The 288358-nt window shown below is 42.1% G+C and overlaps 4 protein-coding genes across 56 annotated transcripts in view; 2 read left to right on the top strand and 2 right to left on the bottom strand.

Moving 5' to 3' along the window:
• Positions 1-101162, bottom strand: part of tbc1d4 (TBC1 domain family, member 4) — a 139595-nt gene extending 38433 nt beyond the window's left edge. Inside the window, exons 1-15 of one of the 2 annotated variants that reach the window (XM_021578614.3) lie at positions 97433-101162; positions 72829-72957; positions 72306-72555; positions 71575-71822; positions 51941-52030; positions 46742-46846; positions 45204-45336; positions 42766-42857; positions 41996-42106; positions 35335-35463; positions 32359-32412; positions 20721-20956; positions 17722-17874; positions 10408-10556; positions 7508-7720 (exon numbers count right to left, since the gene is read on the bottom strand). In XM_021578614.3, coding sequence (XP_021434289.3) covers positions 7508-7720; positions 10408-10556; positions 17722-17874; positions 20721-20956; positions 32359-32412; positions 35335-35463; positions 41996-42106; positions 42766-42857; positions 45204-45336; positions 46742-46846; positions 51941-52030; positions 71575-71822; positions 72306-72555; positions 72829-72957; positions 97433-97855 — 2515 coding nt within the window. In that variant the 5' untranslated portion in view covers positions 97856-101162. The remainder of the gene's footprint in view (positions 1-7507; positions 7721-10407; positions 10557-17721; positions 17875-20720; positions 20957-32358; positions 32413-35334; positions 35464-41995; positions 42107-42765; positions 42858-45203; positions 45337-46741; positions 46847-51940; positions 52031-71574; positions 71823-72305; positions 72556-72828; positions 72958-97432) is intronic. The other variant, XM_021578615.3, reaches the window with a different exon arrangement.
• Positions 101163-113577: 12415 nt separating this feature from the next.
• Positions 113578-120321, bottom strand: commd6 (COMM domain containing 6). Of its 2 annotated transcripts, none has more exons than XM_090215069.1 (7): positions 119966-120321; positions 119751-119809; positions 117981-118046; positions 117807-117883; positions 116008-116176; positions 114240-114392; positions 113578-113988 (listed from the first exon to the last, which is right to left on the bottom strand). In XM_090215069.1, the coding sequence occupies exons 1-7, from the start codon at positions 120018-120020 to the stop codon at positions 113938-113940; spliced, it is 630 nt and encodes a 209-aa protein (XP_090071195.1). In that variant the 5' UTR covers positions 120021-120321; the 3' UTR covers positions 113578-113937.
• Positions 120322-129365: 9044 nt separating this feature from the next.
• uchl3 (ubiquitin carboxyl-terminal esterase L3 (ubiquitin thiolesterase)) lies at positions 129366-145673 on the top strand. Of its 2 annotated transcripts, XM_090215162.1 has the most exons (9): positions 129366-129525; positions 130950-130957; positions 132359-132487; positions 135455-135611; positions 136971-137056; positions 137276-137323; positions 137546-137621; positions 138199-138257; positions 144587-145673. In XM_090215162.1, the coding sequence occupies exons 1-9, from the start codon at positions 129480-129482 to the stop codon at positions 144668-144670; spliced, it is 693 nt and encodes a 230-aa protein (XP_090071288.1). In that variant the 5' UTR covers positions 129366-129479; the 3' UTR covers positions 144671-145673. The 2 variants fall into 2 exon arrangements, with proteins under 2 accessions (XP_090071288.1, XP_021434288.2); XM_021578613.3 differs by lacking the exons at positions 129366-129525; positions 130950-130957 and adding an exon at positions 129671-129706.
• A 4953-nt stretch (positions 145674-150626) lies between these two features.
• LOC110501241 (LIM domain only protein 7) lies at positions 150627-288060 on the top strand. Of its 50 annotated transcripts, XM_090215119.1 has the most exons (28): positions 150692-150808; positions 150928-150990; positions 179583-179652; positions 215272-215388; positions 222902-223084; positions 224290-224545; positions 237663-237695; positions 239173-239287; positions 241899-242035; positions 243456-244239; positions 251326-251610; positions 252405-252519; positions 258156-258317; positions 260115-260302; positions 260471-260534; positions 260958-261017; positions 263595-263620; positions 264263-264367; positions 274221-274313; positions 274400-274734; positions 278332-278388; positions 279572-279624; positions 281188-281346; positions 281642-281828; positions 282228-282512; positions 285979-286087; positions 286891-286993; positions 287236-288060. In XM_090215119.1, exons 6-28 carry the CDS (start codon positions 224328-224330, stop codon positions 287256-287258), a joined length of 3696 nt encoding a protein of 1231 aa, XP_090071245.1. In that variant the 5' UTR covers positions 150692-150808; positions 150928-150990; positions 179583-179652; positions 215272-215388; positions 222902-223084; positions 224290-224327; the 3' UTR covers positions 287259-288060. The 50 variants fall into 50 exon arrangements, with proteins under 50 accessions (XP_090071246.1, XP_090071251.1, XP_090071252.1 ...); XM_090215129.1 differs by lacking the exon at positions 150928-150990 and having other exon boundaries at positions 150656-150808; positions 260202-260302; XM_036959617.2 differs by lacking the exon at positions 150928-150990 and having other exon boundaries at positions 150656-150808.
• Positions 288061-288358: the final 298 nt, after the last annotated feature.

The following is a 288358-nucleotide window of genomic DNA, read 5'->3' as shown; positions in this document are numbered from 1 at the left end:
AGACCTGTAGAACACACCTGACTCTCCTCACCAGTCATACAAGGAGAATGGTCTAATGTCTTCCATCAGAAAGACCTGTAGAACACGCCTGTCTCTCCTCACCAGTCATACAAGGAGAATGGTCTAATGTCTTCCATCAGAAAGACCTGTAGAACACACCTGACTCTCCTCACCAGTCATACAAGGAGAATGGTCTAATGTCTCCCATCAGAAAGACCTGTAGAACACACCTGACTCTCCTCACCAGTCATACAAGGAGAATGGTCTAATGTCTCCCATCAGAAAGACCTGTAGAACACACCTGACTCTCCTCACCAGTCATACAAGGAGAATGGTCTAATGTCTCCCATCAGAAAGACCTGTAGAACACACCTGACTCTCCTCACCAGTCATACAAGGAGAATGGTCTAATGTCTTCCATCAGAAAGACCTGTAGAACACGCCTGTCTCTCCTCACCAGTCATACAAGGAGAATGGTCTAATGTCTTCCATCAGAAAGACCTGTAGAACACACCTGACTCTCCTCACCAGTCATACAAGGAGAATGGTCTAATGCCTCCCATCAGAAAGACCTGTAGAACACACCTGACTCTCCTCACCAGTCATACAAGGAGAATGGTCTAATGTCTTCCATCAGAAAGACCTGTAGAACACACCTGACTCTCCTCACCAGTCATACAAGGAGAATGGTCTAATGTCTCCCATCAGAAAGACCTGTAGAACACACCTGACTCTCCTCACCAGTCATACAAGGAGAATGGTCTAATGTCTCCCATCAGAAAGACCTGTAGAACACACCTGACTCTCCTCACCAGTCATACAAGGAGAATGGTCTAATGTCTTCCATCAGAAAGACCTGTAGAACACGCCTGTCTCTCCTCACCAGTCATACAAGGAGAATGGTCTAATGTCTTCCATCAGAAAGACCTGTAGAACACACCTGACTCTCCTCACCAGTCATACAAGGAGAATGGTCTAATGCCTCCCATCAGAAAGACCTGTAGAACACACCTGACTCTCCTCACCAGTCATACAAGGAGAATGGTCTAATGCCTCCCATCAGACCTGTAGAACACACCTGACTCTCCTCACCAGTCATACAAGGAGAATGGTCTAATGTCTCCCATCAGACCTGTAGAACACACCTGATTCTCCTCCACCAGTCATACAAGGAGAATGGTCTAATGTCTTCCATCAGAAAGACCTGTAGAACACACCTGACTCTCCTCACCAGTCATACAAGGAGAATGGTCTAATGTCTCCCATCAGAAAGACCTGTAGAACACACCTGACTCTCCTCACCAGTCATACAAGGAGAATGGTCTAATGTCTCCCATCAGAAAGACCTGTAGAACACACCTGACTCTCCTCACCAGTCATACAAGGAGAATGGTCTAATGTCTCCCATCAGACCTGTAGAACACACCTGATTCTCCTCCACCAGTCATACAAGGAGAATGGTCTAATGTCTCCCATCAGAAAGACCTGTAGAACACACCTGACTCTCCTCACCAGTCATACAAGGAGAATGGTCTAATGTCTCCCATCAGAAAGACCTGTAGAACACACCTGACTCTCCTCACCAGTCATACAAGGAGAATGGTCTAATGTCTCCCATCAGAAAGACCTGTAGAACACACCTGACTCTCCTCACCAGTCATACAAGGAGAATGGTCTAATGTCTCCCATCAGACCTGTAGAACACACCTGACTCTCCTCACCAGTCATACAAGGAGAATGGTCTAATGCCTCCCATCAGACCTGTAGAACACACCTGACTCTCCTCCACCAGTCATACAAGGAGAATGGTCTAATGTCTCCCATCAGACCAGTAGAACACACCTGACTCTCCTCACCAGTCATACAAGGAGAATGGTCTAATGTCTCCCATCAGACCTGTAGAACACACCTGACTCTCCTCACCAGTCACACAAGGAGAATGGTCTAATGTCTCCCATCAGACCTGTAGAACACACCTGACTCTCCTCACCAGTCATACAAGGAGAATGGTCTAATGTCTCCCATCAGACCTGTAGAACACACCTGACTCTCCTCACCAGTCATACAAGGAGAATGGTCTAATGTCTGCCATCACAAAGACCTGTAGAACACACCTGACTCTCCTCACCAGTCATACAAGGAGAATGGTCTAATGTCTCCCATCAGAAAGACCTGTAGAACACACCTGACTCTCCTCACCAGTCATACAAGGAGAATGGTCTAATGCCTCCCATCAGAAAGACCTGTAGAACACACCTGACTCTCCTCACCAGTCATACAAGGAGAATGGTCTAATGTCTCCCATCAGAAAGACCTGTAGAACACACCTGACTCTCCTCACCAGTCATACAAGGAGAATGGTCTAATGTCTCCCATCAGACCTGTAGAACACACCTGACTCTCCTCACCAGTCACACAAGGAGAATGGTCTAATGTCTCCCATCAGACCTGTAGAACACACCTGACTCTCCTCACCAGTCACACAAGGAGAATGGTCTAATGTCTCCCATCAGACCTGTAGAACACACCTGACTCTCCTCACCAGTCATACAAGGAGAATGGTCTAATGTCTCCCATCAGACCTGTAGAACACACCTGACTCTCCTCACCAGTCATACAAGGAGAATGGTCTAATGTCTCCCATCAGACCTGTAGAACACACCTGACTCTCCTCACCAGTCACACAAGGAGAATGGTCTAATGTCTCCCATCAGACCTGTAGAACACACCTGACTCTCCTCACCAGTCATACAAGGAGAATGGTCTAATGTCTGCCATCACAAAGACCTGTAGAACACACCTGACTCTCCTCACCAGTCATACAAGGAGAATGGTCTAATGTCTCCTATCAAAAAGAGAGCCAGTCCAAGCAAGCAAAGGCAGCAGCGCAGTCATCAACTACATGTACCATTTCATCACTAACTACGGAGATGGACCTGAATTGTGATAATTGCAGTGGCCAAAACAGCACTTCAGAAAGACCAGAGTGAACACCTTGTCTGAGATTGTTAGTGCTGTGAAGGACAGCACTGTGAAGGGGGTCAACATCCGCAGCTGTTTGGACTGGAGGATGGTACGGTGCCGGTGGAAAGCTATGGATGACTTCAGGCCGCTGCCACAGATCAAGCAGTACCAGCACTTCAGGTGAAAATCATTTTCATTGCATTGCATGAGGTTATTTTTCTTATCTAAACTAGGGAGGTGAATTGATGTTGTGCAGGGTTGAAATGTCTTCTGATTTTTAGTTGTTGTTATTCCCTGTTTTACAGCATTGATGCTATGGAGCCTGGCGTTGTTATCGCCAAGGGGCGTTCGGACTGTCAGGACCAGGTTTCAGCTAGATGTCGACCGATTAATCGGAATGGCCGATTAATTAGGGCTGATTTCAAGTTTGCATAACCATCGGAAATCGGTATTTTTGGACACCAATTTGGCCAATTTTTTTTAAATATATATACAGTGGGGCAAAAAAGTATTTAGTCAGCCACCAATTGTGCAAGTTCTCCCACTTAACAAGACGAGAGAGGCCTGTAATTTTCATCATAGGTACACTTCAACTATGACAAAATGAGAAAAGAAATCCAGAAAATCACATTGTAGGATTTTTAATGAATTTATTTGCAAATTATGGTGGAAAATAAGTATTTGGTCAATAACAAAAGTTTCTCAATACTTTGTTATATACCCTTTGATGGCAATGACAGAGGTCAAACGTTTTCTGTAAGTCTTTTTCAGGTTTTCACACACTGTTGCTGGTATTTTGGCCCATTCCTCCATGTAGATCTCCTCTAGAGCAGTGATGTTTTGGGGCTGTTGCTGGGCAACGCGGACTTTCAACTCCCTCCAAAGACTTTCTATGGGGTTGAGATCTGGAGACTGGTTAGGCCATTCCAGGACCTTGAAATGCTTCTTACGAAGCCACTCCTTCGTTGCCCGGGCGGTGTGTTTCGGATCATTGTCATGCTGAAAGACCCAGCCACGTTTCATCTTCAATGCCCTTGCTGATGGAAGGAGGTTTTCACTCAAAATCTCATGATACATGGCCCCATTCATTCTTTCCTTTACACAGATCAGTCGTTCTGGTCCCTTTGCAGAAAAACAGCCCCAAAGCATGTTTCCACCCCCATGCTTCACAGTAGGTATGGTGTTCTTTGGATGCAACTCAGCATTCTTTGTCCTCCAAACACGACGAGTTGAGTTTTTACCAAAAAGTTATATTTTGGTTTCATCTGACCATATGACATTCTCCCAATCTTCTTCTGGATCATCCAAATGCTCTCTAGCAAACTTCAGATGGGCCTGGACATGTACTGGCTTAAGCAGGGGGACACGTCTGGCACTGCAGGATTTGAGTCCCTGGCGGCGTAGTGTGTTACTGATGGTAGGCTTTGTTACTTTGGTCCCAGCTCTCTGCAGGTCATTCACTAGGTCCCCCCGTGTGGTTCTAGGATTTTTGCTCACCGTTCTTGTGATCATTTTGACCCCACGGGGTGAGATCTTGCGTGGAGCCCCAGATCGAGAGAGATTATCAGTGGTCTTGTATGTCTTCCATTTCCTAATAATTGCTCCCACAGTTAATTTCTTCAAACCAAGCTGCTTACCTATTGCAGATTCAGTCTTACATTCTGGTGCAGGTCTACAATTGTGTTTCTGGTGTCCTTTGACAGCTCTTTGGTCTTGGCCATAGTGGAATTTGGAGTGTGACTGTTTTAGGTTGTGGACAGGTGTATTTTATACTGACAACAAGTTCAAACAGGTGCCATTAATACAGGTAACGAGTGGAGGACAGAGGAGCCTCTTAATGCGTTTCAGCCAATCACTTGTGTTGTGACAAGGCAAGGGTGGTATACAGAAGATGGCCCTATTTGGTAAAAGACCAAGTCCATATTATGTAAAGAACAGCTCAAATACACAAAGAGAAACGACAGTCCATCATTACTTAAAGACTTGAAGGTCAGTCAATACGGAAAATGTAAGAACTTTGAAAGTTTCTTCAAGAACAGTCGCAAAAACCATCAAGCGCTATGATGACACTGACTATCATGAAAACAACCACAGAAATGGAAGACCCAGAGTTACCTCTTCTGCAGAGGATAAGTTCATTAGTTACCAGCCTCAGAAATTGCAGCCCAAATAAATGCTTCACAGAGATCAAGTAACAGACACATCTCAACATCAACTGTTTAGAGGAGACCGTCTGAATCAGGCCGTCATGGTCGAATTGCTGCAAAGAAACGACTACTAAAGAACACCAATAAGAAGAGACTTGCTTGGGCCAAGAAACACAACCAATAGACATTAGCCCAGTGGAAATTTGTCCTTTGGTCTGGAGATTTTTGGTTCCAACCCCTGTCTCTTTGTGAAACGCGGTGCGGGTGAACGGATGATCTTCACATGTTATGCTTAGCTGGTGACACTGTCTGTGATTTATTTAGAAATCAAGGCACATTTAACAAGCATGGCTACCACAGCATTCTGCAGCGATACACCATCCCATCTGGTTTGGGCTTAGTGGGAATATAATTTGTTACTCAACAGGACAATGACCCAACTAGAGGTCGACCGATTACGATTTTTCAACACCGAAACCGATTATTGGAGGACCAAAAAATGGCGATACCGATTAACCGGCCAATTTTTATATGTATACAGTTGAAGTAGGAAGTTTGCATACACCTTAGCCAACTATATTTAAACTCTGTTTTTTTCACAATTTCTGACATTTAATCATAGTAAAAATTATCTGTCTTAGGTCAGTTAGGATCACCACTTTGTTTTAAGAATGTGAGATGTCAGAATAATAATAGAGATAATGATTTATTTCAGCTTTTATTTCTTTCATCACATTCCCAGTGGGTCAGAAGCTTACATACACTCAATTAGTATTTGGTAGCATTGCCTTTAAATTGTTTAACATGGGTCAAAAGTTTAAGGTAGCCGTCCACAATCTTCCCACAATAAGTTAGGTGAATTTTGGCCCATTCCTCCTGACAGAGCTGGTGTAACTGAGTCATGTTTGTAGGTCTCCTCGCTCGCATTCAGTTCTGCCCACAAATTTTCTATAGGATTGAGGTCAGGGCTTTGTGATGGCCACTCCAATACCTTGACTTAGTTGTCCTTAAGCCATTTTGCCAGTATGTTTGAGGTAATTGTCAATATGGAAGACCCATTTGCTTTAACTTTAACTTGTCTTGAGATGTTGCTTCAATATATCCACATAATTTCCCTTCCTCATAATGCCATCAATTTTGTGAAGCGCACCAGTCCCTCCTGCAGCAAAGCACCCTCACAACATGATGCTGCCACCTCCAGGCTTCAAGGTTGGGATGGTGTTCTTCGGCTTGCAAGCCTCCCCCGTTTTCCACCAAACGTGACGATGGTCTTTATGGCCAAACAGTTCCATTTTTGTTTCATCAGACCAGGGGACATTTCTCCAAAAAGTACCATCTTTGTTGCATACCATTGTCTGGCTTTTTTATGGCGGTTTTGGAGCAGGGCTTCTGCCTTGCTGAGGGCCTTTCAGGTTATGTCGACATAGGACTGTTTTACTGTGAATATAGATACTTTTGTACCGGTTTCCTCCAGCATCTTCACAAGGTCCTTTGATGTTGTTCTGGGATTGATTTGCACTTTTCGCACCGAAGTTCGTTCATCTCTAGGAGACAGAATACGTCTCCTTCCTGAGCGGTATGACGGCTGTGCTGTCCCATGGTGTTTATACTTGCGTACTATTGTTTGTACAGATGAATGTGGTACCTTCAGGCGTTTGGTATTTGCTCCCAAGGATGAACCAGACTTGTGGAGGTCTACTATTTTTTTTCTGAGGTCTTGGCTGATTTGATTTCCCATTGATGTCAAGCAACGAGGCACCGAGTTTGAAGGTAGGCATTGAAATACATCCACAGGTACACCTCCAATTGACTCAAATTATGTCAATTAGGCTATCAGAAGCGTCTAATTACATAATTTTCTGGAATTTCCCAAACTTCTGACCCACTGGAATTGTGATACAGTGAATTAATCTGTCTGTAAACAATTGTTGGAAAAATTACTTTTGTCATGCACAAAGTAGATGTCATAACCGACTTGACAAAACTATAGTTTGTTAACAAGAAATTTGTGGATTGGTTGAATGAGTTGTAATGACTCCAACCTAAGTGTGTGTAAACTTCCGACTTCAACGGTATATCCTTTCAGATATCTAATGTAACTCTATCTATTATCCTCTCAGATATCATACTCTGACTTACGATAACGATGTTCTCTCATATCTAACTCTGGCTAATGCCAATGCAAACTTTTTTCATGTCCTGAAATTGTTCAAATGCTATTTTAGGCATAAAGATTAGATTTAGGGTTTGGGTTAGGGAAAATAGGATTTTGAATGGGAAAAAATGTGTGTGTGTGTGTGTGTGTGAGTGACAGGGGGTTGGGTACAGGTGTAAGCAAAGAGACAAGTTTCCTTTGTCTCTGCATAATAGATGACTAAAGCTCCATTCTCACTCACCCTCCAGTCTCTGGTTCTCCTTCTCCATGCGTAGCAGCAGTATCTGCTGGTGGATCGCCGTCTTCCATAGGGCCCGGTAGTGCACCGCCGTCCTCTTGGGCCTCTTCCCAGTGAAGGTGTCACCCGAGGTGGGCAGTAGGCTGGCCAGGGGGTCCAGACTTGGGTCGAAGGAGCGGGGGGAGAGGGGCAGCAGGTCCATCACATCACAGTGGTCTGAGAGACAACATATCCAAATAACTGCAGTCATTTTTATTTGTCAAGCAAATAACTGTCGGTCTCACGGTAATTGACCGAAATTAACATAAACCAATTTAGCATCTCCTGGCTTCCCTACAAGCATATCATACAGACCTTTGGAACATTTAAAAAAATAATACATCCATGTAATATAGACATATAGATAGATATACACATTCCCAATAAATCCATTATGTATTTAAGACGGGTCTAAAGAAACATGATATGGAGAAAATGTAGTCTATTTCCGAAGAACAGAATAGCATACTCTGAGTTGTCCTGATGTTAGGCCGTGATGTGGCTATGTCATATTTAGTAGACAAGACTTGCTTAGAATACCGTGGCATTATTTTATAGTATGAAGAATACAATTGAATAAAGCTGAATAAAATAGAAAGGATATTTGAGGGAGTGCGCACACGAGGCTATTCTGTGTTGAGCTGTTAACAAAGAAATAGCTATTCCTATATGCTTAATTTAGAGTTATTCATGTAACTTTAGTTGTTCTACAAACATTGGGCTATATGTTTTAATTTTTAATACTTTGTAAAGCTGCATGATGTGACTAATGATCATTTGAAAAAAGTTGCATGAGCTCTGCTTTGTTTTTGCTCAGACTGTACACACTACATCAGTCTCTCATTCACCATTTGAAAAGCACTTGATAATGCCTAGAATATCAAAGTGGCATTCCCTTTGTGTGGCCGTAATGCACCCTAAAAAAATCCAGGCCTTTTGCAGCAAGTGGCCGTTGTGCCCTTTTCCAAATCAAATCTCAATCACGTGATTGGGTCTTTCTCACAGGCTACAAGTGAAGACAGACATCTGGGATGCAATTGCGCCCGTCCTTATTTCCGAGGTGCATATTGAAGATATTGGAAGAACTGTCCACGTTTACTTTTCATCATCCAACAAGATGAGTAGGCCTCACAAACAGAAAACGCACTAGCCTATGTCAATCTACTATCCCCATTAGTACAAAAGTTAATCTATTCTATTCTCTGCGAGAAATAAATATTCCAAACATTGTCTGGGACAGTTGTGGGATGCGATAGATCCCAAATTTATACGACCACTAGCTTCAAAAACACTGTTTTATGCAATGTGGCTGATGCAACAGATCAGAAGGTTTAGCTTAAAATGTTGATAAACTATTAGGCTATTTCTTCACATTATAAGCGCAGCAATGCACACATGGTAGTGGGCTATAAGCACGTATGTCCCCTTAGCAGGAAAACACGTATCAAAAGTGACCATAAATGTGATTATGCATGTAATGGTTTTATTATAAAATATGCATATTTATGGTGAAAATTATCTTACGAAATGGGAAACTCACACGCTGCTTATGTATGCCAGTTAGGTTCTACACTCCTTGTAAAGCAGGTTAATTTGTTTAATTTTAAGAAGTTATTTGGCCACTTTAGTTGTGATACAAACCCATTCAAAACATATAGGCCTATGGGTTAAGGCTACATGAGGTGTGCGACTATGACAAAAAAGGCTAACATTGTCACCCATCAGACTATTCTTGATTTAATCTTGTCTTTACATATACTAACTAATATATATGTGAATGTATATATTTGATTTGATTTAGAATGGACCATTACCATGCACCTGTATTGAAACAGGGGCATGCGGGAAAAAATACCTGCCATCTGTGCACATAAATGGAGGATGCTTTTCCCGTGGTTCATTTTCATGCCAGCCAGGTAGGCTATACTCCTGTTGTAAATATAAGTAATGTGCTTAATATTAGGAAAGTTAGGAAATACATTTAGTAGGCCTAGCCTATAGAAAGCTGATGGGATCCTCCTATTTTTAGTAGAGGCCACCACTGTTTTCTCGCGCAATTTCAAAGCCTATAAAAATGTTACGCAACATGAGCTCATGGCCTCTCATGAAGTGTTTGATTACATTTGCATTGATGTCAGAGTGATTTGAGGGACAATCGAGTGCTGAGTACCAGGCAGTTAGCAAGTTTGGCAGGCTACTAATGACCACCAGCAACAGAGCTTGGAGAATCGCCTAATAACCGTGACTAAACGGTCACGTGGATTTTGACTGCCTTCATGACTCGTGACCACCGTAGTGCCGGTAATACGGTCACCGCAACAGCCCTAGTTGTAAGTCGGTGTTTGAGAGGACACAAGAGTTCAAGGATATGCTAATCATCACAATGTTTCATCACAAATTCATTATACATTTCAACTTTGCTAACTATATTGCGAGCCTATTGTAATTCTGTACTAAAAGTACTGTGAGCAGGAATGCATTGTATTGGGTATTGTAATCTGATTATGCTGTTCTTAATTGCCCTATGGGAAAAATAAAGTTGGACTGAATTGAGTTTAATTGAATTGTACCAGTGTCTTATGGATGGTTTGTAATTACAAACCATCTGTGCTTGAGATGGGGAGCTACACTGGGGATTCGGGAAAACTGTCTATTTTTACCTGCTACACTTTTGCCAGCGTGAGCTACTTTATTAAGTGTTCTCGGGCGTGAAAATAGAATTTAACCTAATTTTACACTGAGCAGCGCGGGACACTCGCGGAGCCGTGCTGCTTGTGCCTAGGTTTCATTGAAATAATATAGCAGCGTCTCACACTGCAAAAATTGTAGCAAGCCAGTGTAGCAAGCCTGTTACACACACACACCTGGGTGCTGCATGGATGTGGGCTTGTTCATGGGCGAGGCGACCCGCAGGAAGATCTTCTGTCTCCAGGACACTTTGCGGATGTTGAGGGGTGCACTCACACTGTCACTGCTGCATCCAGATAGCGTCCTCTTCCTGCCCTCCCCATTACTGATGGGCAAGGGAAAATGATAAAGAGGGAGGGTTGAGAGAGAGAGGAGGGGCGAGAGGGAGCAAGAGAGGGAAAAGGAGGGAGAGGGAGTGAGATAGTGAAAGAGAAGAGGAGTGGGCATGTCACAAATACAAAGGGACGTAAACAAACACCCACACACTGATAGTAGTACACACACGCAGTCTCACACACACACCTAATCTCAACATTGAGACAGACAGATGCTAATCAACAGAATCTCCCGGTCTGTACTGCAGATGGGTGAGTGATTAAACCACCAAGAAAATCCAAAAAGGAACACTTCTCACAACAAACAAAACATTGATTGAAGACTGATTCACACATAAATATTGATTAATAAAGCAGAAATTAGTACAAAAGATCCATAATTAGTACATAAAACAAAAGCAAACATCAAGACAGAGGCAGCCATTGTTACATGGATGTTTGGATCATTTCCTTGGGAAAGAAGAAGAGAGGAGAATAGGGATAGGAAGCTGATTGATCTATTTCAAGACTATGATTCCGTCTGAAATGCACCTTATTGTGCAAAAGTAGTGCAATATATAGCAAATAGGGTTCTTTTTCGGACACACCCTATGTTTCTCAATTGTTTATCACACCAAAGGTTAAAGCCACAGTCTGTAACATGTCCGTACCATCAAAGAGTGGGCCACCAACAAGATAAACTGTCTTTCAATGTCAAAGAAATGTAGACATGACTTGAAAATGTCTGCAGTTAACACTAGACAATACATTTCAAAACATGTAACCTTGCGTAACCCTGGATCAGATGACAATTGATACTCGGATTAACAAGATACTGTCTAGTCATGAGGCGCTTACTTCACTGCTCAAGAGACCTGAGTAGAGAATAACAGGAAGCGACCTCAGAGCAAGGTCAGGGCTACTGTTGCTGAGACGGTGGTGGTGCCCCCACATCCTATAACAGTGTTGCATAATTTTGGGAGGTGGTTCGATTTGAGATTGTAGTGCATCTCTGGTTTCCATGTGGTCAGGAAGTGAAAAAACTCCCCATTCCTTAATGATTACAAGCATACCCATAACATGATGCAGCCAAAACTATGCTTGAAAATATGAGAGAATGAGAGTGGTACTCTGTAATATATTGTATTGGATTTGGCCCGAACATAACACTTTGTATTCAGGACACATAGTTCATTTCATTCCCACTTTTTTTGCAGTATTACATTAGTGACTTCAAATCAAATTGTATTTGTCACATATGCTTGCAAGCCCCTAACCAACAATGCAGTTTTGAGAAAGAAAAAAAAAAGTAAAAAAATTAAAGAGTGACAATAAAATAACAATAACAAGGCTATTTTTTATTCTGTACAGGCTTTCTTTTTTTCACTCTGTAACTTAGGTTTGTATTGTGGAGAAACGACAGTGTTGTTGATCCATCCTCAGTGTTCTCCTATCACAGCCATTAAACTCAGTAATTGTTTTAAAGTCACCATTGGCCTCATGGTGAAATCGCTGAGCAGTTTCCTTCCTCTCCAGCAACTGAGTTAAGAAGAGCACCTGTATCATTGGGTATATTGATAGACCATTCAAAGTGTAAAGTTAACACATCTACCAATGACTACCTCTCTGGTCTTTGTGGTTGAATCTGTGTTAGGAAATCAATGCTCCACTGAGGGACAGATAGGGGTACAAATATGAGGTAGTCATTAAAAAATCATGTTAAATACTATTATTGCACACAGAATGAATCCATGTAATTTATTTTGTGACTTGTTAAACACATTTTTACCCCTGCAATTATTTAGGCTTGTCATAACAAAGGGGTTGAATACAGTGGCTTACGAAAGTATTCCCCCCCTCGCATTTTTCCTATTTTGTTGTCTTACAACCTGGAATTAAAATGGATTTTGGGGGGGTTGCATTATTTGATTTACACATGCCTACCACTTTGAAGATGCAAAATATGTTTTATTGAGAAACAAACAAGAAAGACAAAAAAACGGAAAACTTGAGCGTGCATAACTATTGACCGCCCCAAATTCAATACTTTGTAGAGCCACCTTTTGCAACAATTACAGCTGCAAGTCTCTTGGGGTATGTCTCTGTAAGCTTGGCACATCTAGCTACTGGGATTTTTGAAAATATTTCAAGGCAAAACTGCTCCAGCTCCTTCAAGTTGGATGGGTTCTGCTGGTGTACAGCAATCTTTAAGTCATACCACAGATTCTCAATTGGATTGAGGTCTGGGCTTTGAAAAGGTAATTCCAATACATTGAAATGTTTCCCCTTAAAACCCTTGATTGTTGATTTAGCAGTATGCTTAGGGCCATTGTCCTGCTGGAAGGTGAACCTCCGTCCCAGTCTCAAATCTCTAGAAGACAAACAGGTTTCCCTCAAAAATATCCCTGTATTTAGCGTCATCCCAGTCCCTGCCGATGAAAAACATCCCCACAGCTGGTGTTCTTGGGGTGATGAGAGGTGTTGAATTTGCACCAAACATAGCATTTTCCTTGATGGCCAAAACCCTCAATTTTAGTCTCATCTGGCCAGAGTACCTTCTTCCATATGTTTGGGGAGTTTCCCACATGCCTTTTGGCGAACACCAAACATGTTTCTTATTTTTTTCCTTAAGCAATGTTTTTTTTTCTGGCCACTACCGTAAAGCCCAGCTCTGTGGAGTGCGCGGCTTGAAGTGGTCCTATGGACAGATACTCCAATCTCCGCTGTGGAGCTTTGCAGCTCCTTCACGGTTATCTTTGGTCTCTTTGTTGCCACTCTGATTAATGCTCTCCTTGCCTGGTCTGTGAGTTGTGATGAGCAGCCCTCTCTTGGCAAGTTTGTTGTGGTGCCATATTCTTTCATTTTTTTAATAATGGATTTAATGGTGCTCTGTGGGATGTTCAGAACAGGTGTATATATACTGAGATCATGTGACACTTAAATAAAGTCCACCTGTGGGAAATCCAACTAATTATGTGACTTCTGTAGGTAATTGTTTGCACCAGATCTTATTTAAGGCCTTCATAGCAAAGGGGGTGAATACATATGCACGCACCACTTTTTAAAAATGTTTTAAACAAGTTCTTTTTTTCAACAATCTCAATAGAATCCATTTTAAATTCAGGCTGTAACAACAATATTTTGCTGCAAAGAGACAAAATCACCAGATCCTTTATTCTGGTATTGCCCCTATGTAGCATGTTTCTGGTCACAGGTTCAGGAATTGTTAAAAATCTCAACATTCACTTAAAATGAACCTTATAAATAGCAGTGTAGGGTGATTTGGAAAGCCATAGTCAATCAATCAATAGTACAATAATACTCGAAGGAAAGTTTTTCATCTTTAGCTCACAATCTCCGAAAACTACAGTGGTTCCTCCTATAAAAGTTGCGTCATACTGCGGCACACCTTGCGGCATTCTGTGGTTTGTCATTTCATTCTCAGCCATTTATTATGTTACTGCAAGTTATTGCTAGTTTGACCACCAGAGGGCATCTTTGAGAAGCATTTGATAGTCTTCCATATTGCAGGCACGTGGGAGAATGGGGTTCAATTCTCCAACGGGGAGGAAGGAGTAGACTGTCCTTGTAAATAAGAATTTGTTCTTAAATGATTCCATGTGTTATTCAATAGTTTTGATGTCTTCACTATTATTCTACAATGTAGAAAATAGTAAAAAATCCTGGAATGAGTAGGTGTGTCCAAACTTTTGACTCGTACTTGCTTAATTAATAAAATTAATATTATGGTGTTTCAATTCCATTAAAAATGAATAACCCTCTGGGTAAATTCAGTCCGTTTCGCTATCGGAGCGTATACTGGACATTCGGACCAAGGAGTACTGTTGATTTGAGCATTCTGGCCTTACAACAGCAGTCAAGCACCCAAGCTAATCTTGGCTAGCTTCCTAGCTACTTCCAGACACAAATGAGACCACTCTGACTATTTTACTCGCCCTAGCACAGCTGGTTAGGCAGTTTTCATGTTATCCAGAGGGTTGGTGATTAACTGTGCTGCTAGAAACAATTTAATTGCGCTTTTTTGCCAACGTTTACTGACACCGCCCATATTCAACAGGTGTTGAGCGCACATAAATTCATTATTCTGCGCTCTAGCACACTCAGACAAGAGTGCTCTGAAATCGGCGTAGATAGCCAGAGCGAATTTACAAATGTACCCGAATGTCCATTGAGATCACATAACGACAATACCATTTAGCTAATCTAAGAATGACGGGAATGACCAAGTTAATTAAGGTTGGGTAGTTAGTTAGCCTTTAGTTAATATACTGGAAAGTTTGATGTATAACTACAAATGTTAGGTAGCTAGCTAACATGCCGGTACCTACTGCTGTAATGATATGCTATGTGGTTCGTAAGGACTGCGTAGCTAACAAATTGTCAGCTAACATAACGTGTAAGGTAACTTATTTGAAAAGTCATTACTTTATTACATTGAGTACCAAGCTACCCCAAGGTTGCACTCTATCGACTCTGCGGCTTCAGCATGCTTTTGGTTCACAGTCGATAGCACACTGGACTTTGGGCAAGAAGGTTGAGGATTCGAAACCTGCTCCCTGATTAGTTTCATTTGAAGTCATGCACAATTACTGTGTGATGATGGCATCTCAGGTAAGCAGTACTGGGCGTTCTTCCGTCCAACTTCTACATAGCTAGTAGTTAGCTCCTACGATTTAGTGTTGGTTCATAACATCCTACTATATTACATAGAAACATACATACCGTATATAACATTCTACTATATAACGTACAGTTGAAGTCCGAAGTTTACATACACCTTAACCAAATACATTTAAACTCAGTTTTTCACAATTCCTGACATTTAATCCTAGTAAAAATTCCCTGTCTTAGGTCAGTTAGGATCACCACTTTATTTTAAGAATGTGAAATGTCAGAATAATAGTAGAGAGAATTATTTATTTCAGCTTTTATTTCTTTCATCACATTCCCAGTGGGTCAGAAGTTTACATACACTCAATTAATATTTGGTAGCATTGCCTTTAAATTATTTAACTTGGGTCAAATGTTTCGGTTAGTTTTCCACAAGCGTCCCACAATAAATTGGGTGAATGTTGGCCCATTCCTCCTGACAGAGCTGGTGTAACCGAGTCAGGTTTGTAGGCCTCCTTGCTCGCACACGCTTGTTCAGGTCTGCCTACAAATTTTCTATAGGATTGCGGTCAGGGCTTTGTGATGGCCACTCCAGTACCTTGACTTTGTTGTCTTTAAGCCATTTTGCCACAACTTTGGAAGTATACTTGGGGTCATTGTCCATTTGGAAGACCCATTTGCGACCAAGCTTTAACTTCCTGATTGGTGTCTTGAGATGTTGCTTCAATATATCCACATAATTTTCCTACCTCATGATGCCATCTATTTTGTGAAGTGCACCTCCTGCAGCAAAGCACCCCCACAACATGATGCTGCCACCCCCGTGCTTCAAGGTTGGGATGATGTTCTTCCGCATGCAAGCATCCCCCTTTTTCCTCCAAAAATAACAATGGTCCTTATGGCCAAACAGTTCTATTTTTGCTTCATGAGATCAGTGGACATTTCTCCAAAAAGTACTATCTTTGTCCCCATGTGCAGTTGCAAACTGTAGTCTGTCTTTTTTATGGTGGTTTTGGAGCAGTGGCTTCTTCCTAAGCGGCCTTTCAGGTTATGTCGATATAAGACTCATTTTTACTGTGGATATAGATACTTTGTACCTGTTTCCTCCAGCATCTTCACAAGTCCTATGATGTTGTTCTGAGATTGATTTGCACTTTTCGCAGCAAATTAGGTTAATCTCTAGGAGACAGAACGCGTCTGCTTCCTGAGCGGTATGATGGCTACGTGGTCCCATGGTGTTTATACTTGCGTACTATTGCTTGTACAGATGAACGTGGTATCTTCAGGCATTTGGAAATTGCTCCCAAGGATGAATCAGACTTGTGGGGGTCTACAATTTTTTTTCTGAGGTCTTGGCTGATTTCTTTTGATTTTCCCATGATGTCAAGCAACGAGGCACTGAGTTTGACAGTAGGCCTAGAAGTACACCTCCAATTGGCTCAAATGACGTCAATTGCCTTTCAGAAGCTTCTAAAGCCATGACATCATTTTCTGGAATTTTCCAAGCTGTTTAAAGGCACAGTCAACTTAGTGTATGTACACTTCTGACCCACTGACCCACTGGAATTGTGATACAGTGAACTATAAATGGGATAATCTGTCTGTAAACAAAATGACTTGTATCATGCACAAAGTAGATGTCCTAACCGACTTGCCAAAACTATAGTTTGTTAACAAGAAATTTGTGGAGTGGTTGAAAAATAAGTTTTAATGACCCCAATTTAAGTGTATGTAAACTTCCGACTTCAACTGTAACAATAATACATTACTGAACATAAACTCATTAATCCCACCCCTCAGCCACTCTCAGCACATCCCACCTACTGTATCACCGTAGACCACCCTCGTTTGGTTTCCATTCCCCATATATTCTTAAATTGTGCTGTGATGTTTTACATACGTTTTGAGCGTTGAATATATTTTAGATTTTAGATTCTTCAAAGTATCCACCCTTTGCCTTGACAGCTTTGCACACTTGTCAATCTCTCAACCAGCTTCAAGCGGTAGTCTTTGAACAATCTAAATAGAATGAGATAAATATATTTTGATTTGTTTAACACTTTTTTGGTTACTACATGATTCCATATGTGTTATTTCATAGTTTTGATGAATTCACTATTATTCTACAATATAGAAAATAGTAAAAATAAAGAAAAACCCTTGAATGGGTAGGTGTGTCCAAACTATTGACAGGTATTGTATATGTATCAGAAAATCTGTAAAAAAAAAAAAAAAAAGCTGTGTCCTCTGAAGAGAGGGGGGAGGGGGAGTGTTGGATGGGTTAATAAAAAAGAATACAAAAACAAACAACAAAATGTGGAAAAGTTCAAGGTGTGTGAATACTTTCTGAAGGCATTGTAGATATAGGCAGGGACGAAAAGCCAAGTGTTAAAAGATTTAGGTGGACGCAACGAATAACTGCTACTGCCATCCCACCGACAAAACATGCCCCCCAACCAACCCCTCCTCCCATTTTCTCTGCCATCCCTGGCCGGTAATTCCGGTGTGGTCAAAGCAGGGGGGCGAGCATGCACCCCCTCTCACCTCCAGAGGGTCCTGGTGTCGGCCAAAGACCCCATGGACCCGAAGGAGCCCTGGTAAAAGCTTTTCAGGAAAGTGGGAGCGGAGAAGGAGGAGGAGAGACTGAAGTTGGACTCGCTCTCCGACACGCTGCGCGTTCTCGAGTAGGGCACGGGGCTAGGATGGTGTTCAAAATAAAGAAACCAAGGTTATTGTGGAATAAATGTGGTCTGGATGCAAAATGTTAATTTAAAAAAAAGTCATGTCATGGGCTGGTGACATTATGATGTTGACTGTGTTTGTAGGGTCTGTTCTGTTGGTTGTGTTCTTTTTGTGTTGTGAAAACAATGTTGATCAGCAGAAACTAGACCGGATTGACTCGTTTTAAATCTGTTATGGTGGGAAAGATATTCACATAATATGAAATTGAAGAATGTAAAATAGATGACATTGTTGATGTAGAACAGATGGGTGCATAAATTATTTGTCAGTTAGTGACATACTCATTAGTGTGGACTTTCCATGACAGTTAGTTTTAGCGTCTTAAAGCTGAAATCCACATAATGAGAACAGTGCCACTGTTCACCCCAGCACATTTGTTATTGTTTTATAGATGCAATGTAGGAGAGGAGCATCCAGCATCCTGTAAACATAGATCTTTTTTTACAGTAAATACTCTGCTGTTCTATCACGTGTGCAATAAAATCCGAAGGGGAAAAACTGTGTTAGTTGTTTAAAGTAACTTCCTTGCTGTTGTAAAATGGATGTGTCAGTTTCACCATTACGAATTCCAGCTTAAAAACAAAACTTTCCATCAATATTTCAATAACAGTAGCTGTCAATGTGTCATTGCTAGCATTAGCCACTAAAGAACATATTCCACATTCAAGTACAATATGAGGTGCTATTTTATAAAAGGCCAAACCTTTTTACATCACAAATAAAGCATGTTTCCTCATCACAAGATGCTGTCTATACACAAAAGTTGACTAGGGCAAATCACCAGGCTAGAATGAGAGAAGCTTCAGAAGAAGATCTGCATCTACACACATAGAAATAGAACAAACAGAATAGTCATTCAATTTCTACGTCTGTGCACGGTGCTAAATTGCCTTCAAAAAGTATTCATGCCCATGGAATTTTCCACATTTTGTTATCGGAATTCAAAATTGATGGCATTTTTTTTCTTACCCATCTACATAATACCCCAAAATGACAAAGTGAAAACATATGTATATTTTTCTTACCCATCTACACGGAATACCCCATAATGACAGTGAAAACACATATATATATATATATATAAATTTTTTTCTTACCCATCTACATGGAATACCCCATAATGACAAAGTGAAAACATATATACAGTGGGGTAAAAAAGTATTTAGTCAGTCACCAATTGTGCAAGTTCTCCCACTTAAAAAGATGAGAGAGGCCTGTAATTTTCATCATAGGTACACTTCAATTATGACAGACAAAATGAGAAAAAAAATCCAGAAAATCACATTGTAGGATTTTTAATGAATTTATTTGCAAATTATGGTGGAAAATAAGTATTTGGTCACCTACAAACAAGCAAGATTTCTGGCTCTCACAGACCTGTAACTTCTTCTGATCACAAGAACAGTGAGCAAAAACCCCAGAACCACACGGGGGGACCTAGTGAATGACCTGCAGAGAGCTGGGACCAAAGTAACAAAGCCTACCATCAGTAACACACTACGCCGCCAGGGACTCAAATCCTGCAGTGCCAGACGTGCTGCTTAAGCCAGTACATGTCCAGGCCCGTCTGAAGTTTGCTAGGGAGCATTTGGATGATCCAGAAGAAGATTGGGAGAATGTCATATGGTCAGATGAAACCAAAATATAACTTGTTTGTAAAAAATCAACTCGTCGTGTTTGGAGGACAAAGAATGCTGAGTTGCATCCAAAGAACACCATACCTACTGTGAAGCATGGGGGTGGAAACATCATGCTTTGGGGCTGTTTTTCTGCAAAGGGACCGTGTAAAGGAAAGAATGAATGGGGCGATGTATCGTGAGATTTTGAGTGAAAATCTCCTTCCATCAGCAAGGGCATAGAAGATAGAACGTGGCTGGGTCTTTCAGCATGACAATGATCCCAAACACACCGCCCGGGCAACGAATGAGTGGCTTCGTAAGAAGCATTTTAAGGTCCTGGAGTGGCCTAGCCAGTCTCCAGATCTCAACCCCATAGAAAATCTTTGGAGGGAGTTGAAAGTCCGTGTTGCCCAGCAACAGCCCCAAAACATCACTGCTCTAGAGGAGATCTGCATGGAGGAATGGTCCAAAATACCAGCAACAGTGTGTGAAAACCTTGTGAAGACTTACAGAAAACGTTTGACCTCTGTCATTGCCAACAAAGGGTATATAATAAAGTATTGAGATAAACTTTTGTTATTGACCAAATACTTATTTTCCACCATAATTTGCAAATAAATTAAATAAAAATCCTACAATGTGATTTTCTGGATTTTTTCTCCTCATTTTGTCCGTCATAGTTGAAGAGTACCTATGATGAAAATGATAGGTCTCTCTCATCTTTTTAAGTGGGAGAACTTGCAGGGAAGTATCTAAGAAAATCCCCAAATACAGATGTGCAAAGCTGATAGAGACATACCGAAAACGACTCAAAACTGTAATCGTTGCCAAAGGTGCTTCTACAAAGTATTTACTCAGGGATGTGAATATTTATGTAAATTCGATGTCTTCAATAAATTTGCAAACATTTCTAAAAACCTGTTTTCACTTTGTCATTATTGTGTGTAGATAGAGAAGACATTTTTTTTTAAATCCGTTTGGAATTCAGGCTGTAACACATGTGGAATAAGCCAAGGGGTGTGAACACTTTCTGAAGGCAGTGTAAATGGATATAACCAAACTATTGGGGCCAGGGTCCATTTGGTCCATCTTTATCTAATTCTAGTCACGTAGGAAGGAAGTGACATAAGGATAACAGGAAGTGAAGTGTGTGGCTTCGTGTCATGGCCTTTGTTTGTTTACCTGCTCTGCAGTAGTTCGGGGTTGACAGACTGCTGCCTACGGAGCAGGGTCTTGCTGTGGGTACCAGTGCCCCCCTGTTGGACTCCCTGGGTGGACGCGTCGTTGAACGAGATGCGCTTCTTCACAGGCAGGTGGCTGAAGGTGTGGGCACGTCGCCGGAACTGGAGGGCATCTGGGTCATCGTCAGGGAAACCAGGGGGCGTGCCTGGTGGGGAGTCGCCGGGAGAGTCGTCCGCCTGGAGGGGACAGAGTGATGAAGATGAGGATGATGAAGAGAATGATGACTTGCACTGTACATCGGAGACCATTAATACACTTCCTGAACCCATACCTTATTTTGCATTAACCAGGTCCGAGACCAGAATAGTGTTGCATGAGGTGGACTCTAGACTCTGGAGAATGCATTGAGTTGCATGCATTGACACTCTAGGATAGAAATCAAACACAGCTAGAATACAAAACTTGCTGCTATGATACATAAAAAAATCCTGCATAAAATCCAATCTGATTCCGAAAACTAAAATACTTAAGCAATTACTAGCAATACAACTTCCACACTCCATTCCAAAGCCAACAGGTCTGCACTTACCGACTACTAGCAAGTGTCCTCACACTCAATACGGTACAACTCCACACACTCCAACTCTCTTAGTCCTATTCCCTGATGCCTCTGTGCCTCCCCATGCTGCTCCACTCATCTATTGTACTCTAATAAGCTGCACCCTGTGACTCACTGCATCACACTACAGGAGGGAAGGCCCTACACAGCTCCGTTCCAAACCAAACCCTCCATCCCTACCTTTACGCCGTTGCCGACTCCCTCTCACACATCTGACATGTAAGAAAAATGCAGGGCTACCTTGAAAAAGATACCTGGCCTCAATTGGTCCCCCTGCTTAAATAAAGGTTAAATCAATGCTGGTACTCCACATAGCTTGCGTAGAGGTTGGGGGTGGAATTATTCCTATGTTCCTCAAACCTAGTCAGTCCATTCAGTGCTGCCACAGACCAACAAGGGCATTGGGATATGACTCAGAGGTACGTTTGTTTGGTTTGGGACTAGGCCCGTTTCACATTGTGAAGAGGCTAGTATAGGCCCCTCCAGGTCCAGTGTTGGAGGGCCTGTTTACAAGGAAGTGTAGAGGAAGTATTGAGGCATTGCTCAGCAGACACAGAGCAGGACACATCCCGTCTCTGTTTCCTACCCTGGCCTCTGTGTCCGGAGACCGCCCTCAGATCATAGTAGAGGCCTCACTCAGCTCAAAACACAGGTCCCGAGGCCAGGGGGTAACACACCACACAGAAACATACACAAGACAAAGACAAAGGCAAAAACATGGACCCACACAAACATGCATGCACACACATGTACACACAGACTCCCAGAGACAAACACGCACGAACACACATGTACACAGTCACAGTCAGCTGTGGGAAAAGGCAACTAAGGTGAATAGAACACATCTGACACTGTCCTTGATTTTGGAGAGGTGTTGCCCCGTGTGCTGAGTAACAATATTTTATAAAAAAAATTATATGACCGGATAATGAGTGAAAAACTGGTAGATCGGGGAGGGAAGGGCGGTATTGTTGTTGAGTAATACTATATTTCTATGTTCTAGGTTGTTCTGAACTGTGAGCGAAGGTGGTAACTTTGCATACTAGTTGCAAGTGCTTGTGATGTACATCCCGTGATGTTTTTACAGGAGAAAGCAAACTCACTCACACTTCTGGGGCATGTGAGGACTCATATGTTTGTGTGTGTGGTCCTACTATGATTTAAAGCAGGGATCACCAACTAGATTCAGTAGCGGGACAATTTTTTCTTGAGTGGATGGTCAGGGAGCCAGAACATAATTACAAATAATTTGTAGATTGCAAATTGACCGCAAGTAACCCAAACAGATATAACATTTGACTAAAACATTATAATTTCAAACCTTGTTTAGATTTGTATATGTCACGACTTCTGCCGAAGTCGAAGCCTCTCCTTGTTCGGGCGGGGCTCGGAGGTCGACGTCACCGGTCTTCTAGCCATCATTGATCCATTTTTCATTGGTTTTGTCTTGTCTTCCTACACACCTGGTTTCAATCCCATTCATTACCTGTTGTGTATTTAACCCTCTGTTTCCCCTCATGTCTTTGTCAGAGATAGTTTGTTATTCAGTGTTGTGTTTGTATTGGTGCGCGACGGGTCCTCGTACCCACTTTGTTTACTGTTACATTAAATGTTTGGAGTTATGTTTCGTTTATCGTTATTAAAAAACTCCATTCAGTTTGATTCTCCTACGCATGACTTCCCTGCCACCTATACACACACAACTCTGACAGTATATGATCACATATTTCTCTTAATTATGCGTGGGAATAGTTTGTAACATATTTACAAAATTTAAATCAGCCTTTTAAGTCCAACAAATACATTTTTTAGGGCAAAATAAAATCAGTTGGGGAACTTGATTTATGGTATAACATGTACCCCTCCCTGTCTCTCCCCGCCCACGCCCATTGCCAAAATGTCTGACGGGGGGGGGGGGGGGAATTGGCCAGAGGGTCGACATCACACCCCCGTCCCACATTTTGCATCCTTGTGACACTAGAGTGAACAACTCCGCCATTAAACAACCGTTCAGGCTACGTTGGAAAATACATTCAGGAAAAAAACCTGGGAATATTCATGTGTCATGTTTGTTTTTTAAACAATCTTTGAGAACTAACAATCACCAAAATAAAAGCTAGACAGTAAGGGAGAAAAAAAAGGAAAAAAAACAATTTAACAGTATCCACTTTGTTATTATGTTTCAGAAAAACAACACATTGTTAGTTCTCAAAGACTGTAATTATAAAAAATATATAGGTCCATTATCTTTTCTTTTCTCTCAGCTGCTTGGCAAAATATGTAGAATTACAGGAAATTAGCTTTAAAAGTGGAACATTTTCTCTCAGCTGCTTGGCAAAATATGTAGAATTATAGGAAATTAGCTTTAAAAGTGGAACATTTTCTCTCAGCTGCTTGGCAGAATGTGTAGAATTACAGGAAATTAGCTTTAAAATACACTCCTCAAAAAAATAAACACTAAAATAACACATCCTAGATCTGAAATGAATGAAATATTCTTATTAAATACTTTTTTCTTTACATAGTTGAATGTGCTGACAACAAAATCACACAAAAATTATCAATGGAAATCAAATTTATCAAGCCATGGAGGTCTGGATTTGGAGACACTCAAAATTAAAGTGGAAAACCACACTAGAGGCTGATCCAACTTTGATGTAATGTCCTTAAAACAAGTCAAAATGAGGCTCAGTAGTGTGTGTGGCCTCCACGTGCCTGTATGACCTCCCTACAACGCCTGGGCATGCTCCTGATGAGGTGGCTGATGGTCTCCTGAGGGATCTCCGCCCAGACCTGGACTAAAGCATCCGCCAACTCCTGGACAGTCTGTGGTGGATAGAGCGAGACATGATGTCCCAGATGTGGCTCAATTGGATTCAGGTCTGGGGAACGGGTGGGCCAGTCCATAGCATCAATGCCTTCCTCTTGCAGGAACTGCTGACACACTCCAGCCACATGAAGTCTAGCATTGTCTTGCATTAGGCGGAACCCAGGGCCAACCGCACCAGCATATGGTCTCACAAGGGTTCTGATGATCTCATCTCGGTACCTAATGGCAGTCAGGCTACCTCTGGCGAGCACATGGAGGGCTGTGCGGCCCCCCAAAGAAATGCCACCCCACACCATGACTGACCCACCGCCAAACCGGTCATGCTGGAAGATGTTGCAGGCAGCAGAACGTTCTCCAGGCGTCTCCAGACTGTCACGTCTGTCACATGTGCTCAGTGTGAACCTGCTTTCATCTGTGAAGAGCACAGGGCGCCAGTGGCGAATTTACCAATCTTGGTGTTCTCTGGCAAATGCCAAACGTCCTGCACGGTGTTGGGCTGTAAGCACAACCTCCACCTGTGGAGGTCAGGGCACCCTCATGGAGTCTGTTTCTGACCGTTTGAGCAGACACATGCACATTTGTGGCCTGCTGGAGGTCATTTTGCAGGATCCTCCTTGCACAAAGGCGGAGGTAGCAGTCCTGCTGCTGAGTTATTGCCCTCCTACGGCCTCCTACACGTCTCCTGATGTACTGGCCTGTCTCCTGGTAGCGCCTCCATGCTCTGGACACTACGCTGACAGACACAGCAAACCTTCTTGCCACAGCTCGCATTGACGTGCCATCCTGGATGAGCTGCACTACCTGAGCCACTTGTGTGGGTTGTAGACTTCGTCTCATGCTACCACTAAGAGTGAAAGCACCGCAAGCATTCAAAAGCGACCAAAACATCAGCCAGGAAGCATAGGAACTGAGAAGTGGTCTGTGGTCACCACCTGCAGAACCACTCCTTTATCGGGGGTGTCTTGCTAATTGCCTATAATTTCCACCTGTTGTCTATTCCATTTGCACAACAGCATGTGCAATTATTTGTCAATCAGTGTTGCTTCAGTGGACAGTTTGATTTCACAGAAGTGTGATTGACTTCCGGCGCCGACAGAGATGGCCGCCTCGCTTCGCGTTCCTAGGAAACTATGCAGTTTTTTGTGTTATTTCATACAAAAAAACGACTTCGTAAAAGGGGGAAACGAAGCGGTCTTCTGGTCAGACTCCGGAGACGGGCACATCGTGCACCACTCCCTAGCATACTTCTCGCCAATGTCCAGTCTCTTGACAACAAGGTTGATGAAATCCGAGCAAGGGTAGCATTCCAGAGGGACATCAGAGACTGTAACGTTCTTTGCTTCACGGAAACATGGCTCACTGGAGAGACGCTATCGGAGTCGGTGCAGCCAGCTGGTTTCTCCACACATCGCGCCGACAGAAACAAACATCTTTCTGGTAAGAAGAGGGGCGGGGGCGTATGCTTCATGGTTAACGAGAAGTGGTGTGATTACAACAACATACAGGAACTCAAGTCCTTCTGCTCACCTGATTTAGAATTCCTCACAATCAAATGTCGACCGCATTATCTATCAAGGGAATCCTCTTCGATTATAATCACAGCCGTATATATTCCCCCCCAAGCAGACACATCGATGGCTCTGAACGAACTTTATTTGACTCTTTGCAAAATGGTATCCATATATCCTGAGGCTGCATTCATTGTAGCTGGGGATTTTAACAAGGCTAATCTGAAAACAAGACTCCCTAAATTGTATCAGCATATCGATTGCGCAACCAGGGCTGGAAAAACCTTGGATCATCGCTATTCTAACTTCCGCGACGCATATAAGGCCCTGCTCCGCTCTCCTTTCGGAAAAGCTGACCACGACTCCATTTTGTTGATCCCTGCCTACAGACAGAAACTAAAACAAGAAGCTCCCGCGCTGAGGTCTGTTCAACGCTGGTCCAACCAATCTGATTCCACACTCCAAGACTGCTTCCATCACGTGGACTGGGATATGTTTCGTATTGCATCAAACAACAACATTGACGAATACGCTGATTCGGTGAGGGAGTTCATTAGAACGTGCGTTGAAGATGTCGTTCCCATAGCAACGATTAAAACATTCCCAAACCAGAAACCGTGGATTGATGGCAGCATTCGCGTGAAACTGAAAGCGCGAACCACTGCTTTTAATCAGGGCAAGGTGACCGGAAACATGACCGAATACAAACAGTGTAGCTATTCCCTCTGCAAGGCAATCAAACAAGCTAAGCGTCAGTATAGAGACAAAGAAGAATCTCAATTCAACGGCTCAGACACAAGAGGTATGTGGCAGGGTCTACAGTCAATCACGGATTACAAAAAGAAATAGCGGGTATAGTAAGTGCACTTTTCCTCAATAAAGTAACTATTACCAGTTTGTGCATTCATCTTAAAATAGCGGGTATAGTAAGTGCACTTTTCCTCAATAAAGTAACATTACCAGTCTGTGCATTCATCTTAAAATAGCAGGTATAGTAAGTGCACATTTCTTCAATAAAGTAACTATTACCAGTCTGTGCATCTTTGATATATGAAATAGCAGGTATAGTAAGTGAACTTTTCCTGAAATAAGTAACTATTAGCAAAGTCAGCACTAGAAAACAAACAAAAAAAGCTCAGCTCCATGGAAAAATGTGTAGAATTGCAGGAAATTGGTTTAAAATGCTCACATTTCTGTACAGCGCCAACATGGGGGCCTCTAAAATATAGCCACATGGACAGCCGACTGCTCAGCCCTTTCTTGCTCTCCCACCTAACTGGCTTTTTCTTTTTCCACGGAAAGATGTGTAGCTATGAAAAGCCAACTGACATTTACTCCTGAGGTGCTGATTAATCCAAGATGGCGTAGCAGTCAGACGTCTTTGTCCTGTCGTGTCCCTTGTATATATCGTTTTACATATTTTTCGTCGCATATCCTTTAAAATATTTTGCTAAACCTCATCATCTAAATACTCTCCTGCAACCCGCCTCACCCAATGTGGCGTGGATCTGCTTTTATTTCCTAAAGTATTTATATTTACTTCGGATCTGGAATCCCTCCACTGAAGCTAGCCAGCTAACTACCAGATATCAGTCAGCAAACCATTGCCAGCGGTCATCAGCTAACCTTCAGCTCGGAAAGCTCTCGCCAGTTTCGAACAACATGACTCTAACCAGAGCATAACGGACCTGTTATTTTTATCCCCGGATTCCTACCGCAAACTGAACATTTTCATCTGGATCTTCACAACTAGCTAACCGCAATCCCGGATGACTACTCCTGGCTAGCGTTTCCATCCCAGAGCAAGCACCAATTTAGCTTGAAGCTAGCCCGGCCAGGGCTCCTGTGCTACCACCGAAGCATACTTCAGGGCTACAATATCGGCCTGCTAGCTACCTAGAGCAACTTGGAACCCTACTAATTACACAACTAATTATCGACGTCACCGCATGAAGAGGCAAAAACAGACTTACCCCCCCCCCCCCCCCCCCCCAAGGATAACTTTCTAGCCCCTGCTATCTGCTTGCTTGTTAACCCGGTCTGCTAACTGCTAAACTGCCGGGCCCTGGTCTGCTAACTGCTAGCTTGCCTGCCTGGTCTGCTAACTGCTAGCCCTTGCTAACTGCTTGCTTGCTAACCCGGTCTGCTAACTGCTAGCCCTTGCTAACTGCTTGCTTGCTAACCCGGTCTGCTAACTGCTAGCTTGCACTGGTCTACTAACTGCTAGCCCATGCTAACTGCTTGCTTGCTAACCCGGCCTGCTAACTGCTAGCTTGCCCTGGTCTACTAGGTGCTAGCTTGTTTAGCTCCGGCCTACTAACTGTTAGCTCGTTAGCCAGCAAACTGTCTGAATCGCCGTGTCCCCAGCCAGCCCAACCACTCACTGGACCCATATGTTTACTTGTCTTCGCATGCCTCTCTCTAATATCAATATGCCTTGTCCATTACTGTCTTGGTTATTGATTACTGTCTTATTTCACTGTAGAGCCTCTAGCCCTGCTCAATATGCCTTAACCAACCATGTTGTTCCACCTCCTACATATGCGATGACATTACCTGGTTTAAACATCTCTAGAGACTATATCTCTCTCTTCATTACTCAATGCCTAGGTTTACCTCCAATGTACTCACATCCTACCTTACCTTTGTCTGTACACTATGTCTTGAATCTATGCTATCGTGCCCAGAAATCTGTTCCTTTTACTCTCTGTTCTGAACGTGCTAGACGGCCAGTTCGTATAGTCTTTAGCCGTACCCTTATCCTACTTCTCCTCTGTTCCTCTGGTGATGTGGAGGTTAATCCAGGTCCTGCAGTGCCTAGCTCCACTCCCAACCCCTAGGTGCTCTCATTTGTTGACTTCTGTAAACGTAAATGCCTTGGTTTCATGCATGTTAACAATAGAAGCCTAATCCCTAAGTTTGTTTTACTCACTGCTTTAGCACACTCTGCCAACCCAGATGTCTCAGCCGTGTCTGAATCCTGGCTTAGGAAAACCACCAAAAACCCTGAAATCTACATTGCTAACTATAACGTTTTCCGCCAAGATAGAACTGCCAAAGGGGGCGGTGTTGCAATCTACTGCAAAGATAGAAAGTAATACAGAACTCTGCAGGCTAAGTCTGTACCCAAACAATTTGAGCTTCTACTTCTAAAAATTCACCTTTCCAGAAACAAGTCTCTCACTGTCGCCGCTTGCTATAGACCTCCCTCTGCCCCCAGCTGTGCCCTCGATACTATATGTGAACTGATTTCCCCCATCTATCTTCTGAGCTCGTGCTACTAGGTGACCTAAACTGGGACATGCTTAACACCCCGGCCATTCTACAAACTAAGCTTGATGCCCTCAATCTCACACAAATGATCAATGAACCTACCAGGTACAAACCCAGTAAATCAGTAAAAACAAGAACCCTCATAGATGTCATCCTAACTAATTTGCCGTCCAAATACACCTCCGCTGTTTTCAATCAAGATCTCAGCGACCACTGCCTCATTGCCTGCATCCGTAATGGGTTTGCGACCAAACGACCACCCCTCATCACTGTCAAACGCTCCCTTAAACACTTCTGCGAGCAGGCCTTTCTAATCGACCTGGCCGGGGTATCCTGGAATGACATTGACCTCATCCTGTCAGTAGATGATGCCTGGCTATTCTTTAAAAGTGCCTTCCTCACCATCTTAAATAAGCATGCCCCTCTCAAAAAATGTAGATCTAGGAATATATATAGTCCTTTGTTCACGCCAGACCTGTCTGCCCTTGACCAGCACAAAAACATCCTGTGGCGTTCTGCATTAGCATCGAATAGCCCCCGTGATAGGCAACTTTTCAGGGAAGTTAGGAACAAATATACACAGGCAGTTAGAAAAGCTAAGGCAAGCTTTTTCAAACAGAAATTTGCATCCTGTAGTACTAACTCAAAAAAGTTCTGGGACACTGTAAAGTCCATAAGGAATAAGAGTACCTCCTCCCAGCTGCCCACTGCTCTGAGGCTAGGAAACACTGTCACCACTGATAAATCCACTATAATTGAGAATTTCAATAAGAATTTCTCTACGGCTGGCCATGCTTTCCACATGGCTATCCCTACCCCGGGCAACTGCCCGGCACCCTCCACAGCAACCCGCCAAAGCCCCCACCCTTTCTCCTTTACCCAAATCCAGATAGCCGATGTTCTGAAAGAGCTGCAAAATCTGGACCCCTACAAATCAGCCGGGCTAGACAATCTGGACCCTCTCTTTCTAAAATGATTTGCCAAAATTGTTGCAACCCCTATTACTAGCCTGTTCAACCTCTCTTTCGTATCGTCTGAGATTCCCAAAGATTGGAAAGCTGCCGCGGTCATCCCCCTCTTCAAAGGGGGTGACACTCTAGACCCAAACTTCTACAGACCTATATCTATCCTACCCTGTCTTTCTAAGGTCTTCGAAAGCCAAGTTAACAAACAGATTACTGACCATTTCGAATCACACCATACCTTCTCCGCTATGCAATCTGGTTTCAGAGCTGGTCATGGGTGCACCTCAGCCACGCTCAAGGTTCTAAACGACATCATAACCGCCATCGATAAGAGACATTACTGTGCAGCCGTATTCATCGACCTGGCCAAGGCTTTCAACTCTGTCAATCACAACATTCTTATTGGCAGACTCGACAGCCTTGGTTTCTCAAATGATTGCCTCGCCTGGTTTAGCAACTACTTCTCTGATAGAGTTCAGTGTGTCAAATCGGAGGGCCTGTTGTCTGGACCTCTGACAGTCTCTATGGGTGTGCCACAGGGTTCAATTCTCAGGCCAACTCTCTTTTCTGTATACATCAATGATGTTGCTCTTGCTGCTGGTGATTCTCTGATCTACCTCTATGCAGATGACACCATTCTGTATACTTCTGGCCCCTCCTTGAACACTGTGTTAACTAACCTCCAGACGAGCTTCAATGCCATACAACTCTCCTTCCGTGGCCTCCAACTGCTCTTAAACGCATGCTTTTCAATCGATCGCTGCCCGCACCTGCATGCCCGTCCAGCATCACAACTCTGGACAACTCGGACTTAGAATACGTGGACAACTACAAATACTTGGGTGTCTGGATAGACTGTAAACTCTCCTTCCAGACTCACATTAAGCTTCTCAAATCCCAAATTAAATCTAGAATCGGCTTCCTATAATCGCAACAAAGCATCCTTCACTCATGCTGCCAAACAAACCCTCGTAAAACTGACCATCCTACCGATCCTCGACTTCGGTGATGTCATCTATAAAATAGCCTCCAACACTGTACTCCAAAAATTGGATGCAGTCTATCACATTTTGTCACCAAAGCCCCATATACTACCCACAATTGCGACCTGTACGCTCTCGTTGGTTGGCCCTCGCTTCATACTCGTCGCCAAACCCACTGGCTACAGGTTATCTACAAGTCTCTGCTAGGTAAAGCCCCGCCTGATCTCAGCTCACTGGTCACCATAGCAGCACCCACTCGTAACACGCGCTCCAGCAGGTATATCTCACTGGTCACCCCCAAAGCCAATTCCTCCTTTGGTTGTCTTTCCTTCCAGTTCTCTGCTGCCCATGATTGGAACGAATTGCAAAACTCTCTGAAGCTGGAGACTCACATCTCCCTCACTAGCTTTAAGCACCAGCTGTCAGAGCAGTTTACAGATCACTGCACCTGTACTTAGATTAGCTGTTTACAGATAGGCTATCTACCTACCTCATCCCCATACTGTATTTATTTATTTATTTTGCTCCTATGCACCCCAGTATCTCTACCTGCACATTCATCTTCTGCCGATCTACCATTCCAGTGTTTAATTGCTATATTGTAATTACGTCGCCACCATGGCCTATTTATTTCCTTAACTTACCTCATTTGCACTCACTGTATATAGACTTTTTGTTTTCTTTTGTTCTACTGTATTATTGACTGTATGTTTTGTTTATTCCATGTGTAACTCTGTGTTATTGTATGTGTCGAATTGCTACGCTTTATCATGGCCAGGTCGCAGTTGCAAATGAGAACTTGTTCTCAACTAGCCTACCTGGTTAAATAAAGGTGAAATAAAAATAAATAAATACCTGTTGGACCCTCGACAACCACTGTGTTTATTATTATTAGACCCTGCTGGTAATTTATGAACATTTGAACATCTTGGCCATGTTCTGTTATAATCTCCACCCGGCACAGCCAGAAGAGGACTGGCCACCCCTCACAGCCTGGTTCCTATCTAGGTTTCTTCCTAGGTTTTGGCCTTTCTAGGGTGTTTTTCCTAGCCACCGTGCTTCTACACCTGCATTGCTTGCTGTTTGGGGTTTTAGACTGGGTTTCTGTACAGCACTTTGAGATATCAGCTGATGTAAGAAGGGCTTTATAAATACATTTGATTTGATTATGATTTAGCAACACGGCACATTCAGTACAGTAGTTCCTATGTGATAATTTCAATAGCACAAATTGAACAGAGGGAGAGGGGGGAGAGAAAGGGGCAGAGAAAGAGGGAAAGAAAGAGGGGGAAAGAGAGCGAGAAAGAGGGGACGAGAGACAGAGAGGGAAGAGGGGGAGTGAGAGAGAGGGGGGAGAAGAGAGCGAGGGTGAGAGACGGGGGAGAGAGAGATAGAAAGAGAGGGAGAGAGAGAGACTGCTACCATCGAATGAGATGCCCTGGGAATTTTGGAATACTCACTCTCTCAAAGCTCCCCCCCATGCTTCCAAGGCGACCTCTCATCTGGTTGGCGCCCTGAGGATAAAAGAGATAAATACTATTGATGTAAATGTGTGAACTTTTTGTGAGCAGCACGTTACATAACTGAACCTGATTTCAAACAGGTTCAATATTTTGCTGACGTGGAATATCAAAAACGTGTCCCTAAGCCTGATAGCAATTGACAAGTGAGTTCTCACATCAATTGGATAATTTCAATATTTGACCCGAGGCCTCGAATGTGCCCTCACACACATTTCTACAACACAAAATCCATGTGTACATGTGTGTATAGTGCGTATGTTATCATGTGTGCGCGCATGTGTCTGAACCTGTGTGTGTGTCGGGTCACAGTCCTTGCTATTCTATAAGGTGCATTTTATCTGTTTTTATTTTACCTAATTTCACTGCTGCATGAGTTACTTGATGTGGAATAGAGTTCCATGTAGTCATGGCTCTATGTAGTACTGTGCGCCTACCATAGTCTGTTCTGGACTTGGACTGTGAAGAGACCTCTGGTGGCATGTCTTGTGCGGTATGTGCGTATGGTGGTATGTCTTGTGCGGGTGTCTGAGCTGTGTGCCAGTAGTTTAGACAGACAGCTAGGTGCATTCAACATGTCAATACCTCTCATAGTGAATGATTTGTCCCAAATACAATGCTTTTAGTTTTTGAAATATTTAGGACTAACTTATTTCTTGCCACCCACTCAGAAACTGACTGCAGCTCCTTGTTAAGTGGTGCAGTGATTTCCCTTGCTGTAGTAGCTTATGTGTATTGTGTTGAGTCATTAGCATACATAGACACACAGGCTTTACTCAGAGCCAGTGGCAGGTCATTAGTACAGATTGAAAAAGTCTGATCCTACCTGTATTACAGTATGTTGGAGAGGCTTCCATTAAAGAATACCCTCTGTGTTCTGATAGAGAGGTATCTCTCTATCCACAGTAATGCGATAACAATTACATTTTTCCAGCAGCAGATTATGATCAGTAATGTCAAAAGCTGCACTTCAGTCAATTTCAATCAATTTGTGTAACACGGAACCAAAACAGGCTGCGCGCGTACGTGCGCTATCGTGCATACATTTATTTTGTACCCCCACACCAAACGCGATCACGACACACAGGTTAAAATATCAAAACAAACTCTGAACCAATGCCATTAATTAATTTGGGAACAGGTCGAAAAGCATTAAATATGTATGGCAAATTAGCTAGTTAGCTTGCTAGCTAATTTGTCCTATTTAGCTAGCTTGTCCTATTTAGCTAGCTTGCTGTTGCTAGTTAATTTGTCCTGGGATATAAACATTGAGTTGTTATTTTACCTGAAATGCACAAGGTCCTCTACTCCGACAATTAATCCACACATAAAACGGCCAACCGAATCGTTTCTAGTCATCTCTCCTCCTTTGCGCACGCGACGTGTCCGGTCTGGTCAGCATGTGCTGTACATGTTAAATGCCCTTCTCTATAAGTGTACTTAAATTATGTTGTTGATTTGTTTACTGTGAAATAGCATATTATTTGGTCAAACCATTTAAAAAAAAATTACGTTTACTAGCAGGCTGATTGGTCGGTTGTTTGAGCCAGTAAAGGGTTCTTTGCAGCTTGATGAAAGAAAGCCAATCAACGTTTAAACCATGAAATATATCTTTGTGGCAGCAGGTAGCCTAGTGGTTAGAGCTTTGGGATAGTAACCAAAAGGTTTCTGGATCAAATTCCTGAGCTGAGAAGGTAAAAATCTGTCGTTCTGCCCCTGAACAAGGCAGTTAACCCACTGTTCCCCGGTAGGCTGTCATTGTAAATAAGAATTTACTTGCCTAGTTAAATAAAGGTTAAATAAATAAATAAAATGTGCTTTTTGGCAAACTCCAAGTGGGCTGTCATGTGCCTTTCAATGAGGAGAGTCTTCCGTCTGGTCACTCTACCATAAAGGCCTGATTGGTGGAGTGAAACAGAGATTGGTTATCCTTCTGGAAGGTTCTCCCATCTCCACAGAAGAACTCTGGAGCTCTCGGCTTCACCCTGACCAAGGCCCTTCTCTCCTGATTACTCAGTTTGGTCAAGCGGCCAGCTCTAAGAAGAGTATTGGTGGTTCCAAACTTCTTCCATTTAAGAATGATGGAGGCCACTGTGATATTGTGGACCTTCAATGCGGAATACTTTTTTTGGTACCCTTCTCCAGATCTGTGCCTTGAGACAATCCTGTCTCTGAGCACTACGGACAATTCCTTCAACATCATGGCTTGGTTTTTGCTCTGGCACGCACTGTCAACTGTGAGACCATATATAGACAGGTGTGTGCCTTTCCAAATCATGTCCAATCAAATGAATTTCCCACAGGTGGACTCCAATCAAGTTGTACAAACATCTCAATGATGATCAAAGGGTATGAATACTTGTGTAAATAAGGTATATACGTTTTTTTTTTTTTATTATAAATTTGCTACAAATTTTAAAAACCTCTTCTCGCTTTGTCATCCTAGGGTATTGTGTGTAGATTGATGAGGAACCTTTTATATTTAATCAATTTTAGAATAAGGCTGTAACCTAACAAAATGTGGAAAAGTCAAGGGCTCTGAATACTTTGTGAATGCCCTGTATTCTAAGGATATGCATTTACAATATAGTAACAGATGGCAGCAAAGGTTTCAGATTCATGGATTCATCCATTACAAAGAAAAAGACCAAGACAAGAAACCGTGTGAGACAAGACAGATATTTGGAAGCCTTGAGAAGATATTCTCTAGGGATTTGATCAGACACAGAAAAAGACAGAAAGAGAAGGACAGGGAAGGAGGGGAAAGAGAGAAAGAGACTGGCTGATAGACAGAGAGCGATAAAGACAGAGACAGTGAGGGAGACAGGACAGACTTAAGAGAGAGAGAGAGAGAGAAAGAGAACAATAAATAGAGACCTATAGATTAAAAGACAGAGATAGCCATAGTGGGAGTACCCGTGAGAAAATGTTCTCCAGTGAGCTGGTCAGCGAGCTCTTGGCCTTGTTCTTCAGGATGTCCAGTTTGAAGCGGCCGCCCGTCGCTGCGGTGCTGTCCGCTGGTGCGGTTGTGGTGTTGGGGGTTTTCTGGTACACACAGATAAAGGTCAAAGGTCAGAGGTTACGCCACTGTCGAAAACACTACAATAACCTGGTTCTATTTGGGGCAACAGTGCTGTTTAAATGCAGAGAAAAGAAAGTGTAAAAAATATTTCTTAAAAAATTCAATCAAACCTGTACAATTCTGTGTATAACACAGAACTTGTGAACATAGTTACAAAGAACTTTCAGTAACACTTCATAATACCGTTCAGTAGAAACCATTTATAAGGCATTTATAATGTTTCACATTAGTCCTTATAAACCATTTACTCATCACCAGTCAAGTCTTTTTGCAGTCCCTAATCTAAAGTAATACTACCGGTCAAAACATTGAGAACACCAAGGGTTTTTCTTTTTACTATTTTCTAAACTGCAGAATAATAGTGAAGACATCAATACTATGAAATAACACATTATGGAATGATGTGGTAACCAAAAAAGTGTTCAATTATACATGAGATTCTTCAAATAGCCACCCTAAGCCTTGATGACAGCTTTGCACACACTTGCCATTCTCTCAACCAGATTCACCTGGAATGCTTTTCCAACAGTCTTGAAGGAGTTCCCACATATGTGACCAGATTCAGGAACCTACAGTGGTTCCTCCTTTAACCTCTTAAGGTATAGGAGGCAGCATTTTCACTTTTGGATAAATAGCGTGCCCAATTTCAACTTCATGATACTCATGCCAGGAATATATGATATGCATATGATTAGTAGATGTGGATAGAAAACACTGACTATAACATTACTTATGTAGCAGGCAAAACCCAGAGGACTAACTGTTCAGATTTTTTTTCTTTTTTGCCTCTGACCGTTCCCTCTGTTGTCTTTGCCAAGGGATATTTGATAGGGACCATTTTACAGTTCCTACCACTTCCACTGGATGTCACCAGTCTTTGGAATTTGGTTGATGTTATTAATTTGTGCAAAGAAGCAGCAGCACTGGAACAAGGTTACCCTATTGAGAGTTGCGCAAGACGTAAAAAGGAGCATGGTTTGTTTACTTGCTGTATTGAATACAGATTGCCCTGTCTTCAATTTGATCGATTATTAACGTTTAAAAATATCTAAAGTTGGATTACAAAAGTAGTTTGAAATATTTTGGCAAAGTTTATAGGCAACTTTTGAAATGACGTTCTGTTTTTGTAAGCTGTTTATTTTCTGGATCAAACGCCCTTTATAAATGGACATTTTGGGTATATATGGACGGAATTAATAAAAAAAAATGACCAATTGTGATGTTTATGGGACATATTGGAGTGCCAACAAAAGAAGCCTGCAGGGTTGAAATATGCTACCCCCTTTGTTTACTGCTGGTGCTATCATCAGATAATAGCTTCTTATGCTTTCGCCGAAAAGCATTTTTAAAATCTGACATGTTGGCTGGATTCACAACGAGTGTAGCTTTAATTGAGTATCTTACATGTGTGATTTAATGAATGTTTGATTTTATATAATTATTTGAATTTGCCGCCCTGCACTTTCCCTGTTTTTTTCCCCAAGTGAGACGCAAGCGTCCCCTATACCATAAGTTAAAAGTTAAGTTGCGAGCTTGCACCGCGGGACTTACTAACTCCACCACAAGGGGGAGTTAGAGCACTCATTATGCATTTGGGTCCCAAGGTTTTTATATGACCAATCATATTGAGTGGTTCCAATGATGAATTTGACACAAGCCACCCATCCCTGGTGGCCTTCTTCAGCAAAGATGGCTGAAAAAACATTACGGTGGAAGCAGATGTAAGTAGTTAACGGCATAACGAGTCAAGTAAAAACTCTACGATTGAGAGAAATATGTTAGTTAATGTAGAGACAGACATTTGTGCATATTTCTTTGTCATGAAATTAATTTACGAAAATCGCTATTTGGCAAGTTAGCTGACTAGCTAACATTAGCCAGCTAGTTAGCTAGTGTTATGACCTGAGTATGAATGTGTAATGCGTGTTGTTTAATGTTTTAGGGACTCTTGGGAAAACCAGCAAACCAGGCTGTCGTCTTGTGAAACAGTGGATGTAAAGGATCTAGCTAGCTAAAGCATTTACTGCAAATTGCAAACTGCTTGCCTTGCTTATATTTGCCATGCAATGCAGCTGAAGTAACATAGCTAGCTAACTATTTATTTGCTTATTGTGTTGTGGAGGATAAAAAAAAATTAACTATGCCTATGGATGTGCAGCTGGCTACAGTATGTTGCCGATCTGTGTACGGACCCTAAAACGTTTGGTATGAATATTAGTTCAGAACCTATCTATGAACCTCAAGCTATCATAGTTGTATCAACTCCAAGTCTGAATGGCATTAATGAAGCCTATGGATAGAGTTTGAATATAATAATTTTATTGTGCCAAGGATGCAAGTCTTATATACATGTACCGGTACTGTAGTTATTACCACGCATGAGATCCCCCACATTGTAGCCTGTACATTGAATGTATTCCCTGATCATGTACTCTTCCTTGGAAAATAACGGTGCGGTTCAGGTATGAATCTCTGAGACATTCTTTTTCAGTCATATCCAATACCAGGTGTATCAAACTCCATTATTTGAATGATTCTGTGTCTACATGTATGTATTACAATTATACACTTCAACAGTGTTTACCACTCCTGCTCCTGGGACATCAATGATTACACATTGTAACTATACAATAGACTGGAAAAATGATTTAAATAAAGGCTGATTTGTAATTCATATATACAGAAATACACCCATGCCTATCTAACTCCCTTCATCTGCATTAATCTGAGGACACAGGATAGTATTTCAATGAAATAGTTAATTTCAACCAGTGGAGAATGTGAAACGCTTTATTGAAAGAAGTTCATTATCCAGGTGTTATAAATACATAATGCATTATAATTATGATAATTGTAATATTATATTAGAAATACAAGTTCAATCTGTACTTCAATGCACATATGGTGTGCATTATAACATGAGAGGAAGAAAAAGGTGGTGGTGAGAGGGGGATGTAGAAGACAGAAAAGGAAAGGGGTAAAAGAGGAGCAGGGAAGACAGCATATGATTAATGAATCACAGTGCTACCCTAATATTCTCTCAGTTCATCAAAATTACATAGAGTGTCTCCTAACAAGCCTTGGGCTCCCAGTCGGCCCGAAGGTTATCTTAAGAGCGGGTGAGGTGGAGATGACAGGACTGGCTTCCTCTCTTACATCAAAACATACAGTGCCTTGCGAAAGTATTCGGCCCCCTTGAACTTTGCGACCTTTTGCCACATTTCAGGCTTCAAACATAAAGATATAAAACTGTATTTTTTTGTGAAGAATCAACAACAAGTGGGACACAATCATGAAGTGGAACGACATTTATTGGATATTTCAAACTTTTTTAACAAATCAAAAACTGAAAAATTGGGCGTGCAAAATTATTAAGCCCCCTTAAGTTAATACTTTGTAGCGCCACCTTTTGCTGCGATTACAGCTGTAAGTCGTTTGGGGTATGTCTCTATCAGTTTTGCACATCGAGAGACTGAAATTTTTTCCCATTCCTCCTTGCAAAACAGCTCGAGCTCAGTGAGGTTGGATGGAGAGCATTTGTGAACAGCAGTTTTCAGTTCTTTCCACAGATTCTCGATTGGATTCAGGTCTGGACTTTGACTTGGCCATTCTAACACCTGGATATGTTTATTATTGAAAAATTCCATTGTAGATTTTGCTTTATGTTTTGGATCATTGTCTTGTTGGAAGACAAATCTCCGTCCCAGTCTCAGGTCTTTTGCAGACTCCATCAGGTTTTCTTCCAGAATGGTCCTGTATTTGGCTCCATCCATCTTCCCATCAATTTTAACCATCTTCCCTGTCCCTGCTGAAGAAAAGCAGGCCCAAACCATGATGCTGCCACCACCATGTTTGACAGTGGGGATGGTGTGAGCTGTGTTGACCTATTCCAGAACATCCTGGTATTCATACCTAAGTCCTTTCATAAACAACTGGACTCAATTATCAATCCATTCATCTGGGATTATAAAACACACAGGATAGGTAAAAAACACCTCGGTATGTACAAGATGGAAGGATTGTCTCTCCCAAATGTAATATTTTACTGTTAAGCCGCTAACCTCCATGCTGTTATGTTTGGCTGGATGACGCACCTCTGTCATCCAGCTGGTTAAGTATGGAGCGTAAGGAATGCCACCCCTTCTCTATTGGCGCTGTGATTTTGTCCTGTGGCAATTAGGAGATGTCACTTTATCGTAACAATCCTGTAGGGGCCTTCCACGTGGCGCAGTGGTCTAAGGCACTGCATCGCAGTAGCTAGCTGTACCACTAGAGATCACGGTTCGAGACCAGGAGACCCATGGGCTGCGCACAATTGGCCCAAAGTCGTTCGGGTAAGGGGAGGGTTTGGCTGGCAGGGATGTCCTTGTCCCATCGCGCTCTAGTGATGCCTGTGGCGGGCCAGGCACATGCACGCTGATACGGTCGCCAGGTGTACGGTGTTTCCTCATACACATTGGTGTGGCTTGCTTCCAGGTTACGCGGGCATTGTGTCAAAAAGCAGTGCGGCTTGGTTGTGTTTCTGGGGACGCATGGCAATGTCAATGTCTTTATCCGGGATCTCTGTGAGAACCAAAATATCCGGGCTCGTGTCATGCACCCAGATATCAAGAAGGTCCATCTTTGACATCAAACGTCGAACATTGATATGTAACAGCATATACATGATTTGAAAGCAGCAGAGTATCCATATTTAGTATATTTTAAATAATACCTTCTCAATTGGGCAGTAACAGAGCTAACAGTGCAATTAAACTTCATGGTCACAAGATTATTACTGACAATACCCCTGGGAACATGTAATAATATCTATAGCAGTACGATAATGTTGTGAAACAGTGGAAATGGGAAGAATAACCTGAGCAGGGGTTGGGCTGTTTTTGAGTCAATGCTTTAAAAGATCCTCAATGTTGGTCAAGATAACTTTTGCCCCTTTCATATATAACTCTCCATCTGGATTCAGTCTCATGTAGCAAAATTTGAAATTGTGCTTTTTACATTGGATAAAAGTAGAGACTCAGAGCTACAAAATGGTAGATCATACATTGCAGTTGAGGAACAATGGGAAAGTAATTCTGCTTTGAAAGTTGATCAACTTGTAAACTCACTTCTGAGAAAATGGCCTTTGAATGTTTTTCTATCTAGTGAACAGCTCTTCTTTGTCTACATCCATTCAGCATCGCTCACACACTCGTAAGCTTTAGCCCCACCCATCTCGCTTCGCTCTCGGAGCGCACAATTGACGCTCTGACCGATGATTTGTTTATCTCTGGATAACATGAAAAACAGCCGAACCAGCTCTGCTGACAACAATTTCATTACGCTTTTGGCAGACGTTTACTGACACTGGCCATATTCAACAGGTGTTGTACACACGTTATGTAACTTTTTACAGACAGATATACTCCTCAGATATGGAGGTCCTGGGATGGCGTGGTTAGGTTGTGAGGCCGGTTGGACGTACTGCCAAATTCTCCAAAACAACAGTTTATGGTAGAGAAATTAAATTAAATTATCTTGGCAACAGCTCTGGTGGACATTCCTGCAGTCAGCATGCCAATTGCACGCTCACTCAAAACTTGAGACATCTGTGGCATTATGTTGTGTGACAAACTGCACATTTATTGTTCCCAGCACAAGGTGCCCTGTGTAATGATCATGCTGTTTAATCAGCTTCTTGATATTCCACACTTGTCAGGTGGATGGATTATCTTGGCAAAGGAGAAATGCTCACTAACAGGGATGTAAACCCATTTGTGCAAAATATTTGAGAGGAGTAAGCTTTTTGTGCTTGTAGAACATGTTTGTGATTCTTTATTTCAGCTCCTGAAACATGTGACCAACCCTTTACATGTTGCGTTTATATTTTTGTTCAGTGTAGTAAGCAAGCAGGGATGTAGTAGTAAAATAAAGATGGTTGACCACTGAACGCCGGTCAAATAACTTGACCGCTAGTAAACCACCGCATAAAAAATGTACACTCGACTCTATTATCCCTGTATCAGCACAGAGGCAGTAAAAGCTCTGCAAGACAAGAGGTCTGTAGCGGTTTAACTTGCTCTCCTAGAGCCCTGAGAGTGAGCTCCCTAGAAGAGGGTTTGAGGTTTCTAGTTTTGTCTCAATATACTGCCTGAACATTGAGGACTCCATTCAACTGACTGTTCTCCACTGCTGTTAACAAACCGGGAAAAGGCCACGGAGAGCTGGTCATAAACTTTCATGGGCCACTGTGAGTCAGAGAATGGGTGACTGAGTGAGTGACAGGAAAGTAAGAGAGGCAGGGAGAGAAGAGAGATCGAGCAAGACAGAATGAGAGAAGGAGAGAGAGAGAGAGATAGGGTTACTCTGCATGTAATGTCACTCTGCATGTGACATTACAGGATGTGCTGTTGTCTCCCACACTATAGTTTAAACTATGGAGCTCAAATGGGCCTGCTGATTGACAGACAGGTTGAACCTATAGGCAGGTCTATAGTACAAGTGAGGGAATAGTACCAGTTGGGCTTCTCCGATGTGGAGGTGGGATTTCTGCTTGGTTCCACATAGCTGGCGGAGGTGGAGAATCACCAGCTCATTCTCTTCCTGGTCCGACACAGGCTTCATTCTCTATAGGGACGAATACATATTTTAGTAAATCCATCCATCAAATCAGCCAAATGTATTTATAAGTCCCTTTTTTACATCAGCAGTTTTTACAAAGTGATTTTACATTAACTCGGCATAGATTCCAAAGAGCAAAGCAAAAGCGAGAGAAAAAACTAAATCCCCAAGATCCCCAATCTGTTCTAGCTGGGCCACTACTCATTGCTGTCATTGGTGCCAGTCTATCTATATTTGATCTATTGGTGTCATCGGTGTCATTGAATACAATATAAACAGATACATTTTCGAAATGGGGTTGTTAAAGCTACTAGCTGTTGGAGCCCGTAAATATATCTACTGCTCCATTTTGTCAAAGATCGAGTAGATATTAAAGATAAGATTTCTATTATCGCTGCTCTCATTCTTTACATGGAGGATCTGATTAAGAAACATAGAATCCATTTTGACAATTAATAGTACTAAGAACAATCATTATCTTCAGTCTCACAGTCCTTATCAGACCTACTTATTGAAGTCTTTCAGATTTATCCTGCCTGGAGTTCCAGAGGAGCAAGGTTTGCAACTATGCTAATGGTCAGTTGTGCCAGACAAGCTCAACAAAGCACCTATAAAGTATTTTATATTATTTTTAAATGGTATTTGAATCTAGGCCTGGTCCTTACCTGAACTCGCTCAAAGATGTCGACCTGTTCGTTATCAGTCAGTTGAGAGAGGTACTTCTGGATGGCCAGCTTGGCCCTGGGAGGATACAGACCTGGATTCACACACACAGGAACCAAATTAATTGCCATTAAGCCCCCCCAAATAAATTAGAATAGACTGGGAAGAGGAGAATTGAATGGAGCACACAACCAACTGGGTCGACTGATGGTGAGATATGCAAAGACAGTGTTTTCAAACTCAAAATGTGGAGCTACTTTTTCTAAGAAGCTGACGTAGAAAAATGATCTGACTCAAAAGTGATTCAAACCCGATTGATTTGACAGAGAAGCTGAGATGAAGTGTGTTCGGGAGTCTTTTTTCTCATTTGATAACATGAAGGTTGAATAAATGGTAATGCACTGCTTATGAATGGGTTATGACTGCGGCATTAATTCCTCCTGTAGGTATACCCTTCAAATAAAAATGACCTTTCCAATCTGTATTTGGAAAGATAATTGATTTAGCTTTTATTGTCTCCTTCCCCTGTGCTGTCATATTTTTGGTTATTTTGAAAGCAAAAAAAAGCTGTCTTCAAAAAAGTGTTCACACCCCTTGACTTATTCCACATGTTGTTGTGTTACAGCCTGAGATTGTGTGTCACAAGCCTACACACAATATCCCATAATGTCAAAGTGGAATTATGGTTTTAGATTGTTTTTTTATCCAAAAAATCTGAAATGTCAATAAGTATTCAACTCCTTTGTTATGGCAAGCATGAATCGCATTATAAGTTGCTTTGGGTGCAATAATAGAGTTTAACATGATTTTTGAATGACTACCACATCTCTGTACCAACCACACACATACGTATATGTAAGGTCCCTCAGTCGAGCAGTGCCTTGCAAAGAAGGGCACCTATTGGTAGATGGGTAAAACTATTATTTTAAAAAGCAGACTGTGGCAGACGGCAGGGAGAAGTGAGGGGCGTAGTTATTGAAGGGAGATATCTTGCTGGCTCCACCCCCGAGGCTTATATGGACTTCCTGCCCCAACGAGGCGAGCCTTGTGGATCATTAAGCCAGGGAGTACTTGTGCGGCCTGCACAAAGGGGCAGAGAACGGAGAGGGAAGCGTGTGTTATGTAGAGAGATAAATATCTGTGTGATTATCCGTTGTGACCTGGACTGTCTAATTACTCCCACTGTGTACCAAACCGGTTTGGCTGAAGACCCGAGTTTAAGGATTACCCCTGGAGAACGGAACGGACAAAGAGAACGGATTGTGGACTGTGAAATGGCTGGTGATTTTCCCCTTTTCCCCAGTGTGCAAAACTCCCCAATAAACTCCCCATTTGCATTCCAGTTGTGCTCCTTGTGTGTGTTTGGTTATTGAACTTGGTGACGTGGAAACCCCACACCCTTGAACCTGCTACAAGACATTGAATATCCCTTTGAGCATGGTGTATCAATACACCCAGTAACTACAAAGATACAGGCATCCTTCCTAACTCTGATGCCGGAGAGGAAACCACTCAGGGGTTTCACCACGAGGCCAATGGTGACTTTAAAACAGTTAGAGTTTAATTGCTGATAGGAGAACTACAACATTGTAGTTACTCCATACTACTAACCTAAATGACAGAGTGAAAAAAGGAAGCCTAAATATTCCAAGACATGCATCCTGTTAGTAAGGCACTAAAGCAAAACTGCAACAAATTAGAAATGAATGTTAAGTCCTGAATACAATCCGGTATGTTTGGGGCAAATCAAACAACACATCACTGAGTACTACTCTTCGTATTTTCAAGCATGGTGGTGGCTGCATTATGTTTTGGGTATGCTCAACATCGGCAAGGACTAGGGAGCTTTTTAGGATAAAAATAAATGGAATAGAGCTAAGAACAGGCAAAATCCTAGAGGAAAACATGGTTCAATCTGCTTTCCAACAGCCACTGGGAGACAAATTCACTTTTCAGCAGGACAATAACCTAAAACACAAGGCCAAATATGCACTGGAGTTGCTTACCAAAACGACATTGAATGTTCCTGACTGGCCTAGTTACAGTTTTGACTTAAATCGTATTGAAAATGTCTTTCATGCAATGATCAACAACCAACTTCACAGAGCTTGAATACATTTTTAAAGAATAATGTGCAAATATTGTACAATCCAGGTGTGTAAAGCTCTTAGAGATTTATCCAGAAAGACTCACAGCTGTAATCACTGCCAAAGGTGATTCAAACATGGGGTTGAATACTTATCTAATCAAGATACAGTATATTAGTGTGTTAGAATTTTTCTTCCACTTTGACAGAGTATTTTGTGTAGATCACTGACAAAAAAATACAATTAAATCAATTTTAATCCCACCTTGTAACACAACAAAATGTGGGGAAAAAGTCAAGGGGTGTGAATACTTTCTGAAGGCACTGTAATAGATTCCGTAGACAGTGGCGTACCCTCAATCCTCTCGCAGAGTTTGTGCAGGTCGTGCATAGGGCAGGCCTCGCACAGCTTGACCTGTGTCTTGGCGCTCTGCAGAGCTGCTGCCGTACTGAAGGCCTGCTTCAGAGTAAGCATCACCTCATCCACCTATAGGCACACACACACACACACACACACACACACACACACACACACACACACACACACACACACACACACACACACACACACACAGCAGTCGAACTCCACTTACAGCAAACAACAATTTGGATTCCTAGCATTCCACAGAACCATTCCTCCAGGCTATTTCAGAACCCAATACATTATGACCAATGTTTTGTGATACTGGTAGGCCTACAGTAGATTTAGTTGTGCATTACAGATCTAGTTAAACATTTTGACATAGCCCAGGTATATAATAGCAACAATTCAAACACATTATGTGGCCCAAGCAGGAAGCAAACTCACAACCATGCTAAAATGGTTCTCCATCTCCAGATAGTGAATGTGCAAGCTCAGCCCTTCAGTAAGACCCATGATTGAAATATTCAACTAATCAACACCTTCTCTCTGGACCCTAATTAGCTAATTTAATTGTGTTGCTGCAGGATTGGATCAAAACTCTGCATATGGGGAACCCTGCTCTAATGAACTGAGCCATTGGAACCACAAGGAGTCAGTCAGGGACCAATTTGAATTTGTATTTATTATGGATCCCAATTAGCTGTTGCAAAGCCAGCAACTACTCTTCCTGGAGTCCGGCAAAATGAAGGCAGTTAAACAATTTACAATACATTCATCACAGATTTCACAACACACTAAGTGTGTGCCCTCAGGCTCCAACTCCACTTCAACATAAAATCCATGTGTACGTGTGTATAGTGAGTATGATATCGTGTGTGTACGCATGTGTCTATGCCTATTTTCCTAAGTCCCTCTTTGTGGCACCTGACCACACTATTGAACAGTAGTCCAAGTGCGACAAAACTAGAGCCTGTAGGACCTGTCTTGTTGACAGGTCTGTTAAGTAGGCAGAGTTGCGCATATTATGGACAATGACAGTTGCTCAATTTCCACATTATTTAATACAGTATGTAGTTGAGGTTTCGCTTTTAGTGAATGATTTGTCCCAAATACATATTTAGCGGTAACTTATTCCTTGCCACCCATTCTAAAACTAATTGCAGCTCTTTGTTAATTGTTGCTGTCATTTCAGTCGTTGTAGTAGCTGAAATGTATAGTGTTGAGTCATCTGCATACAGACACTCTGGCTTTACTCAAAACCAGTGGCATGTCATTAATAAAGATTGAAAAAAGTAAGGGGCATAGACAGCTGCCCTGGGGATTTCCTGATTCTGCAAGGATTATGTTGGAGAGGCTTCCAATAAAGTACACCCTCTGTGTCCTGTTAGACAGGTAACTCTTTATCCACAATATAGCAGGGGGTGTAAAGCCATAACACATACATTTTTCCAGCAGCAGACTATGATTGATAATGTCAAATGAGATGTACACAGGGAGTGTGCAGTGGGAGGAGCTAGCCAATACTCACCAGGGATTCGCTGGCACACTGGAAGACGTAGCACACATACTGGCCCGGACCAGTCTCCCCCGGGTCGCGAAAGATAAACCCAAAGTGGTCCGTCTTGTTTATACCCTGAGCAAACCGCACAATACAAATCAAATATCATGATTCGTTACAATACAGATGATACACTACATTGGTAAAGTTTAAGTATAGAATTCATTGGTAGTTTATACAGCACAGTATATGTTTGAGAGACTGGTTGGAGAGAGGTTTCTCAACCGTCTATAAATCAATTTACATTTTCTATAAATCAATTTAATCCCCTAATACAACATTGTTTGCAAGTGGAGAAAGACGTCAGCAATGCATAATGTAGCCTTTATGGACTGAGTGGCTGTCCCTGGTTTAACCTGTTAGAGCTCTAGGGGCGCTATTTCATTTTTGGATAAAAAACGTTCCCGTTTTAAGCGCGATATTTTGTCACGAAAAGATGCTTGACTATGCATATTCTTGACAGTTTTGGAAAGAAAACACTCTGAAGTTTCAGAATCTGCAAAGATTTTGTCTGTAAGTGCCCCAGAACTCATTCTACAGGCGAAACCAAGATGATGCATCACCCAGGAATTAGCAGAATTTCTGAAGCTCTGTTTTCCATTCTCTCCTTATATGGCTGTGATTGCGCAACGAATGAGCCTACACTTTCTGTCGTTCGCCCAAGGTCTTAGCAGCATTGTGACGTATTTGTAGGCATATCATTGGAAGATTGACCATAAGAGACTACATTTTCCAAGTGTCCGCCTGGTGTCCTGCGTCGAATTCGGTGCGCAATTGCCAGCTGCTTCTACTTTACCATTTGATTCAGGGGAGAAAGCATGTGTCCAAGAACGATGTATCAATGAAGAGATATGTGAAAAACACCTTGATGATTGATTCTAAACAACGTTTGCCATGTTTTCAGTCGATATTATGGAGTTAATTTGGAAAAAAGTTTGCGTTTTGAGGACTGAATTTATGGATTTTTTTTGGTAGCCAAATGTGATGTATAAAACGGAGCTATTTCTAATACACAAGGAATCTTTTTGGAAAAACTGAGCATCTGCTATCTAACTGAGAGTATCCTCATTGAAAACATCAGAAGTTCTTCAAAGGTAAATTATTTTATTTGAAGGCTTTTATGTTTTTGTTAATGTTGCGTGCTGGATGCTAACGCTAATGCTAACGCTAAATGCTAACGTGAAATGCTAACTCTAGCTAGCTACTTTTACACAAATGATTGTTTTCCTATGGTTGAGAAGCATATTTTGAAAATCTGAGATGACAGTGTTGTTTACAAAAGGCTAAGCTTGAGAGATGGCATATTTATTTCATTTCATTTGCGATTTTCATAAATAGTTAACGTTGTGTTATGCTAATGAGCTTGCTGATAGATTTACACAATCCTGGATACAGGGGTTTTTTCATAGCTAAACGTGACGCAGAAAACGGAGCGATTTGTCCTAAACAAATAATCTTTCAGGAAAAACTGAACATTTGCTATCTGAGAGTCTCCTCATTGAAAACATCTGAAGTTCTTCAAAGGTAAATGATTTTTTTGAATGCTTTTCTGTTTTTTTGTGTAAATGTTGCCAGCTGAATGCTAATGCTAAATGCTACGTTAGCCATCAATACTGTTACACAAATGCTTGTTTTGCAATGGTTGAGAAGCATATTTTGAAAATCTGAGATGACAGTGTTGTTAACAAAAGGCTAAGCTTGAGAGCTAGCATATTTATTTTATTTCATTTCATTTGCGATTTTCATGAATAGTTAACGTTGCGTTATGGTAATGAGCTTGAGTCTGTATTCACGATCCCGGATCCGGGATGGGGAGATCAGAAAGGTTAAACAATACTTAGCTGAAATGTATTAGGCTATAAACATCAAGTACAAACAATAACACAAGAGCATTGTCTTTCCCCCAAATATGGCATTGGACTCCCTTCAAGTAATTGTTTTACTAACCTTTGATAGGAATGCATTTCTGAAATTTAAATGTTATTAATCATTAATAGAGACCTGAGGAGTGCCATAGCCGAGGGGCTACACCAGAGGTTAATGGTTATCTGTAGGAGGAAGGCATGTGGTGGGGGCAATTACGCTTGGAATGTACTGAGTGTAGGGAAAACGATCACGTGGCAGGCATTGATAAGGTGAGAGAGCCATGGATTATTGATGAAGGGGGTCTAGGTCAGGTCAGGTCACGTTAACTTCTTATGGCTGTGGGGGGCAGTATTGAGTAGCTTGGATGAATAAGGTACCCAGAGTAAACTACCTGCTACTCAGGCCCAGAAGCTACGATATGCATATAATTAGTAGATTTGGATAGAAAACACTCTAAAACTGTTTGAATGATGTCTGAGTATAACAGAACTCATATTGCAGGCAAAAACCTGAGAAGAAATCCAACCAGGAAGTGGGAAATCTGAGGTTTGTAGGTTAAGTCTTTGCCTATCCAATATACAGTGTCAAATTTGATCCGATTGCACTTCCTAAGGCTTCCACTAGATGTCAACAGTCTTTAGAACCTTGTTTCAGGCTTCTACTGAGAAGGGGGAGCGAATAAGAGCTGTTTGAGTCAGGTGTCTGGCAGAATGCCATGAGCTAAGTCTCGCGCGTGGCCGTGAGCACGAGCTCTGTAACTTTTCCTTTCTAAAGACAAAGGAATTGTCCGGTTGGAATATTATCGAAGATTTATGATAAAAACATCCTAAAGATTGATTCTATACATTGTTTAGCATGTTTCTACGAACTGTAATGGAACTGTCGTCTGAACTAAGTGCCCGCGCCTTGTGAATTTGGATTTGTGAACTAAACTCGCGGACAAAAAGGAGGTATTTGGACATAAATGGACTTTATCGAACAAAACAAACATTTATAGTGGAACTGGGATTCCTGGGAGTGCATTCCGATGAAGATCATCAAAGGTAAGTGAATATTTATAATGCTATTTCTGACTTCTGTTGACTCCACAACATGGTGGGTATCTGTATGGCTTGTTTTGGTCTCTGAGCGCTGTACTCAGATTATTGCATGTGTGCTTTTTCCGTAAAGCTTTTATGAAATCTGACACAGCGGTTGCATTAAGGAGAAGTATATCTTTAATTCCATGTATAACCCTTGTATTTTCATCAACATTTACGATGAGTATTTCTGTAAATTGATGTAGCTCTCTGCAAAATCACAGGATGTTTTGGAAGCAAAACATTACTCAACATAACGCGCCAATGTAAACAGATTTTTGGATATAAAAATGAACTTAATCGAACAAAACATACATGTGTAACATGAAGTCCTATGAGTGTCATCTGATGAAGATCAAAGGTTAGTGATTCATGTTCTCTCTATTTCTGCTTTTTGTGACCCCTCTCTTTGGCTGGAAAAATGGCTGTGTTTTTCTGTGACTAGGTGCTGACCTAACATAATCGCATAGTATGCTTTCGTCGTAAAGCCTTTTTGAAATCGGACACTGTGGTGGGATTAACAACCAGTTTATCTTTGAAATGGTGTATAACACTTGAATGTTTGAGAGATCTCTGTTGTTTGAATTTGGCGCCCTGCACTTTCACTGGCTGTTGTCAAATCGAATTAACGGGATTTCAGCCGTAAGAAGTTAAGGGAGAAAGAAAAGTTTATCACTTAGTTTCCTGCCTAGCAATAAAGATACAGTGCTTGTACAGATGTGTAGGAGGAGACTCAGCCTAGGATAAAGGGTTAACCTGTTGGTACTAGGGGGCAGTATTTTCTTTTTTAGAAAAATAACGTTCCCAAATTAAACGGGATATTTTGTCAGAACAAGATGCTAGAATATGCATATAATTGACAGCTTAGGATAGAAAACACTCTAAAGTTTCCAAAACTGTAAAAATATTGTCTGAGTATAACAGAACTGATGTTACAGGCGAAAACCTGAGAAAAATCCAATCCGGAAGTGACTCATCTTTTGAAAGCCCTGCGTTCCGATGCGTCCCTATTGAGCTGTGAATGCCCTATCAACCAGATTACGCTTTCTACGTATTCCCCAAGGTGTCTACAGCATTGTGACGTAGTTTTACGCATTTATGTTGAAGAATACCCATAGGCGGCTTCATTGCGCAAGTGGTCACCTGATGCTCCCAGAAAAATGATTGCGTAAAATACAGAGGTAGCCATTATTCCAATCGCTTCTACTGAGAAACCAATTTTTTGGTTTCTTTTTGGTTGATATATTATCGACTTAACACCTTAAGGATTGATTATAAACAACGTTTGCCATGTTTCTGTCGATATTATGGAGCTAATTTTGAATATTTTTCGGCGTTGTCGTGACCGCAATTTCCGGTCGATTTCTCAGCCAAACGTGAAGAACAAACGGAGCTATTTCGCCTACAAAAATAATATTTGGGGAAAAAATGAACTTTGGCTATCTACCTGGGAGTCTCATGAGTGAAAACATCCGAAGTTCAAAGGTAAACGATTTAATTTGATTGCTTTTCTGCTAGCAACGCATAATGCTATGCTAGGCTATCGATAAACTTACACAAATGCTTGTCTAGCTTTGGCTGTAAAGCATATTTTGAAGATCTGAGATGGCAGGGTGATTAACAAAAGGCTAAGCTGTGTTCCAATATATTTCACTTGTGATTTTCATGAATAGGAAGATTTTCTAGGAAGATTTATGTCCGTTGCGTTATGCTAATTAGTGTCAAATGATGACAACGGTCCCGTTCACGGGATGGGGTGTCACTAGAGGCTAAAGATCAGCGCTTGTGTGAACAGGGTCTTTGTCTATTGCAGCTGTACTGCCCCTATGGGAAGAATAAACTTGGTTTGAGCTTTCATAGAGTCCGTTGAGTTTTTACTCTGAGAATTAGAACCGAACACCTTTTTCCGTGATGTGTCAAAATACAATTTTATATCATATTAGTAGGACTAGTAGTCAAGTAAATCCTTGACAATGAAAAGATGAAAGACTGAGCCGAAGTAATGTGCATTTGTAATAAAATACTAAGAAATGATCCTCTGACAATGCAAGCCCCCAAACTAATGCATTTATTTATTCATGAAGTAGATATGTTCAAGAATTAGTTAAGTTTGGGGAATTTGCACCTGTGAAAAGCTCTGTAGCATTGGGATGAGATGAGCTGGATGAATGTGAATGTAAACACGGAAAACAGTAGAGTGAAAAACAAACCCAGGTTTACCAACCTGAGAGCAGGACGAGATGTCTTTGAATCTCTTTTCCAGCACCACAGTCTTACTGTCTGGACTGATCAGGTTCACCTCGAAGCGTCCGACCTGAAAAACAAGCACACACATTAATGAGGAATCTGACCTTGATACATTGATCAAGTCGGCTTCTTTAGAAGAGTAGAAAGTAGGCTCGGGGGAAATACTGTATACAAGGGTATTCGGAAAAAAGTCAGAATGGTTTTTCAATACAGTCAAAACTGTATTTGAAGTTTCTCAAAAATGAGATTATTTGTAGCTACTTTTTAAGTTAATACCTGTAGTCAACTTGTGCAATACATAAGCAGATAAAGCACATTGCATTCTTCATTTCACCTGTCACATTATTTTGCGTTATGAAGCTTACTGTTGTTCCCCAGAACAGCTGAGGGAGTAACGTGTTTGTTGTAAAGGGCACAATGGGATAGTCCATAGCGCTCTATATATAATCAGCGAGTCTCTGTTGTGCGGCGCACATTAGGTAATGAAGTTACAATTGTATGCAATTAACTACTAAACATTTGCCATCAGATATCTTATAATGGCTTTCTGCCAATTATAAGCTCCGTTATCAGAGTTCTGTACTACTGCCATTTTTTCCCCTGTCCTTCCTACTAGCATTTTTTTTCTTGTCCGTTCTTCTCCATGAACACATGCTGCTCTTCCTTCTGAAAAGCATGCATCAAAACTTTGTTCATTTGCACAATCTCTCATTCAATTTCGCTTGTAAATGTCCACACTCACCAAAAATGACATTCGGTAGCTATTAACTATGCTTATAACTTTATGAGCTGAATTCGCGTATCTTTGCAATTAGTTTACATTCGTTTTCGCTCGTTAACATTTACAGCATTTGTGTGATTTCACTATTACTTGTGCATTGTTTTGTTAGCATTTTGGTAATATATCAACAATGGCCTTTTTTTGTGCCCCCTTGTGTGTTAGGCTGGTAATATCCCGGGATGGCAGAAGAATTGTATGACGGTATGAAAATCTGGATCCTGCCCAAAGCCTAATAGAAATCAAGTCCACAATGTCTTGTGATGGGCATCTCATGATAAGCCTATTCTTGCTATTCGTGGAAATGTGTCATCTTTCCCTCAGACACACACACAGTAAAACAAAGTCTGCACAAATAATTTCCCCCAAAATTGACTGCCACAAACCACATTTCCAACTACAGTTTTTATATGGATAAAGTCATACCTTGTAAAAAAAAAAAGTAATGACAGCTGTGATGGAAACAGGACATTTCTGTAAAATTGTATAAATGCCAAAAGATCATTTGTTCAGTCGACATGGTGGGATCTTTTTGTGTCGGTAAATACTGATATAATAACCATCATATTGAAGTAAACTTGGAGTCACGTGATGATATGGCTTGTGATCCTCCCACTACGACTCGAGCAACCATGCAGTTTATTTGGCTACAGATGAAATAAGTTACAATGAACTTCACAGGGTGGTGAAAGTTCACGGTGATCTTGATGCTCCTTTCCAATAAATATTGAGTGTCTTATTCTGTGACATGATGATCGATGCTTGACTGCCTCTTGACAAATAAAAATATGCTCGATCTTATCCACAACATCATAATGTAGAGTAGCCTACTCGTACTGTATCTGCTGTTGGCTAGAGAGCACCAGCCAAGACCAAAATAGGGACATTTGTCATTTAATGCAACAGTTTTTGTGACAAAATTATTGTAATAGTTGAAAATGCAATGGAAACACATTGAACTTAAGATTTTTATTCAGTACATGAAAACTCAAGCAAAAAAAAGTCCTTTTGGTGGAAACACATCACTGGCATCACTAGCCGAACGAATTGTAGCAACTTGAAATCTTATTCAAATCTGTTCATATACACCCCTAGGAAGAATGACACATCTGACCAGCGACCATTTTCACATTCTTTTTTTCACAAGTTCTTAGAATGTTTGGGAATCACGTATAAAAAGGCATTTGTGAAAATTCTATAGCAATTTATATAGAGTGGGAAAGCGGCCATGCGTTTGGACAATTAATAGACATCGCAGTAAAAAATTAATAAAAACATCTGTCTTGCCCAGGACTGGAGTCTACACAGACTGGTGACCTTAATACAAACAAGCCATTTGTCACACAGGCCAGCCATCATTCACTTTGAACCCGACTGTGTGATTACAGGCAGTTGCAACAGCTTGACGTTAAGATCATTAGAACAACCATGAAAAGGTAGGCTCTCTCTTCGTCAGTTATGCACATAAACAACAACAAGATCAACAACTAATGTTAGCCAGAGCAAGATTAGTTAAAATCAAGCAAAGAAACATTAGATAAACCCTTGCAAACTTTTTCAGCTAGTTGGCCATCAAAATTGCATTGATAAACAAAGGGGATTGTAGCCTCCTCGTCCTTCTGCAGCTTGCCTGCCAATGCATGCTTGTCCCAACCAAGCATCAAAGCTAATTGGCTAGTTGTCAAGCTTGCTTGCTACATCCAGGCACAAATGAGAAAACACCTCACTCTGACCATTTAACTTGCCGTAGCAAAGCTGGTTAGGCTGTTTAAAAAAACAAAACATGTAAACGATTACTTTTTTTGCCTACGTTTACTGACACCCGTCACATTCAGCAGGTGTTGCGCGTTCGTAAATTGATCAGTTGTTCTGCACTCTGGCAAACTCAGACGAGAGCGCTCTGAAATCGGAGTAGATAGCCAGAGTGAATTTGCAAACGGAAGAGATATGCTAACTCTATACTAGTCCGTCAAGTTCTTGCTAGCTAACAAAATGACACGTGCATCTCTAGCTGTGTATAGCCACTGAAAAACAATGAGGGGAAAAAGTTAGTCACTCCTCCAACGGCATGACATCTCTACGCAGGCGACACCATACTTCTGGCCCTTCCTTGGACACAATGCTAACAAACCTCCAAACGAGCTTCAATGCCATACAACACTCCTTCTGTGGCCTCCAACTGCTCTTAAACACTGGTAAAACCAAATGCATGTTTTTCAACCGTTCGCTGCCCGCGCCCGCCCGACTAGCATCACCACCCTGGACGGTTCTGACCTAGAATATGTGGCCAACTATAAATACCTAGGTGTCTGGTTAGACTGTAAACTTTCCTTCCAGACTCATATTAAACATCTCCAATCCAAAATCAAATCTAGAATCGGCTTTCTATTTCACAACAAAGCCTCCTTCACTCACGCCGCCAAACATACCCTCGTAAAACTGACTATCCTACCGATCATCGATTTCGGCGATGTCATCTACAAAATAGCTTCCAATACTCTACTCAGCAAACTGGATGCAGTGCCATCCATTTTGTCACTAAAGCCCCTTATACCACCCACTACTGCGACCTGTATGCTCTAGTCGGCTGGTCCTCGCTTCATATTCGTCGCCAGACCCACTGGCTCCAGGTCATCGATAAGTTTATGCTAGGTAAAGCTCCACCTTATCTCAGCTCACTGGTCACGATAACAACACGTTCCAGCAGGTATATCTCACTGATCATCCCCAAAGCCAACACCTCTTTGGCCACTTTTCCTTACAGTTCTCTGCTGCCAGTGACTGGAATGAATTGCAAAAATCACTGAAGCTGGAGACTTAAACAAATATAAACATCAGCTATCTGAGCAGCTAACCGATCGCTGCAGCTGTACATAGTCCATCTGTAAATAGCCCACCCAATCTACCTACCTCATCCCCATAATGCTTTTACATACACTTTTCTGCTCTTTTGCACATCATCATCTGCTAATTTATCACTCCAGTGTTAATCTGCTAAATTGTAATTCTTCGCTACTATGGCCAATTTATTGCCTACCTCCTCATGCCTTTTGCACACACTATATAGAAGTTGCAGTTGTAAATGAGAACTTGTTCTCAACTAGCCTACCTGGTTAAATAAAGGTGGGGGGGGGAAAAGAAAAGAAAAAGTCCTCCTAGCAGCTAGCTAGCTAACATAAGACTGTGTTTTTAGCTTGCTATATAAATTGATACGCCAACCTATTAGCCATGTTATGACTGACTTGTGATCGTTGCCCTTGCTAGTTTGATTGTATTGACATTCCCAGCCTTAGTTATATTTGTCAGTTTTTGTCCAGAATATGAAGTAATTGAAAGTGAAACAGTGTATCCCAAATTGAGGCAGCAAACATTGTACGAGTCCGGCTGTGATTTACAACCTGATAGCAATATTTTCTGGACTACCAAGAAATGTATTGGTGAATTATATGAATCATGCATTGAACTGCATCCATCTATTCTGCCAACAATGCCTTTGTCTAAGTCATGGAATGTTAAGTCAAATATAACCTATTTTTAAAACCTCTTATGAAGTTGGTTTTGTTACATAAACCGTGAATTTGACATTTTTGACTGATATTATGAATGTCTCTTTCATATCTGCAAAGTAGTTAAAACGCTGTTAGTTCCACTTTGAACTTTAGGTCAATGGTTACTTTGTGTGCTAAAAGTGAAATGATTTTTGCAATGGGAAGTAATAGTTTCAATTGGGATATGGTTAATGGTTGTGTTTTTTGTATTCTTATGATTGGAGTTTATGAACTGCTTATCCTTTAACATTATGCTGTGTGTTCCCAAACGGCCTGCCCAGCGAAGGAAATATAGACAGAATATCCTGTTTTTTTAATGAGTTTTCCTATTTTCAGATCAAACTGAAAATCACGCTTTTTTTATAGACAAAATACAGAAATGTAATGGTCTTAGTCCACAACAATGCTTAAACCACATCAATCTGATTGGGTGGGCCTTTCAGGGCCTGGCTCCCCATTGGATGGGCATGTCAGGGCCTGGCTCCCCAGCGGGTGGGCCTGTCAGGGCCTGTCTCCCCAGTGGGTGGGCATGTCAGGGCCTGGCTCCCCAGCGGGTGGGCCTTTCAGGGCCTGGCTCCCCAGCGGGTGGGCATGTCAGGGCCTGGCTCCCCAGCGGGTGGGCATGTCAGGGTCTGGCTCCCCAGCGGGTGGACCTGTCAGGGCCTGGCTCCCCATTGGGTGGACCTGTCAGGGCCTGGCTCCCCATTGGGTGGGCCTGTCAGGGCCTGGCTCCCCGGCGGGTGGGCCTTTCAGGGCCTGGCTCCCCGGCGGGTGGGCCTTTCAGGGCCTCGCTCCCCGGCGGGTGGGCCTTTCAGGGCCTGGCTCCACGGCGGGTGGGCCTTTCAGGGCCTGGCTCCACGGCGGGTGGGCCTTTCAGGGCCTGGCTCCCCAGTGGGTGGGCATGTCAGGACCTGGCTCCCCAGTGGGTGGGCATGTCAGGGCCTGGCTCCCGATGTCATTCTTCTGTGAGCTGCTCCATGCCAAAACCAGTTGAGAGCTGGACACTCTAGCTGCCTGCAGATGATATTTCGTTGAAACTAGGCCATGTGTGAATATATTTCACATGCTTTGCAATTGCGTAAGCTACTTTGTGCATGATTTCTCTATTGTACTACATAATTGGTAAGTCGTATACCTCCACCACACTATTTTGATACGCATCAGAAGGGATTAAGAAGTGAGTATAAGCAATGCCCACTGAAAAAAAAGTGGGTATACGGTTTATACCTGCGTATACCCTCCACTAAACCACTGGCTCTTTGTGTTTTACAAAAAGTGCACTCTCCTACATGAGTGTGCTGGCATTACGGCTGCTGTCCTTTCAGAATCACAACCTGTCGCACACTGAAGGTCTATAGGTTCACCACTGTGCAAAACAGTGTATAGTAGATATATAGGCTGTTAAGATATTAATGTTTCAAGAAAGGAATGCATTTTTTGGCCAGGCCAAGCCATTTTATGCGCTGACTGAATGGAAGCAATAGTAACCAGTTCTATGAGTGGAGTGGAGCCCAATAAGGGAGTTCTGCTCCTAGTGGTTAACCTGTTGAGTGTAGGGGGCAGTACTTTGATAATCTTTGGATGAAAAACGTACCCAAATAAAACTGCCTATTTCTCAGACCCAGAATCTATACTATGCATATAGTTGTCAGATTAGGATAGAAAGCAATCTAAAGTTTCCAAAACTGTCAAAATATTGTCTGTGAGAATAACAGAACTGATATTGCAGGTGAAAACCTGAGGAAAATCCAACCAGGAAGTGCCTAAGAGAAACAAATCTCCCTGTTCCATTGCATGCCTTCCCTTCATTTAAAGGGATGTCAACCATATTTCCCTATGGCTTCCACATGGTGTGAACAGTCTTTAGACATAGTTTCAGGCTTTTATTCTGAAACGATCACATACGGTCCGGTTGAAATATGATCGATTATTTATTGTAAAAACAACCTGAGGCTTGATTATAAAAAACGTATGACATGTTTCTTCGAACTTTACAGATACTATTTGGAATGTTCGTCTGCCCATCATGAGCCTGTGGATTTCTGAACAAAACGCGCCAACCAAATGGAGGTATTTGGATATAAAAATAATCTTTATCGAACAAAAGGAACATTTATTGTGTAACTGGGAGTCTCGTGAGTGCAAACATCTGGAGATTAATTTTATTGCTTTTCTGAATTTCGTGACCAATCTACTTTGCTGCTAGCTGTTTGTAATGTTTTGTCTGCTGAGAGAGATGTCCTAACATAAACGCTTGGATAGCTTTTGCTGTAAAGCTTTTTTTAAATCTGACATGCCAGGTGGATTAACAACAAGCTAAACTGTGTTTTGCTATATTGCACTTGCGATTTCATGAAAATTAAATATTTTTTGTAATTTAATTTGAATTTGGCACTCTGCAATTCAGCGGATGTTGACGAAAATGATCCCGCTAACGGGATGGATGTGCCAAGAAGTTAACCCCACTGCCTAGGCAGCGAATAGCCTGAGAGAAAATTATGCACGCACCTGCAGGCAATAGGAGTACAGCTGTCCCTATATAATGGGATGCTTCCCCACAATCAGCCTCCCGAAAATGATCTTCAGCAAGACTGGGGGTCGGCAGGGCCTTAAGCCCTGTGGGGCTCTGCTCCACTCATAGAACTGGAGTTACACTGCGGTAACTATTGTTCTACAGTGGTTTAAGGCGGAGCGAAACACTCCCAAAATGTACTCCCTGCCAAGTCTAACTCTTCCCACTTAATGAAAAGGTTGGATGCAGCAATGGCTGCGACCAAATCCTGCAGTCCTGTAATCCGCCCTACTCAGTCTAGAGGTATTCGCCAATGACTAGTGGGTAGATAAACATAATGAGCTAATCTGTACAAGCAGATAGATGATACTTCAATATTCTGTCAATTTTAAGATTGGTCTAGTAGTACTGTAATACTAGTTACAGAACAATATCCCTAATCCATCAGCCCAAACACAGTCATAGACATGACTCTACTGTACCACCCCAGGAGCCATGTAATGTAGTCATTCTAATAGGAAAAAGCTGATGGAAACCCTGTCCATTAGTCCTGCACGTCTCACCTTAGCTCTAGCGTTCCCATCAGCAAACAGTTTAGAAGACATACTCACAGATTTCTCAGTGTAACCCGCCACACTCAATCAATATGCAAAGCCAATGATTCGTGGGCAGATAATAGAATATGGGTCATACTAATCTGACTCAGCAGATAGTTGATAACTCAATATTCCATCAAATTTAGTGACCATTCTAAAAGTAAAGTAACAGTAGTTACAGTACTAGTTCCCTCATCACGCTGCCCCAACACAGTGACACACAGGTGGGCAGTCAAGACATTCTCTACTGTACTGACAGTGTCAAACAGAGGTCACGTCTCTCTCCTTGAAAAAAAAGAGTGGACCTACTGGGAACCCCGCCCAATAGTCCTGCATCCTTTAACTCAAGTTCTCCCTTCAGCCACGCTGAGTACAGAACGAGCTAGAGTTAGACGACAGGTAGAATCAGATCAAAGGAGACCGTGACGACCACGACCACGACGCTGCTGCAAAAATATCCTCTACACCTGAAGTCCTCTATCCTCTCTATCCTCTTCTCCACGAGTGGAGTGGGCTCTTTACGCCCTGAGGTAATGGCCGCCCTACCGCCTCATAAGCCATCTAAATGCCTTCACAAAGCCAATTAGACAGCCGCTGTTTAGAAAGTGGTCTACCAAGTGTACTAGCACTGTGACACACAAACAGCTGAGGCAATGACCTAATCATCGCCGTGCACAGGCGATGAAGTCCCTCCTCTCCACATGGGGAGGGGGAGAAGGCCCACAGCGCAACAGTCTATGCCCTAAATGAGCTCTTAATAACCTTCTGCATAAATTCTGGGTTAGGACGTAACACGCTCTGCTAAAATCGCCATTGATGGCAAGGCAGTCGGGTCCCGTCGAAAAAGCACACAAATCACTGACGCGCTTGGCCGTAGTCAAAGCAAGCAACAGTGCCGTCTTCGGAGACAACATCTTGAGGGGAATTTGATTCAATGGCTCGAACGGCGTCTCGCTGAGCGCCTCGAGTAACACAATCAAATCCCACTGGGGCAGAGTGGCTCTAGGCATTGGCCTAAGCCGCTGCGTTCCCAATAGAAACTGTTTCACTAGAGCTTGGCTGAAGACGGTGTCTCTGCCAAACCCCTCATGACAAGCTAAAATCGCTGCCGTAAACACCTTAATGGTGGCGGGTGAGCGCTGCTTGTCAAACATGAACTGTAGGAATGAGAGCACGCTCTCAACCTGACAGCACACGGGGTCCACATTCTCTGTGGACCCCGTGGAACACGTTCCATTTGCTGGCATACAACATGGATGTGGAACTTGCATGTGAAGCCTGTATGGTTATGATTACTGAATCAGATAACCAACGGCACTCCAACCATGATGGCGCAACCAACATTTGAGTCATCTCCGAGTACCATGGAGCCCCTGGGTGATCGGGGGCTATCAATATGATTGACTGTTCTCATGCGGGCTAGCAGTGGGAGAATGCAGGACAGCGGTGGAAATGCGTACCGGTCACAGTTGGTGCGCAAAGCGTCTATCCCTAGCGCCGTTCGTCCTGGGCTCGTAGGGAGAACCATAGGAGACACTGCGCGTTCACACGTGACGCAAACAGGTCCACCTCGGCTCTCCCAAACCATTCCCATATTTGGATAACAATGTCGGGATGCAGTTGTCACTCGTTGTCTCAAGACATTTATTTGTATTTTTTACATTTAAATAAAGGTTAAGAACAAATTCTTATTTACAAGGATGGCCTACACCGACCAAACCTGGGCGACGCTGGGCCAATTGTGCGCTGCTAAATGGGACTCCCAATCACAGCCGGTTCTGATACAGCTGGATTCGAACCAGGCTGTCTGTAGTGACGCATCTAGCACTGAGAAGCAGTGCCTTAGACCTCTGCCCAACTCGGGAGGTCTGCTCCGACGTTCTGATAGCCTGGAATGTGTGCTGCTGTCAACGAGTGAAGGTGCTCGTGAGCCCACAGCCACAATTCCTCTGCCAGCCCGTGGAGTGCAGGAGAACTGCCTCCTCCTTTGTGATTTATGTTGGCTACTGTGGTTCGGTTGTCCGACCAGACCAGCACGTCTTGACCCCGTAGGGTAGACACGAAGTGGGTCAGAAGCAGTAGAACTGTCTCCAACTCCAGGTTGATACACACCTCCGATCACCCGAGCCGGACATGTCCCTCCCCATTCAGTCAGACAAGCGTCCGTAAACACTGGAATGTAGGAGGACACTAGGACATTAGGACGCACGGGTCTCTCCAATAGTTCAGGTCCGCTCTGAGCAAGAGGGGACCTACCAAACGATGACAGTGCCTCACTGGGTCCAGTCGTAGCTGGGCAAACCATCGCTGTGTTCTGCGCATGTGCAGAAGTCCCAGCGGTACCGCGGAGTGGGCAGACGACATGAGACCTAAGAGTGTCATGACAGAATGCGCCGTCACCGTGTAAAACCTTCTTAGGGCTAGCAACAAGGCAGCCCGTCTAGGATCCGAAATTGGAGCCTTCATAGTCACAGTGTCTAGCTGTGAACACAGGTAGACAATCTGATGACTCGGCCAATGCGCGGCTCTTTTCACCATACACAGCAAACCCCAGACGTGTGAGATAAATCACTCTGTCGCCAGTTCTGCTGACGGGGCGAGAACCAGTAGGTTGTCTAGGTAGGTTAGTAGCCTTGTCCCTTGATGACGCAACGGTTCCAATGCTACCTCCACCGAATGGCATACTTGCATACTTGTACGCCAACCTTTGAAAGGCAAAATGCAGAAACTTCCTGTGACGTAGATGCACCGGCACATGAAAGTATGCATCCTTTAGGTCTACGCTTATACAAAAGTATTTGTTGTCGATACATTCCCGCAGACGTTGTCATAAGCACTCAAACTGGCCTTTTGGCTTCGCTCTCGTTGAGAGTGCGCAAATCCAATATTGGCCTCATTCCCCCGTCTTCTTTAAGCACTAGGAAGTAGTGTTCCTTTGCTCTTGGGGGATTACTGTGACCACCTCCTTCACGGGAAGTTCCATAATCTTTTTCACAAGAGCGGCTATTTTCTCTGGCGTCTTCATCACCGTCTCCACCACACCAGAAAATAGGGGAGGAGTTCGGTGGAATTGGATGGCATAACCCTTCTCCAACATGCAGCTTAGCCAGGGAGAGAATGCAGCTTTGCTGCCACTCCCAATAATGCTCTGAGAGCGGGAGAGTGCGAAGCTGTGGTACAGACAGTAGGAAGGACGTGTATTCCTCTATGGCCCAAGCCGCCACTGTCCCTCAACACTGAAGTAGTGCGACAGCCCAGGGTGGGCCCCCCTTGAAAGGGGGAGGAAATATTGGTGTGTTCTGTGAGAAACAGGGGCGTTGACACTTTGGTTACACATGTAACCTTGTGGTTGCAGCCCTCTGTGAACACAGCACGGGTCTGAGCTGCACTAACTGAGGCACCTGCCTGAGTTAGTTATTTTGTACCTTTATTTAACTAGGCAAGTCAGTTGAGAACAAATTCTTATTTTCAATGACGGCCTAGGAACAGTGGGTTAACTGCCTTGTTCAGGGGCAAAACGACAGATTTTACCTTGTCAGCTCGGGATTCGATCTTGCAAACTTTCGGTTACTAATCCAACACTCTAACCACTACGCTACCTGCTGCCGTGGCTACCCGCCACCGTGTAGGTGTAGGGTTCTCATGAGGTATAGCATGGCGGCTCATCAAGAGTGTCCGCTTTGCTGCCCTCATGTCATTCCCACTCACAACGTCCTCATGTGTCTGCTCAGCTATGCAGCCATGGTGGGCTGTGCTACACACAGAGCAGTGAGAGGAAGAGAGAGAGATAGAAAGAAAAGGAACATGAATGGTCTCAGGTTTGTTATGGAAAAGAGGTTATCTTGTGACAAAATCAGAGGGAACACATTCTTTATTAACAAACGACACATTGGCTACTCCCTTTACAGGGGTGGGGGGTAACAGTGGGAGCTGTCACGCAAGGTGCTGCGCTCTCTCCCATCCTCTCCCTGTCATGGTCGCCGTCTCTTCTGGCTGCCCCTAGGTCGCTAGGGTGACGAAATTAAGATCTCTCTCGCCGGGGGAGTGGCTGCCTTCTCTGGTGCTGCCGGAGGGGCGGGGCCCACTCTTGGTGCACCGGATGCTGCCGTTCGACGGGCTCTCCGTCTGGCCGTAGACGCAGGTCTACTAAAGACGGTGGAGCGAGGGGGCTCTGTTGAAGTTGCTCTAGACCCTCCTGCCAACGGCAGGTGTCTAGATAGCTGCTGCTTCTCCTCCTCTCGCTCCCAAAACGCACAGCCGCATATTTGACAGCGGCTCCGAAGAGACCGCTGTCAGAGATGAGGGCGTTTAGTAGGGCGGCTTTGTCAGTCAACCTTCACAGCAGTCATAGACAGTCAGAGGTGGCGCTCCGCGACCACCAAAGTTGTCTCCCCGCTCATACAGCCGACGCCTTTCCAGCGCTGTCCTCAAAGCTTCCTCCATCTCCTCTCCCAACAGCTCAGTCCTACCCATGGTGAGACGGGACAGAGAGGCTGCCAGGAGGGCAATATTATTTGCTGCTGCTACAGCCTGTACCCCTAGAGCTAAGGACTTCTATACCAGCTGGGATGTGAGTCTGTCGTAGGTAGTGTGGGTTTCTTGGACAATGGCCAGGAGCTCAAACCTGGGACAAGGTAAGCAACTCGGGCGTCCTCGAGCATAGGGATCTCCTGAAGCCGTTTGTCATCCACTCTGCTGAATGGGGTGTACGCCTTTGCCGGCGCTCTGGCCGCACTCTTCTTGTATTTTGCGAGTGAGGGCATGGCCGTTGCCAAAGGCACAGCCGCCCGTCTCGGTTTAGAGTATGGGCCGCCAACCATCATATCCACTTCCGGGTTGGAAGGAATAGGGGGCAGCGCAATCTCTAGACGGCTTGTGGCCCGCTCAATGAGCCCTGTAAAGTCGGAGCGCAGAGAGGCCGTGGCTAAGAAAGAGGGGGCTGCTGAAAACTCAGAGCCTGTCTCTTCCTTGCCCAAGGATGTGAAATTCCCCTCGCTCTCCCTGGGGCAGGGGGGTCATTTCAGCCTTGGTCAGTGGGGTGGGTTTTTCCCGGAGAAAAACCCAGACACTTCCCAACGTCCTCGTCTTCTCCGGAGGCTCCGTCATCATATGACGTCTCAGAACCTGAGGCTAACACAGACATGGCGTCCTCTAGAGGAAGATCTACCCCAAAAAACGCCCACCGCTGCCAATTCTTCTTTAAAGAAATGAGGGCGCAGCTAGCGCATTCCGGGGGATCTGTAAGGCCGCCCCTAGCGTGCTGCGCAGGTCCATAGCCGCCATAGTGGAGCAGCGACACTGAGCTCTTAAAAGTTTTTGGGGGTAGAAAAAGCATGCTCATTGATGGACGATGTCGAGACCAGGAGATGGACAGTGGGTTCGTCCTGAGACTTCTCTCTTCTCTTCTAGGCTTCTTCAGTTCTGTCGCTGGGAGGATAATGGGAGGCTGATTGTGGGGACGCATCCCCTTATATAGGGACACCTGTCCTATTGGCTGCAGGTGTGTGCATAATTTCACAGGATATTCGCTGCCTAGGCAGGAGCTCCCCTATGGGGGGGGGTGGCTCCACGATATATAACTGATAATTATGAGTTTTTTACTCAGCTGGCCTCGGGAAACATTAAGAGTCCTCACTGTCCAAAACAGAGTCAAGACTGAGTACAAATGTATCTGACACCGAGACAAGACCAAAAATCAATACGTGGTCTCGGGACCGGACTGAAGACCAAGACCGGTCTCACGTACTAAAATGCTGCATTGAACCACAATATTGTGATAACTACTACTCTGGTGCTGTAATGTCCCTTTTAAATGGGACATAATAGAAGGCCCAGCTGGCCTGTATATTGTAACGGAGAGATACTTGGCATTAAAATGATTTGCAGCACATAGAACTGGCCAGACTAAATGTGGGAGAGGATTGAATGACAAACCGTCCACGGGCAGGCAGTGTTTTAATGGCTAAGTGTGTGAGCCAGAAAGCAGAGAGCTGCATTGCTCCGTCATAAAACAGCAGCCAATGATTGAAATGGGACAATTCAAGCAAGCCTCATAGATCAGGTATGTTGAGTGGTCTTTCACAGCTCTTCATGTAGATTTGGAATCCTCAAATGAAAATTCAGGTCAAGAAATGGATTAGTATGGTTGCTTCTAGTAGCCTATCATATCTATCTATCTATACATATATACACATACACACAGTGGGGAGAACAAGTATTTGATACATTGCAAGGTTTTCCTACTTACAAAGCATGTAGAGGTCTGTAATTTTTATCAGAGGTACACTTCAACTGTGAGAGACGGAATCAAAAATCCAGAAAATCACATTGTATGATTTTTAAGTAATTCATTTGCATTTTATTGCATGACATAAGTATTTGATACATCAGAAAAGCATAACTTAATTTTTGGTACAGAAACCTTTGTTTGCAATTACAGAGATCATACATTTCCTGTAGTTCTTGACCAGGTTTGCACACACTGCAGCAGGGATTTTGTCCCACTCCTCCATACACACCTTCTCCAGATGCTTCATTTTTCGGGGCTGTCGCTGGGCAATACGGACTTTCAGCTCCCTCCAAACATTTTCTATAGGGTTCAGGTCAGAAAAGCATCCCCAAAGAATGATGTTTCCACCTCCATGCTTCACGGTTGGGATGGTGTCTTGGGGTTGTACTCATCCTTCTTCTTCCTCCAAACACGGTGAGTTGAGTTTACACCAAAAAGCTCTATTTTTGTCTCATCAGACCACATGACCTTCGCCCACTCCTCCTCTGGATCATCCAGATGGCCATTGGCAAACTTCAGATGGGCCTGGACATGTGCTGGCTTGAGCAGGGGGACCTTGCGTGCGCTGCAGGATTTTAATCCATGACAGCGTAGTGTGTTACTAATGGTTTTCTTTGAGACTGTGGTCCCAGCTCTCTTCAGGTCATTGACCATGTCCTGCCGTGTATTTCTGGGCTGATCCCTCACCGTCCTCATGATCATTGATGCCCCACCAGGTGAGATCTTGCATGGAGCCCCAGACCGAGGGTGATTGACCGTCATCTTGAACTTCTTCTATTTTCGAATAATTGCGCCAACAGTTGTTGCCTTCTCACCAAGCTGCTTGCCTAATGTCCTGTAGCCCATCCCAGCCTTGTACAGGTCTACAATTTTATCCCTGATGTCCTTACACAGCTCTCTGGTCTTGGCCATTGTGGAGAGGTTGGAATCTGTTTGATTGAGTGTGTGGACAGGTGTCTTTTATACAAGTAATGAGTTCAAACAGGTGCAGTTAATACAGGTAATGAGTGGAGAAGAGGAGGGCTTCTTAAAGAAAAACTAAGAGGTCTGTGAGAGCCGGAATTCTTACTGGTTGGTAGGTGATCAAATACTTATGTCATGGAAGAAAATGCAAATTAATTACTTAAAAATTATACAATGTGATTTTGTTTTAGATTCCGTCTCTCACAGTTGAAGTGTACCTATGATAAAAAATTACAGACTCTACATGCTTTGTAAGTAGGAAAACCTGCAAAATCGGCAGTGTATCAAATACTTGTTCTCCCCACTGTGTGCGTGATTTATATATATATATATATAAAAGTGTGTGTGATATATATATATACATACACACGTGTGTGTGTGTGTGTGTGTGTGTGTGTGTGTATATATATATATATATATATACACACACACACACACACACACACACACATATACACACTGCTCAAAAAAAAAGGGAACACTTAAACAACACAATGTAACTCCAAGTCAATCACACTTCTGTGAAATCAAACTGTCCACTTAGGAAGCAACACTGATTGACAATAAATTTCACATGCTGTTGTGCAAATGGAATAGACAACAGGTGTAAATTATAGGCAATTAGCAAGACACCCCCAATAAAGAAGTGGTTCTGCAGGTGATAACCACAGACCACTTCTCAGTTCCTATGCTTCCTGGCTGATGTTTTGGTCACTTTTGAATGCTGGCGGTGCTTTCACTCTAGTGGTAGCATGAGACGAAGTCTACAACCCACACAAGTGGCTCAGGTAGTGCAGCTCATCCAGGATGGCACATCAATGCGAGATGTGGCAAGAAGGTTTGCTGCAGGACCGCTACCTCCGCCTTTGTGCAATGAGGAGCAGGAGAAGCAGTGCCAGAGCCCTGCAAAATGACCTTTAGCAGGCCACAAATGTGCATGTGTCTGCTCAAACGGTCAGAAACAGACTCCATGAGGGTGGTATGAGGGCCCGACGTCCACAGGTGGGGGTTGTGCTTACAGCCCAACACCATGCAGGATGTTTGGCATTTGCCAGAGAACACCAAGATTGGCAAATTCGCCACTGGCGCCCTGTGCTCTTCACAGATGAAAGCAGGTTCACACTGAGCACGTGACAGACGTAACAGGCTGGAGACGCCGTGGAGAATGTTCTACTGCCTGCAACATCCTCCGGCATGACCAGTTTGGCGGTGGGTCAGTCATGGTGTGGGGTGGCATTTCTTTGGGGGGCCGCACAGCCCTCCATGTGCTCGCCAGAGGTAGCCTGACTGCCATTAGGTACCGAGATGAGATCCTTAGACCCCTTGTGAGACCATATGTTGGCCCTGGGTTCCTCCTAATGCAAGACAATGCTAGACCTCATGTGGCTGGAGTGTGTCAGCAGTTCCTGCAAGATGAAGGCATTGATGCTATGGACTGTCCCGCCCGACCATCCACCACCTCATCAGGAGCATGCCCAGGCGTTGTAGGGAGGTCATACAGGCACGTGGAGGCCACACACTACTGAGCCTCATTTTGACTTGTTTTAAGGACATTACATTAAAGTTGGATCAACCTGTAGTGTGGTTTTCCACTTTAATGTTGAGTGTGACTCCAAATCCAGACCTCCATGGGTTGATAAATTTGATTTCCATTGATAATTTTTGTGTGATTTTGTTGTCAGTACATTCAACTATGTAAAGAAAAATGTATTTAATAAGAATATTTCATTCATTCAGATCTAGGATGTGTTATTTTAGTGTTCCCTTTATTTTTTTGAGCATACATACATACATACATACATACATACATGCATGCATGCATACATGCATACATGCATACATGCATACATGCATACATGCATACATACATGCATACATACATACATACATACAAAGGACCTAGAAGACTACACACAAGTTGATATCCTCCGGAATGACATTGACTGGACTGTGATATTTGTCAAGTACATTGATGTGACAGAGAAATTCTGTTACTTAAAATATTTGCACTCAAAACTTGAAAATAAAACTATTACGTAGCTGAAGTTTGAACCCAGTTTGAAGAGGGCAAACTATTAGATTTCACGCTCAAGAAATGTGACCACATGATGTAAGGAAATATTCTTCCAAAGAAACTGCCATTAAGGGAATAAGAAAATAACCTCACTGAATGTTCAGAAGCATATAGTGACCAATAAGATGATTTTGCACACTACATTTTTCCCTTGAGAGGGAAGCTGTCACAGCCTGATTAAAGTATTTGAGGATCCATAGCAAAACAGTTGAGACCCAAAATAGCCTATTTCAATTTTCGCAATTGATTTGGCACATTTGGATAACTACATTTGATTGAAATGTCATGTTGGGGAATAATCAGAATTAGTTGGTAACATAGATAAGATGTTTTATATTCATTATATGCTTGTGAGTTATTTCGCATTAGAATGTCTATTTTTGGATAATACTGTTGGCCGGTTGCAGTTATCTGTTCTCTGACATGGGGTCAGTTACTTGGGCCGCAGAGAGGGGAGGGGTCAAGCTTGTCTTCATATGTAAACATATCTTTTGAATCAATTATCTCTTGGCTCCACAATGTCTGTGTGCCAGTCACAGTGTCTCTTTGATCTTGTCAAGGAGGGGGTATTTGATATATGCCTGTTGATAGGATTTGATTTATGGTCCTGAGAGCGAGAAAATAACATAGTTTAGGAGACAAAGCTGAACGATAATTTATGGCCAATGCTGTCTGGCTATGTGTGTCTTTGCTATAAAGGATCTCAGTTACAATGTGTAAGGACTCTCAGACAATTCATTTATAAACCCCTGAATTGATCTGAGAGTCACAGGGTTGTGATAGAGCTCATATAATTAAAGATGGACTTTATGATAACTCTGACTTGTGTGTGGTTTGCTCTCATGATTTGGTAAATACAGGAAATTTCCACGACAGTCATGCTCTGTAACTAGGGTTGTGAGCGTTAAAATGTAAAACCAAATTGGGATCCTTGACAATAAGAGAAATCACTAACAATTATTTTTTATAACAGTGCAGCTATCAAAAAAACATTTTATTTCCGATGTATTGCCTAAATATACGATAGGCTACAAAAGGCCTGGGGAAAGTTGTGTAATTTAAATAAACCAGAGAGGAAGAGGCGAACTTGAGTCTACTTTGGTCAATTTGTGAGGCATGCAAGAAAAGACATTGCGAGATACAGATTACCAAGACATCTGCGCACCACTGTTCTTTCTGCCTGCCCCCCCCCCTCTCCCTCTCGCTGGCTCGCCTGGGTTGTCGTCATTACGTCGATTCTATTACGAAACATTTCAAAGCGAAAGCAAACGGCAAGAAACGGAGGGACTTGCCTGAATTTGTCCAATAGAAACTTATGTTTTAGTTTGGATGAATTTGGACTAGTTAGTTTGGACTAATTACACCCCTGCTCTTTCCCTTCGCCAATGACAAAAGTGTGTGTTTAGTCTTCGGTCTGTTGTGTATAGAATATCTAGGCTATTCATTGATGATACGCCCTGCTTTACTGAAGTTGGGAGACATTGAAAGCCAAGAAATTGCGAGATACAGCTTTTGATTGCCGATAGATAAGCCTGCCTGGTGGCTGACCTGCCTATGCTGTCCCCTCTATCTCCATACCTGGCTAGCTCGTTATGAAAGACACGAGTGTTTGTGTTCTCAGAAGTACGGCAACTATGAAGTCTCCTCCTTTCCAAAAAATACTGAATCTTAGGAGTTGATTCCTAGCAGAATCAAATCTTGACCCTCAGAAATGGGAGTCGACACCCTGGAATCGACGTGCAAGGACTCGAAGAATCAATTATTGTAGAGGTGATTCTCCAACACTACGTCATCATCGTTAACAGTTGGAAAAATGGCAGAGAAAGGCAAGCAGGAATGTCATGTACTGTATGGCAATACTTTGAGAAGGTAAACGAGAAGCAAATGCTAACTTTGCGTGGTGGAATTGAGGTACAGTATTGGTATTTAATGTGCAATATGAAAGGGATGCACCATGAGACCTGGCAGCAGCACAGCTATGAATTCACATGGAACTTGATGCATTTTCCTTATCGTTTTAATGGAAAATAAATATGGCAGTTTAACCGTTAAGAAAAAAATTGATATTTGTCACAACCATAACTAACACAGTTCCCTCCCTGATAACTTGTGAGCAAATGTTGAAGCACATGTTCCAGTTTGAGTTGTGTTGTTGAGAAAGCTGCCAGAACCAAGGAGACCTCTCTCACTCCCTCCCCCCCTCTCCCTACATGCCATGTCCCATCTTCCTGTGAATGACTGAATGTAGCCAGCTGGTAGTAGAGCTGTATGGTGAGAGCATCAACACCTGAAAGACCTAGCTACCTAAAAGCACAGGCCAACTCAAAGAACACAACAACTTCTCCTGGCCATAGTACTAGGACTATATACTATCACAACTGTTTGATATTCCTGTACTACAATACTGTATGTTACTACTATATATTACATGGTACTCCTCCTGAGTGCATATTCTTTTACTGGCTTATCCTCAGTGGTATGGGATGGAAAGGGTGAGAGTTACACTACATGGACAAAAGTATGTAGACACCTGCTCGTCGAACTGACTTTCTGCACTGCTAGTGCTGTTATTGTGAAGTGGAAACGTCTAGGAGCAACAACAGCTCAGCAAGTATCCGCAGCAATGTTCCAACATCTAGTGGAAAGCCTTCCCAGAAGAGTGGAGGCTGTTATAGCAGCAAAGGGGGGACCAACTCCATATTAATGCCAATGATATTGGAATGAGCTGTTCGACGAGCAGGTGTCTACATACTTTTTGCCATGTAGTGTACCTACCCCCATACATTTAAAATCATTCTAAGACCTAGTCAAGAGTCCTACTACTGTATCCAAATATAAACCCAGCCTGCACCTGGAAGAGCATGGTGCGGTTTTTGTCGGCGTCTGAGGGCTGGACGTTGTTGGGGGCACTGGCATGGCGGCGGCGTGCCGGGGCGGCTTTGAGCGCACCCTCTAGGGGCCTCCGCTGCAGACTGCCCGCCAGGCTGCTACAACGCGTCCGGAACTCCTGCTGCTCCTCGAAACCAGAGTCCTCCAGGATGCACTCGGGGAAGGACCCCCGCAGGCTGCCCAGGCTGGGGCTGTTGGACATGATCTTCCCTGGGAGACATAAGAACGAGTCAATACCCTCTAGGCCTTCAACCGCACTCCCCCAAACACACAAACACAGGCTACCCAGACATGCCCTTCACTACGGAGAAGACACAAGGACGAGTCATACACTAGACTGTTGGTCCAATGCCACATTTCTATTCACAGGTCTCTTGTGAAAAATAATGAATTGGACTTCAACTCAACACCTGTTCATCACATGTTCCAATTAGCTGCAAAATCTGAGAGACAACATCCTCAACCCCAACTTCATACCATATGCGGAAAATGGGACACGGAATGATGTGTTTTACTACAACTTAGCCTAGAACATCAGTTTTCAACTACAAAAGTGGATTTTAAGGAAAGCTATGCTTTAAGGTCACAATATTATTTATGTTCATCAATCTAGCATGTTCTGTGTGGTACATTTCAGCAACAAGCTGCCCTCATCAAGAATTGTTTGGACACTTTACTGGGAGAGGTCCTTACCTCCAGAACCTCCTCTGTTAGTGACCTCATCCACCTCCAGCCCCTCAGGGTCCTCGAGCCCCTCGCTGTGGGTGGTTGAGGAGAGGGGGTCTCCGTCATCCCCCATGATGAACTCTATGGGGGCGCTTTCTGTGGATCCCCGCTGGTCATTCAGGAGGCGCAGGTGCTTGCGCTCCAATTCATGCTGGCGGAACTTGTTGATGCAGTCATCAATGAGGGTGGAGGGAGCCTTCTTGTGCCCGATAGTCACCTTTGATTAATTGATTAATGGATACGATTGATTGATTGATACAATGACTGGTTGATATAATCTAATTGATCTATTACACAAACAATGTCAATTACGCATACAAATACAGTCATAACTGTTTTAGGGAGCTTAGCTCTCACATATGATTAAGACAATTCAGTCATCCCAAACACATACCGACATAAAGATACTGTATATGGCTTTGATTCATGTCAAATTATTGATGATAAACACACAGTAAGTTTGAAAATGGATCTGATAGTGGTCCTGTACCTTGCCACAGTAGAGCACTTCAAACTTCTGGGAGTTATAGAAGGCCTCTTCAGTATCCCGCTTGGGCTTGGAGTCTTCCTTTAGGGCCGACTTTGACACCGCACGGATACTACTGATCACTTCTGGTACCTGGAGAGGGAGGGAGGAGAGAGAAATATGAAGGATATGGAGGGAGAAATGAGAAGAGGGGAAGGGAAAGAGGGGGGAAAGGGAAGAAAGTGTAAATTGTGAAATTACTGAGATATAGATGTAATTATTGCAATAGTTTGTGAGTGGGAAACATACACTATAATTCAAAATTGACATGTTGAAATATAATCATTTTAAAATGCGCTAATTTCCCTAAATCAAATCAAATGTAATTTGTCACAAGCGCTGAATACAACAGTGAAATGCTTACTTACATGCACTAAACCAGCAATGCAGTTCAAGAAATGAATGAAAATATTTACTAAATAAACTAAAGTAAAATAAATAATAAAAAGTAACACAATAAAATAACAATAACGAGGCTATATACAGGGGGTACCGGTACTGTATCAATGTGCAGGGGTACATGTTAGTCGAGGTAATTTGTACATGTAGGTAAGGGTAAAGTGACTATGCATAGATAATAAACAGCGAGTAGCAGCAACGTAAAAACAAAGAGTGTGCGGGGGTCAATGTAAATAGTCCGGGTGGACATTTGATTTATATTTATTATGGATCCACAGCATCTACTCTTCCTGGGGGTCTGTCAAAATTAAGGCACTTATACCATTTATTTTACTGGGATTGATGTATTGGGCCGTACGCACTACCCTCCATAAGCGCCTTATAGTCGGATGCCAAGCAGTTGCCATACCAGGCGTTGATGCAACCGGTCAGGAAGCTCTCAAACTTTTTTTTTTTTTGTAGAACTTTGAGGACCTGGGGACCAATGCCAAATCTATTCAGTCTCCTGATGGGTAAAAAGGTGTTGTCTGCAGTCTTCACGACTGTCTTGGTGTGTTCGGACCATGATAGTTTGTTGGTGATGTGGCCACCAAGGAACTTGAAACTCTCGACCCGCTCCACTACAGCCACGTCGATTAAATGGGGGCCTGTTCAGCCATCCTTTTCCTGTAGTCCACGATCTTGCAAACGTTGTTGTTCTGGCACCACACGGCCACATCTCTGACCTCCTCCCTATAGAATGTCTCATCATTGTCGGTGATCAGGCCTACCACTGTTGTTTCGTCAGTATACTTAATAATGGTGTTGGGAGTCATGCTTTGCCACGCAGTCGTGGTTGAACAGGGAGTACAGAAGGGGACTGAGCACGCACCCGAAGTACCTCCGTGTTGAGGAATCAGTGTGGCATATGTGTTGTTGCCTACCCTTCCTGATGGGGCGGCCCATCAGGAAGTCCAGGATCCAGTTGCAGAGGGAGGTGTTTAGTCCCATGGTCCTTAGCATAGTGATGAGCTTTGTGCACACTATGGTGTTGAACACTGAGCTGTGGTCAAGGAGCAGTTCTCTCACACAGGTGTTGCTTTTGTCCAGCTGGGAAGGGGCAGTGTGGAGTGTGATTGAGATTGCGTCATCTGTGGATCTGTTGGGCGGTATGTAAATTGGAGTGGGTCTAGGGTTTCCGGGATGATGGGGTTGTTGTGAGCCATGACTAGCCTTTCAAAGCACTTCATGGCTACCGACCTAAGTGCTACGGGTCTGTAGTCATTTAGGCAGGTTGCCTTCGTGTTCTTGGGAACAGGGACTATGGTGGTCTGCTTGAAACAGTAAGTATTAAAGACTCAGTCAGGGAGAGGTTGGCAATGTCAGTGAAGATACTTGCCAGTTGGTCCGTGCATGCTCGGAGTACACAACCTAGTAATCCGTCTGGCCCTGCGGCCCTGTGAATGTTGACCTGCTTAAAAGGTCTTGCTCACATCGGCTACGGGGAGCGTGATCACACAGTCATCCGGAACAACTAGTGCTCTCGTGCATGCTTCAGTGTTGCTGGCCTTGAAGGTCACTGGGCAGCTCGCGGCTGGGTTTCCCTTTGTAGTCTGTAATAGTTTTCAAGCCATGCCACATCCAACCAGCGTCAGAGCCGGTGTTGTAGGATTCAATATTTTTTTGCCAGCTTGATGGTTCTTCTGCGGGCATAGTGGGATTTCTTATAAAGAGTCTGGATTATAATTAACAGTTTGTGTTACTACCTTACAAAAGCTTGCATTTTCATCTCATACAATTGATTGTAATTACACCATTTTTACCTCAGATTGGCGATGTTAATATAAAAATCTAGATGACACCAAATCGATTACTTTAAAACAGATTAATATCTTTGGTTTGGTACCGTTGATTTGATCATACATGCTTGTCCGTTGCAGGACAGTCACTATTTAGACCTAACTGTGGGAGAGATGATTTGTTGAAATTATCCAGTCAAAAAGGTGCAATTTTATTTTTCGTATTGGCCATCTACCATAAACACTGTCCCACAAAGAGATGAGTTGATGGCTACTACATGTTCAAATCTATTGAAAGGTATACCCAAGTTCGTTGTGGTTTGAAGAGCGGAAATGGCACATACAGTGCCTTGCGAAAGTATTCGGCCCCCTTGAACTTTGCGACCTTTTGCCACATTTAAGGCTTCAAACATAAAGATATAAAACTGTATTTTTTTGTGAAGAATCAACAACAAGTGGGACACAATCATGAAGTGGAACGACATTTATTGGATATTTCAAACTTTTTTAACAAATCAAAAACTGAAAAATTGGGCGTGCAAAATTATTCAGCCCCTTTACTTTCAGTGCAGCAAACTCTCTCCAGAAGTTCAGTGAGGATCTCTGAATGATCCAATGTTGACCTAAATGACTAATGATGATAAATACAATCCACCTGTGTGTAATCAAGTCTCCATATAAATGCACCCTCACTGTGATAGTCTCAGAGGTCCGTTAAAAGCGCAGAGAGCATCATGAAGAACAAGGAACACACCAGGCAGGTCCGAGATACTGTTGTGAAGAAGTTTAAAGCCGGATTTGGATACAAAAAGATTTCCCAAGCTTTAAACATCCCAAGGAGCACTGTGCAAGCGATAATATTGAAATGGAAGGAGTATCAGACCACTGCAAATCTACCAAGACCTGGCCGTCCCTCTAAACTTTCAGCTCATACAAGGAGAAGACTGATCAGAGATGCAGCCAAGAGGCCCATGATCACTCTGGATGAACTGCAGAGATCTACAGCTGAGGTGGGAGACTCTGTCCATAGGACAACAATCAGTCGTATATTGCACAAATCTGGCCTTTATGGAAGAGTGGCAAGAAGAAAGCCATTTCTTAAAGATATCCATAAAAAGTGTAGTTTAAAGTTTGCCACAAGCCACCTGGGAGACACACCAAACATGTGGAAGAAGGTGCTCAGGTCAGATGAAACCAAAATTGAACTTTTTGGCAACAATGCAAAACGTTATGTTTGGCATAAAAGCAACACAGCTGAACACACCATCCCCACTGTCAAACATGGTGGTGGCAGCATCATGGTTTGGGCCTGCTTTTCTTCAACAGGGACAGGGAAGATGGTTAAAATTGATGGGAAGATGGATGGAGCCAAATACAGGACCATTCAGGAAGAAAACCTGATGGAGTCTGCAAAAGACCTGAGACTGGGACGGAGATTTGTCTTCCAACAAGACAATGATCCAAAACATAAAGCAAAATCTACAATGGAATGGTTCAAAAATAAACATATCCAGGTGTTAGAATGGCCAAGTCAAAGTCCAGACCTGAATCCAATCGAGAATCTGTGGAAAGAACTGAAAACTGCTGTTCACAAATGCTCTCCATCCAACCTCACTGAGCTCGAGCTGTTTTGCAAGGAGGAATGGGAAAAAAATTCAGTCTCTCGATGTGCAAAACTGATAGAGACATACCCCAAGCGACTTACAGCTGTAATCGCAGCAAAAGGTGGCGCTACATTAAGGGGGCTGAATAATTTTGCACGCGCAATTTTTCAGTTTTTGATTTGTTAAAAAAGTTTGAAATATCCAATAAATGTCGTTCCACTTCATGATTGTGTCCCACTTGTTGTTGATTCTTCACAAAAAATACAGTTTTATATCTTTATGTTTGAAGACTGAAATGTGGCAAAAGGTCGCAAAGTTCAAGGGGGCCGAATACTTTCGCAAGGCACTGTATGTATGTATGTATGTATGTATGTATGTATATATACACATACACACACACTGCTCAAGTGTCTTTTTATATTCTGTTTGTACAGCCTCATGCTTTATCAAGGAAAAGGACCTTTTTTACATTTCCAAACCTTCTCTGGAAGACTTACACACACAGACAAACAGGCCCCATCATTCATTTTCTTGTCATGTTGTTCCAAGAGTTTGAACTTCAGTACTTCAGAAGATGTATGGTTAAAAACACTAGGCAATTGAAAGGATCCTGTATTGTGGCCAAATGTAGGCCTAGTGCTTCTCAAGTGAACCATACTTTATCTGCACACCGAAAAAGCATGAGGTTGAACAAACAGAATATAAAAATACAAACAATAACAAGATGTATCATTCTGGGACAAACCAGAATTAGGCCGTGAGCCAGGAAACAGCTTTCACATAGACGCAACCTGAACAGGACAACTATACAAGGCTATATACACAAGGCTCGAGACCTGGAAAAATACAACCGACTTTGGAACAAATGAGAGACTGAAGTCTCTATTCTGTCACACAAAGCTGGAGGCAAAAAAAGCAGAGGCATCATGCCAAAAAACATTGGAAAATGCAGTGTAAGGGCTCAGGGAAATCAAACAAAAAATTTTTTAGCACATGCTTGATAAACAACAGGTGTAGACGAACAGTGGCATGCTTACTCGGGCCCTTCCAAACAATGCAGAGAAAAAGAAGATCATATAAAAAGTAATAACACGTAATAATAAATACACAATGAGTAACAATAACTTGGTTATATACACTGGGTGCCTGTACCGAGTCGATGTGCAGGGGTACGAGGTAATGGAGGTAGATACTGTACGTTCATATAACTAAGAATAAAGTTACTAGGCAACAGGAAAGATAATAAACAAACAATAGCAGCAGCATATGTGATGAGTCAAAAAAGTTTTTAAAAAAGGGCCATACAGATAATCAAGTAGCTACCCGGACGAACTATGTAGCACTCTTATGGCTTGGGGGTCAAAACTGTTCGGGGTTCTGTTGGTTCCAGACTTGGTGCATCGGTACCTCTTGCAGTGTAGTAGCAGAGAGAACAGTCTATAACTTGGGTAGCTGGAGTCTGACAACTTTAGTACCCATTTCTGACACCACCTGGTAGAGAGGTCCAGGATAGCAGGGAGCTCGGCCCAGTGCGCACTGCCCTCTGTTGGTCAGATGCCAAGCAGTTGCCATATCAAGCGGTGATGCAGCCAGTCCAGATATGGATTGGAGTGGGAAGGGTGTGTGGGGGGGGACAGAGGGAGAGAGAGACTAAACCAAACTACACCATGCAGAGGCATACAAGTCAACGCTGGCTGTCCTTTTAGAAATTCTAGGAAAATGTGAATGCATTCCATCTGGCAGCCTGCGTAGAAGAAATGGAGTGGTGTGAACAAAATAACTCTTGATCAATAACAGCATTCCGCCTTAAATCTGCCAGACACAACAGCACAGGAGTGACTGAATGGCCAGCTCTTAAAAAAGCTTCTGCTTTTCAGAAACACAACCCAAGGTCAAACAAATTGGCCTACTTGTTTAAGGTGGCAATGAATGAACGCTAAACCAAACAAAACCTCCCTGTATCTGCAGTGCTGCACACACCCTATCGCTCTAACTCCGATAAGAGGGGCAGTTGGTCTGTTGGACATACCGATGATATGGTTTTCAATTCCTCTTTGCGGGTTGCGTACTACACCACTGCTTATAAGTTAAAAGGATACTTCGGGATTTTGTCCTGATGTTAGGCCGCGATGTGGCTATGCCATATGGCTGTGGGCTACACTAGTTCAAATAGTAGACAAGACTTGCTTAGAATACCGTGGCATTATTTTATAGTATGAAGAATACAATTGAATAAAGCTGAATAAAATAAAGGATATTTGAGGGAGTGCGCACACGCGGTTATTCTGTGTTGAGCGGTTAACAAAGAAATAGCTATTCCTATATGCTTCATTAAGAGTTATTCATGTAACTTTAGTTCTACATACATTGAGCTACAGTGGGGCAAAAAAGTATTTAGTCAGCCACCAATTGTGCAAGTTCTCCCACTTAAAAAGATGAGGCCTGTAATTTTAATCATAGGTACAATTCAACTATGACAGACAAAATGAGGAAAAAAAATCCAGAAAATCACATTGTAGGATTTTTTATGAATTTATTTGCAAATTATGGTGGAAAATAAGTATTTGGTCACCTACAAACAAGCAAGATTTCTGTCTCTCACAGACCTGTCTCTCATTCACAATTCCCCAGTGGCATTCCCATAATACTATTTTTTATTTTATTTAAACATGCCCTTTAAGGCCAGTGCCCTTGATCTAAATATAATAATTATAGTTCACTTCTCCCCGAGTGCTGCGTGCTCCGAAGCACCTCTCACTCACATCCTCTCTCATCACGTGATCGGGTGTTTCTCACAGGCTACAAGTGAAGACAGACACATCGGGGACGCAACTGAGCACGTCATTATCCAATTGCAAAGGGCATATTGAAGACATTGGAAGAACTGTCCACATGTACTTTTCGTCAGCCAACAAGACGTATAGGCCTAACAAACAGCAAAAGCACTAGCGTATATCAATCTATAGTACAAAAGTTGACCTATTCTATGCGAGAAAAAAATATTCCAAACATAGTCTGGGACAGTGGTGGGATGCAATTGATCCCAAATTAATACAACCACTAGCATAAAAAAAAAACTTAAAAACGCAATGTTGATAAACTATTAGGATATTTCTTCACAGTATAAAGCACAGCAATGCGCCCACGGCATTAAGCTATAAGCGTGAATGTTCCATTAGCGGGGAAACACCATTATCACATTGGTCACTTTTGATTAGGCATGTAATACTTTAATTATTAAAGGTGCGTTTTTTACATGTGAACTCACATGAAGTGTTTGATTAGATTTGAGGGATAATAGTGCTGAGTACCAGGCAGTTAGCAAGTTTGGTAGGCTACTAATGACCAACAGCAGCATCAGTGTTACCGTGACTAAGCAGTTGTGGAATTTGACTGTCTTAATGGCTCGTGTGGCGGTAATACGGTATAACATAACAGCCCAAGTCATCAGTCAAAAAGAGGGTGTGTTGTCCTGCTCCTGAAATCTGCCGCAGCATTCATCCCAGTATCAGCAACAGAGAATTGGGGTAGGCACATGTCTGACATCAATGTCTGCACAATTACTATGATAATTCAATAATGTAATTTATATGGAAATGTATTTAACATAAAAATACTGTTGACAAGTAGGCAGTGTAATGGAATTGTTTTGCCTTCTGTGGTAGGTTTTGTGGGTTTTGACTAGAGGTCGACCGATTATGGTTTTTCAACGCCGATAACGATAACGATTATTGGAGGACCAAAAGAGCCGATAGCGATTAATCTGACGATGTAAAAATGTATTTGTAATATTGACAATTACAACAATACTGAATGAACACTTATTTTAACTTAATATAATACATCAATAAATTCAATTTAGCGTCAAATAAAGTGAAAAATGTTCAATTTGGTTTAAATAATGCAAAAACAAAGTGTTGGAGAAGAAAGTAAAAGTGCAATATGTGCCATGTAAGAAAGCTACCGTTTTGTTCTGAGCAAGGAACGTAGAGAACATATGAAAGCTGGTGGTTCCTTTTAACATGAGTCTTCAATATTCCCAGGTAAGAAGTTTTAGGTTGTAGTTATTATAGGACTATTTATCTCTATACCATTTGTATTTCATATACCTTTGACTATTGGATGCTCTTATAGGCACTTTAGTATTGCCAGTGTAACAGAATAGCTTCCATCCCTCTCCTCGCTCCACCCTGGGCTCGAACCAGCAACACAACGACAACAGCCACCACATCGAAGCAGCATTACCCATGCAGAGCAAGGGAAACAACCACCCCAAGGCTCAGAGCGAGTGAAGTTTGAAACGCTATTAGCGCGCGCTAACTAGCCAGCCATTTCACTCCAGTCACACCAGCCTCATCTCGGGAGTTGATAGGTTTGAAGTCATAAACAGCGCAATGCTTGACGCACAACGAAGAGCTGCTGGCAAAACGCAAGAAAGTGCGGTTTGAATGAATGTTTACGTGCCTGCTTCTGCCTACCACCGCTCAGTCAGATACTTGTATGCTCAGTCAGATTATATGCAACACAGGACACGCTAGATAATATCTAGTAATATCATCAACCATGTGTAGTTAACTAGTGATTATGATTGATTGTTTTTTTATAAGATAAGTTTAATGCTAGCTAGCAACTTACCTTGGCTTACTGCATTTGCGTAACAGGCAGTCTCCTTGTGGAGTGCAACGAGAGAGAGGCAGGTCGTTATTGTGGTGGACTAGTTAACTGTAAGGTTGCAAGATTGGATCCCCCGAGCTGACAAGATGAAAATCTGTCGTTCTGCCCCTGAACAAGGCAGTTAACCCACTGTTCCTAGGCTGTCATTGAAAATAAGATTGTGTTCTTAACTGACTTGCCTAGTTAAATAAAGACGTACAAATAAAAATATATTTTTTTTTAAATAATAAAATGTATTTATTTATTAAAATTGGCAAATCGGCGCCCAAAAATACCGATTTCCGATTGTTATGAAAACTTGAAATCGGCCCTAATTAATCAGCCATTCCGATCAATCGGTCGACCTCTAGCTTTGACACTTATGTAGGTGTCATAACCAGCCATAAAATAAGGCCTGTCACAACAGGTCTAAATAACTTGTCATAATATGATCATGATATGTATATATGTGAGCTGTTATGACATGGTTATGAACACATGTGTTATGACACTAGGTGTCAAGTGTTAACAAAAATAAAATGTGAAGCTTGCATTGAATTGCCCCTCCATGTTGCATACAAGGGGCCACATTACATTATGTCTGAGAAGTAGAATCAATAAAGGCTACATGTAGTCTAGTGTAATTTCATATTAGGAGACAAAAATGAGGAGTAGGCTACACCGTGCTCGCAAAATAAGCCCAAAGACACTGGACCTCTGTATCCCAGCGACAGGCTAGGTTATTCTACATGCAACAGACCAGAGACTAAACACACCCTTACAGTATGTTACCATCCACTCAAGACTAAAAATCGTCCCGCAGCTTAATCTATGATCACTGGTCTAGGAAATCCCAGACCTAGGGTAACAGCACTAGGTCTGGGAATCATGTTGGATTGTGTCTTGGCCAATTTGGTCAGGGTGCTCTTCAGACAGACAACTCTTCCAACATATCACAAGTTTGGGTAGGCAGGGTTTAAAAATTGGAAACAGGCAGACAATGCCCACACAGATGGCTCTGCAAATGTTTTGCCACAGGCAGTAAGTGGTTGTAAGCTTGTAATGCCGCATGCAAACTACTCACTTGCAAAACACACAGTTAAAATATCATCCACGAGCTCCATTTAGCTAGCTACCAGGAATGTTTACAAATAACATGAACAGATGGGCTCTGGACGGATTTCCGGCACACGTCCTAACTCTGCCCTTTGCTCTCTGCCACGTTGGTCTAAGTACAGACATGTACGCTGGAACATTGGTACATTGTGGGAGGCAAACCAGTCTGTCTAGAGAGACTACGGAATATTCTCTATGTTGCCTGGTGTCTAGTTTCACAACCCTTCCTCTAATAAAGATGTTCAAAGACCTTCAAATCAAAGAGCTTCAAAATTATCCAGTCAAAGATGCAGAGATTGCTTTTTTGACATGAACTTAGCTGAAAAGCCAAGGCAATTCTGAGCCCAAAATAGCTCTGTGGGAGGGGGGTGGAATCACTGCTAGCCTATATGGCCTAGGTAAGCCATGATTTGTCTAGCACCTCTAGGCCAATAAAAGAAAACATGATACAGGACGTCTGTTTAACAATTTAACAGTCCGTTTGTTATTCATAGGTAAAGTAACGCTGTGCCACCATTTAATTTAATTAATTATTTGCAGTGAACCCAATCCCCAGGCAGTGAAGTGGAGACACTTGTTCCCTAGGTTTAGTCTAGTCTGCAGCAGTAGGCTGTAGCGCCAAGGGAAGAGAGAAGGGATTGGATACAACCTTTAATCCTTTATTAAGAGATTATTGATTCACCTGTGCGTAAATCTAAGTAACATAATAAAAAAATCCCTATCAAAATCCATCAATTTAAGCTTGAGACGTGTTTTTTTTGTTTTGTTTTTTTTACAAGGGCTGCGTGTCAATCCACCACATCTGCCTATATCGGCCTCCTGCATCTGCGGTGGAAGGTGGTGTTTGTCAGACCATGAGTCGTTACAAAAAATCTTTCTAACGAAAACGTCTGTCGCGTCTGAAAGATGAGCCTACGGAAAGATGAGACTCACTGGACTCGTCTGACGGTGACCTATACAGATGAATGGAAGTATGGAGGTAGTTTTGTGGAAACAAAAATAAGGGGTTAAATGTGTGTCCAAAAGGGGGGGGGGGCGCTAGAGAGCACCACATGGAGAAGACGCTTCTCCGACTATGAGAAACACGGCCAAGGGGAGACTAATTAATCCAAAAACAACCAGGTAAGAAAGACGGCAAAGTGCCTGAACCCCCGGAGCCAACAACTATCAGATTAGCAGCTATCAAGAAATTGGAAGAGGACATGAACGCTCGATTTAATCTGGAATTTACCTTACAATCAGTGCAAACCCAACTCGCATTATTGATCTGGAAGGAAAAGTTGTGTGTCTCGTGGTAACCTATCACCACCCTCGAGGGGCAGTACTGTAGCACTACTGCTACAGATTTAATGTATTATATGTACATTTGTATGTATTATGTATTTGAGGACCAAATAATAATACTTCCTAAATGTAATCTGTTACCTGTCCAAAATTGTAATCTGTACCTTAACTTTTGGATTACCCAAACTCAGTAACAATCTGATTACAATACATTATTTTTAGATTACTTTCCCCTTAAGATGCATTAGAAGACAACAAAAATGTATGTTACCAATTGAACAACATCTATTGCAGGATAAATCAATGTTTAAGTTTACATAGCTGGCCATATATGGATGTTCAAATGTTTACTTTATGGGTTGGTTATGTAGGCTTCTTCTCACCCATCGCTTTCTACTACATACAGTTGAAGTCGGAAGATCACATGCACCTGAGCCAAATACATTTAAACTCAGTTTCACAATTCCTGACATTTAATCAGAGTAAAAATTCCCTGTCTTAGGTTAGTTAAGATCACCACTTATTTTAAGACTGTGAAACGTCAGAATAAATGCAGAGAAAGCTTTATTTCAGCTTTTATTTCTTATATCACATTCCCAGTGGGTCAGAAGTTTACATATACTCAATTAGATTTTGGTAGAATTGCCTTTAAATTGTTTAACTTGGGTCAAACGTGTCAGGTAGCCTTCCACAAGCTTCCCACAATAAATTGGGTGAATTTTGGCCCTTTCCTCCTGACAGAGCTGGTGTAATTAAGTAAGGTTTGTAGGCCTCCTTGCTCGCACACGCTTGTTCAGTTCTGCCCACAAATGTTCTTTGTGTCTTGTGTCATGACTTGTGTCATGCACGAAAGTAGATGTCCTAAAAGACTTGCCAAAACTATAATTTGTTCACAAGCAATGTGTGGAGTGGTTGAAAAACTAGTTTTAATGACTCCAACCTAAGTGTATGTAAACTTCTGACTTAAACTGTATATATGTATAACTTTAGGAGCGGGGCTGCCTGTCTTTGCAATTAGTTTATTTTCAAATTGCGCTCGTTAACATATTCAGCAAGCAGCCTCCATTAGAAATTCACTATTATTTGTGCTAATTTTAGTAGCATTCTGGTAATAGATACCCAATGGGCTTTGCGTTTTTTGGGCCAACCCTTGTGTACTAAGCCGGTAATGACATAAAACCCAGTGTGAGAGAAGGACGATAGGACGCTATGAATATCTAGATATCGCCCAACCCTAGTTACAACAGTAGAATTATTGACAGCGAGAATGAATGGTTCTTTATCCTGGAAAACCTCCCAGTCCATAACGTTTACAAGCATACCCATAACATGATGCAGCCAACACTATGATTGAGAATATGAAGAATGGAGTTAGGAAGGACGCCTGCATCTGTGTAGTCACTGGGTGCATTGATGCACCATCCAAAGTATAATTCATACCTTCACCAACAGATATTCAACGTCTGCTTTTTTCTTTACCCTTCTATGCGGGGCATTGGAAAAGCTTCCTGGTCTTTGTGGTTGAATCTGTGTTTGAAATTCACTGCTCAACTGAGGGACCTTACAGATAATTGTTTTTGTGGGGTACAGAGATGAGGTAGTCATTCAAAATCATGTTAAACACTATTATTGCACACATAATGAGTCCATGCAATTTATTGTGACTTGTTAAAGCAACTCCTGAACTTATTTAAGCTTGCCATAACAAAGGAGTTGAATACTTATTGACTCAAGACATTTCAGCATTCCATTTTTAATTAGTTTGTAAACATTTCTAATATCATAATTCCTCTTTGATATTATGGAGTATTACATTAAGGCCAGTGAACCAAAAATAATTAATTATATTCCGAAGGCACTATATACGACCTACTACATATTTTAAGTTAACGTTTTTTTGTTTTTTTTTTATAAATAAAAAAATCTATGTATTGATTACGTTGGTCTTCACATATAAAGCTTTGGAAAAAATGGTTTTAATGGTTTCTCTGGTTTTAGTATGTATAGGTATGCGTTTGAGTAAAATTACAATTGTTTTATTCTATAAACTACTGACAACATTTCTCCCAAATGAAAATGTTCTAATTTAGAGCGCTGGTTCTCAATTCTGGTCCCAGGGAACCAAAGGGGTGCACCTTTTTGTTTTTGCCCTAGCACTACACAGCCGATTCAAATCAAAAACTCATCAAAAGGCATTGATGACTAGGGCAAAAACAGAAATGTGCACCCATTTGGGTCCCCGGGACCAGGATTGAGAACCAGTGATTTAGAGCATTTATTTGCAGAAAATGACAACTGGTCAAAATAACAAAAAAGATGCAGTGTTGTCAGACCTCAAATAATACAAAGAAAATAAGTTAATATTAATTTATAAAAAGCACAATACTAATGTTTTAACTTAGGAAGAGTACATAAATCAATATTTGGTGGAATAAACCTGATTTTCAAATCACAGCTTTCATGCGTCTTGGCATGCCCTCCACCAGTCTTTCACATTGATGTTGGGTGACTTATGCCACTCCTGGCACAAAAATTCAAGCAGCTCGGCTTTGATTGATGGCTTGTGAACATCCAGCTTCCTCTTGATCACATTCCAGAGGTTTTCAATGGGGTTCAGGTCTGGAGATTTTTTTTAATTTTTTTTTACACCTTTATTTAACTTGGCAAGTCAGTTAAGAACAAATTCTTATTTTCAATGACGGCCTAGGAACAGTGGGTTAACTGCCTGTTCAGGGGCAGAACGACAGATTTGTACCTTGTCAGCTCGGGGATTTGAAATTGCAACCTTCCGGTTACTAGTCCAACGCTCTAACCACTAGGCTGCCCTAGTGGTTAGAGCATTGGACTGGGCTGGCCATGACTGGGTCTTGATATGGTGGTCCTCCATCCACACCTTGATTGACCTGCTGGAAAAACCAATCCTCAGAGTTGGGGAACATTGGCAGAAGGAAGCGTTTTCTTCCAGGACAACCTTGTACGTGGTTCGATTAATGCGATTCAAAGACAAATCTGCCCCATTCCAGCCTTGCTGAAACACCTGCAGATCATTACTGATCTTACACCAAATGTCAGTGGGTGCGAGACACTGGCTTGTAGGCCTCTCCAGGTCTCGCACCCACGGTGAAATTTGGTGGGGGATCTCAACGTCAACAGTGAAGAGGCGACTCCGGGACGCTGGCCTTCTAGGCAGAGTTGCAAAGAAAAAGCCATATCTCAGACTGGCCGGAAATTGCGGTCACTACAACGCCAAAATATATTCCAAATTAGCTCCATAATAGACAGAAACATGGCAAACGTTGTTTATAATCAATCCTCAAGGTGTTTTTCAAATATCTATTAGATAATATATCAACCTGGACTGGTGGCTTCTTAGTAGGATAGAGAGAAACAATGGCCGCATCTGTCCTTTACGCACAAAACACTGAGAGACTTCAGCTGACCACTGACGCAATGTTGACGTTCAGGCTCATTTTTCAAAATAAAAGCCTGAAACTATGTATTGTGACACTAGACACATTATGGAAGCCATAGAAAAAGGAATCTGGTTGATATCTCATTCACTGCTCAATAGAGACACATAGGAACGCAGAGCTTTCTAAATAAGATTCCCTTCCTGATTGGATTTTTCTCAGGCTTTCGCCTGCAATATCAGTTCTGTTATACTCACAGACAATATTTTTACAGTTTTGGAAACTTTAGTGTTTTCTATCCTAAGCTGTCAATTATATGCATATTCTAGCATCTTGTCCTGACAAAATAGCCGTTTACTTTGGGGATGTTATTTTTCCAAAAATGAAAATAGTGCCCCCTAGATTCAAGAGGTTAACCAGGTGAAATTGTGTCACTTCTCTTGCGTTCATTGCACGCAGAGTCAGGGTATATGCAACAGTTTGGGCCACTTGGCTCGTTGCAAACTAATTTGCCAGAATTTTACGTAATTACGACATAACATTGAAGGTTGTGCAATGTAAACAGGAGTATTTAGACTAATGGATGCCACCCCTTAGATGAAATACGGAAAGGTTCCGTATTTCACTGAAAGAATAAACTTTGTTTTTGAGATGATAGTTCCCCGATTCGACCATATTAATGACCGAAGGCTCGTATTTCTCTGTGTTATTATGTTATAACCAAGTCTATGATGTGATAGAGCTGTCTGACTGAGCGATGGTAGGCACCAGCAGGCTCGTAAGCATTCATTCAAACAGCACTTTTGTGTGTTTTGCCAGCTGCTCTTTGCAATGTTTCAAGCATTGCACTGTTTATGACTTCAAGCCTATCAACTACTGAGATTAGGCTGGTGTAACCGATGTCAAATGGCTAGCTAGTTAGCGGGGTGCGCGCTAACAGCGTTTCAAACATCACTCGCTCTGAGACTTGGAGTAGTTGTTCCCCTTGCTCTGCATGGGTAACGCTGCTTCGAAGTTGGCCGTTGTCGATGTGTTCATGGTTCGAGCCTAGGTAGCGGCAAGGAGAGGGACGGAAGCTATACTGTTACACTGGCAATACTAAAGTGCCTATGAGAACATACAATAGTCAAAGGTATATGAAACACAAATGGTAGAGAGAGAAATAGTCCTATAATTCCTACAACCTAAAACTTCTTACCTGGGAATATTGAAGTCTCATGTTAAAAAGGAACCACCAGCTTTCATATGTTCTCATATTCTGAGCAAGGAACGTAAACGTTAACTTTCTTACATGGCACATATTGCACTTTTACTTTCTTCTCCAACACTTTGTTTTTGCATTATTTAAATCAAATTGAACATGGTTTCATTATTTATTTGAGGCTAAATTGATTGTATTGATGTATTATATTAAGTTAAAATAAGTGTTCATTCAGTATTGTTGTAATTGTCAATATTACAAATAAATAAAAATCAGCCGATTAATCGGTATCGGCTTGTTTTGGTCCTCCAATAATCGGTATCGGCGTTGAAAAATCATAATCGGTCGACCTCTAGTTGAGACTGATGTTTTGCTGGTACTATTTCATGAAGCTGCCAGTTGAGGACTTGTGAGGTGTCTGTTTATCGAATGTACTTGTCCTCTTGCTCAGTTGTGCACCGGGGCCTCCCACTCCTACTCTGGTTAGAGACCATTTATGCTGTTCTGTGAAGGGAGTAGTACACAGCGTTGTACAAGATCTTCAGTTTCTTGGCAATTTCTCACATGGAATAGCCTTCATTTCTCAGAACAAGAATAGACTGACGTTTCAGAAGAAAGTGCTTTGTTTCTGGCCATTTTGAGCCTGTAATCGAACTCACAAATGGTGATGCTCCGGATACTCAAATTCCAAATTTGACATTTTTGGTTCCAACCGCTGTGTCTTTGTGAGACACAGAGTAGGTGAACGGATGATCTCTGCATGTGTAGTTCCCACCGTGAAGCATGGAGGAGGTGGTGTGATGGTGCTTTGCTGGTGACACTGTAGTGATCTATTTAGAATTCAGGGTACACTTAACCAGCATGGCTACCACAGCATTCTGCAGGGATACGCCATCCCATTTGGTTTGCGCTTAATGAGACTATCATTTGTTTTCAACAGGCAATGACCCAACACACCTCCAGGCTGTGTAAGGACTATTTAACCAAGAAGGAGAGTGATGGAATGCTGCATCAGATGACCTGGCCTCCACAATCACCAGACTTCAACCCAATAGATGGTTTGGGATAAGTTGGACTGCAGAGGCAGAAGCTGTCATCAGGGCAAAGAGTGGCTACTTTGAAGAATCTCAAATATATTTAGATTTGTTTAACACTTTTTTGGTTAGTACATGATTCCATATGTGTTATTTCATAGTTTCGATGTCTTCACTATTATTCTACAATGTAGAAAATAGTAAAAAAAAATATATATAAATAAATTGAATGAGTAGGTGTGTTCAAACTTGACTGGTACTGTATGCATACATACATAGTGTTTTCAGAAGGTATTCAGACCCATGGACTTTTTCCACTTTGTTACATTACAGCCTTATTATAAAATTGATTAAATAAAAATCCTCAGCAAAGAGATGTGTCTTACTTGACTAGCAATCTACACACAATAGCCTACATTGTTAGTCACAATTTAGTCACATGATGACCTCAGCCATTCTGAGTCAGTGGTTTTAGCACCAACCTCCTCACATTTGACTTGGGGGACTAAACTAGGCAGCCCAGGTGTCACCGGGACCTTGAGTTGACTGGCTCAGAAAAAGAATAGAACAGGACAGACCCAGGGACACAGCAGAAGGTGGATTCCATGCTAAGGGTCACCCAGTGGTCCAAGAATGAACAAGAGATGTGTGCACATCCCTGATTAACACACTGTTGCTGCAGGGCCAATAATAGATCTATGTTGAGTAAAGAAACAGAGAGCCTGTTATTTAGTACATGCCGCTCCAGCATGCTTTAATTAGCTTTAAAGGGATACTTCGGGATGTTGGCAATGACGCCCTTTATCTACTTCCCCAGAGTCAGATTAACTCGTTGATACCATTTTTAGGTTGCCTCTGCATCCAGTATTAAGTCGTTTTGCGAGCCAACGCTAACTAGCGTCGGCGCAATGCCTGTAAGTATATGGTATCCACTAGCATGCTAGCAGTTACCATAGCCTTCCGGTAATTGCCCTAACGCTAGTTAGCAATTGAGCTAACACTAGTTAACAACTTCCTTCAAACTGCATGCAGTGATATAAAAAAACGGTATCCACGAGTTCATCTGACTCTCATTGCCAAAATACTGGAGTATTCCTTTAATGAGCCTACACATACATACTTTGACTACGCTTGGGGGAATATACCGTATAGGGGTCATTCTATGTAAATGGTGGCTTTCCTGTCCCCCTACTTAAACACCAAGATAATCATTTTAAAATGTTGGATAATGACACAAAAAAATCTGTTTGTTTTAATTTGTGTTTTATTGTTAATAAAACATATGTAGGACAGTTATATTGTAAAAAATAAAAATGGCTTGTCCATCGGGTGACATTTTGAGTTAAACATTTTTTTATCTCCCACTTTAAAATGTCAGAATACAAAGGAAAGTTTTAGTTATTTAGTGGATTACTTAAACATAAACTACATATTATAAATCATTTGCAGGGAATAGCTGTCCCTCAATTTCAGGTCACTAGTGTTCCACTATTGTAAAAACCACCGTAAAAAAACTGCAACATCCTTGCCAACTTCTTACTGTGTCAAAGGTTCATGGAGGCAGGGCTGTTTTGAAAAGCACATAGTGAGTCTGCACGCTTTCTTCCTGTGTTTCTTTTCTTCATTTCAAAAAAACTAAAGTAAAATAACAATACACAGACAATATAAATGGCTGCGCGCACCGCTACCCGCCCTGACACGCCGGCAAAGCACCACCCCAGGCCCAAAGGTATCTTCCAAGGGCGGCCAATGCCCGCCCGATACCCTGGCAGGCATGGAAGCGAGCGCACCCACAGCATGAAACCAAACCACAAGACATAAAAAGAGAAACGCAAAATATAGAATATTCCCACTCCTGATTGGAGGACCTCAAACATTTATACTGTACATTTGTGTATATAATTATTCCAACACTCATTAATTCCACCCTTCAGACAGCCACACATCTTTCCCCAAAAAATATAATTCTGCCATTTCCTCTAGTAAAACATCCCTCCATTCTCCCATGGTGTCTCAATGGGGACTTGAACCTCCCCATCTGCAACATTTCTTCTGAAATTGCCCCCCCAAAAAATGTTTACATTTTTCCCAAGAGCACAATGATATTTCTTATTGACTGTGGTCCTTCACATCCCCCAGTAATACGGTTTGCAGGTCCAACTGCAACCTGATATTATGGCATAACAACCATTCCTGGACCAGACTCCAAAAATAAGCCACCTATGGACAGTACCAAGAGATGCTCTATTGATTCTGTTTCCACATGACAGAGTCTGCACCGGTCAATACCCTATACACTGAGCATTATTTTTGTAGCATCAATTGTTGTTTTGTATATCAGTTCATAAACCATGGTATTGGGACGTCGGAAATCTGTTTCCAACTATCCTGAATTTTATGTGGCATAGTTGCAAACCCTCTTGACCGTAAGTGAAACAGATATAAATCATAAAATGTATTAGTCATTTTAAGCCATTTATGATTTTTAATTGGTGGCAGAAAAACAAACTCATTCCTAATTGCCATTTCTGTGGCAGAGCTGCAATGAGTTGGTTATAATTTCCTATTGTGCAAACACATGGATTAATTGGTGACATAATTCTCCCGTCGTTGAAAAAAAAAAAACGTGGTTTATCCTCCATCAGTACATTGGCGTTTAGCCATATTATTTGCTGTAATATAGATTATGCCTCTACTGGAGGATAAAATTGGAATTGTAACCAACTCTGTATAGCTTCATTTAAAAATAAGGACACTTTAAAACAGGGTTCCATTGTCACCGGAAATGCATAGTTTTAAATGTATAAGAACAAAGGCCCCCCATTTTAAAACAGTGGATGTGCCCCTCTTATTAGCCTACTAGAAACCAGTTTGGATTTAGATATCGTTTTGGTATAATATAAGCTTTAACAGAGAGGTTTAATGCCTTGATATTTAAGTTTTATCCCTCCAAACTCATTTATTAATGAAATATACCCGGTTAACTTTTTTTATATATATTTTTTTTATTATTGGGTTTTCCATTCCAAATAAAATGTCATATTTTTTGTTCCTATAACTTGAAAGAAAAAACCATTATCCTGGAGTCGGTAGAGCCACGAATAGATATGTAAACTGTGGTATCACTAGAGAATGAATCAGTGTAATTCCCCCATAGATGGACATCCTATCTATTTAAAAGTTTTCTATCAAAATCGATAGTTGCAAGAGCATTCAACTTTTCAGGAATGTGCACACCAAGCACATCACTGCACCATCTTTAAACTGGGAGACCATCTAGCAAATAAAGTGTGTCCTTTAGATGCAGAATCCTTACGAATGCAAACGTTAAGTAGGTTTTTTGTTTGATCTTACGTACTGTAATTTTTTGCTGCAACTTTTGTATTTGGGTGTTAAATCAAGATACACTGGAGAAATGATCCAGGTCCTAAATAAGACCGTTCAGAGTTGAATATTGTGAGAGAGAACTTGAATAATCAGCATACACTGATACCTTTGTTTCTAATCCATTCATTTCTAATCCCTTAAATATTCAATTCTGAGCAATACATGTTAACAATATTTTTGCATTTTAACATGGAAGGGTGAGAGGCCTCCAATCTTTTAGAAAGACTGGGTCGTTATACTGTGCTCCTGCTTCAGTAGGTGAGTAGTCAACCCTTATTTTTGTGTGTCAGACAGTTTACAATTTGTGAATAATTCAAACATGCTAGTAGTGGATCTTTCAATACTTTATAAAATGTTTGATATATTTATATTGCAATGCCATCAAGGGGTTGTCCCAGTCGAAAAGGAGTAAATTGCCAACAGTAGTTTGTCCTTTGTAATTGTAAGTTTGTGTTGCAGATAGTTTAACACAATGTTTAAGGAAAATTATATCACAGCACCCTTCAAGTGAAGTTGGGGGAACTTAAAATCTTTGAATTGTCCCCTGCTGTACCCAGCCACATCAAAGGGGTGACGGTGGAGCAGATAGACAGCATCAAGTTCCTTGGTGTCCAAATCACTATAGACTTAAAATGGTCCAAACTCACGCACAGTCATGAAGAAAGTCTCTTTTTTTTTTTGCCTCTTCCCACTCAGGAGGTTGAAAAAGTTTGTGAAGGTTCGACAGCTGTACCATTTAGAGCATATTGACTGGCTGCATCACTGCTTGGTGTTGAAATATCACCGCCCTCAAACTAATTGCACTACAGAGGGTTGTGCAGACAGCCCAGTACATCACTGGGGCCCAGCTCCCTGCCATCCAGGACCTCTATATCAGGTGGAGAGAAAATAAGGCCCGGAAAATCAAAGACCCCAACCACCCAAGTCATATACTTGCTGAAAGAGGTACCGGTGCATCAAGTCTGACACCAAAATTCTATCCCAAAGCAATAAAACTGATAAATATCTAACAAAATAGCTACATGGACCTAGTTTACCTTGTATGTCAATGTTTGCACTCTCTATGCACACTGACAGGGCCCCACAAACTCACACATTCTGTTTCTCCAACACCCACACATATGTACATACATGTATACTGACTCAACACACCTACTGACATGCAAGCTGCTGCTACTCTGTTTATTGTATACCCTGTTGCCTAGTCCATTTAAACCTATACATATCTACCGCTATCACAGTATTCAGACCACTTGACTTTTTCCATATTTTGTTACCGCCTTATTCTAAAATTGAATAAATATTTTTATCTACGTATAATACCCCATGACAAAGCAACATTTCTTGCAAATATATACTTTTTATTTTAAAAAATATCACATTTCAGACCCTTCACTCAGTACTTTGTTGAAGCACTTTTGGCAGTGATTACAGCCTCGAGTCTTCTTGGGTATGACGCTACACGCTTGGCACACCTGAGTTTATTTAATGAAGCTGCCAGTTGAGGACTTGTGAGGCATCCGTTTCTCAAACTAGACACTAATTTACTTGTCCTTTTGCTCAGTTGTGCACTGGGGCCTCCCACTCCTCTTTCTATTCTGGTTAGAGCCCATTTGTGCCGTACTGTGAAGGGAGTAGTACACAGCGTTGTACGAGATCTTCCGTTTCTTGGCAATTTCTCGCATGGAATAGCCTTAATTTCTCAGAACAAGAATAGACTGACGAGTTTCATTAGACATTTTTTTGTTTCTGACCATTTTGAGCCTGGAATCAAACCCACAAATGCTGATGCTCCAACTAGTATAAAGAAGGCCAGTTGTATTGCTTCTTTAAATTAGGACAAAAGTTCAGCTGTGCTAACATAATTGCAAAAGGGTTTTCTAATGATCAATTAGCCTTTTAAAATGATAAACTTGGATTAGCTAACACAACATGCCATTGGAACACAGGAGTGATGGTAGCTGATATTTTTTTTTAAATCTATCTATGGACTGTTTCCAGCAACAATAGTCATTTACAACATTAGCAATGTCTACATTGTATTTCTAATCAATGATGTTATTTTTCTTTAAAATGGACAACATTTTTTGCTTTTCTTTCATAAACAAAAAAAGGACTTTTCTAAGTGACCCCAAACTTTGAACGGTAGTGTAGTGAAAAAAGGAACAAGTTTGTTTTGTGCCAAATAAATTATATCCAGCCCAGGGCTACAGCTATGCATTTGGTTTGCTCACCTGCTAGCTAAATAGCAAGATCAAGATTATTGGTCACAGCAAAGATAAACAAGTCCCTCCTGGATCAAGATTAATGTTGCCTAAATAGTTGTGGATACAAAAAAAAAGAAATGGCACCCATTGTGTGCACTTCCAGTAATACTGTATACCCTGGTATGAAACAAAAACGGTATACAAATCTGGATACTGCCCAACGCTAACTTTGAACCTGTTTGAATACCATAAAATGCATCCTTGTTTCTTCCCACCCTTGAACAAATCCCTGATACAACATGATTTGATAGTTGTGAGGATGGTGACAGCAACACAGTGGAAGCCTATCATGTCATGTCTGATCAGTGATTTAAGCTACCTCAAAGTACGACGGAAGGATGCATTTTCAAATATATTCAAATGAGGCCACTGTTTTGGCTGAAATAGTCATTGCTTCAACATTTTACCTACAGGTGGTGGTGCAGAAGGTTAATTATAGCACATGGGGCCACCATGCGCTGAATGCAAGCATTCTTTATTTATTCACCCAGTGACCAATACAACATTTCTCAGAACAGGTTGGCATGAGAGAGGGGTGTGTCAGTGCCAATCTGCCAGCTGCGAGAACTCGACTGGACTCCTAGCCAAGTTAAGGGTTATAGCAACTATAAGCCATGCATATTGTATTGTTGTGCTATTTGTGATGCTGTGGCATTCAGTGTTGTCTATAAGTAACTAAGTTATTACTTTGTCATTTTATGAACTTTTTCTGACTGATCTAAGACACTGAATGCACATATGCACTAACTGAATTCAATCTGTGCTGTCAGATGAGAATGAGCATTTAGACTAAAAAGACACTAATCTAGCTAACATTCAATTAGGCTACCAAATCAAAACCGCTCTAAAGCCATCTAACGTGATCAAGCTAACACATTACACAATTAGAGAACAGATGCACCATATTAGAGAGAACGCAACAACCAGAGAAAATGCACCATAGGCCCGCACACATTCATGCATATCCACTCTGTGCTATTGTTCATAATGAATCATCCTTTTGTCAGGGAACTCTTTCTTCTGAAACGTACCATGACATCCCTTTAACTTGTCTAAGTCTGATAGATACAGAAGAACGTTAACCCAAGTCCTCAAGCTTGACAAAATCTGTCTACAAGCAATTTCTATAACAAGCATATTCTCAGAATATCTATTGGAGCTTGTGTGTGTCTCCTAATCCTTCTTTGTCCTGCAAAACAGCACTTAAATTCAGTGTCCTAAAATAACTTTTTTTCCTAAGGTAACTGTGGCCTGGGCATGTCTTCTCCTATGCAGTGAGCAACATGCCATGCATAGGCCTAGCTGTTCCAGGTGTAGAGTACGTGTCAAAACAAAGCACTTCAGAAACACACAGTGATCAATCATTCCTACAAAGAAAAATAAAAGTTGTGTGTGTGGTAATGGCAATCCGATGATAAGTGCAGAGAGGTAGCTAGCCAGAGAAACACAGCCTAGTCGTTGTGGGGGAAGGTGCGTTCCTCATGGTCCATCTGGCACGTTTCTACCCAGCCTGTTTAACCTGCATAACGTCAACCCTAGCAAGTTAAACTGGGGAATGCTGCTCATGTTGCCTTGCCTAGTGCTGCAAGTTGTTTTCTTTGGGTGCTGCAATCCGTAGTTCGTAAAAAAGATAACAGTTTATGCGAACTCCGCCAAGGGAGATGTCAGCAACCCCATCATTGTATGCACAATTTAACAGAGGTCACATAGAATGAAGTTACTAAAAAATATGGATTGCTAGCCTCGCAAAGCCGCCTGATCCCACAAGCTAACATTAAATGCTGCACTGTTTTCCGAAGCTAGCGGGTTGCAGCACACAAAGAAAATAATGCAACTACACTATATAGCCCTTCGTACATCAGCTGATATCTCAAAGTGCTGTACAGAAACCCAGCCTAAAACCCCAAACAGCAAGCAATGCAGGTGTAGAAGCACGGTGGCTAGGAAAAACTCCCTAGAAAGGCCAAAACCTAGGAAGAAACCTAGAGAGGAACCAGGCTATGAGGGGTGGCCAGTCCTCTTCTGGCTGTGCCGGGTGGAGATCACTAGGCCTACCACACAGAGGACCATGTGGTAAAGTTCTGAGTTCTCCAAAGGTTGACCATTGTTTTATGGCTTAAGCTTACCAGTAGCTGGTGCAACAATGTGGCAGTTGTACTTGACCCATTTATAAAGGTTGCTGAATATGGGACCATACCTCCACATTCTTGCAAATTAAAGAATAGGTTGTCATTGAGGCATAATTGGCGTTAATCAAAACTTGAGTGTACCTGTAAAGTCAGCATGATGGCAACATGTTTGGATGTACTGTAGTTCTGACAGTGACATATGTGCCTAAATGATAGAAGAACATAGCCCCGGTAATACGTTCAGGGGTGATTTATCAGGGGGTTGTGCAGCACCCCTACTTCCCGCCGCTATGTATAACAGCCTACCTGGTTGGGGTCGTATGCCCTGAAGACATGGCATGCCATCTCAGACTCCGGGTTGTCGGGCTGGCTCCGGATAAGGTAGGCGAAATAAGTGAGGTCATTACTGTTGTGGATAAAACGTGAGATGAACTGCGCTTTATGCTCGAAGATGAAGACGGACGAGTTGGCGACATTGTTGGCGGGCACACATCGAATAAACGGCGGGGTGAGCACCAGTTGAACTTCTCTGGCCTGGACGGAACAAGTCTCGCGTCCCGATTCGTTCTTCTCACTTTTCTTCCGGATCTCCGCCACCAACCACGGCAGCATGGGCAGGGTAGTACGCTTGTCCAAGGAGGACCAGCCGATGTACCAGAGAGCAAACTTTTGAATATCTGGCTTCGAGAGATTACTCTCTTTATTCCCTTTGTCATCCCGACCCTCCATCTCCGTTTAATTATAAAACAATGGAGAGACTAAACTATTCAAACGCCTAATTGCTGATTTCAATTCTAGCAATTGATGCAGCCCTTAATCGATGAATAACATCGATAATCGTTCAATTTTGTTTTGTGCCCAATTCAGCTGATTGGCTAAATACACGCTTGACTATATGTAAACAGTTAATAATCCATCGTTCACGATGAAGTCCTGTTGAGAGGTAAGAAAGTTAGCGCAGAAAAGTAACATAAGCACGCGTTCCTCGTGTTGCTCGAAACTGCAGCACTCGCTACCCAGATCAGATCCTCACAAGGTGGTTACTCTCGTAACCTAGAAGTGACAGCTCCGTTCGTGGTTTACCGGTGTTGCCAGGTCACATTTGTACGGGGACGACCGAGCAGTGTTGAAGTTTGTGAAGTGTGCTATAACGTTGCGTTCTGTGAAAGGCCAGAAGAAAACACCCTTTAAAATGCTGGGTAATTCTCCAAAACCGCAGTTCCAACGAGAGCAGATAGTTCCCTTTGCAAAGACAAGTGTGTAATTTATCACTGGGAAAAAACTATATTCGGCTGTTTATTTATCGTTCTCTTCGGTGCCATGAGTTTGAGATACGGCTGCTGTAATGCAGGCAAGAATAACTAAGTACTTCCGGGTCACGGATTTTTTGGAATCCTTCAGAATAAGATTCCCGTCATGTATACTTTGTAAATTAATAAATACAGCGAAAAATAAATATATGTTGTATACTTGTTATAACACAAATAATCATTTAAAGTATTTCTATGAGATATGTGATTTTTTTTTTGTTAATGTTCCCAAGCCTAAATGTGAAGTCTGCTGAGGGGCAGACGGCTCATAATAATGCCTGGAACAGAAACCATGTGTTTGGTGAAGGGTTTGATACCATACCATTCCACTCGAGTCATTCCCACGAGCCCGTCCTCCCCAATTAAGGCGCTACCAACCTCCTGTGGTTCAAATTATTTTGTTGTTGTTGTAGATTGGCCCCTCTTTCAGGGCCGCAAGATGAACAATGAGGCTCCTCTGGGCTAAACTGTAGATTTGGAAAGTAGAAGTGCTCCTGAGTAGAAAGGATACCCCCCTTTTACTGTGACAAAACATTCAGGCAATATGTATGGTGTAATATGCATGTCCACTATGAAAAATGTATATTGTGCAATAAGAATGGGCTAAATAACAATGGGATTTAAATGTGTTATCTAAAGTTTATTATTATGAGTATAATATTAATATTATGACATTTTTATTATACACAGTGCCTGAATTTTAAAATGGATTACATTTAGATTTTTTGTTCACTGGCCTTAACACAATACCCCATAATGTCAAGGTAGAATTATGTCCTTACAAATTAATAAAAAATGAAAAACTGAAATGTCTTAAGTCAAGTATTTAACCCCATTTGTAATGGCAAGCCTAAATAAGTTCAGGAGTAAAACATGTTCTTAACAAGTCACATAAGTTGCATGGACTCACTCTGTGTGCAATAATATTGTTTAACATGACGTTTGAATGACTACCTCATCTCTGTACCCCACACCTGTAAGGTCCCTCAGAAGAGCAGTGAATTTCAAACACAGATTCAACCACAAAGACCAGGGTGGTTTTCCAGTGCCTTGCAAAGAATGGCACCTATTGGCAGATGGCATCCCTAGCCGTGTCCTCTGAGCATGCGCAGACCAGCTGGCTAGTGTGTTTATGGACATATTCAATCAATCCCTATCCCAGTCTGCTGTCCTCACATGCTTCAAGACAGCCACCATTGTTCCTGTTCCCAAGAAAGCTAAGGTAACTGAACTAAATGACTATTTATCCCCGTAGCACTCAATTCCATCATCATGAAGTGCTTTGAGAGGCTAGTCAAGGATCATATCACCTCCACCCTACCGGTCACCCTAGACCCACTTCAATTTGCTTACCGCCCCAATAGGTCCACAGACGATGCAATCGCCATCACACTGCCCTATCCCATCTGGACAAGAGGAATACCTACAGAATGTAAGAAAGCTGTTCATTGACTACAGCTCAGCATTCAACACCATAACACCCTCCAAACTCATCATTAAGCTTGAGACCCTGGGTCGCAACCCTGCCCCGTGCAACTGGGTCCTGGACTTCCTGACGGGCCGCCCCCCAGGTGGTGAATGTAGGAAACAACTTCTCCACTCCGCTGATCCTCAACACTGGGGCCCCACAAGGGTGAGTTCTCAGCCCTCTCCTGTACAACCCTGTTCACCCACGACTGCGTGGCCATGCACGCCTCCAACTCAATCATCAAAGTTAGCAGACTACACGACAGTGGCAGGCTTGATTAACAAAAATGACGAGACAGTCTACAGGGAGGTGAGGGCCCTCGGAGTGTGGTATCAGGAAATTAACCTCTCACTCAATGTCAGCAAAACAAAAGAGATGATCGTGGACTTCAGGGAGCACCCCCCTATCCACATCGATGGGACAGCAGTGGAGAAGGTGGAAAGTTAAGTTCATATCATGACAAACTGAAATGGTCCACGCACACAGACAGTGTGGTGAAGAAGGCGCAACAGCGCCTCTTCAACCTCAGGAGGTTGAAAAATTGTGGCTTGTCCCTGAAAACCCTCAACTTTTACAGGTACACAATTGAGAGCATCCGCAAGGCTCTCTGGAGGGTGGTGTGGTCTGCACAAAGCATCACCGGTGGAAAACTACCTGCCCTCCAGGACACCTACAGCTCCCGATGTCACAGGAGGGCAAAAAATATCATCAAGGACAATAACCACCTGAGCCAGTGCCTGTTCACCCCGCTTCCATCCAGAAGGCGAGGTCAATACAGGTGCATCAAAGCTGGGACAGAGAGATTCAAAAACAGCTTCTATCTCAAGGCCATCAGATTGTTCAACAGCCATCACTAGCACAGAGAGGCGGCTGCCTACATAGACTTGATATCATTGGCCACTTTAATAAATGAAACACTAGTCACTTTAATAATGACACTTTAAGAATGTTTACATATCTCGCATTACTCATCTCAAATGTATATAATGTATACTGTATACTTCACTATTTATTATTTATTATCTATTGCATCTTAGCCGCTCTGTCACTGCTCATCCATATATTTTATACTTATATATTCTTATCCCATTCTTTTACTAGATTGTGTGTATTAGGTTTTGTGAAATTTGTTAGATATTAGGCTTTGTTGTGAAATTGTTAGATACTGCTGCACTGTCAGTTTTAGAAGCTTAAGCATTTTGCTACATTCACAATAACATCTACTAACCATGTGTATGTGACCAATAAAATGTGATTTAATTTAAATTGATTTGACTGGAGTTTCTGTCAAGATGACATTGAATGCTCCTGACTGGCTTAGTTACAGTTTTGACCTTCTTCAGGATCGTATGATCTCATTTTAGAAGTGATGTGCTCTACCCTGACAGTTGTTTTAACCTCTACAGGATCTGTGCCCCACCACCCCACATGATGGTTGAGCTAACATAGGCTAATGTGATTAGAATGAGGTTGTAAGTAACAAGAAAAATTCCCAGGACATAGACATATCTGATATGGGCAGAAAGCTTAAAACTGCACTATTCCATTTACAGTAGCTATTACAGTGAAAGAATGCCATGCTATTGTTTGAGGAGCGTGCACAGTTTTGAACATGAAAAGTTCTTAATAAACCAATTCGGCACATTTGGGCAGTCTTGATACAAAATTCTGAACAGAAATGCAATGGTTCACTGGATGTCTAAAACTTTGCACACACTGCTGCCATCTAGTGGCAAAAATCTAACTTGCGCCTGGGCTGGAATAATACATTATGGCCTTTCTCTTGCATTTCAAAGATGGAACAATTTTTTTTTTTTCTTTGTATTATCTTTTACCAGATCTAATGTGTAATATTCTTCTACATTAAGTTAACATTTCCACAAACTTCCAAATGTTTCCTTTCAAATGGTATCAAGAATATGCATATCCTTGCTTCAATGCCTGAGCTACAGGCAGTTAGATTTGGGTGTCATTTTAGGTGAAAATTGAAAAAAAGGGTGGATCCAAAAGGGGTTTAAAATTGCGCTTGACAACCAAGACTTGAAAATGGCTGTCTAGCAATGATCGACAACCAACTTGACCATAGCTTGACATTTTTTACAAACAATAACATGCTAATATTGTACAATCCAGGTGTGCAAAGCTTTTAGAGACTTACCCAGAAAGACTCACTGCTATAATCTCAGCCAAAGGTGATTCTAATGTATTGACTCAGGGGGTTGAATACTTATCTAATCAAGATATATTAGTATATATTTGTTTTTATATTTTATTTTATTTTATTTTTATTTTACAAATGATTGAATAATTCTTCCAATTTGACATTGGAGTAGTTTGTATAGATCATTGACAAAAAAAAATCAATTTTAATACCACTTTGTAACACAACTAAATGTGTAAAAATATACGGGTTGAGAATACAGTCCTTTCTGAAGGCACTATATATATTATTATAGGCCTAATATTATTAATAACAGTAGCATTATACATAATGTTGTTGCCATAATAACTATCTATTAGTCATTACTATCTATTACTATCAAGTAATGATCTCTAGGGTGGCAGGTAGCCTAACAATTAAGCGGGTTGGGCCAGTAACCAAAAGGTAGTTTTCAAGCTGACTGTGTGAATATTTTTTTTATTTATATATATATATATATATATATATATATATATATATATATATATATTAAATCGGTTGATGTGCTCTTGAGCAAGGCACTTTTTTGCTCCTGTATGTCGCTCTGAGTAAGAGTCTGCCAAATGACTAAACATGTAAATGTGAAATTACTTTTAATGCTGTTAACTATATGGCCAATGCTATACAATTATTTGAGCTACTAAGCCTATTCGCTTTTTCATTTTTTGATATTGTCAAACAAAATTCTGTCTACTAACATTTCCTAGTAAAATGTTAAAAGAATTTAGATTTTTTTTAAAATATTTTTGCAAAATTTAAATATTCCTTTGCCAACTTTTATTTTGAAGGGAAATCACTGAGGTCACGGCCTTATTCTTGCTGGCTTCTCAGAGCTCCGTGAGACGAAGCGGCCAGGGTTCTAGAGCATGGTTTGGACTGCTCTTACAGTTTTGCTTTGGTACTGCAGTTTAACTGATGCCCGGCCCAGAATGACAATTCCCAAACACAGCCACATAGAGAAGACCTATTTGAAAATTCCTAATAAGACACTTTAGTCATCGCCTTTGTTCACAAAACATCCACTGAATAATTCAAATAATTGTTGCTGAGGCAGATTTTGTTTTCATCACTCACAGCCAAAGATATTAAAATGGTATATTCATCCAATGTCTGCCATATTCTTGGATGACGTGATGATGTCGTCGCTGCTCCCTGTGAACACAGTGCTAATGTACATGCGATGTTGGTCCGTATGAACAGGATGCAACCTGGATACAGATGGTCCATGAATCGGCGTATGCAAACGTTAGTAGATTACGTCATAAGTGTTCAGCTACAGATACGACGACCTGAGAGGACTGAACTGCTTCTCCAGTCAGTACACCATGCAGCTCCTTACCCGTTACATCCTTCATTCCCGATAAGTGTTCAGCTACAGATACGATGACCTGAGCTGGCAAAATTCTGGATCATTGTTACTCTAACTTCCACGACACATACAAAACCCTCGCTCGCCCTCCTTTAGGCAAATCTTACCATGACTCCATTTCTTGCTCCCAGTCTATAGACAGAAACTAAAACAGGAAACAACGTGCCCCAGGTCTGTTCAACGTTGGTCCGACCAATCTGATTCCACGCTACAAGATTGCTTCGATCACGTGGACTGGGATATGTTCCAGATAGTGTCGAACAACAACATTGATGTATACGCTGATTCGGTGAGCGAGTTTATTAGCAAGTGCATCGGTGATGTTGTACCCACAGCGACTATTAAAACCTTCCCCAACCAGAAATCGTGGATTGATGGCAGCGTTCTCGCAAAACTGAAAGCGCGAACCACTGCTTTTAATCAAGGTAAGGCGACCGGAAACATGACCGAATACAAATAGTGTAGCGATTCCCTCCACAAGGCAATCAAACAAGCTAAGCATCAGAATAGAGACAAAGTAGAGTCAAAATTCAACGGCTCAGACACAAGTTATATGGCAGGGACTACAGTCAATCACGGACTACAAAAAGAAAACCAGCCCAGTCGCGGACTCCGATGTCTTGCTACCAGACAAACTAAACAACTTCTTTGCTCGCTTTGAGGACAATACAGTGCCACCGACACGGCCTGCTACCAAAACCTGCGGGCGCTCCTTCACCGCAGCCAACGTGAGTAAAACATTTAAACGTGTTAACCCTCGCAAGGCTGCCAGCCCAGACGGAATCCCTAGCCGCGTCCTCAGAGCATGCACAGACCAGCTGGCTGGTGTGTTTACGGACATATTCAATCAATCCCTATCTCAGTCTGCTGTCCCCACATGCTTCAAGATGGCCACCATTGTTCCTGTTCCCAAGAAAGCTAAGGTAACTGAGCTAAACGACTATCGACCCGTAGCACTCACTTCCGTCATCATGAAGTGCTTTGAGAGACTAGTCAAGGATCATATCACCTCCACCCTACCTGACACCCTAGACCCACTCCAATTTGCTTACCACCAAAAAGGTCCACAGACAACGCAATCACACTGCCCTAACCCATCTGGACAAGAGGAATACCTACTGTATGTAAGAATGCTTTTCATCGACTACAGCTCAGCATTTAACACCATAGTGCCCTCCAAACTCGTCATTAAGCTCGAGACCCTGGGTCTCGACCCCGCCTTGTGCAACTGGGTCCTGGACTTCCTGGCGGGCCGTCCCCAGGTGGTGAGGGTAGGAAACATCTCCACCCCGCTGATCCTCAACACTGGGGCCCCACAAGGGTGCGTTCTCAGCCCTCTCCTGTACTCCCTGTTCACCCATGACTGCGTGGCCATGCACTCCTCCAACTAAATCATCAAGTTTGCAGACGACACTACAGTGGTAGGCTTGATTACCAACAACAACGAGACGGCCTAAAGGGAGGAAGTGAGGGCTCTTGGAGTGTGGTGTCAGGAAAATAACCTCACACTCAACGTCAACAAAACAAAGGAGATGATCGTGGACTTCAGGAAACGGCAGAGGGAGCCACCCCCTGTCCACATCGACGGGACAGTAGTGGAGAAGGTGGAAAGTTTTCAGTTCCTCGGTATACACATCACAGACAAACTGAAATGGTCCACCCACACAGACAGCGTGGTGAAGAAGGCGCAACAACACCTCTTCAACCTCAGGAGGCTGAAGAAATTTAATTTGTCACAACAACAAAAAACAACTTTTACCAGGTATCACAACCTGGTATGGCAACTGCATCACTGAGGGAAAACTACCTGCCCTCCAGGACACCTTCACCACCCGATGTCACAGGAAGGCCAAAAGAAATCATCAAGGACAACAACCACCCGAGCCACTGCCTGTTGACCCCGCTATCATCCAGAAGGCGAGGTCAGTACAGGTGCTTCAAAGCTGGGCCCGAGAGATTGAAAAACAGCTTCTATCTCAAGGCCATCAGACTGTTAAACAGCCATCACTAACATTGAGTGGCTGCTGCCAACATGCTGACTCAAATCTCTAGCCACTTTAACAATAAAAAATTAGTCACTTTAAACAATGCCACTTTAAATACACTACTCATCCCTACATTACTCCTCTCATATGTATATACTGTATTTTATACGATCTACTGCATCTTGCCTATGCCGTTCGACCATCGCTCATCCATATATTTATATGTACTTATTCTTGTGTGTATTAGGTAGTTGTTGTGAAATTGTTAGATTACTTGTTAGATATTACAGCATTGTCGGAACTAGAAGCACAAGCATTTCGCTACACTCACATTAACATCTGCTAACCATGTGTATGTGACCAATAACATTTGATTTGATTTGTGGCTTAACAAAGAGCTGCAGTTAGTTTCAGAACAGGTGGCAAGGAATACATTGGTCCTAAATATTTAAAAAACTAAAAGCATTGTTTTTGGGACAAATAATTCACTAAACCCTAAACCTCAACTAAATCTTGTAATAAATGTGGAAATTGAGCAAGTTGAGGTGGCTAAACAGCTTGGAGTAGCCCTGTATTGTAAACTGTCATGGTCAAAACATGTTGATACAACAGTGGCTAAGATGGGCAGAAGTCTGTCCACAATACAGTGCTGATCTGACAGTAGTTGTGTTGTTTTGGTCAATAGTTGTGTGGTTGTGGTCAGTAGTTGTGTTCCGTAGTGGTCAATAGTAGGTGTGTCGTTCAGCAGTTGTGGTCAGTCATTGTGTGGTTGTGGTCAGTAGTTGTGTGGTCAGTGGTTGTGTTGCTCAACCGGTTCACAAAATTGAATGACCCCAACAGCCCTATCTGAAGGGAATCCGTGATGTCCTCTGCCTCCCCTTGCTTGTGGAGCCCCACTTATGCAATGTCATGACATACTGACATACTGTACCTGGACCAGCTGTTGAGATGTACCTTTAGTGAATCAGGTGTTAAATGATAACATTAAAATGTCTAAAACATGAAGAACACTTTCCTAATATTTAGTATATTCAGAACACCCTCAATGCGTCAGGGCATGGACTCTACATATGGTGTCCAAAGCGTTCCACAGGGATGCTGGCCCATGTTGACTCCAGTGCTTCTCACAGTTTTGTGAAGTTGGCTGGATGTCCTTTGGGTGGTGGACCACTCTTAGTACACACGGGAAATGGTTGAGTGTGAAAAACCCAGCAGCGTTGCATTTCTTGACACACTCAAACCAGTGCGCCTGGCACCTACTACCATACCCCATTCAAAGGCACATCTTTGGTCTTCCCCATTTACCCTCTGAATGGCACACAAACCATCCATGTCTCAATTGTGGAAAGGCTTAAAAATCCTCCTTTAACCTGTCTCCATCCCTTCAACTACACTGATTGAAGTGGATTTAACAAGTGACATCAATAAGGGATCATACGTAGTTTTCTCCAGGTCAGTCTCATGGAAAGAGCAGACATTCCTAATGTTTTGTACACAGTGGATAAGCAAGCAAAAAAACAAGAACATAAACATCCAGTGGCTTCAATAGAGTGGCAGATGCATTCATATATACCAGTGTTACTCACTTTTTTTGTAAGGGGGCCACTTTGGGTTGACACAATTTTTTTATTTTTTATTTTATTTCACCTTTATTTAACCAGGTAGGCTAGTCGAGAACAAGTTCTCATTTGCAACTGCAACCTGGCCAAGATAAGGCATAGCAGTGTGAACAGACAACACAGAGTTACACATGGAGTAAACAATTAACAAGTCAATAACACAGTAGAAAAAAGGGGAGTCTATATACATTGTGTGCAAAAGGCATGAGGAGGTAGGCGAATAATTACAATTATGCAGATTAACACTGGAGTGATAAATGATCAGATGGTCATGTGCAGGTAGAGATACTGGTGTGCAAAAGAGCAGAAAAGTAAGTAAATATAAACAGTATGGGGATGAGGTAGGTGAAAATGGGTGGGCTATTTACCGATGGACTATGCACAGCTGCAGCGATCGGTTATCTGCACAGATATTTCATTTCTTGTGCTTTTCTTCCAATATTATCAGTTGAGGGAAATTCAGAGCAATAGAGCACATGCAATTGATTTGATGTACAGCACATCACAAATATATACATACAGACATCAAATAGTCTACATCACATGTATAAGACCCATATTAAAGTGTTACCTCAGAAAATGTCCCTTCTGCTCCTTGACTGAATTAATTTTAAATGTATAGTCTATTGTTGCCATCCTTGTGAGGCAATCCAAGTGTGCATTGGTCAGTCTGTTTCTCTGTTGTTTCACAATGTTCATTGTTGAAAATGTTGCTTCACATTAATAAGTGCTGACAAAAAAAAGTCACATTTTGCACACACTGCTTCAGAAGTGGATACTCTGTGTCTGACAAGGCTCCAGAATGGGTAACAATGTGCAATGTGTCAATCACAGCTCTACTATCTCTCTATTCCAGCATGGACAGGACAGAGGGCTGTGATGCCCGGGGTCAGATTTCACACTATCTCACTCTCTATTCCAGCACGGACAGGACAGAGGGCTGTGATGCCCGGGGTCAGAGATGACACTATCCCACTCTATTCCAGCACGGACAGGACAGAGGGCTGTGATGCCCGGGGTCAGAGATGACACTATCTCACTCTCTATTCCAGCATGGACAGGACAGAGGGCTGTGATGCCCGGGGTCAGAGATGACACTATCTCACTCTCTATTCCAGCACGGACAGGACAGAGGGCTGTGATGCCCGGGGTCAGAGATGACACTATCTCACTCTCTATTCCAGCACGGACAGGACAGAGGGCTGTGATGCCCGGGGTCAGAGATGACACTATCTCACTCTCTATTCCAGCACGGACAGGACAGAGGGCTGTGATGACTGGGGTCAGAGATGACACTATCCCACTCTCTATTCCAGCACGGACAGGACAGAGGGCTGTGATGCCCGGGGTCAGAGATGACACTATCTCACTCTCTATTCCAGCACGGACAGGACAGAGGGCTGTGATGCCCAGGGTCAGAGATGACACTATCTCACTCTCTATTCCAGCACGGACAGGACAGAGGGCTGTGATGCCCGGGGTCAGAGATGACACTATCCCACTCTCTATTCCAGCACGGACAGGACAGAGGGCTGTGATGCCCGGGGTCAGAGATGACACTATCTCACTCTCTATTCCAGCACAGACAGGACAGAGGGCTGTGATGCCCGGGGTCAGAGATGACACTATCTCACTCTCTATTCCAGCACGGACAGGACAGAGGGCTGTGATGCCCGGGGTCAGAGATGACACTATCCCACTCTCTATTCCAGCACGGACAGGACAGAGGGCTGTGATGCCCGGGGTCAGAGATGACACTATCTCACTCTCTATTCCAGCACGGTCAGGACAGAGGGCTGTGATGCCCGGGGTCAGAGATGACACTATCTCACACTCTATTCCAGCACGGACAGGACAGAGGGCTGTGATGCCCGGGGTCAGAGATGACACTATCTCACTCTCTATTCCAGCACGGACAGGACAGAGGGCTGTGATGCTCGGGGTCAGAGATGACACTATCCCACTCTCTATTCCAGCACGGACAGGACAGAGGGCTGTGATGCCCGGGGTCAGAGATGACACTATCTCACACTCTATTCCAGCACGGACAGGACAGAGGGCTGTGATGCCCGGGGTCAGAGATGACACTATCTCACTCTCTATTCCAGCACGGTCAGGACAGAGGGCTGTGATGCCCGGGGTCAGAGATGACACTATCTCACTCTCTATTCCAGCACGGTCAGGACAGAGGGCTGTGATGCCCGGGGTCAGAGATGACACTATCTCACTCTCTATTCCAGCACGGACAGGACAGAGGGCTGTGTTGCCCGGTGTCAGAGGTGACACTATCTCACACTCTATTCCAGCACGGACAGGACAGAGGGCTGTGATGCCCGGGGTCAGAGATGACACTGGCATATGAAAGGTTCTCAATGAAATTGAAAAACTCCATGATATCCTTGAATTTTGACTCATCCAACACACGTACAAATACATCATAGCTAAAATGTTGCAGTATGTCTGGGTTGGATGTGGTGACTGCTCTGCGTTTTGGGAAATGAACAACTGTCTGTCAGGTATGAACAGTGTGGTGACTTTATTTTGAAATGATGTGACCACACTCAGCATTTTGCCTGGAGTTTTAGCTTTCCCTTGGAGCTGGAGATTCACCATGTTCAGGTGGTAGGTGATGTCAGTTAGAAAAATCCAGTATTAATATCCACTGTGGATCATCCAGCTCTGGCTCCTCTCCCCTTGCTTGCAACACGAGACAGCCATCTCACCTCATTGTGAAATATCAAGATGCCGTATTCTGTCTGGTATTCCTCCAGCAATTCGCAGAATTGCCTGTGATTAAGTGCACTCGCAATAATAAATGTTCACCACGTGCACGATTTGCTGCATCACATTCTGTAAGTCAGTCTTTGAAGCTCAAAAATAGCCTGGTCAGCTGTGGGCGCAACAGCATACACAGACGTCATCTGCATACAGGGGAACTTTAACTTGTCACTTGTGTTTAATGAAAGACGCTAATGAAAGCATCTAAAAAGAGCTTTCCCATTTCTCATCCTCAAAAATAAAACCAAGGTCATCATGGCACTTCATGCAAGCCTCTATACAGATTACCAAATGTTTTAATTCCCTTGTTGAACCAATAAAATGTAATACCATCTCTCAGAGCTTTGGGTAAGATGGGGTTATTATAGAAAAGGTGTTTGTTCATATATTCAGAAATGTCCGGGAACTTGCAGGTGCCTTGGTGGAAGAGTGGGGTAACATCTCACAGCAAGAACTGGCAAATCTGGTGCAGTCCATGAGGAGGAGATGCACTGCAGTACTTAATGCAGCTGGTGGCCACACCAGATACTGTTTCTTTTGATTTTGACCCCGCCGTTGTTCAGTGACACAAACCTAGCAAAGCTTTAGGTGGGCTAATATAAGGTATATATGCCAATTAAACAGGGTAAAAGACACTTTTCATCTGTCTCCAAGAGGGTGAACTTGTTGTAATTTGCCATACTAACACAGCCTTTAACTGAGATAGAGACCCAGTAATACAACTGGAAGTCAGGTAGAGTAAGCCCTCCTGAGTATGATTTGCATGAAGTTGTGAGTTTCACTCTGGGGGCATTCCCTTTCCAATGAAGAGGCCTTCCTATTAAGTTGTTTGAAAGCGTGGGAGTGGGCGGATTTCCTCGTCCTTCTCGCCAACCGTGATTTTGGGCAGCTGCATGGTAAGAAATGTGACTGTTCCTGGTGGAAATACAATGATCTTTCCCAGAGCTGGAGTAAATTACATTACCAAACTGCTCCCGAATGTACTACGCCAGGACATGAATATGGATTATTTTTACATTATGAAGGGCAGCTCTGAATAGTTGAAACTGGATTTCATAACCTGTAGGACCTGCCTTGTTGACAGTGCTGTCCTACAGGCCCTAGTTTCTACCTTCTAGACAGCACTGTCAACAAGGCAGGTCCTACAGGCCCTAGTTTTGTCACACCTTGACTACTGTTCAGTCGTGTGGTCAGGTGCCACTAAGAGGGACTAAGGAAAATTACAATTGGCTCAGAACAGGGCAGCACTGCTGGCCCTTGGAGGTACACAGAGAGCTAATATTAATAATATGCATGCCAATATTTCCTGGCTCAAAGTAGAGGAATGGACTCCATCACTACTTGTATTTGTGAGAGGTATTGACATTTTGAAAGCACCGAGCTGTCTATTTAAACGACTAGCACACTGTCTAAACTACTGGCGCACAGCTCAGACACCCATGCATACCCCACAAGACATGCCACCAGAGGTCTCTTCACAGTCCAAGTCCAGAACAGACTATGGGGAACGTGTTCAGTTTCTCAGTTGTTGAATTTTATGTTCATACAAATATTTACACATTAAGTTTGTTGAAAATAAACATAGTTGACAGAGAGAGGACATTTCTTTTTTTGCTGAGTTTATTTAAAGTGTTTTTAATTAAAAGGGTTGTTCATGAAACCTAGCAAAGCTTTAGGTGGGCTAATATAAGGTATATATGCCAATTAAACAGGGTAAAAGACACAGTCCAAGTCCAGAACAGACTATGGGAGGCACACAGTACTACATAGAGCCATCACTACATAGCACTCTATTCCACATCAGGTAACTGATGCAAGCAATAGAATCTGATTTAAAAAGCAGGTAAATATACATCTTATGGAATTGCGTGGACTGTGAAGCAACATAAACATAGGTGCAGACACATGCATACACACACACACGATAACAGATGCACTATACACACACACGATAACAGATGCACTATACACACACACGATAACAGATGCACTATACACACACACGATAACAGATGCACTATACACACACACGATAACAGATGCACTATACACACACACGTACTGTGGCAGACCAGGGGTTTGATCTAGACGTTTACACAGATCAGACAAGTGTGATACATTGGTTAATGGTGTTTATTTAAAACAAAACAGAAACAGGTCTCCCCCAGGAGCCTTTCACTACCTCCACCCCTCCTGGCAGCTTTATACTGGAGCCAGACATCTGCCAGGGCATTTCTATCCCATCAGCATATTTGTTTTTCCTAGAAGGCCCCCACACCTGCCCATTTTTCCACTGAGGCCCCATTATTAGCCAAATAATAATTCAGTGCAAAACCCTCAATTGAGACAAGCCCACTGGGCTAAAGATAGACCAGCCCATCTGGCATTTTCCCGAACTGTCCGTTTCTGGCTAATACTGAAAGCTAACCTTTCAAGGTGCACACACATAAGGGGTCACAGTTATCAGCAACATATAATAGCTCACACTCTCGCCTAGGATTAGAACATCTATTTGTCTCCTGAATTGAAATGGAAGTGACCCCAAAACCAAATGGCCGTCTGTATCAAATGAAACAAATTGTACTTTTTATTTAGTCCATTCGTGATGAAAACGACAAACATTACAGATATAAAGGTGTAGTACCCTGGGGTCAAAGTGCAACAAAAATAAGTAAAAGGCAAAGGAATGCTTAATGTATACATCAATAAGAATGCATAACACATTACTAAAAGTAACAGCTGCTTTCAAAATCATTCAAAAGATAGAATAAGAGCACAGGTGATTTGGCACAAATTAGAATAATAGGCACCACCAGGTATATCCATGAACTAAGTTAGTTAACGCTGCACTTGGGAATTAAAGAGACAACTTGAGTGATCTGTTTCTTCCCAAGTGCACACTCACTAGCCTGGCTGACGCAGCCCACATGGTACACAGCGAGGGAGAGTTGTACCCCACTGTTCTGGACAGGAGTTTGCTTGTTGGTACAATATTAGTTCAGAAATAGAGTGAGCTTCTATTTCTAGTTTGGATTTGAAAATCCATCAGTTGTAATGGAAGGGGGCTGTCCATGTGGGTGTTTGAGTGAGAAAGGAGAACCAGCACAGTAAAAGCACAGCCACCTTCATTTTCGTTGCATCGTGCCGACGTCAAACAGCCTCCCCAGACAACACCCGTTATTAACCATACTACACAGCCCTTTCACAGCTTTCAAAAATTTAAAAAGGGATTCAATTGTTCCCCCCCCCTACTAATCTACACAACCTGATCCACATGTTCAAAGTGAAATTTGTATTTGATTTTTTACCTAAATTATAACATTTACACCTCAGAGTTGAGTGATGGTTTGATGAGCATGAAAACAAATGTAAATCATACGCCAGTCTTCTCAGTCACAACATCTCAACCAAATGAACACCAATGTTTTCCACCACTACCAACAAAACACCGAAAATAATGGATGTCTCATCCCTGCAATAGAGATCAAGACACTTGCAGAATCTATGCCAAGGCGCATTGAAGCCGTTCTGGCTCATGGTGGCCCAATAACCTGTATATCCATTGTTTTGTCAAAATTGCTCGAGCTCAGTCAATTTTGTTGGGGTTCATTGATTGACTTAAGACTGGACCACGCAATCTCTTGGAAAGCCATTCTGGTGTATTGTCGCACAGAAAAATAAAACTCTATCCCAGGGTTAGGTATTCAGTAGACTGAGGCAGGTTTTACTCCATTTGTATTTGTTTTATTTTTTTAAACAAACAAAGCATTTGTGTTTAGTGAGTCTGCCAGATCAGAGGCAGTAGGGATGACTAGTGATGTTCTCTTAATAAGTGTGCGAAGCATTCAAAATGAGTACTTTTGGGTGTTAGGGAAAATGTATAGGGTAAAAAGTACATCATTTTCTTTGGGAATGTAGTGAAGTAAAAATGTAAATAGTAAAGTACAGATACTTTAAAGTATTTTTACACCACTGGAATTCAGCATTCGTGGACACAAAATGCTTTTGAGCGTAAACATTACCAATAATGTAAATAAGGGCATGGCATTCTCATCAAGGAGGGGTTTCTGGGCCACAGAACATCATACTGTTTCCAAAACAGCTGCCATCTCCTTGAATTGCCTGTAGAAGTTCTGCAAAGAGAGTAGGAAAAGTCAGTCAGTAAATAGAATAGATCGTAATTTGTTCAGAATGTTTCCCTCTCACTCACACACACACAACAGGCCCGGTTTCCAACAGAGCAGGATCCAAAAGTGTTGGGGTAAACTGCCTAAGCTATTTTACTTAGAGTAAAGGACGGTTGTACAGTAGCAACATATAAGCAAACCCTTCAATCATCTCAAACATCACTCATCCATTGCTTTTAGATGAAAAATAAACTGACCTGGAATTGTGCAATGGTCATTTCAAAGGACCGTTGGGAGATCTGTCCAGAGGTGTCTGCGATCTTCAACAGGAGGGAGACGTGGGGGGAGTTGAGAGAGCGACAGGTGTCCGAGCTCACCGCCATGCCCAGCTTCCACTGCATGTCCACCAGCTAGACAGGCGACCAATGGTTAAATCAACAGCTCACTTGCAACTACAGATGGCAAAGCATTTACAGTATATTTAAAAAGTATTCAGACCCCCTCTCGCACTGGAGTCCTACAGTCAGCTGGCAGGTTAATCAATTTAATGAAGCTACATTTCTAACAGTATAAACAGCACAACAAATACGATAATAATCAATCTCAGTCAGTGCTATCAAAAAAAGGTTTGAACGTTTCTAGTACAGCCAATATTTGGATTTGGAGTCCCACAGGGCAGTGCAAAATTGGCCCAGCGTCGTCCGGATTTAGCCAGCGTAGGCCGTCATTGTAAATAAGAGTTTGTTCTTAACTGACCTGCCTAGTTATTTATAAATACATGTATATTTTTTAACACCTACAGTAAACAGGACTGTGGGAGCTATAGGCCTATGTCATTTAAATAAAAACCTTGAACCCACCTGTAAATATGTGTATTTTACACTCCAGCAGTGGCCTTACATTGAGATAAATATCATAAAAGACAAACTTTTAGCATTTCTTACTCAAAGCGCCATGGTCTGCTGCATCATATGCATTTTAACAGTAGAATAGCCGGGAATCGAGTAGCCTACCAATAACCGCCAGTCTAATAAATCAATGTAATAGACACAATCACAAATAAATCCATTAACATTTTGTTGAGTTCATATAAAACATGGTACTAAGACAATTTATTTCAAAATAACAGAACAGCATGTTTTGTTAATTTAGCAGACATCACATGCTTATATTCCCCAGACCTTTACAACAATGAATGACGGAATATAACAAAATCCAATAAAATGATCATTAGCAAATATCGATTTGGGGACTATCATCAGTGGGCATGGAGCTCCATGGTTATTCTAGGAAAACATTTTGGAAGGGAGACCATCTGTAAAACACTGTGTTGTTTGGCAAAACAAGGCTCATTAAAAACCTTGGAGTATGCTCTTCCCTATCCGAAAGAGCAATCAAAACGTTTGGCCAGCATGGACCGCTGTAGGATTATGTGGAAAAGTAAGCAAGCGCTAACAAGCTTGATAAGATGCCAACAAAAATTCCTGCTGGTGGTCAAACTAGTATTAATGGCAACAATGATATGATGCAACTTTTAAATAAGGACACACTGTAAACACGGCATTCAATCATTGATCAATTTGTGCAGTGTGACTGCCTTGCAGACGCTCTGGAAAGTGGCTTCAGTCTTGTGGAAGACTACGATTGGTTGATAAGCTGAATTAGGTGTATTATACTGTAGCTTTGTCTGGGGCAAAAGCCTGCACTCACACTTGCCCTTTGTGGGTACAATTCCCCATCCTTTAATTAGGAGAATCCAGTACCCAATTCCATAACTTCTGGCAACTTCAAGTGCTGCATACTTCCTTGTTACACCTTGCCCTCTATAATTTCTAAACCATATCCAACCATTTCAAATATACACAAGTACCTATGGCGTAGGAGCTAGCCTGGTGGTCCATAGGACTTGGCTATACAGCAAAGATAGATATGGGACCAGGCTAAGGAGCAAGGAGTTGACCTGGAATTAGGCAAGAGAAGAATCCGTTTGTTTTGGTGGGCTCCAGTAGCCGGGTGTAGGCCTACCTGTCCGATGCTAAGCATGGCTTGGGACTCTTGGTGCGTGTTGACTAGGGCACCCTGATCACTCCATAGCCGATGGAGCACCTGAAGGGCAGCTTTGGACCACTTACTGCTGCCCTCTCCCAGCCTAGCTACCAGTACATCAGCAGAGAGGTTGTTCTTTTCAGTCGACCTGTTAAAAATACAACACGTGTTTATTTAACACAGACGTCTGAACCCAGTCAACATATACAGTGCATTTGGACCCCTTCCCCATTTTGTTACGTTACAGCCTCATTCTAAAATTCTCAGAAATCTACACACGATACCCCACAATGACAAATCAAAAATAGGTTTATAGAAAATGTTGCACATTTAGAAAAAATTAACTGAAATATCACATTAACATAAAGTACTCAGAACCTTTCAGTACTTTGGCAGCGATTATAAACTTCAGTCTTCTTGGGTATGACTACAAGCTTGGCATACCTGTATTTGGGGAGCTTCTCCCATTCTTCTCAAGCTCTGTCAAGTTAGATGGGGAGCGTCGCTGCAAAGCTATTTTCAAGTCTCTCCAGAGATGTTCGAACGGGTTCAAGTCTGGGCTTTGGCTGGGCCACAAGGACATTTAGAGACTTGTCCCGAAGCCACTCCTGTGTTGTCTTGGCTGTGTGCTTAGGGTCATTGTCCTGTTGGAAGGTGAACGTTTTCATCAAGGATCTCTGTACTTTGCTACGTTCAGCTTTCCCTTGATCCTGACTAGTCTCCCAGTCCCTGAAAAACATCATCACAGCATGATGCTCCCACAACCATGCTTCACAGCAGGTATGGTGCCAGGTTTCCTCCAGACGTGACACTTGGCATTTAGGCCAAAGAGTTCAATCTTGGTTTCATCAGATAGGAGAATCTTGTTTCTCACGGTCTGAGAGTCCTTTTTGGCAAACTCCAAGCGGGCTGTCATGTGCCTTTTACTGAGAAGTGGCTTCCGTCTGGCCACTCTACCATTATGGCCTGAATGGTGGAGTGCTGCAGAGATGGTTGTCCTTCTGGAAGGTTCTACCATCTCCACAGAGGAACTCTGGATCTCTGTCAGAGTGACCATAGGGTTCTAGGTCACCTCCCTGACCAAGGCCCTTCTACCCCGATTGCTCAGTTTGGCCAGGAGGCCTCGACACAATCCTGTCTCGGTGCTCTACAGACAATTTCTTTGACCACATCGCTTGGTTTTTGCTCTGACATGCCCTGTCAACCATGGGCCCTTATATAGACAGGTGTGTGCATTTCCAAATCATGTCCAATCAACTGAATTTACCACAGGTGGACTCAAATCAAGTTGTAGAAACATCAAGGATTATCAATGGAAACAGGATGCACCAGAGCTCAATTTCGAGTCTCATAGCAAAGGGTCTGAAAACTTATGTAAATGTTTATTTTATTATTTTTTAAATACATTTGCAAAAGAATGATAAAAATCTGTTCCCGCTTAGTCATTATTGGAAATTGTGTGTCAACAGATAAAAATGAAATTTCCTCATCAATTTTAAAATATAGCTGTAACGTAACAAAAATGTGTATAAGTCAAGGGGTCTCTATACTTTCCAAATGCATTTAAACCCACAACTCACCCACCATGGAATATCCTTATGACTCTCCAAATGCATAAAACCAATGACTTTAGTAACAAATCATAGCCATGGCCCTGAAGCCACTACCTCACCACTGGTTCCTGACCTATCCCAAAGGGGAGCAAACAAAATCCATGTGCTGAACGCTGGATATATATTTATTTTTTTGTGGTTGCGGATCACAAACAGCTACAATACCTGAACGTTAAGAAGAGAAATTGGACAACCTCCTGTAGAGCCTCTTGGTCAAGTCGGATCCCAGCTCTTTGAAACTTCTGTACAGAAAAGGGAAGAAAACATGTCACAACATCAGATCATGTAAATATGGTTAAGTTTAGGGAGAGAAAGGACAGTGGAAATGTGTTGACTTACATCAGAGATTTCAGCGGAATCCACTCCCCTGACCTGTCCTTGGAGATGACTCAGAATCTGCTGACACTGCATGAGGAGATTATCAGAACCACATCCTCAATAACAACAACTCCTGAAATGGTGACTGATGACTGCTGCATCGATGCACTCTCTAATACAAAAGTATTGTATTTTAATACATCCGACTGTGACTGGTCGGTCGCTGTATCGATGCACTCTAATACATATGACTATGGTCTACCGACCACTATTGGGATATTTGGTCCAAATGTTTTTTATTTGTTTCTGTCAATGGTGATGCAGCTGAACAAGTGTAGTCGGTGCCAGTATAGATGTATAGACCAAACCTGTCATCATTTGAAATAAAAGCATGCACATATAAATAGATAAATAAAGGCACACGTGAATTGATGAATGAATGCCAGGGCATACTAATTGAGTGTATGTAAACTTCTGACCCACTGGGAATGTGATGAAAGAAATAAAAGCTGAAATAAATCACTCTACTATTATTCTGACATTTCACATTCATAAAATAAAGTGGTGATCCTATCTGACCTAAGACAGGGAATTTTTACAAGGATAAAATCTCAGGAATTGTGAAAAACTGAGTTTAAATGTATTTGGCTAAGATGAATGTAAACTTCTGACTTCAACTGTGTGTATATATATATATATATATATATATATGTGTGAGAGAGTTATGCCAATGCGGTTGAACGTTCTGAGAGTGACAATTTATCCTCCATAGCCGTTGTTAAGTGATAATTAATCCTTCTGTGTTGTTCTGTTTCTGTTCTTCAACCTATGAAGAATTCCAGTGACACTACAACACATTAAAGACTTGGATACCCATTATCCCGAATGCTAATCAATAAAAACGTCTTGAATTCACTGCTCTGTTTTGCTTGTTTACAGCGGGTCATTTCATAGAAGGGATCCAGTTTGTCAAATTTACATCAGATTTGACTTTTAGCAGCAAGTTAGGAGTTCGGTTAAGGTTTGGAAAAGGTTTAGCTAAAACACAAAATATAAACTTTTGATATTAATTTGACAAAAGCTGGAAACCCTTCTAGCCTTGACCCTGTCTCCTGTCAGAGTTGCTCTCGTGTTATTACGTCGCCAACATTTCGAGAATTAAGTTCTATATGGGCGCGTACATGGTGGCCTGGCCTAACTCTGAGTATACAAAACATTAAGAACACCAGCACTTTCCATGACAGACTGACCAGGTAAAAGCTATGATCCCGTATTCACTTATTCATTCCCCTTCAAATCAGTGTAGACGAAAGGGAGGAGACAGGTTAAAGAAGGATTTCTAAGCCTTGAGACATGGATTGTGTATGTTTGCCATTCAGAGGGTGAATGGGTAAGGCAAAAACATGTAAGTTCCTTTGAACAGGGTATGATAGTAGGTTCCAGCTGCATCAGTTTGTGTCAAGAACTGCAACGCTGCAGTTTTTTTTAATGTGCAGCAGTTGCATCAAGAATGATCCATCACTCAAAATCCCTGTGGGAAGCATTGGAATCAACAGCATCCCTGTGGGACGCTTTTGATAACTGGTGGAGTCCCTGACGAATTGAGGCTGTTCTGAGGGCAACTCAATACCAGAAAGGTGTTTTTAAAAAGGATTGGTATTCTCAGTGTATATGGCTCTGGATTGGCCTATCACTCCAATCAGTACTGCTGAAAAATACGTGGTACTATTTCAAGCGTCTCATCTTTCTCAATTAATGCCAAGAGAAATGACAGATACAGGATGTCCTTACTGTTTCTGCCAATAAATCTGGTGGGAGTCTTCCAATGTTTTCCACAGTTTTGTCAACGCCTAAAAACCACAGAAATTGATTAGTAAGTAGAAAAATAAAGAAAATGGCTAGCCCATTAGCTACTTAGCCAAGTCAGTGAACTACCGTTACCTAGCTATTGGGTATCTTCCCATGTATTCATTAGTTGGATCCTTCACATATACATACATACATACATATTATATACGATTTGCATTTATTCTTTTGTTGGATTCGATTATTTATGCACATCGCAAAGTCAGTTAACACTGTTTCCTATGGAAAGTATTCATATCAACTACAAAAATAGTAACGTTAGCAGTTGACAACAGATAAACGGGGAAACCTTTGGCTTGGCTGTGTTTAACGTCGTTACATTGCTATTAGCTAACCGTTAGCTAGCTATGTTACCGTTTCATATTATGTTGAAATACTACACCCACTAGGCGATGAATCCAACCCCGGCATCTCTGATCGCAAGCAGGGGTGGAAAACAGAGGTTCAGGGTAGATAGGCAACAAAGAGGTCACCACAGTAAAATCACAGAGAGAACAATAGAACCGGATGTGTAAATGTGAAGCATCCGGTCGGCGGTTCCACTCACTACCAAATATGGTTATTAGAGAAAGCCCATTGGCCGGTAGTGGGAAAAGATGGGTTTGGCCGACATTTTGTACATTTCTCTCATTGATGAAACATTTAATGTCATACAGAATTACACTTTGGAAACAGAAATGTAACAGAGTGGACTTCATTTTGTATACTTTAACCTTTTCCAAAGTTTCTAAAAACGGTGTTCTTTAGAAGGATTGCAAGCGTGAATTTAGTTATTGCACTCGTGCACTTTATGCAGTGGTCGTTCTTTTCTTCTATGGTATATAACGGGGTTCGCAACAATTAAAATGTGCTTTCTGACACCTACTGTGCGGGGGGGTAATACGGATCCCAAAAATAGAGAAAACATTTGGGTCAAATTGAAATATCACACTAACTACCATACAAATAAATTAACCAAACAAAATTGACCTGTTTTTCTGTAAAAACCTTATTTTAGTCAGATCCCAACAAAGCCTCACCCTCCTGTGAGGGTGTGAAGTCTTGGAGCCCCAAAAAACGTATCTGCTGCAGATTTGATATCCAGCTTCATTGACTTCTCAGACACTTGTGCTGCACAATTAATCACCGTGGCTTTAAATCCACCTGAATGTATCCAGATCACCCGATTGACTTAACACCATCAACTGGCTGCAATGCATCCACCGCCATATCTTCAACACTTGCCTCTTTCCCTTTCGACTCTTCACCGCCTCCACATAAGAGATCCACTGCGCAGCCCTGATCAACCTCCTTCACCCTAATAGGACACTCAAGGAAGTCCGGAGTATGAACCCCACCACAGTTGCAACATTTTCCATTCACAGATTCTTCAATATTATTACTTCTCCAGTCTGCAATTATTTGACTCGTGACCATATCCTTTAAAATGTCCACACTGTAATGGTTTGGACGTAAAAGCTCTCATTGCATACCTCACATATCCAAGCTTCCCATATTCAGGTGGTCTCCTCAAACAATAGACAGGCTTTTCTCCTTCCTTCCAATTATAATGTAGGTCAGGTGATGTGCACTGACCACTCCTGGGATTTTCTGACGAAGGTACTCATCACCTACAGTACCAGTCAAAAGTTTGGACACATTCTTTCAAGGGTTTCTTTATATTTACTATTTACATTGTAGAATAATAGTGAAGACATCAAAACTATGAAACATATGGAATCATGTTGTAACCAAAAAAAGGTGTTATACAAATCAAAAATATATTTTAGATCATTCAAAGTAGCCACCCTTTACCCCGATGACAGCTTTGCACACTTCACATTCTCTCAACCAGCTTCATGAGAAATGTTTTTCCAACAGTCTTCAAGGAGTTCCCACATACTCAGCACTTATTGGCTGCTTTTCCGTCACTCTGCAGTTTAACTCATCCCAAACCATCTCAATTGGGTTGAGGTCGGGTGATTGTGGAAGCCAGGTCATCTGATGCAGCACTCCATCACTCTCCTTCTTGGTCAAATAGCCCTGACACAGCTTGGTAGTGTGTTGGGTCATTGTCCTGTTGAAAAACAAACGCTAGTGGGACTAAGCTCAAACCAGATGGGATGGCATATCGCTGCAGAATGCTGTGGTAGCCATGCTGGTTAAGTCTGCCTTGAATTCTAAATAAATCACAGATAATGTCCCCAGCAAAGCACATAGAGCTTGATGGTTTTTGCGACTGCACTTAAAGAAACTTTCAAAGTTCTTGACATTTTCCATATTGACTCACCTTCATGTCTTAAAGTAATGATGTACTGTCGTTTCTCTTTGCTTATTTGAGCTGTTCTTGCAATAATATGGACTTGGTGTTTCACCAAATAGGGCCATCTTCTGTATACCACCCCTACCTTGTCACAACACAACTGATTGACTCAAATGCATTAAGGAAAGAAATTCCACAAATTAACTTTTAATAAGGCACACCTGTTATTTGAAATGCATTCCAGGTTACTACCTCATGAAGCTGGTTGAGAGAATGCCAAGAGTGTGAAAAGCTGCCATCAGGGCAAAGGGTGGCTACTTTGAAGAATCGCAAACAAATGAACATTTGTTTAACACTTTATTGGTTACTTCATGATTCCATATGTGTTATTTCATAGTTTTGATGTCTTCACTGTCATTCTACAATGTAGAAAATAGTAAAAATAAAGAAAAGCCCTTGAAAGAGTAGGTTTGTCCAAACTTTTGACTGGTACTGGATATCCAGCGAGACTCCACCTTTACCTCCTTTGGCAGACGCACTGCTCCTGAGATCAATACAAGTTACTTCTGACGTGGACAATTTTTCCAGATTCAGTGCATACTTCTTCTGTTCTTCATCAACACAATTAACCAAAACAATGCCGCTTCTAGTCACCTTGATTGAATCCACCTTTCCCACTGCTTTCTTCACTGTCCTCAATATTACAAATGGATTTCCCAAATGAATCTCCTTGTCCAAAAAAAAGAAAATGCGTCCCAATAAGAAATGCAGTATTGGACTGGTCCTTGTCTTCTACAACTTTTGCTTGTTTTGTTCCATTCGTTGATTTGACTATTTTCCATTCATTATCACACACTTCACTTGCCACACTTTCCGATTCAAGCACAGTCACCGATCCTCGTCCACAGATCAACCACGACCGTAGGCGTTCTCTAATGAAAATATGCAAATAAATGCTAGAACGGGCCAATAGCATTTCTAAATCCTCCTACTTAACTCGGTACTTCTAGAGAAATAAAAAAAGCCTTCTAAGACCTCCGTGACCCCACATGTCAGTCTTTCCTCCTCTTCAACATACTTACAACAATATAACAGCTCCACCGTTTCATCAACACTCTAGACACAAACCATTCACATGCTTGCCAGATGTACTGAGAGTTCAATGTACAATGACCTAGTCACAGTCAATCAAAAACCACCTCTTGCTTCCTAATCTGACCTTTTGAATCTTGGTCCACCTTTCTTTGGAGGGCATATAAATGCTGGCCCTTGGGTTCAGAGTCCCATCTCTTCTGCCACACAGCTATCAAAATGGCTCTGATCTTAAATTTGGCCTCACCTCTACCCAATTGAACATGAATATCAATAATGAACAAAAATATAATAACGCAACATGTAAAGTGTTGGTCCTTTATGTCTTGACCTGAAATAAAAGATCCCAGACATGTTCCACATGCACAAAAAGCGTATTTCTCTCAAATGTTGTGCACAAATTTGTTTACATCCCCGTTAGTGAGCATTTAACTTTGCCAAGATAATCCATCCACCCGACACGTGTCGCATATCAAGAAGCTGATTAAACAGTATGATCATTACACAGTTGCACCTTGTCTTGGGGATAGTAAAATGGCACTCTAAAATGTGCAGTTTTGTCACAACACAATGCCACAGAGGGAGCAGGCAATTGGCATGTTGACTGCAGGAATGTCCACCAGAACGGTTGCCAGAGAATTGAATATTAATTTCTCAACCATAAGCCACCTGCAATGTCGTTTTAGAGAATGTGGCAGTATTCCCAACCGCCTCGCAACCGCAGACCACGTGTAACCTCGCCAGCCCAGGACTTCCACATCCGGCTTCTTCACTCGCAGAATCGTCTGAAACCAGCTACCCAGACAGCTGTTGAAACTGAGGAGGATTTCTGTCTGTAATAAAGCCCTTTTGTGGGGAAAAACAAATTCTTATTGGCTTCCCCAGTGTGTGGGCCTATGCCTTCCCAGGCCCACCCATGGCTGCAACCCTGCTCAGTCATGAGACATCCGTAGATTAGGGCCTAATTAATTTATTTTAATTGATTTTACTATATGAACTGTAACTCAGTAAAATCATTGAAATTGTGTTTATATTTTTGTTGAGTATAGTTGTAAAAGTCCTTTTGTTTATCTGGTCTACTATTTAATTCCCTTCCACACTCGAATGGGCAGGGATGCAGCAGAAACTCACTACTACACCCAGTCTCTCGATTCTCCATAATAACAGTAAATCCTCCAAGCTCAGTAGATTCCCGAATATTACCCTGATGAAACTTGGAACAAGAGGCAATGTGGCACCCCCGCGTGGCCATTGTCAGACATCGCAGTCAGCCACTGTGCTGTTTTCATGATATTACAGATTTATTTTTAAAAAAAATTTACATGATAGATGTCTTACTTTATTTGATTAAAATGAGTCAATTAAATATGTATATTTATAAAGCACCATATTAGAGCCAAATTCACATGGCTGTTGAACACTTTTTTGGGCTCCCGAGTGGCGCAGCAGTCGAAGGCACTGCATCTCAGTGCTTATTTAAAATTATTATTTAACCTTTATTTTTTAACCAGGCAAGTCAGTTAAGTACAAATTGTTATTAACCCTAACCCTGGTTCGATCCTGGTCTGTATCAAAACCGGCCGTGATCGGGAGTCCCATAGGGTGAGTTTGTCCGGGAAGGCTGTCATGTTTTATGTGTCATGTCTTTTTTCTCAACTGGCTATCTGGCAAACAGTCTACACTCTAGGCTGTCTCTTCTGCTGATGTGTGTGGGTCTGGAAGTGGTACTCTCTCCTACTCTTTTACTTTCGGCAGGGTTAATACTTGCCTGGCGCCAGAACAAAATCTTTATCAATACCGCTACAAGGGTATGGGTTTTTGTGCTACAGGAACCAGTTTGTGTTTAAGCAATCGAGAGCAACTGTATTGACCAATTAACTATGACTTTTCAAGTCTCCCAGTATTGCTATCTGCAGTATCTAGGTAAATGTTGCAACTCTTCAGACATTGCTGGATCTGTGACCAAAAATGATCTACATATGGATAGTACCAAAATAAATGATCTAATGCCTCCTCGCAGCAAAATCTGCAGAGCTAGGAAGGTTGTATCCCCTGTATATTCAGTTGAAGTCGGAAGTTTACATTAAAAGTTGTTTTTCAACTACTCCACACATTTCTTGTTAACAAACTATAGTTTTGGCAAGTCGGTTAGGACATCTACTTTGTGCATGACACAAGTCATTTTTCCAACACTTGTTTACAGACAGATTATTTCACTTATAATTCACTGTATCACAATTCCAGTGGGTCAGAAGTTTACATACACTATTGTGCCTTTAAACAGCTTGGAAAATCCCAGAAAATGAATCCATGGCTTTAGAAGCTTCTGATAGGCTAATTGACATAATTTGAGTCAATCGGAGATGTACCTGTGCATGTATTTCAAGGCCTACCTTCAAAGTCAGTGCCTCTTTGCTTGACATCATGGGAAAATCAAAAGAAATCAGACCTCAAAGAAAATTGTAGACTACCACAAGTCTGGTTCATCCTTGGGAGCAATTTCAAAACGCCTGAAGGTACCACGTTCATCTGTACAAGCAATAGTACACAAGTATAAACACCATGGACCACGCAGCCATCATACCGCTCAGGAAGGAGATCTGTTCTGTCTCCTAGAGATGAACGTACTTTGGTGCGAAAAGGGTAAATCAATCCCAGAACAACAGCAAAGGACCTTGTGAAGATGCTGGAGGAAACAGGTACAAAAGTATCTTTATCCACAGTAAACGAGTCCTATATCGACATAACCTGAAAGGCCGCTCAGCAAGTCAGTGGATGTTGAACACATTTCTACCAGCAAATGAACACATTTCTAGAGGCAAATGTGTTAAATTATAGCCATGGTGTAAAAGGGATAATCAACTTTGTGCAACTTCGTGGAAGGTCAGATCCGCATCATGGAACACATCTTCCACATCGTTCATTATTTTCCATAGAATGCAGAGCCTCTCGTTCATTATCCCTTACATATTATATTACATTTTACTGAAACATTTCGAGGATGGCCCAACCTCTTTCTCTCTTGGGTGCATAGTCAATATTGGACCCAGTGTTGCCAACTCCTCAGTAAGGAAAGTAGCTATTGGCTGTAGTAAAAGTTGCTAGAAGTCGCTAAATTACATCATCACCTAATTTGCATGATTGGTCATGTGCATGTAATTGTGATGGACGCTGTAGGAGAGAGGAATAACGATGTGGGAGAGACAAAAAGTGAGTAAAAAACACCCTAAATATGTTTAGAACAACAAATGAGCAAGCTGCAGAGAGTGGCACACACAGCGACTAACAACCAGATATTTGAGGCCATACTCCTCCGTCATAGCAGAGGCATTGTCAGTCACAACCCCCAGGTACTTAGAAACACTTACATCCGTGGACTCATCGAGGGGGAGGCTGAAACGCTGGTCACCCACATCTGCGACCAACTTTTTCAGAAAGTATGGTGCTAGAACACCATTAATCATTTCTGTACACTTTGTCCTGTGCATTTTGAAGTGGGTAGAAGCAGTGGAGTCTGAGAAAGCAGCTCTACATGCTTCTCCAATGTGATCACATGCCAGCATGGAATAGTGTTCAGCGATAGCGAATGCCATGGTGGCCTCAGCCTTTTTTGCATAGTCCATTTTTTTTAACCATAAATGGCAGCTTGTTTTGGGTGGAACTGTTATAAGGCTTTGCCCTTTGAGTATGTTTTTGAGTAGTCATGTGTTTTTTTTACATCACTAAGTTTGGCGTAGAAATCAGCCTTACAATACAGGCAGTATGCCCGTGTATCATCTCCGATAAACGGTTTCAACCAGCCTTTGAATTCAGGGTTTGATTCCCACTCCTTTCTGTATTTTTGAGTGTATAGTTTAGACTGACATGATGAGCTAGCCAGCTAGATTTATTTTAGACAAAGAACATTTTACATTTACATCCCGCCCTGGTAAGCCAGGGTGGGATCAGCCAGCGGCGGCTTCCCGCATGCGCGATTCATTTACAGTCTGGACACGGAGGGGTGAACATCTCCTGCTCTGACTGCAGCTGGGAGGGACTGCTGTGCGAGGACTGGGCCGCCTGTGAGTGCTTTGGATAGGGGGTGGGGCCCACGGCAGCACCCGCTGCTCGTTGAGGAGAGTAAGAACGATACATGCTTTCACGTCAGTCTCCAAAAGTCTCCAATAACACCAGAAAAAGTTGCTAGATTTGTCGCGTCAATTTTTTGAAAATGTGTCGCTAAACCTCAACTAAATCTTGTAATAAATCATGTGGAAATTGAGCAAGTTGAAATGACTAAAGTCCTTGGAGTAACCCTAGATTGTAAACTGTCATGGTCAAAACATATTGATGCAGTAGTAGCTGAGATGGGGAGAAGTCTGTCTATGATAAGGCACTGCTCTGCCTTCTTAACAACACTATCAACAAGGCAGGTCCTACAGGCTCTAGTTTTGATGCACCTTGACTGTTCAGTCGTGTGGTCAGGTGCCACAGAAAAGGACTTAGGAAAATTACAATTGGCTCAGAACAGGGCAGCACGGCTGGCACATAGATGTACACAGAGAGCTAATATTAATAATATGAATGTCAATCTCTCCTGGCTGAAAGTGGAGGAGAGATTGACTTCATCACTACTTTTATTTTTGAGAGGTATTGACATGTTGAATGCACCGATCTGTCTGTCTAAACTACTGGCTCACAGCTCGGACACCCATGCATACCCCACAAGACAACACACACACAAACACACACACACACACACACACACACACACACACACACACACACCTAGTACTGTAGATATGTTGTAGTGGTGGAGTAGGGGCCTGAGGGCACACGGTGTGTTGTGAAATCTCGGAATGTATTGTATTGTTTTTAAATTGTATAAGCTGCCTTAATTTTTCTGGATCCCAGGAAGAGTAGCTGCTGCTTTGACAGCAGCTAATGGGGATCCATAATAGATACAAATACAAATAGACATACCCAAAAGTAACTGTTATTCATGTGTAATTACATGATTCTGACATGCAAATTTCTGACAATTTACCTCGGAACCTTGAAAATGCTTAATTTAACATGGACCTACGTGACCGAGGACACTCAACTAAGGCACAGAGAACCCTAAAAGCGTTCCAAATAAAGAAAGACACCAAGCCAACTAAGACCAGCGAGGATACATCCAACTCCACCATATTGAAGGCTTGGAATCAACAACAAACTTCGATGCAGGCAATTTTCAAACAAGCAGTTAAGAAATCCCCGGAGGAACTGCTATTTGGGGTAAATTAAATCACTTAAGGATATGGTGGAAGCCTCCAACACGTCTATCATTAAACTCTTAAACAACATTGCCAGCCAATCTGTCACATGCAAGTCTCTGGAGTGTGTTGAGATGCAGGTTAGCGCCAGGGCAACTACAGATGACATAGCCACCTGCCGAGATGCTGTGAAGCAACTGCGGGAGAAAATGACGTCGCTATAACGAAACAGGAGTAGACCCAGATGCAGACACAGGACGCAGATGGTTCGAGTCTCAGAGATGTAATATATACAAGATCTTGTCGACCGGAAGTCCATGGATCCGGAAGTCGTGCTGCACCATAAGATGGGTCTCCTTGGCTGAGGGCAACTTGGGAAGGGGAATTAAATGTGCGGCTTTGGAAAACCTATCCACAACCATAAGGATGGTGGTGTAGCCATCTGACAGGGGGAGATCAGTGACACAGTCCAGTGATATATGGGACCAGGGGCGGTGAGGAACAGGGAGTGGTTGAAGGAGGCCAGCCGGAGCTTGCTGCTGAGTCTTGTTCTGTGCAGACACAGTACAGGAGGCGACAAATATGGAGATAAGAAACGGTGGCAGAAACATTATGTACAAAATAAGTTACAAATAACGCAAAAAAAAAACCCACAAACAATAGCACAATGTGATAGGAAAGCATCCAACAGGAAAGTGTGAGAATTGCCAGGAAACAGAGACTGTGGAGCATGTATTGCTACAGTGTGGGCAGTATCAGAGGAAAGGGAGAGGCTGATATCTAGTAGGAGGGAGAAGGTGAACCAGGAAATTAGTTCAAAGAGAATATTGAGTAGAACATCATTAGATATAGTCTCAAATATTAAGAGCAACGGGGCTGGCAGGTAGGATTTAGTTTCTCCTCTTCTCTGACCCACACTCCAGTGTAGTAGGTGGCGGTAAAGCACCATTACCGTCGGATGCCAACAGCGAATAAATTCCACCGAAGAAGAGGAAAGGCGCACCTTCTGTTTCGCCGAAAAAGAAGTTGGAGCTGTTTCACTTTACTGAAGATTTTAGCTAGCTAACAATAATATCATTCGAAATGGACGGCCAGCGCTGGTTGCCACTGGAAGCCAACCCAGATGTTAGTATACATACTTTGTATTTATCCAATTTTGCTAAACATGTAATCACAACTAGCTAGCTGCCTCATTCATTCAATCTCACATGAGTTGGCTAGCTAGCTAATTTATTCTAGCTAGCCATTGCTGGCTGGTTTGTCAAAGCTAACGGCTTACTTTTTGTTCTTTCTTTTAGGTGATGAACCAAGTGAGTAAGTCGTATCATCTTGCTAAACCCATCATGGAGGTGTCAAGTGTTGCTGTTAAGGATATCGGAATCTCACTCCATGCTAAATAACAGCTAGATGGCTAACAACACAGTATCCAGCTTGGAGGATATTTAATAGCTAGCTAACTATGGCTTGTTATCAAAAGCGGAGGTGCTGTTCAGCTTAACTATCGACACTCTAAAAATAGCATATCCAACACGTTATACTTGTATCAGCTGATATTTAACCCCTAATAATAGCAGCTAAATAGACAGCATTGACATTCATATCAGAGACAGTTGCTCTTTGTTTTACAGAAACAGGATTTTGATGGTGAATACGTAACTAGCTAACTAGCAAGTTCTTGGAGCCAATAATCACTGCAGTAAACATGCACATGATGCTCCATATAGAAATAGAGAACAGAAGTCAATCTGAATCCAAAGTTGGTCGAATCAAATGTGATTATTTTATCTGATTTAAATGACCAATGCTTAGGCTTCTGGTATTTGAATAAACCCTCCTCGCAGCTGCCCATGTCCCTTAAAGTTGATGTGGTTGCTACTGACAAGAAGCACATGGCTGAGCACTTTAATCACCACTTCAATAAGTCAGGATTCCTAATTGACTCAGCCATGCCTCCTTGCCCGTCCAACATTTCCTCATCTCCCACCCCTTCTAATGTGACTGTCCCAGATGCTTCTCCCTCTTTTCCCCCTGCCCCGCCACAAAGTTTCTCCCTGCAGGCAGTCACTGAGTGCTAAAGGAGGAGCTCCTTAAACTTGACCCCAAAAAACAGGTTTAGATCCTTTCTTCTTTAAGGTTGCAGCCCCTATCATCACCAAGCTTATCTCTGACCTTTTAACCTCTCTCCCCTCTCTGGGGAGGTTCACATTGCTTGGAAGGCAGCCACAGTGTTATAGACCAATTTCTATTTTTCCCTGTTTATCAAAAGTGTTGGAAAAACATGTCAATAATCAACTGACTTTCTTAATGTCTATAGTATTCTCTCTGGTATGCAATCTGGTTTCCACTCAGGTTATGAATATGTCACTGGAACCTTAAACCTAAATGATGCTACCATTGCCCTTCATTCTAAGCAATGTTGTGCTGCTATTTTTATTGACTTGGCCAAAGCTTTTGATACGGTAGACCATTCTGTTCTTGTTGCCCGGCTAAGGAGTATTGGTGTCTGAGGGGTCTTTGGCCTGGTTTGCTAACTACCTCTCTCAAAGAGTGCAGTGTATAAAGTCAAAACACCTGCTGTCTCAGCCACTGCCTGTCACCAAGGGAGCACCCCAAGGCTAGGAAGCTCTCTCATCCATTTATATGCAGATGATATACTCAGCTGGTCCCTCCCTGGATTTTGTGTTAAATGCTCTACAACGAAGCTTTCTTAGTGTCCAACAAGCTTTCTCTGCCCTTAACCTTGTTCTGAACACCTCCAAAACAAAGGTCATGTGGTTTGGTAAGAAGAACGCCCCTCTCCCCACAGGTGTGATTACTACCTCTGAGGGTTTAGAGCTTGAGGTAGTCACCTCATACAAGTACTTGGGAGTATGGCTAGATGGTACACAGTCCTTCTCTCAGCACATATCAAAGCTGCAGGCTAAAGTTAAATCTAGACTTGGTTTCCTCTATTGTAAATAGCTCCTCTTTCACCCTAGCTGCCAAACTAACCCTAATTCAGATGATCATCCCACCCATGCTAGATTACAGAGACTTAATTTATAAATTGGCTGGTAAGGATGCTCTCGAGCGACTAATGTTCTTTACCATCAGATTTGCCACCAATGCACCTTATAGGACACATCACTGCACTCTTCTGTAAACTGGTCATCTCTGAATACCCGCCACGAGACCCACTCTCAATCTCTTCATTCAAAGACTCAATCATGGACAATGCTGACAATTGTGGCTGCTTTGCTTGATGTATTGTTGTCTCTACCTTCTTGCCCTTTGTGCTGCTGTCTGTGGCCAGTAATGTTTGTAGCCTGTTTTATGCTGCTGCCATGTTGTTGTCATGTTGTGTTGCTACCATGCTGTGTTGTCGTCGTAGGTCTCTCTTTATGTAGTGTTGTCGTGATGTGTTTTGTCCTATATTTTTATTTAATTTATTTTTATCCCAGCCCCATCCCTGCAGGAGGCTTTTTGGTAGGCCGTCATTGTAAATAAGAATTTGTTCTTAACTGACTTGCCTGGTTAAATAATAAATACATTTGGTGTGCTTTGCTGAAAGGATAGTGTGGCAGCTACAATAATGATTTTTATTTATTATTTAACCTTTATTAAACTAGGCAAGTCAGTTAAGAGCAAATTCTTATTTAGAACAAAGGCCTACCCCGGCAGAACCCTAACCCCGTCGACGCTGGGCTTATTGTGCTCCACCCTATAGGACTCCCAATAATGGCCGGTTGTGATACTGCCTGGAATCGAACCAGGGTCTGTAGTGATGCCTCTAGCACTGAGATGCAGTGCCTTAGACCGCTGTTCCAGTCGGGAGCCCAAATGATAACCTGCTGATTTACTCATGTTCATATCCTAATTTTATATTTTAGCAAGTTAAAACACTCCTGAGCTTTGCCCTGTCCATTGCTTTCCTATTTTCTATTTTCATGCATGATGATTTAACTCCAATATTTTTTCCCAAGTTTCTGCGACAGTTGGGTTTGCTGCCGACCTGGCAGTTTGGCGACGTGTATGGGATGGACCCAGAGCTTTTGAGCATGGTGCCCAGGCCTGTGTGTGCTGTCCTGCTGCTCTTCCCTGTCACAGAGAAGGTAGGTCTGCTCCAGCTTCTCCAACCTAATGTGTGTTTGTTTGACTTAGGCTATTTAGTTAAAAGGAGTCACAGCTGGTGCCGTCTTCTATGCTATGCCAAAAAATATACTCTATTGCACATATGTCAGAGTCAAGGCCCGCGGGCCACATCCGGCCCGCAAGAAGGTTTTTTACGGCCCCTGGGATGATCTTGATTTATTATTAGAACCGGCCCGCAGCAAGCCGGCAGCCCGCAGATCTTTTACACGCACCAATACTACATTTCCCACAATGCAAAGGTGACGCACCGAGCAGTAGGCTGCTTCATTTCAATATTTATTGGCACAGCAGTCGTCAGCATCACAGTAAAATTAACTTTCAGATACCCATCAAAAATGGCAAAACGGAAGGTGGATACTGAGAACCGGGGGTTTCAAACAAGGTGGGAGTCGGAGTATATGTTCACGAAGGTAGCTGGAAAACCTGTGTGTCTTCTGTGTGGAGAAAGTGTGGCGGTACTGAAAGAGTATAATCTGAGACGACATTATGAAACGAAACACGCGGACACACACGCGGACGCAACTGTCAAGGCCAGTTTTATTTTGGCAGAAGAGATCGCTAAATCAGCCCGGCCATTTACGGAGGGGGATTTCATCAAAAACTGCATGATTAAAGTTTGTGACGAAGTTTGCCCAGAAAAAAGGCAACTCTTTTTAAATGTGAGTCTGAGCAGAAACACCATTGCCGAGAGAGTAGACCAGTTGTCCATCAATCTAAAAGAGCAGCTTGTGAAAAAGGGAAAAGATTTTATTGCATATTCCTTGGCTGTGGATGAGAGCACCGACATTTCTGACATTGCCCAGTTGTCAATTTTCATCCGCGGAGTGGACTCCAACCTAAGCGTGACAGAGGAGTTTTTGGCTTTACGTCCTATGCATGGCACAACTACGGGGCATGATTTGTATGAAGAGGTGTCAAGATGTGTAAATGAGATGGAGCTGCCTTGGGAAAAACTCGTGGGTTTGACAACCGACGGAGCACCTGCGATGTGTGGACACAGGAGCGGACTGGTGGCGAAGATACGGGAAAAGATGCAAGAGGAAAACGCGACAGGTGAGCTGACAGCTTATCATTGTATCATACACCAGGAAGCGTTGTGCGGTAAAGCCTTGAAAATGGAGCATGTAATGAGCATCATCACGCGCACAGTTAACTTTATCAGAGCCAAAGGTTTGAATCACTGCCAGTTCAAGGCATTTCTGACGGAGTTAGAAACGGAGCATGGTGATTTGCCTTATCACACAGAGGTGCGATGGCTAAGCCAGGGAAAGGTGCTTCAAAGATGTTTCGAGCTTCGTGAGGAGATTTGTCTGTTCTTGGACAGCGAAGGGAAAGACACAACACAACTCCGAGACGAAATGTTTCTGTGTGAAATGGCTTTTCTGTGTGACATTACGAGTCATCTGAATGCAATAAACTTGCAGCTGCAGGGTCGGGATCGTGTCATCTCTGATATGTACAGTACAGTGAAGGCATTTAAAACCAAACTGACTCTGTGGGAGACGCAGATGCGGAAAGAAAATTTGAGCCACTTTCCCAGCTGCCAGACCATGAAAGAGAAGCTCTCTACCAGTGCGTTCCCGAGCACACAGTTGGCTGATAAAATAGGTATGCTTGCCGCTGACTTTCGACGCCGATTTGCTGACTTTGAAGCACAAAAAAGCAGGTTGGAACTGCTCGGTAACCCATTTGCTGTTGACGTGGAAAGCTCACCACCAAACCTCCAAATGGAGTTGATTGACCTCCAATGCAATGATGCACTGAGGGCAAAATATGCGGCAGTGGGTGCTGCGGAGTTCGCCCGTTTCCTCCCCGGCACAATGCCCCAGCTGCGCATCCAGGCTGCTCAAACGTTGTCTATGTTTGGCAGCACATACCTGTGTGAACAACTGTTTTCTTTGATGAACCTGAACAAAACATCACACAGAAGTCGACTTACTGCTGAACACCTCCACTCAATTCTGAGGATTTCTTCAGCTCAGAGCCTTACCCCGAACATTGATGAACTTGTGGAAAAGATGGGACACCACCAAGTATCACCCTCAACCTCAAACAAGTGAACATTACTGTGCAATCACATATTTAGAGTTTTTACTCAGTTCAAGTTTAAAAGTTAAAATTTAATATTTGTTTTCACTGCATGTTACTTCTCCTTAAACAAAGTGTTGTTTTTGATTAATAGATTTTTGCACTTTATTTTTTTGTATTTCAATCCAATTATATTTTAAAAATATTTCAGTTGAGTGGATGATAGAAAATTGCTATTATTGTTTTTTCTTTGAAGTAAATTTAGCCCACTTTTGCTAAAATAGAAAATATAGTCTACTGATGGTGCCTTGAATACCGGTTTCTTTCATTTAATGTTCATGTTATGGGGATATTTATATAAAGGAAATTTGTCTTTTGTGTCTGTTGAAAATTAAAGATTACTGACAGAGCCATAAGAAAATATTGCTTTATTTATCTGATCATATTGTAATATATTTGTTAGGTTTTCAGTAGGTTCAATTAGGTTCACTAGACTATATGCGTCATTTAAAAATTTTTCAATGAACATTCGAACAGTCCGGCCCTCGTCTTGTAGCTGATTTTTTTATTTGGCCCTCCGTCCATTTGACTTTGACACCCCTGCTCTATTGTCTTGATTGGTCGACCTGTGTTTTCAGCAAGTGTGAAATGTTCTTTTACACTTAAATGATTAGACAGTCAAATATAGACAGTCAAATATACTGGTAACCGCATGTAGAGTTGTGGTTTTTGCCGGTGCATTCTGCAATAATTTTGTATTTTATAAATCTATTTATTAACATTCTAGAATTGTTAAAATATACATTCAGCCCCAGTAACTACAGTAGAATGTAATCAATAGAACACATAAGTTAGGAAAACAACATGACACACTTTCCCTCTCCTCTCCCATTTTGCAGTATGAGTCTTTCAGGCTAGAGGAGGAGGCCAAGATCAAGGCCCAGGGCCAGGATGTCTCCCCAGATGTCTACTTCATGAAGCAGACAATCGGCAACGCCTGTGGAACAATAGGCTTAATTCACGCTGTAGCCAACAACCAGGAGCATCTGGAATTTGGTACGTGGCTGTCACACCCTGGATGAAGTTTCCCCTACGTACAGATCTAGGATCAGCTTTCCTCCCCCAATCCCAATGAAAAACCCTACATCACCGATCACAGGGCGGTGACTGTCCTTATTGAGATGGCATGCTCACAGTTTGACAATGTCAAACTTCTGTAGTCCATTATGGCTTTGATAAATTGAAAAAATGAGGATGTGAAAAATGTAATTGCGTTTTCGTTCAGGAAAAGTATTCCACTAATTTAATTGTAGAAATTATTTTCCTGTAGTGGCAAGATTAATTTAGTCAATAAATGATTTGCTATCCCTTTTCCTTTCTGTGCCACCAAATGTTTGCATATAGGCCACTGGTAATGTTACCAGAGCCATGTTCAGTTGCAAAACATTCTCGAACATTGCAGATAGAAAACCCATGAATAGAGCCGGCGTTATTCCTTATTCAACACGTCCTGCTGAATGCGCCCCAGGTTGTTAGCTATAGCTAGCTAATGAGGTAACATGACTGAACAAGGTGTAGCCTAATCAAATGGTTAACAGTCTGATCCACAAGTAGCCTAGTTTTAGAAAGGCCCGCGATATGCTTTATGAATGCAACATTCGGCCCGCCAAAAAGCATAGCTCTGGTGTTATGGATCATATCCTTTGAACAGTAAGGGCTAGAATCAAGGTCAGAAATGGGGTTTTCTCTGAGGAAAAGGGAGACTTGGCTACGTTGGTTACACAACCTGGCTACGAAATGCAGTGGGGACAGTTGAGCGAGACTACAAGTTCAAAGACGGCCTACTTTTCTATACTAAAAGGGAGAAAAACAGACTGTTGTTTTTACGATTGAACTCAATGCTGCTTTTGTCTTTAATTTCGTAAGGCTGCTTGTTTCTTAACCAGACAAAGGGTATAGAAGGCTGGTGGCTACCGGGAAGCAAGAGTCGCCTGTGCCGTGTGTATAATCTGAGCCTGAGCGGTGCCTGTCTGCCCACACACATTGCTTGCTCACCAGTTGATGTAGTCTTTGTGTGGCGCGTCCTTCCTACTGCTGAACAGAACTGCTGCCAATATTAATTGTGCTTGTCAAGGAAAAGCTCTTAATCTCTCCCGAACCTCTTGTCCAGTTAGTAGTCAGATTTTAGTCACAGAGAATTTTGTCTCTTCTCATTTTAGTCAACTGAAATGAAAATTCCTTTTCTTTTGGTTAGTTTTTTCTGTGTCTATTTAGTCAGTTATTAGTCTCGTCAAATGCCACTGAAAAGTAAGTGTTTGGCGAATATTTTAGTCACTATTTCTGTTGACGAAATGAACACTGCTCAGTGATATAGCTTTCTGTATGTTTCATGCTTATGTCTACTTGTCCTCCCAGAGACTGACTCTCCACTGAAGATGTTCCTGGTTCAGTCCACTAAACTGAGCCCAGAGAACAAGGCCACCTTCCTGGAGAAAGATGAGGTATTTCCATCAATCTTCACCATACAAAGATGATCATTTATCAGATTAGCACTAGTGGGTCAAGACTATTGTTTAGAAACATTTTAGTGCTTAGCAGTTAACAGGGTGTGCCTATAATAAGTGGTGGCCACGATGACAGTGTACTGAGTGGATGGTGTCATTCTAGCCATGGGGAAATTACGTGATTGAAATTGAAGTGGATGATTTCTTCCTTTACAGAGCATCCGTGTTACACATGAATCTAGTGCACAGGAAGGACAGACCGAGGTGAGTATTCATTTGAAGGGTTTTCTTTTCTAAAACAACTTCATTTGAGTTCATTTTGAACATGGTCAAAGACAGTCAATAAGTAACTACAGGGACAACTTTTTGAAAGAGAGTGAAATGGGGAGCTACTACCTAAACTTGTCCTTTGTAAACTCTTGTTTTTGTTTTCTATTTTGCCATACTGAACATGACCCAGTTGTGCTTTTATCTTTTGTTTTATAGGCACCAAGCCTGGATGAAAAAGTGGACTTGCATTTCATTGCCTTTGTGAATGTTGGGGGACATTTATATGAACTGGGTAAGTGAAACACCCCTTTCCACTTGAAATGTTTTGTTGTAGACCTCTCAATAGTAGGAATAAGATACACAGAAATGGGTTTGGTAACACTTCTTATGAATAACCTCTTCAAAATGCCTTGTAAGCCCATTTTATAATGTGTTTGTAGCGGACGTGAGGGTTAATTTCCCCAAGGGATCATTTTCTTTTGGTCTAATGGTCAAGACATTGGTTTCTCCTGTGGGAGACCAGGGTTCAGATCCCGCCTGTGATAATGGGGTGTGGGGTGGCGTCTGGTGAAGAGGCTCATGGTCTTGTGATGAGGTAGCCCAGCCTGTCTCTTCAAAATCAGTCAGCCTCAGCCCAAGGGGGAATTTCCTTCAGATCCTGTCCGTGACATGTTCATGAGCCCCATAAGTTATTAAAAACATGCTTATAATGCATTATTAAGAGGGTATTCTTAGGAAGGGTTACCATGAGTTTTCTATGCATGTGATCCACATTACAATGGGATTGTTCTGAGACTTGCCCAGTCATTGCAGTGTGATATTGATCATGTGCAGTAGCATTTGTTTCTCATCTTGTGTTTTCTCTCAAGATGGCCGCAAGCCTTTCCCCATTGCCCATGGGAAAACATCAGAAGTCCGCTTTCTTGAGGTAAACGACTAATCAATGCATCTCATTGTAAAGACTCGACGCAATGATGGTTTGGTAGAGGCAACCACGGCCTTGGTTGAATAAGTGGCGACTATTCAGAAAGAGTTTCCGTGTTGATTACTGATATTTCCATATTCAGTAGGTGTACCTTACCTGCATTATAATCATGGGTGGAATTGGAAAGGGAAATCACTCTGGGAACTTACTTACCTAATCCACAAGAGTGCACCACTGTATCCGCTCTGCAGCCCTCTGGGAATCGGCAGGAATTCAGATCCAAACACATATTTACATTTTGAAGTTACTTTCACTTTGGGAACTCAGTTCCCATAATACAACTGGGCCTAGTGTGGATATTGAGAACAGTCTAAAGCAGAAGCATAACATGTCATTACACTTCCAAGTCAGAGTGGACGGCAAGTAGGCCTACAGTAGGAATATCAATGACAATAGTCAACTCACTTCGATTGCAGCATTTGGAGTTGCATTGAAAAGAGATTTGCTGTGACTTTGTTGGGCAGTGTAAACATTAACAAAGGTCTGGGGCTTGTTCAGAAGGTTAATAGATTATTTTCAGATTTAAAGCCTTGGATTTTATAACATTTTTATATATTTTGATTTGCTTCTAGTATTTTATCGCCACACTTCGGGAATATTCATCGAATTTGCTGTTCCAACTCTTCCATTTCGCTTAACAAAAATCAAGCCATGAAGTGTGAGTTGTGCAAAATGTTGATTGTCGTTAAGGAGGAAGAATGTGCCCAGGTCGTTGTCTGTTGATGTGCAATAAAAATGTTGAGCTGAAGGATGGCATCATCGCACTTCAAACTGAGATGGCACAACTAGAGTTCGACCGATTATGATTTTTCAACACCGATACCGATTATTGGAGGACCAAAAAAGCCGATACCGATTTAATCTGACTTTTTATTTATTTGTAATAATGACAATTACAACAATACTGAATGAACACTTATTTTAACTTAATATAATACATCAATAATAATAAATTTAGCCTCAAATAAATAATGAAACATGTTCAGTTTGGTTTAAATAATTAAAAAACAAAGTGAGAAGGCTCAGCAGGTCATGAAGCTGGGTTCAGACTAGAGGTCGACCGATTATGATTTTTCATCGCTGATACCGATTAATCGGACGGTTTAAAATGTATTTGTAATAATGATAATCACAACAATACTGAATTAACACTTATTTTAACTTAATATAATACATCAATAAAAATCAATTTAGCCTCAAATAAATTATGAAACATGTTCAATTTGGTTTAAATAATGCAAAAACAAAGTGTTGGAGAAGAAAGTAAAAGTGCAATATGTGCTATGAAAGAAAGCTAACGTTTAAGTTCCTTGCTCAGAACATATGAAAGCTGGTGGTTCCTTTGAACGAGTCTTCAATATTCCCAGGTAAGAAGTTTTAGGTTGTAGTTATTATAGGTCTATTTCTCTCTATACCATTTGTATTTCATATACCTTTGACTATTGGATGTTCTTATAGGCACTTTAGTATTGCCAGTGTAACAGTACAGCTTCCGTCCCTCTCCTCGCTCCTCCCTTGGCTCGAACCAGGGACACATCGACAACAGCCACTTTCGAAGCAGCGTTACCCATGCAGAGCAAGGGGAACAACCACTCCAAGTCTCAGAGCGAGTGACGTTTGAAACGCTATTAGCGCGCACTCCGCTAACTAGCTAGCCATTTCACATCGGTTACACCAGCCTAATCTCGGGAGTTGATAGGCTTGAAGTCATAAACAGCTGCTGGCAAACGCACAAAAGTGCTGTTTGAATGAATGCCTACGAGCCTGCTGCTGCCTACCATCGCTTAGTCAGACTGCTCTTTCAAATCATAGATTTAATTATAACATAATAACACACACTCATACGAGCCTTAGGTCATTAATATGGTCGAATCCGGAAACTATCATCTCGAAAACCAAATGTTTATTCTTTCAGTGAAATATGGAACCGTTCTGTATTTTATCTAAGGGGTGGCATCCATTAGTCTAAATATTCCTGTTACATTGCACAACCTTCAATGTTATGTCATAATTACGTAAAATTCTGGCAAATTAGGCTGCCCAAACTGTTGCATATACACTGACTCTGCGTGCAATGAACGCAAGAGAAGTGTCACAATTTCACCTGGTTAATATTGCCTGCTAACCTGGATTTCTTTTAGCTAAATATATACTTCTGTGTATTGATTTTAAGAAAGGCATTGATGTTTATGGTTAGGTAAACATTGGAGCAATGATACGCATCGATTATATTTAATGCAGGACACGCTAGATGAACTATCAACCATGTGTAGTTAACTAGTGATTATGATTGATTGTTTTCTATAAGATAAGTTGAATGCTAGTTAGCAACTTACCTTGGCTTACTGCATTCACGTAACAGGCAATTCTCCTCGTGGAGTGCAATGAGAGGCAGGTGGTTAGAGCATTGAACTAGTTAGCTGTAAGGTTGCAAGATTGAATCACCCGAGCTGACAAGGTAAAAATCTGTCGTTCTGCCCCTGAACGAGGCAGTTAACCCACCGTTCCTAGGCCGTCATTGAAAATAAGAATGTGTTCTTAACTGACTTGCCTAGTTAAATAAAGATTAAATAAAGGTGTAAAAAATTTAAACAAATCGGTGTCCAAAAATACCGATATCCGATTGTTATGAAAACTTGAAATCGGCCCTAATTAATCGGCCACTCTAAGCACAACTGAAACGTAGACAGAATTTTCGCAGAGAGGATGCGGCCTACAAAAATACGCTCTCTTGCGTTGGGTCTGCCAATGAGACCGACTAGGTTGAGGTTGATTTCCCAAAGTTATAGTAACACAACAGCGTTTCAACCACCTCTACCCCGATGCCATCTCCCCAGTGCATGACTGCCGCCGGTTAAGGTAAAAGCCAAGGTACAGGTAGAAGAATGAGCTGTTCCTGAGCAATACATTTCAGCCACATACAGAGCTGGAATCTCCACTCCCATAGCAGGATTCGCAAGAAGGTGTCTTGTGCGCAGGCAGCGATCCCAGCATACCAGGGACGTGTGAGTAACGAGCGATCCACGGCTTCCAGTCTGAGATGAGTTCAAGGCACCCCTCAACTCCAAATTCCAGCAATGTTCTTAACGGGGGAGCAGCAGGAGCTTCGTCTGCGCCAGTTTGGCGGAATCGTCCTCCATCTAGCATCATTGCTGGGATCTCCATGGTTCATCATGTTGTCATCCCAGATGCAAGGACTCTTTGTTATCCGGATGTATTAACTGTTCCCAACCAACTCCCGGACGCAAAACCAGTTGTGGTTCATATCGGGAAAGCACAAATCCAATGTCAAATGAGAACCACCCAGGATTTGGGGAAATGACCCATAATCTCTGTACGTCTGAACAGTGAGAAAGGAAGCTGTATGTCTCGATCTATTGACATTCCATTTGTGGATGACTGGGACCTCTTTTTGGAATAGACCAGAGCTTTTCAGTTATGATGGGATTCATCCTAATGAAAAATTATCCAGACTGCTGTCCACCAAATTGTGATTTATCCTTTTATTTAACGAGGCAAGTCATTTAAGAACAAATTCTTATTTTACACTGAGGTTCCAGTTTAACAACGTTTACTTCAACGTATCTCAGACCCAGTCCTACAGAGAGAGAAACCTCTGAGCAGGTGCACAGATAAGTGCACATGTCACATGAGAGTACCGTAATAACAGACATTTTTTATTTGACCTTTATTTAACTAGGCAAGTCAGTTAAGAACAAATTCTTATTTTCAATGATGGCCTAGGAACAGTGCCTGTTCAGGGGCAGAACGACAGATTTGTACCTTGTCAGCTCGGGGGTTTGAATTTGCAACCTTCCGGTTACTAGTCCAACGCTCTAACCACTAGGCTACCCTGCCGGGAGTATAGGGATACTTCAAACATGAACAATTCCCCACATTTCTTTAAAGACAAAACATCAACAAATAATAAAAAGTCCAACAAGGATTATTCAAGTCCCCCATTATAAATGGGTCATGTTTTTTATTATTCAAGCTGCCACTTTCCATTACTGAGTGCCTTTAGGAGCACGAGCGGATGCTCCTTTTTTAGTCAGACAGTCAGCAAGCTGTTCCTTTGAATCCGCTGGATTCTCTGAGCCTGAATAAATTGATGCTGCTAATCTCAAGACCAAATCATGTCTCTGTGACAACTTGGTTTACTTCACTGCATCAACTAGGGAGTAGTTGTCAGTGACACACTACAGGTAGAATGTGCTGTTTTGCTTCACCAGTGTTAAGCTCTGAGAACAGTTGCCAGAAAGATGTCATTATCAATTCCATCTGCAAGAGCAAGGGTTTCTCCAGCAAGTGTGTTCCGCACAATCCTTCTGAACCTTTTTGACAGCAAACAGAGATTGGTGAGAATCTTCCTTCCTAACCCATTAACACGATGTACCTCAATCTGTAAGGTTTCCTAGGGAAGCATCACTGAGACAACTAGTTTCAGAGAGCCCCCTTTTTCCCACATGCTGAAACTTGTCGTCTGTTCTGATTTCAGTTTACGAACAACTTTGTTTGCCTCATGCATGGTTTGTACAGTGGTGCCTTTAGTGTTGGATGCCAAGTTGCAGCCATCAGACATTACATCAGGTCTACTCTGTGCTATCTTTTACAGCCTTACATGCTGACCAGATCGGGGGGTACCTGCTTATACCACACCACTCCTCATTGGTTATACCCACGTGGGTGATTGAAAGACAAAATGCTTTGCCGGTCGTCGTGGTAATACTATGAAATTGTAGATGCCGATCACCATATAAGTTCAAAGATGAAAAAACCTGGAAGGAGGAAAGATGACTAGAAACTATTTGGTTGTTCGTTTTATATGTGGATTAATTGTTGGAGTAGATGACCTTGTGCATTTCAGGTAAAATAACAACTTAATGTTTATATTCCAGGACAAATTAGCTAGCAACAGCAAGCTAGCTAAATATGACAAATTAGCTAGCAAGTGCAAGCTAACTAGCTAAATTGCCATACATGTTTAATGCTTTTCGACCTGTTCCCAAATTAATGTAATTGGTTCAGAGTTTGTTTTGATATTTTTTACCTGCGTGTCGTGATCGCGTTTGGTGTGGGGGACAGATCCTGTAGAGGTTAAAACACCTGTCGGGGTAGAGCACATCACTTCTAAAATTAGATCATACGAATTAACACATACTGTGCTGACTGAACACAAAACTAAATTAATCTATTTTCCAACATTGTTATGTAGGCTACATATGATAATAGATACGATTATTAAACCTACATATTAACAAACACACTTAACATGATCATCAAAATGTAGTGTGCTAAAAGCACAGCACTTATTCATTAATTAATGAATGGCTGTGCGAAGTTGCTGTGTATTGGCGGGAACTGGAACACACTGTCGTACACCTCGATCCAGAGCATCCCAAACATGCTCAATGGGTGACATGTCTGGTCAGTATGCAGGCCATGGAAGACCTGGGACATTTTCAGCTTCTAGGAATTGTGTACTGATCCTTGCTACATGGGGCTGTGGGTTATCGTGCTGAAACATGAGGTGATGGCGGCGGATGAATGGCACGACAATGGGCCTCAGGATCTCGTCATGGTATCTCTGTGCATTCAAATTGCCATTGATAAAATGCAATTGTGTTCGTTGTCTATAGCTTACGGCTGCCCATACCATAACCACACCACCACCATGGGGCACTCTGTTCACAACGTTGACATCCGCAAACTGCTCGCCCACACAACGACCATCTGCCCGGTACAGTTGAAACCGGGATTAATCTGTGAAGAGCACATGTCAACATGTTTGAGGTGTTGGCAGCTCCTTAAGCTATTCTCGTTGAGCAGTGGCGATTGTAATCTTTATCCAACGCAGTTGTAATCAACTGGGAAACCAAAATGTTCCCAAACTGCAGATTTAAACAATGATTGAGAATCTTCCTGGTTAAATCGACCCTACCACTCACCATCGTACAGAATTAGTTCCCGGCTGCGACTCACAAAAGGACAGTTGGACAATTAAGATTAGAATTTTGATGACTGTGCGTATAAGCTCTAGTTAACAGAATAGCATGAAAAAATAAATAGTAATGAGCTCATATTTACTCGAGGCATACATGACAGCGTAGGAATAGCCTATAGTGTTTTGAATTTTTATGTATTCATTCAGTTTCACAGTACGGACCAAACAGAGGTGCCTGTACTCAACACCCCTAGTTTGCGCTAATAGTTAGGACCCTGGTTATAATCGTATAATGTATCAAGGTGTATTTGTTTTGTCTGTGTTGCAGGATGCAACAGAGGTGTGTAAGACATTCATGGCTCGGGACCCCCAGGAGCTTCGCTTCACAGTGGTGGCCCTGTCCAAGGCATGAACACGGCACTCACCGAACAAGAGAAGAAAATACGACAGCCAATCATTCTCAAGTGCTGAATTTTGTTAGCTCATTAGCATTTTTACTGAATAGGTTAGCATGTGGTATGATGACAAAAGGTTAACTGTAAAAATATATATAATTAAAGTAAGCTAAGCTTGCGAGGAATCAGTAGCCTGATTCTAAAAACGATTCGATTGTCAGATTAAAAGTTGTCATGCAACTGAAAGTTATTGAAGTGTGTGCCATCACTACTTCCCCATTGCCCCTTAGTACTTTGAATGATTTAGGCTGAAGTTGCTCCGAGACACTGTCCTTGGGTCAGTTTTGCAACCCAACTAATGGGTAAGGTGATCCTAAATCTGTACCTAGGGAAACCTTCACCCACCCCAGATCACTTACAACGCTGCAGTATTACTGTAGTGGTAATTGAGCTTTCAGTTGGACTATGCACTGGACAATTGCTCTGATTTCCAAACTCGTGTAACCTTTCAAAGATGATACTGATAGCTGTGGTAAGGTGTATGCAAAAACTCAATTCTAACAGGATTTTTTTTGTGTTCCTCTGCAGAAATGAGAAATACAGAAAAGCGTCCGTTTCACTGGCTTGCAATGTATTGAACAACGTATTTAAAGACCCAATGTAGATTTTTTTTTTCTCTATTAAACCATTTCTCTAACAATTAAGTACCATACTTAATTTAATTAAAATTATAAAAAAGAAACACGAAATTGCTTCTTAGCAATTCGGTATTTTCAAAAAGCTCTTACACCTAACAGGTAATTATCATTTTCACAGTACTATTCCAACCTCATTGTGTGGAAATGTATATAAAACAGGAAAATCAGTTTTGACTGCAATGGGCCTTTAAGTATGTTTTGATTATTGATTGACATGGGGAGTGGTAAAAAGATGTGATATAGCTACTACCACCACCTACCACTGACATGGTGCCTACCTTTTGTAAAATACTGGCAAATTAAAATACCAAAATGGTTGAAATCTTACTTTGTGATTTCACTCGCACACACCCTATCTATCATGTAACCAAATGACTAAAGAGTACATATTTTACCTTGTTTTTCATAATACAAACAAGAAAATATGACTACATATTTAATATAATGAAAACAACAAACCTCTTCTTACTTAGTCACTTGGCTACATGCAATGTAATATACATTTTCATAACTGCCTTGTTAGAATGTCATGTTACTTATTTTTTGGGGAGGGTTACAGGTACGATATTTGATATTCCGTTATATTTGACACGTACCTGTGGGCTGCCACTCAGAAGAAGAAAAAAAAAAACAAGGTAAATAGCTACTAAGTTTTGGTAATCTTTTTAAGTTTAGGTAATAATTCTGTGTATATAGTGCATTTGGAAAGTGTTCAGACCTCTTGCATTTTTACACATTTTATGTTAGAGCTTTATTCTAGAATTGATCATTTTTTTTCCTTAATTTATCTACCCGTAATACCCAATAATGACAAAAAACAGGTTTTAATTTTTTTGTGTGATTTTTCTAAAACTGAAATATCACATTTACGTAAGTATTCAGATTCTTCACTTAGCTTGGGACACTTGTATTTGGGGAGTTTCTCTGCAGATTCTCTCAAGCTCTGTCAGTTTGGTTGGGGATAGTCGCTGCACAGATATTTTTAGGTCTCCAGAGATGTTCAGATGCTCTTCCTGCATTGTCTTGGCTGTGTGCTTAGGGTCGTTGTCCTGTTGGAAGGTGAAACTTCCCAGATACTTCCCAGATAACATCTCCAGAGATGTTCAGATGCTCTCCTGCGTTGTCTTGGCTGTGTGCTTAGGGTCGTTGTCCTGTTGGAAGGTGAACCTTTGTCCCAGTCTGAGGTCCTGAGCACTCTGGAGCAGGTTTTCATCAAGGATCTGTCTGTAGTTTGCTCCGTTTATTTTTCCCTCGATCCTGACTAGTCTCTCAGTCCCTAGCCGTTGACAAACATACCCACAGCATGATGCTGTCACCACCATGCTTCACTGTAGGGATAGTGCCAGGTTTCCTCCAGACCTGACTCTTGGCATTCAGGCCAAATAATTCAATATTGGTTTCATCAGACCAGAGAATCTTGTTTCTCACAGCCAGAGTCCTTTAGGTGCCTTTTGGCAAACTCCAAGTGGGCTGTCATGTGCCTTTTACTAAGGAGTGGCTTCCGTCTGGCCACTCTACCATCAAGGCCTGATTGGTGGAGTGCTGCAGAGATGGTTGTCTTTCTGGAAGGTTCTCCCTTGGTCACCTCCCTGACCAAAGTCCTCCTCCCCCAATTACTCAGTTTGGCCGAGCGGGCAACTATAGGAAGAGTCTTGGGGGTTCCAAACTTCTTCCACTTAAGAAGGATGGAGGCCATTGTGTTCTTGGGGACCTTCAATGCTGTAGACATTTTTTGGTACCCTTCCCCAGATTTGTGCCTCAACACAATCCTGTCTCGGAGCTCTGCGGACAATTCCTTCAACCTCATGGCTTGGTTTTTTTCCCTGACATGCACCGTCAACTGTGGGACCGTATATAGACCGGTGTGTTTCTTTCCAAATCATGTCGAATCAATTGAATTTACCACAGGTGGACTCCCAAGTTGTAAAAACATCTCAAGGATGATCAATTGAAACCGGATGCACCTGAGCTCAATTTCGAGTCTCCTAGCAAAGGGTCTGAATACTTATGTAAATAAGGTATTTGTTTTTTATTTGTAATACGTTTGCAAAAATGTCTAAACCTGTTTTCGCTCTGTCATTATGGGGTATTGTGTGTAGATTGAGGGAAAACATTTTTTAAATACATTTTAGAATAAAGCTGTAACGTAACAAAATATGGGAAAGGGAAGAGGTCTGAATAATTTCCGAATGCACTGTACAGGAAAATAAAAGGAAACCCAAACTTCCCATCCCATTCCCCCAGCCCCACCCAGCCAACATCCCCAACCCCACCCATCCCCTTCCCCACCCAGCCAACATCCCCAACCCCACCCATCCCATTCCCCAACCCCACCCAGCCAACATCCCCAACCCCACCCAGCCAACGTCCCCAGCCCCACCCGTCCCATTCCCCCCAACCCCACCCATCCCAAATTCTTATTTACAATGACGGTCTACCAAAAGGTCTCCTGCAGGGACAGGGGATAAAATAAAAATTAAGACGAGAGACACCACAACACTAAATAGAGAGAGACCTAAGACTAACATAGCATGTTAGCAACACCACATGACAACAACATGGTAGCAGCACAAAACATTTTACAAACATTGGGCACAGAAAACAGCACGAAGGTAGAGACAACAATACATCACGCAAAGCAACCACAACTGCCAGAGTGTCCATGATTAAGTCTTTGAATGAAGAGCTGGACATAAAACTGTCTAGTTTGAGTGTTTTTTGCAGCTCGTTCCAGTCGAAGTTACAGTGAATTGAAAAGAGGAGCAACCCAGGGCTGTTGTGTGGTTTTGGGGACCTTTAACAAAATGTAACTGGCAGAACGGGTGGAGGATGAGGGCTGAGAGAACTGCTCCTGAAAGTAACTAACTTTGGCCTTTCGGATAGCCTGAGTACACTTATTTCTCATTTGCCTGAACAAGAGCCAGTCAGCCTGAGTATGTGTGCCAAACCTTTGGCCAAATGAATTTCTTGCGGGGGTGTAACTCTGCCAGATCACGGTCGAACCAGGGGCTGAACCTGTTTTTTAATTCTCATTAACAATATCACTGAAAATATCAAGCGTCTTTGACAGTGGGGATCTGATTTTATACCAATTTACAGAGGCCATGAAGAAAGGCTTGCTCATTAGTTTTTTAGTCAGTGTCTATGACAAATCAGGACAGGTGGTTTCACTGAGCAGCCATTACAAACACAGACTGTGAAGCAGTGATCACTAAGGTCATTACAGAAACACCAGACTGACACCTATCAGGATTATTTGTGAGGATAACAGAGTTTTATTACTAAGTGAAAGTGATTTAAAAAATATGAAAACAATTAGAATTTAAACAAATGATTTTGAAAGCATTCAGTTGATATTTACATCCAATCTTAAAGTTTATTTGGTCAAACAACATATTTTCACTCTCAGTCCTTGTCCTTTCTCTTGTGATGACCCGACCCCCCCCCCCACACACGTTCAAGTAATCTTTTCTCTCCACTGAGTACTGACATGGAGGCTGGTTAGCGGGAATGGGCGTGTCCATGGAGTCACAACCTTGGAGTGGCAAGAAACAGTGAATCCAAAACCACCCCATCCCCCCTACCAACTCACTCAGAAGGCACTCTGTGTCACATGTTGCTGACGATGTTGCTGGGCGGATTGCCCATCTGGCAATTCTCACAAATGCCATCTTTTATAAGGGTGGGCAGGTCGAAATTGACAAAAATATAAGTGCCTTCAGAAAGTAATTCTCAACCCTTGACTTTTTCCACATTTGGTTGTGTTACAGCATGAATTTAAAATGGATGACATTGAGATGTTTTGTCACTGGCCTACACACAATACCCCATAATTTCAAAGTGGAATTGATGTTTTTCAAAATGTTTACTAATTAATAAAAAATGAAAGGTGAAATGTTGAGTCAAAATCAAATCACATTTTATTGGTCACATACACATATTTATCAAATGTTATTGCGGGTGTAGCGAAATGCTTGTGTTCCTAGCTCCAACAGTGCTGTAGTATCTAGCAATTCACAACAATGCACACAAATCTAAAAGTAAAAGAATGGAATTAAGAAATATATAAATATTAGGACGAGCAATGTCGGAGTGGCATTGACAAAAATACAGTAGAATACACTATGAAATGAGTAAAGCCCATATGCCACTGGTTGAGAGAAAATGTAATTGTTTTGTGGCAGAACTATATGAAGTTGAATGTGTTGTTGTCTTGGTCAGTTTAGCTCAGAAAATGCCACCTTCTTCAATCCATAGGCAGCTGCAGATATAGCCCTCTGCAGGCCTGGACATTTTTTTCTCTCTCGCAAAAGTAGTGCACTGGGCTTTTACTATTCCTGTATTAGTGGAACAATACAGCAGTCTGTGGCACAGGGAGAAATGTTTTTATCCCAAATGTGCAGCACCGCCACCCACCAAATATATCTTCCCATGGCTAAGCCAATCCCACTTTTACATCGGCACATAGAGTATTTTATTTCTATAAGCCAACATGTAATTCATATGTGTTGCAGTGAATGGAATGGGTGGAGTAAGGACTCACCAGTACTCTGTATTAAACTTGTTGTCCACCACAATTAGACCAATTTACGTTTTGTAGACTCTAGTGAGTTATTCCAATTACATAGGGTATATATGTATTTTATCAAAAGTGTATTCATTTACATAAAGCCTACAACAATATATTTCAACATAACAGCATTGATGTGAACTTTTAAAAAAAATGCTGGTATAAATACAATATTTAAAATAAAAGTATGTCAAATAATCGTTTATTTTTTTGTGGTTGCGATGATGTGAAAACCATTGTAGTGTACTAGTGTAGGTGCAAAAAAAAATCGATATTCCCAAAGTTTAGCATGTCTTTATAGTCTTTTTTAAATTTTTTATCTCAAATCTGCGACAGTACTGCCAGCAATACATCCTTATTCCGCATTAATTATAGAACGTTGATATTTCAAGAATACCGTAAGGACCGTCTCTTTGACAAAGGACAGTCTCTTTGACAAATTACAGTCTCTTTGACAAAGGAGTTGAATGTTGTAGTTGAACAGAGACAGCAATCAGGCCAGAAGGTCAAATGTGCTCTCAAAGTTCTAATTCAAGACTGATAGTTCAATTTAGCTGACAGTCTCGTTCCTACATCTGAGGAGGAACGACTATTATCCAGAAAAGCACCTCCAGTAAAGTATGGTGAGAGGCTAAAGTAATCACCTGTTCCGCCAGGTGGCGTGATAGATCCACGAGAAAAGTGCACGTCAAAGGTGGTGCTGTTGCTTCGGAGTGGAGGAAGAGAAACATCCTGACTCTCAAGCGGCAGTTTCGGTCGGATGGTAAATGTACAGTTCTTTCAATACCTTCAGATAGCCCTCTTTATCGGAAGTAGGCATCCATTGTGTTAGTAGGACCAAACAATCTAGGGAATAATCTGGCGGGTGTGTAGTCGAGACCGAACAGGTAGGTAAAAATAAACTTTGGGCGCGTTCGTTAATTCACTTTGGCTATCTATTCCGGGTGCGCCAGAGCGCAGAATAATGCATTTGCCGGTAAACGTCTGAAAATGTAACTGTCGCCAGCAGGACAGTTACATTCACCAACGCTCTGGATAACATGAAAACAGCCTAACCAGCTCTGCTTGGGTGAGTAAAATGGTCAGAGTGAGCTGTTCTCATTTGTATCGGGGAGTAACTTGCCAGTTAGTTTGGGTGCTTGACTGCGGGTGGGAGGTCAGAGCGTTCGGATCAATCCTACTCCTCGGACAGAGCGTCTGGACCCCTACGAACGCCCAGAGCGCACTCTGGTACCCCAGAGTGGATTTACCAACACACCCGTTGTTGCGTTCTCCCAGGGTAGTATCAATAGCAAGATGAACAATGTCAAGATTGACTAACCTAAATGTTACATGTGTTGATTTGTGGTGTGCCACAAATCGTGGAGTTGAGGTAAACCTAACGTTACTTGGCAATGGTGTAGAGCAGATGGAGAAAAGATGCTCAACTGTTGTGCAAAGGGACACTTGTTTGTACATATCCAAATGATACATTTATTTTGACTGGTTTAAATCATGTCAATAGGCTACAGTACAGTATGAATAATATTTGTATTGTAATTTTATCTTTTCCGTTGCACTTGTTAACTTGGCAGCCCACTGGGCCACAACAGTTCAATGTGTAGTTTTGATTTACATTTGGTTGAGTTGTCAACTAAGGTGAAATCAACAAAACATTTTACCATGTTATTTGATTTAGGTTAAAAGTCAGGTGAAAAGAATATTACTATTTTCAAATCCAATCAGTTCTCCCACTTGATTCAACATCATCACATTGCATGTTTTGGTTGAAATGATGTGGAAACAATGTTGAATTAATTAGTTTTTGCCCAGTTGGATAATAGCCTAAAAAAAATTGGTTTTTAGGCTATTTCTTTGTTGTACAAACTAGAGGACATCTAGCTGTCACATGACATTATTGATTTAATAGATCAGATCTTAGTCGTGATCTTGGAACTGTTGGATGGAGTGGCGAGACGAATCGTCCATCAGCTGCGATGCTGCCTTCTTGGAGGCACAGATATGGGTGGAGGTAAGAAGAACCACAAAAAATATTTAACTGTAAACTTTGTAGCCTTACCTCTGTCTAGTTATATTGAAAATCCACTGCACCAATTCACAGTTTCCCAAACTTGATCCTGGGTCCCCCCTTTGGGTGCAAGTTTTTTTTCTTTTTTTGACCCAGCACTACACAGCTGATTCAAATAATCAAAGCTTGATGATGATTTGGTTATTTGAATCAGCTGTGAAGTGCTAGGACAAAAAACATGAGGCCCCAGGACCACGTTTGGGAAATCCTACACTAATGGGTCCCAAAAAGGTATGCGTGTGTAAAAGGTAGGCCTAGTTTAGACTTCATTGTGGGCAGAGTTATCCAACTGAGAGCCTTCCGGATTCACTTCTGCCAAATTCCCCAAATTATGAAATGTGTACACAGTAGCCTACCCATACTTGCATTTACACAGGCAGCCCAATTTTGATATTTTTCCACTAATTGGTCTTTGACCAATCAGATCAGCTATTTTGCCAATAATTGGGCTAAAGATCAGTATGGGGCTGCCTGTGTAAACGCAGCCATAGAGGCTGTGTCTACACTTGACACTTACATGCCAATTCTGCTAACAGAATAAGATCGCATTGAAAAGACCGGTCTAGATGTGCAAAAGTCGCATTGTGATCGGATTGTGTTCAAATCTGGCTGACCACTTGCAAGAGTGTGCGAATTTCTCCTCAGGCTGAAAGAAATCAGGCTATCGAAAGCGCATCATTTGGCGAAGTCATCAGCACTCCACCCACAAGTCTGCAGAAAATGTGTCGGAGCGAGAGGCACCTTTTTTCATTAAACGTTCCTAGTGTGTGAGGAATGAGTTTGCTGGCTTCATAAATGCTAGCCAGCTAGCTTATTAGAACAAATATTTTTTTTTGGGGGGGGGGGGGCTAGAGTTAAGTGAACCAGTTTGCAAAGCTTGCAGGCTAGTTACAGAGTTTAGCTGGCTAGTTGGCTACTGCCATCAAGTTGTTGTTGTGTCATATTTGGCCTGTTCCACCGTTTGCAGAATACTTACAGGCATTTGATTATTGTGCGGGAAAAGGGAATATGGATACAATGTGGGCAAGGTAGACACATTTAAATGTAGGAGTAGACGCATGACGTGTGCAGAATGACGTGTGCAGAATTTCACGATCACAACTCATTGATCAGAATCAAAAGCTGCGTAAACTGTCAAGTGTAGACACGGCCAGAGACTCATTAGCCTAGAGCAGTGGTTCTCAACTGGTTTTGCCTGGGGACCCAAAATTGACCTGGACAATTGAGTCAGGACCCAATATTATGGACTGTTGATGATTACATTTTGTGATGTTGTATTGCAGCTGCCTGTTTGGGCAGGCTGCAATAGACTGTCTCAATGGGCTACCATTATAGTATTACACTGCCATATTAACTGAGAACATGTATTATAAATTCAAGAGAATAAGCCATTTTAATTAGGAGACCAGTTCAGGAGTGGGGTGTAATAAATTATCAGACTCAGAACATGACATTAAAACCTGTCCAATAATGTTAATGAACAGAAACACACACCAGTCCTATAATGTTAATGAACAGTAACACACACCAGTCCAATAATGTTAATGAACAGTAACACACACTAGTCCAATGATGTTAATGAACAGTAACACACACCAGTCCAATAATGTTAATGAACAGTAACACACACCAGTCCAATAATGTTAATGAACAGTAACACACACCAGTCCAATAATTTTAATGAACAGTAACACACACCAGTCCAATAATGTTAATGAACAATAACACACACTAGTCCAATGATGTTAATGAACAGTAACACACACCAGTCCAATAATGTTAATGAACAGTAACACACACCAGTCCAATAATGTTAATGAACAATAACACACACCAGTCCAATAATGTTAATGAACAGTAACACACACCAGTCCAATAATGTTAACAGTAACACACACCAGTCCAATAATGTTAATGAACAGTAACACACACCAGTCCAATAATTTTAATGAACAGTAACACACACCAGTCCAATAATGTTAATGAACACCTGGATTCAGTCTTATGTAGCAAAATTTGAAACAGTGTGTTTTACATTATATAAAGTAGAGACTCCGAGCTACAAAATGGTATACCATACACTGCATTTGAGGAACAATGGGAAAGTATTTCTGCTTTGAAAGTTGATCACCTTTGAATGTTTTGCTATCTATTGAAGAGCTCTTCTTTGTTGACACCCATTCAGCATCTTTCACACCCTCACCTTAAGCTTTAGCCACACCATCTCGTTTCGCTCTCGAAGCGCACACTTGACGCTCTGGCCGATTTGATTTGTTTACATCGGGTTTACATTGGGTTTACATGAAAACAGCCTAACCAGCTCTGCTGGCAACAATTTCATTACGCTTTTTTTCAGACGTCTACAGACACCAGCCTTATTCAACGGGTGTTGTACACATGTCATGTAACATTAGCTAGTGAAACAACAAACAGTGCCAACAATGCCACAGTGCTGGGAGCTAACCAACCAGGTTTAATGTTAGCTAGCTAACATTAGGCTCTAACTAGAACGCCATACGGCTCTGGGAAACAAATAATAAAGTCAGCTAGGGAGCCAGCCAGCTAATGCTAGGTAGCTAACAGTAAACTTTAGCTTAAGACATATAACTTGCTAGCTAGGTACATTGTTTAAGTTCACACACGTCACATAATGTTAGCTAATGAGCCAGCAGCTGTTAGCTAGTTAAACAACCATGAACAGTGCCACCAATGCCACAGTGCTAACCAACTATGTTCAATGTTAGCTAGCTAACATTAGGCTCTAACTAGAACAGCAAATGGCTCTGGGAACTGAATAATATCAGCTAGGGAGCTAGCTAGATAACAGTACACTTTAGCTTGAAAAGGTGTAATATCTGAATGTCGCTAGCTATCTTACCTGTATACATCATCGTGCATGGACACATCTGCCTGTCAGGAATGCCATACCACGGTTGCCCTTAGTTTGAAGATGTAATCCGGAGACAGGGGTTTCCTCCATCACTTTCTGAAGGATAAAGTTTTGAAATCAGTGGAATTAGAGTATGATAGCTAAAGAGGAGAGCCACACTTATGCAGCTCCACTACACAATACATTTTTAAAAAGCCGCGTTCGACAGGATTACCAACACAAACTGACAAGCTTCTATAGCAGACCAATCCGAACTCCTCTCGGCATATCCAGCCAACTCATTATCTCAGCCAATCATGCCTAGTGGGAAGGTTGCTCACTTTTTCTGGGACTTAAACAACAAGGCTCATAATTTAACAATTTTATTTGTATTTACAGATGGCATACAAGTTTGTTATTAAGGCACATGAAAGTTTACATGTTCCAGAAGAAAATTTCTGGCAAAATACGCATTTTGATCAAAAATGTTTTACATTCAAATGGCTCTCCTGTGAAGTCGTGACTTGCGATATACGCCTAGTTCCCTGAATCGGGTCACATATACACTCTGTGTGTGCAATCCATTAAGTGCCATCCATGCTTAGTTTAATGTGTGTAGATTGGAACCCTTTCACTGACGTCATGTATTGGTTCATCATTACTGTCAAGCTAATCAAGGTGGTCCTTTTTGTACGAAGAGGATGATTCAATGTTCTCTTCTGTCTCTTCTCTGTGTACACTTTCTTTTCATGTGTGTATGTGTGTGCAAATCCTGCCTAGAGATGCTCACTCCATCACCTTGAATATTTTCAGGGATCTGCAGGTTCCAAGTACAAGCGATGATCAAAAACAAGAGTTTAAGATTGGCGCTAAACTCGGTCTACCGTAGACTGGTAAGATTGTCGCTAATGCTTTTTGTCCGTGCTGCTGTGCAGTTTGTTGCCATTTTGATGCTTGATTTTGTCATCCAAAAAGTTGAGTCTGTTTTGCTTAATTTATATTTTTGTATTGGATGTATCTACCGACGGCCTGTATATGTCCGGAAAAATACATCAGTTATTTTGACATTTCTTGCTCTGGCTGGAAATCGCTGTCTTCGAACATGGATTGAGTTGCTATGTCTCTTCTTATGGAGGCTTCCCCATTCAGAGGAAAAAGTGAGCGTTTCATGCTCTGCAGGTAATCTGCGATCTGTAATCTCTCATTATTACAAACAGAAATTATAGGAATTTTAATGATCAACAATTCTTGTCTGATCTGGGATTGTGTGGATGGAGGGGTTGTAACATCTCTGATTCTGATCAGGCCCTAAATTGTTCTATTTCTTTGTTTCTTTTGTTCTATTTCTATTTCAACTCTATTGCAGATAAGCATGCACCGTTCAAGAAACCAAGGGTAAAGTTTAGAGCTAATCTCAACCAGAGAAACTTCAGAAGATAAATGTAGCATGAGCTAAAGCTAGACTGAAAGCTTGTGGTTTTAACGCTTGCTGCCATTGGACTCTGGAGCAGTGGAAACGCGTTCTCTGGAATGATGAATCACGTTTCACCATCTGGCAGTCTGACGTACAAATCTGAGTTTGGCGGATGCCAGGAGAATGCTACCTGCCCCAATGCATAGTGCAAACTGTAAAGTTGGCTGGAAGAGGAATAATGGTCTGGGGCTGTTTTTCTTGGTTCGGGCTAGGCCCCTTAGTTCCAGTGAACTGAGATGTTTGACGAGCAGGTGTCCACATACTTTTGGTCATGTAGTGGACTGGGTGAGTAAGAGGCCGATGTGAGTATGGTCTTTAATTAGGTCAACACTCTCAACGGTCAACACTCACTCTGGAAGGTATTCCATGGCACGTTCCCAGAGCATGCACAGATCAACTGGCAGGCATATTCACTGTAATTTTCCATATCCCAGTCTAATCCCCACATGTTTTAAAATGACTACCATCATTCCTGTTCCCAAGAACGTTAAGGCTTCCTGCCACAACGACTACCACCTTGTAGCACTTGCATTTGCAATCCTGAGGTGAGGTGCTTTGAAAGGCTAGTTATGGCATACATCAACTCCATCATCCCAGACTCATTCCAATTTGCCTACAGCCCCAACAGATCTGTAGACGACGCAATCTCAATTGCGCTCCACGCTGTCCTCACCCACCTAGATAAGAGGAATACTTATGTGAAAATGCTGTTCATTGACTAGGCGGAGGTGTTGCTAAAATTTACGATAGCAAATTTCAATTTACATAAAGAAAATGACTGTTTTTGTCGTGATTTTCATGAAATCTATGCGGCCTACTCAATCACTTTTTATAGCTACTGTTTACTTGACACATTGATGAAAATAGTCATGGCATATTAACCTTCAAGCTGCATACTGGACCCCATTCCAACTAAACTACTGAAAGAGCTGCTTCCTCTGCTTGGTCCTCCTACAGTTGAAGTCGGAAGTTTACATACACTTAGGTTGGAGTCATTAAAACATGTTTTTCAACCACTCCACAAATTTCAACCACTCCACAAACTTCTTTGGGACTGGGGGGCAGTATTGAGTAGCTTGGATGAATAAGGTGCCCAATAAGGTGCTACTCAGGCCCAGTTGCTAATATATGCATATTATTAGTAGATTTGGATAGAAAACACTCTGACGTTTCTAAAACTGTTTGAATTATGTCTGTGAGTATAACAGAACTCATATGGCAGGCAAAAACCTGAGAAATATCCAACCAGGAAGTGGTTGGATTTGCCTATCGAATATACAGTGTCTATGGGGTCATATTGCAATTCCTAAGGCTTCCACTAGATGTCAACAGTATTTAGAACCTTGTTTGATGCTTCTACTGTGAAGTTGGGGGGAATGGGAGCTGAATGAGTCAGAAGTCTGCCAGAGTGCCATGAGCTGACCACGTGCGTTCACATGACACATTTCTCTAGACAAAGCAATTCTCCGGTTAAAACATTATTGAAGATTTATGATAACAACATCCTAAAGATTGCTTCTATACATTGTTTGACATGTTTCTACAGACTGTAACGGAACTTTTTGACTTTTCGTCTGCTCGAAAATGTGGATTACTGGGCTAAATGCGCAAACAAAAAGGAGGTATTTGGACATAAATGATGGACTTTATCGAACAAATCAAACATTTTTTTGTGGAACTGGGATTCCTGGGAGTGCATTCTGATAAAGATCATCAAAGGTAAGTGAATATTTATAATGCTATTTCTGACTTCTGTTGACTCCACAACATGGCGGATATCTGTATGGCTTGTTTTGTTGTCTGAGCGCTGTACTCAGATTTTTGCATGGTGTGCTTTTTCCGTAAAGCTTTTTGAAATCTGACACAGTCGTTGCATTAAGGAGAAGTGGATCTAAAATTCCATGCATAACACTTGTATCTTTTAGCAATGTTTATTATGAGTATTTCTGTAAATTGATGTGGCTCTCTGCAAAAAAATCACTGGATGTTTTGGAACTACTGAACGTAAAGCGCCAATGTAAAATGAGATTTTTTGATATAAATATGAACTTTATTGAACAAAACATACATGTATTGTGTAACATGAAGTCCTATGAGTGTCATGGGACACATGACAAGGACAAGGGACGTCTGAACAAGCACAAGCTCTTCCTAAACTCAGTTGTACTGCGTCTGCACAACACTGCCAGGACCTAGGCCTGGGCGGCAGGGTAGCCTAGTGGTTAGAGCGTTGGACTAGTAACCGGAAGGTTGCAAGTTCAAACCCCCGAGCTGACAATCTGTCGTTCTGCCCCTGAACAGAACCCACAATTCCTAGGCCGTCATTGAAAATAAGAATTTGTTCTTAACCGACTTGCCGTAATTAACTGACTTGTTAAATAAAGGTAAAATAAAATAAAAAACAAAATCGTCTTCTACAGGAACAATATAATATGCTACAGGAACAACTCTATTTAGCCAAAACTAAATATGATGATGTCCACGCCAAACTAGATAAACCTGAACAGTTATCTATAAACAGGAGTGCTTAACTTGATAACATGCATGCTGTTTTGTTGAACGTTACTCAAAGTAACACGGTTCTACTCAAAACGCTGCAGACCAAAGACGATCAGTTAATGAACACAATAACTAAGTTGGATGACAAATCAGCAGAACTCATTGAAGTCGCTGACCAAATGAATGATGAGAGAACTCAGGTGATGAAGATGGAAATATTGATTTCTAAGCAAGCGGAGGAAATCTCATCATTGAATCTCTCGCTCCATACTCAAAACCTCTGTCTGCAAACAATGACGGATAAGTTTGAGACCGAAAGGAGCAAGTGTGACACTCACGTGTCCAATATCAGTACTCTAAGCGCCCAAGTGGACTCTGCAATGCAGCAGAATACCACCCTTAGGTACCATCTGGAGTAAATCCAGAATGGTCACGCTCTACAGCGTGACTACCCATCCAAGCAACCGGAGCCCTGTACTCACAGGAGTAAAGATGATAGGTTTCAGACCTTGCCTCCCTCATGTGTCCCTCAGTCTTCTCCTCTTGGCTATTCGGCACTGAGTAATATGCCACCTCTTGGCCAACAACAACAAGACTTGGCTTGTGTAGAGATTGGGGCCGAAAGGCCAAGAGGAGAAGCCAACCCTCTCCGCCCGCTTGGCGCGGAATACCTTGACAAACTCGTCAAGAATTTCCCCACCTTTGACCCCTTTCCAGGTCAGCCAAACGATACTGAGACGTTCCTAGCTGACATAGAGGACGCGTTGGATGGCTACCCGAATGCTACGGGTTCAGACAGGGTTTACCTGTTGAAGCGAATGTCGAATAGACACGTGACAAGGTTAATTTGTCTACAACAGCAAAACGTGCTAAATGACTACGCTAAACTTGCAACAGCTTTGAAATCAGAATTCAGTGGTTCTGCAACTCGCAAACACGATAGCTCACTGGCTAACACCGTCAAACAAGCTCGGAACGAACACCCACAAGCTTACTATCATAGGCTTCGTTCAGCTTACTTTGGCCTACTCACTGAAGCAGGCATGGAAGACCTGTTACCATTTAAACAAATGTTTTGTCGAACATGTATCCCACCTTCATTACCTACTTGGGCCCTGCCGCCCACGTTGGCTTGCCTATTTTACAACTCAGAGAGCTTGCAAGCACAGCTTTTGATGCATCAAAAGTTCACAACGCTAAGAGCCCTGTGTCACGGCTATTGAAGGAGGAGGACCAAGGTGCAGCGTGGTGAGCGTACATATTCTTTATTTATATGACGCCGACAAAAACAATAAACACTAGAAAACAAACCGTGAAGCTAAAGGCTATGTGCCCTAAACAAAGTCAACTTCCCACAAAGACAGGTGGAAAAAAGGGCTACCTAAGTATGGTTCTCAATCAGAGACAACAGTAGACAGCTGTCCCCGATTAAGAACCCTACCCGGCCAAAATATAGAAATACAAATAATAGAATATAGAATACCCACCCCAACTCACACCCTGACCAAACCAAAATAGAGACATAAACAGGATCTCTAAGGTCAGGGCGTGACAACCTGACCACTTGGTTTTGAAGTTTGACCAGGAGCACTCACTCCAGTTAGAGGGTGCATTATCAGGTACTGGAGCGTTGAGAGGTGACGCGCAACAACAGTTTCTACCACGAAACCATGATTTCAATAACCTCCGCGGTCAAAATAACTGTAAAGTAAGTCGCCATTAACATGACTACCGCTACAATCGACCTGTTCGCTACGATCCTGCACCCATTGATGCGCAGAGTATACTCTGCTTCCGATGATACACCTTCCGCTTTGTTGGGGACTGTCACCCCTTACAAGGACACTAATGGTGTCAGTCCAGCAACTGACCCGATGACTCCCACAGGTGAAACACTTTGCGATATCACAGACCGATATCCCCGTCTCAGTTCGTAGGTACTGAAGAGGTTGCCACACGCGGACGCGGTGGTGACTGACATGCCTCGACCGCCACTGACTGTTTTGAAGCACAAACACTAGGAGATTTGATTGAAAGGTTACAGCCATTCTCATAACAACGCGGCCGCCGACAACTCGTACATAGGGTCCGACCTTTTTGTTTGCGCCTCAGATACCAACACCACCCGCTGGTGGGGGTGTCCCGAGACACAAAGGTGGGGAATAGTAGCCCAGACCCATGATGAGCCTCATCGAGGTCGGTGGGGTGGGGTCGAGACAATGGACAACATCGTACGAGGCCGCCAGAGCATAAATCAAATCTAGTTGTAAACTCCCCTATGAGAACAGTGAGGAGCAGACAGGCCCCTAGACGGGGATTATCTTAGAACACATCTAAGATAGTACTGAGGTGTACCACACTGGTCGTAAAGGAAGTCCAGTGGACTTGTCCACCTCCAAAACAAATGACAACAATAATCATTCCTTGCCATGTGTAGGTTCAACTACAATAAAACTAGAAAAATGCTCCAATCACAGTAGTATACTATTTCAGAATAAATTGGTAGGATAACTGGTCCCCTTGAGTACCAATACCAGCAAGTCAGTCCAGCTACAATCAGTAAGAAGGTTAGATACCTAACCAATCAAATTACCCTTGACAACAACCACATAGGAGTCACACAGAGTGCAACACACGGAAGGGAATATCCAGTGCACTCTTCCAATGGTTAACACACATCACTAATAAATAGAATCCTCCATTTAGGAGGAAAATTATAAGAAGTAATTAACCATGATCACACCACGTACGACTGGTCCAATACTTAAAGAGTACTTCCGTCGTGAGGTTAGCTCCTCCGTGGATAACATAGCTATGAAATAGACTTCATACCAATCGCCACTACAATAGTGGAAGACACAGTGACTTGTAGTAAAAACTACTACAGACTCCCTCGACACCAATTCTGACTGACCTCCAGGCATTGACCGGAAAATTACCAGACTCATTCTGAACAAGTTGTAATCTGCCAGGATGCTTGGTTTTCTTCCCTTGACGTGCGCGCTTGTGTAAGCATAAACGCACATGCACAACGGAACATCCAATTAGGATTTATGCTACGATCACTTAAGGAACAAGCAAAATACCAGCCTTAGTAAAGTTGAACATTTACTTCTAGGCCTTTGACTCTACAGCACTCACCAGTTTTCTTCCCAGAACTCCATAGGTCATCCCCGTAGACTGCCCAAAATGAGTGCCTTACAGCTGTAAACGTATCATATAGTTATCAACTTAGGATAGTGCCTAAGCAACACACCAAGTAGGAAAACCCTAGATATGGCATTAGAGACAATGCCATGATAGTCATTTTGCCAGAACATTGGACATATATAGAATACAGTCCAATTAGATGATTTTTGTGTGAGAACTATATATGTATATCTTTTGTTTATGCTTTCATTCCTTTTCGGATCAGTTCCTTTGACACTTAAGAAGTGATAGAGCCATAAACAAAGTCCCCATACATCATCACCTAGTGCCACAATGCCGCTCACTGGGGAATTAATGTAATTATATATATTTCATGTGTGTGTGTGCGTTGTTAACATCTGCCTAAGTTACTGCCCAGATCTTCTAGTCTGGATGACAACCAGACGACCGGTCCGGAACGGTGATCCCAAATCCGGACACCCACGGCCCATTCATGTGGCGGCATGCCAAATGCGATCCCCAACCAGGACATCCCCTGGCCCTTCCTTGGGTACTTTGCAGCTTCTAGGGAACCTACCAAGGTAAACCACTAGATCGCAGCGGCGATCACCAACCGGACATCAACTGCCCATCCTTGTGGTGGACTGCTCCGCTTTCAGAGAAGCCTACCAAGTTCAACCCCAGAGGGGACTGGAACGATGATCTACAAACAGGACATCGCGTGGTCATGATTTTATGTTGATTTGTAACTTGCAGGACAAACAAGATCCAAACCACCAGGGGGGTATGTCATGACATTGCCCTCTTTGGGTACAGCGAGCACCATTCCCCTCTCTCTGTCTCCTACAACCAGGCTGCTGTGGTCAGAGAGGTCGTAAGTTCCTGGAGGACATTATCTCCTCATGGCCACAGTATATAGAGAGAGTGAGTTTTCATAGAGAGAACAAAGGAATTTCTTCCACCTCACTTGAGGTCTGAACAACATTTATGTTCTGGAGAAGGTATAAAAGATTGGTGAAGAATCCAGCTACGAACTGGTCCAATTTTGTGAAACTCATGGGAGACAATATGGCCACATTACCATAACACTGTTTATACAATAGCCTCAGATATGAGGTATCTAATTGTTGTATGAGAGGAGTGAGTGAGAATAATACTGTTTGTGAAATTGTGTAATGTGATTTTGGACTGTTTAATGAAGGAAACTCCAATTCCCTTTTGAGTTTAACTAAATCAGAGGACCGCCCATGAGCACAGTTATGGTCTTGCGTCCTGGGACAGGCCCTTTTCTGCTCTTCCGAATAAAGTCTATCACCAGACCAGCTTTCCTCGATAACGAGAGGGCCAAAGTTTGAGAAGAGACCGAGTTTACCTCAATTACGAGATGGCTAAAGTTTGCAGACCAGCTTACCACGAGAGGGCCAAGGTTTGAGTAGAGGCCATAAACCTGAGTATAAGCTAAGGTTTGAGTAGATGGCTAAATCTTTTAACCATACCACGATAGTCTAAGAGTTTAACCACGATACCGACAGAATAAGAACAAGTCTTTGATATTAATTACTAGTCTGCAGCTAGGAATTTGGTATCATTGAACGCGAAGACCGACAACCGCCGAAACATCGATTCTATAACGACATGAATGAATGTCACTCTGAACTATCCATTCTAACCACGGGGAGGAGAGAGAGAGAGAGAGAGAGAGAGAGAGAGAGAGAGAGAGAGAGAACAGACTCGCCAACAGAAACCAACTTCTCAACAGAGATCCCGACGAAACAATGAGCGTAAATATATATATTGATTGCAATTATTCCCAAATGAGTGAGCGTTCATGTGCAAAGGATTACCAATTGTTATAATTATCACTCTGTCTAACAAGTCGCGATGCCCACTAGGGCACATCCCCCTACCATTTCTTTGTAAACATATCTAATTTGTTTGTTTGTGTGATGCATTTCTGTGAATTACTTAGTTAGTAAGTAAATGTTAAGACAATTGATGTATGGATGACTCATAGTGAAGACTGGGTTCTTGCAGATAACCAACAATTTACAACGTTTGGAATGAGACTAAAGTGAGGTAAAAAATAATTAATTAATCTGAAGACTAAGTGATCAGATACTAAAATATCTGAAAGTTTTATTAGGAAAATTCATACTTTGTAATCAAAATATTTTCCTTGGTGCCCCAACTTCCTAGTTAATTACAGTTACATGATTAATCAGTTTAATCACGTAATAATAATTACCGAGAATTGTTGATAAAGTTTAATCTTCAGTTTAATGCTGCCAAAGACACGGCAGTAGCATTGCATTTAAATTGTTTAACTTGGGTCAAACGTTTCGGGTAGCCTTCCACAAGCTTCCCACAATAATTTGGGTGAATTTTGGCCAATTCCTCCCGACAGAGCTGTTGTAAATAAGTCAGGTTTGTAGGCCTCCTTGCTCGCACATGCTTTTTCAGTTCTGCCCACATATTGTCTATGTGATTGACTTCAGGGCTTTGTGATGGCCACTCCAATACCTTGACTTTGTTGTCCTTAAGCCATTTTGCCACAACTTTGTAAGTATGCTTGGGTCATTGTCCATTTGGAAGACCCATTTGCGATCAAGCTTTAACTTCCTGACTGCTGTCTTGGGATGTTGCTTCAATATATCCACATAATTTCCCACCCTCGTGATGGCATCTATTTTTATGAAGTGCACCAGTCCCTCCTGCAGCAAAGCACCCCCACAACATGGTGCTGCCACCCCCGTGTTTCACGGTTGGGATGGTGTTCTTTGGCTTGCAAGCCTCCCCCTTTTTCCTCCAAACACAACAATGGTCATTATGGCCAAATAGTTATATTATTATTTAATCAAACCAGAGGACATTTCTCCAAAAGTATGATCTTTGTCCCCATGTGCAGTTGCAAACCAGTCTGGCTTTTTTATGGTGGTTTTGGAGCAGTGGCTTCTTCCTTGCTGAGCGGCCTTTTGGGTTATGTCGATATAGGACTCATTCTACTGTGGATATAGATCATTTTGTACCTGTTTCCTCCAGCATTTTCACAAGGTCCTTTGCTGTTATTCTGGGATTGATTTGCACTTTTCGCACCAAAGTACGTTCATCTCTAGGAGACAGAACAGAATGCCTCTTCTTTGTGAGCGGTATGACGGTTGCGTGGTCCCATGGTGTTTCTACTTGCATACTGTCGTGTCTTTGGCTATGCCGGATTAAGTGATATGATATGCTATTCTATAAAATAATTTATCCGTAATTAATATCACCTGATTGAGCTAATCATGTAAATGTAATTAACTAGAGATTAACTAGTAGAGCTGTTATCTTCCGAATAAACTCTTAAAGACCTAGTAATATTTTACATCAATAGCAGTCAATATCAATTGTCATCTTAATTCAGTCTCATCTGAAAGTTGTAAATTATTTTATCTGCACGAACCCTGGATAACAATTTGAATCAGCAATACAAAATTGGGTTTAATTATTTATTTACTAAATACCTAATCACACAGAATTACACATACACACAATTAATCATAACTTGATTACAAATTGCGTCATAAAGGAAAACGTCCCTCGCGGGTGGAACAGATGGGACAGCTTGTTACACAAAGAAAAAGGGCTGGGTTTGAGTGAAAGATCATGAAGACTGAGGGACAAAGGGAGAAGCTGTGCTATCGTAAATACAGTATCTTATGCATTCTAAATTCCCGCCCATTTGGAAAAGGAAAATGCAAGAAATATTTACTCTGAGCTGCGCTTCAGTAGGTTGGTGGTGGATGGAAGACCGTGTTGCCAAACCGAGTCCTCTGTCCTTTCAAGAATGTCTCTGGTGGTCAATTGGATAAGTTGTAGTAACGTCGTTGTGTGATAGACAGGATACTCTGCCTGTTCCTTCCTAACCCTCGTTTGCAGCAGGTGTTGCTAACTCAACGGCTAGGAGGTATCACTTCTGTAGTGAAGAGTTCAAAGTTCATACCATTCGCAACCAAAGCTCACGCTGATGTTGGCTTCGTTCTGTAGTTATTATCTGAACCATTCTGACATAGGACCGTCGTCCTCACATCATCGGAACAGGAAGTTCTATTGTCGTCAAGGCGTTATATAGGAAGGGAGAAAAGGGGTGTGTTTCATAGTTTACAACCTCTGTCTCTTCTCATGGGCGGGCCACTGAGCAGCCCTATCTTATGAAAACCCACATCTCACATTTTAGAAGCTAAAATCACATTTCATCCCATCACAAATAATTTCATATTCAAACATTTAAATTGAACAAGAATTCCATGTGAATCCGATAACTCTGATGTGTAGACTTTCCACTCTAGAGTTTATGTCATCTTATCATTGAGGAGAATGTCTCAGATGACAACCGAACTGACATCATATTCATTAAGTACCACCGCATATGTTCAATTGGTCGGATTACCAGAATATATTTAATTTCCCCCCATCTACTGATGTTCCCAGAATCTCTATGTTAACCAAGGGTGTTGCAAATGTAACCTCAGTAGGGTAGAGAGAGGAAAAAAGGGGGAAGAGGTATTTATGACTGTCATAAACCTACCCCCAGGCCAACGTCATGACAATACTATTGTTTGTACAGATACCAAGGATGAACCAGACTTGTGGAAGTCTACATTTTTTTTTGAGGTCTTGGATGATTTCTTTTGATTTCCCCATGATGTCAAGCGAAGAGGCACTGAGTTTGAAGGTAGGCCTTGAAATACATCCAGAGGTACACCTCCAATTGACGTCAATTAGCCTATCAGAAGCTTCTAAAGCCATAACATCATTTTCTGGAATTTTCCAAGGTGTTTAAAGGCACAGTCAACTTAGTGTATGTACATTTCTGACCCACTGGAATTGTGATACAGTGAAATAATCATTCTGTAAACAATTGTTGGAAAAATGACTTGTGTCATGCACAAAGTAGATGTCCTAACCAACTTGCCAAAACTATAGTTTGTGAACAAGAAATGTGTGGAGTGGTTGAACAATGAGTTTAATGACTCCAACCTAAGTGTATGTAAACTTATTTTTTCATTTTGCACTTCTGACTCACCGATGACATGGAGAGCCACAGATCAAAGTAATTTGAAGTTCACGTACTGCTCTTGTGATGTAGAAGTTTATAGGAACAGGCTCGAGGACTGCAGTGTGAGCAAGCCAGGTTTCTCCTTTCTATTTTTATAAGACACTGGTAATACTGCCATTTTAGGCATTCAGTCACATACTTCTCTGATGTGGAAGTGGCAGCACTTCAAATAAAAATTTTAAGTATTAGGTTGGCCCTCAAAGGCAACAAGCAAAAGGCAAATGTTTCATCTGTTAGGCAAGTGTCAACAGACCAGTTCTGAGCGCAGAGGTTTCAAGAACGATTTGAAAGCACTTCAAATCAAAACGTCTCTCTTGACCACCACCAGCCGTTTCAAGAAACAGCCCAAATAACATCAACCCTTTGAAAGAAGGGACCCATATCCGAGACTGAGGAAGCATTTTCTTCTATAACTCTTTACTCCAGTCATAGTTCACTTTTCCCCCAGCCCAGTTTGGTGAGAGAAGCGGTATGTTTGGGATTACAGCTAATCCGACACGGCAGGTTCAACGGAGGAGGGCAGGGCAGGCTGGGCGTTCATTTGGGTGGAGGAAAAGTACTATATTAGAGGCTGTGGGGGGGGGGGGGGGGGTGGGGGGGGTTGTTACACCTTACATAAGAGCTTGGTCTGGGACTGTGAGAGATTACACAAACACACACACACACTTGCTAGCCCATTTATGCAGTGGGCACTGTTGATACGTAAATGTGTGTGTGTGTTGGGCTGTGATTTTGTCAGCCGGAGATTGTCATGCAAATAACTGCCGGTCTCAGGGTAATTGACCGTTAATTAACATAAACACCTTTTAGCATCTCCATGCAACCTACAAACTACTGATGTGGAACTTTGGAAAATCTACATTTTAAAAAGTAATACATCTATTTAATATAGTCTCCACCATCACATTAAATCCATTATTCATTTTAGACAGGTCTAAAGAAACATGATCTGAAGAAAATGTAGCTTATTTCAAGAAGAACAGAATAGCATACTCTGAGTTGTCTGCCATATAGCTTGTGTCTGGCTATGCCATATAGCTTGTGTCTGGCTATGCCATATAGCTTGTGTCTGGCTATGCCATATAGCTTGTGTCTGGCTATGCCATATAGCTTGTGTCTGGCTATGCCATATAGCTTGTGTCTGGCTATGCCATATAGTTTGTGTCTGGCTATGCCATATAGCTTGTGTCTGGCTATGCCATATAGCTTGTGTCTGGCTATGCCATATAGCTTGTGTCTGGCTATGCCATATAGCTTGTGTCTGGCTATGCCATATAGCTTGTGGTTGGCTATGCCATATAGCTTGTGTCTGGCTATGCCATATAGCTTGTGTCTGGCTATGCCATATAGCTTGTGTCTGGCTATGCCATATAGCTTGTGTCTGGCTATGCCATATAGCTTGTGTCTGGCTATGCCATATAGCTTGTGTCTGGCTATGCCATATAGCTTGTGTCTGGCTATGCCATATAGCTTGTGTCTGGCTATGCCATATAGCTTGTGTCTGGCTATGCCATATAGCTTGTGTCTGGCTATGCCATATAGCTTGTGTCTGGCTATGCCATATAACTTGTGTCTGGCTATGCCATATAGCTTGTGTCTGGCTATGCCATATAGCTTGTGTCTGGCTATGCCATATAACTTGTCTGGCTATGCCATATAGCTTGTGTCTGGCTATGCCATATAGCTTGTGTCTGGCTATGCCATATAGCTGTGGGTTTAACTACAGTGACAATAAAAAGTATGTGAAATAGCTGGATTTCTGCATAAATTGGTCATAAAATTTGATCTGCTCTTGATCTAGGTCACAAAAATAGAAAAAAACCGCAGTCTGCTTAAACTAATAACACACAAACAACAAACGTTTTTATGTGTTTATTGAACACACCGTGTAAACATTCACAGTGCAAGGTGCAAAAAGTATGTGAACCCCTGAGGTTCAAAGCTGATTGGAGTCGGGAGTCAGCTAACCTGGAGTCCAATCAATGAGATGAGATTGGAGATGTTGGTTAGAGCTGCCCTGCCCTATAAAAAAACATTCACAAAATTTGAGCTATTCACAAGCTGCGTTGCCTGATATTAACCATGCCTCAAACAAAATAGATCTCAGAAGACCTAAGATTAAGAATGGTTGACATACTTTGTAACCCTTTCCAGCTTCATATATCTCTAAAAGCCTTGATGTTCACCAGTCCATGTTAAGACAAATTATCTATAAATGGAGAAAGTTCAGCACTGTTGCTACTCTCCCTAGGAGTGGCCGTCCTGCAAAGACGACTGCAAGATCACAGTGCAGAATGCTCAATGAGGTTAAGAAGAATCCTAGAGTGAAATCTCTGGAATATGCTAACATCCCTGTTGACGAGTCTACAATACTTAAAACACTAAACAATAATGGTGTTCATGGGAGGACACCACGGAAGAAGCCACTGCTGTAAAAATAAAACATATCTGCACATCTGAAGTTTGCAAAAGTGCACCTGGATGTTCCACAGCGCTACTGGCAAAATATTCTGTGAACAGATGAAACTAAAGTTGTGTTGTTTGGAAGGAACACACAACACTATGTGTAGAGAAAAAAAGGCACAGCACGCCAACATCAAAACCTCATCCCAACTGTAAAGTACGGTGGAGGGAGCATCATGGTTTGGGGCTGCTTTGCTGCCTCAGGGCCTGGACAGCTTGCTATCAACGACGGAATAATGAATTCCCAAGTTTATCAAGACATTTTGCAAGATGATGTATTTATATGATGTATTCTGTGCTGTGATCTTGTATTCTGCGACATATCTGTCGTTCTGCCCCTGAACAGGCAGTTAACCCACTGTTCCTAGGCCGTCAGTGAAAATAAGAATTTGTTCTTAACTGACTTGCCTGGTTAAATAAAGGTAAAATAAAAAATAAAAATATAGACAAGAAAAATACAATACTTTGTGTGTTATTAGTTTAAGCACACTATGTTTGTCTATTGTTATGACTTAGATCAGATCAAATTTGATAACCAATTTATGCAGAAATCCAGGTAATTCCAAAGGGTTCAAATACTTTTTCTTGCCACTGTAGTTCATTTAGCAGGCAAGATTTGCTTAGAATTTCGTGGCATTATTTTATAATATGAAGAATATAATTGAACATAGCTGAATAAAATCAAAATAATATTTTCTCCAATCTATTTCCCAAGGGCTATTCTGTTTTGAGCAGTTAACAAAGAAACAGCTCCTCCTATATGCTTAATTTAGAGTTATTTATGTAACTTTAGTTGTGATACAAACGTTGGGCTATATGTTTAGATTTTGTATACATTCTAAGGTTGCATGATGTGACTAATAACGATTTGAAAAAAGTTACATGAAAGGCATGAGCTGCACACACTTCATCAGTCTCTTATTCACAATTTGACAACAAGCACTTGATAATATTTTCACCCATCAGACTATTCTTAATTTAATCTGGTCTTTACATATAGCCTATGGGTGGAATTTTTTTATATTTAGAATGGCACACACAAAAAAAGTAATCCATAGCCTGCACTCGAATAGTGAATGGAGCTTACATGCGGTTGTTTTTAATATGCAAGCATAGGCAGCATATCAAGCATCGCAGGAAAAACGTTAGGAAAGCAAATGCTTGTTTCTGTAGAGAAGATAATGAAAAGACATTGTCTTTTAGTTTATCCAAATTCTCAATTTAATTGAGCGAACAACAGTATAGCCTATTTTATTGGCACCAGTGCACACTGCACATTTTCACTATCGTTGTTGGGTCAGTGCTACATAAGTCTGTTTCTTGACAGTTTCCTCCTGTTTAGATGAATGTCATTTTCTGTATCTCCCCTTCTCGTAGGCCTATTATATGGACAAGGTCGTTTTTATTGATCTGTTTGTCATTGTCTGGAGAGTAAGACCCTGTAATTTGTCCTATTAAAAAAAGATTCTGATTATGTCACCAGTCATATAAAGTTAAGTTAAAATAAATTAATGTTAGCAGGCAATATTAACAAGTGCAAGCAGAGTCGGGGTATATGCAGCAGTTTGGGCCACCTGGCTTGTTGCGAACTATGTGAAGACTGTAATTAATTAGCCAGAATGTTACATAATTATGACATAACATTGAAGGTTGTAACAGCAATATTTAGACTTAGGGATGCCACCTGTTCGATACAATACGTAACGGTTCCGTATTTCACTGAAAGGATAAACAATTTGTTTTCGAAATGATAGTTTCCGGATTTCAAATCAAAGTTTAAATCAAATCAAAGTTTATTTGTCACGTGCGCCAAATACAACAGGTGTAGACCTTACAGTGAAATGCTTACTTACAGGCTCTAATCAATGGTGCGGAAAAAAAGGTATGTGTGTGTGTAGGTAAGTAAAGAAATAAAACAACAGTAAAAAGACATTTGAAAAAAGAGTAGCAAGGCTATATACAGACACCTGTTAGTCAGTCTTATTGAGGTAGAATGTACATGTAGGTATCGTTAAAGTGACTATGTATATATGATGAACAGAGAGTAGCAGAAGCGTAAAACGAGGGGTTGGCGGGTGGTGGGACACAATGCAGATAGCCCCGGTTAGCCAATGTGCGGGAGCACTGGTTGGTCGGGCCATTTAGGTTGTATGTACATGAATGTATAGTTAAAGTGAGTATGCATATAAGATAAACAGAGAGTAGCAGCAGTGTAAAAGAGGGGTTGGGGGGAGCACACAATGCAAATAGTCTGGGTATCCATTTGATTACTTGTTCAGGAGTCTTATGGCTTGGGGATAGAAACTTTAGAAAACCCTTTTTGTCCTAGACTTGGCACTCCGGTACCGCTTGCCATGCGGTAGTAGAGAGAACAGTCTATGACTGGGGTGGATGGGGTCTTTGAAAATTTTTAGGGCCTTCCTCTGACACCACCTGGTGTAGAGGTCCTGGATGGCAGGCAGCTTTGCCTCAGTGGTGTACTGGGCCGTACGCATTACCCACTGAAGTGCCTGATTGCCGAACCAGGCAGTGATGCAACCGGTCAGGATGCTCTCAATGTTGCAGCTGTAGAACCTTTTGAGGATCTCAGGACCCATGTCAAATCTTTTTAGTTTCCTGAGGGGAGAATAGGCTTTGTCATGCCCTCTTCATGACTGTCTTGGTGTGTTTGGACCAATCTAGTTTGTTGTTGATGTGGAAACCAAGGAATTTGAAGCTCTCAACCTGCTCCACTACAGCCCCGTCGATGAGAATGGGGACGTGCTGGGTGCTCCTTTTCCTGTAGTCCACAATCATCTCCTTTGTCTTGGTTACGTTGAGGGATAGGTTGTTATTCTGGAACAACCCGGCCAGGTCTCTGACCTCCTCCCTATAGGCTGTCTCGTCGTTGTCGGTGATCAGGCCTACCACTGTTGTGTCGTCAGCAAATAATGATGGTGTTGGTGCTGTGCCTGGCCATGCAGTCGTGGGTGAACAGGGAGTACAGGAGGGGACAGAGCACGCACCCCTGGGGAGCTCCAGTGTTGAGGATCAGCGTGGCAGATGTGTTGCTACCTACCCTCACCACCTGGGGGCAGCCTGTCAGGAAGTCCAGGATCCAGTTGCAGAGGGAGGTGTTTAGTCCCAGGACTAGAACTTGGTTTTCCAGGGAGGTGATGTGCGTAACTGGACACAATCTGAAAATAACAGCGTGTGTCGCCCTTATATTTTGCCCCTCTGTCAATTGTGCTGTTCTTTCAGTGAGTGTCCTTTTTGAAGGTACACTTTAAAGGGGAAGAGAACAATGGACTGGGGCTTGCCCCGACGGATCCCTGAGACCTCACTGGCAGGTCTGGGTGTGTAGGGCCTGTTCTTCCTTTTTGCGTGTGTCTGTGTGCATGTGCCTGTGTGTCTGTCCGTGCTTCTGCACGTGTGTGCAAAAGGCAATTCTAGGTCTTGTGGCATATTTTGTTTAAACTATCCCCAATTTAATAGAATTGCTACCCTTTGCATGCACAGTGCCATCACATGTGTAGTGCACTCTTCCATCACATGTACAGCTGAATCTCAAGATCTTGCACACTAATGAGATGCTATTGAGCCCACACTACTACACTGTCTGAGCTAATGACTACATGCTTTCTGGTAAGTTTTGATTACAATACTGGGTGGGGTCAATATATTTTATATATTGAGTCTACTAACTGAGGAGTGTTAATTCACCTGTTTCCATACATGTTTCATTTTAAAACATTTATCTTACAAAGGAGTTGTTTAATCTAACTGCTTAGCTATGTATATGTACATGGAATTGTATTTTATTTTTTTACTAATTGTTTTCTAATCTTTACAGGAAAATGCCACGGGCACTATCTGATGTGTGGAGACATTTCACTGCAGCTAATGTAAGAGGAAAAGCTGTGTACATACGCAAATACTGTGCCAAATCATATGTGAAGAATGCAACAAATACGCAGAATCATCTGGCCAAGTGCATAAAGTTCCCTCAGCGCTCACAACAAGCAACCTCTAACAAAAGTCCCTCTACATCTATTCGAGGTAAAAATGATGAATCAGACACCTTATCGACAGCAACAGCTCATGGTCCTCCTGGAATCAGAAGTTTTTTTGACTCAATGGAGGAACGTAGTCAGAGAAATGCTGATGAATGTCTTGCTCGAGCTGTGTATGCAACTGGTTCACCTGTGATGTTCGCAGGCAATGTGTATTGGAAGAGATTTCTGAATGTTCTTCACCCAGCATACACCCCTCCAACCAGACATGCTTTATCTACTCATTTGCTGGATGCAGAGTTCAAGAGAGTTCAAGTGAAGGTCAAGCAAATCATAGAGAAAGCTGTATAGCAATCATCTCTGATGGGTGGTTGAATGTTCGTGGGCAAGGAATAATTAACTACATCTCCACCCCCCAACCAGTATTCTACAAGAGCACAGACCCCAGGGACAACAGAGACACCGGTCTTTACATTGCAGATGAGCTGAAGGCAGTCATCCATGACCTTGGACCACAGAAGGTATTTGCACTGGTGACAGACAATGCTGCAAACTTGAAGGCTGCTTGATCTAAAGGAGTCCTACCCTCATGTCACATCCATTGGCTGTGCTGCTCATGCATTGAATCTGTTCCTCAAGGAGATCATGGAACTGAAAACAATGGATACACCCTACAAGAGAGCCAAGAAAATGGTTAGGAATATGAAGTGTGATCAAGTTATAGCAACAATCTACATCACCAAGCAAAGTGAGAAGAATAAGAGCACCACATTGAAGCTTCCCAGCAACACCCGTTGGGGTGGTGTTGTCATCATGTTTGACAGTCTCCTGGAGGGGAAGGAGTCTCTCCAAGAAATGGCCATATCACAGTCTGCCGATATGGACAGCCCCATCAAGAGGATCAGTCTGGGCGGTCTGGCGAAGTACACTTCCAAGCAAGGGCTTTGGGATGGAAATATATTATATGGCAGTCGTGCCAACATATCTCATCAGCCACCTGGCGGAAGGGACTTTGTGGATCTGAGGCTCTTTCCCGTTGTCTCCATCATCAGCTGCCTTAGAGCGCAACTGGTCCTTGTTTGGGAACACACACCAAATCATGCAACAGGCTGACCAATATAACGGTTGAGAAAGTGGTGTCCATCCGGGCAAATTTGAGTTTTTTTGAGCCTGACAAAGAAGCCATCCTGTGACAGTGAAGATGAGGCCTCAGAATCTGCTGTTCAAGAGGTGGACATGGAGGAGGTCCAGGGAGAAGACATGGAAGCCTGAGAGGAAGACAACCAAAGCTTTTTACAGATGTATGTCGAAAATGTTTTTGGGAGATACGATGGATCATTGGGGATCATTCAATATTCCCTTTTGATGTTCAGTGAAATCATCCCATGTCAACTAATTTAATTAAAGTTCAATTTGTAATTAAAAAGTTTTTTTTCTTTTTCTATTGGTTTGCAATGATGTCTACTTATGATAAGGTAAAAGGTTTCTGTTTCTGTCTCCATATGATATGGTAAATATATCCAATGCAAAAAAACATCTACATTTAAATGGTATTAATATTGATTTACATTTATTTCTGTTAATTGCCATATATTCCATTAATTCCCACTGAAAGTTTCCACCTCTGAATATTCCCCAAAATGTGCAACCCTGTGTGGGTTCCAGTCTGTGTGTTTTGACCACAACAATGGCCTGTTTCTCTTGCTCTGTGTTCCTTCAGCAGTGGTTTGAGATCATGGGAAAGGCATGAAGATGTAACATTGTGCGTGTGTTCCTCTTTACTCTAGATGCTAGCTTATAGCCCCTGTGGTCTGCCTGGCTGGCTCCAGAACAGTTTATAGCACTCCCCTTTTCTGTTGACTGGGGACCTTTTTTATAGGAGAAAACACACTAAGTTACTCACTGACTCAGACTCTGAAACCTGAACTGAACTTTCACTCTGCAGGAATTTAGTGGAGGAGACTGAGAAGGAAAGAGCAACGCAGAGTGTCCTACTGTTGTCTACATCCTAACTTTCTTCTCTAGGTTAACTACGTCTCTCTCTCTGTCTTTTCATCCCATTTACAGGGAGTAACCAATAATTTTTGGGGGAGTGACAACTTCCGATCTGCACTGGAGAACTGAGTTTTGTTGTGTGACTAAGTACTCCTGCTTATCCCAGGTCTCTCCTCCCTCTCTGCCCCTCCCCCAGACCCTACTACTTCCATGTGAAGTAGGTCTCTCTCCACCCTCTCTGCCCCTCCCCCATACCTCTACTACTTCCATGTGAAGTAGGTCTCTCCACCCTCTCTGCCCCTCCCCCAGACCCTACTACTTCCATGTGAAGTAGGTCTCTCTCCACCCTCTCTACCCCTCCCCCAGACCTCTACTACTTCCATGTGAAGTAGGTCTCTCTCCTCCCTCTCTGCCCCTCCCCCAGACCTCTACTACTTCCATGTGAAGTAGGTCTCTCCTCCCTCTCTGCCCCTCCCCCAGACCTCTACTACTTCCATGTGAAGTAGGTCTCTCCTCCCTCTCTGCCCCTCCCACAGACCTCTACTACTTCCATGTGAAATAGGTCTCTCCTCCCTCTCTGCCCCTCCCCCAGACCTCTACTACTTCCATGTGAAGTAGGTCTCTCTCCTCCCTCTCTGCCCCTCCCCCAGACCTCTACTACTTCCATGTGAAATAGGTCTCTCTCCCCTCTCTGCCCCTCCCCCAGACCTCTACTACTTCCATGTGAAATAGGTCTCTCCTCCCTCTCTGCCCCTCCCCCAGACCTCTACTACTTCCATGTGAAATAGGTCTCTCCTCCCTCTCTGCCCCTCCCCCAGACCTCTACTACTTCCATGTGAAGTAGGTCTCTCTCCTCCCTCTCTGCCCCTCCCCCAGACCTCTACTACTTCCATGTGAAGTAGGTCTCTCTCCTCCCTCTCTGCCCCTCCCCCAGACCTCTACTACTTCCATGTGAAGTAGGTCTCTCCTCCCTCTCTGCCCCTCCCCCAGACCTCTACTACTTCCATGTGAAGTAGGTCTCTCCTCCCTCTCTGCCCCTCCCACAGACTTCTACTACTTCCATGTGAAATAGGTCTCTCCTCCCTCTCTGCCCCTCCCCCAGACCTCTACTACTTCCATGTGAAATAGGTCTCTATCCCCTCTCTGCCCCTCCCCCAGACCTCTACTACTTCCATGTGAAATAGGTCTCTCCTCCCTCTCTGCCCCTCCCCCAGACCTCTACTACTTCCATGTGAAATAGGTCTCTCCTCCCTCTCTGCCCCTCCCCCAGACCTCTACTACTTCCATGTGAAATAGGTCTCTCTCCTCCCTCTCTGCCCCTCCCCCAGACCTCTACTACATCCATGTGAAATAGGTCTCTCTCCCCTCTCTGCCCCTCCCCCAGACCTCTACTACTTCCATGTGAAGTAGGTCTCTCTCCTCCCTCTCTGCCCCTCCCCCAGACCTCTACTACATCCATGTGAAATAGGTCTCTCTCCCCTCTCTGCCCCTCCCCCAGACCTCTACTAGTTCCATGTGAAGTAGTGTTACTGAGATTTCCCAGTGCCAAATTAACTATAGAATGTGTTAAACCACCTTTTGATTTACATGTAAGATACCAAACCAAAGTTTTTATTGTTAGTGTTTCAATGTCATATTCTGCTTTGTCCCATCTTGTTTTTGCTACGATGTCTTGTTACTTAGATTTCCCAGAGCAGAATGTTACTAGTAGAACCCCACAAAGATAATTCAGTTTCCTGGGATTGCTGTAGTTGAAACCACAGTGGAAAGCAAAGCAGTGCTGGATTAACCTTGATGAATTTCAGAACACTTAACTCATGTGGAAGGAAATGTTAGCATAACATTATGAAAAGGTTGTGTGCATGCGTGCATCTTCTTTGTGTGTGTGTGTGTGTGTGTGTGTGTGTGTGTGTGTGTGTGTGTGTGTGTGTGTGTGTGTGTGTGTGTGTGTGTGTGTGTGTGTGTGTGTGTGTGTGTGTGTGTGTGTCTCTGTGTGTCTGTGTCTGTGTCTGTGTCTGTGTCTGTGTCTGTGTCTGTGTCTGTGTCTGTGTCTGTGTCTGTGTCTGTGTCTGTGTGTGTGTGTGTGTGTGTGTGTGTGTGTGTGTGTTTTATTGCTGTGCCCTTACACCATGGTGTTGTTTCAGTGACTCAGATGAGGGCTGTAATTACCACAGGCCGTTGCTAAATCTCCCTGACCGCTTGGGAGGTTCACTCTAAAGCACAGACAGACAGACCCTCATTCTGCTGATCTCAACCTGACTCTACTTTTTACCACCCTCAGGAGAATGGCAGACACGTAGTCACTCAGGCACTTCTCAATGTTTTCTCAATTTCTATGGAAGTAGTCTTCAGTACTATTAGCCTGGTCCCAGATCTGTTTGTGCTTTATAGTCAACTCCTATGGTAGTTGTCATGTTTTGCATTACAATAACCTCAGGCGTTGGCAAGACAGCACAAACGCATCAGGGACCAGGCTCCAGTGCAAGTTGTCATACTCCAAACCAAAATAACCCATGTATTATGTGAGAACTGCATTGTGTAGTAGTTATGTTTACTGACGGATGAAGCCCTGAACTATCTAACCATTGTTGGCTTAACCTAATCAGCAATGGCACAACAAGGCATCAGAAATGGTGATACTTGATCACATAAATCTCATCAAACTCATTACACATCACACTTCTATGTTTAACATCCATTTTCCTAGATGGATAGTTTCTTCGTGTTTCAATGTCTCATTACAATGACCTGGTCACAAAGGTCAGTGTTTCACACTCTCCTAGATCATTAGTAAGTGCAAAACCTGACATTAAAGTTGGAACCTCCGTGTCTGCCAGCTTTTCTCTTCTCTCGGCTCCTCTCCTCTGTTTTTAAATAAAATCAAGTCACACATTTCATACAAAAAAAGTCCTTCCCATAAAATTATAAAGTGAGAAAGATAAAATAAAAAAACTAATCAGGTTTGGGGTCAATTCCATTTCAATTTAGAAAGTAAATAAAATTCATATTCCTAATGTTCTTCATTGAAAAGCATTGAAGAGAATTATAATTGTAATTTCAGTGTACTTCCTGAATTGACTGGAAGTTAAATGACTCTGACTCTGAACACGGCATTTCCTCTACTTTCTTCTCTCCTCCCTCTCTACCCTCACCACCTTACCTCTCAGCCCCCCCCCCCCCCTCTCTTCTGTTCTCCCTCTCCTCTTCTCCCCTCATGTCCAACCCAAGGAGCTGGATACATGGCGGCAATCTGCAGGAAGGGATGGAATCACTTCCTTCCCACCATTGTCTGCACAGTTGCTGTTCGTGTTTTGTCTTCTGTTCAACTATATTATCCCATTTGAATTAAGGCAGCTCTTGATACCCAAATCATTCAGTAGGAGTTAAAAGAAACTGCCATAGCACATTCGGTGTGGTCCTAACCTATTGCTACTGTAGGAGCGTTGCTCTCTGGCCACACCTGCTTATTATATAAGGGTGAACAGGCTTTAGTTACCAAAAGTTAAGCCTCTGATTACACTGTAATACCATAGGAGTTTACACTGTTTTCTAGAAGAGAGGGAGAGTGAGAGTGAAAGGTAGCCTGGTCCCAGATGCTGTATTGCCATGGCAACGACCATAGAAGTTAGCTACAGGACAAACAGATCTGGGACCAGTCTAAGTGAGAGGTGGGTGTTGTAGTGAAATGGGTTGTTTCAAGAGAGCAGGGCATGTTTGCAGGTTTTCTGCATTAGAGACTCGGCCTGTTTCTCAAATGGCATCCCATTTCCTACATAGGGCACTTAGTTTGAACAGAGCCCTATAGGCCAATATATAGGGAATAGGGTGCAATTTGGGATGCAAACTCAGCCTGTTTCCCTTGTAGCGCCGTGGCCATTAGGTAAATTGGAGCCAGGTGGCCACAATTTTAAAGGAAATCGTAAACGCATGCAGCACACACAGACAATTGTAACTGTTTGTGTTCCTCAACCCCGGTAATCAGAACCAAGCAAGCAACCGATGACCACTCTCTTACTATTTCTTTCTCTCTCTCTCTCTCTCGTTCTCTCCATCCAGTCTGATCAACAGGATCAAACCAGGCATCATCAAGAGGGTGAACAGACTCTCCACACCAATTGCTGGACTGGTAAGTGCCATTCACATCTTTAATATTCAAAGCAGAGCTGGGTCAAATACCTATATAGAATACTTTCAAGCACACACAATTAGTATTTGGAAGCATTACCATTAAATTGTTTAACTTGAGTCAAACGTTTCGGGTAGCCTTTCACAAGCTTCCTACAATAAGTTGGGTGAATTTTGTACCATTCCTCCTGACAGAGCTGTTGTAACTGAGTCAGGTTTGTTGAACTTGCTCGCACACACTTTTTCAGTTCTGCCCACAATAGTTCTATTAGGATTGAGGTCAGGGCTTTGTGATGGCCACTCCAATACCTTGACTTTGTTGTCCTTAAGCCATTTTGCCACAATGTTGGAAGTATTCTTGGGGTCATTGTCCATTTGGAAGACCCATTTGCGATCAAGCTTTAACTTCCTGACTGATGTCTCGAGATATTTCTTCAATATATCCATATCATTTTATTTCTTCGTGATTCCATCTAAGTTGTGAAGTGCACCAGTCCAGCAAAGCACCCCCACAGCATGATGCTGCTACCCCCATGCTTCACGGTTGGGATGGTGTTCTTCAGCTTGCATGCCTCCCCCTTTTTCCTCCAAACATAACGATGGTCATTATGGCCAAACAGCTCTATTTTTGTTTCATCAGACAAGAGGACATTTCTCCAAAAAGTACGATCTTTCTCCCCATGTGCAGTTGCAAACCGTAGTCTGGATTTTTTATGGCGGTTTTGGAGCAGTGGCTTCTTCCTTGCTGAGTGGCCTTTTCAGGTTATGTCGATATAGGACTTGTTTTACTGTGGATATAGATACTTTTGGACCTGTTTCCTCCAGCATCTTCACAAGGTCCTTTGCTGTTGTTCTGGGATTGATTTGCACTTTTCACACCAAAGTAAGTTCATCTCTAGGAGACAGAACGCGTCTCCTTCCTGAGTGGTATGACGGCTGTGTGATCCCATGGTGCTTATACTTGCGTACTATTGTTTGTACAGATGAACGTGGTACCTTCAGGCATTAGGAAATTGTTCCCAAGGATGAACCAGACTTGTGGAAGTCTACAATTTTCTTTTGAGGTCTGATTTCTTTTGATTTTCCCATGATATCAAGCAAAGAGGCACTGAGTTTGAAATACATCCACAGGTACACCTCCAATTGACTCAAATTATGTCATTTGGCCTATCAGAAGCTTCTAATGCCATTATTTTCTGGGATTTTCCAAGGTGTTTAAAGGCACAGTCAACTTAGTGTATGTAAACTTCTGACCCACTGGAATTGTGATACAGTGAATTATAAGTGAAATAATCTGTCTGTAAACAATTGTTGGAAAAATTACTTGTGTCATGCACAAAGTAGATGTCCTAGCCAACTTGCCAAAACTATAGTTTGTTAACAAGAAATGTGTGGATTGGTTGAAAAACAAGTTTTAATGACTCCAACATAAGTGTTTATAAACTTCCGACCTCAACTGTGTATATATATATTTTTTATCTACACACAATACCCCATAATGACAAAGCAAAAAAAAAGTTTTTTAGAAATGTTTGCAAATGTATATAAAAAAACTGAAATATAACATTTACATAAGTATTCAGACCCTTTAATCAGTACTTTGTTGAAGCACCTTTGGCAGCGATTACAGCCTTGAGTCTTCTTGGGTATGACGCTACAAGCTTGGCACAACTGTATTTGAATAGTTTCTCCCATTCTTCTCTGCAGATCCTCTCAAGCTCTGTCAATTTGCATGGGGAGCTATTTTCAGGGCCCTCAAGAGATGTTCGATCCGGTTCAAATCCGGGCTGTGGCTGGGCCACTCAAGGACATTCAAAGACTTGTCCTGAAGCCACTCCTGTGTTGTCTTGGCTGTGTTCTTATGGTCGATCTCCTGTTTGAAGGTGAACCTTTGCCCCAGTTTGAGGTTTTGAGCACTCTGGAGCAGGTTTTCATCTCTGTACTTTGCTCCATTTATCTTTCCCTCGATCCTGACTAGTCTCCCAGTCCCTGCCGCTGAAAAACATCCCCACAGCATGATGCTGCCATCACCATGATTCATCGTAGGGATGGTGACAGGTTTCCTGCTGACGTGACGCTTGGCATTCAGGCCAAAGAGTTCAATCCTGGTTTCATCAGACCAGAGAATCTTGTTTCTCACGGTCTGAGAGTCGTTTAGGTGCCTTTTGGCAAACTCCAAGCGGGCTCTCATGTGCCTTTTACTGAGGAGTTGCTTCCATCTGGCCACTCTACCATATAGGCTTATTGAGTGCTGCAGAGATGGTTGTCCTTCTGGAAGGTTCTCTCATTTCCACAGATGAACTCTGGAGCTCTATGAGTGACAACCTCCCTGACCAAGGCCCTTCTCCCCCGATTGTTGTGGCCAGCTCTAGGAAGAGTCTTGGTGGTTCCAAATTTCTTCCATTTAAGAATGATGGTGGCCACTGTGTTCTTAGGAACCATCATTGCTGCAGAAATGTTTTGGTACCCTTCCCAAGATCTGTGCCTCGGCACAATCCTGTCTCGGAGCCCTACGGACAATTCCTTTGACCTCATGGTTTGGTTTTTGCTCTGACATGCACTGTCAATTGTGGGGCCTTATATAGACAGGTGTGTGCCTTTCCAAATCATGTCCAATCAATTGAATTTACCACCGGTGGACTCCAATCAAGTTGAAGAAACATCTCAATGATGATCAATGGAAACAGGATGCACCTAAGCACAATTTCAAATCTCATAGCCTACAAGTGAGCATCAACGGAAGATTCACAGGACCTGACACAGATCAATGCAAAACATGAAGAAAAAAAAACTTTTGGGGGAACAAAATCAATTCTATAATGCTGAACATTATTATTTCACTGTTGCTGTTAACCTAGGCTGATGTTAGCCAACAGCTACTGTAATAGCCCCCTGAAACTGCTCATTGTCTGCTGTTGTGGCATCATTCTGATTGGTCAAGAGTAGAGACATAAAAAATATATATATTTTTTGACTATCTACATTATTCCAATAGTGAAATCATTTAGAATGCCCATCCCTAGGTTACTGTACTTTACATTCAAAAACATTCTGTCACATCAAATATCAGCATTTGACAGTTCATTCTAGTTCAACTGCAATCTCTCTCCCAATGCATTGGGGCTACAGTATGTCTGTGGAGAACGCTTTGGTAAGATCTGAGGAGTTAAGAAGTATTGGAGTTGTGTTGACAGCTGACATGCTCGGAGGTATACTGTCGGTGTTGGGAAGAACTACCTGTCTGCTCCACTAAACTGTCTCCCTACATATTCATCCACACTAATAAGTGTAGTGAAATGGGAGTAGCCTGAAAGACCAGTGGACATATTGGAGCACACCTTAAATTGTGGGATGCCAGCTGTGCTAAAGGCATTGTTCAATCAAAACCGCAACCTGGAAAGGGTGATTGTTTTGTACCTGCAGTGTGAGAGTATGGGGATTTTTTTCATCAATGAATGGAGATTAAACTTATCTAACATTGTTAAACATGTTCATTTTCAGCATGGATGTTTTTTTTCATTCTAGCATTTTCGGATTTTTTTTTTTTTTTTTAAATGTGTGAAAAGGGTACAACAAAAACCAGGCAGACATTTCCTAATGGTGGGAAGGAACCTGAATCTGAGGCCACCGTGTCCTGACTTGAAGCATAGAACAAGCTCATCACTAAGCTCAGGGCCCTGGGTCTGAACCCCTCCCTGGGCAACTGGGTCCTGATATTCCTGATGGGCCCGACCACGGGTGGTGAAGGTAGGCAACAACATCTCCTCCACACTGATGTTCAACACGGGGGTCCCCACAGGTGTTCGTGCTCACCTCCCTCCTGTACTCGGTGTAAACTCATGACTATGTGGCCATACACGTCTCGAACTCAGCCAAGTTTGCTAACGACACAACAGTAGTAGGCCTGATTAACAACAGCGACAAGACAGCCTACCGGGAGGAGGTGAGAGCCCTGGCGGAGTGTAGGGTCCTATAAAATCTGTAGAAAACGCGGACGGAATCACGGAATCCAGACATTAAAACGGATTTCAACAATATTCAAAAATGTATTGAACTTAGTAGGTAATCAACTACACTGAACAAAAATATAAATTCAACATGTTAGGTCCCATGTTTTATGAGCTGAAATTTAAGATCCCAGAAATGTACCAAACTCACAAAAAGCGTATTTGTCTAGAAATGTTGACACACATTTGTTTACATCCGTGTTAGTGAGCATCTCCTTTGCCAAGATAATCCATCCACCTGACAGGTGTGTCTTATCATTAAACAGCATGATCATTACACAGGTGCCCCTTGTCCTGGGAACAATAAAAAGCCACTCAAATGTGCAGTTTTGTCACACAACACAATGCCACAGATGTCTCAAGTTGAGGGAGTGTGCAGTTGGCCTGCTGACTGCAGGAATGTCCACCAGAGTTGTTGCCAGAGAATTTAAAGGGAAGTGTGCTTGTCGTCCTCACCAGGGTTTTGACCTGACTACAGTTTGGTGTCACAACTGACTTCAGTGGGCAAATGCTCACCTTTGATGGCCACTGGCTTGCTGGAGAAGTGTGCTCTTCGCGGATGAATCCCAGTTTCAACTGTACCGGGTAGATGGCAGACAGTATTATTCTGTAATGTAGAAAATAGTAAAGATAACAAAAAACCCTGGAATGAGTAGTCTAAACGTTTGACTGGTACTGTATGTATATACTTTATTATAGTCATGGCTCATCATATGTAGCCATACCCCTTTTTTATTCATATACTCTCCATTCTGTCTATACACACCATTCACATAAATATATACATTTATTTATATTCTGGACTCTGACATTACTCATTCTGATACATTTGTCTATAATTTCTTGTTATTTTTTAAAAACTTTTGGATTCGGTGTTGTTTTTATATTGCTAGATATGGCTGCATTGTTGGAGCTATGAACATAAGCATTTCACTACACCTGCGATAACATCTGCAAAATTGTGTACGCAACCAATAAACATTTTATTTTATATGTTTACTTCTTGGCTCACAGGAAACTTTTTTAAAAGTCTGGGAACTAGGGATGTGACAATTGTAAAAAAAAAAAAAAATCTGTTTAAAAATAATTCACAATTCAGATAATGGTCCTGCTTATGACGGCTAGGGGGCAATGCAGTTCAATCTACCACAGTCCTGGCTACCAGACGGCACTTACTGCTGACCCCCACCCACTCAACAACCATGGTAGTTAATGTTGTTTTAGGTTCTCTGGTGTGTGCCTCTACTCCATGTTCTCGGTTGTCAGTACATGGGACTTCATGTCCCTGTTCTTATCAATGTGATGGCTCATTGCAGTGATATATAAGTGTGTTCATCGACATCCAACAATCTGTTGTTTATGTATGGTGTTTGAGAGCTTGCGCTTTGTACATGCAGGGCAATCATTGTACAATTTCTCCAGGCCATCTCCGGGCCATCACGGTTTTCGACATGTTATCTAGTAGTCTGTGTAACGGGATTCTTCCTGGGAAGGAGAGGCGGACCAAAACGCAGCGTGGTTATTGTGATACATCTTTAATAAAGATGAAAATAGAACAATATACAAACAAACAAGAAAACGTGAAAAAACTAAAACAGCCCTATCTGGTGTAACAAACACAAAGACAGGAACAATCACCCACAAAACCCAACACCAAAAAAAGCTACCTAAATATGGTTCCCAATCAGAGACAATGACTAACACCTGCCTCTGATTGAGAACCATATCAGGCCAAACACAGAAACAGACAAACTAGACACACAACATAGAATGCCCACTCAGATCACACCCTGACCAAAGAAAACATAGAAACCTACAAAGCAAACTATGGTCAGGGTGTGACAGTCTGGTTCTAGATATGCCATCAGGGCAGTGACACTGACATCCTCTACCAGTGACAATGACTGCATATCAATTGCAATCATTTCTGTAATCAGCACAGTGATTTTCTCACTACGTCCATCATCATACTGCTGCCAGTAACGGGTTGGGGCTCACGGTGCCTCCCTTTCAGATGGTTAAGCACCTGTTCTGCCACTGTAGCTCAATTCCACCTCAAACTTTGCATTTCACTGCCTTCTCAATTAACTTCTCAAAGTATTGCCATACAGGACTTCACTGCTGTTGCGACCTTGTCTCATAATTACATTTTTCCAACTGTTAATGACGATGAGCGCTTTATATCCATGCCAAATAATTTGACAGATTCACATCTCCTCCTAAAAACATCCCAGCATTGTTGCGTTAGGTAATTGTTTATTTATGTTGTCCCTTTATGATGATGATCGGGTCCTGTTAGTGGTAACTTTGTAATAACTGCAGTGTGATTTTTAGATATTTTTTTGTAGGGGGTTTAGGTTAAGGATTTTTTCTAAACGTTAACAATCCCAATGTTGTTTAAACGGTCACACCCCTACTGGGATACAAATGTTTTAAAAGCTTACCAAACACTGCTTTTTATACTCAGGTTCGTCATCCAAACAGCAGCCAAGGGGGTTCGTTGTGGGTCTAATTGTGTCCATCTGCTTTGAGGAGGACTTGAGGAGAGGCTGATTTTTTAGCCTGGGTCGTGTTCATTAAGCTCTAAACAAGGGGATAAAAATATATTGAAACGGGGACAGACTACCTGGACTCGTCAATAATAAAAACACATTTTCTGTAGCAAGCTTTTTAAAACCATAGTGCCCTAATGAACACTACGCCGGTGTGTACCTGGGAACTACTGGGAACTACTCCAAACAAATAGTTTGGCATTAGAACGAACGCACGTCGGCTGAAGCAGAAACAGACCGGCTTCCAGTCTGGCACCCATACTAGAGCGCTATGGGTGTAAATAGTCAACAGTAACTACACGGTACTTACCAACCAGTGTTAATGCCAGTGTTAATCTTCTAATTAATGAATTATTCTTTACCTCACGTTAGTCTCATTCCAAATGTCGTAAATTGTTGGTTATCTGCACGAACCCAGCCTTTACTATGAATAATCAATACACCAATTGTCTTAATCATTTATTTACTAACTAACTAAATAATCACAGAAATGCATAAACACACAGTAGATATGGTTACAAGGAAATGATAGGGGAGGTTCCCTAGTGGGCTAAGCCAATATGACGGCTTGGTGGACAAAGGGAAGTGGGTGTGGACTAAAAAGGGCGGGAAAGACAAAAGGAGTCAGTACACAGTTGATAATTATATACATTTTAATGCTAATCCTTTGCACATGAACGCTCACTCATTCGGGAATTATTGGAATCAATATATATTTACGCCCAGTGTGTTGTCATGATCTCTGTTGGAATCGTCAGTCCTTCTGTTGGAGAGTCAGTTCATCATCTTCTCTCTCTCTGCCTCCCTGAAGATCAAAGTCTTTCGTGGTTAAAATGGATACTTCAGAGTACCATTCAAAAATGCTCTCATAGAATAGAAGTTTCGGCGGTTGTCGGTCTTCGCGTCCCAGGTTGACGGGATTTCTAGATGCAGACTAGTAATTGGTATCTAAGATTTTCTCTTCTATCGGGATCATAGTCTCAGAGTTGAACCATTTCCACTCTTGTAGCCAATGCTCCACGTGGTATGGTTAGGTATTCAACAACCATTGAAACCTTAGCACAAACTGAGGTTTTTGTGGTCTGAAGAGGATTTCCTCAGGAGGGTTTTTTATTCGTAACAGTAGATGCCAGATCATGTCTGTGCTCACAGGGGTGGGCCAATGACTTAGTTAAACTTTAACCTCTCTAGGGTAGGGGGCAGCATTGGGAATTTTGGATGAAAAGCATGCCCAAATTAAACTACCTGCTACTCAGCCATAAAAGCTAGAATATGCATAAAATTAGTGGATTTCGATAGAAACACTCTGAAGTTTCTAAAACGGTTTGAATAATGTCTGTGAGTATAACAGAACTCATATGGCAGGCAAAAAAAACAGAGAAAAAAATCCAACCAGGAAGTGGGAAATCTGAGATTTGTAGTTTTTCAACTCTTGGCCTATCGAATACACAGTGTCTATGGGGTCATATTGTACTTCCTACGGCTTCCACTAGATTTCAACAGTCAAACAAAAAGGAGCTATTTGGACATAAATGATGGACTTTATCAAACAAAACAAACATTTATTGTGGAACTGGGATTGCTGGGAGTGCATTCTGATGAAGATCATCAAAGGTAAGTGAATATTTATAATGCTATTTCTGACTTTGTTGACTCCACAACATGGCTGATATCTGTATGGCTTGTTTTGTTGTCTGAGCGCTGTACTCAGATTATTGCATGGTGCGCTTTTTCCGTAAAGTTTTTGGGAAATCTGACACAGCGGTTGCATTAAGGAGAAGTGGATCTAAAATGCCATGCATAACACTTGTATCTTTTAGCATTGTTTATTATGAGTATTCCTGTAAATTGAAGTGGCTCTCTGCAAAATCAAAGGGAGGGAGTTGACACTTGATTTAGAAACAGTCAGTCCCGCCAGAGTCTGGTTGAGCGCTAACGCTCTCGATTCAGGACCACACATGCCCCCCCATGGCGATGAGGGTTACAGCTTCTGCTCCGCCGACTGTCTGTGCCCTTCTTCTCTGTTCCCCTCTCTACATTCCCTTCTCCCGACTCTTCTAACTGCCCCCCCCAGAAAAACTATTTGAATACATAAGGATATCGGACGTCCTGGCCAGTTCCGTGGCGTGACCTGTTCACATAACCGGAGTGACCATTTCTACATCAAGTGTTGTCAACTCTGTCAATCTGGGACATGCTGCTGTTCAAATCGAAATTGGTTATCCACTATCTGCAATTGATTACATCCTGGTCTCTCAGATGAATAATTAACAAATCTGTTTGAAAACGAAAGTATACTGAATCTAACTCTGACTCCAAAACAAACAACAATAAAACGGAAACTATCATGAATTATGTTTAGTTTTTAGTTGGGGGGGGCAAAAATCTAATAGGGTTCAAGTTTTTTTTCTAATGGTGTTGTCAAGCTTCTGATTCTGGCAGGTCACATTGAGATGTACTTTCTCATTTTTTTAAAGGTAGACTCAGCAAGATGATGTTGCCAGGAGCAGCACCGCAGATATTGGGTGCGTTTGAGTGGTAAGGCTAATGCAACCGACTGTAGACAAAAGTTGTGAAGTCGGAAGGTGCATCAGCGACAGCCGAAAGTCGGACACTATGACGAAATAAACATGTATCACACACTTACAAAATGGAATCATAATGTGTACATTGTACAACCAATTAGTGATAGAGCTTCAAATATTTTTTTATCATTTTTTTTTACCTTTTATATAAGGTTAAGTCTTATTTTCAATGATGTCCTAGGAACAGTGAGTTAACTGCCTTGTTCAGGGGCAGAATGACAGATTTTTAACTTGTCAGCTTGGGGATTTGCTCTTACAACCTTCCGGTTACAAGTCCAACGCTCTAACCACTAGGCTACCCGCCGCACATTTATTTGTAAATACCCACTGTACAAATTGGTTCCTGTTTCAGCCGTGTCTTTGGTCACGTTCGCATGGGCCAAACAAAAACACCCTACAATAGAGCCTTCTACAATGCAGGGGACAGCTGCAGGATGAAGTTGGTGAAGAGCAACTGCAGATACTTGCAGTCAACTTCATGACCTTTGTGAAGTTCGTGCAAGTCTGACAATTATCCCCAGAATGCAACACATTAGGTCACCAACTTGACAAAAGTGATCAATTTGAAAGTGACCATTGATATGACGGTCACACAGAGTATCTGCACATGTGCACCGGTGTGCTTCAAGCTGCTACAACGTGGTAGGTACAGGACCAAAACAGCTAAGTTTAGCCTCGCGCTTCAACGCTCCTGGTTATTGCGAAAACTGACCCATTACTACTGTTTACTTTGTGCATCTACGTCATCTCGCTGAGTATACCTTTAACCCTAACTTAGCCTATGACTTCACTTATGTATTACAGCCCCACAGTGGCACAAAAACTCTACAAGTAAATGGCTCCTAGCCTTCCATGCTACTTTCTATCCCGAACACTAAAACTGAAACAAAATAATGTAAAAAAACTAAATAGAAAATGTTTTATGAAACTTAAACTAAAGAGTAATGTGGATCTGAAAACTAAACTGATTTTTTTTTTTTTTTAACTAAAATAAATTAAAACACAACTATAATACCCTTTAACCTTGCTGGGGAGCATCTGTTTTCTTCATATAGTTAAAGAGCACTATCGCTCCTTTTTTTTTTTTACAAATAATGAAATGTATGTCTGTTCTCCAGAAATAGTTAGGCCTATGTATGCTCTCTACATGGCATTAATAAAATGTTTTCTCTAAAAAAAGAGTATAGAGATTGGATGATAGTTGGTATACTCCCGTTTTCTCCAAATAACCATCTCCACTCGACAAATTGCTAAGAGTATTGGATGTCTCTTCTCAAGAGTGATTGAGTTTTATCTTGAGAGGTATACTGTAATGAACTACCAAAGGTTCTTGAAGAGCAAGTGAGTGTGACATTTTTTTGAGTGTTCTGATACGTTGAATTTACATGCAGTGCCTATGGAAAGTATTCAGCCCCTTCACTTTTTCCACATTTTGTTACACTGCAGCCTGTATTTGGGGAGGTTCTCCCATTCTTCTCTGCAAATCCTCTCAAGCTCTGTCAGGTTGGCCAGGAGCTTGTCCCGAAGATACTCCTGCGTTGTCTTGGCTGTGTGCTTAGTGGTCGTTGTCCTGTTGGAAGTTGAACATTCGCCCCCAGGTCCTGAGCACTCTCAGCTCAGCGCTCTGGAGCAGGGTTTCGTCAAGGATATCTCTGTACTTTGCTCCGTTCATCTTTCCCTCGACCCTGACTAGTCTCCCAGTCCATGCTGCAGAAAAACATCCCCACAGCATGATGCTACCACCAGCATGCTTCACCGAAGGGATGTTGCCAGGTTTATTCCAGACGTGACTCTTGGCATTCAGGCCAAAGAGTTCAATCTTGGTTTCATCAGACCAGAGAATCTTGTTTTTCATGGTCTGAGAGTCCTTTAGGTGCCCTTTGACAAACTAAAAGTGTGCTTTCATCTGCCTTTTACTGAGGAGTGGCTTCCGTCTGGAAACTCTACCATAAAGGCCTGATTGGTGGAGTGCTGCAAAGATGGTTGTCTTTCTGAAAGGTTCTTCCATCTCCACAGAGGAACTCGGGAGCTCTGTCAGAGTGACTGTCGGGTTCTTGGTCACCTCCCTAGCCAAGGGTCTTGGTTGTTCCAAACTTCTTCCATTTAAGAATGATGGAGGCCACTGTGTTCTTGGGGACCTTCAATGCTGCAGAAATGTTTTGGTACCCTTCTGTGCCTCAACACAATCCTGTCTCGGAGCCCTACAGACAATTCCTTTGACCTCATGGCTTGGTTTTTGCTCTGACATGCACTGTCAACTGTGGGTGGGACCTTATATAGACTGGTGTGTACCTTTCCAAATCATGTCCAATCAATTGAATTTATCACAGGTGGACTCCAAGTTGTAGAAACATCTCCAATGATTCTCAATGGAAACAGGATGCACCTGAGCTCAATTTCGAGTATCATAGCAAAGGGTCTGAATACTTATATAAATAAGGTATTGTTTATTTGTAATATAAAAATAAATAATTTAATACATTTTTGAATAAGGCTGTAACGTAACAAAATGTAAAGAAAGTCAAGGTGTCTGAATACTTTCTGAATACACTCTATTACATTTAGTATTTTAAATATGTGAATATATTAGGCTTCCGTATGGGTTTAATACATCTAAATCAATGTTAAGTGTGTCTGTATCAACATGGACTTTCAAAAAAGATCAAGTCCTTTTGGGTGATTTTGAGCTGTAGTAATTCTATAAATAGGACCTTTAGGATCTTTTAGGTTTGTCTGGAGACATAATGACATGTTATACACAGCACCACAGGGTGACCTGACCTGTATCAGTGGTTTTGACCAGATCACCTGCGAAGAGAGAGCTCCCCATGTACTCACTTAAGATTGTACTTCTCTATATCAGGTATCGTATGACTGTGTTCAAAACCAAATAGTACTGCAATACAGAACTCAGATGCTTGGGTTAGTGTTAGGGTTAGTGGGGGTTAGGGGTTAGTGGGGGTTAGGGTTAGGGGGGTTAGGTTTAGGGGTTATGGTTAGGGGTTAGGGGTTATGGTTAGGGGGGGTTCGGGTTAGGGGTTATGGTTAGGGGGTGTTAGGGTTAGTGGGGGTTATGGTTAGGGGTTAGGTTTAGGGGTTATGGTTAGGGTTAGGGGTTATGGTTAGGGGGGTTTGGGTTAGGGGTTATGGTTAGGGTTAGGGGTTATGGTTAGGGGTTATGGTTATGGTTAGGGTTAGGGGTTATCTGAATCTACGCAGAGCTGTATTGTTGTTAATTCCAAATCGAAGAGTCTCTTTATTTGAATCCAGAAATATAATATTTTCTCCACTCCCTAATAGTAAGTCACAGGGAATATTTGGCTGTTAGTTTCAGTCCCTGACCTCTTGTTACATGGCAACCGCATGTTTTCAAAAGAATCATCCACCCCTGAGATTCCACAGGTATTCTACAGCATGGGAGGAGAGGGAGAGACGTGTGAGCGAAAGTGTGTTACAGGTTGTAGACTACACTCACTAGGTGGCAGCTCTGCTTTGCATGACTGGGGCTGGTGGGGGGGTGGGACTAGAATGTAGCTCTGATGTCATTCTTCTTAGTTCCAAAAAGCCTGCCCCTTTGACCGGCCCACACACTCCCACAGGTAGTTTTGGAGCTGTTAATTCGCTGCTGCCTAGCCCCTGCCGACCTGTGTTTGTGTGTTCTGCATTGTCACTCTCTATTTGCTACGCACACACGCTCCTACCTGCCCATTTCTCAGTTCTTCCCGGTGGTATGAACTTTGGATGCAGCAGTGAAGTGTCCAACTGTTGCGTGTCACATCTGCCAGAGAATTCCTGAGTGATTATTGACGGTGACTGAAGGTGGACACACCTCTCTACCTATCAGTCTCTCAGTCCTGACTGTCTGCTTCTCTACAGGATAATGTTATAGTCTTCCTCAGACTAAAAGAGGCATAGCTCTTTCGCTCAGGAAACCTCCAAGACACATCCACTAGAGTCAAGGTCAAGTAAGTGCTGCTACATATGATACACAGATTACACATATTTACATACCGATGACAATATAATAATACATTTTTTGTCTATTGACTATTGAAAATATTTTTTTGCTGTCTATGACTGATCTGTGACTGGATCATTATGAGACTAACTTTGAACAGAGATTAGCCTTTCTCCTAACAGACTTTGGATAGATACTTCCTTGGGCAAGTGTATGTGTGTGTGCGTGCGTGCGTGACTGGGGTGAACGTGTATGTATCTACAGTTGAAGTTGGAAGTTTACATACACCTTAGCCAAATACATTTAAACTCAGTTTTTCACAATTACTGACATTTAATCCTAGTAAAAATGCCCTGTCTTAGGTCAGTTAGGATCCCCACTTTATTTTAAGAATGTGAAATGTCAGAATAATAGTAGAGAGAATTATTTATTTCAGATTTGATTTCTTTCATCACATTCCCAGTGGGTCAGAAGTTTACATACACTCAATTAGTATTTGGTAGCATTGCCTTTAAATTGTTTAACTTGAGTCAAACGTTTCAGGTAGCCTTCCACAAGATTCCCACAATAAGTTGGGTGAATTTTGTCCCATTCCTCCTGACAGAGCTGGTGTAACTGAGTAAGGTTTGTAGGCCTCCTTGCTCGCACACGCTTTTTCAGCTCTGTCCACACATTTTCTATAGGATTGAGGTCAAGGCTTTGTGATGGCCACTCCAATACCTTGACTTTGTTGTCCTTAAGCCATTTTGCCACAACTTTGGAAGTATACTTGGGGTCATTGTCCATTTGGAAGACCCATTTGCGACCAAGCCTTAACTTCCTGACTGGTGTCTTGAGATGTTGCTTCAATATATATATACCACCAGTCCCTCCTGCAGCAAAGCACCCTCACAACATGATGCTGCCACCCCCGTGCTTCAAGGTTGGGATGATGTTCTTCGGCAAGTAAGCATCCCCCTTTTTCCTCCAAAAATAACAATGGTCCTTTTGGCCAAACAGTTCTATTTTTGCTTCATGAGATCAGTGGACATTTCTCCAAAAAGTACGATCTTTGTCCCCATGTGCAGTTGTAATGTAAACTGTAATCTGTATTTTTTATGGTGTTTTTGGAGCAGTGGCTTCTTCCTTGCTAAGCGGCCTTTCAGGTTATGTCGATATAGGACTCGTTTTTACTGTGGATATAGATACTTTTGTACCTGTTTCCTCCAGCATCATCACAAGTCCTATGTTGTTGTTCTGAGATTGATTTGCACTTTTCGCAGCAAATTAGGTTAATCTCTAGGAGACTGAACGCGTCTGCTTCCTGAGCGGTATGATGGCTACGTGGTCCCATGGTGTTTATACTTGCGTACTATTGCTTGTACAGATGAACGTGGTACCTTCAGGCGTTTGGAAATTGCTCCCAAGGATGAACCAGACTTGTGGGGATCTACAATTTTTTTCCTGAGGTCTTGGCTGATTTCTTTTGATTTTCCCATGATGTCAAGCAACGAGGCACTGAGTTTGACAGTAGGCCTAGAAATACATCCACAGGTACACCTCCAATTGGCTCAAATGACGTCAATTGCCTATCAGAAGCTTCTAAAGCCATGACATCATTTTCTGGAATTTTCCAAGCTGTTTAAAGGCACAGTCAACTTCAAACTTCTGACCCACTGGAATTGTGATACTGTGAATTATAAGTGAAATAGTCTGTCTGTAAACAATTGTTGGAAAAATGACTTGTGTCATGCACAAAGTAGATGTCCTATCCGACTTGCCAAAACTATAGTTTGTTAACAATACACTTGTGGAATGGTTGAAAAACGTGTTTTAATGACTCCAAGCTAAGTGTATGTAAACTTCTGACTTCAACTGTACATGCACACACAAAGGTATAGCATCTTTATCTTTTTCATTCTGCATAATTGCACACAAAACAAAGGTGTCATTGATTAAAAGCCAAACTTCCGACTTCAACTCTTTCGATCGATCTATCTATCTATCTCAGCGCTGACAGTGAATGAGTTATGTCTCTGTAAAGAGAGAGATTATATGTCTGACTCAGTTCTGCCTTGCACTGCCTTAAAGGGAAATTCCACCCCAAAACTATCTTTTGGTATTTGTGTCATTAGTCCATTGTTGACATATTAGTCCATTTGATAAAGTTCCAAAATGTTTTGCATGTCAGTAATCAAGTTTTGGTATGATGCATTTTATGATGATGCATTTTCCATCGTATGAAGTTTCTGTAATTTGAAAGTTATATATTTTGAAAGCTTGATTGCTGACATGCAAAACATTTGCGTAAAACAATATAGTGAAATCATTTATTAAGAGCTCTCCTAACAATGCACTGTTAATAATTATATAGGTAATAGAAAATACCCCCAAAAAAAGGTGTGTTTGTTTACAGTTTCTGTGTTGTTCTCCTCCTCATCTTCTTACTGGGCAGAGGTGCATGCGGTATGTCGAACAACCTGTTCAGTTTTCACACAGGTGTGTCTCAGGGAGGTGGCAGGAGGTAGAGACCGTCCGCTTAAACACATTCACCATGGCAGCGGACGTAGCATGGAGAAACACCAACACATACACTATATATACAAAAGTATGTGGACACCCCTTCAAATGAGTGGATTGTGCTATTTCAGGCACACCCGTAGTTGACAGGTGTATAAAATTGAGCACACCGCCATGCAATCTCCATAGCCACACATTGGCAGTAGAATGACCTTAATGAACCCTTATAAGATGCAACATTTCCAACAAGTCAGTTCGTCAAATTTCTGAGAGCTGCCCCGGTCAACTGTAAGTAATGTTATTGTGAAGTGGAAACGTGTAGGAGCAACAATGTTGCTCGGAGCGTGTAGGAACAACAACGAAATCTTCTAGTTTCCAAACTGCCCCTGGAAGCAACGTCAGCACAACTGTTCGTCGGGAGCTTCATGAAATGGGTTTTCAAGCCCGTGCAGCACACAAACCTAAGATCACTGTGCGCAATGCCAAGCATCGGCTGGTGTGGTGTAAAGCTTGCCGACCATTGGACTCTGTAGCATTGGAAACGCGTTTTCTGGAGTAAAAATTCCCAGTGAAGGGAAAACTTAACTTTAAAGCGTGCAATGACATTCTAGATTATTCTGTGCTTCCAACTTTGTGGCAACAGCTTGGAAGGCCCTTTCCAGGTTTCAGCATGGAACTGCCCCTGTTCACGAAGCGAAGTCCATACAGAAATGGTTTGTCGAGATCGGTGTGGAAGAATTTGACTGGCCTGCACAGAGCCCTGACCTCAACCCCATCAAACAACTTTTGGGATGAATTGGAACACCGACTGTGAGCCAGGCCTAGTCGCCCAACATCAGTGCCTGACCTCACTAATGCTCTTGTGGCTGAATGGAAGCAAGTCCCTGCAGCAGTGTTCCAACATCTAGTGGAAAGCCTTCCCAGAAAAGTGGAGGCTGTTATAGCAGCAAAAGGGGGGACCAACTCCATATTAATGCCCATGATTTTGGAAGGCGGTGTTCGAGCAGAGCAGAGTTTTGGTCATGTCGTGTTTCTGTGACGAATGGGATTGTCATGATAAATACACTGTGTAGGAGGTGTGCCACACTACTGATGTAGTCTATTGACTCTCATGGGTGAAGTGTATTATACAGTGTACCCTTTTTACGAAGTGATTCATTAGACAAAGGTGTGTTCCAGTAATGTCTTACAACACGAAACCACTCTGAAGTGAACCTGACCTGACATGCCAGTGAATCTCTCTCTCTCTCTCTCTCTCTCTCTCTCTCTCTCTCTCTCTCTCTCTCTCTCTCTCTGTCTCTCTGTCTCTCTGTCTCTCTGTCTCTCTGTCTCTCTGTCTCTCTGTCTCTCTCTCTCTCTCCCTCTCTCTGTGTGCTTTAGTGCGTCATTCAGCATTGTCTAATGATGCAGCTTTAATTTAGCCACTCCTTAGATAAGGTCGCGCAAGCAACAGGTTAATTTCTCCCAGGATTCACAATGACTGTCAACCGTCCTTCTGAGGGCGCTGTCAAAGGTGTGCACGCGCGCAGTAACACACACACACCAAACAAAGCCAACTCTGTCTGTTGGTAACTAACCACACCACACCCTCCGGACCCTAGCAACGCGGTTGGCACAGACAGAATATGAGATACAGATAAGGCAGGAGAGGGTAATGAATGGACAGATTCTACAGGAAGTATGCTCCTTTAACATATTTCACACAACCGCAGCCACAGTCGGAATATATTGTTTTCAATAAAACGCCACAATATGTTCGATTTGGCTGCTGGGGGGCAAAGAGAACCTCAGCTCCGCTAAAATCATTGACAACTACATGCCATTTTCAAGGGATTGTTTACCATGTGGGTAACAATTTACAATAAGGCTGCATTTGTAAAGGGGTTATAATGATATTAATGATTATTTAATAATTTGTAAATCCATGAATATACTGTTATTGCATTGGTCATAATAGTGCAATAACTGGTCAAGTGTTAACCAAATAATGAGACAATATTTACCTCCAGTTATAAACCATTTATAATGCACTTACGATTGCTTATAAGATTAACCCTTATGACTCACACAACTTTATTTTCATTCGTTTTTCAGCTGAACAATAGTTATTTTCTCACTTTTAGGTGTGATGCATTGGCACTTTGCATTGGGACCTTAAGCACTACCCTCTGTAGCGCCTTGCGGTCAGATGCTGAGCAGTTGCCATACCAGGCAGTGATGCAACCAGCTGCTCAGGTGCAGCTGTAGAACTTTTTGAGGATCTGAGGACCCATGCCAAATCTTTTCATTCTCCTGAGGGGGAATAGGCGTTGCCTCTTCATGACTGTCTTGATATGTTTGGACCAGGATAGTTTGTTGGTGACATTGACACCAATTGACACCAAGGAACTTGAAGCTCTCAACCTGCTCCACTACAGCCCTGTCGATGAGAATGTTGTGTTCGGTCCTCCTTTTCCTGTAGTCCACAATCATCTCCTTAGTCTTGATCACTTTGAGGGAAAGATTGTTGTTCTGGCATCACACAGCCAGGTCTCTGGCCTCATCCCTATAGGCTGTCTCGTCCTTGTCAGTGATCAGGCCTATCACGGTTGTCGTCCGGCAAACTTAATGATGGTATTAGAGTCGTGCCTGGCCATGCAGTCATGAGTGAACAGGGAGTACAGGAGGGGACTGAGAACGCACCCCTGAGGGACCCCTGTGTTGAGGATCTGTGTTGTTACGTACCCTTACCACCTGGGAGCGGCCCGTCAGGAAGTCCAGGATCCAGTTGCAGAGAGAGGTGTTTCGTCCCAGGGTCCTTAGCTTAGTGATGTGCTTTGAGGGCACTATGGTGTTGAACACTAAGCTGTAGTCAATGAATAGCATCCTCACATTGGTGTTCCTTTTGTCCAGGTGGGAAAGGGCAGTGTGGTGTGCAATATAGATTGCATCATCTGTTGTAGCGGTATGCAAATTGGAGTGTTGACCAGCCTTTGAAAGCAATTCATGGCTACAGACGTGAATGCTACAGGTTGGTAGTCATTTAGGCAGGTTTCCTTAGTGTTCTTGGGCACAGGGACTATGGTGGTCTGCTTGAAACAACATGTTGGTGTTACAGACTCAGTCAGGGACAGGTCGAAAATGTCAGTGAAGACACTTGCCAGTTGGTCAGGGCATGCTCAGAGTACACGTCCTGGTAATCCATCTGACCCTGTGGCCTTGTGAATGTTGACCTGTTTAAAGGTCTTGCGTGATCACAGTCGTCCGGTAGCTGATGCTCTCATGCATGCATGCTTTACTGTTGCTGGCCTCGAAGCAAGCATAGAAGTAATTTAGCAGGTCCCGTAGGCTCGTGGCACTGGGAGCTCATGGCTGTGCTTTCCTTTGTAGTCTGTAATAGTTTGCAAGCCCTGCCACATCCGAAGAGCGTCGGAGCCGGTGTTGTACGATTAAATCTTAGTCCTGTATTGATGCTTTGCCTGTTTGATGGTTCGTCGGAGGGCATAGCCGGATTTCTTAAAAGCTTCCGGGTTAGCTTCCGGGCTATCCTTTAGCTCAGTGCAGATGTTGCTTGTAATACATGGCTTCTGGTCGGGGTATGTACGTACAGTCACTGTGGGGACAACGTCATCAATGCACTTATTGATGAAGCCAGTGACTGATATGGTGTACTCCTCAATACCATCGGAAGAATCCTGTAGCATATTCCAGTCTGTGCTAGCAAAACAGTCCTGTAGCTTAGCATCTGCTTCATCTGATCACTTTTTTTATTGACTGAGTCACTGGTGCTTCCTGCTTTAGTTTTTGCTTGTAAGCAGGAATCAGAATGATAGAGTTATGGTCAGATTTATCAAATAGAGGACGAGGGAGATCTTTGTATGTGTCTGGAGTAAAAGTGGTCTAGAGGTTTTTTTCTCCCTCTGGTTGCACATTTGACATGCTGGTAGAAATTAGGCAAAATTAATTTAAGTTTCCCTGCATTAAAGTCCCCGGCCACTAGGAGCGCCACCTCTGGATGAGCGTTTTCCTGTTTGTTTATGGCCGTATGCAGCTCATTGAGTGAGGTCCTAGTGCCAGCATCGGTTTGTGGTGGTAAATAGATAGCTAAGAAGAATATAGATGAAAACTATTTTAGTAAATAATGTGGTATACAGCTTACCATGAGATGCTCTACCTCAGGCTACCTTGTCTATTTTGTTATCCAATGATTGTACGTTAGCTAATAGTACTGATGGTTGAGGCAGATTATCCACTCGTCGTAGGATCTTTACAAGGCACCCCGACTTACGTCCCCTCTATCTCTGTGTCTTTCTCATGCGAATCACGGGGATTTGGGCCTTGTCGGGTGTTTGAAGTAAATCCTTTGAGTCCTTTGATCCTGTGAGTAATCGTTGCCCTGATATCTAGGAGCTCTTTTTGGTCGTAAGAGACGGTGGCTGAAACATTATCTACAAAATAAGTAACAAATAACTCGAAAAAATACACACAATAGTACAATTGGTTAGGAGACCGTTAAACGGTATCCATCTCCTCAGGCGCCATTATATAGCTTGGATTCTACAAGGTGTGGCATTCAAACATTGCTTAATTGGTATCAAGGGACCTAATGTGCCTGTACTGTTGACACCAGGCAGGATGGGGCCATTGACTCATGGTGTTTATGCCAAATCCTGACTTTACCATCAGCGTGACGCAACAGGAACCGGGATTCGTCGAATCAAGCAATGTTTTTTTCACTCCTCAATTGTCGAGTGTTGGTGATCACGTGCTCACTGATGCCTCTTCTTCTTGTTTTTAGCTGATAGGAGTTGAACCAAGTGTGGTCTTCTGCTGCAATAGCCCATCCATGACAAGGACCGACGAGTTGTGCATTCCGAGATGCTGTTCTACACAACACTGTTGTACTGCCCCGTTATTTGCCAGTTTGTGGGACACCTCTTAGCTTGCGCAATTCTTGCCATTCTCCTTCGACCTCTCATCAACTAGCTGTTTTCACCCAGAGGACTGCCACTGACTGGATATTTTTGTTTTCCGCACCATTCTCGGTAAATCCGAGACACTGTCGTGCGTGAAAAGCTCAGCAGGCCAGCTGTTTCTGAGATATTGGAACTATGACGCCTGGTTCCAGACGATCATACCACACTCCTTCTCCTAGGTCTCTAGTTTTGCCCATTCTTACATTCAATCGAATAGTCACTGAATGCTTCGATGCCGGTCTGCCTGATTTATATAGCAGGCCACGGCCATGTGACTCACTGTGTGCAGGAGCGAACCATTTCATGAACGGGGTGGTGTACCTAATAAACTGGTCACTGAGTGCAAAAATTACACACCGTAGCATACAAATATCCTTCAAATATATATGCTTATGTAACCTATACTGTATTTATATTTGAATACAGTCATCTCTGTTTTCCTTTGAAGCGTCTTTTATATCCTTGCAAAGAAATGGGCAGCTTTGCATTTGTAGTCTAAAGGCAGGACGCCTGGCCGCAATGAGTTTTTTGCGTAGTTTTTTTGCTTTTGTATATTAACCTGTTCAATGGAAAATCATTGCGGCATGTGTAATGGTAGCAGCATAGAATTCATGTACAGTGCATTCGGAAAGTATTCAGACCCCTTCCCCTTTTCCACATTTTGTTACGTTACAGCCTTATTCTAAAGTTGATTAAATTATATTTTTCCTCATCAATCTACACACAATACCCCCATAATGACAAAACAAAAACAGTTTTTAAATATTTTTTTTTAGCAAATGTAAAAAAAACAACTTATTTACATAAGTATTCAGACCCTTTGCTAGGAGACTCTAAATGGAGCTCAGGTGCATCCTGTTTCCATTGATCATCCTTGAGATGTTTTAATAACTTGGAGTCCACCTATGGGAAATTCAGTTGATTGGACATGATTTCTATACCATGTGCTGCATCTTGCCTCTGCCGTTCGGCCATCGCTCATTCATATATTTTTATGTACATATTCGTATTCATTCCTTTACACTTGTGTGTATAAGGTAGTTGTTGTGAAATGGTTAGATTACTTGATAGATATTACTGCATGGTCGGAAAAACAAGAATTTCGCTGCACTCGCATTAACATCTGCTAACCATGTGTATGTGACAAATAAATGTGATTTGATTTGGATTTGATTTGGAAAGGCACACACCTGCCTATATAAGGTCCCACAGTTGACAGTGCATGTCAGAGCAAAAACCAAGCCATGAGGTCGAAGGAATTGTCCGTAGAGCTCCAAGACCTGATTGTGTCTCGGCACAGATCTGGGGAAGGATACCAAAAACTGTCTGCAGCATGGAAGGTCCCCAATATAACAGTGGCCTCCATCATTCTTAAATGGAAGAAGTTTGGAACGACCAAGACTCTTCCTAGAGCTGGCCGCCCGGCCAAACTGAGCAGTCGGGGGAGAAGGGCCTTGGTCAGGGAGGTGACCAAGCACCTGATGGTCAGTCTGACAGAGCTTCAGAGTTCCTCAGTAGAGATGGGAGAACCTTCCAGAAGGACAATCCTCTCCTCAGCACTCTACCAATCAGGCCTTTATGGTAGTGGCCAGATGGAAGCCACTCCTCAGGAAAAGGCACATGATAGCCCGCTTGGAGTTTGCCAAAAGGCACCTAAAGAAACAAGATTCTCTGGTCTGATGAAACCAAGATTGAACTCTTTGGCCTGAATGCCAAGCGTCAGGTCTAGAGGAAACCTTGCACCATCTCTTACAGTGAAGCATGGTGGTGGCAGCATCATGCTTTGGGGAAATTTTTCAGCAGCAGGGACTGGGAGACTAGTCAGGATCGAGGGAAAGAGGAACGGAGAAAAGTACAGAGAGATCCTTGATGAAAACCTGCTCCAGAGTGCTCAGACTGGGGTGAAGGTTCACCTTCCAACAGGACAACAACCCCAAGCACACAGCCAATACAACGCAGGAGTGGCATTTGGACAAGTCGCAATGTCCTTGAGTGGCCCAGCCAGAGCCCGGACTAACATCTCTGGAGAGACCTGAAAATAGCTGTGCAGCGACGCTCCCAATCCAACCTGACAGAGCTTGAGAGGATCTGCAGAGTAAAATGGGAGAAACTATCCAAATACAGTTGTACCCAAGAAGACTCGAGGCTATAATCGTTGCCAAAGGTGCTTCCACAATGTGCTGAGTAAAGGATCTGAATACTTATGTAAATGTTATATTTCAGTTGCTTTTATATATATTTGCTAACATTTCATTTTTGTTGCTTTGTCATTATTGGTATTGTGTATAGCATAAAACGTAACAAAGTCTACCTTCGCTGTTAGTATCTCAGTATCTCTCTGATGAACAACCTTCGCTGTTAGTATCTCAGTATCTCTCTGATGAACAACCTTCGCTGTTAGTATCTCAGTATCTCTCTGATGAACAACCTTCGCTGTTAGTATCTCAGTATCTCTCTGATGAACAACCTTCGCTGTTAGTATCTCAGTATCTCTCTGATGAACAACCTTCGCTGTTAGTATCTCAGTATCTCTCTGATGAACAACCTTCGCTGTTAGTATCTCAGTATCTCTCTGATGAACAACCTTCGCTGTTAGTATCTCAGTATCTCTCTGATGAACAACCTTCGCTGTTAGTATCTCAGTATCTCTCTGATGAACAACCTTCGCTGTTAGTATCTCAGTATCTCTCTGATGAACAACCTTCGCTGTTAGTATCTCAGTATCTCTCTGATGAACAACCTTCGCTGTTAGTATCTCAGTATCTCTCTGATGAACAACCTTCGCTGTTAGTATCTCAGTATCTCTCTGATGAACAACCTTCGCTGTTAGTATCTCAGTATCCCTCTGATGAACAACCTTCGCTGTTAGTATCTCAGTATCTCTCTGATGAACAACCTTCGCTGTTAGTATCTCAGTATCTCTCTGATGAACAACCTTCGCTGTTAGTATCTCAGTATCCCTCTGATGAACAACCTTCGCTATTAGTATCTCAGTATCCCTCTGATAAACAACCTTCGCTGTTAGTATCTCAGTATCTCTCTGATGAACAACCTTCGCTGTTAGTATCTCAGTATCTCTCTGATGAACAACCTTCGCTGTTAGTATCTCAGTATCTCTCTGATGAACAACCTTCGCTGTTAGTATCTCAGTATCTCTCTGATGAACAACCTTCGCTGTTAGTATCTCAGTATCCCTCTGATGAACAACCTTCGCTGTTAGTATCTCAGTATCCCTCTGATTCTGCAGGCTGTGGGGCATTACTCTCATCTTTATCTCCACTTTGCTCCTTCCACAATTTTACATGAGTCGGTAGAAAAACAACAACAGCAAAACTGAAAGGCTTTCCTACTTCTTTTCGTCTGTAACGATATTCGTCTTCCTCTGACGAGGAGTATGAAGGATCGGACCAATATGCAGCGTGGTACTAAGGAACTAAGGTCAGAACGTGACATCGTCAATCATTTGGCCTAAACAACGTGCGTCTACCACACTCGGCATGAACCTTCCTTCTCTGGTATAATGGCGTTCACACACATTCTATGTCCATTCTGCCACCTACTGTAGCAAACTGTAGAAAAAAGAAATTGCCATTGCTTATTTTATTTTCATTTTTTTTTTACATCAACAGACTCCTTCAGTCACAGTCCAAATCAAATCCCTTCTCGTGTTCAGTTTTCCCTGCTTCAGCTGTTAAAACAACACATTTCACTACATCTGTCAGGTCTATGTGACATCCGGTTGCGGGTCATCCACTGCCATAGCTTCCACAGCTCCATTTGCTCCTTCAACTACTTCCCACACCTCTCTGTAGGAGACCTGTTGTACATCTCGGGTTCCTTGCAACTTCAGACTTGCAGGGCACTCCAGGAATTTCGCTACATGATTTCCACCACAATTGCTACACCGTACATCATCATCATTCTTTAAACTACATGTTGATTCCATTGACACACACTTGAGACATGTCACATCTCATATTCTATCTTTACATGTGTAGGCTGATACTCTTCATCAAACGTCATTAAAACGGACTGTCTTTCTTGCTTCTCTCCATCCACTACACTGTGCAGGTAACGTGCTCCCACCCCTCCTAGAATCTTGTTCTTAAGACATGAAGCCTCAACGTCCAGCGATACTCAGAGTGCGAATTACACCAGGACATTTGGGTGCATCGTTTTTTTTTAATGGGTTCTAATAATGAAAACGTCATTTAAACAGTCAAAATGAATTGCCCTTTTAATGTGGCATGAACACAACCAGTCATTATATTTTCATCTGATTGTCAAACAAATTATTTAAAAAGTAGGATACCTGTGCATGTTCTTCCACTCCAAAATAATTCCAGAATCCGAACTCGCACCATTTAATGAATGGAAATAGACATCTGTTAAAAAAACACCAAAATATGTGCCTAATGACATTCAGCATTATGCCTACATTAATTGATGCGTCTTGCTGACAAATGTACCTTTTTTGTAGCCTAAAAAGTTGGGACACCTGAAATGGGACTGAAACTGTCCCAGGAAAAACGTGATGGTCCCCCTAACATACATGGTCAACTTACTAAACTAGGCTACAATGTGTATTACCATCAACTTCACATAGGCCTACCGGTAGCCAGTGATGTAGTGGGAAAAAAAAGGTGGGAAAACTGCATTTATTTGCTGAGGCAATTTTCCACACACGGAACACACGGAACACATGCACAACCGATATCCTACATTCAGTGTAATACATGAGTTACACCCTAGTTCATGAGTTGTCCATAATTCATGAGTTTTTGCTTGGCGTCTTCAGTTCTCATGGGCACACAAATCCAACAATGTAGGCCTATGCCATTGTAAAATTGAACACTTCTGACCGAAAGAGCAAACTATAGGCCTACTGTCATTAACTTATAGGCTACTTGTGGATGGATTGGATGCACATTGGTGTCTAGCTGTAGGCTAGTTGTCTAGTGATATTGTCGATCATCAGCTGTATGCAAACAAATGGCGACAATGAGCAAGTACAAAGGAAAATCTATGCGTAAAGGAGCTAAGCTGAGGCCATTTCTTTCAATGTGGACTGTGGCGCCACATAGATATAAATGGTTTAAACTATGACGGAGGTGGGGGTGTTTCACATTTACCACTGTAAAACATATTTACCACTGCATTTAAACAAATAGGAGAGTGGTTAAATTAGCATTATTTAGAGTCCCCCCTCCCCCCTCCAAAGTTTGACTTTTGTTACATTTAGGGTAGCTAACGTCTCATTCAGGTGAGCAAACTCTGATTCTACCTTTCCTAATGCATCCTTTATCATCTTTGTGATCTTCATAGATCTCACCAAGTATACAGTACATCATTGTTAATGAATCGCACTCCAACAATAAACCAATTTTTATAATTTACAGCAATTTTTGCTCTATTTTTCGTTGAGTCTTCCACTCTCTTGCCGAGCTTGCTCAACTCTCCACCAGAATCAACCAGCGCTTCTACTTCCACCATGATTGCCTCCATCTATTGCTTCTCCGACCTTCTCTCCATAGCCACATCCTCATTACTGGTTTGAACCAGTCCAACAACTTGTTAAACAGGAATCTCAAACCAACCGGCCATCCTAACGTTACAGTGTGGTATTCACGCGCCTATGCAAAACCCATAGAAAGAAGAATGAATAGAAAGGGCGTCTCCATTTAAGTCAATGATAGCATAATGGGTGGATTGGCAGCCATTTTACGTGTACCCATGCCAGGAAGTATAAGCAGGAAGTGTACCCTTCAATCTGTGCTGTGATTTGTTGAGTCAACGCAACTGACATTACAAAAAATGTATACCATGGCATTGTTGAATACTCGTTTTTGATTGGCTTGAAGGGTATTCTAGAGTGTGCATTATTTCCCTCTAAACCACTTTTTTATTAATTTAACCTTTATTTAACTGGGCAAGTCAGGTAAGAACAAATTCTTATTTACAATGACGGCCTACCAAAAGGCAAAAGGCTTCCTGCAGGGACAGGGGATGGGATTAAAAATACAAAATAAAATATAGGACAAAACACACATCACTTTAAGAGACACCATAACACTACATAAAGAGAGACCTACAACAACAACAACATAGCAGGCAGCAACACATGAACGCACAGCTTGGTAGCAACACGTGACAACAACATGGTAGCAACACAACATGGAAACAGCACAAAACATGGTACAAACATTATTGGGCACAGACAACAAAACAAAGGGCAAGAATACATCACACGAAGCAGCCACAACTGTCAGTAAGAGTGTCCATGATTGAGTCTTTGAGTATGGTATATCAGCACGGTAGAATTCAATGGCTGTACTTCATTATCAGCATTGCAGAATTCAATGGCTATACGTCATTCTTATATTGTCTATGTTTGAGATGCTTTTGACAGCAGAAATTATAATTGAAAACATTATTGCCATTGTTGAATTCTGAAGGTTTGATTACTTTGTTCTGTTACCAAGGCAACTACTCTAACTATCTATTAAACTTTCTAGCTACTTTAGTGGATGTTGAACACATTTTTACCTTCAAATGAACACATTTTTAGCAGGAAATGTGTTCAATTATAGGCATGGTATGAAAGGGATAATCAACTCAGGGCTCTATGCGTTCTCTGGAAAATAATGCAACTCCGTGGAAGCACAGCGAGGAGCACGTTTCCCAAAGGCTGGAGCGTTGGCCTTCTCACCTGCTCCAGTACTGCTCACTTAACAAGTTTCCCAAAGGCTGGAGCGTTGGCCTTCTCACCTGCTCCAGTACCGCTCACTTAACAAGTTTCCCAAAGGCTGGAGCGTTGGCCTTCTCACCTGCTCCAGTACTGCTCACTTAACAAGTTTCCCAAAGGCTGGAGCGTTGGCCTTCTCACCTGCTCCAGTACTGCTCACTTAACAAGTTTCCCAAAGGCTGGAGCGTTGGCCTTCTCACCTGCTCCAGTACCACTCACTTAACAAGTTTCCCAAAGGCTGGAGCGTTGGCCTTCTCACCTGCTCCAGTACCGCTCACTTAACAAGTTTCCCAAAGGCTGGAGCGTTGGCCTTCTCAGCTGCTCCAGTACTGCTCACTTAACAAGTTTCCCAAAGGCTGGAGCGTTGGCCTTCTCACCTGCTCCAGTACCGCTCACTTAACAAGTTTCCCAAAGGCTGGAGCGTTGGCCTTCTCACCTGCTCCAGTACTGCTCACTTAACAAGTTTCCCAAAGGCTGGAGCGTTGGCCTTCTCACCTGCTCCAGTACCGCTCACTTAACAAGTTTCCCAAAGGCTGGAGCGTTGGCCTTCTCACCTGCTCCAGTACTGCTCACTTAACAAGTTTCCCAAAGGCTGGAGCGTTGGCCTTCTCACCTGCTCCAGTACCGCTCACTTAACAAGTTTCCCAAAGGCTGGAGCGTTGGCCTTCTCACCTGCTCCAGTACCGCTCACTTAACAAGTTTCCCAAAGGCTGGAGCGTTGGCCTTATCACCTGCTCCAGTACCGCTCACTTAACAAGTTTCCCAAAGGCTGGAGCGTTGGCCTTATCACCTGCTCCAGTACTACTCACTTAACAAGTTTAGGGCATGCCCGGCCCAGCATGCATCTGTAGTCTACTTGTGTGCTGCTATAGCCCCTTGCTTTATCTACTGTCATGGAGTTCGCTAAATATTTTCATAAAGAAACTGATAAAACACACAGGTGCAAAATCAAGTTGACTTACAGAGATGAGGAGGACCAAGAGGGAGTGTGTTGATGTAGTGTCCACAACTAAAGAATCATTGTGGAATCTGAAAAGACACGTATCCCACGTGTAAGACACGTGTACTTACTACGTGCACATGCTAACAGAAAGGAAGGAAGTGGGTAGCTGGTTAAGTGTGTCATTGTAGCAAAGTATTGTATAAACAAAAATTGTGATCTCTTATAAGTTATATACAGTAGGCTATAATTAATTTTGACCCAATAGGCCTTTTGATAGGTTATTTTGCCTAAAAACATTTAGGCCTACCTATTCATAAAAAATAAAAAATAAAAACTGCATCACTGCCCAGCCTGGCAAGAGTGGCCTGAAGGGTGTTTAGCATCCCCAGTGGCTCTGCAAGTGTGAAGAGGGTATTTGCGGCTGCTGGCCTGCTCTCCAGGCACCATCGCATGAGCCTGAAGCCAGACTCTGGCCTTCACAGTATATTTCTTTGTAGGTTATATAGCCTTCACAGTATATTTCTTTGTAGGCTATATAGCCTTCACAGTATATTTATGTGTAGGCTATATAGCCTTCACAGTGTATTTCTTTGTAGGCTATATAGCCTTCACAGCATATTTCTTTGTAGGCTATATAGCCTTCACAGTGTATTTCTATTTAGGCTATATAGCCTTCACAGCATATTTCTTTGTAGGCTATATAGCCTTCACAGTGTATTTCTATGTAGGCTATATAGCCTTCACAGTATATTTCTTTGTAGGCTATATAGCCTTCACAGTAAACTTCTTTGTAGGCTATATAGCCTTCACAGTGTATTTCTATGTAGGCTATATAGCCTTCACAGTATATTTCTTTGTAGGCTATATAGCCTTCACAGTGTATTTCTTTGTAGGCTATATAGCCTTCACAGTATATTTCTTTGTAGGCTATATAGCCTTCACAGTATATTTATTTGTAGGCTATATAGCCTTCACAGTGTATTTCTTTGTAGGATATAGCCTTGTAATAATTTAAATAATAGGCTAATAATGTACCCTAAGTAATACATTATGTTCCTCCTTAGGCTCCCTGTCTGGCTCCTGACCTATTTACAGTGTTTATATGCTGTATAGGACATGTATGAGCAATTCTTTTTCACGTAGTCACGTTTTCATGTTTTTTTCAAATACTTTTCATTCATGATTATTTTTTTATTGAACCAACCTCAAAAAGCACATCTCTCAGCACTACCGCTGGCTGGTGTATACGTATCTATTACCCAGCCTTACGTGACCTAACCACTGATAAGTCTGATAAGTCTGTCAAAAGTGCACATACCTTGGATGAACATTGCCATTTGTCATGAAAAAGCTGTTGGGTTGAGGATACGGACTGATAAGACATTCCTTATGAAAACATGAGGTTGCATGTGACATGTAGAAAATATTCTGTAGTAAACAAAAATATAAATTCATAATCAAATGTTCATTTCACCACCATAAGCCACATCAATGTTGTTTTAGAGAATTTGGCCAGCTGGCTCACAACCACAGACCACATGTAACCACGCCAGCCTCTTCACCTGCAGGTTCATCTGAGACCAGCCACTCAGACGTCTGATGAAACTGTGGGTTTGCACAACTGAAGAATTTCTGCACAAACTGTCAGAAACCGTCAAATCTGCGTGCTCGTTGTCCTCACCAGGATCTTGACCTGACAGTGTGTATGGCGTCATGTGGGAGAGCGGTTTGCTGATGCCCCATGGTGGCGCTGGGGTTATAGTATGGGCAGGCAGACAACGGACACAATTGCATTTTATCAATTTGGCAATTTGAATACACAGAGATACAGTGACAAGTTTCTGAGGCCCATTACCGTGTCATTCGTCCGCCTCCATCACGTCATGTTTCAGCATGATGACGCACAGCCCAATGTCGCAAGGATCTGTGCACAATTCCTGGAAGCTAAAAATGTCCCAGTTCTTCCATGGCCTGCTGTAACGGCAGATTTCCTCTTCGTCTGAAGAGGAGTAAGGATCGGACCAAGATGCAGCGTGGTAAGTGTTCATGACGATTTATTAAAAACGAACTGAACACTGAAATACAAAACAAAAGCGATGAGATGAAAACGAAAACCGAAACAGTACCGTGTGGCGACAAACACTCACACGGAAACAAACACCCACAAACCAGCAGTGAAACCCAGGCTACCTATGTATGATTCTCAATCAGAGACAACTAACGACACCTGCCTCTGATTGAGAACCATACTATGCTGAACACAAAAACCAACATAGAAAAACAAACATAGACTGCCCACCCCAACTCACGCCCTGACCATACTAAATAAAGACAAAACAAAGGAAATAAAGGTCAGAACGTGACACCTGCATACTGACCAGACATGTCACCCATTGAGCATGTTTGGGCTGCTCTGGATCGACGTGTACGACAGTGTGTTCCAGTTCCTGCCAATATCCAGCAACTTGCCATTGGAGAGAAGTGGGACAAAATTCCACAGACCACAATCAACATCCTGATCAACTCTATGAGAAGGTGATGTCGCGCTGCATGAGGCAAATGGTGGTCATACCAGATACTGACTGGTTTCCTGATCCTTTTTCTAACTGAAAATGTTAATTTGTTGCAGTTAAGGTAGTAAATGGTTTCGCCCTAGTGTAAACTACCCCGGTCTGTGCACATTCTAAGCAATCAGTAGCATAATGATGGATTCAGTGTCAAGGACACACTGGTGCTCCTGAGGAGTGAACTTAATACAAATTTCCCAAATATTACCTGCAGCTTAAATATGGTGTTTTTAGCCTTAACTTAACTGTCTGCTACCTTTCTGTGTCTGAGAGACAGACTACATTTCTGGTCCAAAGTCCCTCTGCTGTTGGCCTTTTGGTTTAGCAAATTATTGACATGTGGAGTTTACTTCACAGCCCCAAAAAACAGAACTACACAGAGGATTCTGAGGGAGGTAGAGTACAACAATCTTCGGCCCCTGAGGAATTTAAATGACCGTCAACAGACAGTTAGCCAGAGGAGTGGCACTGTGGCACGATAGCATATGATTATACAATATTCTCTGCCACAGTTGATCAAGCAAACTGTCTGATCTACAGGGTGGAGTGCCTTTTTGTCAGACCACAATCCTCACAAATGATTGACGGCTGGATATTAAAGTTTACTTTAACTAAACAAAATCAAGCGGAAAAGGAATGTTGCACAAATATGCCATTAACATTCATTTATTTTACATTTTCGTGACAGTATTAACCCATTGAGATACTCCATCTCATATTCGAGGAGGTCCTGAATAAGTGACATTTCAGCATTTCCCTGGTAGGCGGAAAGAAACCGCGTTTGTTTGGTGGTTTTACCTCCACAATGACAAGTCTGGGCCTGTCACTTTTCCTCATTAAGCAAAAAGAAATTACAAAAAAAGCTCTGTTTGCATTTATGATGTGTCTGTGTGACAAACTCGCACTGTATTGGTTTGGTTTCATCACAGGACCGCTCAAACTGTCTGTCCTCTATGCAGCCATGTGTGAACTGTGAAGAAATTGTGAAACGGAACGAGGAGTGATGGTGAACAGCCAATAAAGTCCTCTCTCTTCTCCATGGTTACGGTCCTGGCTGTAAACGGCAACAGGGCAACACAACACAAGGGCTATATTTGTGCTCCTTGGCTGGAGAGAGAAATGCCAGCCTCACCCTGTTTGCCCGCCCCACTACTCCTCTCACTCACCAACACAATCCCTTTCTCATATATATATCTATATATGTATGTATGTATGTATGTATATATGTGTGTGTGTGTGTGTGTGTGTGTGTCACCTCCAAAAGCTGATGTCAGACTGATCTGACATTTCCTTCTAATTTTTCATAACGTTTGATTGATACTGGGTGACAAGGTGTTATGTGTACGTATAAATGTGGGTTATTCATTGATGAAGAATGCAGAGAGAAAACATTCCATGCCCTGGGTGAATCATGCAGAAAGACGGGTGATCTTTATTTATGCAGTTGTGCTGACTGCACTGCGGTGCACACCCATTCATTTAAGGCTTTGGTATTTTTATTTTGGGATGGTGTACTTTCAGTACAACGTGGTGTTTAGGTAGGTGGGGTCAGTGTGTTCAGTGTTGAGGCATCACTCATCAGGAATGGCAGACCTACCCATCCATTGTCAGTGCGTGATGGCAATGACGCACTGCAGGGCTTGTCATGGGTGAGTGGACAAATGGGTCATTGGTATCTTATGGGTGTGGCCATGATGGTGGTGCTCCTCCTGGGTGGGTGTTAGTTCCATCCCTGTTCTGATTGTAGTTCCATCTCTGGTACAGTGTTGCTGATGGACATACACAGAAGGCCATTGTATACAGGTAGTTAAGCACGGAGCAATGGCAGGAGTTGGCCATTTGTTGCAAGATCCTTTTGTTGTTTTTTTGCCATAATTTGTTTTACATCTATTCAAAATATGTGTGTGCTTAGCCTGTGTGAGTATCTACGTATTTAGAAATCAAATGGAATTAAGTCACAATAAATTATCTTGCCTAAAGGAGTCTGTGAAGAGCTAAGAACGCGGCGCGGTAGTCATCCACTGAATGAGCCCCAGTTGCATTCAAAACAGTCACATACATTCATGTACACAATGTTTCTGAAAGATCAGCTCTGTTACTTGTAACTCCTATAGCCATCAGCCTAGCAGATTTACAGCCAATGTGAATCTGTATGGTATATACTGGTGCAGGTAGGCCCTCTGTCAGAGGGCTGCAGTTGTGTCTCGGACCACACAAGAAATTACTGTCAGACTTCCTCTTCCATTCCCATTGGCGGTCGAACTAGGAAGAATGTGACAGGCTTGTGGTTGATTTGGTTTGGTTGAAGACCTCTTCATCTATCCCGGAGTGTGGAGGTTTGAAAAGTTGTATAGCTAAGAAGAGGCATTTGACTCACAGGAGGGGACTATGTCCATGTTGATAAGTTATTGTCAAAGATTTGTCCCCGATTTGTCAACACCACCAAAATGAATGCTATCCAGTTCAGCAAGGTTGTAAGTAAGGGTGTGAACGTTAAAATGAAGTTGGAATCGTTAACGTTAAGAAAAATCCTTAAACAACCTCTTAGAACTACCCATCCCGGATCCGGGAGAATAGTCATCAACTACACTAATTAGCATAGCGCAACCGTCAAAAAATATTACTAGAAAATATTCATATTCATGAAATCACAAGTGAAATATAGTGAAACACAGCTTAGCCTTTTGTTACCCTGTCATCTCAGATTTTGAAATTATGCTTTACAGCCAAAGCAAGACAAGCGTTTGTGTAAGTTTATCGATAGCCTAGCATAGCATTATGTCCAGCTAGCAGCAGGAAGCTTGGTCACGAAAATCAGAAAAGCAATCAAATTAAATATTTTACCTTTGAGCTTCGGATGTTTTCACTCACGAGACTCCCAGTTAGACAGCAAATGTTCCTTTTGTTCCATAAAGATTATTTTTATAGCCGAAATACCTCCGTTTCTTGTCCACGTTTTGTTCAGAAATCCACCGGAAATTGCGGTCACGACAATGGCGAAAAAAACATGGCAAACGTTTTTTATAATCAATCTGGGACGATTGGCTTTTCAGTAGGAGCAAGAGGAACAATGGCCGCCTTTGTCTATTACGCACAAATCACTCTGAGAGCCACCACCTGACCACTGACGCAATGTTGTCATTCATGCTCATTTTTCAAAATAAAAGCCTGAAACTATGTCTAGTGGCTGTAGACACATTAGGGAAGCCATAGAAAATGGAATCTGGTTGATATCCCTTTCAATGGGCAATAGGGATGCATAGAAAGACAGGGGTTTCAAAATAAGAGTCACTTCCGGATTGGATTTTTCTCAGGATTTCACTTGCAATATCAGTTCTGTTATACTCACAGACAATATTCCAGGCAGAGTGTTTTATATCCTAAGCTGTCAATTACATACATATTCTAGCATCTGGTCCAGAGAAATAGCCCGTTTACTTTGGGAACGTTATTTTTCCAATAATGAAAATAGTGCCCCCTAGTTTTTAACTGAAAAACATATATTTTTTTCATCCCCCACTTAATTAAAATCCAAGTTTATCGCGAAACATTATTTTCCGTATTACAGCCGGAAGGCTATAAAGGCCTGGGGAGTTGTGTAATTCAAATAAAACCAGAGAGGAAGAGGCAAACTTTATGCTACTTGGGTGAATTTGCAAGGCAAGACATTGTGAGATACAGATTACCAAAACATATGAGCAAGCTTCTGCCTTCTTCTCCCTGGCGTTGGCCTGCTCTACCTGCTCGGTCTCTTCGCTGGTGATGTGTGTTCAGTTTTAGGTCTCTTGAGTGTAGAATATCCTATCCTATTCATGGAACCGAAGTCCTACAGTAGGCTACTGGTAGCCTGTATTGATTAAGCTTTTCAGACATAATGGAATGTGGCCCCTTGAAAGCGCCTCGGATAAGGAATGTTGTTTGTCTGGTAGGGTAGGCTAAACTATGTTTTTTTTGTTTAAATGCCGACACAAAACCTCTGGTGATTCGAACTGACATTTTACTTCTGAAGCAGGACTTAAGTCCATCACTAGGCAATCAGAACAGTCAATCAAATAATCTGGAGCCGCCGCGAGCTTTCTACTTGCCTGCTGCCTGCGCCCAGACCACTCTCTCCTAACGGAGTACTTTAAAATGATTAAATACCCTGACATTTAGTAGAAATAAAACACATCTATCTACCATACCATAAAAACTGCATAAAAATTATTTAATTGTCTGAATGGTCGCTATTGGCGGGAGATATAACTGCATTGCATACAACTGTATTAGTTGAAAGCCCTACATGGGCTTTCGTCAGGTCAGGTTTAGGTCAGGTCAGTGCACACAAACAAACAGTGGTGTATCAGAGGGTTCTGGATGAGGCAGGAAAACAAAGAGCTGGACACTAGTGTTCACAGTATGACCTTGGGACAACTCTGCTGGGTCATTACTATACAGAAATCTTATGATCCATCCTAACAGTCCAGACTATATACAGGCTATTTAGTGTGCTGCTAGAATATACTGTAAGTGTGTTCTCATCAATATAGAACTGAACGTCATACTGTTTTCAACAGTTTACCTGAGTTCAAACAGTATGTTTTCTTTCAAATACTTTAGCCACACAAGTTCAAACCCCGCCCAATTGGCACTCCAAGGCAGGCTCAATCAAACACTCAACATATTTGAAAAGAAGCAAATACTATCCTAGTAATATGCTCTTTATTCTGTTGTAGAAAAATATTAGAGAATTGGCATTGCTCCTTTAAAGAAACTATGCGTACATTATAATTATGATGTTTGTATTAACCCATGTCCTCTTTCTCCCAGGTGCTGATCACCATATACTGGCTAGGTAGGAAGGCACAATGCGAGCCCTTCTATAATGGACCTAACTTAAGACTCAAGGCCTTCGAAGGACTACTGGACATAGCAGCGCTATCCAAGGTAAATAAATAACCTTACTGTACACTGTCCTAGCCTAGGTTAACGTTCTATTACTCTATAATCATCCACTCTATTATACTCTATATAACCCATTCCATTTCTGTTTGTTCCTTCTAGTAATTATGTTTATATGGGTACAGTATTTATAGCCTGGTCACAGATCTGTTTGTACTGTCTTGTTAACGTGTTTAACCATAGGAGTTTTGCAAGACCAGGACCAAGTACAGTATTAGCACTATTAAATGTAAATCTGACTCACTCTACTACAGTGGTCTAGACAAGTTTGGGGTCCATCCATTTCAATTTGGTCAATTCAGGAAGAGAATTAACATTAAAAATGGAAAGGTGCCTACAGTTTTTATGTTATGTGTGCTACCATGTAATGGTTTGAGTAATCAGCCTAGCAAGGAATCGTATGAATGAAATCCTCTTTTACATCCACTGGCCAACACATCTCTATATCCTTCCTGGTATACTAGCTATGAGTTAAGGAAGTCAGCCCATTGGTTTAGGGGTCTCAGAATACTTGACAGTCGGCACTAAAACCATAGCATAACTGATCTATTCTCCTGACTCAGCTATTTTAATCTTCTTTACTTCAGGAGTCCATAGGTCACTTGGTACATGTATGGAAGTGTGTTGGTCTCTGTGTTTTCACATTCATGGACTTGTGTTTGTCGCGACAGAGGGGGTGGAAGGCACAACGTTGAATTTGACAGTTTGGTTTGTTTATAGTTAGATTTACCAAGCATATTCAACCACTGCAATTATGCTCTATACCATACGATTTTTATGATTAACAACAGTCAACAGTGATGGTTACCCAGCTAACAATTCTAGGGAGAGAGAGAACGTTTTTGTAATGTTACAGTGTTCAGTTTTCCATTAGTTAGGGGAACATTCCATATATGTTAGCAAAAACCTTCTGAGAAACATTCCCTTAATGTCAACCAGAACTTATCTAGAACGTGGTTACAATGTTCTTAGTTGTCAGGACATGCGAGCCCTTCTATAATGGACCTAACTTAAGGCTCAAGGCCTTCGAAGGACTACTGGACAATGCTGCCTTTGCCTGATGGTCCCAAAGAAATGTTCTCCCCCCAAAAAGTGTTTTGAACTTACCTATCTGACACTTTGACCTACATGACTACATTGTGCATTGGTCATTTATACAGTAAATATTATTCAACACGTCCTTAGGTCACGGCATTCAGATGTCTGTGTCAGTTGTCAGTTAATTTAACTAGTCTCTCATCATTGATTTAATTTACTTACTTCGACAATTTAAGGGCGTTCTGTATAGTTGTCTAATGTTGATGGGGCATTCGGAAAGTATTCAGACCCCTTGACTTTTTCCACATTTTGTTATGTTACAGCCTTATTCTAAAATATATATATTTTTTATATGACGAAGAGAAAACCAGTTTAGACATTTTTGCAAATTAATAATAAATGAAAAACCTTTTATACATAAGTACCCTTTGCTATGAGACTCAAAATTGAGGTCAGCTGCATCCTGTTTCCATTGATCATCCTTGAAATGTTTCTACAACTTGATTTGGAGTCCAGCTATGGTAAATTCAATTGATTGGACATGATCTGGAAAGGCACACACCTGCCTATATAAGGGCCCATGGTTGACAGGGCATGTCAGAGCAAAAACCAAGTCATGTGGTCGAAGGAATTGTCTGTAGAGCACCGAGACTGTCTCTGTCTCTAACCAGAATAGAACGAGGAGTGGGAGGCCTCGGTGCACAACTGAGCAAGAGGACAAGTACATTAGAGTGTCTAGTTTGAGAAACAGCTTCATTAAATAGTACCCGCAAAAACCAGTCTCAATGTCAACAGTGAAGAGGCGACTCCGGGATTTTGGCCTTTTAGGCAGAGTTCCTCTGTCCAGTGTCTGTGTTCTTTTGCCCATCTTAATATTTTATTTTTATTGGCCAGTCTGAGATGTGGCGTTTTCTTTGCAACTCTGCCTAGAAGGCCAGCATCCCAGAGTCACTTCTTTCCTGGGCGACGAGATCAATGCTGCCTTTGCAGAGTTTTTATTTGTCTAAAATTATATTTTTCCTCGATTAACTCAATATTAAGGGGCAACACAGCTGCCATATTTCTTAGATTTTCTGCTTTACGATAGCCTATTGGAAACGGGTTAGCCTACAGCATGAATTCCATTAGCATGAGACAAGGCTTTAAAAAATATATTCAGTGCCTTCAAAAAGTTTTCAAACCTTTTGACCACATGTTGTTTTGTCACAGCCTGAATTTAAAATTGATTAAATTTAGATTTTGATTCACTTAATAATACAAATCATGACAAAAACAAAGTGATTAACCAGTCATAACTAGCCAATGGCAATACAGATTACACAGTAAGCAACCAATCGATTAATCGACTTTGATATTGTCAAAGTGGAATTATGTTTTTAGAAATGTTTTGAAATTAATAAAAAATGAAAAGCTGAAATGTTTTCAGTCAAGAAGTATTCAACCCATTTGTTATGGCAAGCCTAAATAAGTTCATGCATGGACTCAATTTGTATGCAATAATAGTGTTTAATATGATTTTTGAATGACTACCTCAGCTCTGTACCCCACACATATAAGAAGCAGTGTATTTCAAACACAGATTCAACCACAAAGACCAGGGAGGTTTGCCAATGCCTCGCAAAGAAGGGCAAAAATTGGTAGGTACAAAACAAAGCTGACTTTGAATATCCGTTTGAACATGGTGAAGTTATTAATTGCACTTTGGATGGTGTATCAATACACCTAGTCACGAAAAAGATAATAGCATCCTTCCTAACTCAGTTACAGGAGAGGAAGTTAACCACTCAGGGATTTCACCATGAGGTCAATGGTGACTTTAAAACAGAGTTTAATGGCTTTGATAGGAGAAAACTGAGGATGGAACAACAACATTGTAATTACTCCACCATACTAACCTAAATTACATAGTGAAAGGGAAGCCTGTGCAGAAAAAAACATTCCAAAACATGCATGTAGTTTGCAATAAGGCACTAGTAGAATGGCAACAAAAATAGCAAAGAAATTAACTTTATGTCCTTAAAACAAAGCGTTATGTTTGGGGCAAATCCAACACATCACTTTGTACCACTCTTCATATTTTCAAGCATGGTGGTGGCTGCATTATGTTATGGGTATGCTTGTCATCGGCAAGGACTAAGGAGTTTTTTGTTTTGCCTAACTTGCTGATCACACCGCTCGCATCGCGTGCGCTGCAAAATAAATGTACACAATGTTATTCAATCATTGCACCCACACTGCTTGTGCGTGCCAACGAGCGTCTGCATTGCCAAGCGCGAAAATAGAAGTTGCTTCTATTTGTGACGCAGAACACGATGCAAGTCCTGCCTCTCCCATCTCCTCATTGGCTTTTAGAAGCATATACCCACGAGCCATCTCCTCATTGCTTGTACCCACGTGGGTGATTGATAAATGAACATGTCAGTTGTGGTAATGCACCTTATTATGAAAGTTAGTTGCCAATCGCCATATAAAGTCCAAAGAAGAAAAAGCCTGGAAGGAGGAGAGATGATTAGAAATTATTTGGCTGACCGTTTTATGTGTGGATTAATTGTTGGAGTGGCTACAGGTTCATCTGCCTCACCTAAAGCCCATTCTTGTGGGAAGCTGCTATAGACCACCAAGTGCTAACATCCATCATTCATTGAATCAGATGGCTCATTCATCACAAAGCCCACTGATATTGCCAATTACTTTAATAATTTGTTTTATTGGCAAGATGAGTAAACTTAGGCATGACATGCCAGCAACATACACTGACACTACACATCCAAGTATAACTGATCAATTATGAAAGGCAAGAATTGTAATTTTTTATTATTTAAAGTGAGCGTGGAAGAGGTGATAAACAGCAATATATTTTTCAACAATGACCAGCCCCTGGGGTCTGACAACTTGGATGGAAAATTACTGAGGATAATAGCGGGCGATATTGCCACTCCTATTTGCCATATTTTCAATTTAAGCCTACTAGAATGTGTGTGCCCCCAAGCATGGAGGGAAGCAAAAGTTACCTAAGAATAGTAAAGCCTCCTTTACTGGTTCAAATAGCTGACCAATCAGCCTGTTACCATCCCTTAGTAAACTTTTTGAAAAAAAAAATTCGACAACATACTATTTCACAGTAAATAAATTGACAACATAATTTCACCATGCTTATAGAGAAGGACATTCAGCACTTACACAAATGACTGATGATTGGCTGAGAGAAATGGATAATATTTGATGAAATTGATGCGGCTTTTGACATTATCGATCATAGTCTGCTACTGGCAAAATCTATGTTTTATGGCTTTACACCCCCTGTTATAATGTGGATAAAGAGTTACCTGTCTAACAGAACACAGAGGGTGTTTTTTAATGGAAGCCTCTCCAACATATTACAGGTAGAATCAGTAATTCTCCAAGGCAGCTATCTAGGCCCATTACTGTTTTTTCAATCTTTACTAATGAATTGCCACTTGCTTTGAGGAAAGCCAGAGTGTCTATGTAATGCGGATGTCTATGTAATGCTGATCACTATACATATCAGCTACTACTGCGACTGAAATAACTGCGACATTTAACAAAGAGTTGCAGTTAGTTTGAGTGGGTGGCAAGGAATAAGTTTAAACTAAACCCTAAACCTTCACAAAGTCTTGTAATAAATAATGTGGAAATTGAGCAGGTTGAGGTGACTAAACTGCTTGGATTGTAAACTATCATGGTCAAAACACATTGATACAACAGTAACTAAGATGGGGAGATGTATGTCCATGCTAAGGAGCTGCTCTGCCTTCTTGACAGCACTGTCAACAACAGTCAGGTCCTACAGGCCCTTTTTTGTGTCGCACCTGGACTACTGTTCAGTCGTGTGGTCAAGTGCCACAAAAAATAACTTAGGAAAATTGCAATTGGTTCAGAACAGGGCAGCATGACTGGCCCTTGGATGTGCACAGAGAGCTAATATCAATAACATGCTCTCCTGGCTCAAAGTGGAGGAGAGATTGACTTCATCACTACTTGTTTTTGTAAGAATGCACAGAGGTGTCTGTTTAAGCTACTAGGACACAGCTCAGACACCAAGGCATATCCCACAAGACATGCCACCAGAGGTCTCTTCACAATCCCCATTTCCAGAACCGACTATGGGAGGCGCACAGTACTACATAGAGCCATGGCTACGTGGAACTCTATTCCACATCAAGTAACTGATGCAGCAGTAGAATCAGATTTAAACAGATGAAAATATACCTTATGGAACAGCGGGGACTGTGAAGAGACACACACACACAGGCACAGACACATGTAGAAATGGATTTTGTATTGTAGTTATTTGGTAGTAGAGTAGTGGCCTGAGGAAACACACTTAATGTGTTGTGAAAAGTGTAATGAAATGTAATGTTAATATTCTAAATTGCCTATAACTGCCTTAATGTTGCTGGACCCCAGGAAGTGTAGCTGCTACCTTGGCAGCAGTGAATGGGGATCCTTAATAAATACTAATACAAAAGTTGGCTGGATGTCCTTTGGGTGGTGGACCATTCTTGATACACACAGAAAACGGTTGTGCATGAAAAACTCAGAAGTGTTGCAATTCTTGACACACTCAAACCGGTGCGCCTGGCACCTACTACCATACCCCATTCAAACGCACTTAAATCTTTTGTCTTGCCCATTCACCTTCTAACTGGCACAAATACACAGTCGATGTCTCAGTTGTCTTAAGGCTTAAAAATCCTTCTTTCACTGATTTGAAGTGGATTTAACAAGTAACATTAATACGGGATCATAGCTTTCACCTGGTCAGTCTGTCATGGAAAGAGCTGATGCTCCTAATGTTTTGTACAGTCAGTGGATAATTATAGTGACAGATAATGAACAGTAGCAGCAGCGTAGTGCGAAAAGAGTCAATGCAGATAGTCCGGGTAGCTGTTGGTTAACCTTAGAGTCGATGTCTGCTCCCCCACAAAAATCGAATTAGCATAATACACATTCTAAATGTCTGTTCTAATCTAGAGAAGTCTGTTTTGTTGCATTGGATGCGTCTCAATCCATCGGCCGATGTCGCACTTCTGCACCACAAGCATCTTGGGACTCATCTGAAGTCGGTACAGCCGATCTGCCAACTTCTGTCTGTAGCCTCCGAACAGTTTGGGCTACACACTAATATGATCCCTCTGTGGAAAGGTGTGTGAATTCTTTCTGATTGCACTGAATGTCAAAGTGTGTCAAATATGTAAGTTGAAAACACTATTTTAAAAGCAGTGTGTGTGTGTGTGTGTGAGTATTCCTAACCTTGCCAACAGAAAAAAAGAGCTGTGAATGGATCAGTGGTTCACTGATTAGGGCCTTGATGGGCTTGGCAAAAGTAACAAGGCGTGATGTGTAATTAAACTACTTGTTTTGGAGAACATTTCTTTGGGATCATCACGCGACGTCCTGACAACTGATACACAGAAATGTTATTCCCATGAAACGTGTCTAGAACATTCATATCTTATGTTCTGAGAACATGGCAACCATATTCTGTGTATGTTTGGTGGGACGTTGACGGAATATTTTCCTAACCCACAGAAAACTGGACATATGAATGTTCTTGTAACGTTCCCATGAAAAGTATCTAGAACATGAATGTATTATGTTCTGAATACATGGTAACCATGTTCTGGGTAAGTTCTACTTGACATTTAAGGGAATGATCTCTTGGAAACATTCCGTGTACATCACGGGAACATTCCTATGAAATCATTAGTTAATGACCTAATGAGACTCTTAAGGTTCTCTGGTTGTGGGAACGTTTTATGTTAGCTGGGCAGGCCTTGTTTGTGTTCTTACGCTAAGCCCTTTAGACTGTAAACAGTTATCAGTGTCGTCATCATCACACAGAGCATGGCTTATTGGCTGTGCCTGCATGACTGACTGGAAAACAGTTAGGGGTCAGAGTTCCGGTCATCAGAAGTGTGTGTTTGGTGAGATGGCTGGGTGTCTTTTGGGTGTCTTCAGTAATTTAGGGAAATCTTGTGACTTGGGATGAATGACATCACAATATTCACTGTTCTGGAGAATGGGTTAAGAAACTAACTCGAACTCTACAAGTGTTTGTGTCATGGGGGTACGTGTGTTTTTTGGGGGGGTGGGTTACTATCCTTGATGAGACCAGAGGTCCTCACAAGGATAGTAGAACAGGGACATTTCGCCGGATCCCACAAGGAAAAAGGATATTTTAGGTTTAGGGGTTAGGGTTAGAATTACGGTCAGAATGACAGTTAGGGATTTGGTGTAAAGGTTAGAGTTATGGTTAGGGATAGTTTTAGGGTTTGGGAAAATAGGATTTTGAATGGGAATCAATAATTTGTCTGTGAGTGTTATCATGTACCTGGGGAGGATAACCCTAAGGAGTTAAATGACTGAAAGACACATCGCTCTTTCTTTCAGGGTGTGAGCTCACGATTGTGTTTGTTCGTGTGTGTGTGTATTGCAGGGACTTGAGGAATCATCCGGCCATAGAGCCAGCAGCAGCAGAAGATTTAGAGAAGATACAGTGGTTTCAGAGACAGCTGGTATAGCGGGAGAGAGGATATATTACCTATACTGAGAGGAGGAGGACACAGGGTTCTAGACCACACAGCAGATCCCTGACAACACGCTCAAAGCAGCAGTGAGGGTATGGACCAACACACTCACACTCTCACTCACTCACACTCTCACTCACTCACTCACTCACTCACTCACTCACTCACTCACTCACTCACTCACTCACTCACTCACTCACTCACTCACTCACTCAATCGGACAGGACTCGAGTTGTGTGTGTGTGTTTGGTTCTACTTTGTTATGCTTCTACACACACGCACGTACGCACGCATGCACACACATCAATCTCAATTATCACGCACCCCAGTCGGACAGGACTTGAGTGTGTTTAGGTTTGACTTTTTATGCTGTGTTTTAGGCTCTTAGCAGTATACCTTTTAGCCTCTATATCTTAGTCTGAAATGTTGAGTGGTAGTGTTAACGTGATGCTATTTCAAGGGTGGGTATCTATTTGTTTATTTTGGACTATCTGAGGTAATCTGTGAAGTTCACACTGAGCATGTTGATTTTACTGATACCAGGTCTTTGTTGGCATTTGACAGTGGGTGGACTAGTTTAGCGTTTCAGTCAGTAATTAGAGAGAGACTTGGCTCCCACTGTGAGAGACAGACCAGAGATACATTCCAGATGCTTCCACACCAGCCTGTAAATTAAGCAAGGAGGGGGTAATAGGCCTCTGTTCCCAAAGCAATGCGCACCACCCCCTCTACCCTTGTACTGGGGTGTGTTCAGTGAGGTGAAAGGTTCAGAGTCAGATGGACTGTTTTTATGTCTCTGTGTCCAGTATGAAGGAAGTTATTGGAAGTTTTGTGAGCCAATGTTAGCATGAGTTCATTTGACTTTAAGGACATAGATAAAGGGCCTCATTCCCAAAATCCCAAAGTATCCCTTTAAGTATAGAGCTGACCAGATTCCCTATTTTATCTGCCAGACAATTATATCGCAAACAACACTAAGTAGACTTCTACTATTCCGACCTTTTCCTTGTCTCTCCTCTTGGACCGACCTCTGAACTCTACCCTCTTCCATTCTCTGCTCTCCACTGCCTTTTCCTCCCTCCTCCCACCTTCCATTCCCCTCACCTCCCTTTCTGGTCTCCACTTGTCCATTCTGTCTTTCACCTCTTCTCTCCCCTCTCTCAGAGCCCTCCCTCTTACTCTTTCCTGCCCCTCTAATCTCCACTGTCCTCCCCCTCCCCTCTTCCTTCACATCGCACCTCAATTTGACCCCTTTTCCTTCTGTCTATCTCCTCATCCCCCACCTCTCCTCCCCCAGGTTGTGAGAGTGTCGCGGAGACGGACTCAGTCTTCAGGATGGCGGCAGACAGTAACAAGGATTCACTGCACTACCGCCGCTCGCTGGTCATCGAGCCTAAAACGACCACGCAGTTCAACCAGTTCCTGCCCACCAAGGACAAGCCAGCGGCCTATGTGCCAGCGCCGCTCCGCAAGAAGCGGGCCGAGCGCCACGAGGACAGCCGTCGGAGCTGGGCCAGCCCCATGTACACGGAGGAAGATGGCACCTTCACCAGGTAGCAGAGTCATACACACATCTGTAGCCTATACACCAGAAATCAGCTGCCTCTAATCTTTGACCGCAGGTGCTGCTCTAGCAAATCCTTTCAGATCTCTCAATGGTTAAGTTATTCAGAGGGATGGGGCTCAATTCCCTTTTATTTCAGTCCAATTCAGGTGAATTGTTAAATCGAAATGGTACCGAGCCAAAATATCCCACCCAGCTTCTTAGATCGTTATGACACGTCATTGCAGCACAAGCTAAGCTAGCTTTATACTCCAGCTCATTTCACCGTGAAGAAAACTGCTGCTTTGCATTGGATAGTGAGTACTGCATGTAAGACTGCGTTCTGGCTGTATGACAAGTCTGTGGTTTAAATCTACTGTAATCCATACCCTGAACCTTGCCCTGTCTTTACACACTCCTCATCTCCTATCATCCCCACTGTCTCTCTGCTGCTTAGTTCTCCCATGGTTGTGTATGATTGTCCCATGGTTGTGCTTGTGCATGTGCACTGTACCATCATATCCTCCTGTCGCGGCTGACCACAGAACACTGACCTCAGTGAGACCAGGCCCGATTCTAACCAACAACGGGTGCATTTCCCAGAATTCCATGCAGTGGGCGTACCAGTGTCAGTGACGACGAGTCGGACCCCGAGTGGCCGGACCCGGACCTCGTTCTGGACGCCTAGCCCCTGACCCGCCCGCTAACTTCACCCAACCCATCAGCCCTGTAGAGGCTGGGAATTCCGTGGGGTTAGGAGGAGGGGGAGGAGGAGTTTCATTGGTGAGAGGAGGGACCTGGTCAATGGTCACAGTGAACACGAACACCCCACCACGGAAGACGGTGACCTGCCTCAGTGACCTGCCTCTCTGATAACCGTCTGACCAAGAGAGAGAGAGATTTTATGCCTGTCTGACAAGAATGAGAGAGAGAGAGAGAGAGAGAGAGAGAGAGCTTCTTCTGTTACGTCTGCCGGATGAACGAGTGCGGGAAAAAGAAAGAATGAGAGAACAAAAGAGATCTTCAGTTTGCATAGTTTTCTAGAACCACCTTGGTCGATTTTGATTTGATATAAGATTTGTTATTGTTTCCTTTAGTTTTATTTGCTCGTTCCTCTCGCATTTGCTGTGACTGAGTGACTTGCCATCCGAAATATCAGATTTCATTGATTTGAAAACAACAAAGTTTTTGTTCCTCGTGTGTCTGAGGAGATTGAGTGCTATGTACTCAAGGATGTTCCAAACACCATAACACCATAAGCTCTTTCCACTCCGATTGGCTGGTCTTTTTCTCGAGCAGCAGTGGACCAATGACACCTGATGCGATCCCCCCACCCTCAGTGATGTGGGGTACGCCGACCCTGTTCAGGAAGACCTGTACTCCCGCAAAGTGGGTGCTTCCCCAAAGCCGCCCGCCAACGGGTTATATGACGGGTTCCTGCCCAAGTACTGGACACCCAGGAGGATGCATACGTGCAGAAGATGGTACTGGGGTCAATAAGGAGACGCTGGTACAAGAAAATCCAGGGCTTCAGGTCTGTGGACATACTGATGGAGGGGGGGGGCGGCGGCGTATCATCATTATATCCCAAACCACATCATTTAAAGCACATTCCATTCACATGTTCATACTGTACATAACAAATATGATAGAAAACATTAGTACATACAATGTCAACATTTACAAAACAGACATTTCCTTACTCTTTCTTCCCTTACATTACTTTATCACTCTATCACAACCGTTTCCAGTGATTCCCGTTAGCCTTTTTTTGTTGGTTAGTGATTCCATTCTCATTCATAAAACGTGGGTCTGCACTGCTTTACTCTACTTTTACACTACTTCACTGTGTTGAGTCCACCTGTCTGACCTCTCTCCTCCCCACTCCCTCTCTCTTTCTCTTTCCTAAACCCTCTCCTCTCCCCGGGGCTGTAACCGAATGAAGTCTGGTGGACTGCATGTCAGTCGCTGGCTTTCCTCAGCCCCACCCTCTTCCGGCACCTCCCCCCTCTCACCCCCATGCACCTGAAGGCTCCACCCACACTAGCCGCCACGCTGCCGGTCAAAGGTCGATGCAGCTTTTCCATTGATTGTAACATCACAGGAGCACTCTAGATTGTTTTAGAGCTTTTGCTCACGTACTAACAGCGATACAGTACTACAAAGCTAAGCTAATAACATTGTTCTTCCATGCCTTGAAGAGCAGTTTGTTTTGAGAGTTGTACCAGTTATATTATACTGAGGAATAATCACTTTGCTGTCTTGCTGTTTAGTCCAATTTGCATCTGTACATATGTTAAGATACTGGCCGTGTCTGAAATATGGCCTGCCTACTACTTACTTAAACTGTGTCCTAATCGTACTACATTTTATTTAAAACGTTTAGTAAAAATCTATACAGTAAGCAACAAATATCAACATACTACTCATCTGAGGACGTAATCCAGTTTGCACATAATGTTCTGAAAACCATATGTTTCTTTGAGCTTTGTGAGAGTGTGGTTGTCCTATGGTTATTATGCATAAAACCATCCCACAACTTTCTCAGAATGGTGCAGGATAGTTGCTTGGCTTTGGAACACTGTCAGCACATTTAAGGAACTTGACAAAAAAAAACAATTGTCTTAGTATTTCGTTACTTTAACAGAATGATTCCTAAAAGTTCAAACATGGTTACAATTATTTTACATTTTGGTAATGTTCTAGGAACATTGGGAATGTTCACAAATAGTGTTTTTCTGTGGGAATTTCATAACTTCAGCGTAACATTTCCTACAGGTTTCCTCATGTCATGTTCTCATTGTTCCGAGAACGAAAACCTTCCATAGAAACCACATGAAGGCTTTAGTAACGTTCAGAGAACGTTCTAAGAACGTTATTTAAAAACATACACATTCCATTCTCAGCATCACCAAAACTCTCTCTAACCTCTTTCTTGTGAACTGTGTTCAGGTGTGTTGGCCGCACCCACTAATTGGCCACACCTGATCTTTATGAGTTCTTGTTTCCTTTGAAATGGGGTTGGTTTGAATAGACAAAAATGAACAGGTTTATATGAGTAAAAAAAAACAGCATGCTACTGTAGCTCCGTACTGGTGGCAAAGTGGATGGATTCCATAGATAGAGAAGAGAAGATCATAGGTTTAAATCTCACTGACGCCGTGCCACAATAAAACATAAATGTGTTTCCATGATTAATGCCTAATTTCCATGTGTCCTATCTGTGCTCAGTTAATCCAAACTAGCTAGCCGTGTAACTAAAAATCTTATTGAAACATGTTCCCAGAAGGTTATTTAGTTACTTTAAAATAACCTATAATGTCCTTCCAGGAAAACTTTCAGGGAACCATAGTAAAACGTTCATCATAACCTCACTGCAACCTAAAAAGTAAAGTTCCCAAAACAGGCGAAATGTACACTTCCGTTCTCAGAACGTTTAATGAACTTTTAATGGTTTTAATGGTCAGGAAACATGTGTCTTTCTTCGCAGAACCAATGGTAAACCAAATACTTACTTTCACACAACTTCCAATGAACCAAACAAGCTACCTGGGAAGTATTGGTGTTCGGACACAGCCATAGTACTGTGTTTGCCAAACACTTACGATATGAATAAGCTGCTTCTGGATACTATTAAAAGGTCCCCTGTTTGATGGAGCCCTGTTTTAAATCCAACATAACATTCCTTTTTTCTTTCGATCTATCTTCTCTCTGCTACTGCCCCCCCACACCTCCCTCCAGTACACTCAGCCACCACACACTGCCCCCTACCAGCCCCCCAAACTGAAACCCACCAACGTTGAGCGCTCCCCGGTGGTACTCCACAGGATCGACCGCACCTTGGTGCCCCGGCTGGTCAAATGAAAGAAGGATGCCCTCCTGAGGCATGAAAACCACCATCAAGACCATCATCCCCGACATCGAGCGGGACGACGTCATCTTTCAGAAGGTAAATCCGCCCCAAGATGGTCGGCGGTGGAGACCACTGTTGGGTGCCGCTGACAGCTACCACCCGATGTCCAACCTGAGCCATGGGCCATGCCCGCTTGACCCAAGAGGCTGAGGGTGGGGAGAACCGGGAGCAAAGAGGGGATGGGCACCCCAAAACGGACTACATGCTGCTGAGGAAGTTTGGGGTGGCGCTCTGGGTGGAGGTGAGGGCAGTGGGTATCCAAGGTCAGAGGTCATATCTAGGTACATCAGCCAATCCGATGGTCGGTCTGTGCCCACTACCTGTAGCGAGGTCAACCTGCAGAAGATATTGGTGATTAGGGAGGCGTGCCGGCTGAGATATAAGAAGAGTATGATGATGATTGAGAAGTTAGCCTTACTGAACACTTAGGAACTAGAATGGCAGTCGAAACAACAATACCGCTTCAGTGCCTGTTGCTCTCAGGGAAAATCTCATGTGGCACTCCAAACCCTATATAGGGCATTACTTTTGTCCAGAACCACATAGGGCTGCCGTTTAAGGCTCTAGTGAAAAGTAGTGCACCATATAGGGAATAGGTTGTCATTTGAAATAGAGCCTGAAATCTCTGCGTTGTGTATAGTTGTTTTCTTCTTACACCCCCCCCCCCCCCCCATTTGATCCTTGTGTGTGTGTGTGTGTGTGTGTGTGTGTGTGTGCGTGTGTGTGTGTGAGCGTGTGTGTGTGTGAGCGTGTGTGTGTGTGAGCGTGTGTGTGTGTGAGCGTGAGCGAGCAAGCGAGCTGTTTAGTTCTAAGAACACTTTTCTGTCTGTTGTTGACATGCCCTAAATGGCATGTGGATATGTCTTGTTACCGAGTGGTGCTTGCCTCATAGAAGGGTTAGTCAGGTAACTTAATTAAGCATGTGGATATTTCTTGTTACCAAGTGGTGCTTGCCTCATAGAAGGGCTAGTCAGGTAACTTAATTAAGCATGTGTATATGCCTTGTTACCGAGTGGTGCTTTCCTCATAGAAGGGTTCATTCTATCCCAAGAACCAAACCTTACATACTTACTGGAACATGTTTATAAAATACTATTTGACTGTAACTGTATTTTGAACACATAAACATTCCACTAGGGGTGGAAATGTAACAACCTAACCCACTGCTTAAAAAGACCTTGGTTGTTTTAAATGTTTATCTTCAGCTTTTGAGGAAGTGGATTGATCGATTAGGTCGTAGGATAAACAAATGGCCTTTTTTTTAACCCAGGTTGTGGTATTTTCTGAAACCATACATGCTATACGATTCTGAAGCTCTAAAATGCAACACCCTAAGTGAATGACCTTTCTGTACAACCTGTAAAACTGCTGCTAACCTTTTTGAAGTGCTATTGCTAAAGACACCACCACATGAAAACTGTTGTCAAAGTCCATCGGATTTAACTGACACAAGACCCTACTCACATTCGTTGTATTTCTGCTCGTGAATTGACTTTGACGGTGAATTTAAAAATATGTGGTCACCGCTATTTGAATAACACAGTGGGTGTTTCTCAATATGCATCCTACCGTGCTCAGAGCATGCAAATTGGCGCACGGGAGAGTTGGCGCATGAGCCAAAATCAAAGCATGCAAAACAGAGCATGGCGGGCACTTTTCGGATGTGAACTTTGTTTGTACATATTTTGAAACATGCTCGATCGACGCAAGCCTCAATGAAAAGTATGCACAGAAATATGATGTACCATGTGTAAAAAAAGGAAGCAAAATGTATTGAAATCAATGGCGGCTATTGAAGCGAGAGAAAATAATCTCTGACTTCGGAATGAAATATTACCAATTCACATCTCATATTGCCTGACTACATTATTTTATCTTGATACTTTAATAAACACATACTGTGTTAATTTTGGCATGTTTACCTGCCTACGATACCCACTGTAGTGTGCATAGATCAATAGCCCATAGTAAGTCAATAGGGCTAACTGTCTGGCTAGTTAGCTAACCATGAAGAATTGGCTGTAGGAGTTTTGCCTCGTAAACTAGTTGGCTATCTAGATTATTACGTTTCACTTTTAGTTAGCTGATAATTAGTAAAAGTTTGCTTTGTGTGCATCTTGTTTATTCTCTTTTGCCATTGTCCTGGCTGGAACAAGGTTCAGTGAATAGGGAGGATTTAAAAAAAAAATGTCTACCTTTATTTAAGTCAGTTAAGAACAAATTCTTATTTACAGGGACTGCCTAGGAACGGTGGGTTAACTGCCTTGTTCGGGGGCAGAACGACAGATTTTCTTTACCTTGTCAGCTCAGGGATTTGATCTTGCAACCGTTCAGTTATTGGTCCAATGCTCTAACCACTAGGCTACCTGCCGCCAAAATAATGCAGTAGGGGGAGTACGAGTGCTTCTCAAATGTAATATTTTATGCATTCTCCACACTCTCATCCTCACAAGAACATACTCAAGAGAACGTCCTTTGAGAATACACTCAGAGCATGAGAGAGTGGAGCACGGGAGTAAGCATATTGAGAAACACCCAGTGTCTCCTCTTAACAGCAGGTAACTTCACATTGACTTGGGCAGCAGGGAGCAGCATTAGCACAGTGGGGCGAAAAGGGGTTTGAACATGGGTAAGATCTACAATATATAAACTCAGAAAAAAAAGAAACGTCCCTTTTTCAGGACCCTTTCTTTCAAAGATAATTCATAAAAATACAAATAACTTCACAGATCTTCCTTGTAAAGGGTTTAAACACTGTATCCCATGCTTGTTCAATGAACCATAAACAATTAATGAACATGCACCTGTGGAACGGTTGTTAAGACACTAACAGATTACAGATGGTATGCAATTAAGGTCACACTTATGAAAACTTAAAACAATAAAGAGGCCTTTCTACTGACTCTGAAAAACATCAAAAGAAAGATGCCCAGGGTCCCTGCTCATCTGCGTGAACGTGCCTTAGGCATGCTGCAAGGAGGCATGAGGACTGCAGATGTGGCCAGAGCAATAAATTGCTATGTCCGTACTGTGAGACGCCTAAGACAGCGCTACAGGGAGACAGGACAGACAGCTGATCGTCTTCGCAGTGGCAGACCACGTGTAACAACACCTGCACAGGATCGGTACATCTGAACATCACACATGCGGGACAGGTACAGGATGGCAACAACAACTGCCCGAGGTACACCAGGAACGCACAATCCCTCCATTAGTGCTCAGACTGTCCGCAATAGGCTGAGAGAGGCTGGACTGAGGGCTTGTAGGCCTGTTGTAAGGCAGGTCCTCACCAGATATCACTGGCAACAATGTTGCCTATGAGCACAAACCCACCGTCGCTGGACCAGACAGGACTGGCAAAAAGTGCACTTCACTGACGAGTCAAGGTTTTGTCTCACCAGGGGTGATGGTCGAATTTGCGTTTATCGTCGAGGGAATGACCGTTACACCGAGGCCTGTACTCTGGAGCGGGATCGATTTGTCATTGCAGGCAATCTCAATGCTGTGCGTTACAGGGAAGACATCCTCCTCCCTCATGTGGTACCCTTCCTGCAGACTCATCCTGACATGACCCTCCAGCATGACAATGCCACCAGCCATACTGCTCGTTCTGTGCGTGATTTCCTGCAATACAGGAATGTCAGTGTTCTGCCATGACAGCGAAGAGCCCGGATCTCAATCCCATTGAGCACGCCTGGGACCTGTTGGATCGGAGGGTGAGGGCTTGGGCCATTCCCCTCAAAAATGTCCGGGAACTTGCAGGTGCCTTGGTGGAAGAGTGGGGTAACATCTCACAGCAAGAACTGGCAAATCTGGTCCAATCCATGAGGAGGAGATGCACTGCAGCTGGTGGCCACACCAGATACTGACTGTTACTTTTGATTATGACCCCTCCGTTGTTCAGTGACACATTATTCCATTCCTGTTAGTCATGTCTGTGGAACATGTTAAGTGTATGTCTCAGGTGTTGACTCTTGTTATGTTCATACAAATATTTACACATGTTAAGTTTGCTGAAAATAAACGCAGTTGACAGTGAGAGGACATTTCTTTTTTTTTGCTGAGTTTATAACTCAAGCTATTGACTCGAGCTAATCTCCCAGACGCACGTAACATAGGATGGCATCATGGCGTCTGTCAACAGACTGTGGGACAACTAACAAGGAACTTTGTTTCCGCGCAGATTTTTTCATCACTGATCATTTGGACATGATTTCGCAGGTGTTGCATCTTTTGAATTTCGGAAGGGGAGGGGACATTTGACCCAAGCTTTGGCTGAGAGTTTCTCATAAATTATACAGTGCATTTGGAAAGTATTCAGGACCCTTGACTTTTTCCACATTTTGTTACATTACAGCATTATTCTAAAATTTATTAAATATTTTTTTTCTCATCAATCTACACACAATACACCATAATGACAAAGCAATTTTTTTGCAGATGTATTAAAAATAAAATCCCGAAATACCCTATTTACATAAGTATTCAGACACTCGAAATTGAGCTCAGTTGCATCCTGTTTCCATTGATCATCCGTGACATGTTTCTACAACTTGATTGGAGTCCACCTGTGGTAAATTCAATTAATTGGACATGATTTGGAAAGGCACACACCTGTCTATACAAGGTCCCACAGTTGACAGTGCATGTTAGAGCAAAAACCAAGCCATGTCGAAGGAATTGTCCGTAGAGCTCCGAGACCTGATTGTGTTGAGGCACAGATCTGGGGAAGGGTACCAAAACATTTCTGCAGCATTGAAGGTCCCCAAGAACACAGTGGCCTCCATCATTTTTAAACGGAAGATGTTTGCCACCACCGATACTCTTCTTAGATCTGGCCGCCCGGCCAAACTGAGCAATTGGGGAGAAGGGCCTTGGTCATGGAGGTGACCAAGAACCCAATGGTCACTTTGACAGATCTCCAGAGTTCCTCTTTGGAGATGGGAGAACCTTCCAGAAGGACAACCATCTCTGCAGCACTCCATCAATCAGGCCATTATGGTGGACTGGCCAGACGGAAGGCACTCCTCAGTAAAAGGCAAATGACTGCCCGCTTGGAGTTTGCCAAAAGGCACCTAAGGACTCTCAGACCGTGAGAAACAAGATTCTCTGATCTGATGAAACCAAGATTGAACTCTTTTGCCTGAATGCCAAGCTTCACGTCTGGAGGAAACCTGGCACCATCCCTACGGTGAAGCATGGTGGTGGCAGCATCATGCTTTGGGGATGTTTTTCAGCTGCAGGGTCTGGGAGAGGGAAAGATTAACGGAGCAAAGTACAGAGAGATCCTTGATGTAAACCTGCTCCAGAGCGCTCAGGACCTCAGACTGGGGTGAAGGTTCACCTTCCAACAGGACAATGGCCATAAGCACAAAGCCAAGACAGCACAGGATTGGCTATGGGATACGTCTCTGAATGTCCTAGAGTGGCCCAGCCAGAGCCTGGACTTGAACCCGATCGAAGATAGCGGTGCAGCAAACCTTCCCATCCAATCTGACAGAGCTTGAGAGGATCTGCAGATGAATGGGAGAATCTTCCAAAATACAGGTGTGCCAAGCTTGTAGCATCATATCCAAGAAGACTCAAGGCTGTAATTGCTACAGGTTTTAAAGGTTCTTCAAAAAAGTATTGTGCAAAGGGTCTGAATACTTATGTAAATGTGATTTTTCACACACTGTTTTTTGCTTTGTCAATAATAGGGTTGAGGGAGATTGAGATTGCAGATTGAGGGAGATTGAGGGATTTCTCTTTTGGATTTAGTTTTAGAATAAGGCTGGAATGTAACAAAACGTGTAAAAAGTCTAGGGGTCTGAATACTTTCCAAATGCACTGTATAATCTCCCCCCAGAACCTAATTGAAAATCTGATTCAAATAAGCTACATTTTAGACCTGGATTTCCGAGATAAACCCCACACTGTCACCAAGACACTACACCAAAACAGACCTGGGTTCAAATACTATTTGAAATCAACTCTCAAAGTATTTTTTTGTAGTATTTGAACCCAGGTCTGCACAGTAGCGGTAGATGATAATAGAGTGCAGGTTTGTTACTAAGGAAGACATGAAAACATGAAATTCCCCAATGCTGTGTGACGGGATGAAAGTTGTTGCCAGCCACTCTTGAGTCCATGGCCACGTGAAAACCCATTCCGTGTACACACACTCACAAACACACATACACGTTCCTTATCACTAACACACACACAGCATTTACACACTCACAAAAAACTATCCATTTAAAATCAAATCAAATTTGATTTGTCACATGCGCCAAATACAACGGGTATAGACGTTACTGTGAAATGCTTGCTTACGAGCCCTTCCCAACAATGTAGAGTAACACATTTTATAATAGTAATCCTGTACACAAGAATTAAGCTTTAGACAGGGACTACCAGTACCATATCAATGTGCCAGACTATGAGGTATTTCAAGTAAATATGTACATAAACGTAGGGTAAGGGGACTAGGCTTCAGAATATACACTGCTCAAAAAAATAAAGGGAACACTGAAACAACACAATGTAACTCCAAGTCAATCACACTTCTGTGAAATCAAACTGTTCACTTAGGAAGCAACACTGATTGAAAATACATTTCATATGCTGTTGTGCAAATGGAATAGACAACAGGTGGAAATTATAGGCAATTAGCAAGACACCCCCAATAAAGGAGTGGTTCTGCAGGTGGTGACCACAGACCACTTCTCAGTTCCTATGCTTTCTGGCTGATGTTTTGGTCACTTTTGAATGCTTGCGGTGCTTTCACTCTAGTGGTAGCATGAGACGAAGTCTACAACCCACACAAGTGGCTCAGGTAGTGCAGCTCATCCAGGATGGCACGTCAATGCGAGCTGTGGCAAGAAGGTTTGCTGTGTCTGTCAGCGTAGTTTCCAGAGCATGGAGGCGCTACCAGGAGACAGGCCAGTACATCAGGAGACGTGGTGGGCAACAACCCAACAGCAGGACCGCTACCTCCACCTTTGTGCACTTAGGAGCAGGAGGAGCACTGCCAGAGCGGTTTGCCCTGGGTTCCTCCTAATGCAAGACAATGCTAGACCTCATGTGGCTGGAGTGTGTCAGCAGTTCCTGCAAGAGGAAGGCATTGATGCTATGGACCGCCCGTTCCCCAGACCTAAATCCAATTGAGCACATCTGGGACATCATGTCTCGCTCCATCCACCAACGCCACGTTGCACCACAGACTGTCCAGGAGTTGGCGGATGCTTTAGTCCAGGTCTGGGAGGAGATCCCTCAGGAGACCATCCACCACCTCATCAGGAGCATGCCCAGGCGTTGTAGGGAGGTCATACAGGCACGTGGAGGCCACACACTACTGAGCCTCATTTTGACTTGTTTTAAGGACATTACATCAAAGTTGGATCAACCTGTAGTGTGGTTTTCCGCTTTAATTTTGAGTGTGACTCCAAATCCAGACCTCCATGGGTTGATAAATTTGATTTCCATTGATCATTTTTGTGTGATTTTGTTGTCAGCACATTCAACTATGTAAAGAAGTATTTAATAAGAATATTTCATTCATTCAGATCTAGGATGTGTTATTTTAGTGTTCCCTTTATTTTTTGAGCAGTGTCTAATAAGAGTAAGAATAAAAAACAGAGTAGCAGCAGCATATGATGTGTGTGTGTGTGTGTGTGTGTGTGTGTGTGTGTGTGTGTGTGTGTGTGTGTGTGTGCGTGTGCGTATACAGTGAATGTGTGTGGGTTTTGTGTGAGAGTGTCATAGTCAGTGCAAAATAGGGTCATTGCAGGAAGTCCAGGATCCAGTTGCAGAGGTATTCAGTCCCAGGGTCCCTAGCTTGGTAATGAACTTGGAGGGGACTATGGTGCTGAACGCTGAGCTGTAGTCTATGAACAACCTTCTCACATTGACTCCATGGCCAAAAGTATGTTTTGATCTTGGTTAGTGACTCTTTGTTAGTTCCCTCTTCTGTTTGAGCGACATTTTGTTTTTCTAGCTGAGGAATGTAACAGTAGCATCCACATTAATGTAGAAGTGTTTAGAAAGATATTCTGTTCTTATCTACAATAAAAGTTACTCAAATGACACAATATATTATTTACCATTAATATCTATTGGGCACAAAATCATCTGAAACACAACCAAAACAAACACCAAATGCATCCAACAAGTTTGTATAGGCACAAGCTTGATGTTTTCATTGCGTGCTAGGAATATGGTTCCAAATACTACATTTTTGACTACTTTAATAGACATACAAGTGAATTTGTCCCAATACTTTTGGTCCCCTAAAATAGGGGGACTATGTACAAAAAGTGATGTTATTTCTAAACAGTTCAGCTGATATGGATGACAATACCGTCAAATTGAAGTTAGACAGTCTGCACTTTAACCTCGTAGTCATTGCATCATTTCAAATTGAAAGTGCTAGAGTACAGAGCCAAAACAACAACAACATTTTCACTGTCTTTTTGTCTACTTTTGGAGCTCCACTGTAGTTATTTCCACTCTTGTTCAGGTGGGAGAGGGCAGTGTGAAGTGCAATTAAGATTGCATCATCTGTGGATCTGTTGGGGCGAATTGGAGTGGGTCCAGGGTGCCTGGGATGGTGATGTGTGTCATGACCAGCCTTCCAAAGCACTTCATAATTACAGATGTGAGTGCTACAGGTCGGGAGTCATTTAGGCAGGTTTCCTTGGAGTTCATGGGAACAGGGACAATGGTGGTCAGCTTGAAACATGTTGGGATTACTGACTGGGACAAGGAGAGATTTAAAATGTGTCTGAGGCATCTGGATGTATTTCCCTCATGTTAAACTCCTGTACAGTTTTCAGTTACACACACACACACACACACACACACACACACACACACACACACACACACACACACACACACACACACACACACACACACACACACACACACACACACACACACACACACACCTAGCAGGTCAAAGGAAGGGGATACTTTAGCTGTGATACAAAGCCACCTTCAACAAAAAGGAAACCAAAACCCCAGGAGAAAGTAGAGTGGCACTAGCCATCCCTTGACACAGGTTACTTTACTACTTTACCACCAATCCTAACATTAACCATTAGAGTGAGAGAAGAACACCAGACAGTGGTTAGGAATCATGTTAACTCTACTTACTCCCCGAATAGGGAAAAGAAGTCTGGCCCAAATGTGACATTTTTGTCTATGTGGTTCTCTTCTCTGGTTCTCCTAGACTGCTCCAAAAGCGCGCCGTTGCTAACGACGGGTGAGTTGACTATGTCTGTTCCAAGGAATGTGGCATGGTCGCTTACTCTCCGCTTTTGCCTTTGTGTTGCTGCTCTCGTTTACTAGCGCCCTCACTCGCTGGCTGACTGCTATACGCTGACACTGACACATTGCTGGGGATTGAGTGATGTAGGGCCAAGCCAAGGGGGGTGGGACACAGCAAGCTCCACAAATCTCTATTGACAAAGCAACAAAGTGGAGTGAGAGGATTGTGCACACAATACCAATATGCTGTCATCCAATCAAACATACTGTGTATTGTGTACAGCTAAGAGTTATAATTGTTGAAGCACAGGTTGTAGACTACCGTAATAGGTTGGTTTTGTGTAACAGAAAGATATATTTATAGCATTATGATTCAGAAGTTTACAGGTAAGTCAAACAGAGTGAATGTTTTTGGCCAAGTCAACTTCGAAAGCTTTTTTTGTATGAAAGGGATGGCTGAGATATACAGCTTGTTTTTTCTAACCTCATACCGCATTAGGTTGTTTTCTAACCCATTAGCCTAAAACTGCATTAGCTTGTGTTTTCTAACCCCTTAGCCTAAAACCGCATTAGCTTGTGTTTTCTAACCCATTAGCCTAAAACCGCATTAGCTTGTGTTTTCTAACCCATTAGCCTAAAACCGCATTAGGTTGTGTTTTCTAACCCCTTAGCCTAAAACTGCATTAGCTTGTGTTTTCTAACCCCTTAGCCTAAAACCGCATTAGCTTGTGTTTTCTAACCCATTAGCCTAAAACCGCATTAGCTTGTGTTTTCTAACCCATTAGCCTAAAACCGCATTAGCTTGTGTTTTCTAACCCATTAGCCTAAAACCGCATTAGCTTGTGTTTTCTAACCCATTAGCCTAAAACCACATTAGCTTGTGTTTTCTAACCCATTAGCCTAAAACCGCATTAGCTTGTGTTTTGTGACTCAACTGTTGTTTATATGTTTGCTTACTAATACATGTTGTTACGTGTACTAATACAACATACGCGTTGTTTGTGATAATTTAGTCTTATTATTAATGAATGTTGAACCTTGAAATGGTGTTGTTTTACTGTGTACTTACAATAAAAAAACATTGTTTAAAAGTATGTTGCAGTTGAAAATCACAGTTAATTTAATTGAGATTTAGTTTAACAAACCATTGTTGCTACACATTTTGAGCACATTTCTGATTGGTATGTCCTATTGACATCATTGCATGATTCGCACAGTAGTCTGTTACGTAGGCAGATACACAATTATTGTTGAGCACCTTATTTCACTATAGCTCATGTTAGTGTGAAGGAATGCAAGTGTCCCAGCATTCTGGGATTGGAGTGGATTTGATGCATACATTTATAGCCTACTTTATGACTAACATCAGTCTTGTGCACAGTAGGTTTATGCTCCTCGCTGGTGGTCCAATGCCTGTAACTGAGTTGACACTGAACCCAAACCTTTAAACCCTCTTCCCTGGCGGTGTGTAGGAGCAAATCAATGACAGACCTTGCAGTGGACCAGGCAGCACTGAAGCAGGTATGCTACGAGGAACTACAGAAGATCAGAGAGCAAGTCAAGGAGAACGAGGACCAATGGCAGGATGTGAGTGTATATATACCTGCAACCACCACACACCTGGGCTCTGTGTTCAGTAGGCATAATGTAACAAAATGTTTTGTAATGCTAAATAAAAATGTGTGTTTATTATTGGATTAGGAAATCCTGGGGTGTATTCACTAGGAACCAAACAGGATGAAACTGGGAGGGACCTACCTTTATTTGTCCAATAGAAACTCTTGTTTTGGTTGCAATACGTTTTCCCTTGCAAAGCGTTTTTCGACAGTGTACACTCATGAATACACCTCTGCTAGTCCCTCCCTGTGTTAGCCCTTTGGTTAGGTTTGGTGCCAAATGAACCCTGTATGCTCCACATGTCCGCTCACCACTAGGGGTCCCCAATTTACCAGGGGTCGCACACGTTCACCCCAAAAGACTGCTGTTACACTTGACTTAAACCCTCCCTAATATAATAATCAAGACATAACGAATTGATGAGCTAGGCCGGTTTAATCATCATCAATTGTAGTGTTTTCAATCATGTCAATATATAGGCCATGGTTATTGTGTCCTTGTCTGAAATTAGTACACAAGTCAAAGCCATCCCACCTGTCAACAAGTAGCAACATATGATAGATACGTCTAGTAAGTATTTGATATGGGGAAAATGGAAATCTGAAGAGAACATCTATTTTGGCCCAGTGTGGTGAAAGGAGAATGTTTTTTGTAAAGGTGGAGAGAGCGAGAGGGAGCTCAGGAGAAGACAAACAATTGTTTAAACATCACTGCCCTCGTTAAATGTATTCATTGAAGGAGGCACAGCTGAGATTGTGTATTAATGATCAGCACATAATACCTCATCCTACTTTTAGATCTATATTTCCTCATTTGAGTATACACTCAGGCCTGCAGTGGCAACTAAACGCTTATAACACCAAGACAATATTCTGGGAAAGATGACCAATCTTTCAAGGTCATTCCAGAATGTTCCACCGTGTCTAACTAAATTCATGTAATTATTCCACAAACTCCTACAACATGCAGTATATGAGTGCATGTTATTGGTAAAGGCATCATTCTTACACCTACTCATTTAAGGGTTTGTATTTTCTACAATGTAGAATAAAAGTGAAGAGTTCAAAACTATGAAATACCACATATGAAATCATGTAGTAACCAAAAAAGTATAAAATTATATTTTATATTTGAGATTCTTCAAATAGCCACCATTTGCCTGTGACACCTTTGCACACTCTTGGCATTCTCTCAACCATCTTCATGAGGTAGTCACCTGGAATGCCTTTCAATTAACAGGTGTGCAGTCTTAAGTAAATTTGTGGAATTTCTTTCCTTTCTCAATGCATTTGAGCAATCAGTTGTGATGTGACAAGGTAGCAGTGGTATACAGAAGATATCCCTGTTTGGTAAAAGACCAAGTCCATATTATGGCAAGAACAGCTCAAATAAGCAAAGAGAAACGACAGTCCATCATTACTTTAAGACATGAAGGTCAGTCAATCCGGAAAATGTCAAGAACTTTCAAAGTTTCTTCAAGTGCGGTCGCAAAAACCATCAAGCGCTATGATGAAACTGGCTCTCATGAGGATCGACAGAGGAAAGGAAGACCCAGAGTTACCTCTTTGGAGGTTATTAGAGTTACCAGCCCAAATAAATGCTTCACAGTTCAAGTAACAGACACATCTCAACATCAACTGTTCAGAGGAGACTCTGAATCAGGCCTTCATGGTTGAATTGCTGCAAAGAAACCACTACTAAAGGACACCAATAAGAAGAAGAGACTTTTATGGTGTGGGAGTGCTTTGTTTGTGACACTGTCTGTGATTTATTTAGAATTCACACTTAACCATCATGGCTACCACAGCATTCTGCAGCGATATGCCATCCCATCTGGTTTTCCCTTAGTGGGACTATCAGTTTTTTTAACAGAACAATGATCCAACACACCTCCAGGCTGTGTAAGGGCTATTTTGCAAAGAAGGATGGAGTGCGACATCAAATGACCTGGCCTCCACAATCCCCCAACCTCAACCCAATTGAGATGGTTTAGGATGAGTCAGACTGTAGAGGTGAAGGAAAAGCAGCCAACAAGTGCTCAGCATATGTGGAAACTCCTTCAAGACTGTTGGAAAAGAATGCCAAGAGTGTGCAAAGCTGTCAAGGCAAAGGGTGGCTATTTCAAGAATCTGAAATATAAAATATATTTTGATTTGTTTAACACTTTTTTGGTTACTACATGATTCCATATGTGTGTTATTTCATTGTTTTGATGTCTTCACTATTATTCTACAATGTAGAAAATAGTAAAAAATAAAGAGAAACCCTTGAATGAGTAGGCTTCCTAAAAACTTTTGACCTGTAGTGTATGTCTATTAGTGGCGTGATAACATGGTGTCTTAACACAGCATTTAGGTCACACACGGGCCCCAATACACAGGGGACCAGAGGCAGGAGGAGCTAAACTCACACAAATAGGACACTTTCTCAGAATTTAGTCCTTTCTCTTTCTCTCGCTCTATAATCTGCAGCTAACCACGTTTACACTAGCCTTCCTGGCCATCCGTTAGAGGATTTAACATGGGTTTTTCCAAGATGAACGTTTCTAAACTGGTCTCTAGCATGCATTTAATCTCCACAGGACCTCACCAAGTGGAAGAACCGTCGCAAGAGCGTCAACTCTGATATTGTGAAGAAGAAAGAGGAGAGGGAGCAGATTGAGCAGACCACAGAGAGCAGCGGAGGAGGGAGCGGTGGTTTCCTGAGGTCCAACCGGAGGTAAGAGTGACACCTGAGGATAGGTAGACACCAGGGTCAATACGTTCATTAGGGCACTCAATGTAAAAAACCTGCGGAAAACAAATGAGGGTTTCTTACTGGACGTGTTGAGTTGATCCCTCCATGTTCAGGCAGTCCCTCCCTGTTCTTCCATTTGGTGCATTATGAACATGACAGTGGGGACAGGTCGATACCACACCTAGGTCTGGACATGAAACAGTTCCTTTTTTAAATCCATGTGCTGCAGGAAACTACATTGTTAATGTGACAAAACTGTCTGCCAAGGTGATGCCAATTACCACGTTGATTAGCAATCATCTAACAATAACCTATGTAATTAAAGGTGGCAGATAGCCTAGTGGTTAAGAGCATTGGGCCAGCAACCGAAAAGTCACTGGTTCACAATCCTCAAGGTGTTAATGAAATATGTCCTTGACGGTGCAGTTTTGGTTTGCCTGGTACAAGGGCAAACTCCAAGCCAAAATCAAGCACAACTTGAATACTTTCAAGGATTTGACATGTATTTGACCCTGCTCTAGTACAGTACCTATTAGGTTTACTATACTGAGGAAAGGGCGCACACTACAAATGGCAAGGTGCAGATTGACTGAATGTAAGAAGGAATCCTCACAATGACTGAAAAATATGCTGCTAGAGTAGACACCCTCAAGGACAAATCCTGCCTGTTTATAGTTACTATGCTCTCTTTATTCTTTTAACACACAGATACCAAATTACATTTGGACTAGCCATGCTCCTACAAGGAACACGTCCTTCCATTTTTACAGACAATTAGAAACATAATTCATTGGTTGTAGATGTTTAACTACGTTTTAAGTATTTTGTCATCGTAATTCTCATCAGTATTTTTAGACTGTCCGCTTACTGTATATGTACTGATTGCACCAACAAACATGTGTCGATGAAAATGCAGGCACAGATACAGGGCCATACAAAGTTTTGTGTTGTACACAGACTTTTGTGGAGACTTTTGCCCTGAGAGACTGTTAGTCAGTAATTGTCTCTCTGCTAAGTGTGAAAGTGTAGTATAATCGTGGCTTTAATCCTGCCTCCCCTCTACCCCCTCTTTGTTTTATTTTGCCCTGTGTCCCTTTCAACCTTCATCCACCTTTCACTTTTCACCTATTTTTTACCCATCCTCGCTTCCTCTCTTCTCTCTCTCTCTCTCTCTCTCTCTCTCTCTCTCTCTCTCTCTCTCTCACTCTCTCTGTCTCTCTCTCTCTCTCTCTCTCTCTCTCTCTCACTCTCTCTGTCTCTCTCTCTCTCTCTCTCTCACGCATTATACCTCGTAATCCCTTTCCCCTCTCTCCCCTTCTCCTCTCTCTCCCTCCCTCTCTTCCCTCTCTCCTTCACTGTCCTCCCTTTTTCCTCCATCCCTCTCTCTCTTCCATTCCCACAGCTCCATCGGCAGTCGTCTCAACTCCCTCGCCGCCCTGGACCAGGACGTGTTTGAAGACTCCGCTCCGGTCCTCCAAACCCGTACCCTCCCCCCCAGGAGCTACACCATCGACAATCCATACACCCCCGTTGAGCGCCCCAGTCCCACACCCCCCTCCGTGCCCCACCCGAGAGAGGAGAACCCCGCCCCCACCACGGCAACCGACAGGGCCTACTCACCCTCCAGGGGTGACATGAGCAACAGTAGTGACCGTCCCTCCGGTTCAGGTAGCGACATCACAAACAACACTACCACCATCGGTCGTACCTCCAACTACAACCGCTACGTTCCGACACCCTCGGAGAGAGCCCCGACCCCCTCGGAGAGAGCCCCGACCCCCTCGGAGAGAGCCCCGACCCCCTCGGAGAGAGGCCCGACCCCCTCGGAGAGAGCCCCAAGCCCGGCCTTGCGGTACACCAGCGCAGCCAAGATGGAGGAGACCTCCAGCACCACCACCACCCCCAGCTTCCTCCCAAAACTACCCGAGCCCAGGCGCCCGTGGTCAGGCAAGGTGGCTGAAGAAGTGACCACTTCCACTGATGGTGGTTCTCTGTACAAACTACAGCCACTGTACAACTCGGTGGCAATGGAGCAAAAGCCTGTGCCTCCCAGTGTGTCTCGGGTTTCTGCCTCTCTCCCCAGGAGCTACATGAAATCGGATAGTGCTCGCCTCACCTCTGGCATCACGCCACGGCCCTTCGGGAGCCAGTCCACCTGCGTCGCATCGCTGCCACGCGCCTACACCGTGAGTACTGTAGTATACTGTAATATTACCACACCTTCCAGTTTTGTCTGTGTGTGTAGTTGCTTGTTACATCAGGACTGCTCTCGGCAGAAATAGCTTTTTAGGACATCTAGACTAGAGGAGTTGGGTGATATACTTCAATGGCTGTGTACTGGGTCATGTTCATTAGGACACGCAACATAAAACAAATGTTGCAACAAAAAACAAAAATGTCAGTTTCTTATTAGAGTCCAGATAATCGTTCCCTGTTTGTCTGTTTTCCTCCATTTGGTGCATAATGAACATGACCTAAGACTGTAAGAAAGTTGTGTTGTTTGTTGCATTGTGGTCTATTTCCAATGTAGTAGTTGCTCACACCAACTAGCCTGATCTGTGTACCTTAGGGGAGTAACAGTTCACCAAACCCACGGTTCGGTACGTTTTGCGGTTTTGGGGTCACGGTTCAGTTTTGGTACACCTTAAAATTAACTGCCATTCACAATGTTCCTTGCATTGTCTTTTGTGACCGGATTGTTATGTTGGGCCTCACAGGTATCCACTCTGATGCTGCATTTGTAACCATGTGGGAGGGCGGAATTGACCAGTTGTGAAGTCATAAATACCAGACGGATGCATTCATGTTATTTGAACTCGTTGAGAAAAGCAGATTGATTAATGGCCAACAAGCTGTGTCAACCACAAACTAAACGTACAGCTATCAGGCTTGTAAACAAATTATAGAATAAAAAAAAACACATTAACACCACAACTGCTAAAGCAGGCATTTAGACTGCTCGGGAGTGTAAAAAAACACATTAACACCACAACTGCTAAAGCAGGCATTTAGACTGCTCTGGAATGTAAAAAAACACATTAACACTACAACTGCTAAAGCAGGCATTTTGACTGCTCGGGAATGTAAAAAAACACATTATCACTACAACTGCTAAAGCAGGCATTTAGACTGCTCGGGAATGTAAAAAAACACATTATCACTACAACTGCTAAAGCAGGCATTTAGACTGCTCTGGAATGTAAAAAAACACATTAACACTACAACTGCTAAAGCAGGCATTTTGACTGCTCGGGAATGTAAAAAAACACATTATCACTACAACTGCTAAAGCAGGCATTTAGACTGCTCGGGAATGTAAAAAAACACATTATCACTACAACTGCTAAAGCAGGCATTTTGACTGCTCGGGAATGTAAAAAAACACATTATCACTACAACTGCTAAAGCAGGCATTTTGACTGCTCTGGAATGTAAAAAAAACACATTATCACTACAACTGCTAAAGCAGGCATTTTGACTGCTCGGGAATGTAAAAAAAAGACATTATCACTACAACTGCTAAAGCAGGCATTTTGACTGCTCTGGAATGTAAAAAAAAAGACATTATCACTACAACTGCTAAAGCAGGCAATTTGACTGCTCTGGAATGTAAAAAAAAGACATTATCACTACAACTGCTAAAGCAGGCATTTAGACTGCTCAGGAATGTAAAAAAACACATTATCACTACAACTGCTAAAGCAGGCATTTTGACTGCTCTGGAATGTAAAAAAACACATTAACACCACAACTGCTAAAGCAGGCATTTAGACTGCTCGGGAATGTAAAAAAACACATTATCACTACAACTGCTAAAGCAGGCATTTAGACTGCTCTGGAATGTAAAAAAAAGACATTATCACTACAACTGCTAAAGCAGGCATTTAGACTGCTCGGGAATGTAAAAAAACACATTATCACTACAACTGCTAAAGCAGGCATTTTGACTGCTCAGGAATGTAAAAAAACACATTATCACTACAACTGCTAAAGCAGGCATTTTGACTGCTCTGGAATGTAAAAAAACACATTATCACTACAACTGCTAAAGCAGGCATTTAGACTGCTCGGGAATGTAAAAAAACACATTATCACTACAACTGCTAAAGCAGGCATTTAGACTGCTCGGGAATGTAAAAAAAACACATTATCACTACAACTGCTAAAGCAGGCATTTAGACTGCTCTGGAATGTAAAAAAAACACATTAACACTACAACTGCTAAAGCAGGCATTTTGACTGCTCGGGAATGTAAAAAAACACATTATCACTACAACTGCTAAAGCAGGCATTTAGACTGCTCGGGAATGTAAAAAACACATTATCACTACAACTGCTAAAGCAGGCATTTAGACTGCTCGGGAATGTAAAAAAACACATTATCACTACAACTGCTAAAGCAGGCATTTAGACTGCTCTGGAATGTAAAAAAACACATTAACACTACAACTGCTAAAGCAGGCATTTTGACTGCTCGGGAATGTAAAAAAACACATTATCACTACAACTGCTAAAGCAGGCATTTAGACTGCTCGGGAATGTAAAAAAACACATTATCACTACAACTGCTAAAGCAGGCATTTTGACTGCTCGGGAATGTAAAAAAACACATTATCACTACAACTGCTAAAGCAGGCATTTTGACTGCTCTGGAATGTAAAAAAAACACATTATCACTACAACTGCTAAAGCAGGCATTTTGACTGCTCGGGAATGTAAAAAAAAGACATTATCACTACAACTGCTAAAGCAGGCATTTTGACTGCTCTGGAATGTAAAAAAAAGACATTATCACTACAACTGCTAAAGCAGGCATTTTGACTGCTCTGGAATGTAAAAAAAAGACATTATCACTACAACTGCTAAAGCAGGCATTTAGACTGCTCAGGAATGTAAAAAAACACATTATCACTACAACTGCTAAAGCAGGCATTTTGACTGCTCTGGAATGTAAAAAAACACATTAACACCACAACTGCTAAAGCAGGCATTTAGACTGCTCGGGAATGTAAAAAAACACATTATCACTACAACTGCTAAAGCAGGCATTTAGACTGCTCTGGAATGTAAAAAAAAGACATTATCACTACAACTGCTAAAGCAGGCATTTAGACTGCTCGGGAATGTAAAAAAACACATTATCACTACAACTGCTAAAGCAGGCATTTTGACTGCTCAGGAATGTAAAAAAACACATTATCACTACAACTGCTAAAGCAGGCATTTTGACTGCTCTGGAATGTAAAAAAACACATTATCACTACAACTGCTAAAGCAGGCATTTAGACTGCTCGGGAATGTAAAAAAACACATTATCACTACAACTGCTAAAGCAGGCATTTAGACTGCTCGGGAATGTAAAAAAACACATTATCACTACAACTGCTAAAGCAGGCATTTAGACTGCTCTGGAATGTAAAAAAACACATTAACACTACAACTGCTAAAGCAGGCATTTTGACTGCTCGGGAATGTAAAAAAACACATTATCACTACAACTGCTAAAGCAGGCATTTTGACTGCTCGGGAATGTAAAAAAACACATTATCACTACAACTGCTAAAGCAGGCATTTTGACTGCTCTGGAATGTAAAAAAACACATTATCACTACAACTGCTAAAGCAGGCATTTTGACTGCTCGGGAATGTAAAAAAAAGACATTATCACTACAACTGCTAAAGCAGGCATTTTGACTGCTCTGGAATGTAAAAAAAAGACATTATCACTACAACTGCTAAAGCAGGCATTTTGACTGCTCTGGAATGTAAAAAAAAGACATTATCACTACAACTGCTAAAGCAGGCATTTAGACTGCTCAGGAATGTAAAAAAACACATTATCACTACAACTGCTAAAGCAGGCATTTTGACTGCTCTGGAATGTAAAAAAAACACATTAACACCACAACTGCTAAAGCAGGCATTTAGACTGCTCGGGAATGTAAAAAAAGACATTATCACTACAACTGCTAAAGCAGGCATTTAGACTGCTCTGGAATGTAAAAAAAAGACATTATCACTACAACTGCTAAAGCAGGCATTTAGACTGCTCGGGAATGTAAAAAAACACATTATCACTACAACTGCTAAAGCAGGCATTTTGACTGCTCAGGAATGTAAAAAAACACATTATCACTACAACTGCTAAAGCAGGCATTTTGACTGCTCTGGAATGTAAAAAAACACATTATCACTACAACTGCTAAAGCAGGCATTTTGACTGCTCTGGAATGTAAAAAAACACATTATCACTACAACTGCTAAAGCAGGCATTTAGACTGCTCGAGAATGTAAAAAAACACATTAACACCACAACTGCTAAAGCAGGCATTTAGACTGTTAATAATGTGTTGTTGCATTTACCTGTCAAATGCTGTTCTAGAGGCCGTTTCCTTAGTCGCACTGAGGAAACAGTATAGATGAGTTTCCCACTAGTAATTACCAGTTTGAGGGCTGTTGAAGTGGATTTTTCCCAGTCGTATGTGTTAAATTCCCACTTCCCACTAGGTTACAAACACACCATCACCCTGCATTCTTCAGTGCCAGATGCACACTTGTGACTCTCATAAAAGGGAGGTGTCTAGCATGGTACTCCGGGCTAATGTGATGGGGTGTCACTGTTAAAGATCCAATGCAGATGTTTTTATCTCTATATCAAATCAATTATGGGTAACAATTAAGTACCTTACCTTGATTTGTTTTAAAGTAAAATGGTTAAAATATATATATATAATAGGGCAATTTCTCAAGCAATCATTTTTCCAGGATTGTCTTTTCTGAGTGGGAAGGGGAAAACTGTAAACTAGCTTTCATTGGCATAGCGGTTTCTTATTGGTCTAACTAATTTACCACCTGGTGATGTCACCAGACAGGCCAAATCCCGTCAAAACAGGCAGAAATTTCAGGGGGTCTTTTAAAACAGGTCTTCTACTAAAAGGACATTAACATAATTTTCACAATTTCACAGTATTATTTCAAATATATATATATATATATATATATATATATATATATATATATATATATATATATATATATAAAGCACAGGGAAATCATGTTTTTGACTGCAATGGGCCTTTGAGTAAGCGCAACAATTCATTGAAAACTTTGGCTTGCTTATATAGAGCGAGTACTACCTGTTTGCTGAAGTGGCTGCACAGGGGACGTTTGTAAAGTGTCTGGAGCACTTCCACCAGGCGCATATCCCCGGCTATAAACCAAAGACTGTAACAAATGTACAAAATAGCTCTTGTAATGTCTTTGGCCTGGTCAGTTTCTTTGCATTTCCGTCTTGCTCCAGTATACTGGGGTGATGTCAGTGTAGATGTGTCAACATACTTGAGGTGCCATTCTTGTTGAGCGTGGGGATATACTGTCAATGTTTAATCCACAAGTCTGTCCATAGCCATTGTAATCTACTGCGCCTCACAAAAGGACAGTTTAAAATGCACCAATTAAGATTACAATTTTGATTAAACGTGCACATAGGCTCTAACCGGTGCGTCAACCTAATTAACATAATACAACATTCTCACACACTCCGTCAGTTAAAAAATGTATTAAAAAAAATAATTGTACCTTTATTTAACTAGGCAAGTCAGTTAAGAACAAATTCTTATTTACAATGACAGCCTACCGGGGAACAGTGGGTTCCCTGCCTCGTTCAGGGGCAGAACAAGAAATGTTTACTTTTCAGCTCGGGGATTCGATCCAGTAACCTTTCGGTTACTGGCCCAACGCGCTAACCACTAGGCTACCTGCCGCTAGAGATATACATTTTTTGCATCTCAATCCACCCCATCTGCCAATGTCGCACTTCCACATCTGCGTGAAAGGTGGCAGAGCCAGAGCGGTGTTTGTCAGACCATGAAATATCCCGAAAATTGGTCTCAACGCAAAAATGACTGTAGCATCCGAACGGTTTGGCCTACAAACTATTATGACCACTCTATGGAAATGGGAGACTCTCATAAACACGAGGCCGTTTTTCCTCACCCAAAAGTGTCACGGGACTCGTCTGAAGATAACCTTTGGGAAGTATTCAGGCCACTTGACTTTTTCCACATTTTGTTACGTTACAGCCTTAATTAATCTACACACGATACCCCATAATGACAAAGCGAAACAGGTTTTTAGACATTTTTGCAAATTGATTAAATATGGAAAACAGAAATACCATATTTACATAAGTATTCAGACCCTTTGATATGAGGTTTGAAGTTGAGCTCAGGTGCATCCAGTTTCCATTGATCATCCTTGACGTGTTTCTACAACTTGATTGGAGTCCACCTGTGCTCTATTCCTTTTTAACCTAAAAAACTCCCTAGTCATTGCCTATGACAACCATACCCATAGCATGATACAGCCACCACCATGCTTGAAAACATGAAGAGTGATGTTGGATTTGCCCAACACTTTGAATTCAGGACACATTTTCTGCAGTATTACTTTAGTACCTTGTTGCGAACAGGATGCATGTTTGGGAATATTTGTATTCTGTACAGACTTCCTTCTTCTCACTCTGTCATTTATGTTAGTATTGTGGAGTAACTACAGTGTTGTTGATCCATCCTCAGTTTTCTCCTTTCACAGCCATTAAACTCTAACTGTCAGTCACCAATGGCCTCATGGTGAAATACTTGAGTGGTTTGCTTTCTCTCGGGCAACTGAGTTAGGAAGGCTGCCTGTGTCTTTGTAGTGACTGGTTATATTGATACCCCATCCAAAGTGTAATTAGTAACTTCACCGTGCTCAAAGGGATATTCATTGTCAGCTTTTTCTTTTGACCCATTTACCAATTTGTGCCCTCCTTTGCGAGGCATTGGAAAACTTTGGTGTTTGTGGTTGAGTCTAGGTTTATAATTCACTGCTCAACTGAGAGACCTTACAGATAATTGTATGTGTGTGGTACAGAGATGAAATAGTCATTCAAAAACCATTTTAAACACTATTATTGCACACAGAATGAGTCTATGCAACTTATGTGACTTCTTAAGCAATGTTTTATTCCTGAACTTACAGTATTTAGGCTTTCCATAACACAGGGATTGAATGCTTATTGACTGTAGACAACTTTTAATTTTGAATTAATTTGTAAAAAAACTCTAAAAACACAATTCCCCTTTGACGTTATGGGGTATTGCAGGCCAGTGACACAAAATGTCAATGTAATATAGTTTTTAAAGGCTGTAAAACAACAAAATGTCAAAGGTCTGAAGGAAGGATCTGTAAATATAGGCTCCTTGTTAACCATATAAATATTGACTCCTCAGAAAAGTGTGAACGGCGAGATGGATGTCACCAAGAAGTCGTCGGCCCCCAGCCGCTATAGCCAGGTCATGACCTCCGAGGACGAGGCACGTTCCCACTCCAACTCTGCCAACAGCAGTGGAGGAGAGGAAGAGGAGGAGGAGGAAGAAGAAAAGAGAGAGACGGTAAGGGGAGTGAACCCCACACTGGTCCCTCCTCAGGCCAGGAGTCCTTTCACTGCACTCCAGCCCCCGAAAGTGGCCTCCTCAGCCCCGGTCAGTCCTGTACCTGCAAAGGACACAAACCAGGTAGGCTTAGATTTTGGCTGCTATCAAGCCCCCCCCCCCCAAAAAAAAACACTGAACTAAACTTAAACAACTTAAACCAAATATAAAGTATGTCGAAAAGATGATGGCCTATATCTTTTTTTATAATAGAATCTTTGAGAACACCAAAATAAAGCTAAACAGTCAGGGGAATAAAAAATTCCCAAAACAATGAATTTAACAGTATTGTTTTTTTATTAAGTTTGAGCAAAATTACACAGCATTAGCCATGGCAAAATGCATAGACTTGCAGGAAATTATAGTTAAAACTGCTAAATGTTCTCTCAGCTACATGGCGGAATATGTAGAATTTCTGGAAATTGGCTTAAAGTTTGATGTTTTAAACATCAAGATGGGGGGGCCTATAAAATGTTCAAACTAATTCATCTGCGCTGACTGCGCCCATTGCCACGCCACTAGCCAGGAAAAAACCTGATTAGGCAGATAAGTATTTTTCAGAGCAAACTTGAGTGAGTGACTACGATTTACACTGGATACTGCATGCATACTGTACTATGTAGTAGTGATGGGGGGGGGGGGGGGGTAGTTACGTATCAACATATTATTTTTGACAATATATTGTATTGTTTTGGCAATATCGTGAGGTCTCTGGCAATTCCCAGCCCTTCTATGCAGCTAGTGCGAGAGACAGTAGGAGTGATGCTTGCCATTGTCAGACTGCAATTAATAATTCATAGTGAAGACCAAATGTTATCCGTTCCCTGGCTTGGAACACAGCCTAACATTCTTAATGTGTGTGTTTGTGTGTTGTGTAGGAGAGCTACGCAGACATGCGGATCAGTCTCAACCAGAAGCCCAACAGCAGTCGAGACTTTGGCTTCCAGACTGAGTGGGACTCCACTGGAGCACACGTCACCTCCATCCAATCAGGTAAACACACACACACACACACACACACACACACACACACACACACACACACACACACACACACGGTAAACACACACGGTAATCACAAAGTAACAACTTCCACATGATATACTTCAGTATTTACTGTAGTGTTTTTGCAGACATGACTGAAGTATCTTTAGAATTCACTATGGGGTTTTGCGGACATGACTAGTGTGTTGTAGTAACACCTGCTGACTAGGGTTAGCTAAAATGGCAGACCAGACTATGCCAGTTACTGTTTAATGAGGGGAACACCTCAACCAGAACATAAGACACCGGTTCATGACAGACCACCTATTGAGTTGGGTCAACAGTTCTGAGCAATGCAATGGACCAGACAACACCTTCCAAACATATACATTTTTTATTACAATTGTAACATTAGACAGGTTATAGGTCCATAAAAGGGACACCGCACACAGAAAGATATAAAGAACAAGCAAAGTTTAAAAAAGCTTAAAGGATTAGGTTTGCTTGTTTGACAGATAAATGACATGCATTAACAAGTACACCAAAATGACTTCTCAGATCAGTCACACTGGATAGTACTGTTGTATTTCAGAAAGCTTTCAGAGATTCAGCTGACCTAGTTCACAAGATGACAAAAACAGTGACAGACAATACTGTACTTCCGAGGGTAGGAAATAAAGAACAGTTAACCACTGTATTTGCATAAACAATATATATTTTAGAAATACATATTACTTTACTTAAAGACAGACTTTCACATGAGTACAGTAGACAGGGAAGAGGTAGGGGATCTTCATGAGGGGGAATGGAGTCTACGACATTAAAAAGGGCACTTACAACAAAAAAAGGAATGTACAGTAATATCAGGCAAGTAACTATTCAGAATTTGGGTAATTTTACAACATGACATTCAACAGCTAGGCTACCCTGCCGCCCCAAATGTACTTATAACATCCAGTGCAGTTGGGGCAGAGTGTGAGTGAATGTATCAATGTCCTCTGTTTTTAGTCTATGCAGTATAATGGACTGACTAGTTCAAATGTGTGTGATGTGAGAATGTATGTGTATGTGATCCTTTTAATGTAAGGTGATGCCAAATAAAAATGTTCATCCTGGATGGACAGTTTTATTCTATTCTACATGACAGATTTGATACCATTGATTTGATTCTATTCCAGCCATTACAATGAGCCCTGTATTTCAGTCAGAACACTGCTGGTGTTCTTCAGTTCGTGAGCTAGTAGGACCCGATGGGACCAAGTAACAGAGCGTGTGACAGGCCTTATGTAGGGCAGCCTCTATCTGGGTCAGATCTGCTGGCCCTGTCTCTCTCTAGCCTATATATATGTACTAAGGAATCACTTGGCTATCGCTGCACCACTGAAAAAGGTACTGATGCCACTCTGTGCACAAAATGGTGGAATCGCTGTTTCTAGTTATGGTAACGGTGATGTTCGCATTCATGCTTATACTGTAGGTTAGGTTTGCCCTAATTTGCTATGGGAGTAGCTGTCACCTGTTGTCATACCACCCCATCAGTGCAGATGAGGGAAGGAGACAAGAAGCAGAAGCCACTTTAAATAATTGAGATGGTTTATTGCAATCCCTGCCTTGTCCTATCTCGGGCATGTCTTTTATAAAAAAATATATAATGTAAATTAATGTATTGAATATTCTAAACATACAATATACTTGCAGTGAAGCCGCTCAACAACTACATCATACCAGTCATCCAACAGATTCCCATTCAGAGCGACACACAGAAGCATCCAGGGTCAAATGCCCTGCTCAAGGGCACGTTGACCGATCTACCACCAGGCCAAAAAATGTGAACCCGAACCCTCCAAGATCCCCCCACAGTTCCCCAATAGCTGTCCCTCAACCATTCGAGACCCCTCCCACTGTCCCCCACCCCCCCCCCCACTAAGAAAAATCTAAAATACAGTTAATTCCATTCCCCACCCTCAAGAACCCCCCCCCCCCCCCCCAATACACCAACAACCAAGAGAATGAACTAAAGAGAAAAAAGGAAAAGACAGAATAAAACATCAATGGAAAAACATTATAAAACAAAATAATACATTTAAATCAAAGGACATCAAGGACAACTAAAATCATAACAGCAATGCCAACTGTATATGTTTGTGTGCATGTCGGGCACTATTACATGTATGTGTGTGTTCTTGTATGTGTTTAATTGAATGAGAGTGTGTGTATATGCATGTGTACAAACACCTGCACGGCTTCAGCCTCAGGCAAACTGGCATTAGTTGTAAAAACACTGCCCCTCAGTGTCACTCAAACGTACTTTTATGTTATGTTTTATTTAGACTTTATTTTTACTTTTATCTTTGACCATCATTCTATCTCCCACACAGCAACTCCAATTCCACATACCAACCCTCAGCTTCCCTCAGCCCATCCCACCTATCTCTGCTGGCCACCCACTTTGGGTTTTTACACAACACATATCTTTCAACTATGCTGTGATGTTTAGGAAACAATTTCAATCTATCTAATTTAATAGAATCCACAGGTTGCAAGTTGAAGATGAATACTTTTACTAAGAGTATTAGTATATAAGTAATTCACTGACCTGGTCTCTCCAGATCTCCTAACAGTACTATTTCTAGGGTCAATTTTAGATCAATGCTATGCATTTTCAGCCATTTCTGAACCTGAGACCAGAAACAGGCTACCTGAGGGCAATACCAAAATAAATGGTCTATTGATTCTGTATCCTCACAACAAAATCTGCAGAGCTTCGATGATTTTAAGCCCCAAATATTCAACATTTTGTTGAAAAAATTCTATAAAATAATTTTAGCTGAAAAGCACTAAGTCTTGAATCTGAAGCATTGTTTTATATATCAATTACCATGGAATCGGTACATCAAAAATCTCTTCCCAACTATTTTGCAATCTGTATGATACAGTTGTCAACATCCTGGTCCTCAAATGAAACTGGTATACTTTCCTATTTATGCTATTTTTATTCCTCTGCCAGTTTTGATCCTTTATAATGGGCAGACAGACCAGTTCCCTACCTCCTCCCGCTGCCATCTGCCTCTTCCATTTTTGGGGTAATGCTGTAATCAATTGGTTGTACTCTTGGATTGCGCAGACCTTTCAGTACAATTCTGATAACTCCATGAAGGACATAACTCTACCATTCCAATATACAATATAATTTATTAAGAACAAAATACCCTTTAAAACATCTTTCCCATAAACACATGTGTTTTATCAACCAACACATTTGAGTTCAGCCATAATATTTGTTGTAATATTTGTTCTATCTTTTCAGGGGGTGAAATTGAAATTGTAGCCAGCTCTGCAATGCTTGTTTGAAAAAGAGAGATACTTTGAAAAAAGTATCATTTTCAGTTAATTGAAAATGAGACATGGCAATCTGCACAAATGCAAAAAGGCCATTTTTAAACAATGGATGAGCTTTTCTTAGCAATCTACTTGAGAACCATTTAGAGTTCAAATAAAACCTTTGAATGAGTGAAGCTTTTAGAGAGAGCTTTAGTGCTTTTATATTTAATAATCTCAACCCACCCAATTCATATTCATTATATAGATAGGCATGTTTTATTATGTCTGGTTTAGCGTCCCAGATAAAGCTAAATATTCTTTGCTCAAATAATTTGAAAAACAAATAATCAGGAGTAGGCAGCGCCATAAGTAAGTGAGAAAACTGAGATATGACTAAGTAGTTAATCAGGGCAATTTTTCCATAAATAGACCTCTCTCTCCATGGTTGCAGGATCTTGTCTATTTTTACAAGTTTTTTATTGAAATTCATTGTGGAGAGGGGGTGAAATTGAAATTGTAGCCAGCTCTGCAATGCTTGTTTGAAAAAGAGAGATACTTTGAAAAAAGTATCATTTTCAGTTAATTGAAAATGAGACATGGCAATCTGCACAAATGCAAAAAGGCCATTTTTAAACAATGGATGAGCTTTTCTTAGCAATCTACTTGAGAACCATTTAGAGTTCAAATAAAACCTTTGAATGAGTGAAGCTTTTAGAGAGAGCTTTAGTGCTTTTATATTTAATAATCTCAACCCACCCAATTCATATTCATTATATAGATAGGCATGTTTTATTATGTCTGGTTTAGCGTCCCAGATAAAGCTAAATATTCTTTGCTCAAATAATTTGAAAAACAAATAATCAGGAGTAGGCAGCGCCATAAGTAAGTGAGAAAACTGAGATATGACTAAGTAGTTAATCAGGGCAATTTTTCCATAAATAGACCTCTCTCTCCATGGTTGCAGGATCTTGTCTATTTTTACAAGTTTTTTATTGAAATTCATTGTGGAGAGCTTATTTATATATTTTGTGAAATGAATACTGAGTATGTCTACTTCACCATCAGCCCATTTTATAGGTAAACTGCAGAGACATGTAAAAGTTGTATTTTTTAAAGATCCAATACGTAATATTGTACACTTATCATAATTAGGTTTTAATCCAGAGAGTACAGTAAAGTTATCTAGATCTTCAATGAGACATTGCAGGGATCTAGCTTGCGGACTTAATATAAAACTTGAGTCATCGGCACACATGGACACTGTTCTTAAGCCTTGGATTTCTAATCCTCTAATGTTGTTATCTGATTTTAGTAGCTAGCATTTCGATGGCCATAACGAATAGACATGGTGACAGCGGACACCCTTGTTTAACTCCTCTTGACAATTCAAAACTCTCTGAGAAGTAGCCGTTATTTACTATATTACACTTGGGGTTGCTATACATTATTTTTACCCATTTTATGAGAATTACCGAAATTGAAAAAATCCAGGCATTTATAAATAAAATCCAGTCTTACTTTATCAAATGCCTTTCAAAATCCGCTATAAATACCATTCCTGGCTTCTTATATTTTACATGATGTTTTATTATTTCTAGTACTCGTCGTATATTATCTCCAATGTATCGTCCATGTAAAAAAACCTGTCTGATCAGGATGAACACAACCTGGTAAAACCCTTTTAATTCGGAGTGCTATGCATTTCGCCAGTATTTTTGCATCACAACATTGAAGTGTAAGGGGCCTCCAGTTTTTTAGATAGACCGGGTCTTTATATTTACCATCTGGGTCTTGTTTTAATAATAGAGAAATCAGACCTTCCTGCTGAGTACCTGACAGACTACCATTTCTATAGGAGTAGTTAAAACAATCTAGCAAAAAATACTTGATATACCTCTCCCGGTATGCCATCAAGCCCTGGTGAAAGGATTTAATAACCTTAATTGCCTCAAAAAGTTATTCCTCTGTAATTTGGCCTTCGCACTGATCTTTCTGTACATTTGTTAATTTTCCATTTTTTATATTATTTGGAAAGGAATTCCTTACCATAATCTTCCTTCAGTGGCAGAGGATGAGACGGAAAAGAGAACATCTGCCTTAAAATATTATTCTGAGAATCATAGATGACTCCGTCTTTAGTAACGAGTTTCTGCAAATTCTTTTCTCGGGCATGTCTTTCTATTTTGACATCTTACCCTTATCTTGAACTCTACATTGCTACTCTGACACATGTCCTCTATCTCACCCCTTGTGCCCTCCACATTACATTATCTATATCAGAACCCTGTCTATCTGACCTCTCTGCCCATCTCTGTGCCCCCCAGGCAGCCCAGCGGAGCTGTGCCAACTGCAGGTGGGAGACGAGGTGCTGGCGGTGAGCGGGCACAGGGTGGCAGAGATGAGCTACGGCGAGTGGAAGAGCAGCACAGAGCAGGCCCTGCAGCAGGGCAGCCTCACCATGGACATACGTCGCCACGGCAGGAACAGTGAGTAGACGACTGGAGAGAGAGAGTGTGCGGGCATGTGTGTGCGTGCGTGCAAATGTCTGCGTGTGGTTGTTTGAGGCACGTCGAGAATTTGTATTTTTAGTGTCAGTGTTGTTTTTGTTTGTTGTGTTGGTAAACTATTGTGACACATTGAATTGGTCAGTAAATTGTTGTGCTCAATTATTTCATGGCAGTTTAATTATAATTTCATTGTCTCAATAGTTTTCTAGTCTATTCTGGGATCAAATCAAGTTTATTGATCACGTACACAGATTTGTTGGTGTTATAGCAGGTGCAGCAAAATGCTTGTTACTAGCTCCAATAGCACAGTAGAATGTCTAGCAAATACAATACAAATACATAATCTAAAAATCTGATCAAGAAATGTCAAAACGAGTCTTATTAACAATTCAAAGTAGATATATTAGAGTGAGCAGTGTCAGAGTCCAGAATATAAATATGTGGTGTGTATAGACAGTATATCATTTGGAAAAGAAAAGGGTATGCCCAGTAATAGGTATAGTAGAATGAGCTATCTCAAGAATACAGTATATACATCCACAGTGATTAAACAACAGTATATTAACAGTATATGAAGTCACCAGTGTTCAATGTCTCTACAGTATATACATGGGGCATTAGTCTCAAGGTGCAGGACAGAGTACCGGGCAGGTAGCCATTAGTGATGGCTGTTCAACAGTCTGATGGCCTGGTGATAGAAGCTGTTTCTCAGTCCCGGCTCTGATGCACCTGTACCGTCTCTGTCTGCTAGATGGTAGCAGAGTGAACAGACCGTGGCTTGGGTGGCTGAGGTCCTTAAGGATAACCTTTTAGTTAGTGATATGGGAGCTCAGTTTTGACTGTCTGTCTGTTTTACTTTTCGTCTGCCTGTATCTCTGTATTTCTGTTTCTTTCTTCCCTTCTCTGTCTGTTTGTGTATGTTTGTTTCTGAATGTTTATCTCTGTCTGTTTCTGTCTTCCCTCTGTTCTCCTGTGTGCATTCCTTATGTGGTGCCTACCTTATGGAGAGTTAACCCAACCTCTGGTACAGGGTCCACCTTATGGAGAGTTAACCCAAACTCTGGTACAGAGCCCACCTTATGGAGAGTTAACCCAAACTCTGGTACAGGGTCCACCTTATGGAGAGTTAACCCAAACTCTGGTACAGAGCCCACCTTATGGAGAGTTAACCCAAACTCTGGTACAGAGCCCACCTTATGGAGAGTTAACCCAAACTCTGGTACAGGGTCCATCTTATGGAGAGTTAACCCAAACTCTGGTACAGGGTCCACCTTATGGAGAGTTAACCCACACTCTGGTACAGGGCCCACCTTATGGAGAGTTAACCCAAACTCTAGCACAGGGCCTAATGTGTCCAGACTTGGTCTATTTACAGTATGTTTTCCCCAACAGGCTTACACATGCTATTATAACACGATTACACCACCAAAACATTAATCAGTCTATTACGTTGCATAATAGACACTTTTGCAGGAGAGCGTGTAAGCCTGTTGGTAAATCTTAGGGGTTTGTAGATTGTGCATGGGTTGGGAAGGTGGTTTCTAAATCCTCCCGCTGTTCTTGTGAATAACAAAACAATCTTATTGTCCCTTCCAAGCTGTAGCGTCTGTACTTTGTCCTATAGTTGTATAGTAGTACTTTTAAAGTACCTTTCCTAATACTGTGCTTTCACGCACACACACATACTCTCTCTTACACACATACATTGTCTTTCACTCTCTCTCACACACACCCCCCTTTGATTCTTTGCCATTGTCATGTGTCTGCGATGTTCAGACTGGGACAGAGACCTACCTTCCCTGCCGTGCAAAAGCCATAAGACCATCAATCTGACCAGTATGAATCATCATTCAACATTTATAGGTTCCCCCAACACAGCCACTGTTAACTCAACCTCCAGCTTGGCTTTCACATCTCAGGGATCCATAGAAACCACCAAGGAAATCGGCATCCAACAAATCATTGTGAGTTTTACACGAAGACCTCATGTTGTTGATAGTGTTCTAGTGTTTCTTGTTAGCTTTCTACTCACAAATACCCAGATAAGATATTGCATTATCACAAAGTTGCAAATATGTTGTGAAACGGTTGGTAAGGGCATTGATATAGGACATTCCTTCATCTTGTTGCAGGATGTGGCATCCATTGGAATGAATGGAGGTTCCCGTGACAAGACGGTGACCATGAAAAACAAAGGTAAAGAGCATAGAGCAGAGATACTAACCAGAGTGTTTATGACTTAGCCTTTATTAACATCAACAAGCTTGAGAAAGAAATGACAACATTCTCTCTTTGGGACTGTATGTGTTTTTGATGGTGAAATGCTCCTTGCTCAATTATGTACTGATGATATTATGATGTTCTGTTTGCTTGTAATGTTGGATATGTTTGTGTGAGCATTTTGGAAAGAGCTGGCCTGAGCTTATATAAGTTTGTTTTTATTTTGAATGTGACGACGTAATCCTAATGAAATTGTCATGTTTTCAGTGGGGGATGATGTAGATTTTGATAGATGTTACCCATGCCATGATACTGTAGAAGCTATTACTTCAATGTTTCTCTCCCAGCTCCTCCCTTACACTCTGTGTTCCTGTTCTGATTTCTCCATCTCTCACGTAGAGTCTGTAGAACCCATATCTTTGAAAAACTTAAAACGGAGGTCAGAGTTTTTTGAACAAGGTAAAAAAGGCCCTGACTGTGCCCTGGTATTGGTGACGGGTTATTAGCAATAGTCTGTGTTACTATCAGGAGGCTGGGTGCTCTGGGCTTCCATCTCTTTCTCTCTATCCCAGTGGTTCTCCTATGGACCTACCTGACCTGGTATAAAGGGTTTTGGCTCAACTATGACTTAACCTAATCATTATGATCAATTGTTTTTTAAATTTAGATGATTACGGGAAGGTTGAGAGAAAAAAGTTGAATACTCAGCAGTTCCCCAGGGCTCCGTGTTGGGCCCGCTGCTTTTTGGGCTTTTTGTTGTTTGTTTTTAGGTTGTCTTTGAAGCCAATGCCTTTTTCCGACTGCATGTTTGCATTGATGGCAACTTTGCATACTCTTGGCATTCTCTCAACCAGCTTCACCTGGAATGCTTTTCCAACAGTCTTTAAGGAGTTCCCATATATGCTGAGCACTTGTTGGCTGCTTTTCCTTCACTCTGCGGTCCAACTCATCCCAAACCATCTCAATTGGGTTCAGGTTGCGTGATCGTTGAGGCCAGGTCATCTGATGCAGCACTCAATCGCTCTCCTTCTTAGTCAAATAGCCCTAACACAGCCTGGAGGAGGGCTGGCTCATTGTCCTGTTGAAAACAAATGATAGTCCCACTAAGCGCAAACCAGATGGGATGGCGTATCGCTGCAGAATGCTGTGGTAGCCATGCTGGTTAAGTGTGCCTTTAATTCTAAATAAATAACTGACAGTGTCACCAGCAAACCACCCTCACACCTCCTCCTCCATGCTTTATGGTGGGAACTACGTCTCACAAAGACATAGCGGTTGGAACCAAAAGTCTTGGACTCATCAGACCATAGGACAGATTTCCACCCTTCTAATGTCCATTGCTCGTTTTCTTGGCCCAAGTAAGTCTTCTTATTATTGGTGTCCTTTAATAGTTATTTCTTTGCAGAAATTTGACCATGAAGGCCTGATTTCACACAGTCTCCTCTGAACAGTTGATGTTGAGGTGTGTCTGTTAATTGAACTCTGTGAAGCATTTATTTGGGCTGCAATTTCTGAGGCTGGTAACTCTAATGAACTTATCCTCTGCAGCAGAGGTAACTCTGGGTCTTCCTTTCCTGTGGCGGTCCTCATGAGAGCCAGTTTCATCATAGCGCTTGGTTTTACTTGAAGAAACTTTCAAAGTTCTTGACATTTTCAAAATTGAGTGACCTTCATGACTTAAGATAATGATGGACTGTCGTTTCTCTTTGCTCATTTGAGCTGTTCTTGCCTTAATATGGACTTGGTCTTTTACCAAATAGGACTATATTCTGTATACCAACCCTACCTTGTCACAACACAACTGATTGGCTCAAACACATTAAGAAGGAAAGAAATTCCACTATTTAACTTTTAACAAGGCACACCTGTTAATTGAAATGCATTCCAGGTGACTACCTCATGAAGCTTGTTGAGAGAATGCCAAGAGTGTGCAAAGCTGTCATCAAGGCAAAGGGTGGCTACTTTCAAGAATCTCACGTAAAATATATTTAGATTTGTTTAACACCTTGTGGTTACTACATGATTCCATGTGAGTAGTTTCACTGTTTTGATGACTTCACTATTATTCTACAGTGCAGAAAGTAGTAAAAAATTAAGAAAAACCCTTGAATGAGTAGGTGTCCAAACTTTTAACTGGTACTGAAAGTACCAAATAATGTAATTTCCCCCTTTTTGTTTTTGCATACAATTTAGCCTATTTATTTGATACAGTCATATTTACTCCTTTAGCAAGGATGTCAATAATTTCAGACCTCACTGTACGTGCATCTATGGCTCTTAAGCCTGAAAAGTTATACTATCACAAGTCTAACTCAGGTGCCATGTGTAGTCAGGTGTGTGGTACAGTATGTTGGTGTGATGTCCAGGTGTCACACATTGGTTCCCCTCCCACTCAACCTTGCATGCTGTGCTGTGCTATGCTGGTGCTCTTGTGTTTTTACTAATAGCCAATGCTTCTGCATGCATCAATATATCAACATGATTTTTGGTGACTTATTTAGATTTTTGTCTGCTATTCCTGTTTGCATCTTGTGCTTGTTGTGATCTGTTTAAAAATGATTTTATTTTCATGAGATGTTAATACACTGATCTAGTTAGTGTGATGTGCTTTGGTACCACACCAACAGTATGTTGGTACCTACCATGCAGTATGTTGGTACCTACTATTTGACAGAATATCAAAGACTGGTATTCTGTCAAATTGTATACTCCTTGTGGCATTATTGGCAACACAGGAGGTGAATTTAAAAAACACATTTTGTTTGCTTCAGGCTTGATTTTAAAACATCTCTAATTATAGCTGAGGGTTCAAGTTTAAACACCATTTAATAGTTTTAAAAGTTTAAACGCTAAAATCCTAGGTTCTGTGTCCGCTTTAGCAAACGTTCAGTTGTCTTGACAAACGTGGCAATGATGTAGTATTTTGGAATATAAAAACAGTGTACTTGACGTGGCAGCATACTGAATGATGTATAACACTCTGAGATATAACTGTAAACATTAGAGCTATTTGATTATGTTTATTCTTTTTTCAAGGAGGATCAGATTCTGCGATATCAGATGTAAGTAATACTATTTAAAATGTAAAAAAAATTGTTTTCTAAAACAAGTGGTTGGGGTTTTTGGGTTAGGGTAACCCTAACCCTCTCAACTGCGTTCTCAAGCATGACAGCTTCTTTGTGAGTGACATCTTTACTATGTGGAATAGTTGTGGGTTATTTAACTACCACCCGAGGGGCAGGATCCGTTGCTCCCTTAAACCCCTTGATTGCCCAGTTACCTTGACTACAGGGCAGAGAATTCCCCAACCTTTGTGTCGTTGAGTGTTGTACAATGAACAATCTTTGAAACTGGATGATGATTATGATAACTTGAGTGGACTGAATCGTCTGCAGCTCACTTTGAAAAGGCTCACGGAAGGAATAACCTACTGTGGAACAGTTCAAGTACAAGTTTGTACTTCTCATCTTAGTCATAGAAACTGAAATACTGTACATGGGTAGCACGTTAATACATAAACGATGAAACAATGAAATAAAAAACAAGTGAAATGTATGAAAATATGTATAAGGGTTGGGGAAACCCAAATAGTTTTGTTGATTGAATGACTTGTATTCAAGCATCAGATAGGGGGAAAGAATGTTGTTATTAGTGTAATGGCAGGATAAGTTTGACCTATAAAGGCAATGTCTCTCTTCCGTCAGATGCCCGTTCCCTCCATCGCTCCCTCTAACCACTGGTCCTGGGACCTGGAGGAGGAGCGCCGGAGGCAGGAGAAGTGGCAGAAAGAGCAGGAGCGACTTCTACAGGTGAAACACTGTAGTGGGTGTTGGTGGTGGGGTTGTTTTGATGTGTATGTATGCACATGTGTGTGGGCTCATGTGTGTGGGCTCATGTGCATCTGTGTCCACAGTAGAACATTTGGTTCCACTTTACATTACATAAACCTTGCTTCAAAAGGTGTCCAACCTGACCCCTGCAGAGCAGCTGTAGACTAGAGGCCAAGGCTCGTTGTTCCTCCACCCTATATTCCCCGCAGGTCAAACGGCCTAATTTCTTAGTGAGACAGATAGATTTTCTGCCAAGCTTCTACCCAAGTTCACCTACTTTGGGGGACGTAGCTGGAGTATAGAGCTTGTAAAAACAAACTGAGCGGTTTGATGTGAAACATCTGGGATTGTTTCTGTTTTCATGGCCAGGAGTTAGGTAGACTCCTGTTAGTCTTGGATCTTATGTAATTCGTCTAGCTTGTCTTCCTATTGCCCTTTGTTGGGTTTTGGTAGACAAAAATATGGCAATTTCTTCCTTGTTGGGATTTCAGGGATGTCAGTTGTTGTATGAGCGAAGGCACTTTACCTACTGTGAAATTATACTGAACAAAAATATAAACGCAACATGTAAAGTGTTGGTCCCATGTTTCATGAGCTGAAATAAAAGATCCCAGAAATGCTCTATAAGCACAAAAACCTTATTTCTCTCAAATTTTGTGCACAAATTTGTTAACACCCCTGTTAGTCAGCATTTCTCCTTTTCCAAGATAATCCATCCACCTGACAGGTGTGTCATATCAAGAAGCGGATTAAAAAGCATCATCATTACACAGGTATACCTTGTGCTGTGGACAATAAAAGGCCACTGTAAAACATGCAGTTTTCTCACCTCGCACAATGCGACAGATGTCTCAAGTTTTGAGGGAGTGCGCAATTGGCATGCTGACTGCAGGAATGTCCACCAGAGCTGTTGCCAGAGAATTTGTTAATTTCTCTACCATATGTCGCCTGCAACGTCGTTTTAGAGAATTTGGGAGTAGGTCCACAGACCATGTGTAACCATGCCAGCCCAGGACCTCCACATCCGGCTTTTTCACCTGCGGGATCATCTGTGATCAGCCACCCAGACAGCTAATGAAACTAAGTAGTATTTCTGTCTGTAATAAAACCTTTTGTGGGGAGAAACTCATTCTGATTGGCTTGGTCTGGCTCCCCAGTGGGTGGGCCTGGCTTGGAAGTGCGTGGGCCTAGCCCCTCCCAGCCCACCCGTGGCTGTTCCCCTGCCCAGTCATGTGAAATCCATAGATTAGGGCCTAAGGAATTTATTTCAGTTGACAGATTTCCTTATATGAACGAACTGTAACTCAGTAAAATCTTTGAAATTGTTGCATTTATATTTATGTTCAGTGTATGTTTGTCACGAAAGCTAGGAGTGGTGGGTGTGGAGTCAGACGCAGAGAGCAAAGCTTCCAATGTAGACGTATTTATTCAGCTGGGTCTAGCCAACATACAGGCACAAGGACCAATAAACAGTTAAGTCCCCCAAAACCAGGCAAATAACAAACAGCAAAAATACATAAAAGCAAAACAAAACTCTACCACTGACAGAGAGGAATAAGCCCTCACAAAATCAGGCAGGCCCTGGAAGTCAAATCAAATGTATTGGTCACATACACAGGGTTAGCAGATGGTCACATACACAGGGTTAGCAGATGGTCACATACACATGGTTAGCAGATGTTAATGGTCACATACACATGGTTAGCAGATGTTAATGGTCACATACACATGGTTAGCAGATGTTATTGGTCACATACACATGGTTAGCAGATGTTAATGGTCACATACACATGGTTAGCAGATGTTAATGGTCACATACACATGGTTAGCAGATGTTATTGGTCACATACACATGGTTAGCAGATGTTAATGGTCACATACACATGGTTAGCAGATGTTAATGGTCACATACACAGGGTTAGCAGATGTTATTGGTCACATACACATGGTTAGCAGATGTTAATGGTCACATACACATGGTTAGCAGATGTTAATGGTCACATACACAGGGTTAGCAGATGTTATTGGTCACATACACATGGTTAGCAGATGTTAATGGTCACATACACATGGTTAGCAGATGTTAATGGTCACATACACATGGTTAGCAGATGTTAATGGTCACATACACAGGGTTAGCAGATGTTATTGGTCACATACACATGGTTAGCAGATGTTAATGGTCACATACACATGGTTAGCAGATGTTAATGGTCACATACACATGGTTAGCAGATGTTAATGGTCACATACACAGGGTTAGCAGATGTTAATGGTCACATACACATGGTTAGCAGATGTTAATGGTCACATACACATGGTTAGCAGATGTTAATGGTCACATACACATGGTTAGCAGATGTTAATGGTCACATACACATGGTTAGCAGATGTTAATGGTCACATACACATGGTTAGCAGATGTTATGGGTCACATACACATGGTTAGCAGATGTTAATGGTCACATACACATGGTTAGCAGATGTTAATGGTCACATACACATGGTTAGCAGATGTTAATGGTCACATACACATGGTTAGCAGATGTTAATGGTCACATACACATGGTTAGCATATGTTAATGGTCACATACACATGGTTAGCAGATGTTAATGGTCACATACACATGGTTAGCAGATGTTAATGGTCACATACACATGGTTAGCAGATGTTAATGCGAGTGTAGCGAAATGCTTGCGCTTCTAGTTCCGACAATGCAGTAATAACCAACGAGTAATCTAACCTAACAATTCCAAAACTACTACCTTATACACACAAGTGTAAAGGGATAAAGAATATGTACATAAAGATATGAATGAGTGATGGTACAGAAGGCATAGGCAAGATGCAGTATATACATATTAGATGAGTAGTGTAGGGTATGTAAACAAAGTGGCATAGTTTAAAGTGGCTAGTGATACACGTATTACATAAAGATGCAGTAGATGATAGAGTACAGTATATACATATACATATGAGATGGATAATGTAGGGTATGTAAACATTATATTAAGTAGCATTGTTTAAAGTGGCTAGTGATATATTTTACATCAATTTCCATCAATTCCCATTATTAAAGTGGCTGGAGTTGAGTCAGTGTGTTGGCAGCAACCACTCAATGTTAGTGGTGGCTCTTTAACAGTCTGATGGCCTTGAGATAGAAGCTGTTTTTCAGTCTCTCGGTCCCAGCTTTGATGCACCTGTACTGACCTCGCCTTCTGGATGATAGCGGGGTGAACAGGCAGTGGCTCGGGTGGTTGTTATCCTTGATGATCTTTATGGCCTTCCTGTGACATCGGGTGGTGTAGGTGTCCTGGAGGGCAGGTAGTTTGCCCCCTATGTGGATAGGGGGGTGCTCCCTCTGCTGTTTCCTGAAGTCCACAATCATCTCCTTAGTTTTGTTGACGTTGAGTGTGAGGTTATTTTCCTGACACCACACTCCGAGGGCCCTCACCTCCTCCCTGTAGGCAGTCTCGTCGTTGTTGGTAATCAAGCCTACCAGTGTAGTGTCGTCCGTAAACTTGATGATTGAGTTGGAGGCGTGCATGGCCACGCAGTCGTGGGTGAACAGGGAGTACAGGAGAGGGCTCAGAACGCACCCTTGTGGGGCCCCAGTGTTTAGGATCAGCGGGGTGGAGATGTTGTTACATACCCTCACCACCTTCCCGTCAGGAAGTCCAGTACCCAGTTGCACAGGGCGGGGTCGAGACCCAGGGTCTCGAGCTTGATGATGAGTTTGGAGGGTACTATGGTGTTAAATGCTGAGCTGTAGTCGATGAACAGCATTCTCACATAGGTATTCCTCTTGTCCAGATGGGTTAGGGCAGTGTGCAGTGTGGTTGAGATTGCATAGTCTGTGGACCTATTTGGGCGGTAAGCAAATTGTAGTGGGTCTAGGGTGTCAGGTAGGGTGGAGGTGGTCCTTGACTAGTCTCTCAAAGCACTTCATGATGACGGAAGTGAGTGCTACGGGCGGTAGTCGTTTAGCTCAGTTACCTTAGCTTGAACCACGCTCTTGAAGCATGTGGGAACAGCAGACTGGGATAAGGATTGATTGAATATGTCCGTAAACACACCGGCCAGATGGTCTGCGCATGCTCTGAGGACACGGCTGGGGATGCCGTCTGTGTCATGTACTGTCATGTTGTGTCTTGTCTCTGTCCTTTCCCTTCACCCTGTCTCCCTCTGCTGGTCGTTGTTAGGTTACCTTTCCACCCCCTCTTTCCCCCAGCTGTGCCTTGTCTCCTCCTAACCACCTCGTCACCCCTTTTCCCACCTGTTCCCTTTTTCCCTCTGATTAGTCCCCTATATCTCTCTCTGTTTTTGTTCCTGTCCTTGTCGGATTCTTGTTTGTTGTGTGTCATGCCTGAACCAGACTGTCGTCATGTTTGCTGTAACCTTGTCTTGTCCTGTCGGAATCTGCCGGTCCGTCTGAGCCTACCTATGTTTGGTAATTAAAGAAGCTCTGTTTAAGTTAATTCGCTTTTGGGTCCTCATTCACGCACCGTAACAGTCTGGGCCTGCAGCCTTGCGAGGGTTAACACGTTTAAATGTTTTACTCACGTCGGCTGCAGTGAAGGAGAGTTTAAATAGCCCCGAATTAACAACAAATAAGGTACAGGTGAAAACAATCAAGACAAAACCAACAGAAAAGATAAAGGAATCGGTGGCAGCTAGTAGACCGTTGACGACGACCGCCGAGCGCCGCCCGAACAGGGAGAGGAGCCACCTTCGGTGGAAGTCGTGACGATATCTCAAATCAAATTATATTTGTCACATGCGCCAATGACAACCCTTGTAGACTTTAAATGCTTACTTACAAGCCCTTTCCCAGTGATTTACAGTTGAAAATGAGAAAGAAAACATGAGGAATAAAGTACAAAAAAATTAAATAAACAAGAATGAAGATATATATAGTGAGTACCAGTAATACATAAATGTGCAGGGGTATGTGATGTCTGGACTTTCAGAAAGTATTCACACCCCTTGACTTTTTCCATAACTTGTTGTGTTACAGCCTGAATTTAAAATTGATTCAATTTAGATTTTTGGTCACTGGCCTACACACAATACCGCATAATGTCAAAGTGGATTTTTTTTTTTTTTTCATTTCTACAAATTGAATAAAAAAATTGTCTTCTGTCAATAAGTATTCAACCCCTTAGTTTAGGCAAGCCTAAAGTTCAGGAGTAAACATGTGCTTAACAAGTCACATACTAAGTGAATTAGACTCTCTGCACCCCACACATACAGTTGAGCAGTGAATTTCTAACACATATAGAACCACAAAGACCAGGGAGGTTTTCCAATGCTTCGCAAAGAAGGGCACCTATTGGTAGATGGGTAAATAAAGAAAGCATACATTAAATATCCTTTTGTGCATGGTGAAGTTATTAATTCCACTTTGGATGATGTATCAATACACCCAGTCACTACAAAGATACAGGCGTCCTTCCTAACTATTGGCTTGAAAATCTATGGCAAGACCTGAAAATGGTTGTCTAGCAATGATCCACAACCAATTTGACAGAGCTTGAAGACATTTTTAAATAATTATGGGCAAATGTTGCACAATCCAGGTGGGAAAAGAGCTTAGAGTCTTCACAACTGTAATCGCTGCCAAAGCAGCTTCGACAAAGTATTAACTCGGGTGTGAATACGTATGTAAATGATCTATTTATGTATTTCATTTTCAAGGAATCTGCAAAATGTCTTAAAAACATGTTCAGTTTTTCGTCATGGCTTATTGTGTGAAGATGGGTATTTTTTAAAAATATTTTCATTTTGAATTCAGGCTGCAGAAACGTGGAATAATTCAAGGGGTATGAATAATTTCTGAAGGCACTGTACATATAAGGCAAGGATAGATCATGCTAAGAGTAAAATAAAGAACAGAGTAGATGCAACACACTGAGTGTACAAAACATTAGGAGCACCTGCTTTTTCCATGACAGACTGACAAGGGGTATGGTAGTACAGTGATTCTTCCTTTAAAAGTTGCGTCGTACTGCAGCACAGCTTGCGGGCTGCCGCATTTAAGTGTCAGCCATTGTTGCCATTTAATGCTAGTTAGTGCTAGTTTGACCACCAGAGGGCATCTTTGAAAAGCATTTGACTGTTTTTAATATTGGCTGTACTAGAGAATTTAAAACATTTTTTGTAAGAACATTGTATATGGGATAGATTTTTTCTAAATGTATCTTAATTAATTTGATTAATATTATGGTGTTTCTATTCCAGGAAATATGTCGCTGTACAATGTGAGTAGGCTACTAAGTGACTGCGAGTGAAGAGCAAAATAAATGATTTCCACATATAGGCTAACCGATATCCAAACGGAGATTCAGTGAAAATAAAAATCTCATTGATTTATCAAGACCAGTCCCCATGCTTGTCTCAGAGCAGCGTGAAACGGTGCTGAAATAGTCGACCACAGGTGGGTAGGCTATTGCTTTAAATCCTATTATAACAATTGGATGACTCTGGGTGTTCCAGTAAGCCTACTTTAGCCTACTTTATTCCAATATTTCTGTCATTCAGTGATATTTATTCCCATAGTAAATCATTATGGATCCATCCAGATGTGGTTAGAAAACTAACCGAGAACTATATTCTAAAAAATAAAAACACAGCATTTACTGTGGTACAAATATATTATTGAATTCGATAAAATAACTATTTTAAAATGCATATCTTTATTAGGCTACTGTGCAGTCTGACAAAAAAACAACAGGACAATGAGATGTTTACTGTAACCTCCATAGTAAACATAGTAAAGTGTCTAATTCCTTACATAATGGAGAGCAGGCCATACGACTTTCTCGGTGACCTCAAGTACTCATTAACTCTGTCTTTAATGCTTTTTCGGGTTGTATCAGTCATGGACAGAAACTTCTAAGACAGTATTCACGATGAACACTCGGAGATTCACCGGTAAGCCACATTTGCCTCTGGATCCATCCCAGTTGGTATTCTGTGTCCACTCGTGGTATCTCTCTTCGGTTACACATGCTTGGAATAGCAGAACAGCATAATGGTCCAGACTGCCCTTGCTGTGCCTGGTGAGCAGTTCATCAAGTTCTGGTGTCAGAAGAGGAATGGAGATATCGGGGTGAACCGATGACCTGACTAACCCGCCACGTTTGTGGCCTCTGCCTGTCGGAGGTGGAGTTTCAGAGCTCACAGGTGTGCCTGGCATGGATTGACTCCATTTCATTCTTCGCCCTCTTCAACGCGTCATTCTCCGCCTTGCGCCAATGCCGCATGGCTCTGGATCTGTGGCCTGTATCTCTGCCCTCAGAGAATGTTTCTCTTTCTGCTGGTCTGCCTTAAATGATGTAGTTGAAATAAACATCTGCATTTTGTATTTTTTTTATCATTTTATCAACAAAAGCATAAAGATGTTGATGAACAAATACTGTATATGCGTCTATATGCATGTTACATTGTCCAGTTACAGCGTCTTCTGACAACGTAGAAAAAAAAAATGTTTTTTTGTTTTTGTGTGCGCGAGACAGAGGAAGATTCATTTTTACACTATTGTTTTAAATTCAATCACTCTCTTCTTCTTCTTCATACTCAGCATTCAGTTATTTCAAATTCAATTGTAATACATTTAGTCACTCCGATAGCAAAATTAAAAAACAGCCGGATTTGTGAAATTGCTTTATCCAACATTTTGCGGTTGCATGATGTTTGGTGATCACAGAATCAGTAGGTGTAGACAAAAATAGAAGCAAATAGGTCAACTTTGATTTGACTAAAGAGTTATTCAGGGTGATTTTTCCACAAATAGACAGGTAGCAAGATCATAACTATTTTTGCGAACTTTCTATTAAAAATGATTGGAGTGAGATTTCTTTCTTTCGGGATATGTATACCGAGCATGTCCCACATCTCCGTCAGTCCATTTTATTGGTCAACTACACGGTAATGTAAAAGTTATATTTTTTGTGATCCAATACGTAATATAGTAAGTAAATACAAATAAATCCTTTTCATTATGAATAGGATTTATTTAGATTTATTTTGTTTACATTATTCATTAGAACCACAATGTCACAAATAATTGAAAACATTTCTTTATTAAACACTTCTTCACAACAGCAAAGATGAACTCACTTTATATAGACGGGCTATCACTCTTTCACACTGGTAAATCAATCCAGTTTGTTATTTCAAATGATTTATTTATGTTTTTAGAGGAAGAGAAACAAAAAGCCAACCGTGCCTATTTTTCAAAATCATCAGTCCATATGTCAAGTGTAATTCCCCCATTTGTATTTACACGGGGTCTCTCGACTCCAGGGTCACTGCCAGCATTTTTTTTTTGCCTGATGCAGGTCTCTAGTGACAGAGAAGAGAGACTCTCGGGCTGAAAACACCTTACGAAAAGACAGTCAATTTGTGCTACAGTTTAGACTACCGATAGATCAGCGTTCTAACTCCCCCTTGTGGTAGTGTGGTGCAATGACAGAACGATGCAATCTACCACAAACGGTCGCGGCATAAACTCAAAACTTTTAAAGGAAAAACCACTGTAGGTGGCAGGCACACCTGTTTGAATGTGTCAAGAATTGCAATGCTGCTGGGTTTTTTACCCTCAACAGTTTCCCGTGTGTATCAAGAATGGTCCAACACCCAAAGGACATCCAGCCAACTTGACACAACTGTGGGAATCATTAGAGTCAACGCAGGCCAGCATCCCTGTGGAATGCTTTCGACACCTTGTAGAGTCCATGCCCCGTTCTGAGGGTAAAATGGGGTGCAACTCAATATTAGGAAGGTGTTCCTAATGTTTTGTATACTCTGTGTGTGCGTGTGTTGGGGTTTGTGTGAGAGTGTCAGTGTAGTGTGTGTGTGGGTAGAGTCTTGTGAGTGTGCATAGAGTCCGTGCAAGATAGGGTCAATGCAGATAGTCCGGATAACCATTTGATGAACTATTTAGCAGTCTTATGGTTTGGGTGTAGAAGCTGTCTCGGAGCCTGTTGGTCCGAGAACCGATGGTCTGGTACCGTTTGCCGGACGGTAGCAGAGAGAACAGTCTTATGGTTTGGGTGTAGAAGCTGTCTCGGAGCCTGTTTGTCCAAGAACCGATGGTCTGGTACCGTTTGCCGGACGGTAGCAGAGAGAACAGTCTTATGGTTTGGGTGTAGAAGCTGTCTCGGAGCCTGTTTGTCCGAGAACCGATGGTCTGGTACCGTTTGCCGGACGGTAGCAGAGAGAACAGTCTTATGGTTTGGGTGTAGAAGCTGTCTCGGAGCCTGTTTGTCCGAGAACCGATGGTCTGGTACCGTTTGCCGGACGGTAGCAGAGAGAACAGTCTTATGGTTTGGGTGTAGAAGCTGTCTCGGAGCCTGTTGGTCCGAGAACCGATGCTCCGGTACCATTTGCCGGACGGTAGCAGAGAGAACAGTCTATGGTTTGGGTGTAGAAGCTGTCTCGGAGCCTGTTGGTCCGAGAACCGATGCTCTGGTACCATTTGCCGGACGCTAGCAGAGAGAACAGTCTATGGCTTGGGTGGCTGAAGTCCTTGGACCATGTTAAGTCCTTACTGATGTGGACAACAAGGAACTTGAAGCTCTCGACCCTGTTCTATTCTTCCTGCTTCCTGTAGTCTACGATAAACCCCTTGGTCTTACTGATGTTGAGGGAGAGGTTGTTGTCCTGGCACCACACTGCCAGGTCTCTGACCTCCTCCCTGTAAGCTGTCTCATCTCTGTCTGTGATCAGGCCTACCTGTTGTTTGATTGTGATTAAACGTTGTTGTCAGTAAGTATAGGGGGCGGGTGACCAAAGCTCCAGAGAAACTTTGTGTGTGTTTGTAAACAGGAAAAATACAGTCGTGACCAGGAGAAACTGGAGGAGGAGTGGCGTCGAGCCCAGCAGGATGCTGTGACTGACGGGGGCAGACACCACCAAGAAGTGAGGAACCAAAACATAATTTTCTGGTAGTAAACCGAGGTACAAACTCTGGCTTTGGCTTCATCCTTTTACTGTCTATTCCTCAGGAGCCGAGCAGCAAGAGTCTCAGCCTACCCTGCCCTCTCCGCCAGCCCATCCTGCCCTGGGAGGACCAGGAGGAAGAGAGGAGGAGGAGGAGGGAAGAGGAGGAGGCACAGCAAAGACAGGAGGAGAGGATGAGAACGGAGGAGCGAGATCTGCTGCGTCTTCAGAAGGAGAGGAAGAGGGAGGAGCAAAAGGAGGAGGAGAGGAGACAGAGGAAAGAGGAGGAGCTGAAATGGCAAAGGAGGAAGGAGGAAGAGAGGGAGGAGGAGAGGAGGCACCAGGAGGCTGCTAATCAACAACACATGGAGAATACCAGAATGCAGGAACAGCAGCAATGGTTAATATTTTCTTCAAAGGGAAATTTCACCCAAATTACAAAATGGCATATTGGTTTCCTTAAGCAGTCTATAGACAAGGTATCGCACTAATCTATGCTTTGGTTTAGTTTCCCTGGCACTGTTTCCACATGCTAACGTTTTAGCATTTATGGCACAAATCCAATGCATGTCATGGTACCTATATTGTACATCATGCCCAAATGATCCTAAAGTATCTCAAATTGATTATGTAGATGAACAAAGCAACTTTTATGGTCCACTTTCCATTTTAATGCTTTTTTTATTTTGATCTTCTGTATACATAACAGGAATTCTTTTTTATTTTCACCCAGATTTTTTTTGTTTAGATGTTTACAATGATAGAGAATTGCAATAATATCATCTTTTTTCTTTTCCATAATTCCTCCTTCCCATCCCACCCAGTTAATATCTTGAAGAATATTTGCGTGCAGTCCAAATACACACTGAACAAAAATATAAACGCAACATACAATCATTTCAAAGATGTTACAGTTCATATAAGAAAATCAGTCAATTGAAATCACTTCATTAGGCCCTAATCAATGGATTTCACATGACTGGGAATACAGATATGTATCTATTGGTCACAGATACATTTAAAAAAATAATAAAGTAGGTGGCGTGGATCAGAAAACCAGTCCATCTCTGGTGTGACCACCAATTGTCTCATGCAGCATGACACAGCTCCTTCGCATAGAGTTAATCAGGCTGTTGATTGTGGCCGGTATAATGTTGTCCTCTTCAATGGCTGTGTGAAGTTTCTGGATATTGGTGGGAACTGGAACACGCTGTCGTACACGTCGATCCAAACATGCTCAAAGGGTAAGTGTCTGTTGAGTATGCAGGCCATCGAAGAATTGGGACATTTTCAGCTTCCAATTTTCAGTACCAATCTTTGCAACAATGGGCCGTGCATTATCATGCTGAAACATGAGGTGATGGCGGCGGATGAATGGCACGACAATGGGCCTCAAGATCTTGTCACAGTATCTCTGCATTCAAATTGCTATTAGTAAAATGCAATTGTATTCATTTTCCTTAACTTATGCTTGCCCATACCATAAACCAAACCGCCACTATGGGGCACTGTTCACAACAACATTGACATAAGCAAACCGCTCACCTACACGACGCCGTACACTGCCTGGTACAGTTGAAACTGAGATTCATCTGTGAAAAACACACTTCTCCTTCGTCGAAGGTGAGCATTTGCTCAATGAAGTCAGTTACAATGCCAAACTGTAGTCAGGTCAAGACCCTGAGGACGACAGACACCCAGATGAGTTTCCCTGAGACGGTTTCTGACAGTTTGTGTGGTCAGCATGCCAAGTGCATGCTCCCTCAATATTTGAGACATCTGTGGCATTGTGTTGTGTAGCAAAACTGCACATTTTAGAGTGGTGTTGTCCCCAGCACAAGGTGCACCTGTGTAATGACCATGCTGTTTAGTCAGCTTATCGATATGCCACACCAGTCAGGTGGATGGATTAATTTAGCAAAGGAGAAATGCTCACTAACAGGAATGTAAACAAATTTGTGCACAAAATTAGAGAGACAGCAGTTTTTTGTCCATATGGAACATTTCTGGGATCTTTTGTTCACTTTACATGTTGCATTTTATTTTTGTTCAGTATATATATTTTTATGGTAGTGGAAGAAGGATAAATTGGCAAATCTAGAGTTTAAGCTGAGTTAAATACTTTCAGCAGGCACACTAATAAAGAGAACTATGCCAGATAACAGTAGGGGTCTTGCTGAAGCAAGTACACTAATAAAGAGAACTATGCCAGATAACAGTAGTGGTCTTGCTGAAGCAAGTACACTAATAAAGAGAACTATGCCAGATAACAGTAGTGGTCTTGCTGAAGCAAGTACACTAATAAAGAGAACTATGCCAGATAACAGTAGTGGTCTTGCTGAAGCAAGTACACTAATAAAGAGAACTATGCCAGATAACAGTAGGGGTCTTGCTGAAGCAAGTACACTAATAAAGAGAACTATGCCAGATAACAGTAGTGGTCTTGCTGAAGCAAGTACACTAATAAAGAGAACTATGCCAGATAACAGTAGTGGTCTTGCTGAAGCAAGTACACTAATAAATAAATACCAAAAAATATCAAAAGAAACTAAATACAATTTCCATCATTTTACAGTTTTAAACTAAATGTAAGGATTAGAAAATAAAATAAAAAGAGAAAAATAAGAAAAAATGAAGGCAAAGCTATCAACAAAAATGTATACTATAGCAACTGCAAAATATATATAATTTTACTTGATTCTGCTCAATGGCTTCATTGTGTGTGAATCATGGTTTCTAATGTTTGAGGATCTAGTGCCTCTGCCTTATGCTAGTTACCTTCTTATAGAGCCAAGGTTTTATTTACATTTATTATACACTACATGACCAAAAGTATGTGGACACCTGCTCGTCGAACATCTCATTCCAAATCATGGGCATTAATATGGAGTTGGTCCCCCTTTTGCTGCTATAACAGCCTCCACTCTTCTGGGAAGGCTTTCCACTAGACGTTGGAACATTGCTGCAGAGACTTGCTTCCATTCAGCCATGGGCACTGATGTTGGGCGACTAGGCCTGGCTCGCAGTCGTATTCCAATTAATCCCAAAGGTGTTTGATGGGGTTGAGGTCAGGGCTCTGTGCTTGCCAGTCAAGTTCTTCCACACCAATCTCGACAAACCATTTCTGTCGCTCCTGGACGTTTCCACTTAACAATAACAGCACTTACAGTTGACCGGGCAGCTCTAACCAGGCAGAGATTTGACGAAGTGACTTGTTGGAAAGATGGCATCCTATGACGGTGCCACTTTAAAAGTCACTGAGCTCTTCAGCAAGTCCATTCTACTGTCAATGTTTGTCTATGGATATTGCATGGCTGTGTGCTCGATTTCATATACCTGCCAGCAACGGGTGTGGCTGAAATAGCTGAATTTACTAATTTGAAGGGGTGTCCACATACTTTTGTATATATAGTGTATATTTTTTATTCTAGCCTGTCGATCTTGACTTTTGTCATTACAGAAATGATCTTAGTGCTTTTAAGGCTTTAAGATTTGTGTGTGTTAAATCTGTGCTTTAAGCTTCGAAGGCTATTTGTAAACATTATCATTGCATTAATAACCTTTTTTTTTGCCTGCACTTTGAGTAGTAACCTCAAACTCCCACTAATGGTCTTCCTGTGTTTTGTCCTCTCTATTTGTCCGTTTGTCCATGTTGGTCTGTCTCTGATTCTGTCTGTATCCCCTATCCCGTATCTATATTCTCTCCGCTACTGCTGTAACCCCGTAACCCTCTCTCTGTTTCTGTCTGTATCCCCTATCCCGTATCTATATTATCTCTACTACTGCTGTAACCCCGTAACCCTCTCTCTGATTCTGTCTGTATCCCCTATTCCGTATCTATATTATCTCCACTACTGCTGTAACCCCGTAACCCTCTCTCTGTTTCTGTCTGTATCCCCGTAACCCTCTCTCTGTTTCTGTCTGTATCCCCTATCCCGTATCTATATTCTCTCCACTACTGCTGTAACCCCGTAACCCTCTCTCTGCTGGATGGCAGGGTGGGGGACTCCTGTGGCTATGCCAAGGTCCAGCCTGAGATATCAATGGCAGACAGGTCAGTGTGTGTATGCCAAGGTCCTGCCTAGACATCCGTTGAGTGTGTGTGAGTCAGACCAGGGTTTGAATATTAGAAAAACCTTTCAAATACTTTGAGCGTTTGCTTGAGTCTGCCTTGAGAGCCAGATAGGAAATGGGCTGGGTCTGAAGATTTTGAACTGTTCCAATGTTTTATTAAGCCAGGCAAGCTCAAACCTGCGCAGAGAACGTTTTTGATAGGATTTTTCAAGTGTTTGAAACCCAGGCCTGGTGTGCATGTGTGCAAACAGACAAACACACAGTATGACTGTGGGTATTCCACTAAACTTAACTGTTTTCATAAAATCTAGCCTTTTATAAACAAATTTCATGCAATTCTACGTCATTTTACATGACTGGAGACGAGCATAATATTTTTTTGGTGCAACACCAGAGCTGAGTGGATTGGGGCGTCGCACGTGCTTAATTTGGTGCAGTGGGTCAACACAAAAAAAGACCCATCTCCATCTCCAATTTCACTCTGGTGGCGCTCAAGCATGAGCTCTGGGAATGCTCTACCCAGCATATTTCGGTTCCTTTATCACCATTCTTTTAATTAGGCCTATTCTGCTGTATTTATTTAGCCTACCCTGCCACTAGTAAGCGTTCCCTTACTAGCAAGTACAAGGCATGGGTCAGCCTATAACTAATACAGTATATTCTAAGAGTCAATATTTAACCATGTCCCCATGTGTTAACCTGGGCGGTGTCTTAAATGGCACCCTATTCCCAATATAGGCCACTACAACTCCCAGTTTATTCCATGTTTCATAATGTGCCCCATAGCCATAGCCCATAGCGTATATCTAATTTTCTGATTTGATCATTAAAAGTACATAGTAGGCTGCTCCAGCCGGATACAATATATTGAACTGTACGTATTTGAAAATACATGTTATTACCTTCCTGTTTTCAAGCACACCTGAGCGTGTAAACAGTATTTCACTCCAAGGAAGCATCCCAAATGGCACCCTATCCCCTACATAGTGCACTACTTTTGACCAGAGCCATATGAACCCTGTCAAATGTAGTGCACTACAGTATGTAGGGAATAGGGTACCATTTAATCTGTACAAATTCATCTGTTTTCCAGTGTACATTGATTTGAGAGATAATTAATATGACTGATTATTTACAAATTATGTGTTTTTTGTGTCTTGCAGGGCAAAGTCCAAATCTACTCCAGAGCTAGATGTGGAGAAACCAGACACTACAAGTCAGTGGGGATGAATTATAATAATGTGTTATTATTTATGTCTTCATCAATATTCATTCATCCTTATTGACAGGAGGCATGGATCACCTTCGGTGGAAGTTGAACCACACATTATTTAGCTGCTCACATTAGCAAAGGAAGCTGGTGTCGTGTGTGTGTGTGTGTGTGTGTGTGTGTGTGTGTGTGTGTGTGTGTGTGTGTGTGTGTGTGTGTGTGTGTGTGTGTGTGTGTGTGTGTGTGTGTGTGTGTGTGTGTGTGTGTGGTGTGGTGTGGTGTGGTGTGGTGTGTGTGCATGCCGTGGCACTAGCGTGCGTTTGGCAATTCATGGGTTGCACTTTTTCATTGTGTTGAACGTTCGTTCTCTTGAACATTCTCAATGGGTGCTGATGAAGATTTAATCTAAAGTGCATTATAGAAGCTTGGAAACACAATGACATTTCAAAAGGAGGAAAATAATTAGTAGGAACGTCTTGTCATTCTTTTTATATCACCAGATTGACTTTAGGTGCAGTATAACTTCAGCTAGCTAAGATTGAGGGGACAGCACTGCATTTTTGCTAGCTAGCATTAGCATTGCTAGCTATTTTTTTTACAAACTGTGCTCGCAAATGGCAACATTGCCATCTCTCTAAAGTAAATTAGAAAATAAAGTTGTGTCCTACTAATTATTTGCCTACTTGAGCAATATCATATTTCCATGCCACTATAGTATAATTTAGATGAAACAGTCATTAGCCTCCATTCAATGACTGGGCATCAGTCATCAGTCGGTCACCAATATGTATGTTGTCCAATCAAAAACAGATATTTTGAACAATGGGTAAATAATATAATTGTGCAGATAATCCTCTAAGAAAACCAATGGTCCAAACCTCATGTCTCTATCATAATCCATTCAAAAGTCATTGGATTTTTTACCCTTGTAGGATGGCCAAAATTAGGGTGATTTAAAGGAGGCCAGAGGGGAAAGGATTGTGTCAGCTAGGCTGGAGGCTGTGCAAGAATTAAGGCTAACTGACAGGCTCACCTTTTAACTAGTCATCTTTCTTATCGAATCCGGAAGGACTTAAAACCATAGAGGTAACATAGGTAGTTATGTGTATGCTTAATGCCAAATTCCTGTAATTTCCGAAGATTGCGCCACTGAGCGTACTGCAAGCTTTTTATTTTCAAAGCCTTTAAAATGTATTCAGTTTGAGTTAATTTGGCTTTTTGCAACTTTTTGCACTTTCAACAGAGCTCTGTGCTTAATATTGTATTAGATTACAAAATCCGACTTTTTGGATGTAATGTTAATGATATGTTAGAAAGACCCCACTGAACATGAAGAACCATATTTGTCATGGTAAAAATGTATTTTCTAACGAAAGCGCGTTTTCATCAAACCTAAAATAATGGCTGCAGTGTGTAGAATGTTCATCACAAAGGCAACGATGCGACTCTATGAATAGAAGTCAGTGAGTGTCATCTGTATCTGTAGAGGCTGTACCCAGACACTTTTAGCCAAGCTAGTGGTTTGTGTCTGTGCCACTGAGTCAGTGAGTGTGAACACACTGTGCCCAGGCTGGTATGGCCGCTCGGGGGGCATGGCCCAGAAGTTACTGGAGGAGGAGTTGAGACGTAAAGCAGACAAAAAGGCCCAGAGTCTCCAGGCCGCATCCGAACTGGAGTTGGAGAGGAGAAACATCCTGAATGCCATGCGATACAGAGAGCCAGAAAGAGGTGTGGTTCACGGACTCTGCCGTTCCTCGACCGCTCCTGACCACTCCTGTCTAATCAATGTAGGACCCAATCAATTAAGCAACCCAGCTCAGCCGATCAATCGCGTTTGGCATGCACTTCCAGATTTTACAAACTGTCTTGATCATGAATCACTGGTCGTATTGTTGTTTCCTGATTGTTTGATTCCTGATCGATGGATAAATCATAAGCTCTCTTCTCCTGACTCCTTCCTCTCCCATTGGCTCTCGTCTTTATTTACTGACTTCCTCTCCTCTCCTCTCTCATTGGTCCACAGTGACTAGCAGCGGTGGGCTGGACGAGGCATCGTGGAGGAATGGCCAGCAGAGCCAGTCCCAGGCAGAGCTAGAGAGGCAGCAGATCCTGCAGGAGATGAAGAAGAAAACCCAACTGACCACAGACAACAGCTGGATCCGCCAGCGCACTACCACCAGCAAGGACCCCACTGCCAGCCTCATCAGCAGGTACTCGACAGTGGCTCCACTGGCCTGGGGGTGTGGGGGTGGTGGATCAGTACAGTACACTGTGTGTGTTGAATGATAGATAGGGTTAATTAAGCCAGCCTGACTGGCCCCATCAGAAGGTATACTCTAGCTGGGGCTCTGCTGGCCTATGTTACGCTGATAGCGCCACATGACTCTGAAACATCTTCTATATAACCGACAATAAAAAATTGAGTAAAAGTTATTTTAGTTACTTTAAAGTTTTGGGCTCGAGCCTTGGATGCCAGTCTGTTTTATGTTTTCAGAGGAGTCAATATCAAAATAGTTGGCTAAGTAAGAAACATATTGGCCTGTGCTATTCATGATATTTGGGTGCTTACGCTAACCCACTAACATCCACTAATGTGTTCAACATTTCAGAGGTGAGTCTCTGGATAACCTGGACACTGCGCCCCGCTCTTCTTGGCGCTCATCGTGGTCAACCTCGTCCATCGGTGGTGGCGGTGGTGGCAACAGCAGCAGCGGGGTCGGTGGTCGTCCCGGCTCAGCCACCTTGCCCTCCTCCCTCTCCATGAGCTCCCTCAGAGGGCCCGGGGGGAGCAACCCGTCTTCCTGGTCCCAATGCTCACCATCGCCATCTCCCTCCCCCACTCCTCCTTCTGGCCTCGAAATCGAGTCACGCCCATCCTCGCAGCAACGCAGCAGGTAAAACATCCAATGTCCAATCGCATGGCAGAATACTGCTTAACAAAATAACTGAGTAGGTAGATTTGCTCTCAATCACTGATACAGTGTCAGATATTGGAAATAAAAGTCTGATTCTAGATCTGGGGTTAACGGGTAACACCAATTTTCGAGAATCTCTTATACAATGGCTTAAAGTTATGAAAGTAACTCCAGGTGTAAAATAGTAAATAATGACTACTTCTCAGAAAGTATTAAATTGTCAAGAGGAGTAAAACAAGGTTGTCCGCTATCGGCAAATCTATTTATTATGGCCATCAAAATGTTAGCTGTTAAAATCAGATCCAACAATAATATCAAGGGTTTAGAAATCCAGGGCTTAAAAACAAAGGTGTCATTGTACCTTGACGATTCCTGTTTTCTTTTAAATCTGGATCCCTGCACAGCCTCGTAGAGGAGCTCGATAATTTTTCTAACCCGATTACAACCAAATTATTACATATTGGATCGCTAAAACTTTTACATTATCGTGTAGCTTACCAATAAAATGGTCTGACTGAACTGGAAATACTCTGTATTAATATCCCAAAAGAAATTATCTCATTACAATACATTTTTATACAAAGTTTTGTGAAAAAATATATGCAAATGTCTGCTCTATCCAAAATTACAACCAACTGATTACAGCATTACCACAAAACAAGATGAGGCAAGTGGAAGAGGGAGAAGGTAAGGAACTTGTCTGTCGGCCCTACATTAAAGACCAAAATTGGTTAAAGAAAATTGTAATAAATAAAAAGTTATACCAGTTTCTTTTAAAGACCAAAAAAATGACAAGTGCGCCATACAGGTTACAAAATAGTTGGAGATTTTCGATGTACCGATTCCATGGCACATGGTTTATGAACTAATACACAAAACATACACCTGATTCAAGACTTAAAATTATAATAACAAACATTTTGTGACCAATATAATATTATACAGTGCCTTCGGAAAGTATTCAGACCCCTTGACTTTTTCCACATTTTGGTACGTTACAGCCTTATTCTAATATTGATTAAATATACAGTTGAATTCAGAAGTTTACAAATACCTTAGGCAAATATATTTAAACTCAGTTTTTGACAATTCCTGGTATAAATTCTAGTAGAAATCCCCTGTCTTATGTCAGTTAGGATCACCACTTTATTTTAAGAAAGAGAAATGTCAGAATAATAGTAGAGAGAATTTATTTATATCAGATTTTATCAGAAGTTTACAGACACTCAATTAGTATTTGGTACCATTGCCTTTAAATTGTTTAACTTAGGTCAAACATTTTGGGTAGCCTTCCACAAGCTTCCCACAATAAGTTGGGTGAATTTTGGCCCATTCCTCCTGACAGAGCTGGTGTAACTGAGTCAGGTTTGTATGCCTCCTTGCTCGCACATGCTTTTTCAGTTCTGCCCACCAATGTTCTATAGGATGGAGGTCAGGGCTTTGTGATGGCCACTCCAATACCTTGACTTTGTTGTCCTTAAGCCATTTTGCCACAACTTTGGAAGTATGCTTGGGGTCATTGTCCATTTGGAAGACCCATTTGTGACCAAGCTTTAACTTCCTGACTGATGTCTTGAGATGTTGCTTCAATATATCCACATAATTTTCTTACCTCATGATGCCATCTATTTTGTGAAGTGCACCAGTCCCTCCTGCAGCAAAGCACCCCACAACATGATGCTGCCACCCCGTGCTTCACGGTTGGGATGGTGTTCTTCGGCTTGCAATCCTCCCCCTTTTTTCCATTTTAATAATGGTCATTATGACCAAACAGTTCTATTTTTGTTTCATCAGACCAGAGGACATTTCTCCAAAAAGTACGATCTTTGTCCCCATGTGCAGTTGCAAACCGTAGTCTGGCTTTTTTATGGCGGTTTTGGAGCAGTGGCTTCTTCCGGCCTTTCAGGTTATGTCGATATAGGACTCGTTTTACTGTGGAAAAAGATCATTTTTTACCTGTTTCCTCCAGCATCTTCACAAGGTCCTTTGCAGTCGTTCTGGGATTGATTTTTGCCCTCAGAACAGCCTCAATTTGCACTTTTTGTGTTTTAATTTTTACCCCTTTTGCTCCTCAATTTCATGGTATCCAATTGTTTTTAGTAGCTACTATCTTGTCTCATCGCTACAACTCCCGTACGGGCTCGGGAGAGACGAAGGTTGAAAGTCATGCGTCCTCTGAAACACAACCCAACCAAGCCACACTGCTTCTTAACACAGCGCGCATCCAACCCGGAAGCCAGCCGCACCAATGTGTCGGAGGAAACACCGTGCACCTAGCGACCTGGTCAGCGTGCAATGCGCCCGGCCCACCACAGGAGTTGCTAGTGCGCGATGAGACAAGGATATCCCTACCGGCCGACCCCTCCCTAATCTGGACGATGCTAGGCCAATTGTGCCTCGCCCCATGGACCTCCCGCTTGCGGCCGGCTGCGACAGAGCCTGGGCTCGAACCCAGAGTCTCCCACCCGGGAGGCCTGATTTGCACTTTTACACCAAAGTACGTTCCTCTCTAGAAGACAGAACGCGTCTACTTTCTGAGTGGTATGATGGCTGCATGGTCCCATGGTGTTATACTTGCGTACTATTGTTTGTACAGATGAACGTGGTACCTTCAGGCGTTTGGAGATTTCTCCCAAGGATGAACCAGACTTGTGGAAGTCTACCATTTTTTTTTGGTCTTGGCTAGTGTCCTAAGTTTTCATATCTGTGACCTTAATTGCCTACCGTCTGTAAGCAGTTAGTGTCTTAATGACCGTTCCACAGGTGCATGTTCATTAATTGTTTTTGGTTCATTGAACAAGCATGGGAAACATTGTTTAAACCCTTTACAATTAAGATCTGTGAAGTTATTTGGATTTTTACGAATTATCTTTGAATGACAGAGTCCTGAAAAAGGAATGTTTCTTTTTTTGCTGAGTTTATAATTATTTCCCCTCTATGGCCTATTTATTGCCTTACCTCTCTAATCTTCTACATTTGCCCACACTGTACATAGATTTTTCTATTGTGTTATTGACTGTTCGTTTTTTTATGTGAAACTCTGTGTTGTTGTTTTTGTCACACTGCTTTGCTTTATCTTGGCCAGGTCGCAGTTGTAAATGAGAACTTTTTCTCAACTAGCCTACCTGGTTAAATAAAGGTTAAATAAAAAATATAAATAATTATGACATTTGACCCAATTCCTCTTCCTGAAGGTGTGTGTGGGTTGGTCGGTGGGCATGTGTATTGGAGCTGCAGGTAGCCTTGCGTTTAGGCCAGTAACCGAAAGGTCGCTGGTTCAAATCCCTGAGCTGACTAGGTGAAAAATCTGTATGTGTCCTTGAGCAAGGTCTGGATAAGAGAATCTGCTAAATGACTTAAATGTAAATGTAATCTCGGTTATCCAGTCTGTGTGTGTGTTCTGGGTTCTCCAGTCTAGTCATGGTTCTGCGATCTGTAATCTCAGGTCAGTGAGTGGCAAGAAAGTCTGTACGTTCTGTGACACGGTCCTGGGCAAGGGAGCCGCCATGATCATCGAGTCCCTGGGACTCTGTTATCATTTGACCTGTTTCAAGGTGAGAGTTCAAAGTTCAAGACCAGACTTCCCTGAACTGGAGACTGAGGTCGTGATTGATCCATTACAGAGACTAAACCTATCTTGTCATCTCAGTACTAACCTAATCAACAGAATGAGGCTTTCCTAATATGGATACCATGACCCTGATCAATGTCTTACTAACCTAAAAAGCATGAAGGGGTCACAATCTGACCTGATCCTGTATAATGACACATACAAAACCAAGGAAACAGAAGTCCAAAAGGGATAGTAACTTCCAATGATATTGACTGGAGTAATGTTTCCACTAACTTTTCAGTTATTTGAAAAATACACTATCTTCCATATTCCCTAAGCTATATAACTTGCTACAGAAATGGCAAACAGTAATGGCACATTGTTTTCATGGTTTTCTGAATGTGTCATGAAATCTGACTGCATTTGTTCTAAACCACACTAATCAATCCTTTACCTTACTATTTCCTAACACCAACACACTTTATTTTTATTAATTCATCCTGGGGCTTCTAACATCACAAGCTTCCAGAAGTCCCTACATGTATGCTTGGGCTTGAACTGTCAGTTTCACTAATCTCAATGGTCTGGCTGTCAATCAAGTGTCAGGTGTTTCTCATTGGCTCTGTCTATCTGGCTGTGGCTCCGCGGGTATATGTCTTACTGCTCTCCCATTGGCTGCTCCTTTTGTGTCTGTGCAACTCATCTTTCCTCCAGAGGGCAACTGTCCTCTCAGCTCCCCATCTGAGAGTGAGGGATCTGGCCTAGCCCTCATTGACCATTTCCCTCTCTCTCCCTACCTTCCAGTGCATTGACTGCAAGTCCGACCTGGGAGGATCGGAGGCCGGAGCTGAGGTCAGAATACGGAGCCGACAGCTCTACTGTAACTCCTGCTACGTGCGATTCAAAAGTGAGTTTGACTTTGACTTCAGCTGGGTACCAGTTGAAAAGTGCGGCAACTAGATTATAAAACTCCATAGTCATATTTGACCAGTATCACCAATAGTAACAAGGTTCCTGTTACTATGTGTTCTGTTGTGTCAGTTATATTATGTTTAGTTGTGCCTTGTCATTTAATGATATGCTGTGTTTGTGTTATCGAATACTATCATTTGATTTAGTGTTATAACTTCTATCATCTTTCCCCTCTAGCTGGACAGCCAACCTCCATGTGACATCGCTGTACTACAGCAGATTCAGGAAGAGACCATTCTTGACAACAACCCATGAACACTGCAATCACGACAACAAGCCGCAACACTTTGCTAGATGACAAGTTTAGATGTATTAATGTGTATTATGATTCTGCAAAAAGCCCTTTTTCTTCAATGAACTACTATCTTATTATTTCTTATTACTGTATCCATGAGAGGGTGAGATTGACAAAAAAAGTTAACATGTTTATTTCTAAGTATTATTATTATTATTACCGATTGCTTGTACACATTTTGAGGGACGTGCATGCACCTGCAAGTTTGAGAGTTTTACCTGGAAGTAGGTTTGGAAAATTCTGAAAACTTTCCAAAAGTTCCCAGGTTTTTCAGAAATCCCAGATGGAGGGTTTGGGGAATTTTGCAACCCTAGCTGGAAACAATACTGGAAATTGATGTTGGTGTTGTCCATAAGGTTATTGATCCTGATTCCTTCATATTTCAGAAACGTAAGAGTTTTCGTGCTAGGCCGAGGGAAGCCTGCGTTTTCTTCTCCTTTGGGGTTCCTTTTCATCTGTGCCTTTTCTGTTTGTTATGGTGGGAAGATTATTTAGATTAAATGGATTCAAAAGATATTTAAAATAATGGCATGGTTGGTTAGAGGGAGTGAGCAATTATTGGGGAGTTGTTGTTCTTTCTCATTAATAGAATGAATCTTATACATTTGAGATGTTAAGATAATTTTTGCCAGAGAAACAATATATAATAAATGGGATTGAGGCAAATGTTGTTCAATAACATTTGTAAATAAAAATTGTGATCCAGACTCGGACTTCGTCTTTTTTAATAGAAAGTAACTGTGTTTTGTCATTCTATTTTGTACCATAATCATTATGACAGTCTCTTGCTGTCTCTTAGTGCTGAGTGATTATCCAAAATCTCATTTATTTTTAAAGTTTTTAAACAACTAATTGACCGATATTTCAATGAATTTAATTCCATTTCGTAGATTTTTCTGATATCACTTCTCAGTTTCTGTAGTGATGAATCAGATCAAGCCTGAAAACGTGATTATTTTGTACAAATTGAACCAACCTCAAAAAGCACTACTCGCTATCTCTCAT

The sequence above is a fragment of the Oncorhynchus mykiss genome, chromosome 22 (assembly GCF_057628025.1).
Source record: "Oncorhynchus mykiss isolate SJ-2025 chromosome 22, ASM5762802v1, whole genome shotgun sequence".
In the NCBI taxonomy this organism is placed as follows: Eukaryota; Metazoa; Chordata; class Actinopteri; order Salmoniformes; family Salmonidae; genus Oncorhynchus; species Oncorhynchus mykiss.
Note: the sequence above shows the minus strand (reverse complement) of the source record. Positions and strands in the feature narration are given on the sequence as shown.

Bases quoted from the DNA above. Each gene is read 5' to 3' on its own strand.
- uchl3 (XM_090215162.1), top strand. From the start codon at position 129,480: ATGGACGGCCAGCGCTGGTTGCCACTGGAAGCCAACCCAGATGTTA. The intron at 137,057-137,275 runs GTATTTCCATCA...CTTCCTTTACAG, and splicing joins CCTTCCTGGAGAAAGATGAG to AGCATCCGTGTTACACATGA. The intron at 137,622-138,198 runs GTAAGTGAAACA...TTTTCTCTCAAG, and splicing joins GGGACATTTATATGAACTGG to ATGGCCGCAAGCCTTTCCCC.
- LOC110501241 (XM_090215120.1), top strand. From the start codon at position 224,328: ATGGCGGCAGACAGTAACAAGGATTCACTGCACTACCGCCGCTCGCTG. The intron at 237,696-239,172 runs GTGAGTTGACTA...GGCGGTGTGTAG, and splicing joins CGCGCCGTTGCTAACGACGG to GAGCAAATCAATGACAGACC. The intron at 274,735-278,331 runs GTTAATATTTTC...GCTGGATGGCAG, and splicing joins ATGCAGGAACAGCAGCAATG to GGTGGGGGACTCCTGTGGCT.
- commd6 (XM_090215069.1), bottom strand. From the start codon at position 120,020: ATGTGCATAAATAATCGAATCCAACAAAAGAATAAATGCAAATCGTAT. The intron at 119,810-119,965 runs GTATGTATGTAT...TGTGGTTTTTAG, and splicing joins ATGCAAATCGTATATAATAT to GCGTTGACAAAACTGTGGAA. The intron at 118,047-119,750 runs GTAAGGACATCC...CTCCTCATGCAG, and splicing joins CAGATTTATTGGCAGAAACA to TGTCAGCAGATTCTGAGTCA.